At 39.8% G+C, this 240,935-nt stretch overlaps 19 protein-coding genes and 1 long non-coding RNA gene across 35 annotated transcripts; 6 read left to right on the top strand and 14 right to left on the bottom strand.

Moving 5' to 3' along the window:
* Positions 1–2,873: 2,873 nt before the first annotated feature.
* LOC127370147 (NF-kappa-B inhibitor-like protein 1) lies at positions 2,874–6,539 on the bottom strand. Its single transcript, XM_051411918.1, has 4 exons — positions 6,155–6,539; positions 5,952–6,067; positions 4,937–5,018; positions 2,874–4,858 (listed from the first exon to the last, which is right to left on the bottom strand). The coding sequence occupies exons 1-4, from the start codon at positions 6,423–6,425 to the stop codon at positions 4,317–4,319; spliced, it is 1,011 nt and encodes a 336-aa protein (XP_051267878.1). The 5' UTR covers positions 6,426–6,539; the 3' UTR covers positions 2,874–4,316.
* A 327-nt stretch (positions 6,540–6,866) lies between these two features.
* LOC127370144 (NF-kappa-B inhibitor-like protein 1) lies at positions 6,867–10,199 on the bottom strand. The gene is made up of 4 exons (XM_051411915.1): positions 9,787–10,199; positions 9,597–9,709; positions 8,416–8,527; positions 6,867–8,331 (listed from the first exon to the last, which is right to left on the bottom strand). The coding sequence occupies exons 1-4, from the start codon at positions 10,058–10,060 to the stop codon at positions 7,742–7,744; spliced, it is 1,089 nt and encodes a 362-aa protein (XP_051267875.1). The 5' UTR covers positions 10,061–10,199; the 3' UTR covers positions 6,867–7,741.
* A 4,899-nt stretch (positions 10,200–15,098) lies between these two features.
* LOC127370146 (apelin receptor B-like) lies at positions 15,099–17,190 on the bottom strand. The gene has a single exon (XM_051411917.1). It carries the CDS (start codon positions 17,079–17,081, stop codon positions 16,008–16,010), a length of 1,074 nt encoding a protein of 357 aa, XP_051267877.1. The 5' UTR covers positions 17,082–17,190; the 3' UTR covers positions 15,099–16,007.
* Positions 17,191–29,098: 11,908 nt separating this feature from the next.
* On the bottom strand, positions 29,099–36,911 carry tbc1d10ab (TBC1 domain family, member 10Ab). The gene is made up of 9 exons (XM_051411901.1): positions 36,189–36,911; positions 34,908–35,007; positions 34,454–34,561; positions 34,183–34,289; positions 33,973–34,087; positions 33,728–33,793; positions 32,947–33,136; positions 32,037–32,191; positions 29,099–31,815 (listed from the first exon to the last, which is right to left on the bottom strand). The coding sequence occupies exons 1-9, from the start codon at positions 36,368–36,370 to the stop codon at positions 31,417–31,419; spliced, it is 1,422 nt and encodes a 473-aa protein (XP_051267861.1). The 5' UTR covers positions 36,371–36,911; the 3' UTR covers positions 29,099–31,416.
* A 1,030-nt stretch (positions 36,912–37,941) lies between these two features.
* Positions 37,942–46,769, bottom strand: LOC127370150 (protein phosphatase PTC7 homolog). Its single transcript, XM_051411921.1, has 6 exons — positions 46,162–46,769; positions 44,321–44,500; positions 43,001–43,199; positions 41,515–41,638; positions 41,270–41,399; positions 37,942–40,476 (listed from the first exon to the last, which is right to left on the bottom strand). The coding sequence occupies exons 1-6, from the start codon at positions 46,361–46,363 to the stop codon at positions 40,418–40,420; spliced, it is 894 nt and encodes a 297-aa protein (XP_051267881.1). The 5' UTR covers positions 46,364–46,769; the 3' UTR covers positions 37,942–40,417.
* Positions 46,770–48,094: 1,325 nt separating this feature from the next.
* Positions 48,095–52,601, top strand: LOC127370132 (uncharacterized). 4 transcript variants are annotated; one of them, XM_051411894.1, is made up of 3 exons: positions 48,095–48,214; positions 48,726–49,171; positions 49,316–52,601. In XM_051411894.1, exons 2-3 carry the CDS (start codon positions 48,733–48,735, stop codon positions 50,287–50,289), a joined length of 1,413 nt encoding a protein of 470 aa, XP_051267854.1. In that variant the 5' UTR covers positions 48,095–48,214; positions 48,726–48,732; the 3' UTR covers positions 50,290–52,601. The 4 variants fall into 4 exon arrangements, with proteins under 4 accessions (XP_051267854.1, XP_051267853.1, XP_051267852.1 ...); XM_051411893.1 differs by having other exon boundaries at positions 48,726–49,282; positions 49,355–52,601; XM_051411892.1 differs by having other exon boundaries at positions 48,726–49,318; positions 49,355–52,601.
* A 556-nt stretch (positions 52,602–53,157) lies between these two features.
* sprn2 (shadow of prion protein 2) lies at positions 53,158–53,853 on the bottom strand. Its single transcript, XM_051411929.1, has one exon. It carries the CDS (start codon positions 53,681–53,683, stop codon positions 53,225–53,227), a length of 459 nt encoding a protein of 152 aa, XP_051267889.1. The 5' UTR covers positions 53,684–53,853; the 3' UTR covers positions 53,158–53,224.
* A 2,019-nt stretch (positions 53,854–55,872) lies between these two features.
* Positions 55,873–70,168, bottom strand: LOC127370152 (calsenilin-like). 3 transcript variants are annotated; one of them, XM_051411925.1, is made up of 9 exons: positions 69,854–70,168; positions 65,973–66,147; positions 59,523–59,647; positions 57,689–57,758; positions 57,336–57,406; positions 56,904–57,011; positions 56,710–56,814; positions 56,566–56,628; positions 55,873–56,466 (listed from the first exon to the last, which is right to left on the bottom strand). In XM_051411925.1, the coding sequence occupies exons 1-9, from the start codon at positions 69,857–69,859 to the stop codon at positions 56,419–56,421; spliced, it is 771 nt and encodes a 256-aa protein (XP_051267885.1). In that variant the 5' UTR covers positions 69,860–70,168; the 3' UTR covers positions 55,873–56,418. The 3 variants fall into 3 exon arrangements, with proteins under 3 accessions (XP_051267885.1, XP_051267886.1, XP_051267884.1); XM_051411926.1 differs by lacking the exons at positions 65,973–66,147; positions 69,854–70,168 and adding an exon at positions 61,147–61,772; XM_051411924.1 differs by lacking the exons at positions 65,973–66,147; positions 69,854–70,168 and having other exon boundaries at positions 59,523–60,638.
* A 6,495-nt stretch (positions 70,169–76,663) lies between these two features.
* Positions 76,664–80,937, top strand: trim69 (tripartite motif containing 69). The gene is made up of 6 exons (XM_051411890.1): positions 76,664–77,453; positions 77,815–77,910; positions 78,278–78,511; positions 79,180–79,202; positions 79,297–79,412; positions 79,557–80,937. The coding sequence occupies exons 1-6, from the start codon at positions 76,746–76,748 to the stop codon at positions 80,099–80,101; spliced, it is 1,722 nt and encodes a 573-aa protein (XP_051267850.1). The 5' UTR covers positions 76,664–76,745; the 3' UTR covers positions 80,102–80,937.
* A 584-nt stretch (positions 80,938–81,521) lies between these two features.
* Positions 81,522–95,866, bottom strand: LOC127370124 (bone morphogenetic protein 1-like). Of its 2 annotated transcripts, none has more exons than XM_051411876.1 (20): positions 95,341–95,866; positions 91,089–91,199; positions 90,843–90,992; positions 90,591–90,708; positions 89,902–90,080; positions 89,689–89,794; positions 87,830–87,954; positions 87,498–87,613; positions 86,834–86,936; positions 86,586–86,702; positions 86,345–86,490; positions 85,843–86,038; positions 85,630–85,755; positions 84,548–84,711; positions 84,245–84,425; positions 83,659–83,784; positions 83,194–83,321; positions 82,874–83,087; positions 82,426–82,676; positions 81,522–82,325 (listed from the first exon to the last, which is right to left on the bottom strand). In XM_051411876.1, the coding sequence occupies exons 1-20, from the start codon at positions 95,474–95,476 to the stop codon at positions 82,191–82,193; spliced, it is 2,928 nt and encodes a 975-aa protein (XP_051267836.1). In that variant the 5' UTR covers positions 95,477–95,866; the 3' UTR covers positions 81,522–82,190. The 2 variants fall into 2 exon arrangements, with proteins under 2 accessions (XP_051267836.1, XP_051267837.1); XM_051411877.1 differs by having other exon boundaries at positions 84,548–84,708.
* A 2,801-nt stretch (positions 95,867–98,667) lies between these two features.
* On the top strand, positions 98,668–111,575 carry antxr1b (ANTXR cell adhesion molecule 1b). The gene is made up of 18 exons (XM_051411889.1): positions 98,668–99,149; positions 101,346–101,417; positions 101,496–101,567; positions 101,661–101,742; positions 101,865–101,898; positions 102,147–102,226; positions 102,650–102,718; positions 102,804–102,884; positions 102,999–103,059; positions 103,255–103,353; positions 104,879–104,948; positions 105,184–105,262; positions 105,648–105,743; positions 105,862–105,903; positions 106,051–106,143; positions 108,659–108,817; positions 109,663–109,743; positions 110,518–111,575. The coding sequence occupies exons 1-18, from the start codon at positions 98,944–98,946 to the stop codon at positions 110,893–110,895; spliced, it is 1,854 nt and encodes a 617-aa protein (XP_051267849.1). The 5' UTR covers positions 98,668–98,943; the 3' UTR covers positions 110,896–111,575.
* Positions 111,576–114,665: 3,090 nt separating this feature from the next.
* LOC127370123 (AP2-associated protein kinase 1) lies at positions 114,666–135,871 on the bottom strand. Of its 5 annotated transcripts, XM_051411873.1 has the most exons (21): positions 134,767–135,871; positions 133,346–133,464; positions 131,987–132,095; positions 131,700–131,842; positions 130,614–130,735; positions 130,176–130,257; positions 129,817–129,949; positions 129,569–129,672; positions 129,170–129,252; positions 128,856–129,016; positions 127,968–128,080; positions 127,595–127,806; positions 127,399–127,564; positions 127,027–127,172; positions 126,713–126,927; positions 126,532–126,630; positions 124,924–125,013; positions 124,667–124,774; positions 123,424–123,594; positions 121,933–122,043; positions 114,666–116,716 (listed from the first exon to the last, which is right to left on the bottom strand). In XM_051411873.1, the coding sequence occupies exons 1-21, from the start codon at positions 134,927–134,929 to the stop codon at positions 116,007–116,009; spliced, it is 3,360 nt and encodes a 1,119-aa protein (XP_051267833.1). In that variant the 5' UTR covers positions 134,930–135,871; the 3' UTR covers positions 114,666–116,006. The 5 variants fall into 5 exon arrangements, with proteins under 5 accessions (XP_051267833.1, XP_051267831.1, XP_051267832.1 ...); XM_051411871.1 differs by having other exon boundaries at positions 127,399–127,806; XM_051411872.1 differs by having other exon boundaries at positions 121,933–122,040; positions 127,399–127,806.
* Positions 135,872–136,574: 703 nt separating this feature from the next.
* On the top strand, positions 136,575–146,017 carry anxa4 (annexin A4). 2 transcript variants are annotated; one of them, XM_051411919.1, is made up of 13 exons: positions 136,575–137,346; positions 138,774–138,816; positions 139,994–140,081; positions 140,833–140,927; positions 141,759–141,872; positions 142,445–142,535; positions 143,693–143,772; positions 144,142–144,198; positions 144,284–144,377; positions 144,721–144,816; positions 145,231–145,289; positions 145,407–145,529; positions 145,768–146,017. In XM_051411919.1, the coding sequence occupies exons 2-13, from the start codon at positions 138,808–138,810 to the stop codon at positions 145,822–145,824; spliced, it is 963 nt and encodes a 320-aa protein (XP_051267879.1). In that variant the 5' UTR covers positions 136,575–137,346; positions 138,774–138,807; the 3' UTR covers positions 145,825–146,017. The 2 variants fall into 2 exon arrangements, with proteins under 2 accessions (XP_051267879.1, XP_051267880.1); XM_051411920.1 differs by having other exon boundaries at positions 137,228–137,340.
* A 10,722-nt stretch (positions 146,018–156,739) lies between these two features.
* Positions 156,740–163,132, top strand: LOC127370145 (prolactin-releasing peptide receptor-like). Its single transcript, XM_051411916.1, has 3 exons — positions 156,740–156,826; positions 159,708–160,187; positions 161,471–163,132. The coding sequence occupies exons 2-3, from the start codon at positions 159,739–159,741 to the stop codon at positions 162,102–162,104; spliced, it is 1,083 nt and encodes a 360-aa protein (XP_051267876.1). The 5' UTR covers positions 156,740–156,826; positions 159,708–159,738; the 3' UTR covers positions 162,105–163,132.
* Positions 163,133–164,614: 1,482 nt separating this feature from the next.
* On the bottom strand, positions 164,615–170,037 carry brf2 (BRF2 RNA polymerase III transcription initiation factor subunit). The gene is made up of 4 exons (XM_051411902.1): positions 169,748–170,037; positions 167,075–167,134; positions 166,640–166,961; positions 164,615–166,046 (listed from the first exon to the last, which is right to left on the bottom strand). The coding sequence occupies exons 1-4, from the start codon at positions 169,893–169,895 to the stop codon at positions 165,245–165,247; spliced, it is 1,332 nt and encodes a 443-aa protein (XP_051267862.1). The 5' UTR covers positions 169,896–170,037; the 3' UTR covers positions 164,615–165,244.
* Positions 170,038–170,673: 636 nt separating this feature from the next.
* LOC127370122 (trichohyalin) lies at positions 170,674–183,766 on the bottom strand. Its single transcript, XM_051411870.1, has 6 exons — positions 183,231–183,766; positions 176,383–176,810; positions 174,298–176,287; positions 172,108–172,941; positions 171,731–171,845; positions 170,674–171,553 (listed from the first exon to the last, which is right to left on the bottom strand). Exons 1-6 carry the CDS (start codon positions 183,611–183,613, stop codon positions 171,347–171,349), a joined length of 3,957 nt encoding a protein of 1,318 aa, XP_051267830.1. The 5' UTR covers positions 183,614–183,766; the 3' UTR covers positions 170,674–171,346.
* Positions 183,767–184,871: 1,105 nt separating this feature from the next.
* Positions 184,872–192,247, bottom strand: LOC127370136 (glycerol-3-phosphate acyltransferase 4-like). The gene is made up of 13 exons (XM_051411900.1): positions 192,062–192,247; positions 190,936–191,251; positions 189,239–189,308; positions 188,839–189,136; positions 188,643–188,717; positions 188,330–188,419; positions 188,074–188,167; positions 187,830–187,945; positions 186,681–186,736; positions 186,509–186,594; positions 186,125–186,253; positions 185,896–185,975; positions 184,872–185,391 (listed from the first exon to the last, which is right to left on the bottom strand). Exons 2-13 carry the CDS (start codon positions 191,101–191,103, stop codon positions 185,214–185,216), a joined length of 1,440 nt encoding a protein of 479 aa, XP_051267860.1. The 5' UTR covers positions 191,104–191,251; positions 192,062–192,247; the 3' UTR covers positions 184,872–185,213.
* Positions 192,248–194,567: 2,320 nt separating this feature from the next.
* cabp1b (calcium binding protein 1b) lies at positions 194,568–212,077 on the bottom strand. 5 transcript variants are annotated; one of them, XM_051411903.1, is made up of 8 exons: positions 210,616–212,077; positions 200,694–200,861; positions 199,682–199,712; positions 199,450–199,593; positions 199,122–199,231; positions 198,773–198,847; positions 198,560–198,632; positions 194,568–196,132 (listed from the first exon to the last, which is right to left on the bottom strand). In XM_051411903.1, the coding sequence occupies exons 1-8, from the start codon at positions 211,285–211,287 to the stop codon at positions 196,107–196,109; spliced, it is 1,299 nt and encodes a 432-aa protein (XP_051267863.1). In that variant the 5' UTR covers positions 211,288–212,077; the 3' UTR covers positions 194,568–196,106. The 5 variants fall into 5 exon arrangements, with proteins under 5 accessions (XP_051267863.1, XP_051267867.1, XP_051267865.1 ...); XM_051411907.1 differs by lacking the exon at positions 210,616–212,077 and adding an exon at positions 205,664–208,338; XM_051411905.1 differs by lacking the exon at positions 210,616–212,077 and adding an exon at positions 203,726–204,113 and having other exon boundaries at positions 200,694–201,020.
* Positions 212,078–215,601: 3,524 nt separating this feature from the next.
* LOC127370494 (uncharacterized) lies at positions 215,602–227,016 on the bottom strand. The gene is made up of 3 exons (XR_007886239.1): positions 226,842–227,016; positions 218,508–218,658; positions 215,602–216,077 (listed from the first exon to the last, which is right to left on the bottom strand). It is a non-coding gene; the product is annotated as an uncharacterized LOC127370494 (long non-coding RNA).
* A 2,574-nt stretch (positions 227,017–229,590) lies between these two features.
* On the top strand, positions 229,591–238,213 carry ggt5b (gamma-glutamyltransferase 5b). The gene is made up of 12 exons (XM_051412945.1): positions 229,591–229,918; positions 231,803–231,930; positions 232,005–232,100; positions 232,640–232,835; positions 233,611–233,771; positions 233,864–234,010; positions 234,151–234,278; positions 234,407–234,594; positions 234,706–234,797; positions 234,915–235,024; positions 235,108–235,218; positions 235,447–238,213. Exons 1-12 carry the CDS (start codon positions 229,746–229,748, stop codon positions 235,591–235,593), a joined length of 1,677 nt encoding a protein of 558 aa, XP_051268905.1. The 5' UTR covers positions 229,591–229,745; the 3' UTR covers positions 235,594–238,213.
* Positions 238,214–240,935: the final 2,722 nt, after the last annotated feature.

Raw genomic sequence — 240,935 nt, 5'->3', positions numbered from 1 at the left:
TTTTTATAGCTCAAACAAAAGGCTGTACGAGGGCATACAATATTAACAATATGAACATTTAAAAAAAATTAAAATAATGTAACTTTTCTGTTCCAAAATGATAATAAAATGACATTTTCAGCTCTAAAACCTTTGTGATTATAACAATTATGGCCTAGACCACTGGTTCTCAACCAGGGGGTACTCAGAAAAAATGGAAATTTAATGTTACTGTATTTCGTTGACTTTTCCTTCATAGGCTTCACTCTCTTTTTTTATATCTATCTATCAAACATGGATCCATGAGACATCAAAAACAGGTCTAAGCCTGGTGTGGATCAATCTGGGGGTCCATGTCATCCAAAAGGTTGAGAACCACTGGCCTAATCAAAGTATGATATTATCCATTATTATACCCTTTAAAATATTATCATTAGTTTATTGTGATATTAGGCTGTGTTCACATTTTACTCTTTTTTTTTCATTTAGTTTAAATTTTGTGTGTAAAAAAAAATCCTTTGTCTCGTTTTAAATTATGCAAGTGAATGGCAAGTTGTTTTCTTTAAAGGGGGTTTGCTGACAAACCTGGCAACCAGCGCATCTTCTTATTCTGTTCCATCACTGAAAGCGGGCCGACCATCTGCTCTTCTTTGTGTGTGAAACCCTTTATTTCGGATGTTTTAGGGTTATATGTTAATATTGTCATGTTGTGAATAAATATAATAAATTGTTGTTGTTTATGCCTAATAGAGCCGCACATGTATGGGCATCTTTTTACTGACACTGACTGACAACATGTTGTGCTGTAGGAGTGAAAATACCGTCAGTAGGCCAACATGACTCAACACAAATGTTACTCAGGCTTAGAGAAAACGTGGATGTTGTTACTTTTATTCTTTTTAAATTTCTTTTTAAATCAGATATTTATTAACAACATGTTTATGCTCAGTGTTTAGTCCAGCACCTAAACGCTGCAGGAACCAGCTGGTTTAATCCTGCAAGTACAAACTCACGTTTCAGGAAAATGTAAATCACATCAGATTAAGGTCAGATTCAAATATTCACAATGAACACATTTACATTACCACCGTGTGTGTGTGTGTGTGTGTGTGTGTGTGTGTGTGTGTGTGTGTGTGACCTCAACTTCTCACTGATCAGGATTGTACAGACATTTGTTATAACCTTTATTTAATATCTAAGAGAGGATAACAAAAAAAGGGTTACCCAAAAAATGGAACAAGGGAAAGAAAAGGCAAAAACACTTAACAATGAATAATGTTTGTTTATAGAAAAACATATTAACAGAGTTAAATCTATTAGCCAAAATAATAAACAAAAATACACTAACTAGAGAACAAAAGGTTCGACTCGTCGACAGGATCAAACTGAAAAACAGAACAAAAATACTGAGCTCCATAACTAACAACACAGGAGAAAAAAAACAAAGCTAAATAACACCAACAAAGCTCCTTAAAGTTACCCCGACTAATTCAACAAGGCACTTCTACCAAATAGTCACACTGTAATACGTTAGTTTAACTAAAAAAATTGTTTAAATTTTAGTAACACTAATGATTTTTAAGTTAAAACATTCTTGATTAAGGAACTTTTACTAGAACTGACACCGGCTTAGTCACAGAAACATTCCTATTCAAGTACTTTTTACTACATTTTTTCACATTACAAATAAAGATAAAAAAATTAAGTCAGTGTCACTTAAAATTAGAAGTAAAAGCTGCGTAATCAAGAATGTTTTTAACTTACAAAACTGTGTTTGTGTTACAATATTTTTTCTTAAATGAACTAAGTTTCAAAAAGATAAACTAAACAGAGCTGTATGAAAAACACAGTTTCAACAAGCTCAACAAACAGCTCAGTGGCGAGGAGCGCTGGTTCTGGGGGTCGATACACTGAATATCAAATGTTCAGATCGGTGATTCAGGCACTGATGTGACAGCTCTCTTCCAGGAAGAGGTCAGAGGAGAGTCTGTGGACGTAACAGCATCTCTCCTGAAACCAAAACCTTTATCTGGATAAATGAATTAAAAAACTGACATTAAGGAGGAACATGTTTCCTGATATCAAACAACAAACCCTACAAACACAATGTTAATATAGTTAACTAAAAACTACAACTATAAACTACAACTAGTTGTGAAAAATCATTTTAGTTAACTGAAATAAAAACTAAACTAAAACTAGACTTTAAAAAAACCTAAACTAAACAAACTAAAATTAAAAATACAGGAAATGTCTTTAGTTTTGGTCAAATTTGTCAACACAACAAGCACGTTGGTACATATTACTGAGACTGCGATGTCTACATGACTGTGAGTCAATTACCTTCACACATGCTGTTTGTACTGTAATCCCCCATATTATAATTAAAAAACTAAAACTAAAACCAAACGTTTTTAAACAACGCAAACGAGACTGAAACGAGCTGAACCACTCTGGAACCTAAACTGAACTGAAAAACAAACACTAGAATAACCACCCAGATGCTGTAGCCGTCTGACAACCAGCGAAGTAGCAGTTTACATTTATGTCTGTTGAGACTCATAGAATATATATGTGTGAATACTGAAAGAATTTAAAAGGTATTAAATAAAGGTTCAATCGCTATATTGATGGTACATATGTATGATTCAGTGAATATACATTATTGAACTGATTCATTAATGATTATCATATTGTCTAAATAGGTACACATGTACTCATGTAGAGATGGATTATTATAAAGTTATACAATATATACTTTTGTTTCTTCTGGCACTTTGACATGTGAAGCCTCTCTGTTAGTGTTTTCCCACCGCATTAGCTCTGCCACTACCAGTGTAACCACTGTAATCGAGGATACTTCATCAACAGAGGGCCTGTAGAATGTAACACACTTTGGTTTCCAAGGTTAACCTGCTATTTATTTCTTCTAGCTGGGAACAAACTTTTGGGTTCTAAACAGATTTATTTTTGTATTTTAAACTCACTCACAGGATCACGATTAGCTAAGTACACTCACATGATTTACAAAATCCAAAAGAATGGATGAGATGGAAAGATGAAAGCCTGTACTGTGTTATTGTTATTGTTTATTAATGGTCAGTCAACATGTTTGTGAAATCTGCCAATTCATTCTTAAATTATATCTTCTGTTGCTGAGTAATACTGTTGAGAAATGGACATTGTCACAGTGAAGTTGACCTTTTGGATAAAAAATGTCGTCGCTTCATGGCTGTATCCCGTTATATAATATATATATATATATATATATATATATATATATATAACTTCATCTTTTGATTATTTCTAAACATACTGCAAGGTTTTTAAGGAAGAGCTCAGACTGATTTTTTTCTGCTTTTACATTTGGAAGAGTTCATTCATCTTCATTTGAATGCATGCAAAGAGGTGCTGCTGCTGCCCTCTTATTTGTTTTTATTTTTACATTTACATAGATGGCACTGCTGCTGTTTGCATGTATGAATTTCACCTGATGAAGTATCAACCTTATATCTTGTTTTTACATTCACATATTCACAGAAAAGCACATAATATGATATAATTGACTAAATCTTAAAGGCACAGTATGTAATGTTTACCACATCAAACAATTCAACAACCATCATTTCTGAAATCTATCTGACTGGTGACTCAAACAGAAATCATGTTCACAGACGAGGTCATGTATTTATATTTAACTCGTCTTATGTTTAGTCACGTTTGCTGACTTCCTCCCTCACTCTGATTCATCTTGTGTTTGTCCAGAAGTTAAAGAAGCAACCAGGACTAGAGGGGATATGATGCCACTGACAGGGGACCAAATGAAGCGTGTGAAGTAAATGATTAATACAACAAACAGAGTTCAGAGTTCAGAAGAATCACAAAAGTCTATTTCAGCTGACAGGAAGGAGCTGTTAGCTGTTATAGTTTGTAACATCCGATGGTAAAGAGAGTAATTCTCTCCTGAACATAACATATGTCGACTTGGTGACGTACACGACTTTCTTCTGAGAACAGAAAAGTGTTTCTGTGTCTTGTAGGATTTTACAATTTGTGAGATAACCACAGCTCTGGTCAGGAAATGGTCACTAAAAAGGGGGCAAAGGTCAACACATATAGTCAGATGAAGGGAATTTGCCCTCACAGCCTTCAGTCACTATGTTAGGTGGACTTAAAAGTAAAGGAAAACAGTACATTGGATCATAGTAATGTATGCAAAACTATACTATTACAGAAAAACATACATGAATGATACATTTTGTTCTTCGGGTTTGAACATTTGGGGCGACACAAGTACCCAACAAAGGTCATTTCAGACCCTTTGAACATGTTACACATTATATCTTTAAATCCCTCAGGCTCTGGGCCAGTCTGTTGAGCTCCTGCGACAGAGCCGTGACCGTATCCAGGATCTGTGTCTTGTCCTTCTCCTCTAATCGAGCTTCACAGCGCTGAGCAAACTTATCGGGATGCCACAGCGCCTGCTGCTTCCGGAGCATCTTACGGAAGAGCGGCAGGTCCTTTCGGTCCACGCCGTGCAGCATCACGTCTACCATCTCCTGCACTGTGCCTCCAGGAGCCGGCCAGGGGATGTCGCTGTAGCTCAGCTTTGTGCTGACAGATGAAGAGTCAGCATTAAAAGTAGCCGCGCAGCCTTCGTCGTACCTGCGCTTCTCACCCTGCCGAGCCTCTTCCTCTCTACGTGCCTTCAGATGATCTCTCTCCTGGTTGCTCTTCCAGCTTCTCCATCCAGAAGACGATGGCGTTCCACCTGTGGCATTTCGCATTTTATCGAAATACTCATTTCTGATACGTTCAGCCCAGTCCTTAAAGTCTTCATCATCATCATCATCATCATCATCAGGAAGACCATCTATTGCTGTGAAACAAATACAGCAGTGTCATTATTATGAAAGTCTAAATACAATTCAGCATTAAAGAAGAAGTTTAAATTTACCATCAAATGCTTTAGAGAGCTCCACAAACTTCTTATTTATCTTCTCAAGCTCTTCAGTCAGAGATCTCAGGTTCTCTGTAGTCTGGGAAGAATATTAGGAAATTATTATTTAAATATGATCCACCGCCAACAAAAACTACAGATACACAATAACAACAATTGTTATTGTCTGCTCACATGTGACTCTAAAGCTCATTCACAAACATTTGTTTCATAGAATCAGCACTGAAAGACAACCAGCACAAAAACACCAACATCCATCTGTCTTTCAGTTATACTTCAGTTAATTAATAACTTATTATGTAAAAACAAACTATATAGTTGAACATGTTTCTTAAGACTTCTCAGGCTGTTCCACATCTGTTCTGTACATCACTGGTTCCCAACCTGGGGGTCCAGACCTCCTTTAGGGGTCACCAACCTTCATGGGGGAAGCCTTCTTAATTTAAAGGGGTGTAGGAAAATCTTTTTTTTAAAAATCAACAGTAGCCCTAGCCTGTATCTTAGCATTTAATGGTAACTAAGCAAAATTGTTATTTAAAGTTTATATAATTATTCACGTTATAAACTTTTAATGAAAAGGAAACACTGATCTGCCAATAAGAAACATGTTAAGTATAGATGATTGTTTATTTTCTTCTAAATACATAAGAGAACTGTAAAAGTTCCTAACAATATAAAAGATGCAATATTATCATTTATAATCTGCTAAAAAATAATCCAAAACGCTCATTTTACACAAACTACCTGCAGTTACTGTTACTAACTGTACAGTTTACTGTTGTTGTTCTGTCCTGTTATTGTTATGAACTGAACATAATGTGAAATATCCAGAATATATGTCGCTTAGTCGAGGGTCACTTGGTTTAATCTAAAAGGTTAAATCTAAATCAATAACACTAAATACAAGTGTTTTGTAATTGCTGGGTTATTATGCAGTGGTTAACATCTATAAATGCAGCAGAAAACAGTTTCTGACTAGAACATTGATTCTTATCTAAATGTCAATTGTTACCTTTGAATGTTTCTTCCACATCTTGAGCATTTCTTTAGGTGTGACTCCCGCGCTGTTGGGAGCATTCAAAGCATCTGGACAGCTGTTTCTCAGAGGCACCACCAGGTCTGTGTACGCTGCAGGGAAAATAAAAGCCACCATATAACAAATGATGCTTAACATTAAAATGTAGCCCCCCCCGCCCCCAACATGTCCTTCCTCACCTCTCCTCCCGCATTTAAACACCTCACTGACGGCCGTGTGTAACGCTGTGTCTCCTTTACGGTCCTTCTGGAGAACATCGGCTCCGTGTTTGAGCAGCAGCCGCAGCACAGCGTTCTCTCCCCGGCAGCAGGCGAGCTGCAGCGGGCTCCTCTCCCTCTTTCCCTGGGAGAAGTTCACATCCAGGTCCCGGTGCTTCCGCAGGTACGACTTCAGCTTCAGCAGACTGCCCTCCTGCACGTACCTCCACACCCGCTTCTGTTGGAGAGACATGGCTCGGAGGATGGACTTATAGCTGTGTACTCACTGGTATTAAATACTATAACATCAGCTTCTTCTTTGTCTGAGCTGCCTATAGGCGCATTCCTGGTCCTTCATCTTAATAACTCCTCAGCAACAGCTCGGACACCAAAGTTCCCGGTACAGGATGGTTCCGGATTTGTTGTCAGTATTTAATATATCCATGTCATTTATTTATTGATAAACAGGCTACAACTGTGTTACCTGACATTTTTTATTGACTCAACAGAAAGAAATTATTCATTTGAAAGCAGGCTCTGCTCGTCTGTGAAATCCTTTTTTTAAATTATGTTTTTAAGATTTTAAGAGTTATAGGAGAAATTACTGTTCACTGGTATGAGCATCTTTTTCATGCTGCTGTGCTTCAGGAGTAAAAATACCATTAGTAGTCACACAACTCAAAACAAATGTTACTGAGGCTTAGAGAGACCTGGACGTTGTTACTTTTATTCTTTTAAAATCAGGCATTCAAGTACAAACTCACATTAGAACAATGTTCAATCAGATCAGACTGAGGTCAAATAGTCACAATACTTTACATTTACTTTCTTTTGGAAGATGCTTTTGCTGCAACAGACTTACATTTTCCCCCACACATACACACACCAGGAGGACAGGGGAGTGGTGATCGGTTTAATTCCTGGTAAAACAGATCTATGCATTACTACCACTGTTGTGCCCTTGAGCAACCCTCAACTGCACACTGATCAGACTGGGATTGTACTCCAGCTGTGTGTGTAAACGGGGCTCTCCTGAAATAATAAAACATTCCCTGGATAAATAAAGGTTAATAAAATAACATTAAAGATGTACATTGAGCTGGAATCAAACTATAAACCATACAAACACTAAAACTGAGCTGTAAAAACAACTGATGTTACAGGTGTAGCAGACACCATTTCAAGCCCTTCTGGTACATTTCACTGTACAGCATGTACTCACTTTATTAATGAGGCAACATATAAATAAGAACTTCTCAGTATCAGCTGTGACATTGTTTGTCAGCCAGTACGAACAGTTGTATCTTCTGATGATTTGTAAACCTAACATTAAGGATTCAAGGTGCTGCTGGTGCCCTCTGATTTGTGTTCTTCCCACTGGGTCGTGTTTGAATTTACATTTATTGTTCTGGTACTGTTTGTCTGTGTGAATATCACCTAATGAAGGACTGAGGACTAAAACACTGTTAATAAAAATGACTACAAGTGGTCAACAGTCTTTTGCATTAATGGAACTAAACACATATTTCCAGTAAAGCACATAATATAAACGATATGATTTCCTCAATTTTAAGTCCTCAGGCTCTGGGCCAGTCTGTTGAGCTCCTGCGACAGAGCCGTGACCGTATCCAGGATCCGTTTCTTGTCCTTCTCCTCTAATCGAGCTTCACAGCGCTGAGCAAACTTATCGGGATGCCACAGCGCCTGCTGCTTCCGGAGCATCTTACGGAAGAGCTGCAGGTCCTTTCGGTCCACGCCGTGCAGCATCACGTCCACCATCTCCTGCACTGTGCCTCGTGGAGCCGGCCAGGGGATGTCGCTGTAGCTCAGCTTTGTGCCGACAGACGAAGAGCCAGCATTAAAAGTAGCCGCGCAGCCTTCGTCGTACCTGCGCTTCTTACCCTGCCGAGCCTCTTCCTCTTTACGTGCTGCCCGTGCCAGATACTCTTCATGCTCCCTCTGCAGCCTCTCATGCAGCTCTTTGTTGCTTTGCTCTTCTTTCTCTCGCTCTTGTTTGCTCTTCTTTCTTTTCCATCCAGAAGACGATGCTGCCAGTCTCTGAGCTTCAGCGTGCTTTTTGTTGAAATAGTCTTTTCTAATACGATCAGCCCAGTCCCCAAAGTCTTCCTCGTCGTCGTCAAGAGGAAGGAAATCGTCCGCTGTGAAACAAACACAGCAGTGTTGTTATCAAAATGAAGAAAGTCAAAATAAATTCAGCATTAAAAGAGAAAGTTTAAATTTACCATCATATACTCCGAAGGTTTCACAGAATTCATCCTCGCATTCACCGAACAGCTTCTCCACCCACTCCTTCTCAGGGTCGGCTTCAGAGGGACGGCTCATGTTCTCTGTAGGCTGAGAGAAACATTCAGGAAATTATTTATCCAACACGAACAAACACATCAAACTGTGTTAATGCTTTATGGTTTGGTCCATGATTTACAAATAACATACAGTTAATTAAAGATGTTTTCCCCACCTTCCAGACTTTCCAATATCTGATACTTTTCCCAACAATAATCAATTCACAAACGTGTTTTCATATAATCAAATCAACCCTGAAATATCACACAAACAGAAACTTATTTTTAATATTGATCTGTCTTTCATCACCTCAGTGTATATTCAATCTGACTGACAACTTTGAGTTGATCATTATATATCACACTGATATGAATGTAGAAGGAGTTGCAGCACCAACAGAGCCCCCTCCTGGAGGCAGACCTGGGAGAGGAGGTAGATGGCGTGCGTCTGGTGGGCAGACTTGGACCTATGGGGCTGCATACAGATTGCCTTGTGGGCCAACCACCGACAGGAATAGGCATTCAATCTGGGTGCTTCGTAAACCGGGAACAGACAAAAGGTATGGGACTGGTCATAAGGACGTGTAATGTCACCTCTCTGACGGGGGAAAGAACCGGAGCTGGTACAAACGAGATATAGTTGGGTTCACCTCTACGTTCTGTAGGGAGACTCATGTGGGCAACGATGGAGAAACCTCGAGGTGGGTGACTGGGAGGAAGGGCCTGCCTGATCTGAACCAGAGTGGTGTTTTGTTATCAGACATCACCATCATCATGGATTGGCCATAACAAAGACAATGTTGGAGCATAAGGTGGTTTATAAGAGTACTTGGTACCAGAAGAACTTAAATTAAAGATCGACCCAGTAAACACCAAATGTGAAGTGAGGGTGTGAACTGGGAACGTAAGGAGGACGGAGGGCCTTTTCTGTCTTCAACTTGCACTTCACATCACAAGGGAGGTTGGGAAATCTTCTCATTATAAGTTATCATGAAGATCAGACACATGTGAGATGGTGATGGATTTTTCCCTTCACTGTTTTCAGCCATTAGGTGCAGCTCTACAGCAAAAAACACATTTATCTGAGCACCACAGACTCTTATCTACATGTCTATTGTCACCTCTGTATGTTTCATCCAGGTCAGCAGGTCTTTAGGTGTGACTCCAGCACTGTTGGGAGCAGTCATAGCATCTGGGCAGCTCTTTATGAGAGGCACCACCAGGTCATCATACGCTGAAGGAAAAACAAACAAAGGATATAACAAAGGATTCATAACGTTTATAATTTAACATTATCCTGTCCTTCCTCACCTGTTTTCCCAAGTTTCAGAGCCTTGTTGGCGGCCGTGTGTAACGCTGTGTCTCCTTTACGGTCCTTCTGGAGAACATCGGCTCCGTGTTTGAGCAGCAGCCGCAGCACAGCGTCGTCTCCCCGGCAGCAGGCGAGCTGCAGCGGGCTCCTCTCCCTCTTTCCCTGGGGGAAGTTCACATCCAGGTCCCGGTGCTTCCGCAGGTACGACTTCAGCTTCAGCAGACTGCCCTCCTCCACGTACCTCCACACCCGCTTCTGTTTGTGAGACAACATGCGGAGTATGGACCAGACTGAGAGGTTAAATGTCGTTGTTTTAGATTGGGTTAGCTTCTGAAGGCCTTCGGCTAATCCGGTCCTTCTCCTACATAACTCCGACGCTAACAACAGCCCAAGGTTCCGAGCATAGAGAGGTTCCGGTGTTGTCACTAGGTGTCAGTGTTGACTGTCTTTCGAAAATCAGCTGTTAATTGAAGCCACTTTTATTGACTCAACAGCACACTGTAGCTAGACAGGATGCCCTGAAATGCAACTTGTACTCCTTCCTTCTCTTTATGATGGGAAAACAAAGCCATGTACTCAGGAAGAGTTTTGGCACTACAGTGATTTTCTTCATACTGTCAGGACTCTGTTGCCATCTTCTACATGGGCCAATTCCTCAGTATTCATAAGGCCTCCCTGCTCTCTTTAGGTTCCTGTGCCTTGGCCTCCTTTCAACATGCCACCTGTCAGGGAAATGTAAAGAGGTCATCTGTGTGCCCCTGTTTGTGTGATGTTATATACTTCAGTGGTTAAAATTGCTCCAACTGGCCAAAAATGTACTCAACAATATATGATCTTGTACATTTATTGCAAAAGTCTAGTTCATAATCTTACTGTATGAACAACATGATTGTTATGACTCCGTCTGTGGTGGTGTAGCAGAGTGATTGTCACAGCTGTCTGAAATTTGATGTCTTACAGGAGACGAGAGCTTGAGAAGTGAACAAAGAATCATTATTTGATAGAAGATATTAAATGTGTGGGCAGCAGAAAGGATCATAGGTAGTTGTTTACAATGGCACCTGCATGTGTGGCTATTACGCAGACTTTTAAAAAATATTATTTTAGGTGCATTTTGACGTCTATTATACAGCTTGAAATACGAGCATATACATGGTCACCTATTTCTATTTGTCTAGAGCTTCTTATGACTTTTTATGTGGTGCTGCAGCAACTGTTTGCCTGCATCTGTGATGAAGAATCTTTATTTAAAGGCTCCAAAAGCTAGAATTTGTCAGTAGTAGAGTTGATTACAAGGAAACACAGTTACTACTATTTCTATTTCACAGCATGTCAACCTTTTATGACTTTATATGTGATGCTGCATCAACTGTTCGCTGCCATGACTGAAAATGTTTTGTATTTATTTATTTTTATTTAAAAGCACTGCTTGGATTTGTGGGAAGTAGGAAGGGGATTACAGTAAATTATAGTAGACATTGTTTTGTCTTTTGGGCCACAAGCCACAGAGCAAACACATCAACATGATAACATACATGACACACACACACACATACACAGAGGGAGAGAGTGTGTGTGTGGCTGCAATAACAGAGGACAGTTGGCAACACGTTTGCATCATTAACATAAGTCTACAAAATCTGCTCATCCTTAAATGATCTCTTCAGTCTATCATGTTAGATTAAAGCTTAGAATTAGATATTATCATCGTCACCGCAGTGATTACCTAAGTCAACTAAAGTGGTAGCACACAGCCTCTCTGGGTGCTGTTCTTGCGTAATTTCGTTCTTGCATGTGCAGCTATCTTTACCTGTGATTAAACCACTGCAGCTGAGCCTCTGAACTGGCTTGGTCCTGCTGCAGATGACAGGGCATCCATTTAGGCCCGAATGAGGGAAGGATGCACAATGGAGAGGATAGAGGAGGGAATGAAGGGACACTTTGTGCCCTGTGAAGAGGATGATCCTCTCTGAGACTCACATAGACTCAACCGAGATCCGGAGTCACCCAAAGCTTGGGCACTTCCGCTCTTTTTTGCAGTCGGAAACGACGTGTCTCCACTAACGATGAATGCCTTTGTAATGTCTGACATATCAGGAGAGACAGAGTGAAAGCAGAGAATGAAGGAGAAAGAGACGTCTGATTTGTCACCTCAGGTGTTTGGGTCACACGTTTACCACTGTGTATGTTTAAGCTCCTTTTCTTCTATAGTTCTTCTTTGTCGCACTCTCAGGGGAGACAACTTGTCACACAATTTGTTTCCTCAAATAGGAAGAGTGTCTGAAACAAGCACCCATGTCCTCCAAGACCTCAGGTGGAGCATGGATATTTCAGTGGGCCCTTAAAGCAGGGAGATGCCTCTGAAAGACAGGATATCCCCGGTCAGGAACACCTACCAGCACCCTTTCCTGCCTGGCCTGCTGACTCCTATCCTGTCCGTGAGGTCTCTCATCCTCCTAGGACGTTTACAAGGAGGAGCGCTGCAGGACCAGGCGGCAGGAAGCCGAAGGTCCTTTAAGACGCTCGAGGGGTCAGATCTCATCCTACCACGCTATGGTCAGACCCGGGTCAAGGTCCAGTCTGCTGGCTGTGCTACTCAGCCTCCATTGTTAGGAGAGAGGAGAAGTGTGTGCACATTTCCTCTGTCTATTTTCTGCATGGCCTGGTTTATTGGGCTCTGATTTATGAAAGCTGCACATGTTTTTCTAACATACAGTAGGTCTGGAAGCAAGCCTGATTTAAAACAACACAAAGGCATGGGCTGTTTGTCATCCATTGATATGACAATGAACGAGTTAGGGTGGGAACCCCTATAGAAACTCGGCGTCTTACCTTTCCCCTTCAGTTTCTATTGATATACATCACTTGGTAAACAAACATTATCCTGTCTTGTGCTGTGTTTAGATCACCTCCAAAAAGTTGGATGGAGGATAATTGGTTTTAATACGTCTCCGTCCTGTCTTAAAGGCTCAGGAAATTAAAAAAACAAAACAAACAAATATATATTTTTATACATTAATACACATAATTACATTTAGCTGCCATGTGACTACATATATATATATATATATATATTGAGTAGTTTCAATGCTGTTTGTGTTTGGTTTCATATGGTCATTGATGCTAATGGTTTGAATTAAACAATTACTCATACAAAACTCTTGGAAATGTTATATTACTAATTATTATATTATTGAATTATCACTCCCAATGCATTCATGTGTAGGCATCATTTTAATGTGTTGTATTATAAGCTGATCTCTGAAATCTTACTGCAATGTGCAAAGTAGCAACAAATACACATAGCGGAATAAAAAGAACAGTATTTTCCTCTTTAATATAGTGGAGTAGAGGTATAAAGTGACATAAAATGAGAATACTAAAGCAAGGTCCTAGTTATGAAGGATAAACAGACCTTCGTGGGTAGAAAATACTTTGAATGGAAACTGTTGACTGACTCTTTCACTAGTTTCTGGGGACAGAGGGAATAATGAGGACTTTTCAAACATTAAGTATATTACATAAACATTTAGTTCAAAGTGAATGTTGATAGAAGGTATTAGAAAATGACAGGTTGTTTCATGTGTTGACTGTGGTGTCTACAAGATGCTATTAGTGATATAATTAGTGGTATTAGTTTGTTATTTGTTGTCATTTTATGGGTCTTTAATTTTTGTTTTCAGACAACACTGCTGCTTATCTTTGCACAGACAGAACTACTGTAGCTTCTGTACAGGTGCAGATACAATAATGTTTCTGTCACATTATCAATATAGAAAACAATAGAATTTTAGTATTTACATTTTTCTGAAGGAAAGGTTAAATGATCATTTGTGCTCATGAATATTTGTAATAGAAAGCTGTTCTAGACGTTTGTCATTTGCAAGAGAGGGAGAAAGAAGACAGTTTATACCCTCGGGATGCCCCACGGCACACTGGGTTCCAGCACTTCATTCTCACACTCTGTTATTACAGAGGAATGAAAACATTTATGTCATCTCAGACAAACACCAAGCCTATATAGGGAATCAAAGGGCATAAATCCTCTTTCCTCTCGCAGCACTTTGTTTCTAGCTTGTGGCAAAGTTCACGCCATGAAATCTTTGTAACATGATCACATTAGCTTCATAAAACTTGAAAACCCATGAAAATAATCTATCCAGATTATCTTTCACAGTGGGATTTGACTTTGATGATGACAGGTGGAGGATAATGTGTCATCTTGTAAAACATAGCTGCTCTATGGAATTAAAAAATGTACTGTATGCTGTTTCACCAATAAAACATGTTCTTGTGCAGACTCTAGTGCACAGATGGTGTCACAATGTGTAATGAATCGGCTGTTGGACCTCTGTCCCAGATTTATTTCCTGTCTTTCATATACAGACTTTCTAAAGTAAATTCAGAGGTGTACTGAAGATTTTCTTTGCATGTCTGTGTTTGTACCATCGGATGAGATTAAGTAGAGCTGGGACAGTGATGAAGACGCCAGAGTGAATGTCGCTGCAGCTGTTGGATTTCTCTCTCTTCCCATTCACAAATACATTTTCAGATTTCACCTGTCTGACATTAAAGACACAAAAAAGTTTTCCTTCAAAGAGAGTTCAGTTTTTCCCACATTTATCTAAATGGCTTGCTGTTGTAAACTGTAATTGTAGGTAATTTAGATTAAGCCATTCACAGGTATTACACAGGGAGAGATAGTCGACTCCTACTACAAATCAGTAACCAAGGATTAGTCCAATCCCTCTGTCTCCTTCTGTTGCTGATTATATCCTGTAAAAAGCTCATTACAGTCAAAATGGTTAATCATTGAATTCTAATTTAAAGCTCAACAATCTGTTGTGGTGTTTGTTTGCTAAAAACAATTCATTAAAATGTCACATGGTTAATTGTGATAGACCAACAACATGGAAACACACTTTTAGATGCATTTTGGGACATATTGGTACAGAAAAAGATTCCTGGGGTTCTGGTAATTAACCCATGGGAGACGTAACACCCCTGGGACAAAGCCAAATGTCCTGTGGTTGATCCAATTTAGAAACTTTTGTACTCACTGATTGTTTGTGTGAGCGAATTGTAAAAGGAGAAGAAACAAACATGGTTGAAGAGGGAAACAGAAGTCGAACATGCATTTCCTGCAGACATATGCTTTGATTTCAGCCCCGCGAAACACAATGGGAGGCAGGCTGCCTCCCCTCAGCAATGCACCAACAGGAAGAAGCACATTCACTGGATGGGAGAAAATACATTCCAGCAAGACTTAACAAGCTATCACAAGCAACAAAGTGAGACCATAAAGAGAATATTTGTGTTTTTTCAAAGCACCTTTTTTTATTACAAATCATAAACATCGATTTAAAATAATGTGTATTCACAAAATGCTTTCATATATTTGTCAGGAACAAATTCATTGTCATTCTGACACTCAACAAACTCATTCCTTCACACACACACAGACACATACACACCAGCAGACTGTCAAAGCAGTCACCTTTTAATTGGACCCTCCACCAGCCTGAAAACATTTGTCAGCTGCCATCTGTCTGTCTGCCTGGGACTCCCTACCCCCCCTCCCACTATCTCTGTCTCTGCTTACAACACTCTTATCAGACTCCAACACCTCTTACTGGCTGGCACACCCTTCCTACACACACACACACACACACACACACACACACACACACGTCACACTGCTGGCTGTGATGCAGATACTACAGACTGAGCTGGAGAGCGGGGTTGTCTGACAGAAATCACACCTCAAGTCAAGTGCTTACAAATGAAAACACGAACAGCGGGGGTCAAATACATGAGGAATACACTTCATCTGGACTTGAGGACAGAGTTCAAAGCTCAGTATTTTGCATAAAGTCCACAGAAGAACCAAGAGAAACACATGAGCATGTCTTTTTAAAATACATTCCACTTTAAAAAAAAAAAAGAAATAGTTCATGGTTCAGGCTTGGTCCCCTGTATTAAGTAGTTCAGTTTTGCTGTCCTGCCACTGTAAGTGAGGCTGGAGCTTGATTGTGGTCAGACCCCAAAACCACGATCCTGACAGTCGTCTTTAGCAGTCAGAGAGGAGCAAAGGTGACACCCTGAAACTGACCACAGACGCTCTGCGGGCAAGCACCCAGCGCTGTAAAGTTTTGATTCACCTGCATTGTTTGGCATTGTTCACCTCTTCCCCAGCATGCATCTGGGCCCTCAGCTGTCGTCACACCTTCGTAGCCAGAGACTGAGCCTCTGTCTTCTGAGAGGACAGGGAGCTTGGGGGGATCGCATGCAAGGACTTCTTCAGGTTGAGTAGGCACAGACACTGGGATCTGAAGCGCAGGTCGAAGAAGGCGTAAAGAAAGGGGTTGAGGCAGCTGTTGATGTAGGCCAGGCAGGTGGCATACGGGTGAGCCAGCAGCAGGAAGCGTAGGAAGGCACAGGTGTCAGGAAACAAGTCCAGGTAGGAGAGGGCGTCAGCACTCTTTACGACGTGGAAGGGCATCCAGCAGGCGGCAAACACCACCACCAGCGTGGTGATGATCTTCAGCAGCCTCCTCTTACGCTGGTCCTCTTTGCGCAGAGTGTTGAAGTGGCGAGTGATGGTGCAGCCAATGAAGCCGTAGCACACCATCATTGCCAAGAAAGGTAGGAGAAAGCCCAAAGCTGAGGAGGAGATGCTGAGTCCAGCAATCCACAGATTCTCTTGCTCTTTCTTGGTTGCCACCAGGCTGAAGTCCATGGCGCAGGACGTGAGGTTGCTGGTTGGGTCGTATTTGGTGGTGCGGAAGATCAGAGTCGGGGCAGCCAGGAGACCAGACAGCAGCCAGATAGCTGTCAACGAGGCTTGAGTGTGGCCTCGGGTGCGCAGCTGGGTGCTGGACAAGGAGTGGACGATGGCCAGGTAGCGGTCGAAGCTCATACAGGTGAGGCAGAAGACACTGGCATACATGTTGAGCAGGACCACGTAGCTGCTGATCTTGCACAGGGCCACGCCGAAGGGCCAGTGGTAGCCCCTGGCAGTGTAAACGGCCCACAGTGGCAGAGTGACTACAAAGGTGAGGTCAGCCAGGGCCAGGTTGCCGATGTAGACGTCAGCAGCTCTCCTCTTACCCTGGGCACGCCACACGGTGAAGATGACCACCCCATTTCCAGAGAGGCCGAGGATGAAAATAAGCATGTACAGCACCGGGATGACGGAGTATGACGGTGTCCACTCAGAATAGTCACACATGGAAGAGTTTTCTGTCTCCTCGTAGTCGTAGTACTCGTCATAAGTACCTTCAGTTGGCTCCATTTCTGTTCTCTCTTCTCTTCTTATCCTTTTTTAAAGAGAAAGAAAAATCTATGTTTGGTTCAGATAGATCCACAGTAGCTGTCAGCACTCTGAAGTCTGTTGCTGCTTCTGAAATCTGCCCACCCTTATATACCCCCCTCCCCTGGCTTGTGCCCTCCCAGGACACCCCCTCCCCCCTCCCACTGCCCTCCTCCTCTCTATTTGAAGGAAATGCTCTTTCACCAAGCACACGCCCACATTTCTCTCCATTCACTTGATTTGTACCACACTGCATAATGCAGAACGGAGTCACTTTAATATATGTGATATGGGTTGAAATTCTAGTACTTTTTTCAGGATAGCCCTCCCTGTCCTCACTTTACGTGCACAAAACACAGACTGCAGAAATTGATCCCTGGAAGCAAAATTAAACTCTAACCTATAAATCATATATCATACATGATTCTTACACTTGCCATAAATAAAACTGCAGCACTTTTTTACAGGCAATGAAAGTGAACTTGACATGTTTGGACAGTAGCCCACAAGTCAAGTCTGGGCATGACAAGTTTCATGAAGTACTCAATTTTAATATCAATTGAGAGTCCTTCAGGCACCAGAGTACTCTGCTGAAGGGGCTGCAGAAATTTACATTTCTATGTCAGACTTTTTCATGTCTGTACATGCTCAAACAAGTAGAACCACACACTAAAGACAAAATGAAGTTGTGGTTAGCTTTACTAGACAAACAAAACTTTAACGTCAGACTTTTAATTGAAATAAATATAAAAACAAGCACTGACTCAAAGACAATAGCCTTGAGTTAAATTTTATTTCTACTTCATTTTAACTTTTTAAGACAAACTGATTTGATATTAGGGCACTTTGGATGAGAGATTTTAAAACTTTATGGTTTTGTTTTTTTTCAAATACTGTGTTTATTTAAGAAGAAAAATAAAATAAATATAACATTTAGGTATCCTTTTTCAAAGAAATAAACAACAAAATTGATAAATGACAGCTAGTACAATACACAATAAAATGAAATGTATTAATTACAGCGTTGGCATATTATATAAACAAAGAAATACATCTATAAATACTACAAAATAAAAGATCTGATATTTATTTACAATAAAAAAAGTCCTGACTTTCAATTTAAAACTAAATGCATCCTGTAAAGACGCTGGTCAGATAATGTAATATGATATATTTCCATCACTTCTTGCATTTGTGCACTTTTTGCCGATTTACACAGCAGAATAAATATTATAAAAAGTTTTGAAGTTTTTGTCAAATATGATACAATTAACCTGATTGAAATACAACTAAAAAAATAAAACCGGTATTTGGTATATTTGGAAACTTTGGGATCTCTTAAACAATGTTTGCCTGCACAGCACTGGCCTGAGTCAGAGAAGCTGAACTTCTCTGACTAATATCATCATATTTGGTATACCAAATATGGGTTTTATTTTGGGGAAATATGTATAAAATGATACACAGCATGAGTAGAATAGAATTTATATTCTATTTGATTTGATTGAATTGTGCAAACATAAATAACATGGGGTTTTGGTTTGAATATGTGGTTGGAACAATAATGATTTTTTCTTTTTTTCTACTTTAAAGCTGCTTATGATAAGCTAGAAGAAGTCAAACAAGCAACACTCTTCCCCTTCGTTGGTGTCTCTTGGGTCTCTTTTGTTGGCCCAGGTGGGACAGCTCAGTCTTCAGTCTGCTCCGTCTCTCAGCAAAGTGGCAGCAGTGGCGCCATGGCACCGACCTTTAGACACAACTACTGTATCACTCAACATTGTTTTCCTCCACTGATCCCTTCCTCCACCCCTCCATCTCTGCCTCCTGCACCCTCCCCACTCATCTCCGCCTTCCTCCGATTATGAAGATGAGGATTGATTCCCGTCTCCTCCGCTTTTACCGTCATTTACTCTCAGAGAACTGTTTGTTGTTGCCAAATGATTGTGATGCTAGCTTGTGGCATTTCATAATTAAACTGATGTGATTGTGTTTGTGTGCCTCCTCCTAAACCCTGTCCTCTCTCAATCCGCTTGATTGTGCGTCCAGCTTTTTGTCCGTCCGGCAGAACAGGAAAACAGCAAAGTGAAGTGAATCAAAGCAAGCTTCCTATCTGTACTCTGGCGGGACTGAGGTCTGTTTATAGCAGCGTTCGCTGACAGGGAGGTGAATATACAGCTAAATAAAACAGGCCTTGATTAATACAAGCAATCCACCCAGTCACTCTTCCCAGAAAAACCCTTTATGGAGCAGTTTTACAAAGAAATAACAAGAAATAAAGTCTGCTGAAGATAAAGGTTTTTAATGCACTACATTGAGACTGCAGCACGACAAAAATCCCAATTTCACCCTATTTTAAACTGCTGATGAGTGACAAGTTCCAATTGGACTGACATGAACCTCATTGCAGAGTATCCATCATTTCGCTCAACATACCAGAGACCCTATTTCCACAACACCAAGCTTGTGTTATTCCTCTTAATTGCCCACCTGTGTCTCAAATTGATTGTTGTTACTGTTGGTGCTGTCCTCTCATGTGTGGCCTCGTGCTGTAAACCACACACCGTGAAGGCACAGAGGCTCTCCCCCATCTTCTCCACTCTTATTTAACCACACCAAGGCATTTCATCCATCCTTCATCCTTTCTCTTCTTTCGACTGTCATCCATCAGCGATAAGCATATCCGGGGGATACAAGGATGAGTACTCGCTTCTCAAAATATACACAAAGGCAGAGAGAAACACACAAAGCACACCCTAGAGTGACAGTCTGTCTGCAGGGCTGCCGAGCGTCTCTTTGATCCTTAATCCTGACCTTGTGTGTTTATGGGCCTGTTTTTGGTGATACTTGCAGCGCCAAAAGAGTGTGAGGTGTGTGTCCTTGTTGTTTAGGTGTGTGTGAGGGTTGGTGGGGGTCCAACAGTTGTTTGATGTGTGTGTTAAGCTGTCACAGACCACATACACAGGGCCCCCTGTGCTGAGACAGCTGGTTCCTCGAGGCTTTATTTGCAATCGGACCAACTTTGAGTCAGACTGCAGCTCCTCTGAAAATTCATGATATCACACGTCTGACCTGATAGCAGCTTGACAGCCCTGATGATAAACAGACCCTCAGGCAAATACTGAGTCATTGGTACCAGTTACATTACCAATCACATCAACAGCTGCACATTTAATTATCTGAATACCGTCAAAGCTAACACTTCCAGCGCGGCTCCAACATTTGGGCGTCGTTGCTGCCTGCTCCACTTCAGTATTCTCCCTTTTCAAGCAGAGATCATGAGGTGATTGACACCAGCTTGTTAGACACAAAGGTCACCAGGATGGGAGGTTTACACCTTTTCTTACTGTCCCAGCAAGACGGCTTCAGCTAGAGATTCACAGCTGTTTTCGTGGATGAAACAGTTCTGAACTCTGTGAAATGTATGTGGAAATGACATACCAGTATCTTTTAATCCATCTGGCACAATCTTTAATAATAGCATGGTTACTGGTGACTAGTGGCAGGACAGACTGTGTGAGAGCAGGATAGAAAGGGATTGGGCATGACGGGACAGAATACGACAGAATATGACCAGGGAGCAAAAAATTGTTTGATTCAACAACAGCCTAAAGGGGCTCTCAGACCCAAAACAGCCCTGCTTAAAACAGCATAATGCTGATGGGAGAATGCTGCTTCGGGTACTGGTGAGACATGACATCCAGTTGAGTAACAGATCCATGAATCAGACATATAAACACTGCACGGTGGTTGATTATGCTCTGACAGATTATTTTATAACTGTTTCTACCAGGAATGTGCAGAAGGCCTCACGTTGTGTTATAGCAAAATAAAGAGAGGGCAGAGTGTTTTTTTTACACAGGGCTCGAGTTGGGTTGTCTGGGTTGACGGATTCATAGCAGATTAGATGATGACTGGTGCAGCATAATCGTCCCACGTAAACTAATTTGATTCCCAGGAGCTGGAACTTGAAGAGAATAGATGAAGATGACATTTTCTGCTCGTAAATCACAGATTCTTCATTTGGTTTTTCCAGTACAGGGTCGTGACATACATGTACAGTATTGGGAAAAAGGCCCGACATACTCCATCGCTCACTTTAAAAAGGTCAGGAAGCAGCCATGATGCACACTCCTTGCTGAGTTTGTATTTATACGAGAACAGTGCACTTTCTTGAACCCATCCAGCACACATACTTGGAGTTTGCAAGATGTTTTCAGGACCTTACAGCCCCGATGACCCGACCCTCAGACATCCATTCAGTTTTCTGTTTGTAGGCCAGTCGACCGGGTGACTCTGTTGATATAAATCTTCCTGCTTTCAACATGTTGTTGTCTTCCCTGCCAGTAGCAGCTGAACAGAAATATTTATCAACTCTAAATGTGAGGACAAGAGAGGGAAATCCCACACAGTTTTCACGAAAGGGTATAAATAGCTATAACACTTGCATTCAGGGTCACCAGTGAAAATATAACTGTAAGAGAAAGGCGGGGCGCCTCCTCGTCTCTTACGCAGGACAGCTGAGAAGAGTTTAAATCACAAGGAACAAAAGTGAGACGTTCATTTATAATTTATAGAAGCAGCGAGGCAGAGCCGGTCCTACCCTCCTTGGGGCCCTGAGCACGGTGTGTAAAAATGGCATAAACACAGATGCACAAAAAGAAAATGAAACTTGTGCCCTGGCAGCAGCTGTGGACACCAGTCCAGATAATAATAATAGTATAAAAGAATAGAATAGTAATAATAGAAAGCTGGAAACAACCTGTCTCATAGAGAGGTACAGTGTTTTTATTTCTGGTTTTACTTTTGTGAGAGTGAAATGAATTGTTTAGGGGTACATTTAAGTCATTTACAAAGCAATATCTAGCTAAAGTTGGCTAGATACAGGTCATCCCAGACCAAGTAAGGTCATAGCCACAAACTCCCCCAGTGTACAAGACTGAGCAGTTGTGCATTTTATTTCTTATTTATTAGAAAAAAAGGTTTCTTTCAAAATGCTGCTGTGACTGTGAAGCTGTTAAAATTTGATGAAACTTTATGGTGATTTTGAGGCCATAGTTGGAGTTGTTTGCTCTGCATTACATCATGAGGGGTACATAATATTTTGTGCATGCTTTCCCCCCATATGTTGACAAAATATCACAAATTACAAATTAACAACATAATCCAACAACACAACCCCACAATACCCCAAAAGTCCAAATTTCCAGTGCACTGTTGGACTTTTGACTCTGCAATGCAGGCCCCACTCTTTGAAGGCATTCCTTTTTGCATACTAGATACTGAGTTTAGAGAAAAACCTACCCAGAAAATGTTACTTTAAATATGATGGTCCAAACAACTTGTGAAGAACAGAGATAAAGTTTAGAGCCCCCCTGTCTAAACACCAGAAACCGGCAATAAAACCTGCACCCACCTTTCCCTCTTCCTGTGGGGGGACGTCCAGCAGGCGAGACTCTTCCCTCTGCTGCACGAAGACTGATATTATTCACAAAATCGTGTGAAACAGCAATGGGTCAGGGAACAGAAAGTCTAGAAACTGTGTGAAATATTCTAAAAGCGCTGCAGGGATTACAAAGCTTTTAAGTCTTTTATCCTTCACATGTAACCTGACCTGTTTCATAGATTCTTTATGGCTGTCCGAACTTCACAGAGTTTTGAAACACAAGCCTCCAGTTGAGTTTCAAGGTTGAGAGATGTACACACATACACACACGTGCACAAAACACACTCCACGATCCTACGAGTTCACACACCATGTAACACCCATGACTACACTGGATGCAATACAATAAGCTATTGTAACCTCAAACCAAAGGTCTTGACGCCCATATGCTTTTGTCATTAGTTTCAATTATAACAGGCTATGAGGTCACTCGCTGATTTTTGTTAACACATACATCCTTTACTCTCTCTCTCTCTGTCTCTCACACACACACACGCAATACAAACATTAGAATATTATTATTGTAAAACTAAGGTTCTGGCTGATTTGTTGCAGCCTAATCTGTTCTCTGAGTGCCTGTACTCATGATTAAATATTTACTGTTACATCTGTACCAAAATAAAAAGGCAGCTTTCAATTTAAAGGACACAGTTGGGTCTTACTTTTGTGGATTTGGCCACTTTATTTATTTAGTTGTCCTCAGTTTTATTTATCATATTTCAGGTATCTCAAACTGTCGACACCCTCTTCCCTCCGGCGACATATATATAATATATAGATATATATAAACATAATCCAGCCCGCAACATTATTATTCTTTTATTTTCTTTTAGTTGTTTCATATAAATTTAAAATACCCCTCTGCATACAATTAAAATAAAAACACAGCTCTATTTTTGAAAATCTGTTTTATTTGGTGCAAAATATTGGCCAGGGGTCAAAGGTTAAATGTGTGCAAAGGGTTGATAAGAAGAGAGCTGGTTTCAGGCCTTCCTCTGCATTCTGACTGTGAACAACAAAGAAGAAACATATAATATAAAAATGTATGGAAACAGTGAAAGTATGATGTTGGTAATGGAAATATTTTCAGAATATTAAACTGTGAGATTACAGTACCACCAGTGGCCCCAAGCTGATTTAAGTGTGAGACCCCTGCGTCATTTTGAGGTAGCAATGAAAGTGATTGTAAAGGTAATGTCAGTTATAACTGCTCATTGCAGAGGAAAACTGCGTGCGTGCAGCTACAGTGTGTATAGTAGATTAAAGTTGAACTGGGAAGTTGACTCGTGTCTGGTTTGTGTCAGTCTGTGATGAATGTTTACCACATATAATTTCACAGTTTATCTGTGAGATCCAAGTTGTAATGACCCAAATGATCCCTAACTACACATTTTCTGGAAGCTGTTATCAAAGTCTGCTCGTGCTTCTCCTGCTCACTATCAATATCAGCTTGTCCCAGTTAGGTCTGAACCAGGTTTATCAAGGCCACAACAGGACTCTCCTTCTCCCTCTCTCTCAATCTCTCTCTCACACACACACACACACACACACACACACACACACACACACACACACACACACGCTTACAGCACTGCCCCCCCCCCCCCATGTATCCTCTCTCAGCCTCTGGCTTCCTTGATGGGGGAAAGAGGGGACTAGATGGGACGGGAAGAGAGGAGACAGTGGGGATGTGATTCAACAATGGCAGGAAGTGACTTCAGATCAATACAGATTAGAGCAAAACACAACAACACAGAAGCACCGAGCCAACAAACATCCCTAGTGAAGAGATAAACACATAAGATAAACAGAGCCAAATATATTTGGCAAGGCCCAAAACCCGAAGGCAGCTTCATTCACAATGCGTTACAGGACATTTGGAGGATATTCTTTGGGTATCTGATTTACAGTTTAATTATTGTGAACCTTAAACATGCACTGAAATACCCTCAATTACTGTAATCACACGTTAAATCCAAAATGGTTCACCCGCAAAGAATTGCTGCTGTGGTTATTTAAAAAAAAATATGCATTGCTCCATATTTCAATGTGCTGATTGATAATAGACCATGATTTGACAGCTTTAACAGCAACAACTCGACAATCCAGTTCATTAACGTGCTGAACAATCCAATACTTTGCCTCATAATACCAGTTTGTATTTGTAGCATTCAAGATTGATTTCTGTAAAAAATATTTAAACACAAGCGAATTAAGATGGTATATAAACAAACATGTAAAACAACAAGGGGCGCTGAAACAGAAAGACAACTCAAGAGGTCTTAAAACCCACAAAATACAAGCAAGTTGTTTGCAGGAAGCTGAGAGAGTCAACAGTAGGTGCAGTTGGAGAGGGTAAAGGCTATTCAGCAGTTCAGAGGTCACAACAAGGTCCCTAAAACAGAAAACCTGATAGGTTTGGAGGTTGTATAATGTGTAACCAGGAGTCTGCAGCACTTCAAACACACTGAAATCGAGTGGAAAGAAGCCAGAACAATTAGAAGATGTGATGTTTTGCAGCCAGAAGACTATTTGTAGTATTCTGGATCAGCTGCAAACACTAAGGTTTCACTTGGAATAATCAGAGTTTGAGAATTTAACAAAATGTATGATTTTCAAGGTTGGGAGGGTTAAAATGTAGTCTGATAGAATTTCTAATCGCCTGTTAAAAATGTCAGTGACCTAATCCAACTATCACAATACTAAAATATTATGTATTAAAGTAATTCTGTTACTTCTGGATGACCTTAATACCAAATATGAGGAACAAAATATCCATAAAATGACTTTTACTTCAGTGTACAACAGGAAAATTAGATCATTTTCACAGCTGGAAGGCAAAACTTGCACTGTACTCTGATGTTGTTTCCTTTTCTGCTTTAAAGACAAAATAATGCAGTTGTTTTTTTTTACTGGAGGCCATGATAATGAATTGGCAACTGTAAGATTAGCTGTGGTTTTACCAAGTGTTGTGCTACCATTTGCACGATAGTATATTGTTCTTATTTTTAAATGTATTCTAAAAAAATGTAATCCTGCTAATAATCCCCATTATTACTAAATGTAACTGATTACTTTTAATTTCTGTAACAGATTAGAGTTACCTTATTTGTTTCCCGATTACATAACTCTGTGTATTCCTTTACACTCAAAGCCTAATGATTTTGCCCATGAGAGGACAGAATATCATGTACAAAGAAACAGGATTTCAATTTCACAATGTTCAACCCACAGAGCGTTGCACATAATTTCACTGCATATCTGCTTCATCTTTTGTATTAAATGTTATATATACAGAATATATATTTAAAAAAAAAAAAATCAATGGCCTTAATGCCTGAATGGAATTCTGCTATTTATCATAGCATAAAACAAACCTTTCACAGGAACAATAACTTGGATGTGGATCTGACGTTGCCATGCGGGGTGCAGTATAAATCAGTCTTATGATGATTCATAAGACATTCAGCTGGGATGTTGCTGTAAAGTAGATTAGGGGGATCCCCAGTTGGACCCAAACAGGTGTGGGTTATCATTTCCTACTGCGAATAATAACAGTGTCAAAAAACCTGATGGATCTGAGATCATTAGAGATACATGTCCAGCTACTGTTATCCAGAGGGGAACCATAAAAGGACACATGCACACACATCCTGTCCACTGTCTATTGAACGAGCATCTGTCTGACCCCTGACACCTTCCACTTCGACTCCGCTTCCTCTCCCACACGTGCAGCTCCGCTACTTGAAACTTTTCATCAAAGTCTATCCCCCAAAACATGGAAAAGTCCAAAATAGGAGAGCCCATGAGGTTTCAGTCCTCCGTTCTCTCACATATACACATGGCGAGGGCTAAAATGGATTTTATTTTAGACACAAAATTATTTAATTATATTGTATTAAATTTCCAACAGCTGCAATCCAATCCAAACTATTCACTATTTCTATTATCAACAAGTCACATGTGTGTTTTTTGTTTTTGCCCCTGACCTCTACCCCTTCTAATCCCCCTTTGGGCAGAGGGCATGATGGGGGGGATGGCAGACGAGGGATAAAGGTGCAGACCCTTAGTCCTTGTTACCAAAAAGCTTTAGAACAGCTTTACAGCTCATGCAGCCAGACTATAATCTCCCAGACGCTTCACGCATATGTTCTCATAAGATTATCCACCTCACTATTCACCCACCCCCCAAAAACAGCTATAGTACATGCCTTTATTGTTTACACACACATACAGAATATGAGCTTTAGATAAAGTGATGGAATACAGTAAAATGTTCACAGATAACAGGAAAATATTTGAGATGCACAATAAAAGGAACAGCATATCTTCTCGTAGTTTAAGGTCAGATTTGACCCGTTGCACCCCAGTGGTGGTTTTGGTTTGGCGTATTACATTCAGTTGGTTGTGTGCACTGGTGGGAAGCAGGTGAGGGATCACAATAGCACTAGTTAACGCCCTGATACACCCAAAAAGTGGATCTGATTTTGTTTATACCACACTGGGTGTGTGCATAATGCAGGAAGACATGGTCAAGTTAAACTTTATAAATATCACAAAGGGAAATTAGACACGGGCAGGTGACTAAACTTACGTCATGCAGACATTAGCAGCATCGTAAAAAGGGAAAGTATAATTTGGTTGTTGTTCTGTCTACGCTGTCTTCTTCTGTCCTTAAGGAAGCCAGGCGTGGTCCGACATGTTCTCAGAAACAGCAGCCCTGTTCATTTATTGCAACAAGACCAATGTATTGGTGCAGGGTTAACCCTGGATCAACTTTTGTTTTGTTTTTAAATAAATTTGGGTATTACATGTCTGTATCACATTGTGGTGGTGGAGAGATGAAACATGGGTGTGAGAAATGCAGCAAAGATCAGATTCAAATCGGGGAACGTTGTGGTTCATGGTCGACTAACCCTCGGTCAACGTTTGCTACAACACAATGCAACGTCATCCGGCAACAGACTGCACCGACCAATCAAACATGTGCAAGAGCACTTTCCTGGCACATTACTTTGTAATGTGAACCTGCCGCGATGACTTTCCAGAGTTGTAAAATCCTGTCTCATGCTGTGTAGTGTTTCTGATGAGTCTTAAAGCTTGTGGATGTAGTTTATTACTCAAACTGGACCGCCTGGATCACATTTCATCTTCTCACCAGCACTTGTAGCAACACGTCCACACCAACATATCTCCTTGTGTTTTTTTTTAAACACAGACCTATTTTCAGTCGGAACCCGGCTTCAGCAATCAGCAGGAACACGGACTGGGAGAGACGGCTTCTCCAAATCGGGAGAAAAAGGGTTTAAGTACCAAAACATGAGAACACTGAGTTCCTCAATATGATAATAGCTTTGTTTATAGGTTCATTGTTACATTCATTGGTGCATCATGACAAAACCTTTGAGGGTACATATGGTAGGAGCACAACAACTGACTTGTGACAGAGAGTTCTTGAACACATCACTGCCCCAGCAACAACTACTATTGCTACTATGAAAGCTACAAATTCTGCTCTGCTATTTTCTGAGAGTGCGATTATGGGGGCACGTCTGGGTCATGTCTCCCATTACATTCTCTAGTCTAAGCTCGGGTCTTGTGAGTGACAGTGGGCACCAGCACAGGGAGAGACAGACCAGTAGGGCGGGGGGGGCAGGGCAGGGCGTGGTTGGAGGGAGGTGAAGGGTGGAGTTTGGTTGAGAAGGGGAGGACAAGCCAGCATTGTTTACAGATTCTGAAAGGAACAAAAGAGATGATGAGAGGAGCCAGAAATGCAAAAATGCTCTAATGACAGGCATCCTCAGACAAATGACACAAAATCCTTCACAGAAATAAAAAAAGCCTCTGTAAAGGCTATGAGGGAGACTCGGGAATGTGACATGAGGAAGATGAAAAATCTCAATCATCTCATCTGATTATTGTATTTCATCTTTGGCACCGAGTGTATTCTCAAATGCCAGAAAATGTGCGGAAGTATGGAGACATGAAAGGAAGGCCGTAAGAATTGAACTTAAAATAGTGATGCAATTATACGCAAAGAGCCGCACTGCCTACTCAAATTAATCAAAACAGTGTTGAGGTTTCATTGGTTGGGGAAATTAAAATGTAGACGATTGAGCATTGTTGGCTGTCATGTTCTTGGCCTGCAGCTGAACCTTGTCAAGGAACAAGAAGAAGAAGAAGAAGAAGGCCTGTATACACGCAGAAGACTCCATTCAGAGACCAAAGGCAAATGGCTTGGTGAGGGCGCTTTGGACGGTGCTGTGGGAATTCACCCTATTTGAGATGCAAATTCCTCAAAGAGCTGAAAGAGCCGGAGAAACAGGTGTCCAAGGAAGTGTGCTGCTGCGTGGGTGAGTGAGGGCGGGAGTGAGGGTGGGAGTGAGGGTGCTGAATGATAACACAGGGTGTACTGAAATCCCTGCTTGTTCAGTCCAGGCTGTGTGGCACCTCTTCCCTCGTCTCATTGTCTTGGTTTAATGTTAAGTGTAGGCAAACGAAGGGGGATTTGTTGTCAGTGTAGAAATGGGAAAATATGACAGTTCTGCGAAAGCCAAAGGTTTCATATTTTATTCATTTAAAAGCAGTTTGATATAAAACAGCTTGTAGATGTAGGAAGTTGATTTCAAACCAAATCAGCACACAGTTGAGAAATAAAGTCCTGTACACTGATAGAAACAGCAGTTGCAGATTTACAAGCCTCAGATTTAATCGATGTATAAATGATTAGTAGGAAGGAGCATCTCACCATCCCAAAAGAGTTTTTTTATTTCTATATTTTTGGGATGGATACTGAAACTAAATCCTCCCATAAAAATCAACATACATTTTTTAGATGGCTTAACACATCCTGTGTATCCTGTAACCTCCAGAACAAGTCCTCTGAATCTCTGGATGAAGCTCAGTGGCACAATTTCTGTGACAGTATTAAAGTTCCTGGTAGAAACTCAACTCATGTACTTCATGTTGATTAAATGTGATCTACAGAAAATGTTTAAAATATTGTACAAGCTTAAGAGGACATGGCAGGTAAACATTACATCCTAATAAACAGAAAATAAACCCGTAGCATATATTCAAAAAGGAAAATCTCCACAGTGTTTAAAAATCAACACACACCCACAACCATTTTCTATTATAAAAACTTTTAACAATCTGATGTACAGTTACACATAACTGCTGATGAAGGAACTATCTGGACTTGGAGTGTTAAATGTTAATTGCTTATAAATTCATTACTTCATTATTTCTTCATTACAACATCTCAGATAAAAGAGTATGAACAGATGGTCTGGTCAGTATCAAAGGTTTATGGATCTCTTTGACTTTTAATATCTTTTGTTGCTCAAATGGTTGAGCAACAAAATGGATGGGACATCAATACAAAAACCTTCTCACATGTGCAAAGAAAATCCTGTGGGGTCATGCATTTCAAATAAAGAGCCAATAGAAAATAGCTGCTGAAGATAACAGTTCTACATTACTAGGACTTCATGATTTGTTTTGATTTTGGACTTTTTAAAGCTTATTCAAAACAGTTTTGTCAACAGAGGCAGCACCAGGTTTCCTGGTTTATGATGTAAAAATATTTTTTTTAAAATGGGCAATAATGGGTTAAGATTATATGGTTGCTTTTTCTTTGATAGCAAAATTACATATCTTAAGTCTAAAGGACCCACAAACCTTTAAGCATAATAGTAAAAAAACAAACAACTTAGTATTAGCGTTCTTCAAAATTGCATTTTACCATTTCTCATTCACGACATAAATACAAACCAAATGCTCTCCCAAACCGACAACAATCAAATACTGTACACTGTATCACAATATGATTGAATAAACAGCTTGGACTACATATATCTTATCTTATAAAATATGCATCAAAAATCTTTGGCTTAGTGACACAAAATTTCCCTGCACACTTTTTCCTTCATCGGAGAGTTTTTACTCTGACCAGACTGCTGCTGCTGGTCACTGCTGATGCTGAGGGATAATCTCAGGACGCCCTCAAGTGTTCAACGACAGCATAGACAGACTCGTGGATGCAGCCGAACTGTCACGAGACTGTGCTAAACACTGTTTCTCACTGCGTCTGTAATGTAGTGCGAAAGACTAGAGTCTAGCAAAGCAGGACAAATATGAATCTCTGCGTTGGCAACGTAGTGACTAATGCAGGCAAAGAGGAAGACTATAAAGGCAAAGTGCTCTAGAAAAGACCTCGTCAATTACGACAAAATCTGACTTCATTTATAAGAAGGGAAAGAATAGAGCACTGCTTTTAAGAGGTAAATAGCAGCAGTAGCTGTTAACAGTGAGTCAGCGAGTGTATAGCCCCACATGTTCAGTCATATGAAGCTAATAGCTCCAGTTACTCCAACAGGCTTAAACCTCATAGCACTGACAGTATATACAGACATACATAGACGTGTGTGCAAAAGGCTCATCGTCGCCATCTGGTGTTGCTCCCTGGCAATTACACATTTCTGAGTTCCATTACATTTTTAAAAATGTACTATAATTTTATGCAACATTTTCACGACTGTACTTCTTAGTTAAAAGTGCAGTAAACAACAACCTGTGTAAATTAAAATACACTGAACATGTGTATGATATATGCAAATGAGTATTACAGATACCTCTTAGTAGTCTGAGCAATGGCATTTTTTCCAGCTTTGAAAATGTGATAACTTCTACAAATGTTTAAAAAGGAACTTTTTCTGGCGTGTCATGGTTGTAAAAATAGCCATTTCACTAAAAACGGCTACTACAGACACACTATGTCTCAGAAAGGTTTGTCATGTCACTGTGAGTGTCACATGTTAGTTAAGGTTGTATGGAATGATTAACGTGTGTAAACTGGTGACACTTACCCAGCTACAGATAAGTGTCATGCTCTGCACTGCTCAGACTCTCTTTGGACCCTTGTACAGGCATGTGTTTGAGGGGAGGTGAGGGGTCACTTGGAGGAAGGTAAGGATTAATGGGCTTCTCCTGTGGTGGTAGGATTGTTTTGTCCTCTTTAGTCTTTCTGCTTTCCTTGGCGTCCTCTGCTCTCAACCCATCTGTCTTTGGTGCCAAGGGAGACTCCACGATGATGGTGGGCCTCTGTCTGAGGTCCTGTCGGCTGGGTGGTTCGGCAGCCATGATGGCCTTGGCGCCGTGCATCCTGGGAGGGGACTTGCAGTGTAGATCGCCATGAGTTTCCTTCCAGCGCCGCAGCTGAGCATGGTGTTCCTTCTCAATGTCTTTCTCAGACACCAGTAACCCAATGACCTGAAACACAAGGGATGAATGAGCGTGAATCACATGTGAGTAATGCCCGGCTCTCTAGGTTGAAGTATTCCAACACATTACAGGTAACTCTATTTCTATTGCTGTTACCAAAACCACAGGAGGGCAAAGTCAAAAGAGGAAGACAGAGCGTGCAGTAGGTGCTGAGTCAGAACAATAAAATGGATAACACAGATTGCAAGCATGACAGTGTATAAATGTACCTCATGCACCAGGAAGCCCTCTTGCATGTACTGTGGCTGTATAGCTCGGAGCAGCTCCATTGTTTCATAGAGACCTTGACAGGTCTTTAGTTTCTCTTGGGATCCCAGCATGCATTTCAGGAGAACCAGGCCCACTCGGAAGAGAATCTTTACTCCTGAAAACAGCATAAATCAGACAACATGCACCTCAGCTAAATTTAAATTGAGGGATAAAAGTTGATAATTAGCAGGATAACTCTGGTGTTGCCACAAGCATTGGATGCAACTATCTTGCAGTGTGGTGAATGATTCCATACATATTCTCATTTCTCTTATCCCAAACTAAAACAGTACATTAACTTGATGTCAACATTTGCCTTTAAAGGTGATGGTGTTTTAAAAGTTAAATGAAACAGCAGGATGAGCACATAACGGCCCGGAGGAAGATTAAATACTGCTACTTGTGTATATAAGTTAAATACACACAATAGTCTGTTATGCCTGATATTGTGTATTTAACTTAATTCAATTTGTTTAGGTAAAACAGGCAGGCGTAACAGACTAATAATTCAAACAGAGATGTGTTTTGAAATAAAAACATTTGACCAAAATACTGACCTTAAATTAAATTAGCTTAATCTGGGGCTTTATCTCTTTCCTTGAGTTCATTCTTGTTGAAACATCACTTCAGTAAATGTCTGTTATTATATTCACTTGATGTAAACACAGGATGTGTTTGTTTGGTGTGAACACAGTCCTCGATTCTACATCAAACAAAGCTGTTGTCTGTGACTTCAAAGTAATAGTTTCACTTCTATTTCTAGCCACTGAAATACATTGTAATACACATTCATTCATGATCTAATCTCTGTATGAGTGACTTGACTTGTTTTTTCATTTGCCATAATAACATATCAGTTTTCAGTCTCACCCTCACAAAGGAACATGTCCCAGACACGCAGCACTGAGGCCCACGGCAGAGTCCGAGAGAAGGCACACATGAACCACTCGGTCATGTACAGGATGGGCTCCAGCTTGTGCTTCTTCAGGTGACGGTGGGCCACAGGAGAGACCCGCCGCAGCAGAGCGTACAGTATCTCCCCGTCGAGCTGGATCGCCTCCTGTGGAGACAACATGGAACAGCAGTCATTGGAGAGAGAGAGAGAGCGAGCGAGAGAGAGCGAGAGAGAGTCACAATAATCTTATTGTCTGATTATCTCGTCATCGTGTTATCAGGTTGTTAGCATATCAGCGTGAAGCTAAAGACACATTGGCCTGAGAAATCTAACATCACCACAAGCTACATATTACGTACGTTAACGGACAATTTTGTTTTTGATGCTTTAAGGAACCTTAAATACTGAAACAGAATCCACATGGGCTGTAAATCTGGGGCTGTGTAATTCCTGGAAAAAAAATATTCAGTCCTCTAAGTGTATAGAAAGGCAGTCTTCAGAAACACAGTTTTCTTGGGTATTGCTATATTGTGGGTATACTTTTGCTTACAATAGACAACAAATTAATTTTAGCAACAACTTTAACTACGCACTACTACTACTACTATTAGGTTCAGATAGATAATAATTGACACACTGAACACTGTAAATATGTAATCTTGTTACTCGTTGTGCTCAGATTTTGTCAAGCTCTTTTTGATATCTTGATATCAAAGTCCGCATTGCAAAACAGTGTGACTGTGTCTGCACCCTTACCAGCCCTGTACTGTAGTATCCAGGAAGGTATTTCTCACAAATCTGGACAAGAACCCAAAATGCATCCTAGGACAAAAAGAGGAAACGGAGAGGTAAGCATTATTCAGCAATATTCAAGAGAGCCACTTGATTAAATTTAATAATTCACACTTTTTGTCCTGTTATTCTTCTTCATCAGAGCAGAGAGTGTCCAGTATCAAATGTTTGTTATTTCATATTAGAGGTTTAATCCCTCGTGTGTTCACCTCTGCTGGCATATGCATCAGGAGTACAGCAGCAATGGGAGCCTGAGCCTGACAATAACCCTCTTCAGGACGATGCAGAGTATAAGCCTTCAACACGCGGAACAGGTCCTGCTGCCTGAATGTGTGAAAATAAATTAATTATATTCCAAAACCATATTCAGTCACATTAACACAGCAGTGGCCATCATAACAGGCCTTTAGAAGGCTTACCCATGACCTCCTCTCGCTGCAAACATTTCATGGAAGGGGAACTGTCGATGGAGGTCTCTCTCAATAATATCTACCCATTTAGGATCTCCTGGCTGATCGTCCAGTTCCTAAAAACACAACATAATTTTGTTAGTTTTTGCAACATTATACTGGACATTTATGAGCCATTTCCCACCAACCAATTTGTATTAGCAATTCTCTAACGCAGGCAAATTCTGGAGGTTGAAGCCTCAGTGAAGGCACAAGCAGGGATCACAGATATACGACTGACCTGGAATTTGCCCTGGTTTTGTTCCCTTCTCACTTTCCCCCCAGTAAGGTAGAGCCAGGCCCGGCCACGCAAGGATGGAGGGATCCCCTTCTGACAGCGCTCTTTCACCTGTTATTCAACACAAGCACAATTAGTCAAGAGCCTGAGAGAGAGGATGAGACAGGAAGAACAAGAGAAAGGAACACAGGCATTTGAGGACAGTACTGCAAATACTGCTGCGTACAATACGCCACTGTTGTGCAACTGATAATCAAAGATAACATTTAAAAAAACCTGGCGTGATGATGGAAGGATTACAGGTTTCAAAATGAAGTCATCTTGTTCATCTTATATATTTACAGACTGCTGCTATGACGTCATGTTCCAAAACAGCCCGGTTCACATTTCCATTACAAAAGAAGGAAAGACGTGAGCTCAGACCTAATATATCTAATATACAGTTTATAAATCAGACCTTCTTGTGTTTTTTGGCCATCCACTTGTCCCAGCTGTTGAGCATCTCCAGCCATTTTGCCTCCCGCTGCCTCAGCACCTCAATGGGGATTTCTTCAGCACTGTGAAGGTACGAGACAATTGTCACAGATACAATCAAATAAATTATTTTCATGCCAACTGGCAGTGACCGTACTCTACTGTGTTACAACCCTGTACTGGATGGGAAAGTGGCTCATCTCTTCCTTGTCCACACAGGAAACCTAACCTCAGACAGTGGAGCACTTGCCAACGGCAGCAAAGCACAGGGAAAACAGGAAGCTGTGGGAGAACTTTCCCCTGGTTCAGTTCCCTACAACCTCCTACACAAAACTTACACTAATATCTCACTTCACTACAGGCCCGGTTGGATACGTCATGTTGTTATACACAAGCTTTCCTGTCCTGATTTACCAAACACATGCCAGGTCTTCTTGGCAAGCAAATTGAAACAAACAAATTTAAAGAGCTGACTCACATTGCTTTTTGCATACGTTAGCTAAAGAACGCAATCCCTAAAAATAGGGAGCCCGATCTGCCTGGTTTGCACAGTTCGTCCTGTGTCACTTCTCCAACTCAAGACCAAACCACTGTATCATTTATTTTCAATACAAGCTTAAAACACATGTGTTATGCAGGTCCAAATGACAAAGACTAAAATCTGGGGGCCACAACAGCAGAGGCCCAATCCCTCTTGCACTTAAGCCCATTGATTACCTTAAAAACAAACATTTTAAAATCAAATCTATACTGCTACTGGAGGCCAGTGGAGACGGACCACCAGCACAGGAATAATGTGGTCTCTCTGGACCTAGGTCAATGGTTTCCAATTGGAGCTTGGAAGATAATTGACTGAAAATGGGAAAATAAACACGTTTCTTTTTTTTTTTTTTTGGATAATAATGGACACTTTCCATCTTCATGCTACAAAAGGGGACCATCCCTATCAGTGCACAACTCATAAACACATGACACCTGTCCAAAGAGCTCAGAACTATTAATCTAGTTAGGTGACAATAAATCTATAAACTACTATAAATCAGTGTAACTAGCTAACTTTGTCCTTTGTCTCCCTTTTTCCACATACAAAAAACAATTCAATTAAGAGCAAAAATCACAGTTTTTCCTCCTGGGAGAAATGACAGCTTCTCCCGACGACTCAGTGCAAGAAAACACTCTGAGGAAGTATGAGGAAACACTAATAAACTCAGTTGCCACAAACAATATTTTAACTCAAACATGAGTGTCATTAAGCTCCACTTACGAGTCTCCGGAGTACTGCTGAGCTCCTCCAATGAATCCGTACTTGTCCACCTGGTTGTCCCCGGGGACTACACCGCCGTTTACCGCTGGGTCGGATCCATACGAGCCTCCTTTCCCATTATCTGTCAGCTTATCTGTGCTGCCCCGCAATTCAAGTCCATCGCCCTGCTCAGTTTTTGCCATTTAATCCACATTTACCTCCTAGCAGACGCTGCCCGCTCTACAGTCGGTTCACATAACTCACCCTTACGGCCAATGTTGAAAGCTTAGCTACCACGTTTAAGATCTCCATGAAGACGCCAACCAACCGCCACGGCTAACGTTAGCTACAGTTGCTAGGAAGATTTGCTTCCTAGCTCGCTTAAAAAAAAAAAACACTTAACTTTAGAGGGTTTGTTTGGTGATAAACCTGTTCACGGTGATTAAATAGTTAATGTTCGGGTTAGCAAAAAAAAGGAAAGAAGCACCAATTGGTCAAATTATTAAAGAACCAACGCTAAACTAGCACAGTATCTGCTTGCTAACTCCGAAGCTAACATGCTAGCATCACACAACTGTCAGCTGACACACACACACACACACACACACACACACACACAGAGAGCTATTTATTTTAGCCTGAATCTCTGCTGTCAGCAAGAATGTGGGTTAGCTGGTGGCTACAAGGAAGAGAGGCTTGAGGCAGATTAGTAAACAAAACATCCATGGCATCCTTTAACTCTGCACTGCCATCTACTGCTGGAAACCACATATTCAGGTACAGTATGTGGCCCCTGTTATTGATTAGCTTTTTGTGAACTAACTTCATTATACTATGGTTTGTATGTTCATATACTTCTGAGATAATTTTCATGGTATAAAATGTCACAGTGATTTGTCTTGAGTTTATTTTGTGATTTTAAGTTTGAGGGGCTGAAGATCACATGCATGTAGTTCCTTTTTAGTTTAAAACTCTGTTTGTTAGGTAGTAGGTACTTTTAAAAGTAGCTGTGTTCAGGCTACTTTCACTCACCAGTGAACTAGAGAGATGTGAAGAACAGGAAGGGTGAAATTAACTTTAATATATTCTACTTTTGTGGTCCCTGGTGGTGAAAGAAGTACTTAGATCCTTGACTCAGGTTTAGTAGTAATACAACAATGAACAAATTACAGACAAAAGTCCTGCTTTCATCATTTTAATTCAGCAAAATTTACTTTAAATCTCAAAAGTGAGAGCACACATAAGCAGATTGGCCTCTTCCAACGTGCTATAGTGATATTATTGGATTACTGATGCATTATAAACAGCTTGTTATTGTTGTAGCTGTTTTGAGAAGGGGCCAATTTCAACTGCAGTATACTCCTCTGTACTTTGACGTATTTTATTTGTTGATCATGTTTGTAAAAGATTCCCTCAGATAAAGTAGAGTAACAAAAGCAAAAAATACCTGGTACATGCTTTTGTATACATGTAAACTGTCATTGTTACTTAACTCTGGATGTTTAAACATGAAAAAGCTTTTATACACATTATCAATAATTTAAGCTATAAAAACTTTGCTGCTGCTGGATTACCTCAGTGTTGTTTACCTGCTTCAGTACTTGCACCAACAAAAGAGGATCATAGCAAACAAAATCATAAAATACAAACCTTTTGTCATGTGATATTGAGGATACAGCCACAATGGAGTACACTTCATTAAAGTGCAGTACATCGGTTTCTGAAAATGAAACTCTCCAAACATGGAATGGCATCATGAAAATACTCAAACAAATTTAGTATAAATACTAGATTCTTTATTTAAATATTGTACATATTTTAAAACATATTTACATAAATTAGACCTGCATTGTTACACTGTAGACATAGCTGTGTCTTTCATACACACAAACATTGCTTGCTGAAAAGAGGACAATCATACCATACAGACTGCAGAAGCACCTTTAAGAACGGCTTTACAGGAGATAAAGACGGGCACACTTCATTTACATCAAACACTGGGCATCATGACTGAGACGAGACAAGCTTGCAATTGACAGGAAAGGCCTCTTGATTACAGGTCTAGCTATTTGTTAAGGCTGAAACTGTGCTCACCATCATACTGTATGTTCACAGCACCATTACCCATCTCACTACTCCTCCTCCTCCTGCATGTGGGTTACATCTCTGTGACAATTATAGGGCTATCTTTGAAGTAAATACAAGTTAAGAACCTTTATACACCATCTATAAACCGTTCTAAAGACAAGAAGAGACTACAACTGTGTAAAATTCACTTTGTTAGAGGGTGCCAATAGCTGAGACAGAAACCATGCAAAAAAGAACGGTGCATACAGTAAGACCAATAAGATTGTAATAATTGTCTCTATTATGTGTACGTGGAAGAAACACTGTGTTATCTTTACAGCAGAGCTTACAGAGTAGTGCCCTAATCATGTGTTTATATATGGCTTTCCTTCTTTGGTTTCATAAACCTGTCTTACACTTTGTTGCAACCAGTCACATATAACTTAAAGATTATGATACAACTTTTGTTCTGAAAAAAACAACTGTAGGCATAAAAAAAGACATTTTAATGTCCCACTGAACATTTCCACACAGACTTCAGGCCATCACACAAGATTCAGAGCACAAGGAATTTACAGTATTGCTGTATGATGTTTGTAACAACAAAGTGTAATTACATACACAAAGAAGATGTGTCTTTGGTGCACCTGCGTTTTAACTGTAAAGACATTGTCCAAAACCACTTGGGTGAGCTGTTAGACATAAAAGGGACACTATCATGAGCAGAACAGTTTTATCAATGTCTTTGATTAATGTCAGTCGATGCAGCACACATTTACACACACACACACACACACACACAGACGGTGACCATGTTCATGTAAATCATGTCAAGTCATACACAGACATCTGAATTAAAAATGAGAAGCAGCAAACGAAAGTAGAGGGAAATAAGGAACTGAGAAATAAAAAACAAATTTCTTACACACGCACACACACTTCCATCCACCCAAACACACCTGATTCTCATTAAGATCGTTGGATCTGTCATCCATCGCACATATTTCATGTCAGCAGACTCTTCAAACTCTTAGCATTCCCAGATGCTAGCTTTAGCTTTGTGAGATAATACAAACAATACGCCACACACACACACATATTCCAATAACAACTTCTCACATGTCACACACACACACACACACACACACACACACACACACACACACACACACACACACACACACACACACACACACACACACACACACACACACAATCTCAGAACAGATCTGTTTCATTTCAGCGAGTGGAAGTGTGGGATTGATAAAGCTCACTTCAAGATTAACATCTACACAAGAAAATATGTTTATGAATGCATGTGTACATCTTCCAGGACAGTAACGAAATAGCGATTTGCTTTAACGACCAAAGCAAAGACGACAGAAAGGCCGAAACCCTAAAAACACACAAATATTTACAACTTATCAGGATGTGCGCACCGTCAGACCCCACCCACCAGCCAACTGACGAAACCTGATCTACCTTCACATGTAAGCTCTAACGAGTGTTTCCCTTTACAAGTTCCTTTGATCTGAGCAATTACTAATGAACTTTTCCATCGTCCACATTCCCAAACCCAAGACACTGAAACCCAACTCTTCAATCCCACTCTCTAATAGCGTCCCAACATCAGCTTCCTCGGTCCCTCTATATGCTTTGTCCAAACACATTTACAACAACAGACAACAACTGGGACAACAGACAGCTGGGTTAAATAGTCAACTCTATGACTACTCTCCAAAACCATGGCTTACTCCTTACTCACCTTTTTATACATAATGGCTACCAGGTTTTAAGAACCTCAGTCAAACCAAACTGCACTGTCTCTAAGTCTCACCACCGAAAAAATAGTGTTTGATGCCACACAATGAGATATGGGAGACTGAAAGGGATCCCTCAGCCCGTCATACTCATCTCCTCCTGCATCATGATCAACATGAAAATGTCCAAGCTGCCTGCTTCCCCCTTGACCATTCAAGCACCAAAACAAAAACAGAGGAAGAAAACAAAATGTACACGGGTGGACGTCAGTCCTGCAGCGAGGAGTGTGCGTCGTGTCGGTGGGCCCCCCGTCAGCCCACAGGATGCAGTGCATTTTTGGGAGGGCTGCAGGTGGAAGACTCAGGCAGACGGGAAGGAAGGACCAGCCCCAGAGAAGCACACACGCACTCTCACACACACTTTTAGTCTGTATATTCAGCCACAATGGACAGCAGCACCGTGATATCATCTGGCTTCCCACCTGCAGGACAAGACAAAAGAGTGTGAGAAACTGCAAAGTAGGCCTTTTCTTCCCTTAAGTGCAGGGATATTTGTAGCTCACTGACACTGCATGCTGGGAGCATAACGTCACGCTTCTATTTAGCTTTGGCCTGGACAACGGGAGCCAAACTAAAGGTGTGAATGCACTCCAGAGATAGCACTCAACTTTTGATAAATATAGTGAATAGTTTTACATAAAATATTTTAACAGACAATGTTTATGCAGCTTAAACACATTTGCGATATGTATGCTCTTATTCATGAAGCCAAATTATAGGAATTATGAGTTAAAATTAAGGTTGGAGGCAGGAAAAAAAAGATAGAGAAAAAGCCCATTTGGTTGCACCGCTTTTTAATAACATCTGAATTACATATACTGTTTAAAGCATAGCGTTTTAAAAAGGACCAGCGTGTAGGATTTAGTGGCATCTAGCGGTGAAGGTGCAGACTACAACTAACTAAACACTTCCTCTGTCTGTATTTGACGACTTGGGAATGAGAACGCGCTGTGGAGTGTGTTGTAGAAACTAAGGTGGCTGCCAAACTCGCAAAAATTCAAAAGGTCCTATCTACAGCCAGTGTTTGGTTTGTCGGTTCGGGGCTATGGTAGAAACATGGCGGACTCCATGTAAGGCGAACTGTGGATAAAAGCGGCTCATTCTAAAGTCACACGATTCCTATATTTAATTGATTATACACCAAGGAAAACATACCCAAGAATATTATATTCCATTTCTGCCAATAGATCCTCCTAAATGTTACACAGTACTTACCTCTTACATTCAGACCATTGTCACAGGCAAACTGTGCAAAAGGGGACATATAGTTGGGGTCGTAGGCCAGATCATGAGCTTGCTTTGCAATGCTCTGTGCAGTCTGCAGGACGCTGTCATAGTTTGTAGTCTGAAATGAGCAAAATTAAAAAGCATTAAAGAGGATTTATTACTGCAGATGTGTTCATGTTATAACTAGATACAGTATATGTGAAAGCATGAGTAAGAAGAATCAGAAGTGACACCTTGAGTTTTTTGAGCTCCTGAAGAATCATGTAGTCTGGCATGTTGTCAAAGAGGCCGTCGCTTGCTGTCAGGATGATGTCACCAAGCTGCACGTCGAAGGAGGAGCTGTCAGCTGCTTCAGGACTAGAGGGAATGGGGAGGGGGCACGGCAAGATAAGTCACAAGTGAAACAGGAGCATGCAGCGCCTGAGCTGCTGTAAACAGTTTCCAATATGGAATTAGGTAGGTCAGAAGTCACTCTGCCAAATCTCGAGGGTGGACGCGGTGTGGGTGTTTAATCTGACAGCTGACTCGGAGGCAGCCTGCCCTCATGTCCTTGCCAGACGCAGAGAGGTCCTGTTGCTCGCTGGTGCCATACACAAGACTCAAGTTTATTTCCTGGGACCCATTAACCTTATGTTGGGCCTTGGGGTTTTTTTATTTTAAAAGGTGACACACCACAGAGTCATAAATTTACCTTAAAAAGGAACATACACTAGTTGAATTGCAAAATCTTTCCCCCTTTTTATCCCACCAGAAGAACAGGATAAACCCAATGGGGTAAAAGAATCCAAAAGCAGGACCTGAAGGCTGCTCCAAATGGATTACAAAGGGTTTATCCCTCATTAACCAGGCTCCCACTGTCAGAATAAAAATGTGACACCTATCTGGCAAGCATGCATGCATGAGCTTTGTGGGTCTTGTATTTTTCCAATATGTTCCACATTAAGTAGTATTTCAAGCACATTTCTGTACATGTATTTTATTAGGTTATGACGATAACAAAGATTATGGCATGTTCACCTTTGAAATGGATGAAATGTATACCAAAACAAACAGGATACGAGGGGATTTTCCATGTGGGCGATACAAGAAAAGATGATCAAGTAGTTACGGAGGCTATGCCAGGAGCGTGACGCCAAAGCAGGTCTCGTTTATCCTGCAAACAGTCTGAAAGTTCCTACTGCAAATACGTTTGCTTACAACATGAGAGGACGAGGAATGTTTGAACACTCAACATATCGGTCTTCTAAAGAGTAACTAAACCCCCAAACCACTTTTTTCAGCTGAAAACCGATGTATATGGGTATTTAATAGTGTATTTATAGATTTGACAGAAACATTTACAAACGGCTGTGAATGTGCTTGTAGGAATAGTGAATGTTCCTTTGGACTCAAAGACACGGAGAATCTGACAGCAGCTGTTCCCTGCTGGTTAGCTCTGACTACAAGCAGCTGTATTCCTGGTACTCTGAGCAGTAATCAGTCTGTGACGGCGTTACCTCCCACATCATGCCACCATCTCTGGTGCATTTTTTAAGTTTGCAAAGAGGGAGGGAGCTTGAAGAAATTAGGGGTTTAGGTACACTACACAGGTAATTTGCTCCGTACAATGGCATGCACACACACACACACACACACACAACTGTGGCACATTCAGAAGTAGCAACAAAGGACTTTTTTTTATGTATTCTTCACACACGGATGCAACACTGAGCTACTGACCTGTCACTAAGCACCACCCCTTCAGCTCCTGGAGGGGCGATGGACAATTGGAAGGGCGTGTTAAAATAGTGCTGTTGTTCGTCTGAGCGATGAACCACCTCTCCTCCCCTAACGACCAGGAAGCCGGAGTCGCCAAGGTTACACGTGTGTAGCCTGTGACTCCGTCGATCCAGAACCACAATACAGGCTGTGCTGCTCCCTATAAAGCAGAGAAGAGTAAAACAGTAAGATTATACATATATACACACACATACACACACAGAGGATAAAATCTGAAAAGAGAACAGTGGAAAAGAAGATAATGTCACAGGGGAGACTACCACAGTGAAAATTACAACATAGCATTTTCAGTTTGGACAGATAAGAAAAGCACCTGTAGGGTAAATCTGTGTTTTACTTCTGAAGTAACAGGTAGAATGCTGCCCAACCAGTACATCAGTACACAGTACTTTGTGTGCACCCTCCTTGTGAATTTCATGCTTCCATAGTGGGTGGATGAGTTCATTATGCAGTTTGCAAGTGGCCTCTAACCAAGAACAAGAGAAATCAAACTCAAGGGTCATGGACCGTGCCTGTCCCAGTGACTGAGGCTTCGTGTGCCAGTAGTCCAGGTAACCTTGAGCAGGGAAGGTCAAGCACAAACCTCGTCACAGCTTCCCAAAATAAAAGTAGGTCATTTGACAAACATCGTGACCAGGGGGAGGAGGTTAACATTTAGCATCTGCGCTCGCTGTGGGTCAGGGAAACAGAGTCTCAGAAGAAATGTGACCTTGGTCACATGTTTGACATGTGCAAGCTTTTAGAAATCTGTTCAACGCTCCTGCAGTGTTAGTTACATAGATTCTTGATCTTTTGGGGCTCTGGGATGAGGAAAACGTTCACCCTGCATTTTTAGCCCCACAAGGTCACTGAGTCTCAACTTCCATGTGTTGGCATAACATAATACAGCCCGATTAGATTGGTTACCTCACAGTATTACACCACTGAGTAAGATGCAGGTCTAAGCCTAAACCAATAAATAATACATTATGCCCAAACATATGCTGTTGTTTTTTTATGCAACTATCATTCCCAACCTTCATGCACCTTTGTGCCAGATTAGAAAAAGAAATTTCACCTGCAAATGTAGACAAGTTATAGTAATATGTTCTACATCTTACTAAGCAACGCGACTACTCATAGTCTGACTCATCCTGCAGCTATGTTATTTATTTCTCAGAGTATGGCTATTCACATGGGAAGTATGACTCACTCCACCACTGACTGTGTGTGTACAATAATATATGATCCGTGTGTAGTGTTGTCTCTGTGTGGACTCACCTAGCAAGGGAACTTTGTTCTGCAGAAGTTCATAATAGCCAGAGGTCAGAATACCCACTGGATTACTGGGAGTGAAGCGTCCCTCCTTCACCAGTCGCTCGCAGGTTTTCATTAAGGTGGCAGAGAACTGAGACGGGTCAACGCCATAGTCACGCCAACCACCTACACCATCTGCAACGCCTGATGGACAAAATGGGAATAATATTTTAATGTAGTTATTGTTGAAAAACGCCAAATATTGCATGGTTCCAGCTTTCTGGATGTGAAGACTTGACTGCTGCTTTTATTTGGCTGATGTGAGAGTAAACAAAACAAGCATTTTTTTGACATTTAATAGAGCAAATGATTTGCCAATTAATCTGGAAAATAACTGGAATAATAATAATAATAATAATATAAAAAAAATAATAATAATAATAATAGTACACACTGACAATGAATGAATGAAAACAACCGGCATTATTGAATTATTAATCATCACAGTTTCTGCCATCCCTTGAAACACTTGCTCTGAAATGATCAGTTTCATTGTGTTTGGTTTCCAGTTACAGAAACCCAGATGCTCCCAAACCACACACACAGCTGTCGTAGTGGATAACAAATGACAGACTGAACTGGAGAACTGAGAAATAAAAGTAGTGTAAGTTGATTGAACTACAGAGATGATGCATGAGGATTCACCAGGACCATATTGAATATCTACTCAGTGCATAAAGTTAAAGAGCCATGGAGATGGGAAGAGCAACCAGTTCAAGTATTTCACTCTTTTTACATGTCCATGACTTTGAACGAGTTTCCCCTCTAATCCACGTTCATGTTATAGTGTATACAAACATATATTAAAAACAATATTGAAACCAAATATTGTTCCCATGCTTTCATTTTCTCTTTGTGGTGGAAGTCCCCTCAAATACCAAACTAACATGACAAAATGGGCCCTGGAAATCTCTTTTTTAAATAACTGTCTTGATAATACACATGCTGTCAATGCAACCACCTCAGTGAACCTAAGAGGAGTTTACTCCTCACTCCACCACCTCTCCATGTCTGCTCCCTCTGTGTAAACACGTGAAGAGATCTTGTTCCACGGGACTGGCTATTGTATGTTTTATATCATCGCTATAATCATTTAAAACTGCCCACTGGTTGAAAACTGTAAAAACACACCGTGTGAGTGTCGACCAAAGCCATGTGATGAGTGAGATATCTCGCTGTGATAACCCTCCTGTCAGCTGCCCGGTGAGGACAAAGCAATCTCACTCAGCTAAGCTAGCAGGCTACAGTCGCTAATAGCAATATGGCTGCCTCCATGCTCAACCATTCTGACCTTTGCAAGACATTGTAATGTTAGGTCTGAGGCGTTGCAACAGGGGCTTTTCCAGTCTAGTCCACCTTTAATGAAGCTCAACTACATATCCCAAGTTTATATGTTTAATATATTGCACTAGCAGCGCGTATTCTTCAGCTGGAGCTCATGTAGGTGAAAGGTCATTCTGTGTTTCACCTCAAAACAACCCGCCAGCGACTCTTGATCGCAGTTTACGGATAAAAAGACGTGACTGCAGAAGAACTCCACACTGGGTCGTCTGCAAGCGTCTGCAAAGGCTCCACGTAAACCAAACACAGCTAACATAAGGGTTGCAAAGGGGAGAGAACTTATGTCAGTGTTTCCCGGACGAGGAGGAGGAGGAGGAGATGGTGGAGGAGGAGGTGTTGTGTTTTCATCCGAGGGGGTCGCTGCACGTGTGGGGGCTAGCTAACTGAAGGTCACCCGAGCAAGGAGGGGGTTTAACATGCATGTGCAAGCAAGGTACGGGGTTTTATAATGCCAAAGAGCTTACCCAACACATCGGCGGTCCTGTGCCGCGCAATGAAGCAGGCATCATCCCCGTAGCACATCCCTTTCTTCAGGATCCCCTTGCGAAAGTCTTTACCGAAGCCATAACTGGCGCTGATCAGGCTGTAGTCCCGACCGTCAGTCTGAGAGAGTCCGCCCAGGACAGCCCTGGCTACCAGTCTGCCATAAGACAGTACGGATAACATTCCCCAGCAACGAGCAACCCCGTCTTGTTTTGAGCACACACACACACAGTCTCTACCCGACCCGGGTCGCCTGTCTGTTAGGCTACTTTTGTTGGATCAAGCCCCGGCTGTCTCTCTTTTATCCGTCCATCCGATCCACACCGGCCCGCTTCCGTGTAAATAATGCTAACGTAAACTCCCGGGCAGTCGCTCACTCACATACAAACAAACACCGCCGTCCGTCCTGACTGGATTAAGATACAGTTGTTGTTTTTTCTCTCTTTATCTTATGTCTCAGGCGTATATTTCATGAGCGCAGTTCCTCCGCTGGGCTCTCTCATTCCCGACATGTTTCCACTTGTGCTCACCACCGGACACGACGGAGCTGCGAGTACGTAACGTTACGGGTGTCTGACGGTTTACAATCCTGACGTCACGGCCGAACGACGCCGTCCAATGAGAGCGCGGCCCGCAGCCTCGTTATGAGCAGCCGTTACCAGATCAGCCCAGAGATCAGACACACTGAACTGCGCATGCTCCGGGTTGGCAATCGTTTTTAAATGCCTTATAACCTGATCTATAATGTGCTATATTTGTGTGAATAACAGTGGTGTTTTATAACTTCACGAGGGTAAACCAAGTAAAACCTACCGAATAAGTCATATATATATGTAAATAGTACGTCATATATATATATATATATATATATATATATATATATATATATATATATATATATTTTATTTTTTATTTTTATTTTATTACCCCTGTTGCGTAGTAAAAGCTCAGGCTAGGTTATGCTTAAATAAGTTAAAGGCTTCTTCAAGTAAAACACACATGAAAACATAACACTTCTTGGTACGACGCTGAAGTTGGCTTCACGGTGATCGCACGGAAGTCAAAGCAAAGTGTTCCCACCACAGACTCATAACAAATAGATTCCCTCCATGGTACTTGTCCGTAGATATAACATACTGTCAGTATATCTGTGGGTACTTGTCGTGCATCGAAAGGAGGGCCTCTTCTAGATGAAACCACCAGTGATGGGAATTACAGCTCGTTTTAGTGATCCGGATCATTTGGCTCCTCTCAGAGTCTGCTGTTCGGCTCCCAAACTGCTCTTCATTTAGTACCACTTCTGGCTTTTATATTCAGCCAAATTTAGCAATATTGTGGCCTGTGATTGGTATGTGTGCACATATGTCACTTAAACTATTCAGTGTAATTATGCTAATTTATAGTTATAATTTCCAGAATAACATTATAATAACATAATGCATGGTTTAAACATCTTAAATAATGGAAAATGTGTGTGTGTAACATTTTATTTATACCATGGTTTGTATGGATACACTCACACGTCGATTAAATTCACAATACAGTTCATGATACAAATTTCTTTTTTAAAAACAAAATGAGATTGAAGTATAACAGATAACTGTAATATTATTTTTATTTCTTCTTCTTTTATTTTGTCCTATATTTGTTATCACATTATAATGTTTTGGGTTATATTTATATATACAGAATAAAATATATTCATATTATATTAACATTTCTTTGTAAAAGTGAAACTTGATACCGCGATTTATATCATGATTCATCTCACCGATTTGTATCACGATATATCTTTACATTACTAATGTTTAGACGTTTCTGGGTTGTATTTAACACCCTAACATTATTATTATTATTCCATCTTGTATTATTTAATTTTATTCCTCCACCAGCTCATAAAGCCGACTCATCCACGAACGACACAACCCGGAAACCTCCCACCTCGATCCCGACTACATAACGGACCCGACTGAGAGGACAACAACGCATTTCGTCGAGTTTCCATCCAACACACATCTAAAGCGACACTTCACGGTAAGAAATAGTGATAGTGTTATATATATACAGTGTTTGTGGGGTGATGAGAGAACTAAACCCTCTGTTATAATATGATTTAATGTCAGTGGGGGTGTTTAAGCGGACGAGCAGCAGCAGGATGATGATGATGATGATGATGATGATGATGATGGCCACTCACTGTTTAGAAATAAAAAAATGTCTTTCATCGTTCACTCATTGTGGTTACAGCTAGCATTATTATTTAATTCATTCATTATTCGGTTAACCTAATGAGAATAATGCTCGGCTTGAATATCTTTGAAACTTGAAGCTGTAGCTCTGCTGCTGTGTGCCCTGTGGACGGCTGGACACGGGTAGCTAAGCTAATATTCTGTTGTTGCTCATTTTGCTCAATTATTCAATAAAATTGTGACACTGTGCTCCTTTTGCACGTCATCCTAACAGGATGGAAAAAGGGCAGGGGATGCAAAGTTCGTTCTTATAATGTTTGATTGTTTTAATGATCCTGAAACACTTTTGTCTTCAGGGCCACGATGGGGAGGCTGTGTGAGATTGCGCTTGTGTCCCTCCTTGTTGTGTTTCTCCTGAACACTGAATCGACATGGGCCAAAAGAGGCAGCAGCAGCAGTGGCAAGAAAACCTCATCTACCAGCAGCAGCAGCAGCAGGGGCAGCGCAACAAATTCAAAACCCAGCCCTCAGAGTCCCAATCGAAACAGCAATCCATATCCTGCTGGTGGAAGTTACCCTTTTCCAGGAGCTGGCAACTCCAAACCAGGAGGATATCCCAGACAAAACCCACCAAGTTATCCAGGAGCCGGTAGTAACCCCAACAATAATCCTGCTAGAGCCAATCCTGCAGGTTATCCAAACCAGAAGCCTGCAGGTGGCTATCCTGCTGGAGGTGGATACCCAGCTGCAGGAGGCAATCCTGCTGGTGGATACCCAGCCGCAGGAGGCTACCCAGCCGGTGGTGGATACCCAGCCGGTGGTGGATACCCAGCTGCAGGAGGCAATCCTGCTGGAGGCAGATACCCAGCCGCAGGAGGCTACCCAGCCGGTGGTGGATACCCAGCTGCAGGAGGCTACCCAGCCGGTGGTGGATACCCAGCTGCAGGAGGCTACCCAGCCGGTGGTGGATACCCAGCTGCAGGAGGCTATCCTGCTGGAGGCAGATACCCAGCTGCAGGTGGCTACCCTAACCAGTATCCAGGCAGAGGTGGCACCAACCAGGGAGGATACCCTAACCAGTACCCTGCTGCTGGCGGCTACCCAGCTGGAGGAGGCTATCCTAATCAGTATCCTGCAGGAGGTGGTTACCCAGTCAGAGGAGGAAATACAGGGCAGGGTTGGGGTCAGCCTAGTGTAAATCATGGGGGTTACCCTGGTGGTTACACCAACTGGAACCCAAACAATAAGATCCTCAGTCCTAGATATGGCGGAGGAGGCTATGGATACGGTAGTCAGGGGATGGGAGGGTCTCCTTTCTCTCGTTCTGTGCAGAACATGGGATACCAGCCCAAGTCTACAGGGTTTGCCAAAAAAGCCATGCTGGCAGCAGGCGTTGGTGCTGTGGCCGGAATGGCCGTTGGATATGGACTGGGACGGTTTCCTCGACCACATTTCAATCTCCGCAACCCCGAAGAAGAGCACTACTACAACAACTACATGTACCAACGTTACGGCACCAAGTCCACAGATGAAAAGGACTTTGGCCGTGACTACGTCTATAAGCCTCCGCCTCGGGCAGAGTCCTACGAAGTCTTCATGGGTCGCTGCATGAATAGGACTGACGTTCTTAAAGACAGCAGCTCTCCCACTACTAAAGGTCAGGGTGGAGGTGATGAGGTTGACGACACCGTCAGCATCGAGGAGATCGGATACCCTGCCCTAATTGAGCAAATGAAGACCAGGCGCTGTGTTGAGCAGTTCATGGACTACTCTTCCCGCTTCCTAGAGGTGCGAAAAGCCGAGCCACAGTCCGGCCAACCAAACATCCAGCACAGTCGCAGCAGCCCTCTCAGCTACGGGGTGACTCAGCTTTTCACTTCCCTCTTTATGCTACTGTCCAGCATGCTCCTTCTCCAGTAAGGACTATTAGCATTCCTCTTACCACACCCCAAAGGGATTTTGTACGTCCTCCATTATATCTGCACGTCGTCATGCTACTAATGTACATCAACTCCAACCACGGCTGTATACCTGAAAGATCTTTGCGTCATATTTAGTCAATCATTATGTTATATAGTGTATATAGTAACTAAAGCAGTCGATTTTAAGAGGCAGCAGTCGGTTTAAAATATTACAGTGAGATCTACTGTTTTTGTGTTGAACAAGTTGCACTTTTTTCTTTTTCTGTTAATTGTTCCAAGAATTAATTTTGCACCTTTCTACTCTACATTTTTAAAAACTGAAAACAGAACAGAGATTCAGGGTATTTAAGTTTAGTTTTGGTGACAATTTATTATGACAATAGATCTGCTACTGTGTAAAATAGTAATGTGACATTAAGAGTTATATACATGTACAAAAACATATAATATTAACATATTATTAATTCAACCTCATCAGTACGGGACAATTCAATTGACTGATGTTCAGTTTGTTACCTTATTGTTAATCAGAAGGACATTTTATTTTAATCAAATATAAATTTACGTAAAGAAATTTTATTTTGACCTTTTAAGTCAGAGCAGACTTTACTCTCACTTTTAGTGCAAGTTATTTGTGAGACATGAGACATAAATCATGTACTCTCTACATGATGATGGCCCAGACGAGACCATGTAATGGTCTCAAGATGAGGCGTGTGCATGTTTTGGTACAAACACTTTGCCTAAAGCTGTAGTATTTCCTGTAAACAAGCATTAAGTCATGACATTGGTGGCTTAGTATTCCACAATAGTTAAACACTTAATAAAATAAGTACAGGTGGGTCATACTTCCTTCTCAGGTATGGGATACTAACACTATTTGTTAGCTGCCTGTAAAATCCTGGATTGCATGTAATAGCCCTTTAACGGTAAGAGGGGGCATCAGTAAATGTGTGTCCTTTTGATGTGCAGCAAATGTCGTCATTAGTGGTGTCGTGGTGTCGCTACCTTGCCTGCAGCTGCTGAGAACAATAAGTGCATTTGTTGACAATAGCGCCTGATGCTTTTAGTCTGTGTAGTGCTCGCTTGGTGAAAGCTGGGATTTACTTGAGGTTTTGAACCAATAAAGTCCACAACAATGCAAGACTCTCGTACTAAACTCTTGCATCTCAGCACTAACCCCTGCTTTATTTCCGTACCTTACCTTACTCCTCACACACAGTCTCTTAATGTCACATCTATCATCAGCCTGACTTATGGCTAAAATTTGTCTGGGAACAGAGGGATGATTTTTATTTCCCCATACCTTGTGTCAAACCTTGGATTTTCCTTCATGTTTTGCCATGTTCAGGTGGCGCTCTAAGTTCCCAGACTTTCCAGCCATATTTTTAAGGCTTTTCCCTGGTCAGCACATCTCTGTGTTGTCCCCCCATCACTTGGATCTTCCTCTTGTACAGTGAGATAGTTATAGGTCAGATGTCGGTGGCTCTGTAATTATCTGTGTTTGCTTTCCCTGAACTCTAGCCTCCCCTGGCTGTCATGGTGTGTATCTCCAGGAATGAAACAATGTTCTCCTTTTTTTCCTTTTTAAAGTCAGTTTAATGGACTTTTAACTCTCAATAGGTTTGTGGAGTTATGTATAGTGAAGTTTATCTGTCTGTGTGATGGTTATTCTTTTACTACTCCGGCTTGTTTTCTTTTTTATCTTACTGGTTTGTAACTTTGCACTTTGTAACTGTGTTTTGAAAAATGCTACATGAGTTAAGTTTGCAGGCTGTCTGGTACTATTTAAGGGATTTTCACTCATGTTAAAACTTTTTCATTTCAATCTGCTATGCTGACAAAGAATACTGGTGTATTGAACTGAGTGTTAAGTCCACGGAACAATGTTGGTGTGTAATAACTTTAAAGTTACTGAACTGTTCAGATACTCCACACATTGCACAGTGTATCAGGAAGTGATTTTTTTATAGTGACGGCCCTTTTACTTTCTCCTTATTCATGTTCATACTCCACCCAGGGTTTTTCCTGTACCTGTTTTGTTCATTCTGGCTGAATGTTTTCAATTGATTTTGAAATTACACGTTCACATTTTCATACAATTTAGGGTGTAGAATATCTTTAAAGTGCACTTATGTCCCTTTAGGATTAGATATTCTGGAAATGTGTCATTGAGCTCATATTAGGATAGACATTTGTGTCAATCTTCTTCTTTGGACCTGCAATTGTAAACACTTTCTGATCAAATAATATGACTAATAAGGTTTGTCATGGATGTTTCTGTGTTAAATAAAATAAGTAACAAAATAATGGTTTCTCTGTGTAAATTATATAATTTCACAAACACTGTCACATATTCCTGTTCAGTCTCTTTTAGAGGACATTTGGACAATTGTTGGTTTGTTCAGTATCACTCGTACAACGGCTTAAAACATTAAATTACCAGTTATATGTTGCATAGAACTTTATTTTATTGCTTTTTGCAACTTTAGATCTATATTGTTACTAAAAAAAAATCTAAACTACAGATTCAATGATTACTTGATCAGAAAAGTTGAATTCATTTGAAATTAATCATTTTAAAGTGACAAATTCTGATATTTGATTCCTCAAATGGTAGAATTAGCTGTTTTTATTTGTGGTACACTAGTAAATTTAATATTTTGGGTGTTTGGTGATTTCCACTTGTATTCACAGGCCTTTTGTTTTTTTTTTAGTTTTCTTATATTTTATAGTTCATTATAAAACAGTATTAATCACTAGAGATATTAATCTATTGATGAATCTATAAAACCATACATAGTTTACAGTATTACCATTTTAAAGGTATAAACACCCTATATTAAACAATAAAGGACTGGACGGATAAATTATTGAAAGGAGCTTTTATTTCATTTGATATGATGATTGATCTCTTTCTCAGGGATCAGATATCAAATGTCTCTTATCCAGACTGCTATAAGGAAAGACACCACATGTCCAAGGGTGAGAAAGATGTTAGTCATGGGAGCCGGGGCAGCTGCATTAACAAAGGCTCTCCAGAGAGACTGGTTGCGAAACCCTTGGCGTTCGTTGTAGTAAAGCCGTTGATCTTGCTCCGAAGAAGCTGTCTTGTGTCCGTGGTGACTCCCAGATCCGTGCTTTGACCTACCGAGGAACCCCAGCCCGTACCCAGTGCCCGTGCCGCCCAGCACCCCGGCTGCCGCTGCTCCAGCCCACTTCAGGCCCTGCTTGGAGAGGCCTTGGCTTTTGGAGGGAGACTCTTTGCTGCCGTCCCCTTTTCCTTTACCCCTGAAGCCGCGCTTACTGTATGCATACTGTGCACCTGGGCACAGAGCTGCCACAAGCAACAGGCAAACCCACAGTGAGAGAAGCTTCTGCTGGCCAGCCATGACTGCAGACCCGTACCCTGCAAAAACACATCTACATGTATAAATAAAAGTGGCAGAGGGAAGCCTGAGGGAGAATAACCTGAAAACACACAAGTGGATTATATTATAATGATATTGCTCTGTCTTATTATTCTTGCATGGTACATTTAGTTATTTGAGAGGCAAACTGAGAGAGGTCTGTAAAGTCTGTTGGCAGTTGTTCAAACTGGCATTAAAGCTTTTGATTTTGCTCACTGAACATCCAAAGTCACATGCTCACCAGCACTAACACTAACACAACAGACATCCAGAACTATCCACATGCTCTGTCAACACTGGGATTAGCTGGGCATTATGTGTGTGATGCATATTTCTCCCTTTCATGATGCATTTGTTTTTCCTGGCTCTGATACGCAGCATATATCACACCATACATCTCCATAGTGTGTTACAAAACATATTCATGATGTACATATGCAGCTATATGTATCATTGCAATGCACCTGGAAGGAGATGATTTATAAAACTTAAAAGCAGACAGGTAAAAAAAAGTGTTGATAGCATCCATTTTGCAATAAATAAATAAAAAAGAGAAGAATCTTAGTTAAATGTTTTTTTTTACCTTTCTGGTTAGTTACACTGAGAGGTCGTGATGCTGGAGCAGATGTCCTGTGTCAAACCACAACACAGCATTTTGGTACCAGTATCATTTCCATACCAACATTGACTCGGAGCCAGCACAGCTCCTCCCTAAAACAAATCCTGCTTTGCTATTGGTTCAAGATCAATAATACAGTACAGGTTGAATGATTTGAGCTGATGGTAGCATTTCACATACAGTTAGTTTTCTCCCATTATTCACCACATGCAAAGGCTATGGGGCTATTTTCTATCACAGGTCTGTAGCAGCTACCACATGACCTGTATCTTTGTACTTCGTTTTATTCATTAAAAGCTTATATATTTATGTCTACATGATTCAAATGCTCAGCAGTGGTAAATTGTTGGTTTGTGTAACCTGTGCCTTATTACTCTTAAATGAGACTTTAGCTGGAAGGATGGCCTGTAGAAAGAGGGTGACAGTCAAAGCACAAGAAGAAGGGTTACTATTATAAGACAGTGAATCCTTAAAGGACCAGTGTGTAGGATTTTGTGGCATCTAATGGTGAAGTTGCAGATTGCAACTAACTGAACGCCGCTCACATATGTATTTGAAGAAGAAATGGTGGCTGCGAAACTCACAAAAAAGGCGAAAGTTTCTATCTAGAGCCAGTGTTTGGTTTGTTCGTTCTGGGCTACTGTAGAAACAAGTCAGTTCAACCTGGCAGACTCCACGGAAGGCGACCCTCCTGCTCATACTCAAATGAAAACATACTTATTATATTCCATTTCTGCCAATACATCCTCCTAACACACTTTAACACAGAATAATAATAATTTTTATGACTAATTAGCACTGTTGCTTTTATTTTAAATTTTATATTATATTTATATTTTCACCATTATATGTACAATCACCAAGATACAGTAAATATTAATTAGGTTCTGGTTGGCTAGAAAGGTCTTCTGCTCTTACTGACTACCATCGAACTCTCCCCAGTTTCTGAACATCTCCATGAGTGGAATATTTATAATTCATATACAGATGGAAGACTATAACAGATGTTTCAAACTATTTTTCATGTATATATGAATCATACTGAGTCTTCAGTGTCATTGTTCCTTTGATGAAAACAGACACGCTGTGTTACTCTATGTGCATCACGATGTTTATGATATTTGATACAGAGGAACATTCTCTTGCTTATAAAGAGATATATTCATCATGCAGAACAAAAGTAGAGTAAGTTAACTATAACTGAACACTTGAACACACAAGCTTCCTGTGTAAAATATCACGCAACAAAAAAGTTAGAACAAGAAAGATCACTGTTCCAAAAACAGACTGCTGGTCAAAAGGCAAACAATTTGGGGAAATTGCTTCGGGTGAAATCTATGAATTTTTGCTTTGTGTCATGCAGAAGACCCTCTTAAGGGCAGATTTGGAAAATTGTCTGTTCAAAATCACTTTTACAATGGCTGAACACATGGAATTAGCCACATAATAAGCAGTTGCGTGTTGACGTCCCATTGCTATCAGAGATCACAGCCTTGTGTGTTGTCTGTGCTGTACACTGGTACAAAAACAAGATAACAACTGCAAGCAGAAATAAATGTTATAACATGTTATACTTTTACTTCAGACGTGAAGGTTTATATATTTCAGCAGGTTTTAGGTCAACATGACAATGACTGGGTATCACGTTTACATAAAAACTTGAAGAACTTAGAAACATAATTATTTTCTTTACAGTATAATACAGTAACAAAGTCTCTCATTTGCCCAAGTTTCAAAGTGGTCAACAATAAAACCTAGATGTGTTCAATGTGGTTTGCATCACATGCTTTTAACTGTTGGGCAAGCACTCATGCTCATCTGGCAATGATGAAGTTTTTCACATTTCCTTCATGTGCAAAATTAAAACTGTCATGCAAAGAAACATTTCTTCTTTGTGTGATTTAGTGAGTTCTGCACATTTCTCTGCATAGCACAGCTTTACAGTAAAAATTAAAGTGTTTGCCAGTTTGTATTCGAATGTGTCAAATGTGTTGCATGACCCAGTTTTCCCTTTTCAGGATGATTGAAGTTATTTCAGGCCTGGAAGCTTGCAGCTGTGCACTATGCAGCAGTACGTATCCATGTACTTCTACAGAGACTAGATGACATTCTCAAAGAGCTGCATAGAAGCCATTATATTTTCATCCTGTTGAGAAAAGAAAACAGACGCAGAAGTTGCTGTTTTAGCACCAAGCTGCATGTACTGTGGTATTTTACATATGGTAAAATGTGTCAGCGTGATTACCTTTTGGCAGGTTTCTATGAATTCATCAATAGTCACTACTCCATCCCTGTTCCGATCCATTTTCTGAAAAATGTCAGACATGTAAAGGATGTGATGATATTCAGATGCCAAGGATCAGGCTGTGTGGTTGCAGAGATAACATACCTGGAAGAATCTCTCCACATGCTCAAAGGGGGAATCGTCTCGTACGCTGGGTAAGGTATACCTACCCATCATGTCATAAATGGAGGTCATTATTGCCATCATTTCCTGCAGAAGACCAGACAGACATACACATCACATCTGCAACAGATTTTGTTCTGTTTTCACATAAATGAGTTTTTATTAGTTGAACGTACCTCTTTAGTAACGTAACCGTCTTTGTTGATGTCATACAGGTTGAACGCCCATCGCAGTTTCTCTGTAACGGAGCCTCTGAGCAACACAGACAATCCTATCACAAAGTCCTGTAAAACCAAGAGGAAGTTTAATTATTAACTTTCATTAAACAAAAATCATAGACCTTTTTCACAGCAGCCATTCTGACATGAAGTAGTAGGGTAAACACAGGTGTTACCAATGATACTAATTAAGGTCAGGGTGCTGCTACTGCGCATGCTGGGTCACTGGAAAAAGCTCTGCTACACTAAATGGAATGGAGCCTTGATTACGATCATTAGTAATATTGGTCTTTACCCTACTATTTCATGTCAAAAAGGCTGCTGTGAAAAAGGCCTACTGTACGTACTTCAAAGTACAACAACAACAACAAACATGCAGTTCCAACTCACCTCAAACCGGATGGAGCCACTTCTGTCCATATCAAACGCGTTGAACAAGAAATGTGCATACGTGGTTGCGTCTGAGAACACAAAATGAATATGCAGGGTTGAAGATGAACAGGAAATCTATAATTACAATACACTAATAAATTTCTTGATATTTTCTTTCACTTCACACAAGCTGTTATTTAAGTTTAACTGAAGATTTAGTAAAATATTAGTTTTGATGAATATTAACCACCTTGATTCTCATTGTTCAGACAGTTTTAACTGCTTGCTACTAGATTTAAAAATAAATAATAGAGAGGGCATTCATTTTTTATGCTTATGCAATACCGGTTTGCATTATTTACATACTGTACCTCCTTGAGGGAAGAACTGTGAGTAAATGGTCTTAAAAGTTTCCTCATCCACAAGCCCACTGGGACATTCCTGTTGAAAGAGAAACATTTGTGTTACGTTATCATAAACCAATTAGATTTTGGTTCTGCCTCAAGCATTTAACATGTCAACTTTTGAAGAACATTGTTTCAAATTGAGTTCAACTGCACTTTCTGCAGCTGCCCCCCTGTCAGTCAGTCAGTTTCAGCTCAGGAATAGCACGCTGCCATCTTGGATCATTCAGATTTGTCATGTTGATATAAAAAATAATCTTGTGTTTTAAATAACTAACAAACATATTATAGGATCAGGTCAGAAAGTGTGCAATAGAGCAGCACAGGGCAGATACAGTCCCTGACTGCAGTGCAGGATTATTACCATTAGAGGGCTCAAAGAGCTGAATATCCAAAAGCTTCAGTGATGCAAAGAAACATTATATTACTCATATCAAAGGCCAAAATGATGAGTCAAATGCAATATTTTCATCTTCCAGGCTTTAAGTATTGTCAGTTCATTGTAAATAATGGTTTTCATTCCATCAAAAAACCTGTAGCAGCTGAAACACAGGTGGAAATAATAACAGCAATGGATCTGCTTTTCCTGCAACGATAAGTCAATATGTCTTGTTTACACTGAATATTTCTCACCACAGCCCATTGTGTGTATTTATGGTCTCAGAAACCTCATAAAACATTTGTAAGCTTTTATTTAATCTTATTTCTACTCCTCTTTAATGGTATTTTCCCATTTTTAATGGCACATTACAATCACTAAAACTAGTCAAAAACTCCACAAGGTACCTTTAATCATGGCATAACAAAGTGATTTTCATTCTCGTATTGACTGGTTGACTGAGTCTATGTGCAAATTGTGACTCTGATGACTATATTTGCATTACACAAATTTAAAAAAAAAAAGGTTTGCAAAGAGCCCCAATTTGCTCTGGATCAAATATGTGTGGGATGAACTGTAAACATTTGTGTCTGACTTCATAATGCTCTTATGGCTGAATGCAGCCAGGTCCCAAAATCTTGTGGTAAGCCTTCACAGAAGACAGAAGAGTGGGGGCTGTTAAAGCAGCAGAACAATGCCCCTAGTTTTAGAGAGAGAGAGATTCAGCAATCATATACACCAATCAGCCATAACATTATGCCCCCTGGGCACCCTGGTGGTCATAATGTTATGCAGCCCCATATGGAACAAACTATGATACATAGTGTGTTCTGTGACCTTTCTATCAGACCCAGTATTAACCTTTTCAGCAGTTTGAGCTACAGTAGCTCATCTGTTGGATCGGACCACACTAGCCAGCCTTTACTTTTCATGTACATCAGTGAGCCTTGGTCTCTGGTTCCTTTTCCTTCCTTGGACCACTTTTGATAGGTACTGACCTCTGCAGACCGGGAACACCCCACAAGAGCTGCAGTTTTGGAGATGCTCTGACCCAGTCATTGAGCTATCACAATGTGGCGCTTGTCAAAGTCGCTCAAACCCTCATGCTGCCCATTTTTCCTGCTTCTAACACATCAATTTGAGGACAAAATGTTCACTTGCTGCCTAATATATCCCACCCACTGACAGGTGCCATGATAACCAGATAATCAGTGTTATTCACCAGTCAGTGGTCATAATGTTATGGCCAATCAGGGTATGAGTACCACATACTCTTGATCACAAAACTGCGGAGATCATGGCAAGGGACGCAGCTGTGTAGTCATGTTATCATGATATTTGCAAAAATCCTTTCAAATCAAAACCAGTTGAGAAGTGAATCTGATGAACAACTACCCCTGACTGTGCTGATTGTTTTCATACATTTTTGAAGCCTCTGTAAAGAGACTGAAGCTCCTTCCTGGTGAACTGTGTCTGGGCTTGGAGCTGGTCGAGGCCCTCAGGTTGGTGACGCACCATGGAGAGTTCAAGGTCGCTGTCACAGCTGTCTGTCAGAGGGAAACAGAGAAAACAAGGGGGTGGAGTGGGAAAGAGGGGGAGGAATAAAGGAGGGAGGAAATACAGGTAAGACAAGAAAGAAAGAAAAATGAAAGGGTAGGAGGGAGTTGAAAATACTATAAAATCAAAATAGATGGGAGGCACAAAAAAGTAAAATGACTGCACGTAAATAAAAATGCTCACCATCTTTACAAACAAAATACAAATTTGAAAACAAAAATGGAGAGGTGTAAGAAGGAAAGGTGAGACAAGGAAATGGGTGGGAGATAAAAGGGGATAAGAGTACGTATCGGATAAAAATGGCGAAAGAAGATGAATCAGGAAAAGATCTACAGTAGATAATTTTTTGATAGAAATGTGGAAAAAATACAAGTAAAGGGAACTTGTAGCTTGCAAAAATAGTGTGGTTAGAGGAAATATGCAGGTATAGGATAACAAGTGGGTAAGAGCAGTTTGTTAAGGAAAAAAGATCTCTAATTGTGGACACTATGGCTCTGTCTGAAATAACTCCCTCTTTCACTCATTCCCTGCATGATAAACACACAATAATTCAGCCTATAATAAGTAACAAATTGAGATTTCACTACCATTTGTGTCCCATGACTGACAGGTGTAGTGTCACTTCACATTGCAACTTATGACACTTAAATAAAATGTTGCAAATAAGGAGTTATTTTAGACACAGCATTTCACTTGCCATAAAATCCCAGGTGTCACTAATAAACATTGATGAAGTCTGCATTTCATCCAAACTAAAACCAATGCAGCCATAATTCATCTTAATAGTAACAGCTGTGTTTGACAAGTCTGTGTCCACAGATAAAAAGGGTTATTATATCAGCCAATGGGAGTAAGGGACATAACTGTTCAAGTTCAGCCAGCTCAATAAAAAGATATGGGGACGAGGTTAATGAAGATGGCTGGGATGAAATAATAATAAAACTAAATAAAATGCACAGATTGAGGAACACTACAGGAGGTACTCACCATCTTTACAAGAAAAAAACACAAATTGAAGTTGAAAAAGAAGAAGTTGAAAAAGAAGACATTGAGGAAAGGTGATGAAGAAATAAGAAGGAAAGAAGAAAGTCACAGAAGCGTTAAAATATTAAGGCCTAGCTTGACATTTAAGTAACCAACATTTACAGTGAGGACACAATTAAAAGATAGATTCACATCTTAAAAACATTAACATGCCAATATGTAGAATTAAAGAGTTTTTGTTTGTTGTTCACTGCTAGTATGAACAGGAGGACAATTACAGCGACCAAAAATAATTTCTATGATGATTTATATTGTTTCGAACTGTTTTAATTAGACTTTAAAAAATGTGAAACAATCCTTCAATATTTTACAGCAGTTTTTTGCGACTGCAGTTACTCATCATCAATCATTTTTATATTACTATTACAGTCAACAAAATAACAATGTTCCAATGCTTTTGACATACAAACATCCTAATTTAACGTCTTAAAACTTTATGTCTTACCTTCCAGTGACAAAGGCTCCCAAATCCCGAACTGTTTGAGCACAACAACAAACAGTCCAATGACAACAGCAATGGCAATTATTTCCATGCCATCCAGTCCCATTGTTACCTTGCATTAGATACCGCCTGTGCAAAAGCCCCTTTAAAAAAAACCTAAATTAACGAATGCTTTTGTAAAACAGATACTGGATCTTCTCAGCTTGTATTCTCATAAACATCATCTGTTACCAGTCTCTTCCTTCCTGCAACCTCCTTTTATCAGTGTTTTTGTACAGGCATCAGCTATTATGTTCACTTAAATGAAACCCCTGACTTAAACCACTGACCAGGAAGAAAAACAGATTGACTGTAGAGCATCCTCCTTTAAGTTAACAGGTTCAAAGTCCATCATGTCCTCTTGCAAAGAAATATCGAATTCATAGAAGCTTAATCCCCCAAAATTATCCAAAGCTATCTCCGCTCGCAAATGATCCATCTCTGTTACAGCTCGCCGGCATTCTATGTCCTGAGTTCATTTTAGGATCTCTTCCACAACTCCATCAACTCAGGGGCTCCACCCCTACTCACTCCATCTCCTCTTACTCTGTCCTGAGCTGTGTGTGTGGTAGTGGTGGTGGTGGTGGTGGTGGTGGCCGGGGGGGGTTATTACTGAAGGAATTTCTTTACTAATAGTCTCTGATTGACAGTCCACGTAATCTTTATTTGCTCAGTCATGTCAAGGATGTAAAGCTGTAAAACCAAGCATTGATCCACATTTGCTGATGGCACGGATATGAACAGCACTTAGAAAGAAGGAGCCGGCCCTGCCCTGTGTGGCGCTGCTCGTGTCTACTGGGTCGTTCAGTGATACACACGGTCAATAACTCAAGAGGATTCTTACTCAGAACTGAAAAACATTGTGGCCGTTGTGATTGTAAAAACTGGTGCTTTGTTTATGGCATTGTAGTTAAGAATAGTAAAACCTAAGTGAACCTGCACACCTCTGAGGTCAATTCTGTAAAATGCTCCACATAACATACATCTGAGAGTATCGGTGGTCCAGGAGGACTTTTTCACAAGTTGTTGTTGTCAAGATGTGAGTGAGTCTTTGTATGATTGTGCTGTACTGGAGGATGATGAGAGTAAAGAAGAATATAGTTCACAACTGATGACTCTGCACAACATAATGGACTCGGTTTAAGTAGGAAAGCAGGGTGGAGAGGAAATCAATTGTTGAGAGGTAAAATATTGGTCTTAAAGAAAGCGGGCCAGAAATGCATTTGGATAGCCGGGGAGGGGTTATGTAAATTGACTCGTCCTTAATGTTAAACATCTTCTGAAATAACTAATGAACTGGGATAGTGCCTCTCCAAAAATACCAAAAGGAATTTCAATTCTATGGCTGCAGGGCGCCTCAAGAGAGGTGTTATTCTGTACCTTTATTTCCCACATATCCCTTCATCTTTGCACTTAGTCTTAGAGTGGGTTTTTAAATTTTAATTATCACTTTTAAAGCCCGAAATTAGTGTGAAATTAAGTTACATCTCTAACCTCACAACTCTCCATCACTGACCCCGAAGTCCTCAAATGCTGCCCAAATCCAGATTAAAAAATAAAGGTGACAGAGTGTTTGCCATCAGGACCCCCTAAACTGTGGAACAACCTTCCAGTGGAGATCAGGATCACTTCTTTTCAGTCTCTTCTTAAAACACACTTTTATTATAGTCTTGCATCTTTGTGATCCTTCTTACTTTTATTCCCCATTGTTTTATTGTTTTAACTCTATTTTTTTTTTACATTATCAATTATTCTATGTATTGTTTACTGATGGTGCTATGATTCTTAGTGTTCTTTCAAGATTGTTGTTGTTTTTACCCTGTAAAGCACTTTGTAAACCCAGTGCAATAAATAAAGTGTATTATTATTATTATTGTTACTGGAAATTTGTATTCAGAATTTGTTCCATAAGATGTTATAGTTTCAGAGTGATATTTTAATTTGTAATGAAAGTTTGATAAGATGTCCATTATATAATATAATAGTTTCTTATTGCTTATATTGCTATATTAAAGAAGAGGATATAGCATTAGGATCTTTTGTGTTTGCAACATTGCCAGTGTCAGTGATGGGTTGTCTAATAAAATGGTGCAACTGGTTGGTGGTTTGTGCAGTATTTTTGACGTGTTGGTTAATCCTACTTCACCAGCCAGAAAGACACTCAGCCATTACATCAACATGCAAGATGCATGAGCTCATGTGGGAACTCTCCTGCCATAAAAATAATGCAGTATTATACTGTTTAATGCACCCTAAGTGCTGAGCTATCCCTGTTCTTCTATTAAATACAGACAAGAGTGAGGTGGCCTAAGCATGCAGACTGCAGAGTGTGCAGCCATCAGTCTCACCATCAGGCTTTAATGACTGCAGTGAGAGCAACATTACAGCTCAGAGCCTGAGGCCATCAATCAACTAAAAAACTATCACACAAGTTCTCGTCACACAATTAAACACCCTTAACTTTGCTCCCTTTCAGCCCTTTTTCTTAGCGCACACATTTAGTGATTCCATCCCTAGGCTTATTGTTTCTGGCACTGGAGAGGCTTCATACACACATCTTGCATTGTGCATCATCAGACTCGGAATCTGATTGTCAAAGATACAGGTTTTTAAATGGACAGCCATTCTGGATGTCATTTTGATTTCCATATTTCATTCATCTGTTGGTTATTCACATATCTTCCTTTAACAGCTGATACGATATGACAGAAAGCACAGATGTTCTCACTCTCTATAATATCATATGACGGTAAACTTCCTCTCTTATACAGTTATTAATGGGAAGAATGCGCAGCAACCACAGCCACAATGGTAATTCATTGTACAGATTGACCTCTTAAATATAATTAATATAATATAATCGTTGGGCTTAACCAACACTAAGTGGCCGATTCACACATCAGCTTCCTTGTTTCCTTTACTAACATCAAATCAGATAACAGCTCAAATGTAGTAACAAAAAAAGGAGATCTTTACAAAAAATACACAATATCCTGTATTTACTTGTGTGACATTTCTGGATGAGTGTGTTTAGGAGTTACTTAACACAGTATTGTAACAGTGTACCAGTGAGTTTTCAGATGTCTAGTGTTGAGTAAACTGATCACCACTGGTAACAAACCCACAACTTCATACACAGTATGAGGTGGAAAAACTCATAAGGCAGGAAGCGGTGTCTGTTGTACAACAAGTACACAGTAATGACAACCAAACAAACATCTAAAAAACTTGCATGAGCTACGTCTATATGAGAGTGAGTGCAGACCACCATCTACTGTACAGAGACAGCAGTGCAGGAGACTTTCAGTTGCTATAATGTCTACAGACCAGCAGATGGCAATTAAGTTGTTATAAAGTGAGGGAGATATTACACCTATTTCCATTTTAATACGTAACTAACAGTCCTGATGGATAAAAATAACAGTAAGTGAGAATAATGATGCTAACACATTGTTTTTAGTGATTCACTTCAATCCTACTGTAGATTTACTTCAAGGCCTCATAAATAAAAGATTGAGACCTTTTCCATGCTCATGTCCACATTAGACATCACATACACTGTTATATCCAAATTGTGTAATATAAATGTTTTTACAGGCAAAATACTTCAAAGTGATGGTTTGTCAGTCATCAGAGCATTTGATCTGTGACTGTTTCCATCAATGTCCTGTCCAATGCACATGGCCATCTGTCTGTTGGCAGAGAGAGAAGTCAGCAAAATGATTCTGGATGACAACAGCAAGTCATTTCTGGAAACCGCAGAGGAGAGATTTTGTCTGCTCATCACTGTGTTTGTTACTCAGGCTTTTGTATCAATGGGGAAAATAATCTAACAATTCAAAGAGATTGTTTCCACATTACTCGAAGTAAGGGAATTATTTTGTGTGATGCTGCTTGGACGGAGAGCAGGAATGAACGTCTGTCCTGCCTGTCAAGTGTATGCACATAGCTGTCTGTCTGCGCTCTCTGCCCGCACAGAGGGGCAATGTCAATAATTTATAGAAACCGAGAAAATGGGGGCATGTAGGGGCAGTCAGTGGAAGACACTGTGATCCTCATTTGAAGAATGTGCCATTTCTTCTTAAATTAAACATGATGAAAGGAACTCCACAGCTGTGTATGTATGTATGTATGTATGTATGTATGTATGTATGTATGTATGTATGTATGTATGTATGTATGTATGTATGTAAGTATGTATGTATATTTTCTGGTTGATTAATCCCATCCTAAATTGTAATCATGGATTGAAACGAGGCCTTAAAATGAAATCCTGTTGTTTTTGGGCAGCAAACAGCTCTCTCTCTCTCTCTCTCTCTCTCTCTCTCTCTCTCTCTCTCTCTCTCTCTATCTGTGTGTGTGTATGTTTGAGAGTGAGAGAAAAAAGAAAGGGAGGGTGAGCACTGGATGGTGATGATAGATCGATGTGTAGTGGATCAAACTTAATTCTGTGAAGCAGAATCAGAGGTAAGAGTGGCAGCGGTTCATTCATTGACTGATTAGCTGCTGAAAAGAAGTGGCATTTAGTGAAGAAAGAAGCCTGTGAGGTAAACACTGAATAGAGGGAAAGCAGGGCGAGAACATATAGTAGATGTATACTGTATATGGAGTGGGGGGCAATGCTTAAAAATTCATGTATTCTGTAGTGCAAGAGATGGAAGGCCTGCCCTCCTACTGTATCTCCCTCTGCTTCCCCACCTCCTGTTGTCACAGACAATCGTGCAGACATTCAATTTACTGAGTTGTTGTTTAGGGTGTTAGCCTGCTGGTGCGTCTCTATGTGCCTGTACCTGGCCCTTGTTGCGTGGTACTGGCGATAATCCACTTGACGAGACAGCACTTCATCAGAGATTTACGCGTGAGCCTTGGTTTCTGCCACTTGGAGCCCTCTGTCTGTCCACCCTGGTTTGGATCCATCCCATTGGCATCAGGCAGCAGGCCGCCATCCACTGTCTTCTCATCCGCCTGAGGAAGAAAAGCTCTTTACAGACAGGAGACAGACCTTATGGTGCTTCTCTACTAAGTTCAACCAGCTAATTCACCTGACCACACCTGCAGGAAGGGAGAAGAAAACAAGCACTCCTGCCTGGAAAAGGAGACACACAACCAGGTGTCATTTCTCTCATATTATAACAGACAATTTTGCTCACCAGATGGGCAATAGTTATTAATTAAGTTAGTAATATTGTGTGTCCAAAAGAGACTTCAGGTTCCCACCCACCTTTGTCTGTTTGTTTTGAGTGTTGGGTGCATCATGTAGGGGCATGGCCCTATGGATGGCAATGTTGGTTTGACGATGGTCGGGCCAAGACTTTGGTACAGAGTGAACTATCTCAACATGGATTTGATAGATCTCCATGACATCTGGTACAGATATTCATATTCATGGTGCCCAGATGATGAATCCTAATGATGATGTTCTTGTTTATAGTTTTCAGGGAACTGACTCTACAACTATTAGATGGATTTCCATGGAATTTGGTGCAGTAATTCACATCCAGTACTTTGTTTTATGACTAAATATCTGCAAAACTACTGACATTCATAGCATCACCATGTTAGCTTTGTCAGAGTGAGCATGTTAGCACGGCTGCCTGTCTATTGTTCTTGTTGTTGGTAGCCTTGGTAGCTTCGAACCGCACATGCAGAATTGCTCAGAAAAAAAATGTTGGGGTTCCCTAGTGACTCTCTGGGTTTATGATGCTAAACATGTAATTGCAAATGCATGTCCCTGGATTTAAGTTCAGCTGTGGCCTTTGTTAAACTCTCTCTCCCTCCTGTCACGCCCTGCCAGCCCTCTGCTGCACTCTGTCTAATAAAAGAAGAAAATGCCTCTAAAGTCCTTTAGGCCAATGGGTCTCTCAAGCCTACAAACTATGTTTACAACCTATCATCCACTGTCTGGTATAGGATGAAAGTTACAGACAGCAGAAGGTCCTTCACACTCTCTAAGACATATTACATATCTGCTGAGGAAGTGCATCCCACAGAACCCAATTTAAACCCATTTAAATTCATAACTTCCTATAACTGCCTTTTAGGAGAGACAAGTTATATATTTATATAGGTTTTTAATCATACAGTGGTATGGCATGACAGTAGGTTTTGGCACTGGCAAGCTGGATCTTCTTTCACAGTGAAAAGGCTCTTGTGACATCCAGATCGATACGTCAGTAATCAATACCTCAATACTCAAACGCTGTTCATTTGATATTAAAATGTATTGTTACAAAGAATGATCTATCTTTATGTGGTTGCAAGGCTCCCGTAGATACTTCCAGACTCTTTGCAACAACATACATTTATGTTAAGGTTATTTTATTACTGCAGTTTGGAAGAGATACATAGCTCTGTAAATGGTGGTCTTTTATATCTTATACAGATTAAGAGATATTAAAGAAGTTTTAAATGTGATTAGTTCCCGGAAAGGGGAGCGAAAAAAAAAATCTAATAATCTTGTAACATGAGCACTTATGTGAATAGGGACATGCAAGCTCTCTTGTTTCCAGTTATTTGCCCCATCACATAACATCTTCTCATCTCACACCAGATGCACATTCAGTGTATATTTAGATTAATATTTTAGTGATAATTAAGGATTACATATCTGAGTGAGTGCCTTTAAATAGCACAGCCAGTGTAGAATAATAGCATAATAACTGTAATGCTTTTTGTGTTTCCATTTTGAATATATTTGTTGTCTCAGGCACCGTCTTCATTGGACTGTGTATTTCATTGTCATATGTGTTGACTCATAAGGTAGCCACTGTGTTATTGTACAATATCCTGCCCAGCATGTCTACATGTTCAGCTTTTCTTCTAGGTTTAGATTTGGCTTCTTCCTTCCTTTTGGTGTTTGGTTCTTTAGAGGCAGTTTTCTTAAGGCTCTTGTCTCCCTTTTCTTTGTCTCTGCCGAGTCTTTCAGTTGCTCAGGATAAAGGGATCTATAAATAAAACAGCTTTCTTTGAGCAGTTGTTGCAAATGTAATGTAAAGAGTTTTTAGAGAACAGGACTAGTATCTGGTTAGGCTCTTCTGCCCCTTGATCCCCTATTTGAATATGAAGGGATGCCAAAGCATACAGAGCATCGAGAGTGTCGCTCAATAATTCACACTCTTTAAAACTGCATCAATAAAAGATCAGAGTTGGCTGCCATGTTGAGGTGAATGATGACTATGAGTAAAACAATAAGAATGATACTTGATGGATCATCCAAAAGCCACATGAACAAACAGACACATACTGTACACACACACACACACACACACACACACACACACACAGGCAATCACACTGTATGCATCAATCAGACTAAATATCCATGTCTCTTACTTCTGGAGTGTCTTAAGAGTTAACCCTATAACATATTGAGCACATTGTAAAATATCAATCATATTAAATCATCTGTGACCCATTCAGAATTTCAGTGAGTTCATGTTGAGGAAACTAAAAGGTTTGAAGAGAAGGTGATTTGGGTCATAACATCCAAAGCGCTGCATTATTAAAAGGCCTGAAGCCATGTGTGCCGAGTAGGGAGATGCTCCCTGTGATCATCCAAGTCATCAGGAACACCGTGGGCGACCATCCTCCACTGATCAGCACATATGTTACCTCTGCGAGAACACACACACACACACACACACACACACACACACACACACACACACAGAGCTAAAACAAAGACACAGCCTGATATCTGCCAAGATTGTTTCTTTTTTCCAGCCTATAAGAGACAGACAGCTGATGGTAGAAATGTCAGTGAGATGACAGCCCTTCTGCTGCTTTGGATCTGTTCAATGCTCGCATCCTTTCTCCCAGCCCTGCATAGCACAACTCGACTCTTTACCACCTGTGATGCTCCTAACCTCTATTTACTCCTGTTTGCCATATAGCTACGATGGTTTAGCCTGAAGTTATTGGTCGTGAAAAACAAACAAGCACAGGTTGTATGTTACTTTATACCTCCACTTCACTACATTTCAGAGGGAACTATTGTAGTACTTTTTACTCCACTACTATTATTTGACAGCTTTAGTTACTTTACAGGTCCAGATGTGTAATGTAATGTGCAACGTGACGTTGCCTATGTATGTGTGTGTATTTGTTTTATTATGTGTTTGGATGAGATATATTCTACTCTATACTACATTAAATACTAAAACCACTTTTAAATACTACAAATACGATCAATAAATAAAATACAATGCATTTTTATAGAATAAACAACCCAACAGCATATAAACTTAGCCACACATATGCTGTACATTAAAATGCTGCGTATATGTTAATGCAATAATAATAATATCCCAATAATATAATGCATATACGCTTTAAAAGGGGCAGTTCTGCATATTTTTTTACCTTGATAAGTATTTTTTTTTTTTTGCTGATAATAGATCTGAAATGACTACATTTGAGTATTATTACTAAAACACAAAGTATCCGAGTACTTCCACCAATGTATGCCTCGCTAAAATGATTTTTCTCATTAATGTTTAGTTAGACTTTCTGCTTGTGGATAATTGAGGTCAAAGTAAGTTCGCTGCACAGTCCCACAGGTACACTGAGAGGACATACAGGAATATAAACATAGCCTATAGATCGCACTGCATATAGTCTTCTCCAGCATTAAGTATAGTAAAGCATATACAGTAACATATGTTTGTCGTACCTGCATTGCGTCTGGTTTCGAGTTGCTGTTCTGCAGAAGAAATCGCTGCAATCCTTCTTCGCTCCCGTTCCTCAAGCGACCCCTAAGTGATCTGCAGCACGCAGAGAGACGAGAGAGAAAACTGCTATTGGAAGGAGGAGCAGAGCTGCTCAGAGTCCGCGGCTCACACACTCATCTGAGGAGAAACACCGTAAAACTGAAGTCACCACAGCAGCAGATTAACAACCCAACCCGAAGAGTCAAAGAGATCCTCAACAGAGCATCACTTCTGCTCAAGCTGCTCCCAACAAGTGAAGAGGAGGAGGCAAACAATTTATAGAGCGAGGTGTGGATGAGGTGCGTACATCGTGACAAATATTATTAGAAGTGCCAGACATATTATAACTTGCAGTGATGGCGTATGGGTCCAAACTCAGACAAGCGCTAACAGTCTGACTCTCTGAGGAAATTAAAAAGGATTCCTGTGTTTCACACACACACACTGCCCGAGTAGATTGGCTTTCTGTATGAGCCTGCTCACATATAATAATATTAATAATAACAGGAAGACTACAATATTATTTCTCACTTTTATCAAGTCACAGTTTGTTGTTTTTTTGGGGGACAAACTGTGATGTGTCACTTTCTTCTAAAAGAAAAGTTGTACAGCATTAGCAGGATCAAAATCACAATGAGAGGAAACATCACAATGTACTCTTATTTGAGTTATTTCATTGCTTTAGAATATCAATACAGTATTTACTGTATTGTGGTCTCTTGCTCACAATTTTAATTAAATTAATTAAATTTCAGGTTTGTTCCTGCCAGATGTTCTTAAACCACAGAAAACCTACAAAACCCAACCCATCAACATTGAACAAACACGCTGCATAGAGGTTTATAATATGCTGAAAACCACTGTGTCAAAGTGGCATTATGCAGCAAAACTCCTTTGATTCGACTTTGAAATTTGACATCATTTTTCCAGTTAGTCATGCACACTTTGTACTGTGCACCTGTTCCCATCCACGGTTCACATTAACTTGGAAGGTAAATGAATACGAGCACAGGAAGCTGCCTCCTGTGCCCAAAATATGCTCTGACATTGCTTCTGAGACTGTTTAAGTGCCTCTTCTCAAATTCTATGAAAGTCACAAGGAGGTTTTGGGAAATCTGACAAAAGAAAAGAGCAAAAGGGAGGGAGAGAAAGATAAGAGAGTGATGGGTTGGGTGAAAAAAATAGTCTCCTTTTATTCTAGATAAGAAATCAACACTGGACCAGAAATCAGCACCGGACTTGCTAGTGTGTGCATGTAGATGCAAAAAACAACAACCAAAACAAAACAAACCTGGGCCCTGGTGGTTCCTATGAAGTCATTTGAAGGTTAAAGATGTTTCTGTTACTGTAGTAGATGAATATGATGGTTGGTGGGGGTCAAATTGTATCTCAGCCGCCATTAAAAAGGAGAAGTTGTAGAGAAAGTGTGATGAAAGGTGACACAATGACAAAAAGTCATTCTCAAAGAAGATGAATGTGTACCTAAAATATAAACTATTAACAGCTGTTTCACTTTATTTCCATGAATTCTGTATCATTACACAAACTGAACATTATTTGCTCTGGATTATTAAAAAAATGTAAGCAGCTGTAAGTGAAATTCTCCAGAAACTTTAAAACATTTAACCAATAAGACAAAGAAGCTCTACAGCTCTTAAAGGCACAGTGGTGCTTGGAGCTAAACGCTAAAACTCAGGATTCTAATATGCTCACATTATCAATGCTAACATGTTGATGTGTTTATACAGTGTTCACTATCTTAGCTTAGCATGTTAGCAGGCTAGCATTCGGACACATTTACACAATGATGGTCATTTACCCACGATGCTATAAGGCTGCTAGCAAGATTAAAATGTGAAACATGTCAACAATTTGAAACAGAAATCATCAAACGTATATTATTTCATTTGCTTAAGATAATTCTCAGTTGTGAGACCATGTTTATTGAAAATAATATTTTTTACTGTTACAGCCAACATCAAAACTGGAGAAATTCAGTATTTTCGTACTGCCTGTCCTTGCCTCTTATCTTCCTACAGGTCTGTTTCAGTCCTGCAGACACTAAGGTTATTTTTAGCCTCACAAGTTCCAGAGAGCCTCCAGTTTCCCTGGTGCCTTACACATCATCTCAGGGTTTAATTGAGGGTGTGTGTTCAGTGCAGATGTGCCTCTTGTGTGTGTGTGTGTGTGTGTGTGTGTGTGTGTGTGTGTGTGTGTGTGTGTGTGTGTGTGTGTGTGTATGAAAGGCGGTTTCTTTTATTTTCTCTCTTTCCTCATAAATGTTGCATTTTTCTTTCAGAATTTGCCACAAACACTCACATGCATGGCTGCACACGGTCGAGCACACGTTCACACTTTGTCTGCAGCTGTGCCACAAATATCTGCTGCTTCTCATCCTTTAGTGTCACCAGACACATAAACCTTGAAATGTAAGATTAATACCTGTTTAGGAGTTACAGAAGATATTGTCATGTTCATGTAATGGGTCAGATTAGCTTTAAGGTAAGATAAGATGTTCCTTTATGGATCCCCTGTGGGAGGAAGTTCGGCACAGCAGCACAGGGGAATGTAGTGCAAATAGTAGAGAAGAGTGAAAACAGCCTCATTAACAGCCTCCGAGCAAAGAAGACATTTCTATGTTTCTCTGTGGTTATAATTCTTTCCCCTGAGGTCCAAACACAAAGCAAAAATAGAAGAACCAAAATTAAAATCCCCATAGCTGTCCCAATAAACAAAACTACACAATAAAATGCTGTATTATGTTTTCTAAACTCTGACTTTGGCAAGAAACTATAAACAACACACGAATAAGTCTACAGCCACGCTAGAGGCACTGAGAGTCTGTGCCATGGGCTAAATGCTAACAGCAGCATGCTAACATGCTTACAATGTATTGCTAACTTATGCTAACCAGGTATGTAAACCATCTTTGTTTGGCCTGTTAGTGTGCTAACATTTGCTAATTAGCACAAAATAGAAAGTAGAGCTGAGACTGAGATTAGTTTTGCGGCTATTTGGTCATAATGTCCAAAATATCAGACATTGTAATTTTGACCTAATGAAAAATCAGAAGATCGCCAAAGTGATTACAATTCATCCCGGAGGGGACCATGAATGTGTGGACCAAATTTCGCGGCAATCCATCCAATGGTTGTTAAGAAATTTCACTTAAAAACCACAATCAGCCGAGTTTCTTACATGTTTAATTTTCTGAATAACACTACATGATATACAGAATAGTATTGAGATAATATAAATATTAACAATCCTACTTGCTCTATACTTCTCTGCATTGTTGCCATGGATTTATGGATGAAAAATTTAACAGCCACTAGTGGAGTTGTTCACACTGAATGTAATGCTATTGAAGAGGTGATAGAATATAACCACTTCATTTACGCTCCGCTGCACCCCACTCAAATATTTCCTGACCCATGAGGCTTACGGGAATCATAATGCTAAAGAATTTCCACAGTTTAATTAACTCAACAATCCTAATCTGACCCCTGTGTTAATTATGTATGGGCTGCTCTCAAGATGCTGTGATGGTCGTTTTTATTAGCGACCATTGAAGGTTACAAGTTAATTACACTGGGTGCCACCGCTTAACTTAATTTCCACTAAAACCTCAGTGAATGTGGATCACTGCAGATAAAAGTTCCACATCATATTTTCCAGGAATTGCACATTATAACTACTGCGACACATATTCCAGTGATTTACTGCAGGCTGACTGCATTGGAAGTTTTTGACAGTTTTGGATACATGTTCATCTTATTGTGTTAACTTTATGTAATATTTTACTTTATATTGTTGCTGTCCAGTGAAAACTGTGTTCATCCAAATGTGGTGAGGATGATTTTTTTTTTTTAGATAAAATGAACCATTTAAAAAAACATTTGTGAATTTGGTCTGTTTTTCTTTGCTAATAAAAAGTTGACATGGAGATACATTCTTTTTACATGACACCAATGTAAGTTATATTAAAATAAAGAAGAATGAAATAATGAATTATCAGTGGAAAATAATTCTATTCATATGCTTGTTTGTTTTACTTACAAATAGATATACATGAATTCAAAGTTAACAAAAGTAGTAGAGGTAAGAAGCTTTAACTTATACTAAGACATCTTCAAAAAGGCAAGATGAACAGCAGTACATTACACAAAAAGAAAAAAAAGAAATACAAAGAGTTTGCTAGTTTGGCTGCTGCGTCAATCATCCCAATCATAGGTGGAGCTGTAAAATGTGATCGTGCAACACGTCAGACATGCTGCTCCACAGGGCTTCATACCTGTTCATAAATGTTCAGCACCACAGACAGCTCCAGCACCTCCTCAGCACCACAGATAGCGACTGAGTTCATGCTTACACTTATCCACGGGGCTGCTGAGGCACAGCTGCAGCAACATCTGCAATCATCCTGTTGGTCCAGTCTGAACTACAGTGAGAGGAGAGAGAGGCGAGCAACCACTGGAGCCATTACTGCTGCAGCTGCCTCGTCTCTCCACAGGAACATCTGTACCTGCTTCCTCATGCTCGGCTTTATCAGCTCCTCATCACCCTGTCAACCTGCTCACATCGTTTTATACTGCAGGTCTGTGTTTGGTTGCACTGCACTGGAAGAGAATGAAAGCACAAACTTTTTCTGGCTGCTATCTGAGCTCCAGAGCCTCTGTGCTACTTGGGCTACGTTTAGGTGACTTATGAAAATGTCTTCCTGATCTACGTATGTTGTACAAAATATTGTCTTTTTAGGAATTGGTACCTTAGTAAATTATTTTTCTTTCTGACTTTTACTGACTATTCATTTATTTTGTTTAATTTTCAGACAATTGCTGTTTTACTGACTATAACTCACTTCAGAATGTATTGGCCAAGTACACACATGACCCTACTTTATGTTGCTGTAATGTACTTACATACAGAGCAATTTACAACAAGATAGGAATAGACGGCTGAAAACAAGGACAAGAAAGCTGAACAAAGATAGGTAAACATAAATATTAAGTAGGTGAAAAAAGGTGTAAATGTAAATATTTACACAGAAAGCAGCACTGACCAAAGACATACAACTTCTACATATAGGTCAAGTGTTTCTGTATTTGTAATTTGTGATTGTAAATACAAAAGAAATAAATACTGAATATACATAAAGTGGGTGGTTATTCACAGTATATATTTATATTGACAGTGCTAATATGTAAAAACAGTGTTTTAAACTGTATATATAAAATTTATAATTTGTAGATACAGTTTTAGTGTTACCGGGTTATTGTCACTATATGATTGAGGTGTTCATCAGAGTGATGGCCTGTGGGAATAAATTGGTTTGGAGCCCTCCAGAGTTGGAACAGGTTGTGTCCAGGGTGCGATGGGTCTGCAGTGATGTTTCCTGTCCATTCCCAGCAGTATAGCACCAGTAGTGGTCTATCTCTGTCCTGTTTGGTGGCAGATCCAAACCGGACAGTGATGGATGTACAGACAACAGACTGGATGATTGCAGTGTAGAAGCTCCTGAGGCAGATTAAACAAATATTTATAATTTTCCACTCTCAAAATGTAATACACAAGTAACACATAATATATTCAGTTGTTTTTTGTTTGTTTAATTTTCAGTTTGGACACCAGATGTCACTACTGTCCATAACATAGCCTACTGTAAGGCAGAGAATAGGCTTGAGGAGGTTGGAAGTGTCAGGTATCACAGGTATAACTACAAGCAGATGTATTGATATAGATAAGGCAACCACGTATCCAGTATAATCAATCATTTAAAAAAAACAATTGTATTGCGAACTCCAGCAACACATGAAGCATAAAAAATATTTTGTCTTCACCTATCATAGTCTTGCTGTTTCACAACACTGCAGCCTGTCTTTATAACTCATGAGAGGGTGGTAGTATTCTGAAAAGCTTAAAGAAGTTAGCTGGATAAGTCAAACACACACACACACACACACACACACACACACACACACATACACATTGGGTGTGAAATGTGCTCTCTCTCTCACACACATGCATTTTTCAATTTACATAATGCTAGTTTCCCTCTCCTGACCTGTGATTATGTTCCAGTGCATAATCACAGGCTGTCTGTATTACTGCGATACAGTGTGATTAGTCTGATGTAACACCCTGTAATATGAAGTAGTATTTGAACTGCTCATATGCTGATGTGTTCCAGGGCTATTTTTCTTTGTAGCAAGTCACATAAAAACTTTGAACTAGAGTGATGAAAGAAGCTTTAGTTAACTGGACAGATGTTCCAGCCCTCAGGGAACAAGCTGTGAATATGTGTTATAATAACTAGATGGGGGAAAACTAACTCACAGGAAGCCTGCAGTGTTTGTTAATGGTGGAGCTACAGGACGTTTTCTTTCTTTGTGTAAATCTCTTAATGATCTTGTTTACCCTTCAGCAACAATGATTACTTACTGGGCAGCGAGTATTGCCATAAAAAGAAGCAGGAAATCTGTGACTGCTCCCAGACTCTCTCTGTCTCAAACACACTCACGCGTGGGTACACACACACACGACTCAAAGTCACATAAAATGGATTTAGACTTTTCTTTGGTTGCTCGACAGCAGATTAAGAGTTTAGTGAATCAGGACTTTCTTGTAGTTACCGGCCAGACTTCACAAAACAAACATGCCAAGGATAGAATATCCATGGTCCGCCTCGGTTTCCTGACTAAGATGTGACGTCAGTCTGGAGGGAAAAGGGGGGCCCATTGAGATCCCCTCACTATCTGCTGAGGATGTGAGAGGCTGTGGCTGCTTCTGCACCACCCCCTTCATTTCCCCACAATCAACAGGAAGACTGGAGGCCGGCAGAGAGCCACACTCTGCATGAGAGGAAGGACGCAGAGGTCCAGCTGTACAGTCAGAACAAAGGAAAACAATCAAGGCAAAGGAATGAGCAAGAATCAGAAAGAAGTGAAGAAAATTCAGTCAGTTTATCTGCAGAACTTGGAAAAACTAAACCAGGGGATAAAGCCGGACAAGAAAAGTTGGAAACCAAAGGACGGAGACTTTGCTGTGCAAACAGCAATGGAAAAGCTGCGACAGCCTCCCATAGCTGGAAAGGTAACCAAAGGCTCAGCACACACAAACAGAATCAGCAGAGACCTTACCTGCTCCATCTGCTTGGATCTTTTCAAGCAGCCAGTGTCTTTGCCCTGTGATCACACCTTCTGCCAGGGGTGCATTGAGGGTTACTGGACTGGTCCGCGGGGCCCCGGGCAGGGAGGCACAGGCTCCTGCCCTCAGTGCAGGAAGGTGTACCCCGGACAAAGCTACAGGCCCAACCGCATTGTTGCCAACATAGTGGAGAGCTATTGTCAAGGTTTGGAGGAGAGTGGGACTGGACCCCGCCTGCCAGATGTTGGGGTGGCAGAGAGGGTTCCTGCTCCGGTCCCACGCTGCAGCAGACACAGAGAGGAGCTGAAGCTCTACTGTGAGGAGGACCAGGAGCTGGTGTGTCTGGTGTGTGGTCTCTCCCAGGAGCACAGAAATCATACCATGGCGTGTGTCCAGGAGGCTGAACAGAAGTACAGGGTGAGTGAAGCTTTAGGTAAATGTAAACATTTCCAAACTTTGAAACATCAGGATGCATCTCAGGAAGTATACATCCAATCTTCCAAATTATTATTTATGGGTGGAAGTGCTCCTTCTCTAGTGCTTATAGTACTTTCTGTGGTCCTTTCATCATACTTTGTACCATGTTAATCACTGCTGTGCTTCCTTGGTTTCATATGTATGAACAGACGACTTAAAGGAAACATTTGTGCTAATTTATTCATTTACTTTTTTATCTATTGTTTTTGCTCTAAAACATCCAATAAAAGTGGGTGTGACATTGGAATTACAAGTGAAAAGCAGGCCAGTGTGCAGTAATGTTGTGTCTCTGTCTTGTCAGGCATCTCTGAACAGCTCCATGGATTCCCTTAAAGCTGAACTCAACACAGCGCTGCAGTACGACAGGGAAGCCGAGGAGGAGGTTAGAAAGCTCAAGGTAAGAGGAAATACTTCCAAAACAAGATTTTTACAGCTCCACCTATGATTTCACAATGCACTCAGTGCTATCACCAATGCATTTCCTATTCCACACTGACTGCCCACTTTGACCCATTTATGGTCTTAAAATCTGATTTCACCACAAAGAAATGAATATATCTATAAAACAGATGTGATAAGGTTCTTTATTCCCGACGGAGCTTGAACTGAAGGAGAGATCGGCCTAATTTGGGCTTTTTTCAAATTATAAACATTTGTTTCCACAGTACAAAAAAGTAAAACATGGTGTGGCTTTTATGCTCCCATCTTTGTAAAGGTAAGTGATTGCTCCCAGTGACAATATGCATCATCCTCCACCTACTTAGGAGCACACGGCTGACCTGAAGCAGCGCATTGAGGCCCAGTTCAGCGACCTGCACCAGTTCCTGTACCAAGAGGAGAAGCTGCTGCAGGTGAAGCTGAAGACAGAGGAAAGGAGAGAGCTGATCCGACTGGACGAGCACAAGGCCCTGTTGTGCGTGGAGATCTCTCGTCTGCAGAGAGCCGTCCACGAGATAGAGGAAAAGCTGAAAGAGCAGGACCCGTTCACTCTGCTCCGGGTAAGTTCAGCTCATATGAACTTCATACACGATGAATACAGTCCATCTGGAAGTTATTAAGAGCATGATGAGTCAGCTCTGGGGATGATTAAGGCAAGAAATGCTGAGCTTTTGATTTTAATCTTATTTTTCTTCCAAAATTATTCATGTCACATTGAAATGAGAAGAAGTGAAGAGGTAAAAATCTGGGCTGAAAGTTACACATTCTGTCCTGTATCAGACATGTGTTACTGTGCCAAAATGTTGAACAGGCACAGAGCCCAACATTCAAGATTCAACTGAACAGGGTGTGACCAAGTTTGTAAACCATTCTTAAAAGCCATAAACATGTTGATCTAGTCAGTTTATGTGTATTTGACAAAAAAAAAAAAACAGTGTTGCAACTTTTCTAATAACAAAAGATTTGAGCAGTGAGTTAAACAGGATGTAGGCCAGTGATCTCACTCGTTGATCTGGAGGATAAGGAGTTTAGTTTAGGCACAAGGCCATACTCAGGCCACGGCTGTGGGACTTTCCCCCGGCCACAGGGAGATCCCACAGGGTGGGATAGCGTGAGCTCAGACATTGATGTAATGTGGAAAAAAGCTTTCTCTTCTTTCAGATACAACAAAACTAATCACTGGTCTCTGTCTCTCTTTTCCTGTGTTTATTTGTGTGCTTCATTTCAGAGCATCAAAGTCCTCCTCCAGAGGTGAGTGTGGGAAAAGCTTTTACTATCTGATCCTGCATAGGTTTTGTTTTTATTCTCTCTCTTTACTGTTCTGGCTTGTTGCTTTTGTTGGCAGGCCGTCGCTGAAGTTTGAGAAACCTGCGTTTACACCGCCCAGTCTATGCGAGGGTCGGTTTGCAGGGCCCCTGCAGTACAGAGTGTGGAAATCCATGAAAGGGAGCATTTATCCAGGTACTTCAAGTGACTTTTGGGCCCCAACTGTCTTTGTGAATGTAATATACAAGCACTGAATTACACAGAAATCAAGATCATTAAGCTTCAATATGTATCATCAAAGAATCTCTTAAATTCTTTATTTTATATTCCTGTTTTTAGTTCCAGCGGCCATCACATTTAACTCCAGCACGGCCAACCCATGGCTCAGCCTGACCTCCTCCCTCACCTGTGTTCGCTATCAGACCTTTAACCACACCGTGCAGGACAACCCTTACAGGTTCAATGCTGCCCTGTCACTGCTCGGGAGCCAGGGCTTTACCCACGGACGCCACTACTGGGAGATTGAAGTCTACAGCAGCACAGTCTGGACTGTGGGGGTGGCACGGGAGTCAGTGCCCAGAAAGGGAGTCATCAAAGCCCTCCCAGCCAACGGCTTCTGGACTCTCTCCCTTTCTTATGGCATACAGTACATGGCTGGCACTTCACCCCCAAAAGTCCTGTCCCTGGAGGAGCCACTAGCCAGGATTGGAGTGTACCTGGACTACAAGAGGGGGCTGGTGTCCTTCTACAATGCAGAGAGCATGACACACCTCTACACCTTCAGAGAGACCTTCACCGAGACGCTGTACCCTTACTTCAACCTGGGCTTTCTTGATAAAGTGCATGAAAATGAGCCTCTCAAGGTTTTCTTACCAAAGATTTAAAACAACTGTGACAAAAATACAACTGAAAAGGGAACAAAAGCATAAAAAGTTACCAAACAAATGTTCTTTGTTCTTTCTATTGTACAGAATTAGATACAACAGACGATTTGTAATTGTGCAATGTACAATAAATATTATATCCATCCATTAGAAATAGATGTATCTTAAAGTAGCCCTGTGCCTTTGTGGGCATTGCAGCCTATCTTTGCCTGTTACTGCCACCTGTTGATCAGTAAAATAGGGTGACACCATTGGTAGGACTGTGTATATGCATTCCCAAACAAAACAGGGACCTACTCGATATAAGAGGTCTAAAACTCCACAGGGAACCTTTACGTAACACATTTGTAACACACAGTTCCGTTTGTAGACCGGATCTACTGCCACTCATTTCATTTCAGAGAAGCTGTGCTTCAGTGAAGAATGTGAAACTGTCTGGGTACCTGGCTGTTGTGAGATTAATGGAGTGTGCTATTATGTTTATTTTAATAATTCAATAATCTTTCTTGTGCATGATACACTTATACATTCAATAAAATATCACTCTATACTGTGATTGTTTTGGACGTGTTGAGGTTTTAGTTGATTACATGGGGTCATATCATACTAATGAGGTATTCGGTACATTCAGAGACCTCAGGAGATGTTTAACCTTTTGATTGGAGCTGGTAGCAGAACACTAAGAACAAGTCTTTTTTATGTGAACAAATGGTTATAATTTTGGATATCTACTTTGTACTTGTGCTAGATGCATCGACTGTACCAACTGTTCATCCTGTTAAGTGGCACACACAGAATTATATGGTTGTTATTTTTAATAAAAGCATTTCTTCAAACTTTTTTTCCCCCCAAAGTGTGCTTATTCCAACAAATAAATAGAACATCCTCGTAATTTGATTACACAATGAAGATGAAGTTGAAAGTTGAAGCACTATTTTTAATTGTTCAAAATAAACTGTTAAGTCCCCATCAAGAGGTCACATGATCACACCTGAGGCAGGTGGAATGACACAGTCACCCCCCTCAGATGCAATATCTTCACCTTACAGAGAGACTATTAAAGATGCCTTCCACCCTTTGTTGTTTTTTCAGCCCAGTCATATAGTGTGTGTCCTGTATGTGAATTTCTTCATTTAATACCAGGCTGAAAAGCAAAGTTTCACTGTCTTGCCTGCTTTAAAGTATAAAGTTGCTCCTCTGACTACAGCCAGCAGTAAGATAGCTGTCTCTGTAACCATGCCCACCGGTGATGTCAGAGTGTACTGACACCCTCCAAAGTACACTTATACATCCCTGGAGCAAGCTAAGAAATAAAATTCACTGGGGGTAAAAATCAAGAAGTTCTTTAGAGAAATGTTGACTGATAAGCATGTAGGCTGAGATGTAAATGGAAAAATATTGGATGGACTGAAGAATAGTGTTAATTTCACCCATTATCATTCTGTACTTTATGTATTTTGCAAGAGGATACAACACGCAGAAACACCAATCGAAAACATGTGAAAACACTGTCACAAAGGAACTCAAAGGGAATGTTAATGTACTGCAAGGGAACTCAAAAACTTTTAAAAATATTAAATAAAAGAACAGATTTTGGGAATAATCCCTTTTTTTCATCCTCCATCCTCATTTCCATCATTACCAGTATGTGCTTTTGTCCAATGATATAATACAACAAAGTGCATCACATTCATGAGAAGTGATCCAACTTTCAACCTCAGATTGAAAAAAAAAAACAGTCCATATTATGATTGAAAAAAAAAATCATGGCAAACTATATCACAATATATACATTTTATATCTTGACACAGTGCTATGACGTAATAAGCTCATTACAGCAGGGGTGACTGAATTTACTCGAAGTTCACTGCAAACTAGTCCTTTCCTTTCATCCTATATAGCTATATAATGGGGGAGAGTAAAGATGCAGTTTCGCTGCATGGCTTCACTCTAACAGATGTAAATGTAAAGTATGTGGGTTGGTGTTTGTGGTATCAATCCATGCATTTACTCCCCGCCTGGAAATGGGTGTGTCACACCAAATGTTAGGGGTGAAGTCTCCATTTAGGTTTGGGGTAGTTTTAGAGAGTCACTTGCTTGCGTGTAACGTGTCCTGGAACTTTGTGCTTGTGTAGCGTACATGAAAGCCTTTTTTATTGATGCTGTCATCTGAGTGAAACTTCAAAACTATGGCGTCTCCCGCTGAGTAGACCTCCTCCGGGGCCTGGGAAAAAGAAAAAGGTACAGACAAAAAGAGATGGTTTTTGAAGATTCATTTATTTTAAACAGTGGTTACAACACAAAGCTGATATTTTTAGACTTACCCCAGATCCACAATATCGCCCCAGCCTTGGAGACTTGATGTCAGCGCCGTCATACAGCTCCACGTAATCATACCCGCAGTCGGCTTCCTCCTCAATCTCAAACACTTGGAAGATGATCTCCACTCCGTAACCCTTTTCAGCAGAGACCACCCACAGACAGTCGGAGCCGCCGGGGTAGTTGTTATCTCCAAACTGGGCATGAGAGTAGAGATCTTTTGTCTTGACCTCGGCTTTTAGGCTTCCTCCACATTCTGGGAATTCACAACCACAAAATTAGAGGGGTCAAAAAGAGGAACTCGTAAAAGTGAGGAAAGAATGCAGCTTTATAAACACAGCAGAAAACAAACCCATAGTTGAAATGTCACATTTTTGGTATTCTATTCTTTCTACAAAGTGTAATTTTACTAATTTTCCAGGCTAAAAGTTATTTTATAGTTGCTTCGCCCACCTGCTCCGTATGAAGCCTCGAAGCCTCTCTTCTGCACTGAGTTGTCTGAGAAAAAACGCAGGAACATTTTGTTGCCACTGGAGATGACTGGAGAGGGCTTTTTGGTGCCACAGAATCGTCCAAGACTTGGGACACGCACATCCCGCCCGTCGTAGATCTCCAGATGGTCGTAAGCGCACTCCAGATGAGCCTCCATGTCGATCTCGTTAAAAACCTGAGAGTCAGTTTGAAAAGCTGTGAATTACCTTGATCAGTTGATGACTGTTACTTCATGACATATAATGTTTAAATGGAAAACAAGGAAACATCCATTGACATACAAGTTTAATGCGATGGCCCGGGGTGGTGGACAGAGACCAGGTGCAGGCCTTCTTGCTGGGATATCTATCAGGCCAGTTGGGGCTGCTTATTATGCCTGACACACTGTTAACAACATGATCACATCCCGCTGAAAAACACAACACAGCAACATATCAGCAAACAATGAAAGCTGCATTACTGAGGGGTCACATCATTTCCCTATCCTTCAACACAACTGTCCTCTAGGGTGTTTTCCTAAGCAAAAGCTTCCATCAAAAGTGAAGACCATTGCAACAAAGGGACTATAAGTGGTTATAAGTAATTCCTATAAAAACCATTCACACTGAGCCCCAGAAGGAGATTCTCACGAGGTCAGGGCGAGGAAATCAACTCAAAGGACCGGTGAAGAATCAAACACTCAAAATCAAAATAACAAATCTTATGTATAAATGTGGGTGAACTGACCCTTTAAAGACACACTGTACCTTCCTTGCAGTCATGCTTATTATCATGCAGCATGAAGCCGCTGCGGCACTGGCAGCTGTAGCTTCCGAAGGTGTTCACACACTCGTGCTGGCAGCCTCCGTTTTCTTTGGAGCACTCATCGATATCTGTTGAAAAAGTTATTATTATTATTATATATTAATTTCACTTCAAAATTCCTTTGCACAAATGTGAATACGTCAGAATAAGCTGCAAAAAACTTGCAGAACACACTGAGTTAACATTTTAGGCCCAGATCTGCTGCTGCTGAGTGCAAGCACAGACTTTCAGTATGAGACAGATGTTTAGAAAAAAGCAGACCAGCAGGAATTGAATGGACAAAATATATAATTAATTCTATAGCCATTTGTGGTCTGAACAGAACACATATTAATTTACGCTGGTATGGCATTTAGGACTCTCCATATATTTTCAAACTTGACTTGCCCGTTTAAACCGCAGTTACTACTGAAGACTGAAGCTGCCTGCATTGTTCTTGGATTGGGGTGACGGTTTGGATATTAGGTAATACTTCCTGAATATTTCCTTCCCCTATGCTTCCTGAATATTTCAGTCTTTATGACTTACCAGAAAAGAAGTGAGCCTTAAAGCCCCTCTTGGAGACGGTGTTGTCGGACTTGAACTCAATCCTCATGTTGTTGTGTTGGGAGGTGATGACCTCAGGTTTCTCTGCTCCACAGAATTTCCCATGAAGCTTTGAGTCTGAACTCAACCCGCTGTGCACCTCCACATAATCGTATTTACACACCTGATGGTAGAAAATTCTACTTACTGCAAAGGACAAAGGCTTGTGAAATTGTGATGATTTTAGCAGGTTGTTTGGTAAAACATCTGCAGAAACATGATGATAAATGACATTCATTAACTTACATCGTTTCCTTCGGTCTCGAACACGTCAAACACCAGAGTAATGCGATACTGAATGGGTGCCACCAGCTGCCACACGCAGTTCTTGTTGGGAGGGTATTCTTTGGGCCACCCGGGGGTGGTGAGGGAGCCATTCAGCTTGGTAATGAACCCGCCACAGGCAGCTGCTGGTGGGAGAGAGCAATGATTTTAGTGGTAGAAGTGTAAGAGAAAAACACTTGCATGACATAAATTAAAACCCATTGTGTTTCTGTATTCTCTAACCTACTATTTAATCCTTTAACTGTAAACAATGTCGACCTCATAATTTACAGGCTGTTAAATGCAAAGTAATGTCAAGAAATAAAGTGATAACTGAGTCATTGTAACAGGGAATTGTGGTACTGGAATGCACCAGTAATTAGAATACAATTATTTGTTTTTTAAATCAAAGAAATACACCAAATCATACTTATATATATACTATAGGGAAATGCACTTCCTATTCTATAGCCTACTTCTCAAATCAGTGCTGTACTGTACTGACAAGGCTTTAAGAGACGTTGCAGCAAGGGAGCACTGCCCTCTTGTGGCAGAAGAAAAACTACCAAGCCAGATCACATTAAATGAATTATGTTAATGTGGAATATGTTCAGCAATGTTGATGTTTGGCATCAAGTCTTTGACATGACATTCCTCATAAGGAAACACTAACATCAGCACAGCAGGAAGTCGGGAGTCATTTACCCACATTACAGTCTCAGAACCTGCAGGTGGATGCTGGGATGGGAAATACGCTTATTTGCTTTCTGGAAGGGGGTTAGATGAGATGTTTGAGACCACCCTCATATCTGTAGGCTAAATATGAAGCTACAACCATTGGGTCATTAGCTTAGCTTAGCATAAAGACTGGAAACAAATCTAAAATGAGAAAAGTATTTATTGTCAAATTTATTGTCACAGAAAGGGAATAACTGTGTTTGTGTAGCGGTAGACTTGAGTTGACTAGCTGGACTAGTTTCTCTTCCTGATTTGAAGTAGTGGCACTTTAATGTTGCTTGTCAGTATAGTGTTAGTGTGTGGAGTCTTAGTTGCAATATACTCACTGTCACAGCTGCGTCTGTCAGCTGCCAGCTCATATCCAGGGTCACAAGCACATCTGTAGCTGCCCAGCGTGTTCATGCAGCGCTGCTCGCAGTGACCGTTGTCAGGCCTGGAGCACTCGTCCATCTCTGGCAAATGAAAAATTGTCAAAATTCGTTCCAAACCAAAAGTTTCTTTTAGCTGCTAGCAGTTTGTGACTGAAATGATGTTCTGACCTTTGAAAAAGTTGGCTGCAAAACCAGCTTTGTTGACCGATCCGTCAGATACAAACTTCAGCCAGAGATGGTTGGAGCTGCTTTTGATGTCGTCAGGTTTGTCATAGCCGCAGAAATGGCCGAGCAGCGGGCTGCTCTCCAAACTGCCATCCCTCACCTCCACGTAGTCGTAGGCACAGCTGTCATGTCTCTCAATCTGCGGTCGGAGTAAACGACAGTGAGAGAGAGACGTAATAGAAGATGTTAGTGAGGTCTGAGATGTTTACTTGCCTTTTGAGGTACCTGAAGGTATATGAGGTTTTAGAAACGACTACAATACCAGTTACTCTCTGGTCTAGAACCAGTTCATTGTCGATTTAAATAGAGAGGCAAACAAACAAGGAAATACAGGTGCTTTCTCACAAGAAAATAAAAGTGATCATAGTGATAGCTTTGTGAAGCATTCTCCCAGACTGGCCTTGAGATATAATCTTGTTTTTCTTGACAATAAATGTGAATTTACCTCAAACGACTGAAAGGAGAGACCAACATCGAAACCCTCTGCTACAGTGATTTTCCACACACACACTTTGTTGGACTGGTAGTCATCGGGATAATTGGGGGACTGGATCTGGCCGCTGTCCCGATTCACCTCTCCCCCACAGATGGCTGCGCAGGAGGTGAGAAGTGAGATTCTACCATCAGCTGGCAAATGTAGCGTATGTAAAGAGCATATTAAAACCCACATATTGTCAGTGGTGTACCTTCGTATACTGCTGAAAAGCCTTTGCCCACCCAGCTGCTGCTGCTTCTGAATTCAATCCACAGTTGACTGTCAGCTGAGATGATTGGATCTGGAAGTGTGTCTCCACAAAAACGTCCTGTCAAAGCACATGAAAAAATAATGCCACTGCCTGTAAGTAACAACTTCACAGTGCTTAGTATATAACGCAGGTATGTTACTGTATCAAGTTAATGATACAGTTGTTTCTGGATGATACTCAGCAGAGACCTTTCAGAGGAGCTTTTCTCCAGAACCCGTCCCGGACCTCCACGTGGTCATACCAGCACAAGTGACTCCTGAAGAGATCCATGGAAGTAAAATTCAGAACAATCTAAGAGACACAAGACACAGATAGAGGGCAGATTGTTATGAGAGAAATGGTATTGACATCTGTCTAGATTCAGACTTACAAGAGCTGAAAAACAACAAAGCATTGTCCTGTTTTTGTTACTTCGAGGTGTGAAAAATGTGCTGTTTGTGAGCCATGTAATGATCAATAAATTCTATTTGAGCTACTGACATTTTCTAACAGTATAAATCAGTTAAGAGAAAACTGATGGTGGATTAATTTACCTGGTGATTGACAATAAATGAAATTAATGAATGAAATCTACAATATATCAAAATAAATTGTCACATTGACCTTAAATAATTTTTTTTACACACATCTGTGCACGAAGTCTTCCTGTAATTCAGCTCTCTGTTGATATGTTTGTCATAATTTATTTCAGTTAAAGAGTTTAAGGTGGACTGACAGGTTGGTTGAATCATTTTAATTACTGGACATAGGAAGATTGTGATATGAGCATTCATTAAATCAGTGCCTTGATAAATTTGGTTAACTGTCTAACCCTTATTGAATTAATGCATCAACACATTTGTCTCTACTCACCTTCTCTCCAGGAGTGACAGAAATCTTCCAGACACAGTGAGCATAGGCGGAGTAGCCGTTCGGAAAACCTGGAGAAGAGAAGTTTCCAGCACTCTCCTGCAGGCTGTCCCCGCACCCTTTAACAACCGCACACCATAACACATGGTTATACTACAATAGACCTGGGAAACAACATTAATAAGTCCCAGAATGAAGAACAGAGGATATTCTAAACTGTTTTAAATCCTGTTATAGCTTTAGTTAATGCACATATTGATTTTAAATGTGTGATTTCATTTTATGGATATGATCATTACGTGGTTGTATTTATCTACGTGTGTAATGCATCGTACTTGCACACTTGTAGAGTTTGCGGGCTTGTGCAATGTCCCCTTTGCTGAGCCTGGTCCTCTGTCCAATCGGTGGCCTGACTCCATTGACATCATAACGAGGCAAAATTGTGTCTAAGAAGATCCCTCTGTTTCAGACAAATCACAAAACATGAGCAATTCTTTCTCAGAGAAGATCAGAGTATCTAATGATTAAAAAATCAATTACAGCACAAGAAGCCTAAAAAGGATAAACAACTTCTAACTACAATGTGAGGAAAATGTGGTTTTCAAAAGTTCACAGAGACAGATTAGTGCAGGATTTTTTTTTTAGATTTGACTCCTGTTCAACACCTTGATACTTTATTGATTCTGATAATCTCTCACTGGGTTTGGAGCTCACTCTTGCACAGTTCCCATGGTGATGCACCCATGAATGACAGGCATGTGCAAACAGAGCGCTCTGAATGGGGCCTTTCGGCGGTGCCAGCCGGCTCAGTGGAGCCCGCTCCTGAATGCCAGAGAAAAAGGCCACTCCAGCCCAAATTGTTCAACAAAGCCTGAACTGCCAGGCCTTTATTTAGCTTGGCTTGCCTCCATGACCTAGACCAGCAAAGCTGTGGTGGAGGTAAAAAACCAAAGCACAGAGAAAAGCAACGGGGCAACAACATGCACGAGACAGAAATGAAAAGGAGACTAGTGTGAAACCATTTCTGTGACAATACAGGATCAAATCGCCTGAGGTTTCCTATGGAGCTTGTTTAGCAGAGCTGAATAAAGGGACAAACAGCAGGTCAGTGTGGTAGCAAAGCTGATAATGCAGCATGACATAGGCGGCAGATTTTTTTCATATGGTTGAGAGTGAACTCGACACGGGACCCTCCAAATGACCATGAACCATGTTAGAATATGCGGCCATTTCAAACAAAAATTTCCAGAAATGTAAAATGAGTTAAAGCTGCAGTTGGTAACTTTTATGAAAATAATTTTGATCATATTTGCTGAAACTTTCACTATATCCTAACTGTACATGTACATGAGACAGATATTCTGTGGGGAAAAAAACAGGTTCCTCTGGCTCCTTCTAGTGTTCCTAATGATATTTAGAAAAATCCACCGGGCCTGATCGAAAAACAACCAATCAGAGCCAAGAAAGACAGACTTTGGGATGGTGGCTTGAAGATGGTTGATTGTTTAGTCTCATTTCCAGCATTGGTATTTAAGGACCTGGGAAGACTCAACAAACAACTATCTTTCTTGGCTCTGATTGGTTGTTTTTGTTCAGGCCCGAATATCTAAATACCATTTAGAGCACTAGGAGGAACCATATTTTTTCACAGATTATCTGTCTCATGTAAAGTTTCAGCACTACAGCAGCTTTAAGGCTTTCAGAAGCAAGGTAGTGATGATGGTCTGGTTAGAGAAGCAGACTGGGTGCACTGTATGTTGCCAATTCAAATAAACAGGTTAAGGTGGACAGAGTCAATCACCAAATGCTCAACAAGTAGGCTCTTGGGGCACCCTGGTAGTTCACCAGGAAGAGCTTGCACCACATGTACAAAGGCTGAGTCTGCAGCAGCCTGGGACCCTTTGCTGCCTGTCCTCCATTCTTTCTCTTCCCACTTTCCTGTCTCTCTTCAGGTGTTCCTGTCTAATAAAGGCTATAAAAGGCTAAAAATAATCTTTAAAAGCAGACATTTAACAAATAACTGCCCCAGTGGAGTTGTTTAATGGTCTGAACCACGGTAGAGCTGAAAAAGTGTGCACACTCAGGAAACTTTAACCTTAAAACAACAGTGATGAAATCCTCACAGTCCCTTCAACACAAACACCAAATTTACAAAAAACAAAGTGTGAAGCAGAAGAAATCTTCACATGCCAACCTGGAAAATGTATTCCTTGCATAATGCATGATGCTGCCAAAGTCGTATACCTCCCCAAGTGAGTCGACCTCGCCTGGCTCCATCTTCAGGAAGTTATACTCCTGTCCTGGTCATATACAGATAATCAATGGACTAAATGCAAGGAGAAACATCTGGAGCACACACACAAGTTTTCACACTTATTCATGTCAACACACCTGAAATTAACAGTACCTGGTTGGATGTTGTCTCTGATGATGCTTACATGCTGGTCACGGTCTGGGCGTGTGTGTTCATGCCAGAAGCCGATCACGTGGCCGAGTTCATGTACCACAATGCCAAACTTATCACAGTTCTTTCCTATAGAGATGGCCTGAGGGCCGCCGCCCCTCCTCCCCACGTAGGAGCAACACCTGCAGGGGGTGACACCGTTTAGGTCCACATCCTGGAGCATCTACAGAGAAAACAGTGATATTTTGCTGCTTCTGAATATAAATATACAGTGGCAGACGCAGGCTGTTTGAGGGGCACAGCTTAGTCAGGGTCAGGACTGGCACTACAGAGGACACTTTTTACAGTATTTAAGTTGGATGTGATTTTCCTAATCCAGGCAACCATTGCCTATGAAAGCTCAGCACACTGAGATGAAGATGAATAAAGATTCATTGTGATTAATCACACAACTCAAACACACTCATAGAGTCTGCTAGTTGACTTTCACATGACATGAAAATGAATGGAAATGACTGGATTCCTTGAACAGTAGAAGCAATTCTAATGTTTCTAAAACACAACAGTATGCTTGGCTGCGGACAATCTGACCTTTTTTTATGTGTCCTTACAGGCTGAGGTATTATCTACATGGAAATCTGTTAACTAATAAATAATGGTAATTAAAAATGGTTAATGAGCACTCAACTCACCCACAAGGTCGGTAGGTGAAAACAATGTAGCTTTCTTCAGTCGTCCTCTCAGTGAATGTTACGCAAGTGTGTTTCTCCCAGTGACGCATTGCCTGACGGAAAATGGCTCGCTGGCTGCCTGAAAGGAATTAAAGTTTGACAGCTTCAGCATGTCCAAACCGCACATGGCAAGGAGCACATTCTGGCTGTTTAAAGCAAACAACTCCCCTGTAATAACAGATGAAAGACTTATTGTTTTAATTCAGAACTCACCACTGAAGTTCCCACTGATCACATACGGGATGATGCCATCCGGCCACACTCGCTCAGGCCTGGAGGTGGCTGCTCTCCTCCGACGATGGAGACTCTGTCTGTCTGCAGCTCTCCTACTCCTGACGCTCTCATTTGAAGTGGAGCTGTTAACTGTAACAAGGCACTGATTCTCATCCTTTTATCTGGACTTACAAAAGTATATCAGAATTATTTATTGATTAGTAGATTTTTTTTCGACTCTGATACCTGAGTCAGTGTGGTTGGTCTGGACTGTGTGCTGTGCACCAACACTGCTGTGGGCGTCCCTGAACATGCGGAGGTCATCTTCATCAAGGGCAATATCTCCCAAAAAGGCAGCTGGGGAAATACAGATGAACACAAAGATAAATAACACATCTGAAGCAACACATCAAGCTGAAATTATGTTAAAAAAGAAAAATAAATAGAAAACTCTATGTACTCTAATAAATGCTATTATGTTCTGCTATGGACACATCTATACATACAGAATTAGTATAAGTGACCTGCGGGTCTTTCTTCTCATCTGACAGAGCAAGTGTATCTGTAGCTGTTCTGTACAACGTACAAAATATTGAATTTCAAATAAAATACAAGAAATAAAAAGAAAACATGAATGTACAATCATCAAAGCTCCTGTTCCATACTGTAACCTGGAACCTGGACATAGATGCAAAATTAGCTTACTAGCTCACACTCACTAGCTAAATATGTGAAGTAGTATTATGTTGTTTGATAAGTGGGGGAATTAAATGGGTCCGTACAGACAGAACGGAAGTACCTGAAGGTTTAATAGATTTTTTTTAAACGTTATGTTTGAATTTCGATCAATTTTCAACAGAAGCCAAAAACTAAATGCACATTTTACTCTACTGTAAGTGCATATCTCTGTCCTGAAAAGGGGCCTGAACAGGACTCCATGTGGCTGTTTGATCAGTAAACACACCTCCTGAATACAGTCTGCACCGCACACAACAGCACACAAACTGAAGCATATTGGAGGGCTGTCCAGCTACTGTGTTTTAAAGAAAGAAGATGTGAATGGAATTCTTTATAGGACTGTGATTTCTCTGTGCTGGACTTTGCAGTGTTGCTGAACAGCTACTCAACCTGCAGTACAAACCTTTTTTTACAGGAGCTTCGTATGAATGGCTTAGATGATACCTGCATAGTTGTGCTTTTTGCCGTGGTCAATAAGAGGACATGTTCCTAAAGTGCTAAGAGTTTCTTTTGCATATTGGCTGCAGCAACCTGCTTTTAAATGTTCAGCAACTGATTAACCCAGGAGTGAAGTCCTCTATATCAGAGTAAGGTGAAGTAATCATCATGTATGTAATGCAACATACAGTATTTCTCTACTTCATGTTATTAGTGGAAACTTGTTTTCTAAAATGAAGGATTACTGTATGATTGTGTTGTGTGTGTAGGTCCCAAACATCATTCTCATCGTTTTTCTTCATTAACAATATAATAATGTATGCCATGTAGAGATGATTTTGTCCCTTGACACACAAACTGACTGAACACAAACAATCCCAGTCACTTAGACTGTGATTGATGACACAGGATATGTTTTTAAAAGTAATCATTCAATCATTCATTGGTTAATTAATAATTATAATTAATTAATTAACCAGTGCTTTGCTGTGTTACTCTTCCAAATAAAAATATGCATTACTGTCAGTGATGGAAAGTAAGAACATTTAATCACTTAAGGTAGGTTTTCAAAGTACTTGCACTGTACTTGAGTATTGACATTTTACATTTAAACATTGTATTTTCTTACTACACTACATGTATCTGACATATATACTTAGTGTACAACCATTTACAACATTAAAATGCTGCTTACAAGGTAGTAAGTAATGATATATGTCACAATAACAGATGTGTTTGTATTCTTAATGTGAAAAAGGGTTGTTCTGCAATCTGAATACTTCTTACATCACTGATTACTACAGGATTTTAATGTGTTCTTACAGTCAGCAGTGTAGCTCAGAAACTGGAAGAGTTGCAACTTAATAGTTTGACTAAATATTAAAAAAACGATGGTTCCTTTCAGATAATTCAACGTTAGCAGCTGAAGAAGAAAAGAAGGGCAATCATCAGCAATCACAAGAAATCAAACATGCAGGGATGATTGTAACAGACAATTGGACTAAAGTTGGGTTGTTGGCTTTAACAAACTGAGTGGGAAAAACCCTCAACTTGTCTTGAAATACAAAGTTCATGTCAAGTTTATTGTCTGCTTGAATGACACCCAGGCTTCATCCTGATGCCCAAATCAGGATTTTCTGGCTCCAGTAAGAAAACTCTGAATGGTCAACCACAATCCACAACGTCCTTTATAAAAGTTATTGGTGACATCACACACACATTTGGTCCGTGTTTTCCTCCGCTATGGGAATAACATTTTGTTTCCATTATTAAGACCATACCTCCTGTATAAATCAACTAGTCAAGCAGAACAGCTCCCATTAAATAGCTCATTTAGCCCATGTGATGTAACAACCTTTGAAAGTCCAAATGAAAAGACATAGCGGGCCCTGTGTCAGCCTTTGAAGTGAATTCACTCATGCAAAGGGTGACTGTAAATGACTGTCACCCCTGCAGTGTGCACCCCATGCCCTGAAGCCAGAGGGATTTCACCGGCGTCCAGCCGAGGACTGCGCTGGCACGGCCTCAATGACCTCTAGTCTCCAGGCAACTGCCTCGAAGAAGAAGAGTGGTGTGTTTTGGAAGTTTCAAAAGTCACAAGTGAAAAAGGGACCCCGACCAACTGGAGGCCCTCTAGTAACCAAATTACTTGTTTGGCATGTTAGATAACAGATTTGTTTTGTATATTCTTTCACACAAATCAGAGACACTCTGACAGCTTCGAGCTAATTCATTCAGACTGACATTTAACTCCTAATGCAGGATAAAAATATCATCCTGTGCTTCTGTTATCAATACGGTGTGATTTATTGAATGTTTGTTTATCAAAGTAGATCCTTTTTTAGACAAACGTTTGATATACTTGTCTATTTAAGGTTCTTTGTACTTCTACTCCACTTCATTTCAGAGACAAATATAGTAAGTTTTGCTTTGAAGATCAATATTTGACATACAAACAATAATATTTGACATACAAAGCATACAGTATTACCAGCTTATAAAAATATAATATTCCTCTTGCTGAAACTACCCAATAGTTTAAATAATTTCCACCCCAATAACAGTTAAATGCACCTTCAATATTGTGAAATAGTAATAGTTAATAAAGTAGAAAAGAAATCTAAAATGATAGAAAAACATTTTGTTGCCTACTTTTGATATTATGCAACATATGTTGCTAACACTTTTCTACTTCTAAGTAAAATGATAAATGCTGAACTTTTACATGTAACTGAGTATTTTTATAGAGTTATATTGCCACTTTTTGCTACCTAAAGCTTGAACATTATCTGAGAGCTGCTGATTAAAGGTGATTTGTCCCAACAATCACTATATACTGATTTTACAGTAAACCAAGAATAAACCAATTCACATGGAAAGAAAGGAGCAAGTACTAGTCCAGATATCTCCTCACAATATGGTATAGTTATATAAGTGTGACTATGACATATATATAACATCAGGTGCACTCTGGAGTAAATTAAGTCAACATCATGTAATCAGTTTTCTACTGGAGCAATCAGTCTATCTATTGATCTACTAATCATTGATTTTCAATGACAAATGTTATGTTAAGGAAACATTGAGAGTGTTGTCAGGTTAGTGCAGCTCTTCAGGGCTTTGCTGAAAGAGGAAATTATAAACATATAAAAGCAAAATAAAAGCAGCTCATAAAGGGTTTACAGTAAAATTACTGGTTGGCTGTGTTCAGTGGTGGATAGTAAATTTACTCAAGTATAGTTTTGAGCCACTTGTGTTTTAGTATTTGTATTTTATGTTATAATGCAAAAATACACCAGTACAGCTTTAGTTAATAGCTATTTTAACATGATGTATAAAATGTAAAATGTTACTATTGATGCTTTAAGTACATTTAGCCGGTTATAGCTTTTTCAGTAAAACTATGACTTCAGCACTTAGACTTGTATTGTATTTGTATTGTGTTTTATTGCTACTTTTACTTAAGTAAAAGGTCTCAAAACACCACTTTATGTCTTTGCTCTGTATGTTAACATGTTGGTATTTCAACAAATGGATTTATACTCCTCTAACAATAACTGACAATGAATTCATTGTTACTTAACTTATTCATTAATTAACAATAGGATGGAAATATGAAGGTTGTGTTTTTGCATGTAAATATTTGTATTAACCTAAATTACATTTAATCCTAAATTGCTCTTCACTTCTACATCATTAAGAGCCCTATTTAACTTATCCTATAAGCTCACAGTGATCAGGGCCTATGGGACTGTGGATATCGGCCAAATACACATTATATATAAACCAACAGGAAAAAAATAGGTCAATAAATGCACTGTACCAGCTTTACAGGGATCCTTGTAGTCGATTGCATCATCGAGGTAGGTAAAATTAGTGTCCACAAACTCCCTCCCAGCCGCCAGAGAAACGCGCAGACAGACGCACAGCAGGACCAAAAATGTAGGAGCGACTTCCATTACTTCGGATCAAATATCTAAAAAAGGTAAAGTTCATGTGCCTCGGTAATTGTAGGGAGAAAAAGAAAAGAAAAAAAAAAGTTGGTCGACAGCGGCGGTGTGATTTTATAAAACACAGCGCTGTTTTCTCACGTCTCCATTCTGCTGCAGTGATTCGCTGACATACAGGAGCGAGAGCAGAGCTCACACAGTTCACAGCAAAACACACATCAGTGCATCTGCAGCCAGAGAGGTGCTTCACCTGCAGCACAAGAGCTGGTACACATCTACATACGATGAGTCAGGTTTAGTCTTCATCATCAGTCGTCCATCAGTATCACTTATAGACTACAAAGTGAAGCAATTTTTTAACAATAGTGTCGAAATTATTTGATTTGATTGATTTCAGCAAATCGTTTACATGATCAGACTCTTACTCTGATATCTCAGGCTCTTTACTCAGTTTCTCTGTGTTGTGACCTGACACACCGCCTGCAGGTTGTCCACTACACAGACACACAAACACACACACACACACACACACACACACACACGCACACACACACGCACACACACGCGCACACACGCACACAAAGAGAGGTGTGATGCGTTTAATGTCCAGCTGCCCCTCCAAGCTCATCCAAGCTCATCCATGGGTGCCCCTTTTTAAAAACCTAAATGTAAACTGATTGCATTTAGTTTTTCCCACTTAAGTTTAGCAAAGCGTCACATTTTAGATAATCCCTGTTTTCTGCTCTGCTCAGTTGCCCTGCAGTGATGGCATGAGAAGATTTATTCTCCTCTATGAACTGCTTTTTATGCTGGCACACACAGAAAGGACTACTGCCATGATCTCCCCCCCCCCTTTGGGTGAGAGGCACAGTCTCTTCAGTTTAGTTGGTTCGGTGTTAAAGGATGTTACTGCAGCAGCCCTTGTTGCTTTGAGATTCAACAACATTCTGATGCAACATTCAGGTCTTAAAATGGCCTGTCACAAGTTATATCTGTGCATTAAAGGTCCAGTGTTTAACATTTATGAGGATCTATTGGCAGAAATTGAATATAATATTCATTGGTACGTTTTCATTAGTGTATAATGACCTGCATATAAGAATCATTGTGTTTTCGTCATCAGTTTTTATCTACAGACCATGGTCACCTTTCATGGAGTCTGCCATGTTTCTACAGAATGGACAGATCAAACACCGGCTGTAGGGCCTTTCGTGTTTTTCACAAGTTTCGCTGCCTCCATAGTTTCTCCTACACATATTACAGACTGTTCTCATTAGTTGCAATCTGCAACTTCACCACTAGATGCCACTAAATCCTACACACTGGTCCTTTAAAGGAGACACAAAACCTTAATAACATGATCTTGTTGAGGACCGCTCATTCTTGATAAAAATGGTTCATTCAAAGTTAACAAAACGACAATAATTCTTATTTTCAGGTTATTATACATGAATGAAAACATACCTATGAGTATCGTATTCTATTCCTGCCAATAGATCCTCCTAAATGTTACACACTGGACCATTAATGCACAGATATTCATAGACAGCTATTCATTTTGGCCAACAATGAGGTAGCACATGTGGCCTGCATTGACAGCTAAGAGCAAAATCTTAGCTGTGGTCTTTAGAGACTTACTGTAAACAGTTCGGTATGAGTTAGTGACATTAACTCAGTCTGATCTGTAAACAGGAAAATATGAATGGCTTGAACACTACAGCAGCTTGGCAACATGTAACTACAGTCTGGCACAACCTGTCCTCACGCACACAGACACTAATTAGAGACGAGGAGCAGCTGGCGGAGCAGACAGCGTGTGAGAGCTGATTAGTGATGAGCCACAGGTGTGACAAACAGGGGTGCACACCTGGTGGACAGGTGAGGAATTACATACACACAGGCAGATAAACTAGAGAGAGCATGAGAGAAGAAGGAGAGCAGAACAGCGGTGGATAGTTGCAAAAAGTGCACAAAGTGTAAAAGAATAGATTGACATTTTGGGAAGAAGAAGATTGATACTACTCTCTTTAAAAAGATAGTGGATGAGTACTGTAGTGTACCATAAACAAAATCTGCCTACTATCACCTCTACATTTTACTAATCAACATGTTTGAGCATGTCTATTGAATCTATACACAAATAGAAATGTAGAAATGACAAGGTGGTGGTAGTGGCTCTTTTCTTCTGTTATATATTATGTTATAATTATATTGTGTTGTTATATATTTTGCATATCTCGAAACTTGTAAGCTTTCCTGTCATAGAGAAATTATGTGGATGCAGTTGTTAATTAGGTGCCTTAAAGGTCCAGTGTGTAAGATTAGGTGGTATCTAGAGGTGTAGGGCCAGATTGCAACTGACTCGCTTCACTCTCGCCTTCCAAGCAAGAGGAAGAAACAGCAGAAAAACGCCCCATCTAAAGCCAGTGTTTGCTTTGTCCGTTCTGGGCTACTGCAGAAACATGGTGGTTTGACACTGCAGCATCTGTAGATATAAAAGGCTCATTGAAAGATAAAAACACAACAATTCTTATTTTCTATTTATTATACACAAATGAAAACATATCTTTGAATATTATATTTAATTTCTGCCTATAGATCCTCATAAATGTTACACACTGGACCGTAAATGATTTAGACGATAAAATAAGATAAGATGTGCCTTTATTGACACAGCAGCATAGGGGGAAATTTAGTGTAAAAATGCCAAAAATACTAAGTAAATATATTATAAAGCTATAATAGAAAATAGAAAGACTATTATTACAAATGTATGCACTATGGGCAGTATGCAAGTAAGAAATATGGCGTACAAACATATTTAAACAGTGTTAAGTAAACTGTACGCTATTGTTCATGTGATTGACCCAGCTATTATTATTCCCCTGCTCAGGTCAATCAGTGAGAAGTATACATTCCTTCAAGTATTTTTCTTGTCTGATTTTTAATCAACCTGTAAATTGCACAGAAAGTCACACTTAATCAAGTTCTTACTTAAGTGCAGATAAACAGAATGACCCTTTAATTTTTAAGCACAGGGAACTGCATGGTGCATGTGTTTACCACTAAGTGGCACTGATGGGTAGGCTGTAGAAATGAGTAAACCTGCAAGAAAAGTGAAAGGAAAAAAAGTCCTTACAATAACAAATGTCTGATGAAAACTGTTGGGTCATTCAGACGAACAGATGAAAGAAACAGTGAATCACCCACTAAGTCTTTTTTTTTTATTATGTCATTGATGTAACCTGATGGTACTGTGTGTTAAAAAAAGTTTAGTGTGGTGAAAAAAGGGGGAGAGGAAGACTCAGTCCCACCAGCTTCACTCCTCCTCTGCCAGCACACATCTGCTGCTGAGGAGATGGGACACTGATCCAGAGAGGATCAGTTTAATGGAGATCGCTCTGCACAGCATGGCTGACGACATCAGTGTGCTGTGAAAGGGGAAGTGGACGGAAATCTCCAACTGGAGAGTTTTTATGTTTACCTTCTCTTTGGCTCAGCTGGTGCTTTCTCTTAAACTTGGGGTGATGTCCCACTGCTGGTGCAGGCAGGTCCTGCTCGGTGTGGAACTGGGCATGCTGGTGGTGGTCCTGGTGGCCGGCAGCACAGGACAGATCCATGACAGGAGGGAGGCAGGCTCGTCCTGCTACGGAGGATTTGACCTATACTTTGTTTTGGACAAGTGAGTGCTACTGCTTTTACTTGATGACAGAGGAAGGCTTTTAATGTGCATGACTCATCTTATTTGAAGACACAGGTGCAAACATTCAAGATAATCTCCAGTGACATTAATGGGCTACAACTTAAAAACTATGTGCAACTGTGCAGGTTTTGTCTCTGTGGTGTTTATCTTGTTGTGTACAATGAAAATAGTCATAACTGCCAAAACAAAGCCCAGGTCCTGTTGAACCCAGCTGCAACACGTGGATCTAATATGTTTATTTTTAAACGCTTAAAGTAGAGAGCGGAAGAAACATTTAGTCAGCAGATCGGGTGATTTTTTTTGTGCTAAAATATGTGGTGTATATCTACCAAAGCATTTTACAGCTCCATTGCTTTCCAATTGCTGAAACTGAGGAGTAAACCAATAAATAGAACTGCAGTTCAGTGTCATTCTGCCCTGTAACAAACTAGGTATGCAACGAACAATGATTGATCTGATTATTTTCTTGATTAACTGATTATTGTTTTGGGATATAAAATGTCATAAAATAGTGAAAAATGCCAGCAGTTTCCCAGAGTCCTAGTGTGATCCTAGACCTAGTCCATGTCTTGTTCTGTCCGACCAACAGTTTAAGACTCAAAGATATTCAGTTTGCGATGATATAAATCATAAAAAACGGAAAATCCCAACTAACTTAAATGATGAATTGTTTATGAGAATAGTCATAGATTCATTTTCTATCAAGAAATCAATTAGTCTAATTAAACTAATTGTATCAGCTCTATTTGCAATAAAGTGTCATTTTATTGACGAAACTCAAGACCAGAGTGAATGCCCATGTGAGCGCAGACATAAGGGTTAAATTACACTCTCCATTAAACTGTCGCCAAGCTCATGTGAAGCTCCTGAACATCATGTGTTGTTGTTTTGTTGGCCAGGTCATAGTCAACATTCAGCGTGAGCAACTTAAAATGAGTAAGAATTGACAGAAAGTGTGTTTACACAATGATGAAGTGCACTGCAGGGATTCCTGTTGTCATACTGCGGCCACATTTCACCAACAGGAGCTCTCATCCCCGGTTTCAGCTCTTTGCATCAGTCTGCAGAACCCTTTCTCCATTAGAGCCAGATGTTCCAAAGATCTTGAGTTTTTGGCTCTCTGTGTGCTGGGACTCACATCACAGAATAAATGAAAACATAAGTGAGAGGGAGGAAGAAGAAGAGAGGCAGCAGTGCAATGTGAGAAGGCTGCTGAGGTTTTTGCATATTTGCCTCACAGTTCTCTCTAATTACTGATTAATGACGTCCGCATGCATTCTTCTTCTGATCGTTTTTGTTGAGTTGACACCTGGTTTCAAAATCTAGATCTTGACACAAAGTTGAGCTCATCGGAGAAAATGACGTGGCACTTCAGTTTGTGTTTGACATTTAAAAATGAGCAAGCAGAAGGAAATATAAACGTTAAAACTCACTGGCCTCTCTAGGTGAAGTTTCACTATGATGAATACATAGATGTCCACTTACATTATGTATCAATGCTAATAGTTCATAGCACATATAGAGGATTGCAGCCAAGCAGCTACAAGTCACAACTGCATACTAACCACTACAAGGGATACTAGTTTGGTTATTTAATCATTTTTCTTCCAATATTGCTAAATAATCTGTGAAATAAATAGCTGATTCCAACCTCTCAAATGGGGAAAATCCATACTTTTCTTTGTCTTTATCTATTCTATCGTTCTATCACTTTCAAGAAGATGTCACTTTGAGATCTGGGAATTTAAGATCGCCATTTCCTCTATTATATGGTATTCTATAGAATCAGCAGATTAATTAATAATGTAATATCATTATAGCTGTAGCCCTATATTAAGTTTTAATGTTAATGCAGTGTAACAATGATCCTCTGAGCTTTAAAGGGCCATTCCACCATTTTATACATGATTTCAATCTGTCTGCATGGAAATAAAATTTTAAAAAGTACTTTTTTAAATGCTTTGACTAGATGCAGTGTTTTGTCTAGTTGGAGCTCTCGTACAAGTTTTGACTTATGGTTAGTGTTCAACTATCTCCACAGGACTATTAAACTTACTGTACTAAAATTACAAACGTATAAAAAACCTGGAGGAGGTTTAGGATCGCTACAGATCTCTTATTACATGTTCATTCATGAAACCAGACAGTTAATTTGTCTTCCTTGAATCTTCTCAGGTCTGGCAGTGTGCAACATTACTGGAATGAGATATATTACTTTGTTGACCACCTGGCTCACAAGTTTATCAGGTAGGTCCACACAGAAACATCAAGTTTAAAGAGAAAAGGTGTAAAACATGACAGTTGCCTCTTCTTTTTTTTTTCCAGTCCTCAGCTGCGGATGTCTTTTATAGTATTTTCAACAGAAGGAAGGACTCTCATGGCACTAACAGAAGACAGGTACAAACATATACCATTGTCAGACATCTTAATGATTCTCATTTCATTTCAACTAATATATATTTTTATTCTCTGGAACGTGTGAATGATCAGAGAGCAGATTCGGGCCGGACTGGAGGAGCTGCGCATGGTGCAGCCAGGTGGAGACACTTTCATGCACAGAGGTTTTCAAAGAGTAAGCCATCTGTTAAGTTAATGGGAAACTAATCCTGCTTACCCATCAGTATGGCATCTAAGTTTTTTAAATTAGCCTCATTTAAATTTATAGCCACTGACGCCTCAAAACTTCTCCCTCAGGCCAGCGAGCAAATATACTACGGTACTGGAGATGGTGAGTAGAACATTTTCCTTTTTAACACTTAATAATTTCTTCTACTGATGGAGTCGTTATCCATTAATCAGAGCTCAATTTAAACAGATGGAAGAATCATCATATGAAGAATAAAATAACAACCAGCTGCCCTTTCCATCACACGACAATTGTGTGTGTTTTTGTTTTTTAAATGTTAGGCTCACGTTGATTCTTATTTTCAAAAATAAGACTATAAAAATAAGGCTAATTTGTCTCTTGACTTTCAGGTTACCGGACAGCCAGTGTCATCATTGCCCTGACGGATGGTGAACTGAGAGAGAATCAGTTTGATCTTGCACAAAGAGAGGTGACATGAAAACCAGTTGAGCTTTTTACAATTATATGAAAGGTGTTAGCATCATTTAAACATCGTCAATGTTTAAAGGAGAGTTAACATCTTCTCAAACCTACCCTTTCCCTAAAAGATCATTATAATGCATGATGTAACTTGTATGCATCATATTGCTTGTTTCCCCCCCACTATGTTACTTAAAGAGTAAAACACTGATACAGTTACATACTGCAGGAAGATGTTGCTATATCGCCCTCTTTGGGTGAAAAACCTCCCGGCTTGTTGTGCTTGTGGCCACATCCCTCTCAGTGATGTCACAGCAGATGTTTTCCAGCAGCTGTCAGTGGCAGCATCCCTGATGGAAGTGTGGCCATAAGAGCAGTGATTCCTTGTTTTTTACTGTTGCTTATTTGTTGTTTGTTTGTGTGTTGATTTTAGGCCAGCAGAGCGCGGCAGTTGGGCGCCACTGTGTACTGTGTGGGAGTAAAAGACTTCAATGAAACACAGGTAAATCAATCCGTCTACCGTCAGTCAGAAGAGGAATCAATTAATCATCCAAACAATAAGACATCCAAATCTTATTTCTTGACAGCTTTCAACAATAGCTGACAGTAAGGACCATGTTTTCCCTGTGAATGATGGATTTGAGGCGCTACAAGGCGTAATTGACTCAGTATGAAAGACTTTAATATTACAAGATGCATATTACTGATTAAAATACCTCATTACAAAACTGTATCTACTGCACCTTTAGTTCTTATTGTTATATTATTATTTTCTCTGTCAGATCCTGAAGAGGTCCTGCATTGAGATCCTGGCTGTGGAGCCCTCCAGCATCTGTGAAGGAGGTAAAGAGCAACAACCACAGAGGAAAAACACAAAAACACAATAGCCTACAATATACTGTACAAATACCTGTGATATAATACTGCTAGTTACATACATGCATTATTATATACAGTATATATATTTATCAGAAATACACATTGCATAACCTACTGTGAGGAAAAATGATATAAATGGTAAATTTAATCCCACTTCAGAATCTTTCCAGGTGGTTGTTAAAGGAAATGGTTTCCTTCACGCTCGAGACGTACAGAAAGTCCTCTGCAGCTTTCGCATCAATGACACAGTCACTTTGAGTAAGTACATGCTCCAGGGTTGTCATTCACTAACTTTAGTTTTACTTTTACATAAACCATTGTAATGAGAAATGTGCAAAGTGTTGCTGGTAGTGACAAACCCACATTCCTCCTAACTCTGCAGTCCCTCTCAGCTCTACAGAGCATTTTAGCGTCATTCAGCTCTTTATTTCGTTTTGTTTTGTTTTTACGGCTGGCAGTGCTACCTCCTCAACACCAAAGAGGAAACAGACAAAGTTAGCGACCAGCTGGTAAACACTGTGGAGCATTTGGCAGTTAGAGAGCCAGATATTTCCCTCAGGAAATGGTGGAGACTGAAACAAAGCTAAAAGGAGAGTGAATATTGGCTAATGAAGTCTGCTGGATGTGTAAATAGGCAAATCTGTGCTAACATGTTCACAATATAAACTTAACGGGGCCATAATATGAGAGCTTGTTGAGTTCTGAACCCAAGAGGCAAAAAAACAGAACAAAAACAAACCCATAAACACAATTTCTGCATTGCACAATACAATCAGTCTAAACCAAACCTGTGGCAAACTTGTTGGATGAGGAACTAAATTTGAGTTACTTACTTATAATGTGATAACGTGTGTTATTGAATCATAACTGAAGGGTGTAAATGTACTTAAAGGAACAGTTTGTCATTTTGGGAAATACATTTGCGTTTTTGCCAAGAGTTGGATGGAATAATCGTTACACTCTCAGTGCGCTGTACGCTAAATATAATATATACAGCTAGTCGTTAGTTAGCTTGGTTTAGCATAAAAGAAAAAAAGGGGGGAAAGGAGGGAAAATTCCCTTTTTTTTTGATACAGTGGTAAAGAGGGTGGACTAAATCACTGTTTATCCTAATAGAAGAACGTTAATATGTGTGAATAAGTTGAGCAACAAGCCTCTTCCTCTGTCGTCCACATTATATTATACAATATACTGTGATGTGATCAACAGAAGACAACAACAGTGTAGGTGTGTGAATCAAACTATTAATAGAGAGAATAGAAAAGCAGCAGTTTTCTCAGCAGCCATCTATATCATTGTGCCAAGTTTGTTTTGGCCATTCAGATGGGGATAGGTTGGGGAGAGCAGCTCTTTGTGGCTCACAATGATTTAAATCCCCGTCCTCCCCAAAAACCATCAGCACCGTCTTCCCCTGCTTGAAATCAGCTGGTTTAACACTCAACGCTTCTCAGATGTCTGAAAGGGAATGTGGATCTCATCAGGAACGAGCACTGTCTTTGCGCACACTAGACGCTCACTCAGCCAGGGTAAATAAACCACAACCCTCCCTCATTTGCTTCATTTTCCATAAGGAGAGGAAGTCCAGGAATTTAATAACAAAAAGAATATTTTGAGTCTTGAATCTCTGCAAGTTTTTAGGACTGGTAGAGAAAAGCCAAGTAAACTTTTCCTTTTTGCTTCACTCTTTCACAAATGATCCTGATCCTGACTTACTTTTCTTACTATGTACAGTAAACTCTCAAATCACATCATACCAACATATCACGATACTCTATTTCCACAGTGAAAAGACCTTTGGTTGTGAGAGATGTCTACCTTTTATGCCCAGCTCCTGTTCTGGAAAAAGAGGGAACGTAAGTGATTACTGTTCTGAGCGTCTGGCTCATATATATTTCATGATCCACAACATCAAGGATCAAGGACATCATTGCTCTTCTCATGACAGTTTTAGCAACCTATACAGTTTTACATGAAAATGACTAATGACATGACAAATTACTTAAACTTTAAATATAAACATCAAATATTATTTTTAATTTATAACAAAATGAAGCAAATTATCATCACTTTCATTTACCATCTCAACAGGTCTGCCACTCTCCACGTCAGCATGAATAATGGCCTGAGCTTCATATCAAGCTCTGTCACAATTACTGCAGTCTCTTGTGTAAGTACAGCAAGATGGTCCTGAAAAGCTGAACTCTCACATAAGCTTATGGCTGAAAGTACTCTACGAACATCAGTGTAGACTTTGTCATTATGTGACTTTGTCTAAAGCAGTGATTCCCAACCAGGACATTTAATTCCATGTCATTAGTGACCTGAACACTGACAACATGCTATATGACTAAAATATGTAACATTTTCTATCTAGTCTTGGTTGAAAGTGAAAGTTGTATCAATATAGAATAAACATATGAAATACTTTCTTATGTCAAGTTGTGTACAGGTTTGGTGTTGGTAGTTACCTCTTAGTCTGGTTAATGTGGTATTTTCTGTCATTTTATCCAGCAAATGCACATCTGTTTGTTACTCTCTATTTTCCCTTCCAGTCTGATGGGACCTTTGTGGCCATAGCTCTGCTCATCCTGATGCTCCTGCTCACCATCGCTCTGCTGTGGTGGTTCTGGCCTCTCTGTTGCACTGTGGTACGACAGCCATCTTGAATCTTTCACTCTGAAGAACATACAAATGTGGCAAATGTGTTTATGTTACAACACACCAGCCATCCTTTGAGGCTGACAATGCATATTTATTTTTTTGCAGGTCATTCACGAGCCACCTCCTCCAGTAATAGAGGACCTGTCTGTAAGTGGTTTCATTTTTTATTCTCCTCGTAATGACTCAGTTCTTGGCACAAGTATTCATTTATTTACAACACATGTGCTCTTCAGCTGTAGTATCATCTATTTGCTTTACTCTTGTAAACATTAATACTGTTTCCTTCTTCTTTAGGATGACGAGGATGGTTTTCCCAAGAAGAGGTGGCCTACAGTGGATGCCTCGTACTATGGAGGACGTGGTGTTGGAGGCATCAAGAGAATGGAGGTAGAAAGAGAGATAGGAACCCAGATAGGAAATAAATCAATATGTAATAATAATGGTGAACTGTAACCAAGTGAGTTATTGCTTTTATAAAACGGCTATTATTATTAATAATTCATCATTCTCAGCTTCATTCTACACAGTATAAATTAATCTATTCGAGCTCGGTGACGATGCCAAAATAGCTTAAACTAAAGAATAGGCCTCAAGTGTGATTAATTTAATGTTTCCTTTATTTAACCAAAGTGTCATTAAGATTAAAATCCTGTCCAAGAGAGCAGCATGAAACCATTGTTACAACAGTAAATACAAACAGCCTAAACAGGCCAAGGCAATTGTCACACAGTAAAAGTATAAAGAGTATAAACAACAGTTGAGATGCATTAACAAATATTAGTTTCCAAAACTCAAATCAAACAATACATTTTAATTTAGAAACAAACACTGATCAAGAGTGCCAGATTTAAACTCATCGGAGATAATACTTTCTTTCTTACTTTTCTTATCAAACCATAATTTTAAGCCTCTATACCTTCTTTTGTAAAGAAACTAAATTATTTTTCTTTCAATATAAAAATCCCAATAATGAAATCTTTTTTAAAAAATTGTAAAATTAAATCTACTGTGTCCATCATCTGGCTTCAGGTTCATAGACGAAACACGTGGCGACCTTGAATCTCACACACTTAAGAACTGTGGAAAGACGGGAGTGAGATCAAACATAAGTACAGCTAGGATACAAAAGGAAACAGGAAGCGACTCACTCCCTAAAAGAGATGAGTATGCAAGTCCATGCTGGAAGAGACTGAGTCACTTAGTTGTTGTGGCTAGTTTGAAGCCAGTGAGAGTCGAGATTATGCCAATTGGCTAGTAAACTGCAAGAATGACAGATCCAGCAAATGTTTGGTAGAATCAAAGAATTGGACCGTTTTAATGTTCGGAGGCGAGAATGTGTACAAGCTCACATGACTCCTTTGTGGTTGTTTCTTTTTGCTGCTCAGGCGAAATGAAGGTGCCAGTGAAATATTTTGTAAAGCTCGGATTTTGCAGCTTGAGATGGTAAAAAGAATCATTTCAATTTGTGTGAGGAAAAGAAATCAAAAGGAAAGCAGTGGAAAAGAAAAGTTTTAGAGTCGTGATGTCAAGAGATTCCTGAGGCAGAGAGACATTGAGAGACTGTAGAATAGAAATGGGACAGAGACGTCTGCAGGTCAAGAGATGAATCTGCTGTCTAAGAGGAAGAAAGTCAAGAGAAAGAATTCACCTCTCAGTGTGAAGTGCTTTTCACACTGGTAGTGCAGTCGAAGGAGTCTGTGCAATGACCTCCAAACGCAGCAATGGAAAATATGCACAACTTCATTTAAGTGCTTTCTCTGCCAAGTTAAAGCTTTCATGGCTTGTCTGTGGCAGCTGCAAGGGAGTAAATCTGAGTTATGAACTCCCAAGGTTGCTTTGACAGTACTGGTTTCACTCTTGACATGATGGCTTGTTCTTGACGTTTGCGTTCGGTAGTGTCACTCTCAGTATCAAGGTTGGGGAAAAAAAGGCTTTTAGTGAAACTTTCTTTACCTGAGAAGGAAGATTACTGAGTTTTTTTTCTCATAAAACAACTTCAAAAGTGAATGCTAATGTCCTCTCAGAGAACATATCCCAAAAATCACATATCTGAAACGTTGGAAAAAAATGTACGCAATTAAACTTTGAGGAAAGGGATCCAACTCCTATTTTCTTGTGGCTTTTGGAAGGCTGGGTTTAATTAAATTCCACGTAGACGAGCCACAAACATCTGGATGTGCAAAGAAAGAGTCGCGTTTCATATGTAAAAATAATGCAGTGAGTTGTTACATAGACTAGCATCATTTAGTTGCAGTCATTGAATGCAGATACAGAGGCATTGATAAAAAAGGGCTTCTCCTGGAATCAGCTCAAATCAGATGGACAGATACATTTGTCTTATCTCTTAACAAGACTGAGAGTCTGGAGCTGTAGCATCTCTATCAGCCTGTACAGACAGCGTGCTAACACAATGGCAATGCCAGCATGCTGATGTTTAGCAGGTTTGATGTTCACCGTGTTCACCATCGTCTGTCAACATGTTAACGTTTGCTAATTAGCACTGAATGTAACTAAGTAGAGCTGAGGCTGATGGGAATGTCATTAGGTATTTGGTCATAAACCGAAGTAATGGACAAATTAAACATTTTAACCAGTTGATGGCGCTGGAGGAAAAGTTAAGGGATCACTAAAGTTATCACACATCATCCTGAGGGTTCACAACAATCCATACAATAGTTGTTGAGATATTTTACCAACAGGTCAAATCACTTGAGTCACACTGCTAACGTGGCTAAAAAATAATCAGAAACACTGCTGCTCACAGATTATGTAGCAAATGTAACCAAATATGATGGCTGATCTCTCTGCAGTATTCCTGTTTTAAACCAGTTTTACTCTAAATGAATGCCTCCTGTTGGTCACTGGTTGCAGCACAGTGCTGAAAGCTTTGGTTTCTGTTCAGGTCCGATGGGGAGATAAAGGCTCAACTGAAGAAGGAGCCAAACTGGAAAAAGCTAAAAATGCTCGAGTTGTGATGCCCGCGGAGGAGTTTGAGCCACCACGGCCTTACTACACCATGCACAAATCTGTCCACCCCCAGAAGTGGTACTCTCCCATCAAGGTGCTCCAGTTGTTTACTTTTTCATTCATTTTAATTGTGATATTTATTAATTTACTCAATCATTCACACAATACTTCTGGGATTCTGTGCATGTTGCTTTTATCTTATCTTAAGTCTGTCATTTTTGACGGGATGTCTGTTCATATTCGACTTATTTTAAGCTTTTTTTAAATCGTCATATCCATGACATGGATTTGGCTTTAAGATTCCTGTTAAATAATAACTTTAATATGTTGAAAAATCTTTCAAATCTCCTGGTCTTCCTCAGTTTGCTGTCATAGAGCTGTATAACTGTCACCAAATGTATTTAACACCATGGATCACATAATGTTAACATATGTAATGTACAGTTCGATGCCAATTCCAGATGTTTTAAAACTTCCTTATGACATCGTCCATCCATTATAACCCAAGAAATATTTCTTTTTCAGTTTTAATGGGAGTGATGTGCTACCAGGAAATGGTTAATAAAATTAGTTTCCTAACTATATTAGTCAGCTGGATGGATGGTAATAAGAACCAGACATGAACTGAGCTAACCCCTGAATATGGAATCTGTTGAGCGGGTGTTATTCCTGACAAAATACATTCTTTGTTTATCTGTCTCTCTACCATATAAAGCGTCCTATACAAGAATCAAAGAGAGACATCTGGAGCACAAAGTGGAGCAGATACAGCCTGGCAGAGTCACAAATAAACACTCAAACTCTGCCTGTTATTTAAAGGATTGTTTTTTGCTGCACTGCTGGCCAATGCACACAAATTATGTTAATATTCTGGTTGTTATCAGAGATCATGGGTATAATATACCATATTTTATTTGAACTGTGATCATCTTTCTGCAGGGAAAACTGGACGCTTTGTGTGTTTTCCTGAGAAAAGGCTATGACAGAGTGTCTGTGATGCGACCTCATCCTGGAGACAAGGTGAGACAAGCCAGAGATAACAGAATAATAGAAAGTCAAGGCGTTTCGATATGATTTCCTCTATGGAGTAATGAAAAACAGCTCTTTTTTTTTTTTTTTTTACCAGCGGTAAGATAAGCACACATTCATTCAAAACAAAGCAATTAATAAGATTGTGAAGTAACTATGTCAACTTTTGGCAGGCAAACGTTTAAGAATTTGCCAGAGCTCAAATTCATGACCTCTGGAAATGAGGGATAAGGAAAGTTTGGATCAAAAAACACACTAGAAACCACATTTAAATCTTATCTGCATGACATTTACCGCTGTTATTCCACATACTAAACATTTTTAAAAAGCCAAAGCTGCATCAAATCCTAGGAATAATGACTGTAAGGAAACCCTCAAGGGATAGTGAGTGGACAAAGGTAAAAACAACTGCAGTATTGTCTGGATGAATGCTCTTGTCTGCAGAAGTCATTAGGAGTTGAAGCTGCCCGCCTCCTCCAGGTCCCAGCGTCAGCACGGCTGGGCTGGCAGGAATTCTGTTTCCTTCCATGACACTCACTAACAGAGGAATTTCCTCTTTCCATCTGTTAAAAGCTGTGCCCTTTCAAACCTGCCAATCGCAGTGCCACGGTGGATTTAGGAATCTTTCAGGGAATACACAGCAGTTTTTTTCTTTACCTTGTCTTTACATACTCATATAGTTGTATAGTAGCATAGTTCATAAACAAAACAATAACCTGTGCTTGCTTTTTGTGCACTGAACTACCTTGTTTGTCTTTATTACAGGGCAAGTGCATAAACTTCACTCGGAGCAAATCCTACCCGGCTCCTCGCTATCCCATCTACAACCATCCCTCCACGCCCGTCTACACCTTGCCCCACAGTTACCAGCGTCGCTCATCAGACGACAGCCACCTCTTCAATTTGCCCCCTTCGCCAACTTCAACGCTCCCCCCTCTGCCTTCCACTCCTCCCCCGTCCTCCACAACCCCTCCCATGTACACGCCACCTCCAAACAGAGCCCTGCCCCCGGCCAACATGAGCCCAGTCTCCACACCCCCGTCTCCAACTGGATCCCTCCCGCCTCCACCTCAGGGTCCTCCCCCATGTAGAGCGCCTCCTCCATCACGCCCTCCTCCACGCCCCAATCATGAGAACCACTGATGATTAAGAGCCAGAAGGTTAAGGAGGAGGATCCAAGCTCAGGATGGAAACCTGAAAAGACCTTCTCACTGTGCCTGTTTGATTACGTCCAGATTGAGAATTAATGAGACTTTATAATGCTGGTGATTCATCGCCAGAAAAATAAAACTTTCAACAATTAAGTTTTCCTCAACAAGTGGCTCACACATGATGTGCCATAAACTAAGACTTTTTTTTTAAGTCTAAAAAATGAATATTTAGTGTAAGTAAGCACAGCTTTGGCTATTACATGCTTTTGGAGCTAAGCAATTTATTCATTTTTCCAGAACACAACTTCCTAATATCAAATCAGACAAATCCATCAAGCATTGCGATGTGCTATGGAGTGGTATGAACTTGTATTTTAGCCTTTGCCTGACATAAATCTTTTGATCTGAAACTACTCGTGCACTGCTTTGCACAGTGAAAAACAATAATCATGAGTTTAAACAGCAGAAAATCTAGTGGCTCAGCCACTGCGTCATGTGTTTTATACATGCAGGTCTGTATATTTTGTGAATGAATGTTCATTAAATCACAGATATATATATATGTATACATCACGTTGCATTAGATGTTTGATTTCCATGGATGATTAAAGGATTTTTTTACTATTTTGACATTTTGGGAAATACACTTTCAAAAGATCAATACCACTGTCATGCCTGTGTTGTCTCTCTGTAGAGTCCCTACAATGAATGCTTAATAAGACAGCTTTTAAAAAAACATCAATAATGAAGTTACATCTTTCTGATATTGAGCATTTTGTTGAAAATGATCAACTTGGAATTAAATCCTAAGTAAGACCCAAACAGACTTTAATCTGTAAAACTGTCTCTTAAAACACAAGAGTTACATCTTTGGCAGCATGTGACTGTCAGGAGCTTGAATTATGTAGCATTGACAAAACTGACCTCTGGAAGATCACCCTGAGACTGATTTAGCAGCCAGAATGACAAACAGCAGTCTTGTGTGTAGTAATTTTTTTTGGTGTACTTAACATTATGATTCCTCATTGTCAGAGGCTTTATAAAAAGTATGAGGCGCCCTGGTTGCTCACCTGGCAGAGCTGGCGCCCCGTGTAGCCAGGCTGAGTTCTTGCTGCAGCGACCATGGATTCAAATCCCGACCTGTGGCCTTTTGCTGCGTCATCCCCTCTCTCTCTAACCCTATCCTGTCACTCTTCAGCTATCACTGTCAGTTAAAAGCCCAAATATACATACATTGTTTATATATATATATATATATATATATATATATATATATATATATATAAAAACATTAATTAATGTGTGTGAAACCACTCCCTTGTTCACTCATGATGTAAATAATAAAATTAATTTTGGGTGAATTCCCTTTCAGTTTCAGGGTACTGGTTATTATTCGTGCTGCCTCACTGTCACCATGGAGCCATTGTTAATGTTATTAGTAACACTTGTGCTTTTACTACTATGACAAGACTATGACCAAAATCCAGACTCAGCTAGTAAATACAGTGCACGATGTAGTTGGGATTTCAGAGACAGCCTATAGGACTTTTATTACTGCATTAAGTTTAATGATATTATGTATTTGTCAGTGTAGCTCCGCCCATGTTCAGCCTGAGCAGAAATCCAGTTAGGAAGAGGAATTAAAAACACCTGTGTGAGTGTGCAGGGCCTTTCGCTTAAAAAAACAACTTTAACTTTGTCCTAACAATGACACTAAAGATGGTTACTGCTGGCTGTGCCCCTCAGCTGTGCCCCTCAGGGATAATAAAGATACAGTATTCTTGTGTTGTGTTAAAGGTCATTCAAATACAGTAAGATGTGTGAATTCAGAAGGCATGTGCTTAAAAGGAATTTATACATTGTTAGTGTAATGGTGCCCTCTCTCTCAATTGTCTGAAGATGTATTCGTGGATACAAACAACTAAAATAAGGCTTCTTTGCTGAGTGGTTGGTTTACGTCTTTGAGGAGTTGAGCTGCAGTTGAGGTTGCTACACCCGGTAAAGATGCCCCCACATACCTACTCCACATGAACAGACCTCGGGCAGCACTAGAAACTTATGGAAAAACTGGAAAGATTTGCATGGAAAAGCACATCTGGGCTGCTGTGCTTTGCCTTCCCTGCTGGCACTGCAGGATGTATGCATAGAGCTAGAATATGGATGGATTAATATAAGGATGAATAAAGTGAAATGATTTATGTACTTTAAAATGTTTGGAGCAAATAGTTTCCATGTAGGGTAAGATGTGTATAGAAAAAAAAATGTAACTTGATAGCAGAGATTATGCAACAAGCCAAAGAGCAGCCAGTCAGCTGACTCTTTATTCCACTCAGATCTACCAAAATAAATCCTATTATATCTTTTCCATGTGTATTTCTTGGTTTCAGTTCTCTCTTCATTTCGAAATGCTTTTGCAGATGCATGCAGACGGACTTGCAGTCCTGCGGGCAGTGAGCTCATGGAGGCGTGTCTGAGAAAACTGCCAGCAGCAGAGGCAGTTGGATAGAAGGCAGACAATAAAATCAAAATCCAACTATGATGCCATGCAGCTCTGGAAGAGATATTTACACAGCTTAACACTTTACCAAGTCCACCAGCAAGAAGAGAAAAGACAGTTGAGGTCACTAAAATGTGTTATTATGCCTCTATTGAAAAGCATTTAACTGCGGTATAAAGAAGTGGGCAAATTAAGTCATTTGGGACCAATTTAAAGTATTTATGTCTATTTTAAAACATTTTTGTCTGTTTGCAGTTTTGTGTTGGCAGAGTTTGTCTTTTTTTTCCTGTCTGTCTAATGAACATATAACATAATAATAAATTCTCTCATTTGCAAAAAGACAACAATGGAGAACACGTCACAGTTGGGAGTATTATTTGTGCAGTGTGTATGAATGTGACTCAATATATGAATGATCAAATCAACCTTTCAGACCCACTAAACCCCTGAATGATTAGTTTGAAATCAGTAGCATAAGGAGATAACCACATAGCACATTTATATGTTTAACTTAACATATGGTTCCATATACAAATCCTGACATGTTTACTGTTATGAAATCGGCTCATGACCTAGTATGCTCTCCTTTTTTTCCCCCATGTGCCCTTCCTGTTCAAAGTTAAGGAAAATTAATTTCTTACTAAATCCTAGACCACATGACATTTTACGTATTGTTGAATAAAAACAAGCAGCTCATCTTTCACACAAGCTCAACTTACCCTTTTTCTTCCTGAAGTTTGACGATGTAACACATGTTTTTGTGCTGTTTTATTGGGGGCTCGGTCTGACTCGTGTTTATAGTTTTATCTTTTTTTTCCATTTTACCTTTGCATTTTGTTTAATCTCCTAATCTGGTATAACTGAAAATGAAGATAAACTGGAAACTTTCCTGGAGAGACCTCTGGCCTCCCTGTTTCAAGTAAACATCATCAAGTCTACCAGCACAGTAGAGACCTGGAACAACATCTTAGCCTCTTGAAGACCCTGCAGTGCTGGAATTGTTGTCCCCTAATATGAGTATAGAGAATAACAAGTTGAGGCACAAGTTAGGCTCCACCAGGGACACTTACATATACCTTGACGTCTACATAGTGTTGGTATAGAGCTTCTTCTAGCGCTTAATAATCGCCTTTATTAGACAACTCAAAGCAGACAGAGGAAAAAAGTGAGAAAAAAGATGGCATGTGACAAGTTCCTTGGAACCAGAAACAAAGATCATATATAGGTAGGGGGTTGCCTCAGAAGAGTAAATAACCAGGATGTCATTATGTTTACAACCCTTTAATAAAATGCAGTTTAAAGTTCACTTGTCACCTTTCCTAATGTCCAATATTAATAGCCAGATAATATAGAAATATACAAATACTGTTAGCAAAGGCAGCATGGTTTACAAAAAAGACTTCATCTATGCCAAAGTATAAAGCAACATTAGAAGCATTTTCAAATTTCACTTTATGAGAGACTTACTTGGAATTAAGCTCGGTAGAGATGACGGTTCTTCTGTGGTCTTTAGCAACTCTTGAGAATTATGTTGCGAGACTTCAGTGAATCAGAACCACAGAGATGATATGTATCATTAAAAGACCAAACACAAACAACTTCAGTAGGTTTAAAAAAAACAAAAACAAAACAACAACTTTAAAACCTCCATTAACACTGGTGCAGTTTGTGGGAAAACGGCAGCAGCAACCTACAAATATTAAGCTGTAAAGCAGGTAAATTAGGCTTGAAATAAGGACATTTAAACCCTTGCAAATCTTAACATTATACTGGTTCCAGTATAATGCTCTCTAGTGACCAGCCATTTGGGATTTTGTGCAACTTGCCTGCCTTTTCTGAAAATATTTATTATATAATAATATTTATTTATAATATTTTTTTCCTTCAACTGTGTGAAAACTGTTTCACACCATTATATTTCTCTTCCAATGATATCTTTGGTTTGCAGCTGAATATTTGGCATCCTTTGCAGCACCGATGCTGAATATTCACCAGAGGCCTGCAATCACACCACTGATATTAAAGGCACAATCTGTAATCTAAATGTTAACAACCAGAAAGATTAAAAACAGAATTAGAAAACTAAAACTGAAAACTTTACCTCTAAGCTATTAATGTTTTCAGATTTTAAAAAAAAAAAAAAAAAGTGCCTACAACAGTAAGGTTTTTAAAGGTCTGAGTAAAACAGACCCATATTTTCAATTATGATAACTGAGATACACACTAACTATTTTCTATTTATTATTTGAATAAAACTTATCTACATAGTAAAAAAAGAGTACAGATTAGGCCTTTAATTAAACCCTTTTTGATATCCTAAACTGAGTTTTAGGTTCAGGACCAATCCTTCAAGTTCACCTTAACTTCTCAGTCCAAGATCAGACTGCTTGTAAAGTGCTGATGATACACTCACATGACTGAGGTAGAACTTTGAGTTTAAACAAGTACATTAATGGTAAAAGGATAATTTACTCATTTTAATACTGCAGTAATAATTAGAGTATAACGACATTTTAAAATTGGGTAATACTGCACTTTGGCTCCTTCTTAAGTTACAGAAAAAAAAAAACTCTTGACTTGGCATATTTTGAGAGGAGATTATAAAATCAAGGTTTCCCCTGAGAGCATCTTGGCTGAAAGGGTGCTGCGGTAAACGGGTCATCCAGAGCTCTTCCCCCAATGGTCCAGGCATGCAGAGGCCCCACAGCCACGGAACCTACGGCGGCCTGCTGACCGATCCTGGAGACGACCCGGTGCACCGCCACCGGCTGCTGGAGCAGAGGAGTCTCCATGTGCACACGAGGGGCCTGAATACCAAGAGACTGAGGAGCAGGAGGGGATGATACTGGGACCAGGTGACACTGTTTGATGGGTTGAATGTGCTGTGTACCAGTCTTAAATATGTGAGTGTTACTAGGAACAGCTCTGGTGGTTTCCTGCCGCCTTCCAAACGGGGCCTGGAGGAAAATATCGGATGCCTCAGCAGGTTTATGAGACACAGAGAAGGAGGCGCTGCTGAATGCCATCTTGCTTTCTTTTCCTGGTGTTTTAAAAGGGGCCAGCTGGAAGACATCACTGACTGGGCTGTTCGGGGGCCGGGGCTGGGACACTTGGTCGGCGGGTATAAACTGCAGGCTGGTGGAAGTAGCTGGTGTTGTACTGTATTGTATGCTCCTTTCATCAGATGGTGACATGTTTTTATCATAAACACATGTGACAGTCCTCTGTTGAATCCTCTGCCTCTGATTCTCCTCAGTCAACTGCACAGAAGCCACATTCCTAGCAGCTTGCAGCGCATTGAGCTCCCTCTGCAGGTCTGTATGTGGAAAAGATGGAAGAAAGGTTTAGATTAAGATAGATGCTGAAAAGCTTTGCTGACCTCTGAATCTCTTATATTATATAAAATCTATTCTTTTGTGATATCATCTATTATCTGTTTTATACTTCAGTGCTGTTTTGGTACCATATTTGTTCTACATGTTACATTTTCTTGTGCTAATTCTGTGTGTTGGTGAGCTATTCTCTTCTGTTCTATTAACCTGAACGATCTTTCTCAAGGGGATCAAAATCCAATGACATATAAGGAAAATCACGTGAGGTTTTAGTGAAAGAAATCATCGTAAAATAGCAAAGATGCAACATATTGTTGTGTTCTTCAAATGGCCAGCATGTTAAGTTTCTTAGCAAGCTCAGATGTTAGTTAAAACAGTCGAAACTCAAAAGATATTTCAGAGTTACAAAAACAAAACAATAACTATACATACATGTAAATACACAACAAGCATCTTTGATTAGGACCTCCTGAATCTGGTTACTGGAGAGTTGTGACCAAGATATGGACTGAACAGGATAATTTAGTTGAAAAGTAAACGTATTAGTGCTCTCTAGTGGACAAACTGTAGAAATGATCCTAACCCGCCCAGCTGCTGGTATATTAAAACATTATACACTCTTGGAAGGTAGAGTTATGGCCAAAAAACCCCCAAACAAAATAAAAATGGATAAATGGGGCATGAAGTTGATGTTTGGTCTTACCTGAGTAGAACTAACCTGCTATCCGAACAGAATAAGAATTTGATTAGTGCGTTACACAAGTGAATCTCACCTATTATATTATCCTACAAAAAGTAATTTGCTAGATAATTTACTCTCGCCCACAGTACTTCATGCAGATATATTTGCATGCAAGTCTGTGTGAAGCATTAAAAGAGTACTTCATTTATTTAGCGTTGCATAACCTACAACATTCTCAGACTGACAGTTTTGGAAAAAAAGGATAAAACTTTTTTAGTGAACATTATGAACCCAGTAATTCTGTGTAAATATCCTGTACTATGATGAGTTATATTAACCAATATTCTTAACAACAATAAAGGACATCTTACAATCAATACTCAACACGGTGACATTCACATTTGTATTTTATTTGCCATCCCTTTATAATTCTTTAATTATCTCACAAAAATAGAAGGAGCACACAATACCACAGCTCTGACGCAGGTTTGGGCCATAAAGACAAGAGATGTCTCAAAAACACTCAATAGTATCAGATAATTGACAGCTTTCATTTTTGGCAAAAAAAAAAAAACAACAACAGAGAAAATGAGGGGCTTCTGTTTCACATCAACGACTAATCTCACTACCTGCTTGGCTTTTACCGATTAAAACAGCACATTGGCGGCTACAGGGAGAAGAAGCTCGGGAGTTGCATAGGTTCAAACAGTAACTGCAAATGATTGAGTTGTTCAGAGGAAGGGTCATAAAGAGGATGATTAAAAACAAAAACGAACTTAAGCCTTTAGTTGCACATGCAGTACCGAGAGTATTCACTTAGGAGAACGCTCCTTTGAAACCAGACACTCCTTCAAGTTTTAACTTATTTCAAAGAGATAATTCAAAATTTAAATCAAGAACTTTACTCAAAATACTCCCACTAATGTTGGGGGTTAATGAATCAAACTGGGATAGTACAGAAACAAATGTGTTTAACCCCATTACCGTGACCTTTCATCATCAAAGAGGATGTGAATTATAAGTCACTACCTCTGCTCCACGTCTGTTCTCAGATAATTAATTTTAAGGTTCAGTTTTGAAGGGATTTATTTTATTCTGCTGCTTTGACTTTCATTCAAACACTTTGTAGTCCATATTACATGTATGTAGGTGGAATATATCTAACTATCATGTGTAAACCCATTAAAATGTGTACGCTTTGTCAGCATTTATCCACATGACACGATGCTTAAATAATAAAAAAACAAACAATAAATCCTGATTATTTAAACCTATTTCTGAATTATTATTCCCCTAGTAGATCTCACAAGACATTCTGCACTTTAAATGTTATTTGAAATTACTTTCTAACCTGACAAAATGATAAACAAAAAAAAACAGGTGGAGGTCGTCTTCCTGCTCTGATCATGCGAGGGAAGAAAAATAACTTTAGTTTGATCCGACAGAAACATTTATATTGCTGATTGGAACAGATTTTTTTTTAAGCCCTGGACCTGCTACAGCGGTCTCACTGTATGACTGGCAGATTAAACCATTTCACACTTCACAGAGCCCCTCACACACACATTACCTATCAGACTAATTGTCTTAACTGTAATATGGAGCGCACACTTCCGGCAGACACTGAGACTGGGGAGCAGTAAGCCAATACATATCCGACTCTCAGAGAGAGAGCGATGGAGCTCAGACTTCCTGAGAGAATTTAGAGGGTTGGTGGGGGGGAGGGGCTGTGCTTTCAGATTTTAATGACAACATGACGACTGTCGCCATATTTGCAGCAAACAACAACACAAGTAGGCTACTGGAAAAACACATCCAACAATTCTGACTCCACGCACACACATACATACTTGTCATAACACTGTATACCAACACACATGAACATAACATTCAACAACACTGCCATGCTTTTCGATATGAATCCTGTGATCACTAAAACTGGTAAAGCAAAACAAAGCTTTACAAAGCACAAGTTCAGAAAAGAGTTTCTAGTTCAGCGATGAAATGAAACAGGACTAAGATTCAAGAGGAGAAGCTCCCACTTTCCAGAAAACTGCTAACGGTTTTGAATAAAAATATAATCCTTCGTCAGTCCATGTAAACAAACATAACACAGGCTCACGTTCTTTTCACAGAGGAAGAAGAGGAGGAGGTGGAATAAGACATGGGATTCAGCCTAATCTCCAGGTTGAACAAGACCAGGGTTAGCATCTATACATTTGGATGTACTGACAATAATTGAGTAGATATAACCAAGAAAAAAAACTTTCTCAACACACAATTCCACAAAGAGGAATGAAATATTTATATAGAGTATTCTTCAATATTATTCAGTGATTATGGTGTTAAGAATCATAGATATTTTTTTATTATAGACTAATATTTATTTCTTACATTCATTCTCTAACACTCTATTCATATTAACATTTATTAACAGGAAAACAATGTCATTTTTCTTTCATATATATATCTATACATATATATAATATATAGATATATAGATGAGATTTCACAAGTAAAGCAATATGTCTTCCACAAGTAAAGCTTTATGACAATGACTTTATATATACACGGGAAGAATAACCAATCCTATGATCTGGATAAGAGCCCGCAGGGGTTGCAGATATCTATTTACATAAATCAGAGTAAACAAATGACAGGAATGTAGGAAGGATTGCACATTGTGGAATGAATGTTTGTGTTCATATTTAAAATAATAAAAATAAAGTGTGAGTGAGAATCACTTTTAAAATGCCACATTAGTTCCTCTTAGTGCCAAAAATGACCTGAATGGTCTCTCTCTATATAACAGCTACTGTAGTTCTACTATTTCCTATTACTGTTGAATATTCAAATTATTTTCATGATTTCATGCATTTTCTATTGATATGGCACACTGCTATAAACATTGTTAAATGACCCCCGATTTGTAATTAAATCCAAAACAACCTATTGCTTGCTTCGGGAATAAAATATAATAGCAGATGACAACGGGTCTTCCTTTGAAAAGTAGAGCTTGTCTGGCAAACACGTTTCCCTCGAATGGTAGGACATTTTATTGTGTTTTGTAGTTATATTTAGAGATTAGCCGATACACTTTTAGAGCTCCACCAGTCAGCAGTTTTCTTCACAAATTATTTTATGGCACTTCACTGTTAAGTCTGATCAGGGGAAACTTTTAGTGTCCTGCTCTTCCCTCCATCACAGCATTAGTGTGGCGTCTGTAGGACGCGTGGTTACGGCTGTTTTGTTTCCAGATTGTTTGATGTCATTTTTCAGTCTAATCTATAGCAGCTTTTAATAGTTAAAAGTTAATAGTTCAGATTCCATACAACAGCCCTGACAGAGGTAATATTTATGCTACTGTGCAAACCAGGCTACATGACAAAGTTTCCCTTTTATAGAAGAAAGAAACTGACCTCATTTGAACAAACGCTCATTTAACTTTTCCATGGATTTACTTTAAAATGTGCAAATAAATCTGGGGAGGAGAATTTAAAAAGGCAAACAACGACAAATTCACTTGTGCACCATAATAACTACAACCACTTATAACTATGCCTATTGTACATTACAACAATGATCTTCTATTGTTTGCTATTAGACATAATGCAAGATTCTTCAAACAAACGGGATAGCAATATTATATCCTGATTGACAGAAAGATGGTTCGTCTTTAGAAAGGATGACATTAGTGTACTGGCCACTCTTTAATGAATGGACGATACATGACGTGTGGAGACTACAACAAAGAGAAAATGTGAGTGAGAGGGTGAGAGGTGAGAGGTGAAGAGAAGCCAGATAATGCAATCGATAAGGCGGAGAGGGCAGGTAATGAAGAAGCACTGAAAGGCGAAGGCTGTTTCTACTGTAGGAACTAGAATGGAGATGACAGCCGGGGGGGGGGTGCAGGAAGCTAGCTATGACAACAGTGTTGATTGCCGTTATGCTATGCCAGTCTATAATCCAGTGTTACAGCTTCTACTGCGGGGAGGGAGGGGGGCCGCCTACAAGTCGATGAGCTGGTCCACCAGCAGCAGGGAGCGGGCCAAGCTGGGCAGGCTGGATTCAGAGCCGCCACTGTTACTGCGAGAGTGGCCTCCTGAAACTGGCCGGAGAGACAAAGGAGGGGGTGGGAGGGGGAGGAGGCAGAGGAGGAGACGAATACAGGCAAAAAGAGGAGGGGGAGAAGCAGAGGAGCGAACAAGAGTCACAACAAGCAAACACAGCAGTCAAGGAGGGGGAGAGAGGTCGAGAAAGAGAGAGAGAGAGAAGAGAAAGGGCAGAATTTACCCATTTAATGCTACTGGTTTTAAAACATTATTAGCTCTGAGATTGGAAAAACAGTGCAGGCACTTCATCCTGTTATCAGTGGGTTTGACTATTGCATTCATTATTTAGCAAATCAGCATGCAACTGAGGGGAACCCCATAAACAGCCGACCCCTGTGTCTTTAATTGCAAAGACCCGACCCGTGTGACCCACCTGGGCTTCCTTATGGAGAAGGGAACAACTTACCTTGGGAGTTCTTTCGGCCTGTGACGGGAATAGGATCAAACTCGTCCTCTGTGCCGGCCTCTGCAGTGGCTTGCTGGGGCTCAAAGTCTGAGATCAGAAGAGATGAGTCTGCTGGGGATAAAAGAAAGGTGTTGATATCAAGGTAAAGGTTTGTGCTGGAAAAAAAACTTTCCATGAAGGGGTGAAGCGATAAGATATAAGCAGCGGTTTTCCCTCAATACAGTCTTCAACATCATAACACAATTCCTAAAATCTGCAGTTGAAAAAGAAAAAGACATTGGAAACTCTACAAAGCCTGTTTGATAAGATATTATGAGGAGAGATCAGTAATTAGGATCATGCAGCTGGTGCGCACAGTCAGGCTGTGATTCAGAGTTGGCAACGTCAACGACAGTTGGCAACGTCAACGACAGTCAAATGCCTTCGTTCAGCAGCCAAGAAGCAACAACTAAACCGCAGCTGCGGTGCTCTCAATTTGCGACACACAATGCAGTTTTACAGATTATTCCACTCAAAAGAAGCACTTAGATTTTTTTTTTCTACTTAAAAACTTGACTCAAGTTTATTCATGTGAAATAGATAGCATATTTAAGCAGGGCCATATATAGTAAGTAATATATTGAATAGATAAAGTTTTGAGTTTTAAATGTTACTTTAATATTGAAATTTAACTGTCTGTCAAGATTAATTTGGATTAGATGAATTGGTTAGGAGGTGACGTAAAAAGTTTCTGCTGCCACCCAGTGGCTGAAAATGTTACTGTTCACTCAATTGTTAATGTGACAAAGTTGACATCGCTGGCACCGTTGGAGTTGGAGAGTCGATGTCATTATCTGTTACAGCATATACAGTTTATCTGCTCTATGAACCACTTCTTCTCCTTTGAGAAAAATCAGAAACCAAAAGGGAGAAATTTATACTTTATATTTTTTGGTTTCATGATGGCGGCGTTATTTGCTTTAAGTTGTCACAATACTGTTAGTTCTCTGTAGCCATACAGCAGCCTGCTACACAACACAACAAGCACAGACCTTGGACAACAACCTACATTGTCTTCCCAGCGAAAGTCTCCTTATCCAACTTCAAAACATGAACACACATCTTGTCCTGCACTTTAGCTTGCTGAATGAGCAACCAAACAAACACTCCCCAGGGAAAAGTATACTGCCACCATCAGTATGTAGGCTGCTTAGCTAACTGATGCTATCTGGTCAGGTGCAGCAGATTAAACATACTGGGGCGCCGCTGTGCTTAGCCTTACTCTTCTGTACTACTGCTGACAACACACTGTCTACCTGTGGCTTGTAAGCTACAGCGCAAGCTTGTTTACTTGTGTTCTCTCTTCCCTAAACCCACTTTTTCTTCTTTTTAATAATAAAAAACTATAAAAAAAAAAAAAAAGTCATAAAAGATTACTGAAAGGCAAAATCTAATCAAAGTGGAAGTATAGTTTGAAAAGTGTGTGATACTTTGCCTATTCTTCCAGTTTACCTGCTTTAGGCTGTGCGGATTCTCCAGACAACAGGCTGAAATCATCCAAAGCAGAGGCAGCGGATGTGGGAGCAGAAGAGACAGAGGAGGTGGCACTGCTTGCTGCCGGCGGGGCAGCCGGACCAGAGATCAGAGAGCAGCCCAGGAGAGAGTCGTCTGCAGTGAGAGGGTCTGGACAGGTCAGGAGAAAAGAGGGTCAAGTTTAGCTGTGGTCCAAGTACAAGAGGACAAGAACACATGATTCTAAGATCTACAGTGATACATGCATTAACTTTCTGACTTAGATTATTTCTACTATTTACAAAGCTGTGATATTTGAACATCATTTAGCTCTTAGAAACCAAATACCCATGGTCTCAATAATGTTACCTAATAATAATAAAAATCTAAAGGCTTTGTGGGTAATTGCAGATACATAACTTAACATACTATATTTAGAGCATTTTCACTGCTTTACCTTGCTGACAGACAGTCCTTTCTGAGGTGTTATAGGTGTTATATATAGAAACTGAGGTGTTATACAGATTTATGCTCTATTCAAAGCCACCAGAGTCCTTTGACAAAAAACAGTCATTTTACCTGACAGAACCAAGGAGTTGCTTGTCCACCGCTGCCTTGATCGGTTAGTTTGTGTTATTGTTACTGTGTGACTTTGGTGTTTTAACATGTTAGTTTGACTTGCACTTGGACTCTGGTTTACCAACCACTCAAAATGCTTTACACACTCATGAGACCCACTATTAACACATCATTCATACATTGATGGAAGAGGCTGCAGTTTGGATCAAAACTAATGTTAGTTGCTGTGGATCGAGGGAGTGGTAGACCAGCAATTCCCATATGCTGCAAGGTAAAATTACTGTTTTTGACAAAGGATTCTGGTGGTTTTGGACAGAGTGAAATAACTGCTTCGGTTTCCTGTCAGAAAGGGCTGTCTGACAGCAAGGTAAAGATGTGAAAATCTTCTAAATATAGTGTACACTTAAACTAAAAGTGATTGTTTTGGTGAGTCTTTTTTTGAAATATAAAACATGTTTGTCTTTCTGCTTCTCCAGACTGGGGGCGTTTTTTGTAAGTAATACACTATTGACTAAGGATAAGTACCTCATACGGCCCTACTTGAAAAAACCAAAACATCCCTTTAAGCAGGGATTAGCTTCTGTTTTTGGCCTTGACCCCCAAAAAGGAAAGAAAAACAAAATAAATTGAATACAACCATGCACATACACACACATAAACACACCTTTTGCAGACTCTTCCACGGAGCCACCGAAGGGATCAGACAATGACAAGAGGTCGGGAAGCATGAGTGAAGACGTGTCTGGAGATTTGAGTCCTTCAATCAGCTTCGCTAAAGGCCAATGGAGGTTTAGAGACAATAAAGGAGACTTACTTGAGCAAAGTGAAATGACAACATCAGCTGTAGCAACAACATCAAAGAAAAATACCATACAAAGGTGCATTTGTGTGTACAGTGTGGATCCACAGAGAGATATTTACCTGGTGTGTCTGAGAGTTCGAGGGTATGAAAAGGATCTGGGACGATCAACAGCGAAGCTCCTAAATCAAGACTGGCTGATGGTTGTTCAACTAGGAGACAGAAGTTTTATCATTGATTTATAACCCATCATCAAGTCTAAAAATGCATTATGGGAGAAATCAGATTTTTTTCAGTTGGTGTGTCTGAATACAAATAGTTGTTTAGACCAATTACAATGATTAATATCAAGACAAGTGTGTTATCTGCAGCTGGTATTGAAAACTGACCTTGGGTGCTTTACATCCACTTTTTCAAACAGCATAAAATGTATTCATATCTCTAAATAAAAGGCAGTAATTCATTAAGTGTATTTTTATCAACCAAACAGACCAAATGACGAAACTTCATAAGCAGTGAGACTCTAAAGCAACGGTCTTACCTAATGCAGTATATACGCAGATCAATTTTTAAAACTATTCTTTCTTGTTAAAAGGAAACATAAAAACCAGTGGTTACATTTGCTGGATACAGCATTAGCATCGTTCTTTCATTCTGACCAAACCCTTTATTTTATTTATGTGATGCACATAGGCTGTGGTTGCTTCTGAAAGCTTCTTAAAGCTATCAGATTAATGGATCAGGTGCATTAAGAGCTTTACCTCTTGGTATGACGTTACATTATATTCCTGCAGAATCAGTACAATGCATTATGTGACATTAGTGCAACAGTGAGGTATTAAAGCGGGGAACAACTTACAAAGAGATATTTTTCAATAATTTTTTAAAATCTCAGGTCAAGTCACCTTTTATGTCCACAAACTCGCTTGCTAACTCATGCTAATGTCTGACAGTTGACAGGAATGAACACTTGAATTAAGCACATAATCGCTGTGGGGGATGGGAGGGCAGGTAAACACAGTCTGTTTAAATAGCAACATCTGTGATTGCACATGTTAAACATAAACCAGTGTGTTCCTACTGCTGTTAATGAACACATTAGGTCTGGTGTTTTTAACAGGCTGGAGGAGGTTTCACTCTGTTATTTGCTTTCTGAAAATTGGGTAGTTGTCTGTCACTGAACTGTGTTGCTATTATATATATATATATATATATATATATATATATATATATATATATATATATATAAATAAAGGAATATCTTAACCGACCAGGTTTACACAAGTTGTTTGTCAAAATCTGAAACATGGGACTGTTTCTGTACAAGAGCTCGTACAGGCACAACATATTTCACCCGGACTTGAACCCAACTAATACTGCTGTCTAATTTTCCTTCTAATGGGTTTAAAATTAAATAAAATATCTTTCCAGTTTGACGAGATTAAATTCTTATTGCACATTTGTTTGTTCCAGTTCCTTGTTGGTGTTTCAAGCTTTATGACACATATTATTGTATAAGGATTTAAATAATTAAATCCAAAGACACACAGATGGGAAGTGTCTGTGTATTATCCACCATAATACGACTGACATACACTATCTGCTTTTTATTCTAAATGGCTAGAATTAAAAATGTGTCTTCAGTCTGAACTGTGTTTGTTGGTACAGTGTGAGTTTGTGATGATGTCCCTACAGGGTCTGTGGGTCCAGAAGAAAGAAGTGACACATACCAGTTTCTTGGGGTGTATTATCCACAGTTGAGGCCTGCAGGCCTGGTATCAACTCCTCAACTCCCGAGTCAGATGTTGACTCAATTTCTGAAGGTAAGTCTGTAAGGAAGAAATTTGCAGTTATTAACAGTTTATCACAGATTAAAGATACTACACACATACATGTACACACAATGTTTACCAGCAGGCTTTTTGTCCTCAGTTTTGAATTCATCTGCAGTGAGGTTGGAGAAGTTGTCATCGTCAAACGGGTTCCACATGGGCTGTGTGGGGGTGCTGGTGTCACCGCCAGTCGCAGGAGCAGTGCTTCCATCTTTGCTTTGGTCCTGTCCTGCATCACCAACACCAACACCGAGCTGAACAGGTTGGGCGGAGCTTGGTTGAGATGTAAGTGATCTACAGGTACAAAAACACCCAAAATATAAATAAAACAAACAGGAGAAGACTTGAATTTGGACTAATCTTCAGGTTTATTGAAGTACACGTGCCACTTACTGGTTGAAGGCAGTGCCTCCATTAGCTCCTTGTGGCTGCTGTGAGGAGTCACTCACTGGGACGCTAGAAACGATGCTAGCTATGGCATCACTCGGTATGCGCTGGTGGCCCCGTTCTTCAGTTGTCTTTGGAGAAGCAGGTGGAGTCTAATCAAAAGAGGCATGAGATGAAAATGAAATAAACACAGGTCTTATATTGAATACATTTTATGGCTCAGTCTCTCTGTCTTTCTTCTCTCTCTGTCTCTCTGTCTCTCTGTCTATGTGGATGAAGAGAACACCAGGCCATGCCACTTAAAAGATTATGGCCAAATAAAAAGGAAAGAAAAGTAATTCATTCTGACAGATGATGTTCGGACAGTTTGAAGCTTACCGTTTCAGATGCTCTTTGGCTGATCTCGGTGGAGGCGGGCTGAGCCTGGGCAGCTGCAGGCTGAGTTATCTGCTGCTGCTGCTGAAGAGATGCAGGCGGCTGACCAGGGGCCGGTTTGTTGGGTGAAGGCTGAGCCGCTGGCTGCTGAGCCGCTGGCTGCTGAGCCGCTGGCTGCTGAGCCGCTGGCTGCTGAGCCTGGGCGGCCTGCTTGCGTCGAGCTGGGCGTTGAGGTGGGGCCGGGCTCGATGGAGTCTGCGCCTGCTGGGAGTTGGCACCGACCACGGAGGGAGGTGTGGTCTGTTGCTGAACTATTGGCTGTGCTTGCGGTTGAATGTCAGTCTTGGTCACTGGTGACACGACTGCTGCTGTAGTAGTCTCTGCCCCTGTAGCTGCTGCTGGCTGCGCCGGCTATCACATAAAGACATGTGACAGAATCTGTTGTCATTCAAAAGGCTACGTTTGCAAGCCACCTTAAATAACTTAATCCTACAGGTAACAAAAGCAACTTTTACTTTGTAATTTGTGTATGGCTGATACAAATGGTTTCGATGTAATTTATTGGCGTGTACCTGCTTCTGTGGAGCCGTAGCCTGACTTGAATTGTTTTGTGACGGCAGAACTGCAGTCTGTGCCTTCTGTGACTGCAGAGCTGCAGCTGGCTGAGAGAGGTCTAAGCTGACTCCTGTGGGATGTAAAAAAGAGCACAGACTACACATTACTCAACAGCATGGAAAAATGTTCATCTTAAATGGTCCAATGTGCAACATTTAGGAGGATCTATTGGCAGAAATTAAGTATAATATTCATGTAGGTGTAATCACCATATAGGAATGTTTGTGTTTTTGTTACCTTAGAATGAGACGTTTTTATCTACAGTTTTCATCTGGAGTGCCCTATGTTAAACCGCTATGTTTCTACAGTAGCCCAGAAAGGACAAACCAAACACAAACCACTGTATTTTCTCCTTCACGCTTGGAAGGGGAGGGTGAAACAAGGGAGTTGCAATCTGCTACTACACTGCCACTAAATGCCGATAAATCCTACACACTGGACCTTACTTATACAGATGCACAACAATGTAAATATCAAGCAATATAAATAAGTTTATTGGAGCATTTGAGATAATGTTCAAATGAAACAACCTACAAAAGAGGATTATATAACCTGTTTAAAGCTGATAAAAGACATCAAAGTGATACATAACAGGTACAATAAATTATAACAAAAGCAGTGTGTTCAGAGTGTGGAGAAAATCATTACATAATCACTTTGGGCCTGTGGTTAGATTGCTTTAATTTGCACGAGTCTTAACCTGCATACTTGATCTGATCCTGTTGAGAATTGTAGCATTAAATGTGTGCACAATGGATTAGAAGGATTCCTGTCTTTATGCACATCTTTATTCAAAAGCTCACTTTCTTTTCTTGTGATGGGTAAGGACGGAGTGCTGTACGTACCCACAGGCTGAGCTACACCACCAGGGAGATTAGCCCGCTTGCGAGGGGTGAGAGCAGCAGGCTGGATGGGTAAGATGCCAGCCGCAGGCTGGGTATGTGCTGCTTTGGGCCTCTGGCGAGGGGTGATGGAGGTTTCAGTGGTGGGAATTGGATCTGTCAGTCTGGTAACAAAGGGAGCATGTTGGCCATCTTGTTAATCGTGATAATATAATTATTTAATGAGTATCAGAATACTGACTGTACCTAACTACTTCCACAAAATGTAGTGTTACTACAGCTTTAATGGTAATAAAATGTAAGCAGGTCATGCTTGCCTGGACTTAGTCTGGCTCTTCTTTGCTGCAGCAGCCTCACTTGCTTTGATTGGCTCAGGAAGTTTAGAAGGAATTTGAGAATTCTGGATTATGGGAAAAAATTGTTAAAGAAATCTTGAATTTGAAAAGAGCAGTATGAGTGACAGTGGCATACAGGCACCACTTTGTGATTCTTGCAGTTGGCAGTAACAATGAAGAATATCATTAGTGCTAACAAGCATTTTCTACAGTATGCAACTGATGAATTACTGTAAATTATCCTCCCACTGCCTGACAATTGGTTACGGTAGAGATCCTACAGCAGATCCCACTGAATACGACATGAAAATCAATTCCTGATGAGAGAAAGCCAAGCAAATCAAACTATTTCAGCTGACGTTAGTGCTGAGAGAGACTGACCTTCACATTCTGAACAGGGCAGGTCCGCTGAGCCAGTTTAAAAGCAAAGTAGGACACCTGGTAGATATCTGGTCTTTTGTCTGGGTCCGGCTCCAGCATGTACCCTGAAAAAACCCCATGGAGAATCAAGAGAGTGAGACGTGAGAAGTGGAGAGTTATAAAAGCCAGGAAGTAGATATCTTCACAACCAGAAGTGCACACTGAATTTGATGTTGTTGAAAAATAAGTAACGTTTATTAGGGACTAACGAATGAGGCAGTGAAGATCATAAGAGTAGCGGGAGTTATCTGGAATGGTGAAACTGCCATCACAGATGGCCACCTGGCTTTCACCAAAGGGCAGAGTGAAGAAGCACAACTTGTACAGCAAACAGCCCAACGCCTGGAGAAGACAATCGCATGCCCCGTCGCACCAAACACAAGAAGAGAAGAGAAGATGAGATGAGATAAGAGATTAATCAAGAATACCAGCAGTACACAGCAAATCACACCACAAATACCTTTTCCCCTCTAAAACACCAGCTGGTGTAAGGATAAAAGCTATGTATTCAGTCACATTGCAGAAGCCCCTGTCATGATTATCACAGCAGTCGGTCCTCTTCACTCACCCAGATATCTGCTTTTGTGGTTATAATCTTGTTATTGTAGAGGTTCACCATCTCAGGGGCTCGATATGATAAGGTGGTGTATCTGAAAGAACACAGGAATACATTAGTAAGAATAAAACAGGACAAAATTAGTAGAAAAAATACTGTTTTTTTAATGCGGCAGTGCAATAATGTGCTCAGAAATGTGAATGAAATTTAATCCATTACAAATTCAATCTTGCATCAGGCAAAACCTGCTTTGCAGTCACATCAATATATTTACAGTGTTGTGCAGAACCCTAATGTCCATAGGTGGATGAGGGGAAGAATTCAATTAGTTAAACAACAAAGCTGCTCATAAATGAAAAACTGCTGTGTTTCTGTGCAGCCATACCTAAAAGGAGTGCTAATGAACGAAAGCAGCAAATATCGCAAAAGCAGATAAAAAGAGGCACAAACTTTTTGATCTCTTCCTCCACGGTGGCCACTCCTTCCGTCTGTGGACTCTGGAACTTGTTAGTGGCGCTGCCAAAGTCACACAGCACATAATGACCCTTGTCATGCAGGAGGATGTTCTCCACCTGTAGATATACAAAGAGATGAGACTCCTATGCAGTCACAACACAGGGTGATACATGAAAGGACCCAATTTAGAGTTTAAGTGTTAGGAGGTGGTGCAGTAATAGACCTATTCTGCCAAGTCAAACACAGATTCTTCCCTCCTGGAACCTGTGCACTTGAGATAATGATGCAAATACAAAAATCAAGGTGAGACCAACTTCACATTATGACACATGCTCCTATGATTCAGGTTTTCTTTTATGTAAATCAAGAAATCTGCACTGCAAAGAAAAATGTGATGTTTCCATGACACAGAGTAAATCTCTTGAGTGACAGTAACTTAAAATTAATGAGACAACCACACTGCAGTTGACTGGGCTCTGCAGAAATGGAAAGTATTTGAAGTATATTTTGACAACTGACAATCTCATCTATCCTCATATTAGAGCTTTCCATAATTAAACACAGCTTCAACTCGCACAAACATATCAATCACGAGTCTTCAAAAGACATCACACAGCATGGTGACCCATCTCCACACTTTGTTTTAGCGTTGTTGCCAGCACTAGCGAAAAGTCTGGCTGAACCCATTATCATCCTGGTGTAGGGGGAAAAAAAAACACTCAGGCTTGTGTGAATTCCTAAACCAGCCACAATGGGCGCTAAGCCTAGGATGCTCTTGCTAAATAGTGTTTAGGCTTGTTTTGGTGGAACATTTGCATGTTGGGAGGTGAGCCACAGATGCCATTTTCAGCGCGAGAGTTGAGTTACTAGCTCGGGAAGTTGTCGTTTTTCCTTGCCTTTGTAAAACAGTAACACACAGATACCGGAAAAAGAGGAAAATGCCACCTGAAATAATCGGCCAATGGGAGGCTTGTATCAACAGCCTACTTCCTTTGAGTCAGACTAACACAGAAAGGGCCGCCTGTTCTATCCTACGTCCTGCAGAGCATTACACAAAGCACAAGCGGCCAAATGTGTCACCTTGAGGTCTCTGTGGACGATGGGTGTCTTGCGCTGGTGCAGACGAGACACAGCATCACAGGTGTCACAGAAGATCTGCAGCACCTCCGCCTCGGTGAAGCCAGTCTGCAGCCTCTGATTCATCAAATTGACCACCTGCCCCCCTGCAAAATATTATCCAGTTATACAGCTGCATCATATTCAAACTGAACATATATTCTTTTATAACACTGATATTGTCCCTACTCATTAGTTAATAAGGTTATTTTTTCTGAAACTCAAAGTCCCATTTTCCTTTCAGCACTCACCCTTGCAGTAGTCCATAAGTATGAGAACCTCCCATACATCCCTTGATCCCATAGCTGTAATACTGGAGTCCAGATACCCAACAATATTCTTGTGACCGACAAGGTCTTTCTGCAATGACACAAACACACATTCAAGAGCATTAACAAACCACAGTGCATAAAAAAATGTTGTACTAAAAAGCACAACTACTGCTGAGTTGTTGCATAGTGTGCACATAGTATGTGACCGGTGAAGTGAATGATTAGAAGTCTTTTTATAATGACTCGATTTTGCACTTTGAATGAATCAGAAAAGACACGACAGGAGATGACAAAAATTATTTGCGACACAAAGAAAAGATGGAACAGGACGGAGATATTTCCAGATTTGACTGCAATGAATTTTAATGCCACAACCCTTTCCTTCAATCTGGTCAGTGTTTTGTGGTACAGTGTGAGGCCATCGCCTGCAGAGGGAGCTGCACGGGACAGCTGAAATCAGGAACCTATTAGGTAATGAAAAAATGTCAAGCACTGCAGCTGAGGTGAAGCACTGTCTGTCCGTCTGTCTGTCTGTCTGTCTATGTGTGTGTGTGTGTGTGTGTGTGTATGTGTATGAGTATGAGTATGAGTATGAGTATGAGAGAGAGAGAGTGAGTGGGTAAGTGAGAGAGAGGGAAAAAATGAGACTGAGAGGGAAAGAAAACATGTTATATGATGAAGAAGAATGACACCAGACATCATGTTTGAACTCAGTTTTAGGGTCTGTTAGTGTTGGTTTCAAAAGCAAAACTAGTTCCAGAGTTTTTAGAATGTATGTTTGTAATTCTGTTGAATGTTTATAAAATCAGCCACTTTTATGTAATTTGACCAGTGCTTCCTTCCTTCCTTCCTTCCTTCCTTCCTGAGTGTTCCTTCAGACATGAAAGAACAAAATTCTGTGTATGAACTCCACGAATGTAGGAGTCCAGAAAAGAAAACATTCCCATCAAGAACTACAAGACGATCCGTTAAGAATTACAAATAACCCCAAAAAGTCATTCTACAAGACATCTCAGGAGGTGAGCAGGACATGTAAGACAATACTATGAAAACAAAAACAAAGCACACCAAGAACCAGATGAATAAATACAGTACAACCACCCAAACAACCCTGCTGCAGGCTGTGTGCGTACCCAATTCAGCACTTGTTCTAAGTTATTCTGGACGGATCAGAGAACTTGCAGCTGTGGATTTCTTGGAAATTTTCAGGCACAATTAAGAGTTTCAGAAGACATTTGTTTAGTAGTTGCTTTCGCATGTGGTTTAAACCCCAGCAGAAATTCACATGAGCTCAGTGTGAGAACAAGTAAGAGAAAATATTCAACCTCAGCGACTCACCATTATCTGAATCTCGCATTTGCACACCTGCAGATCGTGTTCATTGTTGACATACATCCTCTTCAGGGCACAACGCACCCCTTGATTTGTTCGCACGAGGAACACGATTGCAAAACCGCCTGCAGGATTGAAAAAAACAAAAACAAATGAAACTGTCAGACCTCAAAGAGATGATGATGACATGTCAGCAAAACAGTTGGGCAACAACCTGGATGCACACTAGACTGTTACAATCAATGCAAAACTTAGGTTGACTTAGGTGAAAGTCTCATCACACCAAGTTTTCTTAGGGCATCGTGATTTTGAGCATTTAGCTGACACGCTAGTTTTTACACCCAATTACTTCAACAACTGTTGTCATTTGTGTCCATGTGTAGCCTTACATCAATACGGTCGATCGGGACCAAATGGTGCAGCCTTATAGCGTTATGTATTAGTCATGCCATTGCTGCAGGGTTTACGTAGAGGCCTACATTGAGGCCTAACCATCTGGTATAGCTCAGGCCACAAATTCACTTTGCTGGGTTTAGTTGTGACAGAGTCATCAATTTCAGGCAGACATTGCGGCCTTATACTGCACCCAGTGTGATGCGTTATTGAATGGCAGCGTAGCACTATAAATCTGCAAGACATACCTATGGACATGTGTGTGCAGGTTGAGGCTGAGGGTTTGCATCCACGTCTAAAGCAAATATTGATGTACAGTAAGTGATGTGCAGACAGTGGGATCAGTTCAACAGTACAACACTGTCCTCCTTTATCATTCTCTTGTTAAAGTCCAAAGCACTTATGTTCAGAGAGATTGTTTAACTTCAAAATTTTTGAAATATAACTATAAAAACAGCAAAAACGTTGTACTTCCAGGTTTAAAATAATAAATAAAATCACTCTATTTTGGGCCAAGTACAGGCCTCTACTTCAGCAGCACTAATTTAGTGCTGATGCCCAACAGTCCCTACCCCGGTATCAATAAAGAAATTCAGCAATCATGTGTGATCTACAGATTGCACTGTACACTCACCCTCCTTTTATTCATTTAAAAAAGAAAAAGATCAAAGAACTGCTGCAACTGTTCTGCACCAGGTAGGTCTCCATCTCCTTGAATCACACTTCTGAATCATAAAACAGCTAAACAGGAAACTGTAGTGTTAGTCAGAGTACAGCTGAGAGAAAAGCAGTAGGCCTCTAGTTTATGTATCCAAGATACATGTCTGCGAAGCTCCATCATTCCTGTGGGGATGACATAAGGTTGCATCCCTGTTCTGTCATGTGACTCATGCATTTGGCTTGAGGATGCAGGACGCACACATAAATATACTCTCGCTTCGACAACATGCATGAAAATAAAAAAGTAATGGGGGAAAAAAACAAAACAAACAAAAACAAACGGCACCATCTGGCTTCGTGCAACCCCTTCTCACCTTCAGCAATGATCTCCTCAACAGTGACTTGGTGCCGCCCGACAGTGAAGGCTCTGCCAATGAAATTTCCGCCTGCATGACTGGACCCGGAGCTGCCACCTCCTCCTCCAGAACCAGGCCCAGAGCTCACCAACTCCCGACGAGAATCAAAGAACTTCCTCATGTTGTCGAAACGACAGGAGGAGTATTTTATTTATTTATTTATTTATTTTTTGTTGCGGCTTCAATCAGAGACGAGCTGCCCCTGTTTCCTGTGCACTGAATTACTGCACCAACAGATAACGCAGGGCAACAGACTGCAAACCTAACGAACCCCGGCCGCTTCGAGCAAGTCTATTTGCAGCCTCGAAACACGCAGTGGTGCCTTTGCCACTTAAGATGATGTTGAGACAACCCAGATTTTTGGTGGCAAATTTCCCATTTGCTCGCCAACAGAAGAAGCCAGTTGGTGATAGCTAGAGCGGTTTGCGACTAGCTGTTATGTAAGTGAATTACACCACCCAGGAGGCTAAAGCATCTCCGGACAAAGTATTTCTTTAGCTATCCATCCAGCTGTTCATGGTCGGCTGCTGATGATGATAACAGTAGGTCCCTTCTCCATCTCGTCCAGCCATTACCGAGCTAGCTAAGTGCTAGCTACTTACGCGCTATGACATTTCGTGTAAGGTTATCCAGGTTATCCTCTGAAGATAATGTCTCCGAGAGCGATGTGTCCGACGTGTAACTTGTGTGATAGCGTTGCCCGAAAATATCTTTCCATCCTCAGTCAAGTGAAGCACACGGTTTGGTGGCACATAGCTGCCCCGTCTAGCTATTTAATTGCTCCCATTTGCGATAAAACTATGATTTCACTAAAGCTAACGCGTTAGCGCGATGAAGCCTCTCATCAACACAAACAGACGCAGAGTCGACAGGAAGCTACAGAGTCCGCTAGCTGCGACTGGAAATGACAAAGCACGGTATTTGACATCTACCAAAACATTAGGCAGAGGTTTCAACCCAGCAGCCTAATCTCTGCAACCACAGCAATCTTTGGCTGCCAGCGATATCGCAACATCCTAGCTGTTGCTGTTGACGCGCGCACGGGATTGTGGGTATTGGAGTTCAGAGCGCAGCTGCAGCCTCCCCTCCCCTCCCCTCCCCTCCCCTCCCCTCCCCTCCTCTCCCCTCCCCGCCCCGCCCCTCCCCCTCGCGTTTAGTGGTCGTATGCCGCGTTCAAGTCGGGTAGCTAAGTCCGTCTACGAGCAGCGTGGAAAAAAACCCAAAAGCTATGTAGTTTTAGTATTTTGACTGGAAGCGTCGATACGTCCCAGTTTGTGAAAAAAAGAACTACAGTAGAGTCAGTGAACCTGTGGCAAAATGGCCGCAAAGCCATATTCAATACTGGCTGGTTGGGCTAATTAAAAAGAAACCATACACAGGTTTATAGTGGTGGGGAGTAACTAATTATTCTCAAGTTCTTTACTTACTTTACTTGAGTATTTCTACTTTATCAGAATCAGAAATACTTTATTGATCACTGGGGGGAAATGCGTTTGTTACACACATAAATACACAATAATATAATATCTAACACAATATACAGAACAGAAATGTATGTATAGGTATATACATAAGTTAAAGTAAATAATACATAAAAATAAAAACACAATAAGAGACTAAGAGATATAATATGATAATAAGTAAATGTAAACATATTCCACAGTGACAGAAATTGAATAGCAATGAGTTTATGATGCTTAAACTTACTGGTTACTTTTCAGATTCATATTATTTACACAAAACACAAAATATAATCAACAAATACATCCTAAAATAAAATACAAAAATAATTGCAAAAACATATGGACATATTGAATACTTACAACTATTTCTGCTATAAAAGTAGACAATAAATAAAACAAAAACATTATCACTGATTAAACTACCCATGTGTCACTCTGGGCCTCAAGTAATTGTGAGGACATTTCTAATTATTTTCTGAATTTTTACAAACCAAACAATCAATCAATTAATGATTAAAATAATCAGCAGATTAATTCATAAAAAAAAAATTATCAGTTGCAGTCCTATACAGAATAGTTCAGAAATAGTACAAAACTACAACAGTAAAGTCCCAATTTTACAGAAATGCATGACTAATAATGATCTAATACTCTATAGAGTAATATAACAGTTACAGGGGACATTTTCCTGCACTTTTTAGTACCTTTAAGTACAATTTTCAATGCAGGCCTTTTACTAAGTAGCCTTATAAGTAGCCTACTTCTACTTAAGTAAACACTCTGTATATTTCCCTCCACCACTGCTTGTAACTAAAGCTGTCAGATAATTGTAGTTAAGTAAAAACAAAAAGTGCAACATCTGTCTCTGAAATGTGGTCGTTTTCCCCGTTGACCGACAGTCAGCGAACGCAGCAGAAGTTCGCAGGGAGGACCCTGTTTAAAAAAAAAAAAAAAATTGCATCCTGGTGGGTGGGACGTGAGAGCAGCTGGTAGTTATAAGCTTTGAGTTTCCTGGTACGGTGACGCTTGACCCTCTCGCCGGGCTCCGCACTGAATAAACCCTCTTCAGGTACAGGTGAGCTGGAGGTCACAGTTCGCTTTGTTCTGGTTCTTTGTGGTGGTTTTTGTTGTTGTTGTGGTGTTTGATTTGATACAGCGGAGCTCAGACTGAGGCGGTCGGTCCTTCTGTCTGCAGGGTGTGCCCAGTAACTCCATGCCAAGATACTTTAACTTACCCAGCTCTGCTTCCTGAATAACTTTTCATACGACATTTTCTTTGCATTGTAATAACTCAACTACAATCTCAGTTTTAGACTTAAGGGGACACATTTCAGTTGTAATAACTACTTTGGAAACGAATCTCCTGCTGTTATAACCTTTCCTACTATTGCTCAATTTCCAGTGAACTTGCTGTCGTTGTAGGTATGTGATCCAACCACTTGCTCTCGAAGAAAATAATCTGAATAATAAACTGCTGACCTGCTACATAGTGCATGTGAAAATGAAAGTAACAGGAAAATCAATTGCATCCGGCATACTAGATATAAGTTTGACAGCTTCATGTGAATGACCTTCAATGCCTCAAATATACTTATTTATATATAAATTATATATCATATATGCATTGTGTCTGTACTGCTTCATGGAGCTGTTTGCACTTGCGCTCTAGCAACATGAGCCACTTTGTCTTTATTTACAGTACGTGTGTGTGTGTGTGTGTGTGTGTGTGTGTGTGTGTAAGAGCCACCTGCCCAGTATTTACATCATAAACCACTCAGGTGTGGCTGTTGACCTACGGGGTCGACTGAGACCACTTCGCCCTATCTCACCATTTCTTTTCTTTCTTTTGTGGTCTTCCAGCCTGGACAGCGCTGTCCAACAGCTGGATGCAGCTATTAATAAGCCTGACCCACAGCTTTAATTAAAAAATATAAAATATGACAGTTAATTCTTTCATTTGGTGCCATTAAAGGGAACCTGTTGCACCCTCCACACCCCGACTTCCAACGTCTCTGAGGACAGTGGGTCCTGTTTTAGTCTGATTAGGAACATAAGCTTGTCACTTAACAAACATCTGGGCTGTGGTCACAGTCTCTGCAGCACTATAGCCTGTAAACTAAATCCTCTTGATAAGTCTTTAATGAAATGGGTTTTGACAGATATATATATTACGGCTACGTCAGTGGGTAAGTTGATCCTGACTGGTAGGAAAACCCTGCTGCTTTTGCTCTCAGTGGAGTAATTACAGGTGTGTCCAAACAAACACTGGCTTAATGAGATTAGCTCCTGGGACGCCAGCACAGACGTGGGACACAAGAGAGCCCATGACCAAATGTGTGTGACGGGAACCCTCTCCGAGATGATGAGCCGCATACAATATTGATTAGAGGTTAATGAGGGTCGCACTCAAAACCCGAGACAGTTTACTTCCTCTAAACGTGATGCTACAATTAATTTCTTGTATGACTAACAAATTGGTGTTGTTTATTTGTTCTTTTGTAGCTCTCTGCACCTCCAGTTTGGAAATCTTCCTACAATGGCAGCGGTGAGTCCATACCATAGCTGCTGTTCCACCTGTGCACCGTGAAAAGAGTCAGTAATGTCAACGACACATTTATTTGCATCAACAGTGAAGACTATGCTGATTTGTATCTCTTGGTTTTGCATAGGGATGGGCAATTAAATATCAGTGTGATGTTATGGTACAGTTGTAATTCACAATGCCAGTGATACAAGTAAAGTCTTGTTAAGTTACAATCTTGTTATGTAGGTCTGTGACATACAGCCATGCAGCATAGGGGAATGTAGTGCAAAAAGTACAATAAAGAATCACAAAATAAGAGTATTATAAGATATAATAGAAAAAGACTATAATGAAAAATATATACACTATATGCAATATGTAGTAAAGTTGATGTGCAAAATATGTTGAGCAGTGTACATTTAAAGATATAGTTTGTACAAAAAATTATTTAAGTAAAACTTGTTATGTTGTGTGTAATGTTATGTTACTCATGATTCTACCTTGCAGTTCAATGCAATTTGTCAGCAGTCTACTGACTGACTGAAGTGATGCAATATATTAGTGTAAAAAATCCTTTTGGTTATTGTGATTCTAATTTCAACTAAAACCTAAAAAATATTCTCCTAATGGATGTAAAAGGTTTGCAGTGACTTAAAGTTTATCCTGCATTTTGAAATGATAAAACACATCTCTCTCTGACATTTTAATAGAGGAATAACTGCGCTGTGTAGCGTTACTTACCTTGTAGATGTCTTTAAAGCTCCCATCCATGTGTGTTTTAAGACATATAAAATACTCTTTGGATAATAATTAGACAGATTTTGGTTTGAAAAGCACATCTTCTCTTCAGAATCTATGGAAATGCAAATATTCTTCATCTCAAAAGTTTAACAGCTGGACGGGAAATGTCTCATATACTTCATTGAGATGTGTATGCTGGATGATTCGAATTTCAACATCAAGTTTTTGATGCTCGATTGGATCCAAACTAATTGTGACACCAGAAACTTCCTGCTCATATAGCTTGAACTTGGAGAAACTTTCCCTCTCCAGCAGATCAATGTGAAAACTTAGTGTCCTGAAGGTCCAACTTAAGTAACAATAATCAAAACGCACCTTTTGAGGGGACTTTAAGCTTTGTGTCTGTCTGCATATTAATAATAAATAAATGGTTGTAATTTGTTTGATTTATGACCAGATTGGAAACCGTGGAACCGTGACCGAGGCGGCTGGATTTGACCCAGAGGCAGATGTCCAGAGGCTTAGAGGAGCCATGAAGGGAGCTGGTGAGTGATTCAGCCACTTTCATCCATAAAACCGTCATTAGCCAAAGATCTGTTGAATATGTACAGACCAGGCCTCCATGGGGGGAAAAATGTAATTATTAGTTTCCTCTGCCTCTCTCCTCTTCTCCAGGAAGGTTTGGAAACTAAATTCAGTGTTGCTTAGTGCTTGTGTTGTCATGGCAACTTTCTATTTCCATTGTCACTTAATTCTGCTGAGTGCGTCCTTGTACTTTGCCTCACCTCTACCCGTTGTGTTGTAAAGCTTCCTCTCCACTCCTGATATGGAGGGAAAATTAATCTAGACTTTGCTGATCGTGCAGGAAGTAGTAGTGAACTAATATCATTATGGGTTGCACTGTTCTGAAACCATGTTGGCAGGTATGTAACGTTTAAAGAGTTACACCCTAACACACATTCAGGAGTATGTAATGGTCACATTTTTTCTCCCACTATCAGCACATTCATGTAGTGGAATGCTGATGTTGTTAAGGTTTCCTAGAGTAATCATCTTCCCATGACTCTAGTTTGAGCGCTATTGCAAACAGATGGTTTCTATGCCGATGCCAAAAAAACAACTGTGTGTTAGGATCATCTCCAGGGCTGCAGTGCTAGTGCCTGAGTCTCTGTCCTACATATTTGGGGCTGAATCCTCGCCTTAAATTGAGCTCCAAGAATAGGAATGTCAAATCTAGATATTTTGCATTAATATTGGTTAAGGTTAAAAGATTCTATTTTGTATTATTTCTTGCAGGCACTGATGAGGCAGCTGTCATCGAGGTCCTAGCCCATCGTACTATTGCCCAGAGGCAGCGCGTCAAAGAGGCCTACAAACAAGCCGTGGGGAAGGTGAGAGTTTTGACTGAGCTGTACTCAAAGGCAGCAAAATGTTTTTCATCATCATCGTGCATTGAAGCAGAGAAAGCACAGAGATGAGTACTAAAAGAATTTGAGCAGTGGATGTGTCATCTCTTCTTATTCCTTTGTGTACTCTCTCATCCTTTTCACTTTAGGTGGGGTTTTGCTGCGCTAACATCGTGCTGGTAGCGTGCAAGTTAACCATTAACCGTAAATCAGAAATGAATACCACCTGTAAACAAACAACAGAGACAGAGAGGGCCTTGTAATGTGTAGGAAAGAGGAATGTGCCCCTCTATAAAATAACATACAGCGCACCCACAGAGATACGCTTCACACTGACCGTTTCTTTGTTTCACAGTTATATGGATCAATATATTAACTAAAAGGGAAGATGGGATGTTAACTGTATTGACATAATGAGATGATAATCAGTAAGATGTCGGTAAATATATCTGAAAGTTCCTGTGAGGGAGCTGCAGAAGAAGCTAAGCTTGTGAGTGGAAATCCTCGCAGGCAGAAAGAGTGAGTCATGTTGCATATTGCGCCGCCCACATGTGGTCACACAGACGAGCGGTGTGGAACAGCTCCTCTGTGTCCATAAACCACACCCTCTAGTGGGGACACAAGTGTGGAATGTGTGAAGTCATGACCCACGTCCACGCTGGCAGCACAAAAACCCCCGAGCACAAAACCGGTGTTTACTTATTTCAACATCAACGATAGTCAGCTTTCGTTACAGATCTCGAAAGCATTGAAGTACGGGGAAAAGACTTGTTGGCCGTTCTTCCTGTTAATCCATCTGTTCCCTTTCTCCTGCAGGACCTGGCTGAAGATCTGTCCTCAGAGCTGAGTGGGAACTTCAGGAGTGTCGTTCTAGGTCTGCTGATGCTGGCCCCTGTGTACGATGCCTATGAGCTGAGAAATGCAATAAAGGTCAGAGTTTCTCATTAACACAGGATAAGTCTGGGGATTGTCAAAAATTTAAAGGCCAAAACCAACAATGAATTCACCCTCTAACAAGTATTGTCCAAAGCTTGGTTTATCTCATTCTTCTGTACCACTGTTGTCCAAAAACACACCATTCATACACATCATTGCACTGTGTGACATGTTCCTTCATTACAATGAACCTGGCCACTGTAGTTTAGTTTGACTCAATCCCACATACACTTTTTTGCTGCTGTAAATTCTCGTTAGTGAATCAGATGTGTATTCATCCGTGGCTAAAAATAGTCCCCAACAATTACACAATGTACTCCTGTGTGAGTTCTAGGACATTATTGTAGTGAAAGTATTGTAATGTATTTGTGACATGTCTTCAGTAGATGGGTGGGAAAGTATTGAGACAGACAAACGCATTGTTGATTTTGGTCTTTTTATTGGATTTGTTGAGAGTAACAAAAACATAGAACATACTGTTAAACCTAGGTTTCCTGTAGTTCTTGAGTTCGTCTCACGTATTCAGTGTCTTTATATCTTGTTTTTAACGCATCCATTCACCACAGGGGGCTGGAACAGAGGAGGCTTGTCTCATCGATGTTCTCGCATCAAGGTCAAATGCTGAAATACAAACCATCAATGCTTTCTACAAGAAAGGTAAGCGTGTCCCTTCTAGGAATAGAGTTTCTGACGTCAGGACATGGTTTGTCTCCGTGTCTTCTAGCGCCTATAGGTTGTGTATGATATCTGATATTGTGGATCAGTGACTAAGCTTCTGTTCTGTGTTTGGAGATGCAATGACCTCCATTATTAGAAAACAATGGATGGCATAAATTATTCATAAAAGCCATTGCTGCTTTCTATGTGGCAGTTTATTGTTTGCTCATTTGTTCGTCTGTGGCTGCAATGACAGTAGTCAGCAAGTTTTTTCCAAGCGTGAAAATAAATGGCTTTGTCTATATTGTTGTTGTTAAGATGCATTGCTGTATCACTTACATGTATATGTTTTGTACTAATTACACTGGTGCAGTTGGTGAATTTGGATCATAATACAATGAATATTAATGAAACTGGATTCAATTGTAAATATTTCAGTTCCAAACCTTATTATTTTTTACTAACCTCATAGTATGGCTTATAACTCCTTAAACGTGCAATAATCAGTACTTTTACTTTTAGTGATTTTAGGTTAAAGTCACTCATAGTGCAGAAATCACAAAGAATGAACATATCTGCTTTTCTGTTCTGCCAATCTACTTTTGGCTTTGCTTGTTTGATTTCCTACGTCACTCGCATCAGTAGCTGTATCAAGGTGCATAAGACACCGGGATCAATTTACAAAGAAAAGGAATAATGCTTTGTTTTGCACAGTTTATATAAAAATGGATTCTATAGTTTGATAAAGAAATATAAGAGAAAATATATCTTGTAGATTTTTGTCTGAGAAAGAAAATCAGTCGCAATTAGTCTTTAATCTTTTTTTTGTTTAAAAAAAAAGAGAAAATCATATTGTGAACCCAGTATTTTGAATTATCAAATCGAACATAGTTTAACATGTAGGAAGCCACAGATATCTTTCTCAGGAGTTTGTGAGAACTAAAACAAGTAAAAGGGAAGTGAATATTGGGTTTTACAGTATATTAGTCAGGTTGATACATGAGAAGTGGGTAACTGTTTGCCAACAGCTCTAGCCATTAAAACCTAATGTATTGTTTGTACTATGTGTTTGTTTGGATTGATTTTCTGCCCTATTGTGGCCAAAATTCAGATTACATAACTATATTTTAATTTCTGTATTATGTTTTTCATGGCAGAATATGAAAAATCCTTGGAAGATGATGTGTGTGGGGACACATCTGGAATGTTTCAGAGGGTTTTGGTGTCTTTACTCACGGTGAGCAAACATTAGCCCATAACCTCTCTTACCTTGGACCAATGTGAATGTTTTAATGCCATGCTAGTTATTATAGATTATATCAAAATTTAATTCAAATTCAATTCAAAGTGATATTCAAGTGAAAAGTTTTCATTTACTTGTATTTTGCTGGGAAAAACAGCATTTCATGAGATCAGTTTTCCTTTTACTAGGAGCTTATTTGTCAGAATTAAAGTATTTTGACACACAAGATGACTCAGTATGAACTTTTAAACCACTGAAAGGGTCTGTTTAGGGAAGAGGAAGCAATAGTTTCTTCTACATCATACATTTTTTTGTAATCGTACACCCATTTTCTCTTAAGCTGCTGTGTCTTCTGCATTGCAGGCTGGACGAGATGAAAGCGACAAAGTGGACGAGGCCCAGGCTGTTCTAGATGCCAAGGCAAGAGTTCAGGTTTTTTTTTTTCTTAGATGAAAGTATGTGTGTCAGTTAGGACCCTCCAGTTTTTTAATGTTTCTGATTATAGGAAATCTATGAGGCTGGTGAGGCTCGATGGGGCACGGACGAGGTTAAATTCCTCACTGTGCTTTGTGTGAGGAACCGAAACCATCTGCTGCGAGGTATTCTTACTGCACACACACATCATGCTAACATCTGCAGACTTAATACCCTTGTGATTATTAGTGTTTTGTGTCACATGAATATACTTCCTTTTACTTAAAGGTCCAGTGTGTAAAATTTAGGAGGATCTATTGGCATTCAAATGGTTGCAATCTGCAACTTAACCACTAGATGTCACTGAATCCTGCACACTGGTCCTTTAACTTGGCTACAGGAATTATATAATAGAATTTACTCACTTTAATCTTCATTCATGTGTCATGAGTTTGATAATGAAAAATCAGTGTGTGACACTGGTGGATTTGTTCTTTAATTGGTGCCATTAATCTTATTGTTTCTCAGTGTTCGAGGAGTATCAGAAGATTTCTGGAAGAGACATCGAGGAAAGCATTAAGAGGGAGATGTCTGGCTCTCTGGAGGACGTCTTTTTGGCCATAGGTCTGTCTCTTCCTTCCAATGCACATTGGCTGCTAATTTATAAAGATTCATAAAAATAAAAGGACACACGGCAGTATAGTATGTGCTGCTGGTTTACCAAGTGGTCTGTGGAAAGTTTAGTGGAGAACCACACTGCAGTGACTGCCTGGCACCAAAGATGTCACCAAAATCTAAAAAATGAATAACTTTGGCTGTTGAAGCTCAAAAATCATAGACATTATAATCAATGTAATCAAATACAATAACTGCTAATGTTGTGAAGAATCAGAGAAATGCAGTTGTTGGTGGTGTATGCCTTTATTGTAAAGCATCTCTTTTATTTAGTCCACCCTCTGTGTGTCAAATTTGAGCTTGTAGCAGTGAATTTATTATCTTCATGTTGTGAAAGTGTTGGGATTTGTTTTTGTTTTACAGTGAAATGCATTAGGAACAAGCAAGCGTTCTTTGCAGAGCGACTATACAAATCAATGAAGGTAAATATTTTATGCTTGTGATGCAATCGGACTGATGCTATCATACTGTATTTGGTAAAAACAAGCAGGGTGCGAAGTCTGGCACAGTATAAACACATTTTCCCTCTCTTTTGTCAGGGGCTGGGCACTACGGATAGTGTCCTCATCAGAATAATGGTAGCCAGGGCTGAGATTGACATGTTGGACATTAAGGCGCAGTTCCTGAAGATGTATGGCAAGACTCTCTACTCCTTCATCAAGGTGAAGCACTAAAAACTTGGGGCGGGAAATGCTGTAGTCAGCAAAAGCTTTGCAATACATCAGCTGTGAAATAATAATAATAATAATAATAATGATTCTAACTTAATGAAATGTAGCTTTGAGCTGTTAATTTCATTATCTAAAGTCATATCATGAGTAATATTGTCTGGCTTTTTCAAAGCTAAGATTATTCCCTCCACTGATCCTTTGAAATCTCACTGATTCTCTTACTGTGCAGGGAGACACGTCCGGCGACTACCGCAAAATCCTGCTGGAGCTGTGTGGAGGCGAGTAGAAGACTCATCAGGACAACATCTAGCTCTGTCTTTATTTTGCAGACCACATTATGAGCTTTTTTCCCGTTTATGAATCACTGCATCTTATCTTTTTCTTCTTCCATGGCCTTCACATTTCACTGATTGACCACAGTGCCTTGTTTCACTGTTTGTACTGTAATACCAATTAAACCAAAGACCAGTGACCTTTTACACATGTCTGTGTTTTTGTTATTGATCCTGCGTTAAGGATTCATTTAGGGCATTAGTTAGAGAGATATATATGCTTCTCACATCTTTAAGGACATAAAAGATTAATGTTATTGACCTTCAGCTCCCGGTCTTGTTACAGCACAACATTTTCATCATTGTCCAGTCAGTGAAGTCCATTTGTTTAATTAGTAGCAATTCCTCAATGTTGAGTCAGCCCTTGACTCAATTACATTAACGGGCTGCTAGCTTGATTTGGGAGGCAGTAAAGTGTGCTCTAATCAAGTTAAGGAGGATGTCCCATAGCTCACACAACTTACAGCACCATCTCAGGGCAATAAGCCTGGAGATAATGTGCAGTGGTTGTACTCAAGGCGACCACCAGGTGGAACCAAAAACTCTCCATACGATTTGTGTTGAAGCAGCACAGGAGGATCTATCAGCGTCCTCTTTGTGAATAGTACAGCCCTCAGTGTCATGTTTTTCATTAAGCTGCAAAATATGACTCATCTGCAATATGTTTTCCCAGTAAAAACTATAACTGTAGAATATATAGCATATGTTCTTGCACTGTCAGGACAACATAAGCCACCTGGCATTGTGCTGTATACAGACTTTAACATAGGAGCACTCACCCCTGCAGGCTCTCCACAATAAGAAACTGAATAACTAAACCCTCATCAGACTGATTGTTCTCCAAGACAACCGAACAACTCCTTCCATTTATATCTTTTTTGTGAGTGGCAGCCACCCTCTGTGACCATCTGGTGAAAGCCTCATTTACTAATTTCAGACTGTTCAGAGTTTTTCATGGCATCTCTGTAGAGTCGATCCAGGCCACAGAGACGCTTTGAAACATTGTCTCAGTGGTACATTTGTTTTGTGTGAGGTTTTTTTCTTACAGCTCTTGTGCAATTGCTTATATATTTGACATTATTATAGTATCATTCCAATGAAATGTTTTAAAACTTTTTAAAGAAATGCCTCTGCTTTATTGTCTTCTATATAAATCCTTTTTACAAGCACCTTCATGTATTTGAATTTATGTCACGAAGTCTATTCATTAGACACAAAGAGGATTTGTTTTTTCATTGTGTACAATAAAACATGACTCAATGAAAGTAAACACTTTAAAAAAGAACAGGAACCACCAGATAAACCACTGTTCTTGATGATAATTTGAAGAAAGGGTCACAGCCAAGATTATGAGTGTTTTATTTTATACGTCTGTGCGCTCACTTTTGATTCAAAGTAACAAGTTGTTCTCTGAGGTTTGATATGTGCAGGAAATCCTTGATAAATGCAGGCAAACCCTAACAGATAAGGTTGTACAGCCAAAAGAACCACAACATAAGGTCACACGTGGAAATGGTTTGTTCATATGCACTTTAAAAGCTTTATGAATATCCCTTTATGGCCCTGAATAGCTGAAAGAACACAATATTGCAAATATTACCACGGCAACAGTAATTACACACACAACAAAGAGCAGACAAACATGTCCTAATGCTTACGGTACGCTCATCCCTCTGCCTGATGGCACGTGTACTGTAGGTGGAAAGCTGAGGTATAATGGATCATTAACGTCATAAAAACAAAGAGACTGCAGCTATTATTCAATGTCAAGTCAAAGGAATGCAACTGTCGCTTCAACCCTGGTGTAGCGCCATTGTTACTTTGAGGTGGAAATATGGAAATGTAAAGCAGACTCAAGAAAGTAGCTGTTTGAAACTGTAATGCTGAAACTGTAAACTAAAATGCCCACAGCCTGTACAACGAGGTGGTGGCAACTTCAATTAAATTGATGAACTGAAAATGAAATGAGATCTCCTCCTTAAAAAGATGAAATGGTACCAAACTAGCATTTCATTTTCCAAACTTTATCCCATTATCACATTTGAAATTAATCAATTAAAATGTCCCATCTATTTTGTTATGGTTTATGTAGTCTATCTAGGAGGACATTAACAGAAAAGTTAATATGCAACAATAAAAAAGTCTAATAGATTGTGTGTGTGTGTGTGTGTGTGTGTGTGTGTGTGTGTGTGTGTGTGTGTGTGTGTGTGTGTGTGTGTGTTTGTTTTGTGTGTGTGTGTGTGTGTGTGTGTGTGTGTGTGTGTGTGTGTGTGTGTGTTTGTGTTTGTTTGTGTGTGTGTGTGTGTGTGTCTGTGGGTTTATCCTACTGGCAGCTCTATGGATAATAATAATGGACAGTTCTGGTCTGTCAGTCTGTTGGTTCTCCACTTTGGTCCAGACAGAAATATCACAACACATATTGTATGCATTAACATTTGATTTCAAATCAAATGTTTGTGTTTATGGTGCACATGCTAAACTAAAACGTGTTAGCATTTAGCACCATTGTTCTGCCAAAACAGCCTCACAGAACTGTTAGCACTGCAGCAGACTAGTCTGGTTATTTTTAAAAGTAAAAAAAAGAAATCCTATTATTTTCAAGAAATATGAAGATACTCTCAAGGAGAGAGAATTTATTGAATGAGTCAAACATAATAAAGTCAAATGAAATGTCTTTTTCAAAGCAGCAGAGCATTCCTTCAGCAGTCTGATAAAGAAAACCCCAAAGATTGAAATGCCAATATGACTGTTTTTTTCTTATTAATCATACACTCTGCCCAGTTTTTACATCCGTACAATATCATTTAATCTCGTAATGCAGCTCTGCCACATATTTTTCTTTTGCAAAGGTTATAATGCTTTTGATAAAAAACCTTCTGAGAGGTTAATTCATCTGTATGTTGTGAGGTCGTAGTTAGTGGTGATGTTGGCGAGTGGACTTTCTTTTCTATATTCTTCCCCTCTCCTGTTTTCAAATGTGTTAGGCAACATGTTGTTAAATGATATTTTAATAGAAGAACTTTAACATGGAAACAATAGTACTGAATTATTACACAGTTTCATTTTTATATATATTTGATATTTATATAAACTTCATATCTCATTTATTTAATCCATACAAAACCTGAAATGTAAAAACTTAAATTTTCATGTTTACAAGGACTATTTCATGGACAGGAACAGTTTTGCTGCTTTTTATTGCCTTTAATGGACAGTGACCACTGAAGGTTGACAGGAAAGGGGTGAGAGAGAGTGGATGACACGCAGCAGAGGGCCACAGGTTGGATTCAAACCTTTGGCCACAGTATCCTGGGGCTCATCCTTGGTACATGGGGCGCCAGCTCTACCAGGTGAGCTATCCAGGCACCCCTATTATTGAAACATTATAACTGCCATGTTATTTTCTTAAAGTAAAATCATACCAGTTTCTCTTTGCTGCTTGAAAAATGTAAACATTTTATCACCAAGTCAAGAAGAAGAGAATAAAATGGTCTGCGTCTTGTTTTAATTGCAACACAACAACACAAACTGCAATTCTCTCTTCCACATTTGAAGAAACGTGATCACAAAGAAAAGACTCAGGTGGTAAAATATGTAACAAGGTCTGCAGGATGAAAAAAATACCCACCAAGGCATTGTGCGAGGGGGCAGAGCACATGGGAGAACGAACCTGGAAGATAAGATCAGAGTACAGGCCTTTGTTCTAATCACAGGGGACAGCTGAGAGCAAGGTGAGGTGGTGCGAGTCAGTTGAAGCGTTGTGTTGGTGCCCCCGCTTTTCACAAGATGATGGGATAGAAGAAGAAGGTGGTGAGACGGAGGTGACTGTTAGGGCTTCAGTCAAGGCTTCAACAAGACTGTGTGAAAGTCATGAATAGAATTTATATTAAGTTAAAGAAACTAACATAGAAAAATAATCTGTTTTCTCTCATCTCGTTAAAATGACTCCGTCATGAATCAAGGCCAAAAATTGGACTCAGGTTTTTGCAATAAATCACAGGCTGCTGCTGGATGCAGGGGAAGCAACACAGACAGCGGCAGCAATGGTAAAGGTGAATGTGAAAATGGATGAGCCAAGGGCAGAGGAGAATAAGCAGCATGAGCACGTGTAGTGCCAAGTTAATATGCTTCTTTTTCTTTGTAAGAGGTCAGCCCAGGTTTTCTTGTGTTATGTTCAAGGTGCATATCTGCGGCAAGTAAATGAGGTCAGATGTGTGTAAACAAATACAAGTTCTGACTTGACATTAAAGAGCAACATGACAAAGACATTTTGCATTTTGGGATGCAAACAGAAGTTTTTTATAAAGAAACTCCTAAAGACCTTCCCGTAGTGTCCATCATAACACCGAGATAAATCTCTATGGACTGAAATGAAATGGCATGAAATCAGCAGAGGGGCTCAGGTGAATAGTGAAAGAATGAAGAGAGCCTGGAGCAATAAAGAGCTGCTACTTACCTGAGAGGTTTACTGAACAGACTGATTCTGATTGAAATTTTGACTGTAGTAGGAAAGCACATATGTTACTAGTAACATTAACAATGATCAGATCAGCGTCATAGCATGAAGGCGGGAATTAAATTATATTCAACTTGGTCAGAGTGCACTTGCACCGCTGAATTTACTAATTAAACACGAGGGAGGACAGAAGTGTTTTCTGCATATTAACTAGATCTAAACAATGTGAGAATTTATGGCTCTCCTTGGTTCAGCATGCTTGGTGCTTGCCAACAAGGATTTCCTGCATTTGAATGATTCTACACTCACCCTGTGAAATAAGCCTATTTTATTACAATACTCATTCTGTTCATCACATTTGAATTTCTGATCAAAAAGTCTGAAAAACCTTGAACGTGTCTTAGTATTTTGCTTTGGGCCTGATTGCTGGGATTGTTGCAGATATTATCTTCTACGTTCTACATATACAGAAGCTGTTTTTGTACCACACTGGGTAACATTAAATCATGAAATAGTATCCTGTTCTCAGAAACAAAATAAAATATTAAACCACATAAATCCCAGGGCTGGCTGAATCTAGCATTGCATAGCTGCTCTTTTCTTTGAAGAATTTTACAATTATATCATGTAACGTGGCAATGAAAGGAGGCTTTTACTCTGAAAGGTTGTAATACTGTAATCAGTCACATATAATATTCAAACAGTCACACAGTCAGTGAATTTATGATAGAGAAGTAACAGCCTATAAAGTTTTGACTTTGTCATAGCAGAAGAAGCACAGGTGTTATAATAACATAAATAATGGCTTTGTTCTATCCAGTAAACTATGACAGTGTGTAAGCATGGGACCCTGAAACTGAAACAGCTAAATGGAATCTAGCCTTAGTTTACATGAAGATCACAATTGAGTAGAGGGTTTATTTTAATTAGAGTTTTGGCCACCTGCCTGGTGAATATAAGTCCAGTATTCACTTTCCTTTTATCTCTGTTTAAGGTTTCCAAGGTAAACTGAAACTAAACTATTGATCTTCTGTATACCACGTTTCTTTGAGAGCATACCAAAAAAACCTTTTTTAAGGGGTATGAGTATAATACATTATTTACACTGTAAGTGTAGTATAAAAATTAATGACCTTTGTCTAAAGCATTTGTTTTATTGATCTAGTACTTTGATCTGATCATGTGTCCTCGAGTGGGCTTTAAAAAACAAAAACATGAATTATTATAACTCAGCTAATCAGAATCTCCAGAGAGAAGAAAACATTCAATGTGTTTGGATACAAAAACATCTGTTCTATAAATACAGAAAAAATATGTCTGAAGCAACATTTGAGGTGCATATGCTTGTAGCAGCTACAATTTAGCTCATGATTTACACAAACAAACAAAATACTTATCATGTTAGACTTCTGAGAGATTATACATTCATTTGCATAATGCAGTAACGGATCAGTGACACAGGCAGGTGGAGGGGAGTTCCCTGGGCAAAGAAAATTGAGATGACAGATGGGGATTTAAAAGGCATGGTGATTGGAGATACAAAATCGTTTGACAGCCATTACTGTTGAAACTGCCTTTTCTTTTAAATTGTTGCTTTCTATGTAAATGAGCTCCTCTCAGTGACTCAGATCCTGTCCTTGTTTGTAGAATAATAATCATTTTCCATCATCTTTTCGGCTTTTCTACAGATACCGATTGCAATCTATAAACTTTGTTTCAATATTCTCATATTTTCATATTCAGTTCTCATAACTTGAGTGGCAATGTATTCAATATTTAGTGCACTTTTGATCATTCATTCAAGCTGTCAATCATTTTCCCGTCCAGATTGGAGGCTATGGGCACAGCCAACAGGCAACGTAGAAAATAACAAAAGAAAAATCCCACTTCCACAGGCGAATAATAAGTTGAAAGGATGAACTGGTCATTTAGAGGAAGAGAAAGAGATTGTGAGAGTTGTTCCATGGTTAGAGGAGAGGTCAGCCCCCGGAGGGTCGTTCAGTTCTTGACTGAATGACTGACAGGCACAGAACTACTGATAACGTACCCATTAATATGGAATAGGCTTTAGGGAAAAAAAGTCACATGGAAAGGCCAAAGCTGTTTTTCTCTTAAGTTGAATACAGTACAATCCAAAGCTCAACTATTGTTGCTGCATTTGCAGTGTAATGAACTAGAATACAAATATTGTATTGCTATTTTCAGACAGCAAGAGTAGAGAAAGATATGATCACAGTCCCATGGCAGCAGCTGGGACACAATGATATTCAAAGACAAAGCCTGACAGACATGTGAAATCCATCAGTGTGAAGGTGTGCACACACCTACATACATACTGATCTGAAGTCTGTACGTGTCTTTATCTTTATTCAAAATGCATGTGAAAGAATGGGGCATGACTCACAGTGGACAACGTTGCGTCAATGCAGAACACATTCCCTCTCTTACCTTTACTGCTGTCTGGCCATGCAGATAGTTTAGTCAAATTAGAAAACAGTTTTTTTTCTTTTGAGATTTGGTGAAGCAGACCCTTTAAAAAAGGAATGTATCCTCTCCCCTGTGATGGTTTCTGCCTTCCCTACATCGGTGTTCTTCAGTCCAGCTCTTCCACAAGTCAGCAGCCACACTGTGCTTGTTTACACTAGTATCTCCAAAGACTGGACATCATAAAGACTCTAGGGGACAGAATGAGTTTCACCTACAGGTAGCAAGTTTGTGAGTTCTGTGAGTCATACACCTCACGGGATAAGGAGGCGAAAATAATTCTTTCTCCTGGAAGGGATTTGCTCGAACAGAGCATCACTCTGATCATCAAGACTGCACCTTGATGAGATGTTCCTGAGGGATCAAAGCCTCCCTAGTGGAGCACTATTAAAAAAAGCAGCCTTGGTGTAAAGTTCAAACAGCCTCCTGCCGTGCTCAAATTTGTGTTCATTAGCACCGTATACAGTGAGCTATCAGGCTGTAGAAGAATGGCAGTGATTGCCTCAAAGTACAGGGAAATACACACTCACACACACACACACACACACACACACACACACACACACACACACACACACACACACACACACACACATTATCAATGAGCTTTTAAAGACATCTTGCAAAAGGGGGCCCCAGCCATAAGCTAATGCTATTTGGGGGGCCTTGGTATGGATAACTTTGGAAACCCCTGCTGTTGTCCGTCTGTCCTCAGAATCAGCATCTGTCAGTACTTTCTTTGTACAAAGAAAACTGCACACACATTTTATTTTCATCACCATACCTCCACAAGCCGATAGCACTGCTCTGTTTGGACAGCAGGATTTTTCGAGATTCTACTACAGCCACCAGCCAGCATGAAACCCAGTGTAAGTCCTGCATAAATGCAACAGGGGATGTACAAATAAGATGCTGTGTTGCTTTTCTCATAGCTATTGTCAGTTCAGTTGGTTTTGGACTATTGAAAGTAAAGAAATATCTAATTTTATGTCTTTTCTCTGCCATTCATTTGTTATAGCCAGTTGTGCTTAGCAACTCATCTAAAGGTTTAGCTGAGGGGAAGGCACAACCATACATATATCTAGCATTCAAATTGATATTCTATATTCATAGATGTCTTCCTCTGTAGATAAAAGCAGCTCATTCTAAGGTAATGAAAACATAGTGATTCTTATTTTCTGGCGATTGTACAGTAATGAAAACATATAAATATTATATTCTGCCAATAGATCCTCCTAAATGTTACACACTGCACCGTTAACACAACAAAAATAAACATTTTAATTATCCTTTCTTCAGTAAAATATAGCCAAATTCATAATGAAAACCCCTTGTCCTGAAAATGGTCTTTCTTTTTTTTGTACACAAAGTCAAAAGTAATTCTGTGTGGGTTCACTACTAAGAGCGACTGTTTTCACTTAAAAGTAGTCATGAGCTTCATGTAAAAATATTGATTATAGCCACTTTGAAAAATGGATTTGGGTCTAGATGTTCTGCTGTTTTCTAGGTCATGTTGGAGGAGGATAGACACGAGCCAAAGAGAACGTGGAAACACAAAAGTTGTAATGGCTTACTGAATATGAAGTGTCTGTATTCAATAAACCATTTAGTGACAAAAAGTACACTACCTTATATAAATCAGCCATATATGACATGAACGTCAGCTCACATAGTTGGAACATCTCATGCCAGCAGACCAATAAAACTCGAGTTACACTATAACAATATTCATGTTTTGGTATGTTATCCCAAGACATCTAACTACCCGCCTGCTGAACAGAGAAGAGCTCCTAGAAGTATGCTCATTTAAACTCAAACCTAAGGCAATTACATGTGAACATTGACGTTTATGTAATTTGTGTTTCATTTGTGAAAAGTTTTTTTAATTATACATGAATATTGATAATAGAGCCTAGTGGGGTCCTGACAACAGGTGGTCTATTTCCTTGAGTCCACATTACTTACACCTTCTTTTTTTTTTAATACCCTCTTGGCAACTAATTCCATCTGGTTTGTGTATGTTATCATCTCTGCAGCCACAGGCATGCTTTTCTGGACGAGAACACTGCACTGGCAGATAAACATGTTGTTTCCTACAATGCTTGTCCTCTAAACCTTGGTAATGTTGTGTTTGTGTGCATACATTTCCCCTGGCCCCTTGAGAAATAAATTGATTCTCTTTTTCTGTGTAACACTGATTTAAAAGCCTGGTACATACAAAAGATGGCGGTGCTGTCATTATGTGTGTAACGTAAGGTTTATGAAATGTGGATGTTTTTACAGTCTTGCTCGTTATGTGAGCAGGCAGAATAGATATGATGCAGATGATGGTCTTGCTTGTTTTCTGTCATCTTTTCCTTTACACAGTTGACAAGATTTGCTGCTTCTATGTCTTTTACCTCTGACAGGCAGCCAGTATGGGTGCCAATGTCTCTAAGAAGGTTGATCATTTTCATCCTGCTGGAAACATAGATGACTGACTTGTGTTTTGCGGGGTTTGCTTAAAGATCCCTTCCAGATATGCATTACAATATTGTAAGACATATATACAAATAGTCTTTCCACAGTAATTTCCACATTCAAATTCTTAATAGGTTTTATTCCTTCTACCTCATTAAAATTCCAAAATCTAGGAATATGCAAATCTGGTTTTCTTGCTGGACAAAATATGTCTATAAAAGTCTATTCTCAGTGTTTGAGCACTGGTGACTTCAAGTTTCTACATCACTCTTGTATAAGTTGCATACTGGACCAGGATGGACTTCCAAAATATTTTTTAAAAATACTGATGTCACAGATCATGCTGTCAGGCCCCGCCCCTTAAAATCTGATTTTCAATTACTATAGAGAAACTTTCCACTTTGAGCAGATGAATGTAAAAACATTCTTCTAGAGTCAAACTCTGCACATACATCATTCATATATATTTGAGTGTAGGGGGGCTTTAAAGTCCATGCCAATTAAGAGTAAGTAGAAGGTTTAACGGCGGAGCCATAACTGCTGCCTAACGTCAGTCATTCGCCATCTGTAATGAAAAGGTCATTTTGTTAGTATTTTCAGCAAAAGAAATTAAATGTCCCAGCCTTACTCTGCCATTTGGAACCAGATAACACTTTAAATCCTTTTATCCAGGTAAAGCTTGTAGACAATGGAATTACTGTAGGCACTCACTTGTCTAGGTTGGAGTTTAAGGCCTGATGCTCTAAATGGAGACATTTTCAATGAGAGGCTCCACACACTCCAAATCACTTGCAATTTTTATTAAGTTGGGAACAAGGTGTTAAAATAGAGACTGTCATCAAGTAGTTATAAAGGGTGCAAAATTATAATGTTGTAAGTGGCATATTCTGAACTTACTGTCTTTCATTGAGCTTAAAATAGACTTAAATCTATGCATAACAAGTAGAAACATTAATGGACAAATGGTGGCGGCTCACAATTATGAAATTCTTATTAGATTGTTTGCAGGTCAATTTATGTCAAGAAAGAACATTTCCATATATAATAAACAATCACTCAGAGTTTGTTGTTTTAATCAGCTCCACCCATAATCAACGATTAATGCACAATTTCTGAAACAACAGTGCACTGACAGCACTTCAATATGGTGTTAAATCAGAGGGAGACTGCCAATGCATCAACAAACAAGCAAGTAAATAATCAAACCACTCTCAGGTAGTCCTGCACATGTCTGTGAACAGATCAATAATTACCGTTACTGTCAGTATGCTCAGATCCATCAATCCTAATTAATCAGTTCAAGATCAAACGTCATCGTCAAGTCCAACAAAGACATGAATCTTTTTGGGGTCTCTGTCATCTTATTGGCTTACTGTCATTTCTACAGACATCTCTCTCTCTCTCCCTCTGTCTCCTCTCTGGGTCTCTCTCCCTCCCTCTCTTTCTCTCTCTTTCTAAAGCAGCAGTAGCTTCAGCTCACTCACAGTGGAGAAGCGCACAAGGAACGTCCGCTCTTAAGACTCAACTCATCTTCACACTGAGAAACACCAACACAGGTAAGTTTCTGGGGGATTTCATCTGCTTTTGTTTATTTTTTTGTTTTATTTTGTTTATTCATTTATTTAGTTGCAAATCTCAAGTCATAGTAGCATATTTTCTTCAAGACTGATTAGAACAGATATATAATTACGGTCAGAGTAATAAAGTAGTAAATATATTCTTTATATTTGTAATAACACTTTTCACATTATCCTCATGTACTCATTATTGTGTGAAATATTCACATGGCATAAAGATCACATACATTTTGATTTTCCATTTGCATAAAATGCAGATAAAAAGGTTGGGGCTCATATTGTAATGTAATGGAAGGATTTATTTGCAATCCTGGGATTTGCATATATATTTCAAAAATGCCCTATTTTTTGAGTTTATATGAATGCATATTGAGAGATATATTAAAAGGGGCTAACTGTCTTATGTGCCCGAGCTCTGTTATGTAAGACTTCTTGGCATTATAATCTAAAGGCCAATATCTAGACTTCTATAATAAAGCCAGACAATGATAATAATAGTGTAGGAGATGAATATGAGGGAAACCATCAGATATGATATATAAATGATCGAGGATGGTACAAAATCTATAAACATGAACAAATCTATCCCAAAGGAACAAATAACAGAGAAAAAACACAAATATGTTATTTTTTTATTACTCTATTATTTTTAAAATTATTAAAGTTGAATACATGAGCATTTTATTTCTGCAGATATAACCTTTTGAACCAGATTTAAAACAGAATTGTTGCATTGACAAACAGCAGTAGTTAGTTCATCAAAAGATAATATTCTGTATATGTAAGTGTAAGCCCTTCCACGCATATGTGGAAATACACAGTTCATTTTCTTTTTTAGGCTATAGTCATAAAAAGCGAATACATTGTAGTTTACAAAAGAATTCAGTTTGAACTGTATTTGTGTTTGTATGTATGTTCATACATTAGCGGTTGATCATGGGAACTCGTCTGAAACATTGAGACTTTCATCCAACTGTGATACCTACAATTTTCATTAACACTCAGCAAGCATAAGACCAAATCTATGATTATTTTTCAATTAAATCTCTTCCTAATTGTTCATGAATATTATGATTGTCTGTAATAAGTCTTTGTATCGACTGTAGTGGAAATGAATTTCATGTGAAAAAAGTTCCTCTGCACTGCACAAGTGAGTCACATTAAGTCACACTAATTGAGAGACTGTCAGCTGTAACAGAAAACTGACAGCAACATGAGAGCTATAGAAAGGCCAAACAGTCACTGTTCATGCTGCAGTTTCAAATTATGCAATGTGGCGAGATGAAAAGGTCTAAAAAACTTGGATGAAATTATGTGCAAAATGTAGGAAAACCAACCCCCATTAGCATAGAGGAAGAGTGGTCACAATAGACCCTCACCGGCGCTGGCTGAACAACTCTCAGTGGGACATTTAAACACCAGCACAAGCTACGGCTGTAAAAGTGAACATGAATCATCTAAAAAAATCAGAAAAAGATTTTAAAATGATGGGCTTCATAACAGTTTTTTTTTAGTTTTTTTCTTAGTTTTTTGTCCACAGTGTGTAGTTTTGATTCAGTAATAAGTGTGCTTCTAACACAAAATGTATTTGTATGTCGCTAATAAACATAAAAATGTGGATACATCTTAAAAAGTATCTCTTATTCTACATTCACTCATTCCTCAATCAGGGTTGGGAGGGTTGGTTTAAAAATGTTATCCGATACAATTCCTGTTGTAATGAATCATGTAATCAATAACATAATCCAAGTATCACAATATTAAACGTAACTTGATTACTTTACGTTATTGTTTTTGGATTACCTCAACACCAAATATGTAAATAAAGACAGAAAATGTCAGTAAGAAGTATTGATTTAAATCTATAATTTTATTCTATAAGACAGAACAATATAACCAAGATGTTTAGTATCGAAAACATGTTCTCATTTTAAAGAAAAACATGTATTGTAAAATTGTAATCTAAAATTGTAATCCTGCTAATAATTCCCTGTAACTTTACCTTTTTTTGTATCCTGATTACATAACTCAGTTATATGTAATCTGTTACCCCTGAAGCCTGCACACAATCAATACACATATGCACTGCTGTACATTGGTTTAATTAGAGTAGTAGAGTAGAATTTTCACATTACCTTTACTTGATAAAAGGTTTGATTTATTCTTTACTACAAAAGTTTCACATGTTGCATCAGCAAACTGGCTTCAAGTGCAACATAATGCTTTGAAGTGAGAGATTAGAAACTCTCATGCCAAAGTGAATTTTGTGTAACAGTTTTAGGTTAACCCAAGTAACTGTGGCAATAACAATCAGCAAGTAACCAAATCTTTTTATTGTTTGATAAAATGCTTCAAAATCCAGCCCCTCAGTCAGTCATGTTGAATAAATATTCTGCTGATGCTGAAAAGTGCTAGAAACAGTCAGCTGGTCTGTAATCACACTAACACAGTACTGTATGTCCTCTGCAGACTCAACCCTGTGATTTGACATTTTCTGTATGTACATCTAATTGGAGGATGCACACTGTTGTGCTGCTCATCTTAAGCTATTCATATTTAAATGCCTTCATGATTATAAACCCTTTAATAATGTGCACTTTGCCTCATACGAGAGAGAGAGAGAGAGAGAGAGAGAGAGAGAGAGAGAGAGAGAGAGAGAGAATGAATGTGTTGGCGTTGGTAAAAGCCTTCAGTAATGGCCTTCCATTTTATAAATGTCATGACCTGTTTTCATCAGAATATTTAAATTTGCATGCATCCTCGGATTGAATACACTAATTTGATAGACATTTGACCTTTAGAAAAGTTGTTAATGGTCTGTCATAACAGCTGCAAACTTGTGTTATTGTATTTTGGACAGTGCGGGTACTGACAGATTGAGCTCTGCTGCCATGGAGGGTAATCACAGTGGCCTGACCGGCAGCACACAGCCGTTTGTGTCAGGAGAGCAGACAGACGGACACGTTTATGAGGTTGCGGTACAGAACAACTCCACCAACCACAGCTCCCAGTTTGCAGATGTGGCTCTGCTGCAGACGTTCAAGCCCCTCATCATCCCCTGTTACGTGCTTGTTGTGGCAGTGGGCGTCTTTGGGAATTATCTGCTGCTCTATGTCATCTGCCGAACCCGCAAGATGCACAATGTCACCAACTTCTTCATCGGAAACCTGGCCTTCTCTGACATGCTCATGTGTGTGACCTGCGTCCCTTTCACTCTCGCCTATGCCTTCAACCCACGTGGTTGGGTTTTTGGCCGCTCAATGTGCTATCTGGTGTTCCTCATCCAACCAGTCACAGTCTATGTTTCAGTCTTCACACTCACTGCTATTGCTGTGGACAGGTGGGTGGATCTCTCTGCACTGCAGGAATTATGCCACTCAGATCTCAGTTTTTCTACTTTTTGTCCTTCTTCTTTTAAATCCTCTTCAGTTTAGTGTCCCTGCTACGTAACTGCGCTGCCATTTTGGCAAGAAATCACTTGAAAAACTCATTTTGGACCTCAATCAAGGTCAAGATCCTGATTATATAAAGGCTAAATAACATAAAGTGAATTTAAACTTCATATAATAACAAAGCAGAAATTAGGCAACTAGGAAATTCAATCATTATCTGTCATCGTGTTTCATTTATACTCATTTAGAAATGATGAAGATGTGATAGATTGATTAATGAGAGCTTTAGTTTTAAGAGCAACATTTTAACAATAAGGGCTCACTACTTATGCTTCATAAATTCATGACTAAGATATGACTCATCACTGGCTAAATATTCATCAGTGATGAGGGTTTTATTAGTTTAAGTAACGAATCAATCAGTTAGACACTTTAATTAACATTTAAGTCATGAGTTAATTAAAAACACTTACAGCTGCAAGCTCTTATTTCATTTTCACAATTTGGCAAGCTTGTAAATCCATATGTTAATTTATTAACAAAAATAAGACCAAATGCTAAATAATTTGGACTCAATAGATATGTACTGTACGCGATGGGACTGACTACCACATTGGCCAGCTTTACGCTTTCTACTATGAATTAACAGTAAGGTTTGTGCTGCAAGATGTCCCCCAGTAGATCCATGCACTCACTGCACCAAAAATGTAAAAATCTAAAGCAAAACATCCGTCAACATTTTGAAGAAGAGTCCCACACAATCAATTGAGGTTTTTAAGCACCTGTTGTAAACTCACCATGGCCTTGCTTTGCTCCATTGTTGTTGTTTTATACAGGGTACACCTCTGCGCAATCTTAAAACTTCAAAATTTCCTCTTTTTCGTGTACAGCTCAAACGTTCTGCTCCATCATTATAATTGCTTTCCTTTGTCTTGATATAAAACACATTTTGCTGCATATCCTCAATAAAAGGTGCTATAAATAAATGTCCCTATTATAAATTTTATTATTATCATTATTATACAGTTTTGTTTGAAAATTAAATGAGATTCTGCAGAGTAAGGAACTAATTTAACATTTATACCAAATCAAATAAGCTAAAATTGATTTGAAGTAAAATTTTGCTGCAGGACTAAATCATGCATTAATTAACACATTGGGTCATGATCAGTCAGGCATAAATTAAACATGAGTAGCTTTAATGTAAAGTTCTTCTCTGTTTTTACTGCAGATATTATGCAACAGTTCATCCCCTGAAGAAGCGCACCACTGTGGCCACCTGTGCCTCCGTCCTCACCGGCATCTGGCTGCTGTCCTGTGGGCTGGTGGCTCCAGCAGTCACCCACACCTACCACGTGGAGTTCAAAGATGAAGGCTTCACCATCTGTGAGGAGTTCTGGTTGGGGCAAGAGAAAGAGAGACGTGCTTATGCATACAGCACCCTGTTGGTCACCTATGTCCTGCCATTATCGGCTGTCTTTGTGTCTTATCTCTGTATCACTGTCAAACTGAGGAACTGTGTCGCACCAGGCCACAGGTCACAAAACCAGGCATGCGCTCAACAAGCCCGTAAGAGGAAGATCTTTCGCCTTGTTGCACTGTTGGTGTCTGCCTTTGCAGTGTGTTGGCTTCCTATTCATGTATTTAATGTGCTGCGAGACATAGACATCCACCTCATTAACAAGCGCTACTTTTTACTCATCCAACTGCTTTGCCACCTGTGCGCCATGAGTTCATCTTGTTGTAACCCCTTCCTCTATGCGTGGCTGCACGACCGCTTCCGTGCCGAGTTACGGAAGATGTTCAAGTGCCGTCATCGCATTGGAGTGCCTGCAAATCACTGTGCTGCCAGTGTGGTCTTGTAATTACCTGCTGAAGAGAATCCTTTGTCATTATTTCTGTGTAGGTTGCCGATTCATCTTAAGTGTATGTGGTTTACTTTGCTGTGTCACCAAACTAATGGAGTTCATCCTCTGGTCACTAGTAAAATCCACAGAAACTTTCATGGCAATCCAGCCATTAGTAATGTTCATGTTCATGTACAAAGATGATCTCTTGGCCTCTTGAGGCGAGGTCAGTCTTTTGGGCAGCATTCTGTGTTCAGTTACTTTAATGGCAATCTCCCCCTTACAGAGTTTTAGATATGAAATAAAAAAATAATAGCAATCTAAGGAGGGTCAGTTGGTTGATGAAGTGAAGAGTGTCCTAGCTGTTAGTTATCTTGTGTGAAAAGTTTATTATTTGACCGAAGGTTGTCGCTGTAGGGGACAGCTCATAGAGGTCCAAAAGCAGAGAGGGTTCATCCGCTGGGAAACATCAGTGTGCCCAGATAGGCCAGGTCAGTATCCTCTGGGGACTATGAATATCAGCAGCAGATTTCGATAAAATCAGGCCATGAGTTTTCCAGGTGCTTTGATATGGACCTTAGTGTTGGATCCTTTCACATTACAGTTAAAGGTCAAAGGGTCACAGTATGTCTTTGGAATCATCCTCTGAAAACCATGACTATTTATACCAAACTCTAAGGCAATGGATGGACAGACTGACACACTGACCAGCACTGCTGCTGGAACGAGGATTACCAGCCAGTCTAAACACAGGTTTATTACAAGTTCCACTCTTTGCAGTAAAAACTGAGACACCTGTGAGAAAAGACTGCAGAGATGTGAATGCTTGTGCACCTTAAATATTAAATGTAGTATACTGTGCGTAAGCTGCACACTTGCCCTGTATGCAATTGTGTGATATGGAATGATTTGTTTAATAATCTTTGTAATAAAAGATAATGGCCCTGTGACATAAATGATGAGATCTTAAGGGTGTCAGCTTTCCTTTAACATAAGAATGAGAATTAAAACCGAAAATGGCCAGGACAAAGCAAGATACGAATAGTGCAAGATGAACAAAGTGCAGCTTTATTGGATGTGAAGAGAAAATGAGACCGTCAGTTGAAATTGTGTTTGGAAAATGGTCGCTGCAGATGTGGTTGTGTTTCCACCAGGGCACTGATGTCAGAACTAATCCTCGTGTGGCGCTCCTTCTTGGAGCCCTGGGGATTTGATTAAATTCATGAACTTGCTCCCCTGGGCTTTAATTTTCTCAAAGCATGTAGTTAATGAATGTGCACTGCAAGAAATAATACATTGTATTATTTCAGATAGCATTGTATATTGGTTGTAAAAAATGAAAGCATTGTACTGTGGTGCTTGGTTCCGTGGGGCTTTCTGTGTTCTCCTGCTTTTTGTTTCTACCGCTTCTTGAGATTTCGTACAAAATGTACAAGACTGATTGACATGGCATAAATGTGTCAGGTTTGGTGCAGTCTTGAAGTAATCAGAATATCCCCATGTACCACTGCGTTGTCAAGAACTGATAACAGACTGATTGGTTGTCATCATTTCAGTTCCATTATTTACTTATAGCGCCATGTCACCTGCTCTGTATTCTCTATATGCATATTATCTCTTTCCTGCAGAGACAGGCTTGTCTTTGCGGCAGAGATGACTCAACAAAGTCAACAAGTTTGAAGTGCTGTCACTAAAATTATTAAACCTCACCTCCACCTCCACCACAGTGGTTGGAAATAAATGTGTGCCCTTTTTTTCTTGTTTGTTCTGTTCCTATCATCATTTGCTTGTATGAAGGGTTTAGGGGGGCACGCTACATGCTGTATTCAGTGCTATTATTACCACCAAACTGTTAGTAAATTATGTATATGATCTGTGGTGAAAAAAGGTATAATTTAATCTGTAGCCTGCACTAACAATACACTGTGGAAAAATGTGAATAAAAATAGAGATTGAATGACCTCTCTGCTCCAGATCAATGTAACTGCATGACTGTCAGGACACGGAATGAAATTATACCTTGGTCAGAGTGTGATTGCGCCGCTGAATTTACTAATTAAATAGAGGGGAGGACAGAAGTGTTTTCTGCATATAAACGAGACCTGTTTAGGACACTGACACGTGAGAATTTATGGCTCTCCTTGGTTCAGCTTGGTGCAACAATGACTTAAACTTCCTGCAGCTGAGTTATGTTATTTTAGTTATTCACCCTGTGAAATAAGCCCATTCTACAGTTTCTGATCAAAAAGCGAGTACAGTGCTGCAAAACCATGGGTGAGTCTTGGATTCACTGCATATATCCTTGTCTGTTATCTACACATACAGAATTGGTGCATCGCTGTGGGTAACATTAAATCATTATGTATTATTCCAGATCATATGCCAAAACAGCTCTGCACACTCGGAAAGAAAATGAAATATTAAATTTCATAAATCCCAGGGCTGACGTGAATCAAGCACTCCATACTTGCTCTTTTCTTTGAATAATTTTACAATTATATAATGTACCGGGGAAATGAAAGGCGGGCTTTTACTCTGAAAGGTTGGACTTTAATAGTGTAATCAGTCAAACAATATTCATTCATGTCACATTGGCGTTTATAGTGAATTTATAAATGATAAGGAATACCTTCTAAACTTTTTTAAGTGTTATGAAACTACTTATGGGTAGAAGTAGATATTCAGTTAACACAATGAAGGCTTCATCAGAGGCTTGACAAAATAAGACTCTTTTCTCAGCCGACATTTGGATTTGTCACAGTAGGAAAAGCAACGGTGTTACTGAGAACATTAAAAATGGATCAGTTCTGTTCAATAGCCCCACTGAGCCATGAAAGTGAGCCTCCATGCATACCAGAACCCTGAAAGCAAAGCAGCTAAATGGAACTTGGACATCATTTATTTCATTACTTGTACCTGTGATTTCCATAATGAAACATGTCAAAATGTCTCCATGAAAAAGTTATTTCAGTTTGTTAACTGCATTTTTGACTGATTGCACATAATATGATGTGTCCAATAACTTTAATTACAAGAAAAACAATTATAAGAAGCACAGGCCTAAATAACTAAATAACTAAATAACAGGCCTAAAGTTTAAAAAATTGGTTACGCTCATATAAACAACAAAGTAAATATTGGTCTGTGTACACAACTGGTTAGGAGTTCTCTATCTCTAATATCTTTTGTGTCAGAGCAAAATCTCGAACTTCCCGAGGAGTGCGGATGTACGACTCGATTTCACTGTCGGAGATTTCCTCATCACCAGTCACATCCTTGACCTCAGGCTGCTCCACCCTCCTTTTCTTAGCATGGATCACACACGGGGGAGCAAACAGCACTCTCTTCCCCCAGCCTGGTGCTGGATCTTGGCTCTCCTGACTGTCACTGTGCAGCTCAGATACTGCGCATCCATCCCCTGGTAGCTGGGCCCTTTCAGTGTCCGGCTCACATTGCTCCACAGCGGATACATTTGGTGTCTGCTCTGCCAGCTCTGAGGTTTGGGAGGGAGCAGTCTCCTCAGTTAGAGAGTCCTCACAGCTGACCTGATGCTCCTCGTGGGTTTTCAAAGCCCTCCTTAGCAGGGAGTACCTGTGCTGTAGAATATCCTCCACCTGCTGAACAACATTATCTGGTGTCACCGCTTCCGTGACCCAGGGAATCTCCTTACCCAGCTTACACAGTACCTCCTTTATCTCAGCGATTCTCTTCAAAGCAGGTTTGTGCTTATGTACTTTGGCCACCTGACAGAATTTTTCCAGAGAGAATTTCAGGCGGTGCTTGTTGGGCTTCAAGGACTGCCAAGCCAAATATATCGCCGCCATCATGATGGGGATGTGCTTCCGACCAGTCACAATCCAGGTATCTGCTGCCAGCTCCACCAGGGCCAAGGCCCGTTTGGTCAAGTCCTTGGAGTTCTCAGCCAATTCTTCAGGAACATGAAGGGAGCTAATTTTGTACCTGAAGAAGAAAAACATTCTCAGTAACCGTCCGCCCAATTTTGAAATCGTTTTAGAAAATGGAATTTGTCATTTAGGGCACTTATGTATAATTAAGAGTATTTATGGTGTTCTATTCTACTTGGTAGCTTTCCAGATAAGCACAACTCAGACAAAAGCAGCTCCCCTAAAGTCCAGTCAAAGCTAACCAAATGAGAATCATCCCTGTCCACTTTTTGTAAATAAAAGACTTAAGTCACAATATTTCAAGGGGAAAAAACTGTCATGGCATCAGAGAGTAATTAAAGCTCAGTGGGCTTTATGTACATGATGTGAAATGCTGCCATAATCTACCTGTCCTATTGTCTGTTGTGCAGTATGTTATAGCTCTGGGCTCTGCTGATGTGATTGCATCACATTCAGACCAGCTGACATTATCCTGTCTGAGACTCTGGTTTCTGGATAAGACAAAGTTTAGAGAAAGCCTATGAACTGTCAGGAAATGATAAAACATGTCCATGTAATACTCTTTGACTGGCCTAATTAACCATCATATGACTATCATATTGCTAATAAGGGGACTCAGAAAAATGGAGACCACTATTCTTCACTTACTCCTGACTGTGGGCCTCCACTACATCCGCCACGTTGACGATCGGAGCTGTGATGTTGAGAATCTTGACCATTTCTTTATAAACCGCTCCCACCACCATCGGGTCGGCATCCAGCAGGCAGCTGATGGTTCCCGTGGTGAGGGGCCAATTGAGCAGTCTGCAGCTTACGAGCACACAGCACCCAGCGAGAACTTCTTTCTTCTGGAAGGTCACTTTGATGAAACTTCTGTGCTGATAGGCCTGATTGAAATAAGTCTGTGAGAGATCCTCGATCTCTTTGTTGACCCTGAGAATCCGACATATGGCAGTCACACGCTGCAGACCTGTAGAAATATAACAGATATACTGTATGAGCATGTGAGGACGGCAGGGTGAAGAATATATAAGAGCGACAATGTTATAATATATTTAATGAACCTTGAAGAGAAGAGCTCACCTTTTATCAGGTTTAGACACGGCCTTTTGGCCACGGCTGTGGTTCGGCTGTAGCTGATTTCTGTAAAAAGCACACAGAGTCAAGGCAAAGACCAAAAGGTAATGGAAAATGTAATGGAGGTGTCGGAGGGCTGTGATTAGCAGAGACACCAACACTCAGTGCAAATTCAAAAATAAAATTAAGGAAATTACACTTCTCCACATAGAGCTGGGCCATAAATTGATTAAAATCAATTCATTTTAAGTTTTAAAACAATGTAAAAAAACGTCTGAATCATAAAATAGAGATTTAAAGTACAAAGTTTATTATACATACAGGTGCTCAGGACTCAGGAAAACTAGCTCCAGTCAACAAAAGTCACTCATCTAAACAGATCGTGTAAATTGTTTTCCTAAAATATCCCATGGGAGAAGAGAGCCCCAGTGATAATAAAGTATATAATAATAATAATAAAGTATATCTTCTTCTTATAAAGACATTACAGAGGCGGTTGCGTTTCACAACCCCCTCCCAAATGTCTTTTGTAGTTGGTTTTTAAGAAAGAAAAAAAAACAGTCAATGAAAAGCATTCATTAAGTTTGGTGAGTTTAGCCCTACCTCCACACTGTTCATTAGGTTATTCACACTTTGCCTTAAACGCACAGTATGTAATTTCAGCCACTAGAGGGTCTCACATCAAAACCAAAACAACAGACGTATTTTGATGACATCATGAAGTAGAGTGGAATCATGGGAGTTGTTGTCTTCATTGTTAAACAACCACAAAATCTAACCTGGCTCAGGCAGAAATCATGTTCACGGACAAGGTAATATATTTATTCACGTTACGTTTAGTCACGTTCGCAGACTTCCTTCCTCACTCTGACGTAACCCTTGTTTCCCCAGAAGAGGATAAGACGACTGAAAGGCGACCAAATCAAACGTTCCCTTACCTTGAAGGAAATTATAGATTCCTCTGGGTTTGAACATTGTTGGAAAGTACACAACTAAACAAAATACATAACTGATATATAATTAGTCGTTTTTAGATATGTGGAAACTCTACAGCACTTGAGATAAGGGTACACCATATCTGAGAAAGGTTGTGACACTGATGACCTGGCCAGCTGGGGATTGTATTCACTTAACAGGGACGGCAGCACTGCACGTGTGTCTCTCCACTTAGTTGCTGTAAAACTGTTCATTTCCACTACAAAAATCTTCATCACTAATTTGATCTAAGTTTCTTTTTGAACCTTTTGACCCCGAAATGGATTACCAATCGGGTAAAGTTCCTCTGTGGTCCCAAATCCACCGGGGTCATGTGGTAATTTGATCAATATGCAACATTAAACCACAATATAGCAACTCAAATAATGAAAAAGACCTTAAGGCGGGTTCTGTATTATTACCCGTCTTCTAGAGCACCCGTTGTTAAAATTTACATGCTGCATTTTCCTAAATAAAATGTGTGTTACCACCAACAGGGAAGTAAATGGGAGCCCACAGCGACCTCTAATGATGTCTAGCCATGAAAATAGTTTCAGATTTATTTGAAATATGTGTCTCTGAAATGCCTCCACCTCAATAAAATGAAGGTGAATGGAATTTACTCATGGTGCTCAAGCAAAAGTGACATTTATAAAAGATAAATAGCATAATCTTGTTGCAGGAACAGTGCGTGCTACATTGAAGCTCTGTTATTGTGCACAGTTGTGCAGTTGTATGCGTCAGTATCCCAGAAAATACAGCCTGTATAACAGAACACAGAACATGATGAACCCACAAGAACATATAGTAAATAAAGTGAAAGGTACAACATCAAAACAACATAAATTCAGGACACTCTAGACGCTAAAAGCTGTCTGATGAAGAGTTGGCCTCAGAACTGATATTGACTTTCCTTCAGAGATAACCTGATTCTTTCAAAAGTGGGAAGGTCCATAGTAATTCATTAAGACAATGCTGGGCTGACGGTGGCTGGTGGATCCCAGTGCTGCTAATAATGGTAAAAAACCTTAGAAAACAAATCTAGTTCTGCATTAACTGTATTTAACACTTTAAAATAGGACTGAACACTCCATAGTAGAGCGAAATAAACCAGCCAATATATATATATGTATATATATGTATGTATCTTGGTCCCAATTAAACAAATGTCTCAAGTTTGTTTAATTATTATGTGTTTATTAAAAAATACTTTCTTTTCAAAGATAATATTTCATTGTTTATTATTATCATTTTATTTGACAGTCACAGTCAAACATTAGGCTATAAGGGCGACCTATAGTTGGACTTGTTGGTATCAGTATTGACCTGAACAATGGAGAGTTGGTCGCATTAGTGGAGGGTTACTGTGTTATTTACGTTTGATATAGTCTTTTAGGGGTTAATTTACTTCAAACAGACATTTAATTCATCAGGTTAGACTTATATGACATATTTGGGTGTTGTTAACTTTCTATGTGTGATTTTCTCCACTGCGAGAGCCACAAACCAAATTCAAAATGAAAGCTCAGATATTAAATATGTGAAAAAGCGAACAAAAAACAACCCAAAAACCCTGTTTGACACAATTAACAACGGGTCCGTGGTGATTATACACACACATATAACTTAATATAACACTTTATTTATAAGTTTGAACCGGACAGACAGACCGCTAGCAGGCCTCCGCATCACCACAGTTCATACCTGGACCTCCGAACGGTTCGTGGGTCAGCGCTCCCTCGGACACCACGGAGCCGCAGTCCACACACACCATCTGGGCCTGACAGTACAGATCATCGCTCACAACGTCGGAGGATCCGCAGCCCGGGCAGCTCAATCCCGCACGAGACATCTCACACACAAACCGCCGCCGCGCGCGACAACAACAACAACGACGATATGGAACACACGCCGGTGGGCTCCGTGCGCGCGCTGACAGTTGGTCACCTGCGGTTTGAACGTCCAATGAACGTTCGGTTGCCGGTGTGAGGGGGGCGAGGTAAATGTGTCCGGGCAACAACGTTTGAATGTCGAAGGTTCCGCTTCGTCCTATCGTTCACTGTAGGTCTACCCCACTGACGTCATAAATTATATATAAATAATATATATTATATATAGTGGGTAGAGCACTATATCTATCTATATAATATAATATATATAAAGAGAATTATATATATATATATATATATATATATATATTATATTTATTTTCGATATATATATATATATATATTATATATATATATATATATAGTGGTCTACCCATTAACTATCTACAGTTCGCTAAGACATTGGAATATGGCTATTGGAAATTAAACACGTATCTTCTTGACAATCCTACGTTTCTTATTGAAAATTAGAAGACTGTCCATTGATAATGAATGTTAGATATTTATTGTTTGAAATATGCTGAAGGAAATTTGTAAATTTGAAAAATGACCAAATAAGGAAAAGGAAAAATTATGTGTAGAATATAGGGAATGCTTAATTGTGCAAATAATTAAGATATACAAAATAGTCTTATAAATACATTAAGAAATCCAAAATAGTCTTAAATAGTTTTTAAATTAAATAAATAAACACAAAGACATGAACAAACTTACAATATATTTCCAGGAAATGACATGTGCTTTTATCAGAACAAAGTTTATTTTATTATGCATATTTTAAGACCATAATGCAGTAACCTCAGTACAGTTCAGTAATTCAGTGTACATCATGTTAATAGTGTAAGCTGAGTAAAGTGCCTTTGGGGGTTAGTAGAATCATGTAAACTTTGACATTCAGTACGAGAGCAAGAAACATCTATCTAAATACTAGTGCATAGTTTTTGACGGTAAAATAAGGCTCTTCTTCACGCTGGAGATATCTCCAGGGGATAGGAAGCTAACAGTTGCATTTTATTTATTTATTTTCTACCATATACAGTGATTAAGTTTGACATGTTGGCAACATTTGACATTTATCAGTCATTTTTGGACAGAATTTTATGCTCAACGTGAAAATATTCACCACAAATGCATAAAAAGAGGTTGTTTCAGTGTCACACATTTACGTACTGTAGTAAAGTGTCAGAAATTGCTAAAATATATATATATATATATATATATATATATATATATATTTCTACTTAGGTTGACTTAAAGCTGAAAGCTGCAACAGCCACTGCAAGATTTATTTTACAAAATATATTTCAATCTTCATCATTCATTTGCCAATTTGTTGAAATTTGAACTCTAAACTGTTCAAACCTTGTCAACCTAAGCTTTTACACTGGAAATAAAGTGTCAGCTGTGCATCCACCTAGACAGGTTTCTTCAGAGAGTTCATGGACATGAGAATACTCGGTTGCTCTTCTATGACACGCACAAGCAAGTTGTCAATGTACTGCTCCAGCTCTGATATCTTTTTGTCTTTCTCTGACAGCTGCTTTTCCTGTTTAAGCACCAGAGAGATGAGTTCCTCTCGAGTCAGCTGGGAGTACGGCCCTTTCAGCTCAGTGTCATTAACCTGTGAGAATACATAAAACATGGAGAATGTGTTTATTAAAACACAAATGTGATGCAAAAACCCTTAAAACAAAAAGATTCAAACATTTATAAGAAAACTTTCCTTTGTTCATTTACAATCCTTTAACCACCATAAAAGTATTGATTAAAAAAAAAAAAAAAAAAAAGAGAGAAATACCTTGGTTTTCTCCTGAAGTTCACAAAGGATTTCTGTGGATTTGTTATCCCTTTCCCCTTGAACAACTGAGAGAGACTGCTGTCCCAGAGGATTAAGGGGTTTTACAGGTTGAAGCCTGCGATGACAAAAAAAGAAGAAAGACAGATTTAGGCACTGGATTGAATTCAGGGAGTGAAAGGAAAGGTAGTACTGGCTTGTACGTATGGCTCAGTTATCAAGCTGCTATAATTTTGTATAAAATCAAAGCGTAACCTAGCAATCACCAACCTTATCCGATAAAACACAGTTGATATTATACGCAGCATTATTTAGGGAGCTAGTAGTGTTTGATCTAAAATATATGAAGAGATAGCAGAGTGATAAATATTCTGTCTTACCTGCGTGAAGTTGTAGGAGGCCCCTCTTTCTTCCCACCTGCCTCCTCCCCAGCACTCTGCACTGGCTGGGACTCTTGTGGTGGACTCTCTTGGACATGGTTCGGGTCACATGGGTGCGTTACACTGTTATCTGTAACATGGCTTTCCTCAGTGCTTTGGTTCATTGAACTGGCCGACGTGGCAGCTTTCTTTCCAGGAAGCGGGGGAGCATGGGCCATCTTTGAGGATTTGATTTTTGCCTGAGAGGAGGCATCTGTATCAGCACCCTGAGACACGGCTGGAGGCCACTGTAGCGGACCAGTATTAGTTGTTGTATCATCTTGGGCTGTGAGCTCATTTTCATTTTCATCTTCATCGTCTTCAAATGGATTCAAGCCATAAACAATCTCTTGTTTTGCCTCCGAGACACGTTCTTTGCCACCTGAAGAAGAGGCCGTTTTAGGTTCAGAGGATGGCCCTTCTTCCACAGAACGAGGTCTAGTCGGTGCAAGACGTTTACTGTGTTTGGCAACATTTGTTGTTTCTTTGGTTGCAATACTCTGAGTCAAGCTCTGGGTGTTCTTTGCATCTTTGGGAGACCTACTCAGAGGAGCGATCATTTGCACAGAGCGCCGAGGGGGAACGCTGATGGTTTTGACGTCTTTGTCTTTGCTCTGCTTGTTAATTTGTGCCAGATGTCGCGTAGATCCGTCCTGCTCCCTCTGAGTCTGTCTCTCAGCTGGATTTCTTCCTGGAGGCTTAGGAGCCGGTAGCTTCTTTCGTTGAGCACTACTAAGATCCTTTTCTTCAGTGGAAGCAGTCTTACTTCCCTTTGATGACGCAGCAGATTGATTCCTGGAAATTAAACACAGACTGTATGACATTTAAAACCGACTGAAACGGTTAATTAAAAAGGAGTTGCATAGGGAAGACAAAATAGTCTAATGGTGCCACACCAACTGAATCTAAAGCAAGTCATCAAGGATGTCTGCAAGTAGATTAAAGATATCAAACTCTTGTGTAAAACCTTGTGTTGCAAAATTAGAGAGCAAACAAAGGAGAACACAGAATATATTTATTAATTTTCTTCATTTTTAAAAGCAGTGTATAGTAATGTAAATGTCCTGATATAATATAATAATATTAAAGGAGAAATAAAGGAGAATATACCAAATCAATCTCATCCTGAGATCTCTGAAGTTACCATCCACTTTCACCTGATTACCCATTGTTCCAAGTTATTTTCACTCCCTGTTTATTTGATGCCTGATATAATGATGTAAGACTCCGCAATGAGCCCCCAATCTCAGTTAACAAAAGAAACGTATCCTTGCTCACAGACATTCATGTGTCTGCACACTCATCGACTCCAATGCACACAAACAAGCACAGAGTTATGCAATTTTAATGACAGTATCAGCGTTAGGTTGCATTAAAAACCGCAGCGTTGGGATGAACTGTTGCTGTTGTGACTGACTGGAAAACAGAAGATAAACTACATTCAGATAACACTTTCTGTATATGAAAATGACTCTGACTTTATATCTTTTTCATCAGGCAGTCAAATTTAGTTCACTAACTCTGTTGCCCTATTCTGTTCCTGTTCTGCTACTGATAACAAAGGCAGGTTACCTACTCCAGCTAGTTGAACCTTGTTACACTGTGCAACACCCACAACCTTCACCGTTTCCCACAGATGTATTTTAAACAGGCTTCAACTGTGTGAACTTAATGGATTTAATACAAGTTAGGGTTTTTAGAAAAAAAAAAAATATTACAAAAAAAAATTAAAATATTTTTTTTTTTTTGTTGTTGGTCTGTGTCAAATGTTCAGTTTGGAATTGTGTACATTCACGGCACCAAAAGGATGAATCATAGACTCCTACTGTGATATATCTCAACAGCTACTAAACAGTCACATTTCATTAAAATATATATATTTTAATGACTGTGATCCCCTGACTTCTTCTACAAACCCACCAAAATGTTATCAAAATAAACTTTGCTAATCCCCTGACTTTTTATCTAGCACTATCATTAGGTCAAACATTTTATATTTAAGATTACATTTTGTTAAAATATTTTATAGTTGGAGATATAGTTGTAAGTTGTTGGGACGTCCGCTTTACTAGGTGAGTTACCAGGGCGCCCCAATGTGTCAATGTATCACAGTGTTTTGGATCTGTGTAGTGTAAGACGATCTGAACTAACCTTTGTTGGACAGTTGATACTTCAGCAGCATCCTCAAAGGGATTATTTGAAAAGTCTTCAAATGGATTGGTAGAGGTGACTTCTGCAGGGCTCTCCACTTTAGACTTCATCCCTGCAGGTTTCTGTTTTGTTTCATTCTTTCTCTTCTGTTCTTCTGCATCTCTTGTTAACTTCTCCTTCTCCAGCTTCCTGGCCTCCTCTTCTTTCCTCTCCTTTTCAGCTTTATCTTCCCTCCTAATTTTCTCCTCTTCCTCAATAATCCTCTTTTCTTCTTCCTCTTGTCTCCTCCTTCTCTCTTCCTCCACTCTTATCTGTTCCTGCTCTTCCTTTCTAATTCTTTCCTCCTCCTCGATTCTTCTCCTCTCATGTTCTTCCTTTTCTTTCCTAGCCCTCTCTTCTTCCTTTTGTTTCCTCTCCTCTTTCCTAATAATTTCCTCTTCCTCCCTTTGCCTTTTTTCTTCTTCCTCAATTCTCCTTCTTTCTAGTTCTTCTAGTCTCTTTTCCTCTGCTAACTTCTCATGTTCTTTTTGTCTCCTAACCTTCTCCTCTTCTTCTTCTTTCCTCCTCCTCTCCTTCTCCACCCTTGCCCTTTCCTCTTCCTCCTGTCTAATTTTCTCCTCTACCTCAACCCTTTTCCTTTCTTCCTCCTCTTGTTTATGCTTTTCCTCTGCCAATCTCTCATATTCTTCCTTTTCCCTTCTAGCTTTCTCCTCCCCTTGCCTCCTTTCTTGTTCCTCTAGCTTTCTCTTTTTCTCATGCTCCATCTCCTCTTCCTCTCGTCTCCTCTCTTCCTGGGCCCTCTCCTCCTCCCTCCTAATCCTCTCTTCTTCCTTTCTAACTTTCTCTTCTTCAAACCTTCTTTCTTCTTCCTCCAGTCTAATCTTTTCCTCTTCTACTCTACGTTCTTCCTGTCTCCTAGCCCTCTCCTCCTCCTCCTGTCTCCTCCTCTCCTCCTGAGCCCTCTCCTCCTCCATCCTAATCCTTTCCTCTTCCTCTCTTTGCCTTTTTTCTTCTTCCTCAATTCTCATTCTTTGTTGTTCCTCTAGTCTCCTCTTTTCCTCTGCTAATCTTTCAAGCTCTTCTTGTCTCCTAATCCTCTCCTCTTCCTCTTGTCTCTTCCTCTCTTCCTGAGCCTTCTCCTCCTCCATCCTAATCCTTTCCTCTTCCTCTCTTTGCCTTTTTTCTTCTTCCTCAATTCTCATTCTTTGTTGTTCCTCTAGTCTCCTCTTTTCCTCTGCTAATCTTTCAAGCTCTTCTTCTTGTTTCCTAACCCTCTCCTCTTCCTCCTGTCTCCTCCTCTCCTCTTCCTCCTGTCTCCTCCTCTCTTGAGCCCTCTCTTCCTCCTCCCTCCTTCTCTCCTCTTCCTCCAGTCTAACTTTCTCTTCTTCCATCCTTCTTTCTTCTTCCAGTCTCCTCTTTTCTGCTGCTAATTTACGCTCTTCCTCTTCCTGAGCCCTTTCCTCTTCCCTTTGCCTTTTTTCTTCTTCTTCTTCAATTCTCCTTTCTTCTTCCTCTAGTCGCCTCTTCTCTACAGCCAACCTCTCAACTTCTTGTCTCCTAACCCTCTCCTCTTCCTCTTCTTTTCTCCTCCTCTCCTCCTCCATCCTAATCCTTTTCTCTTCCTCCCTTCTACGTTCACCCACGTCCTCTTTTATATTTTCTACTTCAGCCGTTTCAGCCGTTTCTTCCTTCTCCTCCTCCTCCTCCTCCTCTGTCCAAGGTGAATATTGTCTCACTGCCCTCAGCGAATCAACAGATGGAGGAGAGCTTTCGGGGACATCTTCCATGGATCCGTGGCCTGAACTGGCCAAACTGAAGTTGGAGCCGATGCGAGAGGTCCGTGGCGGTGGTTCTTCACAGTATACATGACTGCCATTGATGCACAAGTTACTCTGTTCTGCAGCGCCATGTTTTTGGTGACCAGAGGAGGAATCTTTGCTGTCTGAGCTGCCTGAACGTTTGTGTATCATGAACTTGAACTTCTTTTTACCTGGAAGGACAATGAGAAAATTAACATGCAGGAAATAATGCATAAATTAAATAACAGTGATAGGACAGAGTGAATTAAAAACTGTTGCTCCCGACCTTCGAAAGAATCCACATTTAGACCAGAGGACTGGCTGCCGCTCAGCGGGGAGTTCTTTGCAGGCAAAACAGACATAGACTGAGACATGTTCCTCTGCAGGTTAGACTTGGTAGAAAACAAAGACTTCATCTTGAGTTTCTTCTTTTTCTCGTCCTTGCCCGTAGCTACCTCACCCTCCCCGTTTCCGTCCTCCTCGCTGTCTGTAAGGACCTGAGTGAAGGATGGCACCACAGTGGATGCAGCATCGGATTCCTTTTTCTTGCCACGAACTTTGTCCTTGAACTTGCCCAGGCGAGACCTGGATTTGCCGGCACCAGAGAGGTCAAACATGCTGGCGGTCATGTTGTTTCTCATGAACTGGATATCGACAAGCACCTCTCCTCTGTCTTTGTCTGCCTTGCCAGTCTTGTCTAGCAACTTAAACCATCTGTTAAAGAGAGGAATCTTATTAGAATAACATTTTCCAAAGGCATGTTTTAGATTTTAGAACACATTTGATATATTATTCATTAATTTCTTGTTTCAGTGTTGGATGTATAACTTAGACCTACAATATTTTTGGGCCCTGTGTCAGGAGCAAATGACATGGTAGTCATAATTATCAGTGTTATTCAAATGTCTGCAATCTGCAACTACACCACTAGATGCCACTAAATCCTCCACACTGGTCCTTTAATTTTAAGGATTTGAGCTTCACACACTGTCTGTAGTATAACAAGATTTGAACCAGAAGAGTGTTATATCAATGGAGCAACGATCCACTACTACTACTGAATGGTTTAAAGGAACCATAGACACACCAAGACTGAGATTCATTTAGAATAAATTGACATTTAGTCCTGGTTAGGTTCCTTGTGGAAACTATGATCCATCTAAATGCAGGGTGACTCAGCAGTGACTTGAATGTTTTTGGAAAGTCTGTGAGGCTCTAAGAACAACCAGCAAACTGACCATGAAGGAAAGTTTTAAAAAATAATAATACTGTCCTGTCTGTGTCAGCCTCTAATGTGGGGAACGTATGAATGCTTGTACTGTGTATATTTTTTTCATTAGTATTTGACAGCCTATGAACGTTGTTCCTTTTTCCTCTAAAGTCTCACATGATCAAATCCTACTAAAAAAGCTCTACATCAGGACCAGACTTGTAGCGTAGATTTATACATAGCAGGCTCTCTAACAGCGCATGATCCACTTTGCCTTGGAGACAGAGCGTCATACTCCACTTTGGGCATATCCTGCATGTCCCCAAACATCTAACCCTGCAGACAGTCTGTGCCCTGAAGGAGGGTTTTTCCTAAATCTAACAAGATTAGTCTCTGCTCCTCACTAAACTCAAACTGGTGAGGTTCACAGCAAACCAATCTGCTATTAACCTTTAAACATACTGTAGGTACATGCCAGAGAGAAACAATCCTAACAAACTTCCTCACAGGGTCACACGTCCTTGTCCTTGGTTTTTACCACATTTTGATATAGTTTGACAATTAAATATCCAGATGACAGTCTAGGACTCCAACATAAACACTGGTTACAACCTAAAACTAGTAACTTCAAATGTATTCCTTGTAATAAAATCTTAAAACTGCCTAAACAGACTCAGTAAGAGGTCCATTGAGAACAAGATTTGTCAACTTTGCACTGCTTCTGCACCTGTGTCACAGTTCAGTACTGACAGAAGGGTCTCAGAGTAAGGCAAAATAACAAAAAAGGAGCAGTCAGCATAAAAAGTGCCCATCAGGCAGAAATCTGAGGTCAGCTCACCACTGAACAAACAACTCCTACTGAAATCTGGATTCCTGGGGAAATGAGGAAGGGGCCGAGTGAGTCTCTCTCTGTGTGTGTGTGTGTGTGTGTGTGTTGGCTGCTTCATAAACTGCTCTTGTAATGTGAAGCAAGATTTACAGATTTGGCTGAAAATTGTGGTTGTATAAACATAAAAATGGGAAAGCATTACGCAACACTAAAATATATAATGTATTCTGTTTGTGAGTTTGTGTGCTATTAAACTCAGTCCCCCATCATTTTAAATAATGCCTCTCTCTGAGATGCCACTGATATGTGATATAGACCCAAGTGAATAAGATATGTTGTTGAGATTAACCCTCCTCCTCCTCCCTCAGGAATGCTTCAGATGGCACAAACAAATTATGGAGGGAAAGACCTTTTCCTGGAATTTGATAAATAGATGAGACTTGTTACAGGTCCCCTGCCTCCTACTGCTGTTGACTAATGGGATGTGATTTACACATTTCAGGCCTTGACATTATAAATATTTCACTGTGAGACTTCTTCATGATTTGCCTGATGAATGTCCTTCAACAAAACACTGCTAGACAGATCATGCATTCATTTATCAGGCAAATCAAGAAAGACCTTAATCCATTTTTAATCTGTTTAAACATCTATAATTCCATGACAACTGGGCAAACCCCCTAACATTGTGAAACTCATATTTTGCCTCTCCCTTGCTTCACCCTCCACGTCCAAGTGAGCGGGAGAAACACGAAAGACCCCATCTAGAGCCAGTGTTTGGTTTGTCCATTCTGGGCTACTGTAGAAAGTCTGTAGATATAAAACGATTATTCTAAGGTTAAAAAAACAAACATTATGCATTATATATTCCACTTCTGCCAACCGATCCCCAAAAAAACGTACACACTGGGACTTTAGGTTATATCGCTCCACAAATGTGATTTCTTATATCAATAATTCTGGTAAATCTGTAATTAAAAACCAACAAAAGGCAGAAAATATACTGTATGATATGTGCCATATGTTTTACATAGCTATAGTAGAACACAGTGTTAGTATAGTATGGTATAGTATTAGGGTTATTATGGTATAGTAATGTATGCACACTGTGGTACAGTATCCAGTATAGCGTAGCATATAAATAACATTATAGTATCTTACACTTTAAGTGTACTACAGCTGCCTATAGCTTACTAAACTCTACTAACACTGCACTATACTTTAGTATAGCATGCAATACTATACTATAAACACTGTATGTTGTATAATGCATAATACTATACTGAATTATACTGCATAATCACAACCCTAACCTTTGGACAACCTCCATAGTTCTCTGATACCAACACATAGCACTAAATACATCCCACATGAGCAAGTCAAAAAAAGAGAAGTAGTAAGCTAGTTCAGTTTAAACAGAAGGGAAGTTGCAAAACTGTTTGGGCGTTAGCTTGTTGAGGTAGTAGGCAGTGTGCAGGAGGAGGAATTAAAAATTTCACTTAACAATCCCTGGATGATGAGGATGCCCAGTAATCTCACACTCCTGTCAAGAGTAGAAAGTGTGCTGCTCTGCAGTACAGACAGAACAAGAGGATAACCCCCCCCCTTCTTGTGGAGCCTGAACTACTGATAAGACAATGCCCTGAGTGGCTCAAGCCCTTCTTATCACAGAACACAGCTGTGTGAGTGGGAGAAGAGCTGAGTGAGTAAAACAAAACAGTGATAATGTCCAAGTACCAAAACTGCCCAGGGCTTCGTGTATCGGTCCACATCCGTGAGTCAGAAGCTCAAAAGAAGACCTGTGCCAAGGAACCAGAGTGAAACTGACCAGAAATTCAATTTTCAACAGGTGTTACAAATCAGTGGTTGAACCTTGTGTTATTTTTTAAACCAAAGTTGATCACAATACAGAACATAACCTATATAATCAGTAATGGCTGAATTCCATTTAGCTGCTTCAGTTTCAGGATCTCGGCTTTGTTCATGCTGGCTCACTGTCACACTGTGATGGCTTACTGGGACACTTGAATGGAACGGAGCCATCATTAATGTTAGTAACACCTGTGTTTTTCCTGCCATGAAAACTCAAAACATCTGCTGTTAAGTGTTTGAAGTACCAACTCTTCATATTTTTTGACTTGACTTATATTAATGTTTGCTGCTTCAATTTTATTAATTTAAGGGTTTATTTTTCCTATCCCACCATTTTCAAATTTTACCTAAACAGTTCATCTTGATTTTAATTGACATTTGTTATGCCTTTATTTGAGTGGTTGACAGGAAATGGGGAGAGAGAGGGATCAACAGGAAGCAGCTGCATGTTGGAACTGAACACGAGCCGCTGCAGTAGTCAGCCAACATGGGGCGCATGCTTTATGTACCTTAAGTGACTTTTAAGTAAAGCAATTTTTAAGCCAACATGGACAAGAAGTCCTAAAAAAGGACGAGTGTGAAGGATTTAGTGGCATCTAGCAGTGAATTTTCAGATTGCAACTAACTAAACACCGTTGGCGTCTGTATTTGACAACCTGGTAATGATAACAGGCTGTGGAGTGTGTAGGAGAAACTATGGAGCTGCAAAACACGAAGGGCCCCGTCTACAGCCAGTGTTTTGTTTGTCCCTTCTGGGCTACTGTAGAAACATGGTGGTTCAGCATGGCTTGACTCTATGGTCTTTCCCTTTGAAATTAAAAGCAAATAATGATCAATGGCCAACAAATAAACATGACCGACAACCATCAAGTGACAAAATACTTAATCAGCACATCAAACAAAAATACTAACTGAGATAAATATAAATGATCTTGAGTGATTTCTATAAATTCTGTTTATTTCCGCCTGTGCTGTCTAAATTATACTTACAGCACTGCCCTCTTTTGCAAGCAACACATGTTCAAAAGAGCAAAACTTAGTTAAATAATTACTTCACTGAATTCAGCAAATACCATGCAACGTTAACAGTGGAGCTGTTATACTGGCAGCTAGAGGAACATGTTTGTCTTTTGGGGTTTAGTACATTCACAGTGGTCTTGTTCAGAAAAAAACTGACCTTGCTCCACTGTCCCTGTTGCCATCACTGTTTGTTTTTCATTGATAAAACTGTCAGGAATGCAAGGCTAAAGTCGGATTTAAACCTCAGAGGCAGATCAACAGAAAACAAGCTGAGCATTTACTCAACAACAGAAGCATGTGTGTTTGCTGATTTTACAATTATAGGAGTGTATAGTATTTCCAGGGTAAGAAATCTTAATAAAACTTAATAAAAAAAAGTTTTCTGCAGCAGTGCTCAAGGCAAACCAATACCTGAAAGCCAAAAAAGGCAGATGCGTGCACACACACACACACACAATCCAACAGCAGCATTAAATATGCAGCATACAGCCAGGTGAGGTTCAGCTCAGCATGCTGAGAGACAGTTGGATGGTAGCCAAACCAGAGAAACAGGCAGTACAGTATGAAAAATCTGAACAAATTAATTTTAATCACAACTCATTTACTCATACTCCCAGATCTAATTTTAAATGAATTTTAAGTGTGACAGAAAAAAACAGAACTTTGAAGCAGGCTGACTGCTTTCTTTGTGTTATCAAAGCTCTGCAATAATATGAACAGACAGCAAATCTATTGTGTTATGATGAAAAAAACATGAGCTGTAACAAACCACAACATCAAATGTAGCCCCGGTATGGACGACATTGCAGTTCATACCCAGGACATCAAACAGCGCAGACAGACCCAAAACAACAAGGTGGGAGAAGGAAGTGTGTGTGTGTGTGTGTGTGTGTGTTGTGTGTGTGTGTTTAGACAAACAAGCCGGTATGCAGTCTGCTTTTGTGTAATACCGGTCACACAGCAGGGGACTAAAATACTTAGAAACAGCTTAGCACAACAATTATTTTCCATTCTTACTGAACTGCAGGGCTGATGGGTCTTGCATTTCAAATCTTTAGGATATCTTGAATTAAAACCAGCATATTTCCTGGTTAAAGGAGCAGGTATAATCGCCATTACCGAGCCCAAACAGTATGTGCAAGGAAGAACCTGATCACTGCCATTATTGTATGTGTATTAGTGTATGCAGCATAAAGCATTAATTTAAAGCAGTATAGTGGCACATGAGGAGAAGTTTGGGTCATCTTTATGGAATCTCTGTCGTTGACAAGCTCAGTCAATGAAAGAGTGAATACTTTGACTCGTGTCTATTGCCTGAGTAAGTAATGCTGACTGGCATCCTTGAAGGCCGCTGCTGAGGGGAACAAATCCGTTAAGCTGTGCTGGAGCGAGTGGGCAACATTCATAAGTCAGACCCACCAAAGCGGGTCTGTGTAGTGATGCATGGCTGTGTGTGTGTGCGCTCGAATACCTCACCTCAGTGGGAAAAAAAGGTGCAAATATCAGACAGGGAAATCATACTCACTCCCAAAGAGCTTTTTCCAATGCACAAATTAAGGGAAACATATTCATATGGCAAGCCTAATCCAGTTTTCACAGATGCTGCATAATTGTATTTTTACAATAAAAGAAGATATGGTGTGTAATTGTTGAGGATTTAATGGGGATTATGGTGTTTTCACAAAGCTGCAAACATGACAGAGAGCAAGCAGAGTTGTCTTCCTGTGGCACAGAGAGGAATCAAAGTTACTCGGTTTTCTCTCCAGGGTCGGGTGCAGAGACTGGCTCCTCAAACTTCAGCAGAATGATTTCTTTTTAACCATTTCCCCAACAGACAAGCTCAAATATGCCTCTTTTAAATAAGAGTTGATGTTGTTTGGTGAAGGCTTAAAGACTGTTTGACATTTTTGGGTAACAGAATTGACTATATCAAATTGATTAAGTCATTTAAAGTTAAAAAAGTTGAAATGAACTGGTTCCAGCTTTTGGTCGAACAAAACATGACATTTCTAGACTTTGGGAACTTGTGGTGGGGAGTTTGACAACTTATTCATCGCACAATTATTCGATTAATCGAGAAAATAAAGTACAGATTATGGCTAATGTAAATTATGGTGAGTTGCAGCCCATCTCTCTCCATGCAACCATGGGGTCATCAGCCTTTTCTTTAATCAAACATTGACTCCCTGCTGTGCGCACTTACTCGGTCTTGTTGCGGCTTTTGTCCTCACTGAGCTGCAGGAGGTTGATGACAGCCTGTCCCAGCAGTTTGTCTGGACCCACCAGGGCCCGGTGCAAAACCTGGACGTGCAGGGTGGATCGCTCCGTACCTCTTCCTCCTCCTCCTCCTCCTCCTCCTCCCCCGCTGCCCTGTTGCAACAGCGGCGGCAGGTCGAAAGCGGCCTCCTCCTTCCACACCGGTGCCACGCTCTTCTCCACCACCGAGGTCTGATACTTCTCCTTGCCCACTTGCATGACCGCGTACGCATCGTTAGTGCCGCTTTTCCCCTTAATCCTGAGGCCTCTGGCTTGGAGCACCGTTACCTGGACGCTTGTGGGACACCACTGCTGATCCGCCAGGGACATGCTGACACCACTTGTTGCCGGATTAACTGCGCGCAATAAAAATTAAATCCAAAAACACACTCAAACGCGGCCGTGTCTGCTGGGTGTTCAGCGTGATAGTGGACAGGAGAGAGGAAAAGTTTTCCCGTGAGCTTGGTTGAACTTGAGGAAACAGCTGATTGGGCGCGGTTACACCGACAGGGGGCCTTGGTTAAGACAAGACACTCCCACAGATTACATGACTTCTCTAACAAACCTGACACGCTGCTTGTCAAGCCCATTCACACCACCACAATCACTTACTGGAACCAATAGGCCACACCTGATCCCTGTTGACACCTGCCAGAGTGCATCAGCATCACATCAGCTGCATTAAATGACAAGACTGACTGGCTGATTGATTTGGGTACTTACTTAGGTTGACAGTTTTTAATCATTGCAGTTCCTTGGTTGGTTTTGTCTTTTCATTAAAGAAACAAATATAGTGCATATTTTCAGTAATAACTTATAGTCACAGAGTCCCATCTATGTTACCTATCTTTCTGATCTAGGTCTGGTACCTATAACAGGATACCTGACAGGCTGGTGACAGCGGAGTTCATATGGTTGGATTCAGTTTCAGGTGTAGCTCCAGTTGAATCTTAATCAGGCTGCAGTGCCACTGTAGATCAGGTGGATTGAATGCTCTGAAATACATTCAATGTGTTTTAGCTCATTCATGTACTGGCAACCTTTCCAGAGTTGATTCCCTGCATTCTCCTCAGTATAAACTGGGATAAACCCTCCGTTCCCATGAAGTGGGATTAGGTGGCGATGGAAAAGGTATGTGTTTTATACAGCTGTCTAAATCAGTCTGTATATTGATTTGTATGTTTATAGCTGAGTAAAACGTGCTCACATACAGGGTGGTTCACACTGACTCCTGCTGTTTAAGAAAGGGAATTATATGAACACAACTTATGTTCCTCCAGCAGCAACACTCTAAATCTCAAATCCTTCAAAGACTTTCCAACCTGCCAAACCTACATTATGACGGCTTACATTGTGCGCCAAGCCTGAAAATGTTTGATCTCACTTTCTCTTCTACCTGGAGCAAAGATTAAAGATGGAGACACATATAGAGCCTTGAGCCAATTAGCACTGTGACGCACAAGTGTTGGCACTGCCAAAGTGTCTGTCTGGCTCTGATGTCAAACGCTGTAGTACTAGACACTTAAAATAGTCTCTTAATGGCTGTGCAGATAATTTAGTTTTGGATGTCTTTAAAGAAAGAAAACAGTTTTTAGAAGAGACTGCTTTAATGTGACATACATCAAGCTCACATGGTAATAAAAAAAGGAGGCAAAAAAATTAAGGTCACATTAGGACTTTGGTCTATAAACAAATGGTTGAAAAAGACAAACCGATCCATTTGCATTTGTACCTTCTGTACTATAATTTCACATCATACAAATACTGTAAATAAATATAGATTTTTACACTAATAAATAAATAAACATTTTCTTTCATTCTGAGAGGTAAAACAACAGTAATAATTAATATAAAATCCTACTTCTGATAATACACATTCAGCATTATGTAAGATGCAAGAGTCTTAAAACGTCATACATTCACTGTGTCCTCATTGTACTTCTGTTGAATCTTGATGGCTTTTATCCTCCTTCGGATTTTCATCTTCTACAAGTTTGTTGTCACTTTGGTCACCCTGGTCCTGCTCACCTACAAGAACTTTACTGTAAAGTTTCTGCTGCTCTTCTTTAAAAGCATCTTTCACTTTTGCCCGTTTCAGCCCTCCGTCCCTGAGAGGACACAGGTAAGAAAGGAGAAAAGTATCACACACAGAATCAAGAGGGAAATGATCTCCTGCACACTGCAGTTTGTCAAAGCTAAAAGCCATTGGTTTTTTTTTTTATGCCATTGGCAACCTTTAACAACCATTAACACATACAACCTTACTGATGTTTGCCATGACCACCAAGAGATTGTATGCACATCTAATTTATTCAGTTTATTCAAAAAGTGGGAAAAATCTACATAACATATATTGCTTGGCTGAGGTAGAAAGGGTTGCGCATCAAAGAAAAATGCTACTTAGCTACTTGGATTCTTTGTAGTTACATCATCTTGTTGTGCCCACCTGACTGGAGAATTAGTGCCACATACTGCTTATCTCCATGAACCAACTCCTAATATTTTGCTTAACAGTAGTGGATGTAAACGCACATAAATTTGTATTTCTTTTGTAGATTTGCTGTCAATAAGATTTGCGCTACATTTGGATGGAAACCTGGCTAATGACTCACCAAATAAGATCCACTAATCCTCCTTGTGCAGCTATTGCTGCTTTCACTCTGTTGGCAAACTGCACCGCATCCTCCCCTTCCTACACAAGAACAATAAAAAAACAGGCTAAGAAAAAGTGGTAGAAGTATTCCAGTGGATAGAAGAAGCAAAAGATGACCTGGATGTTCCATCGCTGATTTTGGTAACACACCAAATATTTCTTTGTTAGGTTGTGACAAAGAGTTTCACCTCTCTGTTCATAGGTGGCAGGTACCAAACGCTGCAGACAATGGCCCAGCTGCTCATCATCCTCAGCAGATAATTCACCATGCCAAACTTACTGCTGTTCCAGAAAGCATCCCCAAACCGAGGATCATACTGTGAGATGGAAATTTTCAATTAAATTCAATTTTATTGATATAGCAGAGGTCATAACAGAAGTTATCCCAGAACATTTTTCAAATAGAACCAAACTAGACCGTACTCCTTTTTGAAATAATTTACAGAGACCCAACAGTTGCCACCATGAGCAAGCTGTAGCACTTGGTGACAGTAGCAAGGAAAACTTTGAGGTCATATCAAGCAAAGCAAAGAGCGAAATGAACAGAAAGGAGGAAAAATAGTACTTCTTACCTTAATGGCAACCGGATAGACGGTGCAGCCAATTTCAAAGCTGCCCTTTTTGAACATCATCACTGATGTGTTGTTGATGCAAGTACCTGTAGAAGACACAGTGTGAATCTCTTATCAACACACGTTATGGGCTCTACATGTGTGTTTGAAAGAGTTATGTCCTCATACACACCCTCAGGGAAGATCAGGATGGGCTGTTTGGTTTTGTCAGCAACGTGATCGCCAAGCCTGAAATGAGTGAGCAAAATATTGCCATTAGCTTCACTTCCACAGTTTAAGCCCAATGATGTTCAGACCCAATTCAAACTGCTGCTACTATGGCAACAGCCAAATCATTACATATGCATACTCTGTGATCTATATCAAGTTCACTAAGGTGCTTATAAATTATATGAAATGTGGTGTATATACTGCTTTCTTAAATGTCTTTTATGCAAGGCTGCCAAGGTCAATGCCAGTGTGCAATGTGAGTATGCTCACCGTCAGGTCCTTTTGTTTTATAGCAGCCATGCCTACATACTGATGCATCATAAAGTGAGAAAGTATTGAGGGTTTTAGAGCAAGGATACAAAAATGCATAGTATAAAAAGAGTTTTGATAAATGTTCTCTAAATTACTCCCCCAAGATTATATAGCTCCACCTTCAGATCTGATTTTCCTCCAACCATACCAAGAAGAACAAAGAGAACCTGCTGTGAGTTTAAGATAGTCTTTTTCACCTTTTAAAATGTGATTAATGTGTTACATAACTGTTTTAACAATTTGTGTTTATGATGCTATTTTTTTAGAAAGGTTTCTATGTTAAGAAGAAAACAGAGAAAATAGGGTCAGATTATGGAAGCATTAAATAAGTTAAACTATCTGATTTATTTCTTGTTAGTAGTTTTGTTTGTAATTATTCAGATTTGTAAAATTTCTGTGATATTCTTTTGTATAGAAAAAATTATTCACATTCACATCCACCGACTGAAATAAACTGTTGAAATGGATTTCTGGATCCTGTGTTTAGATGCGCACACAACATAGGATGTTCAGTGAGCCAACACTACCATTGCAGTATCTTTTCAATAAAATGTACTAAAAATACTGCCATTGACATACTAGTGTATTATTTGTTAGAAGGCCTTTGCCCATGATGGAAAAAAAATGTGTGCAAGACTATTATATCTTATATTTTAATGAATTGTGTGCCAAATGTGTATTATAATTGAAAACACACTAAGCTGAGCATACTATCTGATAATGGGTTGCACATAGCAGTGCTGACCATGATGTAACAGAAGTGAAGGGCAGTGCTAACACTGAAAAGATGCAATGTTACCTCTTGGCCACTAGGTGTCTGTCTTTGACTTCTGATCTTTCAAACCAGATGTGAGGAGAGGATCTGACCATGGCTCGCTGGATCATTCCCATCAACCCTCCATGCACCTGGCCAACCTGAGAGACAAGTTCAACTCAAGTTCAACTCAAAAATCATCTCTACTTAACCCTAATACTCTAAACCCTAAAACTATCATTATCATTCATACAGAGAAACGCATATGGAGGCACACAAACTTTTCTACCATAGAGTAGCAGCCATCATTGGCCAAGATGATGACATCAATGGGTGTTGTGTGATTGGCCACACAGATACCGCCATTCTTAGGTTTGTTCTCTCTGAAATTAGACAAGTTTGTTTAAGACACATGTAGAACTTACAGACAGGCTAACAAATATTCAGTCCAAAAGGAGGCAACTATACACCATACACAGGTCAATTCTGTTCTGATAATTAGAATGTATTCAATTAATTAAAGTGTCTGAGGAAAAATATCGTACCTGTTATGATAGGTGATGATTGCTGTGAGAGCTCTAACACAGATGCGGTAACACATCAGATGAACCTTCTCGCTCAGGAAAAACTTTAACCTGAAGACATGCACCATAATGCCAAAACAATTACTCCCATCTCTTTAGGATGCACACTTCAAAGTCAACCACTTCATTTTCATTTGAGAGCAGAACAATCCCACAGAAAGAAAAACCCCAGACTGGCTGAGCTACATGTGGTTACACACACTATCTACCCTTGTTATAGGGACCTAACTTTACATGGATGCTCGAACTGTGATGAGAATTGGAGGAAACTTACTCTCTGTTTGGTAATAAGCCCACCAAAGTAGTCAGAACTAGAAGCAGACTAATGCCAGTGACTGCCAGAGTAACCCTGCAGGAAAAAACAGAACATACTGAGTTGACTCAAGACTGAACCAACTGTTCACAGCTTTTGTACAATGTGATAAATCTTACTGCCTCTATTACATATCCTGCCAGTGTGCTGCTCTGACCTGAGAGGCAGCAGGACACCGTACCGGATGAGCACTCCCAGGCCCCACAGGACAGTGAGTCTCAGACTTATATGACGGAAGTTGTAGTTGCTTCGAGTCAGCAAGTTCCAGCTCTCCAGTTCCTGGGCCGAAAAGCACTTGGTCACCTCGTCGTCCATGATGCTCTCCACACCTCTGCGGCAGAAGTAGAAGATGTCAGCCATCTCAAACTCCGGCTCTGAGCGCAGACAGCTGGCAGAACCTCGGAGATCCTGGATCTCCTGCTGCCACGATGACGGTGGTTCTTTTGCTATGATTCCTACATTGAGAATAAAAAGAAGACGTGCGTTTGAGTTAGTGGTACAAAATAAAGATACAGTGAGAATTCATGACATGAAATATTGAAATGTTACTCGTTTACCACTGCTGTATGGTTTATAGAGTTGCTGATTCTTTTCCTTTGCTCCCATCTCCATTCGTGAGGTTGCCCACTAATTTATGAAAAAACAAACAAAAAAAAAACAACTAGATTAGAAAAAAGTATTAAATTTCCTTTTGCTGTAAGAAATAATACAGTAAATTGATACCCAACACCGAAGTGAAGGCAGTGCAGGCCTCCCACTTCCATTCAAGGCTAGAGTTTCAAAGAGAATATGGGCAGTATAAATTCTAATATTATTTGAGTGATGAAATTAGGCAACAAAGTCTCTGGAGACTGGTCCAGTTTCAGTTTCCCTCTACTAATTGTCTGACGAGCGTAAGTAAGTCATAATTTTGATGGATCAGGCCCTTGCGCCACCTTGACCAGGAGAGAGGTTTTTTTTACACCTGGTGTGTAAACAAGTAAACATTTCTGCATTGTTTAGCCCACGGAAAACAAACTATTCACAATCAGTACATAAACGCACTCCTATGCTAACAAGTACTCTCTGACCTGCTGCATGGAGCCCAGATGATAGACACTACAGAGGGTTTGCCAGCGTTGCAAGATGCTAAGACTGATTTGGAAGTGGGGAGAGGCCCCTAAGCCAGACTGCCCGACACAAAGCTTCCTGTTCACAACTAATCCCTGAACGAGGTATCAAGAGCTAAATTAAGACAGTCGAACCATGGAGAATAGATGGTACACACTGAATAGCAAAGCCACATATGTCAACAGAATGGCAGTGCTTCACAACTGCCATGATTGCTGTCACATGAAATTTGAACACACATGAAGGCAGTGGAATACCAGTTCCATATACAGTCCCGTGGGAAAGCCTGGACTTTAAGCTCTCTGAGATGAAACAAACATATGGCTGGCCAGCTTTTTTCTTGGCTCACGTGCACATTGTTGGAGCACTGACTGGATAAAGCAGCCAGAGAGGATGTACATCCCCTCACACAGGAACATGCACAATGCAGGTTTCTGACGGATCAAGAGTCTACAGCTCCTCCCACCCTCTCCGCAAAAGCCTGCAGAAAGGCGGTTTTGATTGACATCCACTTCAGACTGACCAGCTCAGGTAGCTCAAACGGGGCCTTATCCAGGGCCCCGAGAACCAACTGCAAAGGTGGTACAACTGCCTTCAACTGTCTTACAACCTTCAACAAATTGGGAAAGCAATTTGTTCAGCTTTAATTGTGACTAACATTATCCTGAGTGTAGAAAGGGAGGTCTGAATCCAACAGACAGAAACTGTAGGGGCTCAGGGGCTGAGCTTGTAAGGAGAACTGCCTTGTCCTTGTACCACATTTCAAAAACCATCCAACTATGCCAGTAGATGGACTGTGTCCCAGGAGTCTCAGCTCCCTGCAGTATGTACTCCACCTCAGATGGTATTCCCATGGTTGAAAGCTTGTTCCACCCAGGAGTCTTTCCCAAAACCTCAGTCCCTGAGGAAAGGGAGGCAACATCATGCCCTGTGCTTCTAACAGTCCCTCTGTGCTGGGAGAACCCAGGGGCTGCATCCGACAGGGAATACATTTAACAAATAATTGAGATTAACAATGTAAAATAAAATTAATATTGTTCTAGTTTAGAGATCAGATATTTCTTCCAAAAAGCAATAAGAAATAAACCAAAGAGTTTGATTTTGTACCTTTTAAAAATGTGAATTAAATAGACACCAAACTTACCTCAAAGACCTTGAGAAGTGTCACGATGTAAAGTCTGCGGATACCAAGAGAGACTCCAAGTACAGCCGGCACAATTATGAAGACAAACAGAAGAGTAAACCACACCATGATGGAGATGCCAAGACACCTGCACAGCAGGTTGTCAGCAGGGGAAGTAAACCAAGTCATGCTGCCCAACAGCGGAGGAGAAACGGGGAGCAAAGAGACTGTACACCACAAGGAAACCCACAGCTTTAGGGCAGGTCTTCTGGTCCGTTTGAAGCCCCGGTGTCTGAAGACGGTGAAATGTACATCAGGAATGACTCCTTGTCTGCGCCTGAAAAAGACACCACAAAATATTAATAACAAATAGAAACTCCATAATCCCCTGTGTATGATGTGAAATTACCTTTTGAGCAACATCATACTTTACAGACGGCTAATATATATGTTAGGCACCTACATATTTTATTCATAAATTATTATTATTGTACTATTATATTGACATATAACTGATATATTCAAGCATCCTGGGCTACAGTTAAAGCATACAGTGAGGCAATGTCCAGATATAAAATACTGTGAGTATCTATGAATTAAATAATTGACAGCCAGGTGTTTACACACTAATTAAGGTTTCTTCCATTCAGGGTGCTGCTGTTGGCTCACTGGAAAGGCTCTGCTACACTAAATGGAACAGAGCCTTACTCAGTATAAGTTAATTGGTAACACCTGTGCTTACCCTATTATTTCATGTCAAAATGCCTGCTGTGAAAAAGGTCAGAAGGGACACAAAAATACCAACGCTAGCTGTGTTGACGTTGCTTTAGAGTTAATTCAGTGCAGTAAGTGATCATTATTCAGCTTAATTAATATCTAGGAACAACGATTTTAAACATCGTCATTATTTATTTAACGTTACCGAGTGAATTTGAATCAGCAGCAACGTTAATGGGACACATCCCAGTTTGACATCTATTTCCCGTTAAGTTATTATTGAGGAGTTTAACGACAACTTCGGTAACTTGCTAACATACAAGGGAGATGTTATGTTAATGAAGCTCCCTTCGACCCCCGGCTAACGGCTAATAATGAGTTAACCAGCTAACGTTAGTTAGTGGGTAACGGCCCCGGTAACGGCTCTTACCGTCCTCCGGATTTAACGGCAGTCCTGAGCCGGAGGAGGACTGAGGTGACAGACGGTCGGGTAGTTCTCCATCTGGAGAGCACAGGGACACGCTGGCACTGTGGTGCTGGCTTTACGGGCGTTTAGCATCATGCTAATACAACAACCCGCAGACAGAGTTGTTTAGAGTCGTCATGGCAACAAGTGGCCAATGAGGGCCGCTGTCACTGCACTGTGGGCTGGGCAGTAAATCTGAGCTTGTTTAATGCATTCACACTGGAAAATGTAAACATTATAATAGTATCCATCAATAACATATTAACATGGTTAATAAAAAGGATAATAAAATGTATAAAAATGTTCCATATTGTGGGAAGTAATTAGCTCCCCCCCCATCCCAGTTTACAGAACAATGTGCACACTGCCAGATTGCTACTCATGCAAAAAAAAGAGGGAAAAAAACAATAAACAAATGTTTTCTATCATTTAGTAAACTGACGACCCCTGAGTAATTGACATATTTCATATTATATTAAAAACTGTGCAATTAACCCCAAAAATGAACTCGGTAACAGCAGGAAGTTTGTTTAAAATGAGTGATTTGGATAAATTCTGACCAGTTTATTTCCTGTTTAGGGGACTTTTTATACAATTCTCTGTCTATATTGTGTGTTTTTCTAATTTTTTACCAATCATACATACTAAATAGGCTTCTTTTTTGAACAAATTTCCCCTTATTGTTCTATTAGCTTTTTGATTGTTTTAACTCTTCTAATGCATGACTAGGCTGTTTAGAAGAGAGTCTATATAGCTTCTGTTCAGGGCTTCAAAGTTTACATCTTAAATAATAATCTAAAAACAAAAACAAAACTTACTTTAGTTTTCACACAAATTAGCTCAAAGCTGAGATATAGGCGTACTGTGTACATTTTTGAAAATGTTCTTACATCCCTTAAAATCAAGAATACCTCGCAACCCCTTGTAAAGCTTTGGGGACCCCTAGTGGGGGTCCTGACATTCAGGTTGGGAGCCACTGATCTACTGTACCCAAAAGAAATGAACAAAATGAACAGTGTTTACACAGTTTCCTTATTTTTAATGTACAGAGTAATCAATGATGATCATTTTAAGATTAACTAATCCCCAATAGGGAAATTCTCAAAAATTCTACATCTCTGTGTGTATTGCCTTTATAATATTATACATTGTATCCATTTCGTCCTCTATTATTAAGACTTTATTCACTCTGAAAAATGCATTTTGGTTTTATGAGAGAGTGAAGATGGCCTTTAATGTGTTATTTCTGTTAAAAGCCAAGTTGGCAAATTAGTCAGTAGAGAAAGGCCTGCGTGTTTATAATGCATGTTTACAATATTACAGACAGTAATGCTACTTACGCAGCTTTTTGTAAATGTCAGAATTGTATCTGTGACCATCTTTATTTGTTGTTATGAGCCTCAGTCCACATTTCAAGGAGTTATTTATTTTGATAAACTACACTGACATGTTTGATGATGCTCCTTTTGGCTTTTGAATCACAACATCTGATTCTGTCTTGTCTGTACTTTGCTGGATTTGAGAAGCGCTCAATTTTCTCCATCAATCCAAATATTGTTATAGGAGGTTCCAGTTTATTTTGATCTACTTAAGCAGAGGTTTCAAAGTTTTGCTCAATTCTCCCAGATGTCTGCTGTGTGGGAATTAAACCTGTCTATTTTCATAGACTTCTCATGGTGTTATTTCCAAATAATTTCCAACCAACTCCTCCTTCCTTGCCTCGCACAGGATTAATCAAACCAGTTTCCACACTTTACTCAAAACCTTATTTTCTGTTAAGGCATGTGTTGTTAAATTATGTTAAGTTATACTATAGAACTTTAAACTTGCAATTTACATGGTGTTAATATCTATAATATACCCTGAATTATATGCTATGGCATTTGCAGCCACCAGGTCTCTTACTTTGATGTTTTGGGGGTCAGTTAAATTTCTGTGGGCTCAGTGGATAGACTGGGAGGTATTAGCTGAATTAGTTGAAGGGGATGGAGGTGGTTAGCCTCCACCTTGTGGTTACTCTATTACACGCTGTATAGCTGGCTGGCTCGTCACTGGTAAGCCTACATTCAGGATTTGGGTTTGTGAGTTGGAGGGTGTGTGAACCCCATCAGGTCCATGCTAGCTGTTGATGGGTCAATAAATACCACTAAACTGTAGGCTGACTGGTTGTTAAACCACAGCATCTTGTTTTCTTTTGCTATATGTGTTAAACACAGAGAAAGTGCACGTTGAAGCTCTGAAGTTGTTGGAAGCTACAGACCTTTGATGGAGTATTTGTAATTAATTACTTTTTCTGTTGTTAATTAGTAGAGAATTGCAATTACTTTTTAATACCAAAAACCCTAACCTAAAAAAAAATATAAAGGATTTGGCTGACATTGTTTGACCTGCTTTTTGTTCCCAATAATGTGGATTGAAGTCTTCACAGCACTGTTAATACAAGACAACACACACCATGCTTTGACATGGCTTCTGTTCTCAAGTTCTGAAAAAAAACTTTATTTTTTATATATTCTGCTACAAATTTCAGTTATTTCTTGCATGCATAGTTTCACACAGTTAAGACAAGTAAAATCACAAAGAAAGATTTCCCTTTAGAAGAATATCTTAACTTTTTAGCATGCATATACCTCCTTGTCCATTTATGAACAGTCAACCAATAATTTAGCTGCCCCGGGAAACAGTCAGCATTTCAAGCAGCCGTTTTGAAAATATAATCCAGTGGATTATATTTCTAAAACATACTGCATACAATTACTACACTGAATAAGACTCAAATAATATTTTTGTAAACTTTCTTTGGCTTTTATGCGTAAAGAAGCGGATGGTGCTTCTTTACAAATAGAGATAATAAAGGTAAGAGGGTAAATAAATTGGTATTAGAGATTATGCTATGGGGGCCGTTTATGGATGAGGCTGATTGTATAATTAATTTTGAGGTATTAAAGTTAGAAGTGTAAATGTTGCACCAAAGTGAAAATCACTTCAGGACTGTTTGTTAGACTCAAGTAGACTCACAAAACCCCAATAAACAAGTACATTTATCAAAGCTCTCTGATAAAAATTAAAGCATTAACAGAATCTCTCTTTCATGTATAGTTTTAACACTCTGTTGATCACCTACCTGTGTGAGATATGGATGATCAGTAATATTCAGAATTAGTAAAACATACATGTTGTTAAAAGGCCTATCACAGTAGTCAAGATTAGCAACTCATTGTACCTAGAGAGAATTTCCTTCAAGGATTTTTCCAGTTGAAGGAGTTTTATGCACACTGAAAATGACATATATATCACAGTAAGATAGGCATAATGTTATTAAAGTCAGAAGAATTGCATCAATGCTACATTACACATAATTACAAAACAAATTTTGGCTTGCCTTAACCAGGGTTTGACAATAGTCTTAAGGGACATAATAAATCTACAGCATAGGGCAGAGAGAAACAACAGTATGCACAAAACACAAACACACAGCTTTGACAGGATCACATGAAATATTTCCATATTGCCATATTGTATTTGTGCTTAAGATGCCCTCAGCATTAAAAAAAAAGAATATATTGTAGTGGTTCAGGTGTTTGCTGGCATACTGCTGTAGTTGAAAATATGTCTTCTTAATTGCTACAGTTATTAACATAGTTTAGTATTTGAGCAAAATACCTCCCATTACCATTTACCCATTGAGTCAAGAGCCACATCATCATTAGAAATGTTGTTATTACTAAAGGAAAATATGCTTTTTAAAATATACTTTGTAAAAGACAGAAATGCAGCTGTTGGTTTTGTTTATGTTTTAAGAAACAGCAGCAGCATATAATCAACAGTGTTGCTCCTGGCTGTAGTCGTCAGCCTTTGTGCTCCAGCATGGCAGTTTCAGGGCAGGGTTGATATGTGTGTGTTTTCGTGTTCATTGACAGTCCAGAAGTTCAAGATTCATCTGTGCTGATCTCTCTCCTCTTCCTCCCATACCAACAGAGAATCCATGTTGTGTTTTTGCATGTCGAATTCATCGAGACATCATCCGCACAAACTCTGTGAATTACAGAAAAGGACTAATTGTTTTTTACAAGGGCATTAATTAAAGAATAAATCTTCAACAAACTGATATGTATGATGCCACTTAATATATAGGATCTGCATCATGCTATCTGTGGTTTGTACACTTGCTATCGTGGTATTGGTGGGTGGGTGGAAAAGGTGAAAGGTCCTTTCTGAGCATTAGTGACCTATTTCCCAGCCCAGGGCTAAACACAAGTTTCCATTCTTACAAAAAGAATGTTTCTGATCACCAGAGATTTTGCACTACTGGATAAGCATGACTCAAGTTCAAAACCATGTATTTCTATTTATTTTACTAAAGAGAGTTTCATTAACTCAGTAGAACATAAACTGGGCTTCGAGCCAACAACAAATTCCTTACTTTTGTACAAATGCTTTATAATTAGTTTTGGTAAAAAAAAAAAAACAACAACAACAAAATAAAAAAAAACAAAAAAAACAACAACAAAGCTGAAAGAATTATTTCTCAACTCTGCAGTTCCCCTAAACTCTGCTGAGCATTTAAGCATATTTTAGCTAATTGTTTTGGCTTTCCAACTTCCATCTTTAAACTGTTTTTTGTTCACTCTCTCAGAGTTGTTTCCAGATGCAGCATGCAGCTGTTTTCAGCGAAAAAGCTTTAAAAACCGTCTGTATGCTGCCTTGCACTGAACAACAGACTGGCACCGTTAGCAAACAGCTGGCGAACATACAGCAGTGGAACCAGAACATTTTCCTCAGGAGCTGGTAGAGACCAAACGCAGAGCTAAAACTGCTAGCTTTAAGAGCTGTTTTCTAACACATTCACCATGTTATATACAGTGCTGTATGTCAATGTTGTGATTGTTGTGTTTGTTGCCCCGAAGTGACCAAAGACTAAGGCTGTGTCTCATTCCGCCTACTTGCACACTTCAAACACTTAGTTTTAAGTGTATAGTGTAGATAACACAAAAAGTCAGTGCACTGAAAGTACCCGGATGATCCCCTAAAAACGGTCAAAAAATTCAGTGTGGAATGATGGACCCTACTCGCACTGAACGGACACCATCTTGACTACAAAGCGGAAGTTTTTCAAAATTTTAAATAATGGCGGACAACTCAGCCGAGGCAGCCGGAGCTGCGACGACAAGTTCGACACCTCAAGTGTATAAATGTAAGTAATGGTGGTAATACGAGACATTGTACTGTTGTCTAATGCATCACTTACGTGTCCCTCACTGACTGAAGCGGACATAATTATTTGGCGAGTTAACGTTGGCGTCGGAGGCGACGAAGTTTACACATGCTGTGAACGTGCAGAAAAATGTTTGTAAACAAAAGCCGCCATATATTTTTGGCGGACTGGAAAATCGCGTTCACGTGTTTTGTGTTTGTCACGTTCGTCACGCTCATCCTGCTCGTAATTTTCCGGTAAGTGTTTTAATATAAGTGTTCCTTTTGGGACAATACTAATCATTGAAAGTGGGTACTACAGCAGTAAGTGGTCAGTGCACATTAGCAGTGTACTGACGGAAGTATGCGGAATTAGACACAGCCTAACTGTCTACATGCTAATGCTAACCATAGTAGTAAGCTGCACTGTCGGATCTGTCACTGGGCAGGATCAGGCATCACTTTTTGAGTATAATTTAATATTTATAGCTATACTCTCTTTAAGTTTATAACTCACATCTGCTCTTTCTAGGACCATTACTCCACATAAAGCCTTGCATTAATGCATGACTGAAAAACATATAGAGGGCTGCTTGAAACTCACTACTGTTTTAATGCAAGTAAATTCAACATTTGAATAATTCAAAGTTAGTTCCTATTTTTTTCCTTAAAATATTGTCCATTGACATTCAGTGTAATACAGTAGATAGATCCAACCCAAATTCCTCACTTATGCATTAACTTGTAGGCATTTCACTGTTGGTTGTTCTTTTCTGCCACACATTGGATCTCAGAAGTCAAATTAATCAAACCATGATCTTTATTTTTTAGTCTTGCTAAATCAGATGTTTCATGGACATTATCACTGATGGGTTGCATGTAAAATGCAGGAAAATGTGAAGTTATGTTAAGTAAGTATAAGCAAGTACAGTTGTGTTACTAAGAACAGCAGCACTTTCTGATATATCCCTGACACCATGTATGCATCTTTTTCTCTGTGGGTAATCTATGAGGTGCGATAATCCCTGGGTGTGGAGATAATCTGACAGGCAGACCTACTCCCTTCATTCCCTCACCTCACTATCAGCATGGTATTGGGATATCAGCAACACACATGTTGGGATTTTTGCTTATACTTAAAATAAATGTGTGTGCATGTGTGTTTAGGAGAGAGTCAGAATGATGGAAATAGAAATATATTGTGTAAGCATATTTGATTTCCAGGTTCTGCATGCAGTGAAAAATGTTGTGATGTAAACTCTCACATACCTTCAAAGTCTACATGCCCATCTCCGTTGAGGTCAATGTCTCGTAAAATGTCCTCCAGATCTCTGTGTCCAACCTGAAAAAGTCAGGTTTTGGGGGCAAGGTGTGAATGTCTGCAGCACAGACTCAGTGGAGTAAACAGACAAGATTCAGACAGACACCATGATTGATGGAAAGCTACAGACAGGAAGACAGACTCTCCCAGCAACTCGGTACCTGTTGTCCTAAAAGTTTTTTCATTGCTTCTCTGAGTTCTGCTGTGCTGATCTGGCCGTCACCATTAGTGTCAAACTGAGAATGAGAGAAGAAGATACAAGTGAATAAAACAGACAAAGCATTTCCCTTTGTCTTACATATATTCCCAGGCTCATATCAACCACTATCAGGATCACTAAACTACCAAAATAGCTGCAAAACATCCTCAAGAATATTGTCCCTTTTATCTGACGTTAACTCTTTGTTTAACACTCTGAGATAAACTACACATATCAATTAATACATTTTACTCAGACATACCAACAACAACATTTTCATCCATTTGGGAAATTATTTTGTCTTTCCTCACCTCTTTGAATGCATCTCTCAGCTCTTTAACCCCAATCATGTCTGCAGTTTCAGCCAGAAGTTTGGGCCCCATGAGTTCAACAAAGTCCTCAAAGTCAACATGTCCTCCCACTGTTGGACAGATTGTAAAGAGAAAGCAGGGTTAACCAGGCTGCTCAGGGTATTTATATATGTTTTATTTGTTCTCTATGATCTGATGATAAGTGATTCTGAAGCATAAGTACTGTTTTAAAGTGGCTGTTAAAGTATTGATTCTGAAGGTTTGCCAGAAAAATTGAGAAAACAAACCCTGCAGGAAATAATTTGTACACACAGACAGTTTTACTTACGATTCATGTTGATCTGCTGGCTCAGTTCAATTAGCTCCATCTCTGTTGGCATGTAGCCCATTGTTCTCATGCAGTTCCCCAGGTCTTTACAGCCGATAAACCCATCTTTGTCCTTGTCAAACTCCTTGAATGCCTCGCGCAACTCTGAGAGCGAGGGAGATATGGTATTAAAAATAAAGGGAAGATGTGGAAAATACAGTTGTATTGTCACTTTTCCTGAAATGTAACCTACCATCCATTTCTTCGGGCCTCAACTCTCGGTCCTGTGAAGGATCACAGTGCATTGTTAGGATCCAAACACTGCTGATATGTTTAAAATCATGCCAATATGCAGCATCCCTCACACAATATGATGCTGTAACAAAAATAAATAGACAACTGCAGGTTTGTGCCACAGAGTGCCAAGAGTCTGCAGGTTTCCTTCCATCCAGAGAGGAGAAGCTCATCGGTGAAATCCCCTGCTGAAGAAAACATACAGACTCTTGGCACTGAGAAAATATTACACAGTAGGTAATGAGATGAAAGTAAGATAGCGGAAACAAGTTAAAATACAAGATCTAACATTTGTTTCTGTAAAGAGGAATCTGAACCATTCACTGTATCTGGTGGGTGTGTATGTAAAATTAATTTATATTTTTATAAGTACTTGCATTTCAAAAAGTGTGGAGATGCAGATACAATGAAAAGTATGCAACAATTCTCTTATTTGCCAGTCCATTGATTTAAAACGACTCAATCTCAACCCCTGCATACATTAAGCACAGCCATATGAGAGCTTGTCATCAGAACAATCAATAAAACAGCATCTGCACTGAGGATTTCAACATTATTGTTTCCTTTAAAAACAACACCCTGACTCGCACTATCACTGCTGGAAATTAGACAAAGAGGAATAATCATCATGTGAGGAACATTTCCACCACCACCATAACCCTGCTTCAATAATCCCCCAACCTGCAACAGATATCCACCAGGTTCATGAGTGATGCAGCCTCATGCATAAATACACACACACACACACACACACACACACACACACACACACACTCTTGAATTCAACATTTTAGTTATCAAGAAAACTCTTCTTCGTTCCACCACGCTTATTTACATGCTGTGAGTGCTGACATTACAATAAGAGATGATTACTACACACATTCAACACACGTTTCTGTTATTGTGCATGTACTGCATTGTGTGCTAATCTCACGGTATGCATGCACGTGATATTGTCTGGACTTACGTACAGCCTGCCGGCTCTCAGCGAAGCCCTTGCGTAGAAAGATGCATGCAGGCCCCAGTACGTTGTGCATGTTGGCTCCGTTCTGGGCCAGGGCCACTAGCGGCTCAAGATAGGCCCCCCCAGAGCCCCCCTCCTCACAGGACTGCACTGCTTTGTAGTTCTTCTTCTGGTCCTGGAGCAGCATCCAGAGCAGGGGGGCCAGACATGGGAGCAAGGGCAAAGACAGGGGTAGAGACGGAGACTCAGATTGTGGCAGCATGGAGTCAGCAAGGAGGTGTGATGGAGGGAGGGAGGGGGTTCAGAAGCAGGATCAGAGGTGACAGACATATGCCTGTCAGTCATAGAGAGGTGTAGAGTCAGGTCAGTCATGATGAAGGAAAGCACCTCAGCCAGAGGGAAGAGGTTGTAATTCATTATGACAAGAGCAACTGATGCCATCCATGAATCTGTCCTATAGGTCACAATCCAGCACAACAGAAGACTACCAAGCCTCCATATCATGTGATTATGTCAATGGTGGAGAAAGCCTTTTTTTCATGTCACACAGCACTGACAGCCTTGCGTCACAGCTCTTTGATCTTTTTTTTTTACAGTCTTCAGCTGTGCATTTTCTTGCCTTAAAGACTAATTACAGTTTATTCCAAAATATTATCTTAGTTTTGTAGTTTTGACCATCCTTTCTTGCAATTATGATACAATTTACACACCAAATAAACTGCTTTAATCAGAGAAAACAGCAACATCACTGCAAAAAAAGTAAGATGGAGTGAGAGAAACAAGCAGTGAGCCAATTTGTTTTCATTACCTCAGTCATCATTCACTGTATGTTGTAAACATTGATCAGAGATTACACACCATCTTCCCAATCCAAGTTTAATGTAATTGCTATTTTTGGGCGCACATATTTATCCTGTGCAATGAGGGATTATTACCAACATTTCCATGTTATCTGCAAATAAAGTGGTTTCAATCAACTGACTAAACTGTAAAATGTTGCTGTGTCCTCAAATTTACAAACTGTAATAGTCCTCCAATACCCAATTTGTCAGAAGTAAGTGGTACGTTATAAGTACACGATTAACTGACAGCATTATGATTCTAACTAATAATACAGTCTAAATGTGTTAGTAATAATGTAAACAGTAGTTACATTCAACAACAGTCATGCAGGGATGGCTACTTGACCAAGATTGACAATTGTTTTTCTGCACTTTACAAAATAATTATGTTGTCCAGAAGATGAGGCTAAAGTTCAGCCAGCCATTTTAATTATAATCACCAATTAGCCAGGGGGCAAAAGTTATTCTCACAGCAGTGATCCCAATTACAGAGAGAGCTACAGGTTAATTAAAATTGGGCAATCTATGCCTACCAGTGGACAAAAAAAGCTTCCTCTGAATAAAGTCAAATAAGGTCCAACCACTGCTCTGACTAATATTTGAATAAGAGAGTAGCAGCCTAATCGGAGGCTAAAGGCAGAACACAAGAGATGGAAAAGGCACTCTGTTTTCATGCTCTGTGACTATCTACTGCGAATTTTCAAGCGGATGAACTAAGTTTAAAGCAGTAACATCTCCTCTTGCTAATAAAACATGATAATGTTGGTCAAGTCTGCAATTACTGTAGTGATATCCAACTCAGTGGAGGAAAACCCAGCTAAAAGCGAGCAGAGTGGACTCACTGTCACAGCAAATTACCAAGGGACCGTTTTTGCTGCTGCTTTAAATCTCTCAGACATGAGCTAGTTCCTGCCTTCGCATGCTTTTTACAGTAAACATAAGACATCTACTACTACATGCAAATATACACAGTATTATATGCTCTACAAATGACCTTCACACTCCATCTGTTACCACGCCAGTCCTAATGCCAGTTCATGCATTACTACAGTCCACACCACAGGAACGGATGCCCACTGGGTAATCTGACCAAGTGATGCATGGAGCAGGGCTGTCTGTGGGTATATCGTGCCAGAAAAGTACTATGAAGCCACGCGCTAGCAGTTATATAACCAAAAATAGAAAATGAAAAAAATCCTGAAACAGTGTCAGAGAAAAGCTGAAGTCAAGCAAGAACTTCTCCAGCACTCCAACCCGTTTTGCACAGATGGCATCAACAGTTGCTTGTCATATTGTGCTTCCTCAAGGATGTGCAGCTGTTGATGTGAAGGAATTAATCTATTTGTGGGAATATACTGAGAGTCTGTTCAAGCATACACTGATACAAAGACGGCAGCAGATGCAAGAGATGTATTTTACGAACAAAGGTCATCTTTTTGAGCCTTTGCCAAAATGGTTCTGAATGTTTCTTCTTTGTTGTTCCTCAATCTTGCCCTTATGTTGCTGTCTAAAAGATTCAATGCCAGTGGTGCATTTGAGCTAATAACATCTGACGTAGTTGAAACACCACACCTGTTTACAACATTCCCACTGACTGGTTACATCCCCGGGTGCAGGTTAGGTGGCATCACAGTGTGATTTGAGTGACTAACGTTTGGTGCTGTGGTCCAAATCCACTGACTTCACCTCAGCCAACAGGTTAAGCACAAGCAGCACCAACCATCTCCTCTGACCTCGGTCTAAAAGGCTTTCGTGGGAATGCAAACATGCACTAATGAGCACAGGGGGAAGTTAAATTTAAAAAGGAATATAAGATGCAAATGTTATATTACTGAAATCGGTACAGATCATGCAGAATGAGTTTTAAAGAAAGTCAACAGTCCTAATCAATAATCAAGATAATAAACTCCTGTGTTGGCAAACATTGAGTGAAACTACAGCATGAGACACAAGCTTCATCTTGAAACACTCTTCTATTATTCTCCCATGTGCTTGGACTCCACAGCCACACAAAACAGGGAAACAGTTCAAGACAGCCTGTTAGTGAACACCCAGACAGCACGCAGGGTTCAGTCAGCACAGGTCCAGTCAAATAGCCTTCGGTCAGGTTGGGGACATACCATGAGACAACATGCACCAACAGTCACGGGATTCAAGGAGACCACAGCAGAGTGAAAAACCTCAGAGCGGACCTTACCTTCTTGGTGAAAATTTTAAGCGACTTTACAGAGTTGCCCATTGCAAAAGAAAAAAAAAATCCTTCTTGTTTTATGTTTTCTCTCTAACTGTGACTGTGTTGGTGTGCCTGTTTGTAGATGTACATGTATGCATGTGTGTTTGCATATGTTTCCGGGCATGCATGGGGATAGGAGTGATTAGAAAGGGAAAAGGGGTTCAGTGGGTCATTGACTAATATAAGAGGACATTTGGGAAAAGGCAGGGAGAGGAGCAGAGATATCATAGGAGGTAGAGGAGATAGGAGGGAGAGGACGAGGGAGTGTACAGGGAGGACCTAGAGGCAAGGACGCTGGGAGGTACGAGGGGAGGGACACTGAGACAAAGGAGGAAATATGTAAACAAGAACAAAGGACAGATCGGAACGACACAAAGATAAGCGAGAGAGAGGAAGCATGCATGTGATCAGAGCGAGATGCAAGCGCCAGGAGTAGAGAAAGCAAGATTGCTTATTTATTCCATCCTCTCTCCTACAGTGTCTCTCCTGCCTCCCTCCCCTCTACCCTCTCTCCCTCCCTCTATTGCTCTGTCCCTCCTTCTCTCTCACTCTGTCTGTCTGTCTGTCTCCTGCTCTTTTTCCTTCACTCTCTCCCCCACTCTCGCTCACTCCACAGTTTTAAACCATCTACGCGAATGTGACAGAAGAAGCTCGTTCGGACAAGCATATTACCTTCCCCTGAGCGAGACGCTGGAGACATTAATCCAAACATGCACATACACACACACACACACACACACACACACACACACACACACTTGATTAAACACACACGGATGTGGGGCTGTGGAGCTAAAAATATAACACACGCTCTCTCTTTTCACCCCATACTCTCCCACATCTCTCCCCACTCTTCCCCTAGCATCTACTCCTCACACACACACATACACGCACGCGAACACATGTAGATGCGTCACAAAGTCATATTAAGCTTGAAGGGCATAGAGTCAGATCAAAGGCAAAATGTGCAAGAAAAATGACACATGGATTCTGAAACACAGAGGATGCAAACGAACACGTGCAAATGCAAACACTCTCTCCTAGTCTCTCTCATCCACACACACACACACACACACACACATACGCACACACACACACACACCATGCACACACACATTTATTGTAAAGTACTATGTCTGAAGAGGTGAGTGTCTCTAAAGATTCAACACCTAAAAATAGAGGTGGAAAGCAAGTACTTTATTGTACAGCTATGTTTACTTTGTAGATTTACAAAAAAATATGATCAGCTTATAACAATTCAAGTCTTTGTTATACCTTTAATGCACCGAATGTAATATAAAAGTGGTTAAAATTACCAACTACAACATTAAAATGCTGCATCTTTGTAATAATAATATAAAACTCTACTCTGTTTTCACTTTAAGTACATTTTGCTGATATTGAGTACTTTTATTTTGTAGTATTGCTACTTTTACTTAAGCTAAAGATCCCCTCCAGACATGTTTTATGACATATAAACATTTTAATTACCTTATTGAAAATGCTTTAAATAACATCTACTCCTTCTCCCTCATTACTTCTCCTACTTCACTGAAAAGTACATTTTCAGTGTATGTGTACTGAAAGGTTTCAAGTTTATGTATCATACTTGTAAGTAAGTTGCATACTGACCCATGGTTGGCTTCCAAACTCTGCTTGTACATACACATTTTAAAGTTTGAGGTGAGTACAAAGAACCTGTCTCCCTTTAGTGGATTCATTTTAAAACAGCCTTCTAGTGTTAAACTGCACACATCTTTCTGCACGGTGAAACTGAAACATCCAACACATTTAACAATAAACAAAGCACTCTTAGACTTTAAACATCTGAGTACTTCTTCAACCACTGTCTAAAACTACAAACCACAACACACAGTATAAAGCCTCATTTCAGGTTTTTACCAGCAGCATTCACTCCTGAGGTAACTTCACTGGCGGCCATTGCGACACTAATGAACATCCTTATTTCCCTCTCCTGTTCGACCTTGTCTATTCTCTGCTATTTTAACAAACACATTCGCGCCGAAGTCGTTTCACATCTCGCTCCCATTCAATATCTCTGCGGCTCCTCTGTGTTGTTCTGCGGATGATTCATCCAGCCTCTCACCGGAGGCTCATTGTGAACTTCAGAACACATCAGACGTCAGACACAGGAGCCGTCAGCTCTCATAATGTCAGACTATAGTGTGCACGGGCATGAGATCCATTTCCCCCTCTTTCTCTCTCTCTCTGGCTTTATCCTTCTCCCTCACCCTTGCTCACTCACACAGACACACTTTACACATTTACATAACTGCTTACACACTACATACAACAACATCTCAGGAGAAGATATCCAAGGATTATTGGGGCACCATTTTGCCGGAGTCATACACAGAATCATAATAATAACATATAAATAGATTTTTGCTAAATATTAAATACAGTGGACACTGCATTTGCTTTTTTAATGAAGACTTTGAGGTCAAATATAATCCTGTTTCAGCCACACTGCCATCCAGTGTGTTAAATGAGCTGAGAAATGTAGGAGGGCAAAGGAAGGGATTGATGTAATAAGCTCTCATGCGTTCATCATCTACAGTTTCTTTTTAAATAAAAATGAGAACTGGTCTTTTGCTATTAGAAGGCAACATTTTGTATTTTCCTTTTTGCAAAGTAGAATGAAATGTAATCATTTCATGGTCAAACATGATCATTTCTCTACAGCTGCTGAGTTTACGTCACAGAGTATTCAAATGGGTAAACACTGACACAATGAGTCTTTGTGCTTATATTTTTTGTCGTCATCAGACGACGTCTAGGCTGTAAAAAAACATACAATGCACACTTGCGTCATCTTCTTGCACTTTGAATAAACAAAACTGACGACTCAGCCAGTCAAATCAGAATGGCTAAAACATTCATTCAGATTATTCTGGTATTTTTGTATTATTTCAGATTCATGCGCAAACCAGCTGTTAGTCTTGTGAAACGTCTAGTGCGTCAGCATTGGAAAAACTATTGACATGTCTCATTTCAGTCAATTAAACCTCTGTTGTTTTTCCTCTGACTCATTTATCCCCTGTCTTCTGTCTCATTTCACTGTCTCGCAGTGTCTCTCACTGATTTTCCCTCTCAGCCTCAGGTCCCCATGAATATTTAGCATCATCACACACGTGTGTACTTGCAGCGCATGCAGTATAGTGCGCACAGGCTCTTACATTTCACTGCCTAATCCTCATCTCAAAAAGGGATTTAACCAAAGAGTGAATTTTCTACCTCCTTCTTTGCTAGCACAGATACAAAAATATCCATCTGTGTCTAAAAATAGCCTGTTATACTCTAGACTGGAGGCATATGCTGCAGTGAATAGGATGCTGCTGTTCTCTTTCCTCTCATTTCCACCCAGATCCTTGTGCCTTTTTTTCCCCACTTATTTTGGCTGGGGTTTTTTTTGTAAAGCATGCCTCCTCTCGCTTTTAACTCCCTCTCAGACATCATCAAGGTCAGAGTGACCCTGGCAGAGGAGAAGAGGGAAAAGAGGGAGAAGAGGGAGAAGCGAGAAAGGCAGACAGGAAACGTCAGTGGGTGCGAGTACAAGATGAGTAACAGGATAACCAGACGAGGAAGTGAAGGGCTAATCTGTGTTTTAAGACCTTTCCTCACATTGTCTTCAGAGCTGTCAGGTGGGAGCAGGCAAGTGAGAGTTGATGAGAGTTTGTCTTACATAACAATCATCAAGTCTTCCAGCAGAGTCACTCTCTTCCTGCTTTATCCTTTTTCTTCCTTCCGATTTATCCAATTGCCTCGCTTCCTTCACTTTCTTTCCCCTGCCCTTTCACTTCTCTTGTCTAACTGATGTGACACACACTGGACTGTTAATCTCTTCCTCTCTATCACACACACACACACACACACACACACACACACTTTGAGTTCAGTCCTATTAGTGCAAATGGTACTTGCTCCCTCTGCTGGTTAACATACATATCCTTTCATCTAAATTTAATTTGAAAAGAAAATTGCCATCGCCTCAATTACAATTTCTCAGCAGCAGATATCACACGTCTTTCGATAACAGGTCTCTACCGCATCTCCAGATTTCCAGTGAGGGTTTGTGAATCAAGGTCACTTAAGGTCAGAAATACTGAAGGATGTGGTGATTGTTCAGAATCTCTTAAAATAGCAACTGAATTTCTGCTGGGACAAAAACACTGCTCATGCTCTGTCCTTGGTCAAGGTGTCTGGTGCAACCTGGAAGGTTTAAAAGACTGAATGTGCAGAAATAATGGGAGTTTTGTTAACTACAGTGAACGTCTGCTTTAAATACATGCATTTTCACAATGTATCTGTAAACAAGCTGCAAAACACATTCGGAACAGTTAACCACATTCACATTTGTCCTTATTCTAACCCCCACACTAGCATCTTTGGTAATCATGATTCATCTAATGAATATGAAAGTGTAGCTTGGAGAAACATGTCGGCACATGCTGAAAAGTAGGTCTATTTTACTCAGTTTCAAACATTTCCTCTGTCAGGTAACATGTTTGCCAAAGGATTTGGAATATTTTTACTAAGACAAAAAAAAAAAAAAAAAACACTGCCCTCCTCCAGTCTCTCATAATCAGGTCTTGATTGGCTATTTATAGCTTCCTCCACTGGCAGCGAATGAGTCCTAGTGGTATTGTATGCAGATCTTGATGTTACATAAGAAATATGAAATGAAATCATTTGTGGTGTGTAATATCTCACCCCGCATTCTACGCTGCACTGGCTGCCACATCTATTCAAGGAGCATTAACGGCATGTTATTATGACTGCGTGGTCACTAAAATAAAAAGGCTTTAGTAAGATGCTGAGCAGCTACAAAAATATGCATGCACAAACTCTCTCAGCTTTATTCACTCTTCCATCACTTTCTTTCTTTTCTTTCTCGCACATACCTCAGTCGTCCTTTCTCTCTCTCTTTCACACAAACACTGGTGTGCACCACCTCTCAGGAATCTATTTTGACTACCAACAGCTGTGATGTGACTTAACTTCACAGTGACAATATCACAGAAAACACACAAACTTTGTAGTGTCTAAACCTTTGACTGGATGTGTTTAATGTGAGTTCATAACTGCATAATCCTGTTATTTGTTTCATCTATAGTTCACATTCCTCTCACCCAAAAAAAACCTCTCAACTGCAGTAACATTTGCCAACATAACTATTCAAATACACAACACAACACTCTGCTCATCTGATCATTTATAGATTTGATGGAAATGCCAAAATATCTGCTATTTCCACACACGTCAGCAGCAGCAGCAGCAGCTCCAGAGACTTTATATAGCACACCGCTGCATGGATTTTGCCTCACTGGAACCCCTAAGACTGATTGAAGCTCTGGCCTGGATTGAGAGGAGTTATTTCTGTAACACATTAGCGTTCGGGGAGGTAATTGTCTCCTCTTGAGCTTTTTATCACAGAGGGAAGGGTTTCAATGAAACAAGAAAAGAAATGGGAGGGAATAGACAAGCCACTGAACTGTACAACTGCATGGAGTCACGGGAGACGTGCGGTACCTCGAAGAAAACTGGTGTATTAGTAGGTGAGCAGGGGATGCGGGGAAGAAGAGATACACCCTTGATTTGCCTTTGACCCTCACCCACCACAGTATCAGTAAATGTCTTTGAGGTGAATGATGTTTTATCACCTCAATGTGTATATAAATTGTTTACTTACCTGTGTGTGTGCGTGTGAGTGAGTGACAAGCTCTCGTCATTGAAAAGTTTTCCACACAGCGAGAAAGTTGATCCCCCTGCTGTTGCTCAGGTGACAGTCACAATGAAAGCGGCTGTATTCATATTAGGATGCATGACAGACCAGCATCCCCCTCCCCCCCCTTCTGCCCGGCGTGACACTGATGGATACCAGATACATACAGGAGCCAGATTTGGACTGAATACATGCATCCATTTTTAATCTGCTCAACTGGGGTCACACACATGGCTTTAATAGGTTCGAGGGTTCACCTGTGAACCTCCAACCTGCTGTCGATTAACCAGCTCTGTAGCTGCGATACACTTTTAATGAGCCTCCACACTACAGTGAATTTGTCAGTAAAAGAGTAGAACATCAAACTCTCACTTTGTTCATGATATGGACATAATGTTGACTGAGAGTTGACTTGGCTCTCTTATTTTTAGTTGCTTTCCCCCCTACTCCAATTGCACCCCCAGCTGTCCGTGGAGGGGGATCTCTCTTTGAAATGCCTCTCCCAAATTTTCCACGGCAAGGCTAGAGAGTTTTTTTTAAAGCCCATTGAGACATTCAATGTAAAATAAATGTAACTTGACTAAACAATATTGATAACTGTGCTTATATTAAAGCAAAGGTCTCTATATTGGCATCATTGTACCTGAACCAGCTTTATTTTCAGGGGGTTATGTGTAACTTCGCTTTTTCAATTAAAGAGCCTCTGTGTCATATAAAACATTTTTTGTTTGTTTGTTTTTTTATTGGACAAGAAGATAATTGAAAACAACGTACATCAAACTATACTGATTACTGACATTTTGCACCAAATGCTCTGAATCTGGATTCTTGATTCATGATGCTACTGATGATTTGTTTACAGCTTGAAATTTTGCCCTTTGCATTGTGTTACACGACAAAACACCCACACATTTAACAGTGCATGAGTGAGCTTTGAGCAATAGGACACTGTTCAAATTGACTTTTTTTTTGATACATTACAATGGCAGAAAACTCAGATGTTAATTTGGTAATCAAAAAGAATAGGAATAAACTCTTTGCACCTTCGGTTGTGCTTTGAATCTACTTTTTTCCCCAAAAGTAAAATTTCCTCTCAATGTCCACTTACCTGCCCAAAGACTGACTTCACTATGGGATGAAGACTAGAGTCATATTCAGACGCGGCTGCGCTCAGTCTTTTGGATGTGCGGCTGGCTGCGGGCTGGACAGGTGCGCTGGTGGCAGGTGGGTCAGAGCTGAGACTGGAGGATGACCCCGTGATCACTCTTTCCCTGGTCTCGAAGAAGAAAGCCGCGTCGTCCTGCTGCTTTGGATAAGACTGCGTTGGAGAGGTCCTCCTGTCCTGCCGGGAGCCGCCCTGGTGATGCGCTGCGGGAGGCAGCTCACCTCGAGAGGAGTCATGGTGATGATGGGGGTGTTTGGACCTGGTGGACTTGCTGCGCTCTTTCTGATGCCGACTCGTCCTGTGTCTCACATCCTCATTAGCATAACCATCATCCATGGGGCTCGTCTGCCGGTGAGAGTGGCTTCTCTGCACCCGGTGATCACCTACATTTCGAGAGTCGGCGTGCCTTGGTTGGCAGAGAGGTCTCCGTGCGCTCGTGTCGCTCTCCTCCGTCCAACCTGCATCGTCGCTGCCTCCAGCTCCGACGGGATGATGGTGAGTGCGGTGGCTCCGGTGATCCCGTGGACCACTGTTGGAGTGCCCGGACCTGCGGTTGAGCCCCGATGGTCTCAGCAGAGAAGTGGCGGACTCGCTTTTGGGGAGAGAAGAGCTCATCGTTCTCTTTCTCTCGCTTGACAGGCGAAGTGATGGAGCCGCTGGAGGCTGGAGGTCGAGCAAAGCAAAAAGAAGGCAGTCCTCCGCCACGTGCAGGTGTTCAGCATCAGCCAGTCGGACCCCAGCTCCCTAATCCACATCCACACTCTGGACCATCACTGTCACAGTCCGCGGTGATGAAGAAGCAGCTACCTGACTTTGCATTTGCGGTAGATGATGAAGCGCACAGCCTGATCTGGCTGCCAGGCGGTCAGTCTGACGCTTCACAGGGGGCTCCGCTAAGTTTGGATGACAGCACTGTGTTGCGCTGCCGCGTGTCACACGCAGTCCACGCGCACAGTTCATTAAGACCCACGTCACTGCGGATCGTTTCTCGCATAATGAGCCTGCTTGATTAATATTTGCTGTCTGTTTTGTTACTGCAGGACTACTGTTTGCGCGTCTGTTACGAGCTGATTAACATGTTTTTTAAAAAACACACCTTTAAATATATCACAAGCATCAATGGACACATTTTAGACCCACAAAGATTCACAAGTTCAACAAGTTTCTGCTGACATTAACACCAGTGGACTGAGCTCTTTCTAAAGCATATTAGAGCCGATTAACATGAACTAAACACAATTTGAAGACTCTGGACCAACGTAGAATAGACTAGCTTACGGAAAGGTGTAAATAAAAGAGCAAAAGGATGACAACGTGAAATAATTTCACTTACTTCAGTAGTTAGTAAGTCTTTTGAGCTATAACATAACCTTTTTGGAATTAAAACTGAGGCACAATCTAATTATTAGTCAGCATTTGGGATAAACCAACTAGTGAACTGAGATACACAAAAGAGAGAGAAGTAAATCTTAAAGAGTAAAATAAAACAACATTGTTTTATTGTCATGTGGCCATGTTGGATGTTTTGAGACAAATGATTTGAAAGAAATCAGAAAAAACAACAATCCACCTGATCATCATCTTCACCTTCACAAAGATATTTGAGAGGTACATTTTCAGTTGTTAGGAGTCCTAAATTTCTCTTTGTTTGGTTAAAATATCTTCCTTCAAATCCCTCTGAGCAAAAGACTTTGGCCTCATATACTTTATACATACTATATTATCTAGGTAATTAATAGTCTCTTCCCCTGCCCATTCATTTCTGCAGTTATTTTTATATATTTTTTTATTTTAACTTGTGATAATAAATAAAAATTCACACTCAGTTAGCTTTCCAACTTTTGCCTGCATGAGTCAAAAACATTTTTATCCTACCCGCACAAACAACATTGCATAATCTGAGTATAACAATGGTGCCAAGGCGTGAATATAATGGAACATTTGACTGTGTGTAACTCAAAATAATAACAGCAAAGTTCAAAAGGCAACAAAAAAAAAAAAGAAAGAGGAAAATAAAAGCGTGACAATCTTTCAGTCTCAGCCCATCTGCACACCCAGGGTCATAATTCTCACAGCAGATGTCCAGGGATGCAGGGCAAAAAGTATGTAATGATGTTAATATACAGAGCCAATTAGACACACACTCTCTCTCTCTCTCTCTCTCTCTCTCTCTCTCTCCCACTCTCTCTCTCTCTCTCTCTCTCTCTCTCTCTCTCTCTCTCTCTCTCTCTCTCTCTCTCTCTCTCTCTCTCTCTCTCTCTCTCTCTCTCACGAACTGTGTTTCATAGTGCAAAGCGGAGAAATGAGCAGATTTTTGCCCTCTTCTCTCTGGGGAATTTTTGTTCTCTGACATCTGTGTTTCTGCCTCCTCTGCTCCAGGGAGAGGCAAAATATCTTCACTCCATTGCGCCTATACCCCCCCCCCACACACACACACACACACACACACTTCAACATCAGCTTGCTTTAACTCCTCTGTGAATCTCATCAAGTGCAGCCAAGTGTCACCAACGCTAAGCCATTGTTAGTCTGTACAGTCATTATCAGGTGTAACCACATTATCTTATCAACATCCTCTCCTTTTTTTATGATGAATCAATAGAAATCCTCATGTTTTGACCTTAACTTTGAATTATGTCATTCTTTTAAAAAAATGGCTGAAACTTGCTTATTAAAAATAAAAATTATATCTCTAGCATTTTCTTTATATGTTGCTCTTCATATGCCCCTCCCTCTCTATTTTGCACTCCCCTTCTGTAGACATTGGGCTGCAGCAGGGGACATACAAGCCTCAGGGTGCAATATGGCCCATTTAATGTCCACAGAGACAGAGAATAAAATAAAAACAACAGGAAAATGTGGTGTGCAGTAATAAACAATATAAACATACTAAATACTAGCATAACATATATACTAGAGAAAAAAATTGAAATTATTTAAATAGATGATGCTAAAAATGTTTTCTTCTTTCTTTTTTTTAGAACTCTTTTGCGGGCCATGTCACTTTCTATTTTTGCATTTATCCCCCACCCCCCAAACCCTACCACCCCGACATCACCCACTCCAACACTTAGCACAGTCAGATGGCAAAACTAACTTTTCATGGCAAGCGCTGCAAAGCACACAGCTGCTGCTCTTCACAAGCAGCACAGTTACTGGGAACATATGCAACGTAATATCGCAGTATACGGTTGATGCCCAGGCTGAAGAATAATGAGCTTTAGACAAAACAAGAAGAAGGTCCACCTGCTCACTTATTCTGGAGTTTTGAAGCCAGTTAAGAATGACCTGTAAACATGTTTGCATATATAAAATATTAAATATTAATACAATCTAATTCAAGAAAAAGGTTATTGCAAACTGGACCACAGGAGTGCATGGACCAGCTGAGAGAGGGACCCCAGACTCCAGACAATAACATCTTTGATCAAATAAAAGACATTATAAAAATTAATAAAGCATGAAATACTGACATATATTGTAGGGGAAAAGATCAGAATTTTAACTGTGAGCAAAATTGAAACATATGTTTTGACATTTTTGTGGTACTCTTCATAATTTTAATATTTCATCCTAGAATAAATCACTTTTGAAGTAGAAATGCAAACAAAGCTGACTTATATATCCTATATATGTACTTTCTGCAGTGACACGGGACAGTTTTTTTTTTTAAATCCTGAAATCCTCCCTGACTCTCTGATCACATCTTGCCTCCCTATTAACCTTGTCCCCCGGCACAGTTTGGTATTACTGAAAGATTCATCAGTGGGATAAATAATTAACCACACAGCAGCTTGGGGCCTACAAGGTGAAGAAAGAGCTCCCTCATCTGAATCATCAAAACATTTTGCCCACTCATCTAATGAGGACTTTGTGTAGGACATAATATCAACACTAAAATGAGACCATCAGGATCACATGGAACAACTATTAACCTAGAAATTGATACTTTGACAAAACTCAAGTTTCAAGTTCAGATGAAAGCCATGCTGTCAATAAACTGATATTGCAGTTAACTGAATGCTCCACTGAACCACAGCGCAGCTCATTTAATAATCAAATATTCATCCATGAGGTCAGTCAGTCCGTCTTAAATAACTTTCACTACAGTTCCTGGAATATGTTTAACTTTTTGTCATGCAGGTTTGCAAGACCATCATGTGATAGAACTATCCAAAGTAAAAGGACAACCACAGTTTCTTCATGTATAATTGAAATATTGATAATTATGCAAAACCCTTATGGAGTGTGCATTAAACTTATCTCAGTGTGAGTGGCCAACAACTAGTTCAACAGGAAAACATATTTACACAATGGCCTGAAAAAAAGAGGACAAATAAAACACCAATAAAAAAATAAAAAATCACCAATAAGAATTCTAACATTGATGAAATGGAACAGAATTTGTCCAAAAAACACTTGATTAAATTCAGTTTGAGTGTGTATGATGAGGTTGTCATTGCTCAGAACAGAAGTCTGAATCTATCATGAAGTGCTGGGAGGTCTGCTCGAATCATTTTTGACGCTTCTTTTTATAGTCCGACGCAGCAGCTGAGAGTCGTTTGGAGTTAGATTTTCAAACTTTGTCAGGATACTTTTACTGCAGAAGTAAAAGTTAATTAAAGATTTGCTCCCTATGCCAACTCTCATGCCAGTTGCTAATGCTAATCTACATTGTTGTCGTCGTCAGGGCTGTTTTTCCCTATATGCACTACAAACAACAGCAAAGGTCTCACTCTCATTAACATTGGATATCTATATTACATTTGGTGCTATCAGCATATCATTATGTTATTATAGCATTTGGAAAAATGGTCATGGACGAAGGCAGAGGCAGCAAATAAAAAGTTATTCTCTACTCTCACAGATGGCGTTGTCAGGGCTGTTTTCAGTGTCGGAGCTCGAAGAAATATCCGGGGGGGCGACAAGGCTAATAGCAGGGGTGCACCAGATGACTTACTGGCAAGTGCAAACATAGTCGTGCACATTGAAAGTGAAGCCATTTGATGGTACGAGAAAACTTTAAGGAAAAAAATATATATATAATGCCATCTTGTCGCTTTCCTAATAATCGGATTAACAAGGAGAAATCACATAGGTATACAAATAAAGCACATGTTTTAGAAATTCATCAAAATGACAGAAAGCCACATACTCCAGCTAGTCCCTCCTCTGGTACAAGTCAGCAAGAAAACATATCTTCTTACTCCCAAACAGGGCTCATGGGGTAGGTGTGGAGACTGACCTGTTTAGGCCCATCTTCCCCTAAATCATCCAGTGTCAGACTCAACAGCACCGTCAGCCCGGCAGGATGGAGGAGGGCTAGTCTGTGACACTCACAGCTACTCTGATGATTGAAAAAAGTAACAACATCCTGAGCCCTTGGCCGTGGAGAAAATGCATGGCTGAAAATGGGATTGAAATATTCAGTTAGTGTAGCCAACTGAATCTAACCTTCACCTTACATGTAAAATGCTACGTAACATCTTTCTAGCCTGACAATGGATTTTCAGTCCCCACAGTCATTAGAAAACATTGACATGCTTTATACATGTGAGAGGGCAAAGTGAATGAAGTGGAAAGGGTGGTGTGGACTGTGGCTGTATTAAACTGTATTAAACATTACATATTACAGTTATTGAGATGTCCTAGGACCTAGAGCATTTTGCATCGTCTTGAGTATAAACAAGTCAGTAAATAGCAGTGGATCATGAGGGAGGTGTGTTATGAACAACAAAGCAGTCTTTACATAAACGTTATAAAGGTTTGGGTCGGAGCCAAATGACAGTAATCATTAGGACATGTGAGGTTTCCTTGGGTGTTTCTTCTTCTGTGTGTAGTAGTTCACAGGTTAGAGGTTGCATCCCAGCTCCTCGTGAAAATTCGGAGTATTTCCACTTACTGGTTTACTGTTAACATGCTCTCTGATGTTTTTCCTTTTCCTCTCTTTGTAATCTCTCTAGGAGGAGGAGGCCCGAGGAGGCTTTTGTTTATCTGGGCACTGGTTCATTTCAAAGAAGTATGGATGTAATTGGTTTTATCAACTTTTGGGAGTTGAGTTGAGTTTTGTGAGTTTTTTACAACTGACAAGTCAGTAAAATAATTATTTTATTTATTTTATATTATTTGAAATACTCAATTACTTTGAGTAGAGAATAACTAAAAAAACCTATTTATAGTCGTTAATATGTTTTATTCTGGGATATACTATGGCTGTATTTTTAGCTCACCAATGCTAGTATCTGAATTCTTTTTACAAAAGAACTAAACAAAAATGCATGTCTGTATGTGTCTTTGGTACCTGTATCAATTGGAAATATTGGATATTTGTGTCACTTAAAATCTTAACAGTGTAACTCTTTGTATCTAAGTCCCTGCAGTCTACATCTCCCACCACCAGACATATCTGGTTTCCTGACATGACGTTCACAGTTTTCCACCCAGGACCAGACCTGCAGTATGTGGCATCACAAACTGGTTAAATGTGCATGACAAGGAAGGAAATTGCACACCATTCGAGTGCCAGCAATTGTTTTTATTTCACGTGAACCAACCAAAATACTGTGGAAGCCGACTTTTACAACCATTGTTATTCATTCTACAGTCTGCGTTCCTTCCCGAGAGAGTCACAAAACCCTTCCTAGGAAGCTATAAACATGTTAGGTTAAGGATTTTCCTGCCCAATTCCTTTTGTATTAACATTTTGTATATACTTTAACATTTACACATTTATTGCACTCGCCAACGGCAAAGTAAGCCATCTGTGGTACATTACTGCAAGGCACATATAAGAAGACCAGGTGCAGTTGACAGTCTGAGCCTGGGGTCTGTGATGGATGTGGATGTGTGCCTGGTGCTTTTGGGGAGATCAGGCTGATCTCAGCAAGCCGTTTTTTTAAAATGTACCTGTAGCGACGATGTCACCACAGGGTCTTAAACAAGATAATTTTTCTGTTGGAAGATAAATGTTAGTTGCAGAGTCAAAATGCAATGGGTTGTTACTGCCAAAGTGATTTGAAGTAAAACAAACACAGTCAGTGTTTATCATTAAATTGAGCTTTATCGCATTACAGGGAAGATAACCTGTTAACTGCAGCTCACAGTCAGCACTGTTACGAAGCGGCGAAACAGTTAAGAAAGGTTTATAACACAACAGGCGTGTTAAAGCGTAATCTAGTTGATAGCTCATTATGCACATTGGACTAACAAACTGTCAGAAACAAAGCATCCATTTTCTTGAAATTACTCTCTGAATGGATGGGTAAGAGGACAGGGTGATGTGTTCATGTGCTTATTTCCAATCAGCCTCAGCTGTATGAGGAGGTGTTAATTCCTTTGAGCTTAAACTGCTTAATTTCCACCCACTCCAATAATGGTTTCATCTCTGTAAATGGAGGGCTGGTGCAGTTCAATCAGTGTTACTGTTACCAGACACAGCGGGTGTGTTTCACTTTGAATGTGGTGGATAAAAGGGGTGAAATAAAGACTACTGCAACTTGTTGGTGAATTTTTACTAATGAAAGAACAAATGCAGTAATTGGAGCTCTAATTCTAAGCACAAATGTTGTGTTTATATGGATTTTATGGTTACATTGGGTCTAGATAAGAAGCACTCATATTAGGTGTTCACCTCAATTGAACATATTCACATAGAAGAACTGTATGCAAATATGCTATATTCTATATTTATTCTGATTCCTGTTCTCCATACACATGTGAAAATCAATTGAAATTCCCATGTAGAAGTCATATAGTAAAACAAACAATTTCAGTTGCTGGAGTTCAACAACATAAGACAATATTTCTGATAAATGTTTGAACTATGCCTTTCATACCTGTTTTAGCTGTTTTTTTAAGCATGTACTGCAGAAATTATCTTCAATGTGCACGTCTGTCTTTCCCCAGCTCCTCTGTTACATTCCATTCTGTTTTTTGCTCTTCAGTGGTGACTCAGCCAGATGAAAATTGTTTTGGAACCATTTATGCCTTAGAGAAAAACAAAAACAATATTTTGGTCACTCATCTATCAGCCTCCGAGTGCATTGTAATGCATGTTAGCAATTATATGACACAAACTACGCATTAGCAAAGACGAGACAAATAACTGTTAGGGACCATGAATCATTTTCCTGAAGAATGTAAAGGTTACAGTCAGCTGAAAAGATGCCTCTGACTGAAAGATCCCATGCACTAAAGGTGCAGTGCACACGTACGGTACTGTAGGATGGTGGATTTGAGTGAATAGGGGCTGGCATGGGTGGGTGGGGGGTTTGGTTTGACGCAGGGAGGGCAGAATAATAACTATGCACTATTTATAGGAACACAACGACCTACAGTATGGTATCCTTGTAAAATATGCTCCAGCAACATCTCTGTGTGCTTCTCGACTATGAAGATATACATTATGACACACTGACTTATATTTTACTGAGATTAATTGGCTTCATAATTGAAAGTAAATGATCTGACTTCTTGTGATTACAATGCAGTGCTGCAGGCATCCACACTATGTTGCGCTGAAAAGAATAGTTCTGTGACACTAAGCTAATGCAACAATAATTAACATTAATATGCATGTGTTTCCTGGCTAGGTTTTTTTTATTTACAGGTTGTGTAAAGGTCATTAGTTACTCTTTAAAATCCCTGCAGTGCACAAATTCAGCTATAACAGATGCAATGGTATACATTCGTCCCACAGAGAATGAGACAAGTACTTCTGTCTAGATGCTTTAATTTGTAATCTTATATTAGATATTTAATATTATTAGACTTTGTATTAATTATCTCTTAACAATTTACAACAAAATCATTCCTATGGAAGCCTAATATTCATTTTCTTGAATCCTATACTCTCACCCAAGCAAAGACCAAATACTTTGCAGCATGACCCAGCCTTATATCTACACTGTAGTTGTTCAGATAAAACTACAGTGAACACCATAGCCTGTTCAATTGTTCAACCACCATGATATAGCCAATGATAAGCAACCCCTATGAAAACTCTTCTTAAATGATATCTCTTGACATGGTATTAAAATTAAGTTGTGTGTGATTATAAGTCTACAGGGTCATCAGGTGGGCACCCTCTCAACAACCACTTCCTTCTTTACCTGCACCCACACACTCAACACAGCCCTCCGCTGCAGGTTATATTCACTTTTTGTCCACCGTCTAACAGCATGCTAACCAACTACAACCTTCTAACACCATGTCAAGTTGTCCAGCATGCCGCTCACCAAACACCAGCCAAACAATCACCCTCAGCTACCTCATTAAAGTGAGCAACAAATCACACTCCTACCTACCACACCACATTAGACTAACAATATGTCAGGCTAATTAGCATGCCTATTGAGCTACCAAATGAACCAAACAACCTGTTAAACCAACAACTAACAGTGTGCTAAACTAACATAGCAGTTTACTGCCCGGCACACCATACAATCAATCATCTACACTTCTGGCAATCACCAAAGCATACACTTCTGTTTACAGCATCATGAGTTAACATTACAGATTCTGCTCTTACCTGTCATCCAAGTCACTCACCTTTCTTCTATCTCACCGCCAACAACTAGCACTGGCTGCATTGTCAGCTATATTTTCCACTGCCTGCTTTTGGGTCTGCCCTCTTATAGCAAGTTGAGTTAACAGGGTCAAAAACAGATCTGCCAACAAAACCCCTACAGTGGCTGGATCTCAGGTTTCCAACCTCGCTCCTCTGGTTCTGCAGCCAACTCTTTATATCTAAGCTTCTTCCTCTCATAGGCCATTTCTGTTGTATCCTCACATATTACTGTCAGCTCCACAAAATACACAACAAACTGTGTTTCTTTGGTTTCATATTAGTGGTAGTTATTTACTCAGGGACTTAAATCTACTCTCAGTTTTCTGTGTTCAGGCTTTTAGCTGCCCTACATCATGCTTGTTTAAAATGGCTTGCTGCCTGATGTGTTCACCCTTATAAACAAACAAAATGTAATTTCTTTCATCCAAGAGTTTACTCCTTAGAGAGACTCTAAATAGCTGCTTACTGACTCTTTGGCATGTCTCCAGTTGTTTGCCCTTAAGACAAGCTTTATTTTTCACTTGAACAGAATGCATCAAAGTGAAGCTAATGCCTAGAAACATAAAGGACATATCATCACTAAACCATATACTATGACTTTTAAGGGGAGTGAAGAACATGATAAATTTCATGAATCTAATCCTGCCTGTTTCCTTTCCCCACATTTCCCTCAAACCAAGTTTCTTCTCTTCTACACTTTCCCAACTCATTACTTGGCCCTGCTTTTCCTGAGGGACTTGCACATAGCAGCCTTTTCTTGCCTCTGAATCTCCTCTACAACCAGTTTCCTCCTGCCAACTGCAATTGTTTTGCTCCATGTAGATTGTTCTATGCTTAATAGCCTACCCACCACCCATGTCTGCCCTACCATATCCATATGTCAAAATGCTGCTTGTCCTTGCTGTGATGGTTGGCTCTGTATTCTGTACTGCTACATCTCTAGACTCTGAATGCGTCATCTACGGCCTCGCTTTTTCACATTTATTCTGTTAAACTGGTTATAGGGAGCTCCAAAATCCTTTTTCCATACAAGGTCACACTGCTGAGGTACTGTGGGGCTCCAAGCCACTTTCTAATTCTGTCTAGCTTCTCTACTACCTTTGAAATAGGTACTTCATACACTGTGACGACCCACAACAATCGTGGCAGCAAAGCAAACTACAGCCTGGAAGGACTGGTGTCTCCCTGCTCCCTACCATCCACTGCATGCTGCCTTAACCTTCGGGTCTGCTCCTCATCACTGAGTTCAAGTTCAAGTTCAAGACCTTTATTTGTATTTGGGGGGCAATTAATTTTGCTGCAGTGGCAAAAAAAAATAAATAAATAACAAAACAACAACAGCAACACAGGGAGAAACATACGGATAAAATGGGGACAGCTACGCATACATAACCACATAAAAAAAAAGGTCAAGTACACATTATTGACAGAACAGGCTGATTTTAACAATTCACAGAGTTGAGAGAAATAGCAGAGGGTATGAAAGAGAATTTATATCTGTTAGTTTTGGCTGGTGGTTGTCTGAGGCAGGAACCAGACGGTAGTAGCTTAAATTCTGAGTGCAGGGGGTGAGTACTGTCAGACATTCTGCCTTATTTAGCACGTTTGTTGTACAGTTCAAGTAGTTGAGTCCCAGTGATTCTGCTGCTGACTTATTTCACGATAATGTGTTTTTCTGGTTGAGAGAAGCATACCAGCAATGTGAAAAAATAAAAACTGACTGAAGATTTATATCATCAGGGATCTGGAACTTCATCACACCACCTACCTAAACCTTCACTGCTGGAATCCTCTTTAATGGACTATTGATTTCGCCAAACTGCTTCTGTCTGAATGAAGTTGAAATTATGGTACCAGAACCTATACATTAGTGATGATGTTTCACTGGCGATGATAGGACTGAAAATATACACACCATCTCCCCCTTGTGTTGAAGTTTTAACTGGCCATTGGCAGCACTGGACAGAATGCATTTAAATCATATCAATGTGCAATCCCTCATGAATTGAAATTGTTCTTTATGGAATGTATGCATCATTAATTTACACCACACAATACATTTTAAACATACTGTAGACACTATATATAGTCTGGCTACACCCTTACCATCTGCACTAAGTCAGATAAAGTCGGTATTTGTATAATCCAAAATGTGCCTTTATAATCGGTATCTGACATCCTTTATCCCTAGACCCTTGATTCACGTAAGGAAAATCTCCTAAATTAAAACCATTAATGAGAGAAAAAAAAACTTCTCAGAAGATAAATTTTAAACATCCTGCAGCTCTTACAGGCAAGATTAGTGTTGTAGTTAATATTGGTTAATTAAAACAGCTTAGTGTAAACTAATTATCAATTCAAGATTATGTTAAAAGGTATTATAAATAACCAAATCACTAATGTTTCACTGCTTTTCTTTTAAATGTTTCTAATGTGTCCCATAATAATGTGTTTTATGCCTATAAACTGTGGAACTCACTGCTCCTGAATATTAGAACGCTTTCTCTGTATTTTTAAGAGGAAATTAAAAACCTATCACTTTAATCTGGCTTTTACTTTGAAGTAATATTATAGCCTTCAGGTTTTAATCATTGGTTTTTAAATGATTTGTCACCTTTGTGTTCATTCATATATCGGCTTTTATATTTTTGATGTTTTACATTTTACTGTTTTTACTGTATTCATTCAGCCTTGCAAAATGTAATTTATAATTTATTTTTGTTTTCGTTTGTTTCAGTTTGTTATGTGAAGCACTTTGGGCTGCATGTTTGTATGAAAGGAGCTATATAAATAAAGTTGAGTTGACTTAAATAGCAGTGGCAGGGTCAAAGCAGCTCACTCTTGCGGCACTGGACCCATGGTTTGCCGGAGGGTCAGCACCCTGGACAGCGACAGTAGATGCCACCTTTGCCAGAGCACATTCAGCACCTCGGTCAGTGACTGCCACACTGGACCACCAGGGACAGTCGAGCAGTATTGACGGCACTGTAGGTCAATGGCCCTCTGGCCCTGCCACAGTTTGTATCTTCCCTAGGACAGATGCTTGTGTTTTGTGTCTCTCTTCAGGTCCAGATAGGTGGAGAGAATAATAGTGCATGTGGCCAGTCCATCAAGAATGCATTTAGGATCAGCGTCCCCATTCCTTTCATCTCTTTCTCTTTCTCACACTATTTATCTTGTTTGGTGAACTTACACATTCAAACATCCACTCAGCAACACTAATCAGCCGATTTACCATTTCATACATTTAGTTAATGTATTTTGTAGCAAATTCTAAACTTTAACATGACTGATTTCCCAGTACAACTGTGTGCATTTCCCTGCCTTTGTCATGGCAAAAGAGCCAGGTCATGACAGTAGCTACAGCCCACCCGAGGCTATAAAAAAGAGCAGTCAGAGCAAAAAGAAAGGGATCTGGGTTAGTGCTAAAAAAATAAAATTAAAAATTAAATGATCTGACATCTGAATCTGACACACTTGTATATTACACTGAGACACTTCCAGCACAAACACTAGTACATTCGCTAATTGTTGGTCAAAATATAGCAACACCTATAGCAGTTCATTCAAATATCACATTGTATTGTCTTTTCCCCCCACAGGCTAACCCTGTGTGATCATGTGTAATGAGCTGATGGATTATCAGATTGTCTTTCCTCCACCCTGGCTGGCAGTCTTGGTAATCTAGCCCACATGCTCAGTCTTGTTTTCCACTGCTGCAGTTACCTGCATGGCTGAAACTGTGGTGCTTTGTAATCTTTGTGCTAACTTACTCTATTTGTATTTGGAAATGAGGAGCTGGCAGCAGCATTGCTCTCATGAGAGTCATGTTTCCAGTCTGGGCTTGTGCCACTTCACAGAGCTTGAGGGTAGACTGGCCATCTGGAGAATTTAGGGGATTTGGGATCATCAACATGTGTTGCATTATCAAAAACACAAAGAAATCTAATTCTGTTTGGTAGCCCTGGTGTAGCCTCGTCAACCAGCTCAGCACAAGTGAGTGAGAGATCACAAGCTCATCACATCTTATGACTCACTCACTTCACTTAGGCACTCCTCATTTGTCACACCTGACACTGACGTCAACATTACACTTACTTTCAAGATGCTTTTAGAGGCAGAAAGGAGTATGACATGTACTGTATGGGCACAGAGCTTTCACAGCTAATGGTGGTGGAATTATTTTATTATGTCTTGCATTTAAAGGAACAATATGCAATATATTTACTATGTTAAAAAATAAAATTACAATCATCAGACATTAAGGAAACATGTTACATTTAAAATACTATCTTAATAATAATAATGTTACTGGTTGTGTATTCTCATTTTAAATTTACATTTCTGTTTATGTTTTGTCCTGTGTGATTGTTCTGACTGGACTGCCTGTTTTGACACACCGGGTTGCCAGGTATGAACCTAATTTCTGCGCAACACAGCGAGCTGCAGCCAGAGGATCAGCATAGATAATGTTGGAGTCTGTCCAACCTAAACAGCCTCTGCCTCTTTCTAAAGAGCAACAGGACCAGAAAGGACTTGAAGACTGATGTTGAGTTTGCTTAGAACACCTGCTCAGAGCAGATGAGCATTGTTTAGCTCAGGGTGCTCAGGAGATGTTTATTTTTGGAGTATTATAGTTTGGTCCATGGGCTCAGCCTTACTCAGATTTCATGCAGGCTGTGGAGTAGTTTGACCGCTATCTTACACACAGAGGAGCGTACTGGACAACAACCAGCATGACAGAAACATAAGTCCGACTGTAAACTGACTCAATTGGCAAAATGTGATTTATCAATAACGTTACATCCAAATCAAAAGTACTCTACAAACGTTACTGATGCCCACCCCTGTATTAGCTATTTCTCTATCTTATCCAATAAAAAACATTTGTACTATGCAGTGTACAGACCAGCTGTTTTTAGTAAATTATTTTGTAGATACATTAAACAGCAAATATATTTATTCATCATCACAGGATGTAATAAACTCAACTTTATGACAGAAAGGGTTTTATGTGTATTTAAGTTTCCAGGAGCTGTGGCTGGGACTGCTCTCCATGTGACAAATGAACATAGATTGGATTGCCAACATGACTGCATTAACGCAATGGGACATAGTGGCTCATAAGAGGCTCATAAGAGGTTAATTGACTCATGAAGCTCTTTAGAATATCATCAGGAACAAGCATTGGCTGAAGTAAATTCATATGTATCTGAAGTTTAGTTAATATGTGTGTTTGTTTTTGAACAACGAGAATACAAAGCTAAATAAATGAAATTACTAAATCTTGACCCATGGTTGTATTTCTTCACAGATCTCCAGTGGACCTTGAGTCTGTCCACAATCACATACCGCTGTGTGATTCAGCCATCCCGCCTTTGAGGCAGAACCCTGCTGGCAGCACTAGACTACAACAACCACAAGGACCAACCAGACAGGACGAAACCTGATGGAAGCAAACAGTGAGTTGGTCCAAGGAAGGAAAAGCGGTGAACAAGAGACAGGGTCATGGGCGGCCAAGGTCCACTGATGCAACTGGGGAGTGAAGGCTGGCTTGTGTGGTCCGATCCAACAGACGAGCTATTGTAGCTCAAACTGCTGAAAAAGTAAATGCTGGTTCTGATAGAAAGGTGTCAGAACAAACAGTGCATCACAGTTTGTTGGTATGGGGCTGCATAACATTATGACCACCAGGGTGCCCAGGGGGTCATAATGTAGTCTTATCAGTGCAAATGTATCTTGTTTATATAATAGAGTGGATACTTTATAGGGTAGCCTAATTCTCCACTCAACTCTCTTTGTTCAAGAACTAGTCCACAGTAACACAGTAACAGTACAGTCTTTGTCTAATTATTCTCAACAGAGCCAGACAGACTGATGAGCAGCAGCTTCCACTGGAGTAAGAGCCTCAAACCTGTGCCCAGACTCACTTTATAATCCTCATGTTGTTTCATATAATAATTTATATCTGTATTAGGGCATTTTTTGCATTGCTTTTCCAGTAAGGTCATTACACTGCCTTGAGTTATATTGCAGTTCCATTATGGTAAGAATTACTTGAATCTCGACACTAGTAATAACAGCTGAAATCTTTGATTACTATATTTTATTATTGTTGTTCTATTATTATTATTATTACTGATCTTAATATTGCTGGTATCATTAGTTTAGTCATATACTTTGTACAACGGTTAGTTCTAAGATATTTTTCACAACTGTAACTCGTGTTTGTCACAACAATTATCAACAACTCAGTTTTATTACAAATCCCATTTAATGTCTATGGACATTGTATTCTCTGTATTGCTCTGTAAATGGGACATTTATACAAATGAATAATAAAATAGTTAATGACGTTAATGTGGTCTTTCTTTCATCAACCTAAACACTCACCTTTACTGATGTGTTAATTTTAAAGTAATAATTAGTAAAGTAATAGTTATTGTTGTATTATTGTTCATGAGTTACTCAAGTACGAAAACAAATAAAACATAAATAAACATACAGTATATACATAACAAACATAAATCAGAGTAAACTCTAACTGGAATGATCTTCTTTAAAACATTAAAAATGTTTATTTGAAAAAAGTTTTGCTGACCTGATGATCCACTGAGGGAAGAAGGTCATGTGTTGTAGGTTCAGTGTCCTCAACCTGGCAACCCAGGCAAGACAGCTTGCTGCAATGTTTTGAATTTGACTGCAGTTCCCGTTTTAAACACTTGCTGTCAGTTTCCTGCACAGTCCACCAAGTTTGAGCCTTGAGTCAACAGATGTGTGAGAAGTCTGGGGATTTGTCCTGTGAGATCAATTCAAATATAAAATAAAATGAAATGAAGTTAGTAGTTATTCTTTAGTGAAACAATCAGAACCACATAAAACTGTGCCGTGTTGAATGCTGTTATTATCAAACTGCCAGTAAAAAAGTAAAAGTAATTAGTCATTATAAACAAATATTAAACCTTTAAATTGTATTTTATTCTAAATTGTTATTATTATTTTATTTTTTTACTGAGAGACACTAAAGTCACAGGCGCATTTGGTTTTACTGCTCTCGGCACTTTGCACACTTCACATAACTTACACACATCTCATCCTTCACTTATTCCCAAAATGCTGCTTTCTTGTTAAAAAAAACCTTTTGTAGCTTTATTTAAGTATCTCTCAGTGATAGACTATCATACATGGTTTTATTATCATAAGATAAGAGGGTTAAAGTGAGAAAGTAGAACGTTTTTGCTTCATAAGAGAACATTATATTGTACATTCATTCCTGAAAATATTTATTAAGTATTTAAAATGATTTGTGACAAAAGGAAATTCAAACTTACTCTAAATCGTAATGTGATTAAATAGCAGAGTTTTACTGGAGAATTTAAAAGCTCTATAACTACTTGTCATAATCATGAAGTAATAAGTTTAGATAAGATTACTTAGCTACTATCACTTTACTTGAGGGGGCACAGAAATACTTACCAGTTATTAAGTAATAGTTACTTAAGTTAATCAGGAGCAACTCATAAAGAAAAAGGTCAGTATGTCTATTCACAGATATTTATTAGTAAGTAATCATTACTTGATGATTCATTTTTACGTTCATTATCCACTGGTCCTCCATTAGTGATCATTATCAGGTCGTTACTCACTTGATCATTAATAAATATAAAATGTATATATAATATTTTGTGTGGAATGTTTAATGTGGCCTTATTACTGTGTGTAAGACAGTAAAACAGTTAAGATTAATTAAATTACAGATACAGTACTTTACAGGCAAAGTCTAACATGGTCCTTGTTTGGAGGATTTCAGCGCGGCATTAGATAAAAGACCCCTGTGTCCTGTGTCACTGACATAGAGGTCACATCCAGTACAATGGCTGGAGAATAGTGGGAAATGTTGCAGGAAAAGCACAGAGCAGGAAACGCTCTAGCAATGTTGCGCAAGAGTGAAACTGATTCATGGCATCTGTGAAATCCGGTTCATGTTCAAAAGAATTGCTGTGTGTCAAGTTGCTGATAAAACATTTCAACAACAGACCAATTTTCTTTCATACATTGAATTGAACTTTAGATACTCACCACAATTACACAGAAAATGCAGTAGTAAGGGTATAAATACTGAGCGGTACATGACTCATGATGATTTAATGCATGATGTATCATGAATTGCTGTTGCTCATCATTGACAAATAGTCAATTCACTTTTAAGAAGAACACAATTTTATATCCTCATTTTGTAAAATATGCCAAAAACAAAATGCCATGTTATTCACATTCTAATATTATTTAAGTCTATACAATAGTCTATATAGTGTATATTTTGAATAGTGCTGAGGTTATTTCCCTGCCTTGTTGCATTGTGAGTACATTGGGTTTCCCCAAGAGAGTTGAATTTAATTTGGTCAAAACAATAAGAATAATAGAACAATAGGACGGTGGTGAAACGAACACTACACCACTGTGACTTTATGTGATTAGTTCTCACGCAAAAGGACATCAGTTGAGAAATATTATTTATAAATTCACTGATTTGTGATCAAGTTAGCCTGATGTTAGTTGACCCATGTATTTGCTCAGTCCCTCTAAAAAACAGTACAGTACTTGTTCTCATATGTTTTAACCAAACTGTCCGGATGCAAATATTTACATAAACACCGTTACATAATGAACCTTTTGTGTTAATCAACTGTTCAGGTAAACTCACCCAGCCAAATCTTTGTCAGGTGTCCAGACTGAGAGCTAGAGTGGCACACATAGATCCATGCCAATCCATGTTAATCACATATCAATAATGTATTAATCAACTATGAATTAACACTGATTATCTATTAAGGATCCAGTGTGTAACATTCAGAATGAACTATTGGCAGAAATTGAATATAGGCCTTTATTTTCATTATAATCATGTGAAAATAAGAATAGTTAGATTTTACTACAGACACAGAGGGTCGCCTTCCATTGAGTCCGCCATGTTAAACCGCCGTGGTTGCACAGTTGCTCAGAAGGGACAACCATAGTTTCTCCTGGGCACTTGGAAGGAGAAGATGAAGGGAGGGCTACTGTCTGCAACATATACAGTACATACAAAGTCTGCAACTACACTGCTAGATGCCACTAAATCCAACACACGCACTGGACCTTATGTGTGAATGAATCTCATAAAGCCAGAGTGATTTATGTTAGAGGGCAACAACAGGAATTCATATGAATTCATGAACCACGCATTAAATACCACCAACTGGGAATACCCTGACATCATGGTTATTTCCACAGTTCTGGGAACTGGAGTCAGAGAAACAGACTATGCTCATTTACAGCGTTTATACAGTCCAGCAACTCCATCCCTTGGAGTTCTTTAACTTTGCATAGTAGCCAGTTATATGGAGGGGAGGGGTAAAACCAGCGCTGGGGATTAAAGCTCTCTGTTCATTGAGCGTAAGTGCGCACTGAGCTGCAGCAGCAACAGTTCCTTTAGCAGCAAAGTTTCCTTACACAGAAAAGTTTAATGGCTAAATACAAGCCCTGGGTGGTGTGCTGCTTTATCTTGGCTGGTTTAATTTGCGCTGTTCCCCTTATCTGTCTGTGCATCTACTCACTTCTGGACGGAGGATGTCCCGGCGGCAGCTTCAAGCGCGCTGCGGTGTCCGCAGACTCTCAACGTTGTTCCGAGATCGGCAGGTAATCACACTTTCTGACACTTTATCCCTGAGGGGGGGAAACACTCTGTTTGATTGGGATAAATCAGAACACTATTTTGCATGACACACTGTATCTAAAATCAAAAATCAAAATAATAATAATAAAAAAAAAACTAACTAATATGTAACTAGATATAATGTATTTATTTCCAATTACATGTTTCTTTATTCACATACTGACTTTAATTATTCAGAATTATGTAGGCTATCAAGCTATACCTCCCTGCTCCTGCGGGTGAGATAAAAAGCTGAACTGAGCAATGGGGTAAGCTGTTTAAGAGATTTGATAGGCTCTGTTTGAAGAATAAAGATAATACCTGCAGAAGTGTGTGCAGACAGGCCATGATTCTACTCGCCTCTTGTTGATTTATTTCATAAATCATCCTGTTGAATGTGATTGTAGGAAATAAAAACAGGTCTCCAAACCCACTCACTGATGCTAATCTTTGTAATATAGAGTATAGACTTGGCTCTTTCTCTGATGGACTGGAAGATTTGCCAAAATGTGAACTCAATCAATCTGTCATCAATGTAAGTCCCAATATAGTCGAAAGGTGTTTTCACTGGAAAGTGCTTGCCCTTCCGGCTTTTGTATTCAGAGTATATTGTTCTCTGCCAAGATTGGACAGGGGTTCATTTCACAGTTCACTACAGAGACAATGAGCTCCGATGCACTGAGGCAATGTGACCTATTTTGTTTTTTTTTTATGGTCAAACTAAAGATGCTCTGTCGAGTTGAAGAGCAATTTTAGCAAAGTCTTTAGATTTCGTTCCCACTTCAATATTTACTCATTTGTCAGGACAGCGAAAATACATTTATGTCACAGAACAATTGTGTCTAACCTCAACACTTATGTTCATGTTGTTGGACCAAACTGCGGCATCTCAGCATCAATCAGGTGTTATCTTTTAAAATCAGCTTTTTAAAATTCTCTCAAAATATTTCATTTTCATAACACATTCCTCAGTGTTTTAGGAGCTAGTTTCCCGTCTGCAGACAGATCTCCACTCTTTCCAAACTCACTTGTTACCCACACTTACACACCATCTCAGGTATGGAGAAAAAAATTAACAAATACACAGTACAAACAAATATAATCACCAGATAAGTGTTGTTAGACTATTACACGAAAAATATAAAACCTATACTTGATTTTGTCTCTTTATTGACATTATCCCATTCAAAAAGTCCTCTGTTTATCTGCTGTGTAGAGACATAAAGCAAGGATCAACAATTGCAATATTGTTCTGTATACACTGTTCACATCAGATTATTTTATTAAATTCTACTGATTTATGAAACGTTAGTCTGTCATTCTGCCTTCTCTGACGTTGAACCCTTCAGACTACAAAGCCCTGAGTTGGCCTGACTAAGAAAAGCCAAACATTCTCAACACAACCATCTCTTGTTGCTCGGTGAACACATCTGATGCATGCCAACTTCTCAGTAAAAAGACTCATTCAGAGGTTTCAGAAAAGGATCAGACTTACAAGGACAGATGTATATGCTCTGTTGTGGATAATTAGGTTTAATAAGCCGATCACAAATCAGTTGTAATTTACCTCAAGAATCATTTAATGATGAAAAAGCTCTACCATGGCCAGTGACTTCATGGTATGTTGCTCAAGCACATACAAAGCAATCACAAAGTTTAAACTTGCCTTTTGGCAGCACTCTGATACTTTGACTTCCTAAATCATTGAACCCTAGAGGTTAATTTATACATGTGATGCATGCCATTATCAAACAAATGTGTTCAATTATGTCTGTGGTTGGGGAAACATGTGTGTGCAGTCTGATATTAGTGACTGACTGTGTGTTCACACACTTCCCGAAAATCCAATTAAAATGACTTTTTTCCAGGAACATGCTCCAGATAGGGGGGTCAGCAGTAGATGGCGCCATTGCAGCTCTTCTGTGCACAGCTGTGGTCAATCCACAGAGCATGGGGATTGGAGGAGGGTCTATATTCACTATAAGAAATAAAACAGGTGGGTCTCATTTATCTTTTTCAAATGGAAATGATTGTTTAGGCCAATCATTCTTATTGCTGATCTTTTCTCAGGAAATGTCAAAGTCTACAACTTCAGAGAGACGGTCCCAAAGTTTTTCAAGACTGATCTGTTAAAGGACTGTCCCACCACATTCAGTCTGAGCACAGGTAGGCAGAGTTGTACATGTGTCTATAGAAGTGTGCAATACATGTTTTCTTACTTATGCTTCCTTATGTAGTCATTGCAATGTCATTCCAGTATCTAAGAAATGTTTTTCTAATCAACATCAACATCACTTATTGAATTTAGGTGTCCTCACAAACACTTAAACTTTAACTTTAACATTTTATAAGAACTATGTACAATGTTGACAGTACACTCTATTAAATGTAATTCAGAGCAGATATAAGGACATTTTTAATTGTTTTTTAAAGTCGCTTAAATATTATTAAAATCACCACATATCAAGCTCCTGTTTCATTGATGATGTTACATTTTGTTTTTCTAGCATTGAATATTTTATATGCTGTATGTAAATACATTTGTTGGTCTGAACAAGTTATATGACTATTTTATATAGTCAAAACCATTTTTTTGCTGAGTTGTCCCTTCCACGTTCAGTAAGTCCACCTCAGGTTTTGATCATTGGTTTCCAACATTTGTTTAATGCTGCTGCACTATTTCCTACCTGTGCATTGCATTGTAGGCAGCCAGTGGATTGGTGTTCCTGGAGAGCTGCGGGGCTATGAGGAAGTTCACAAACATCATGGGAAGCTGCCTTGGGCCAAGCTGTTTGAGCCAACAATTAAACTGGCCAGGGAGGGCTTCGAAATTCCGCCTTATCTGGCATATGTCCTGAGCCAACCCATTGCAAAAAGTCTTGTGGAAAGCTCCTCTCTCTGGTATAACATCTTACTAATTGCTCACTGACTGAGAGCTGTTAAAGGTCTCCAATAATAATAGTTAGCAAAAATATTACTTCAAGAATATCTCATTTGTAACTACACTGATAAATGTTTGAGGACACTGAAGCTCCCTTGCGTCACTGCAGAAATCCTGGAGCAAAGGGCTCTCCTATAAATCCCTGGGTTAACTAATTTTATGCTAGTTTTATGTAACCCCTTGGTTAACAATTGACTCTGAGTATTTAACTTTCAGGATTTCACACTGCATAATAGTTTCATCCAGTTGACACGCTCATTTGAGCAGATTAGGTTTTAGATTAGTGAAAATGATTGTGACTATATTCTAACAGAACAATGGTCCACAATGTCGTTCTTAGATTTCAGATTCAGTTTACTGTCCCAGAGATAAAAAACAGTGCTCAATGCTCACCCACTTTCCGAAATGTTTGACATTGTTTTCCTTTCCAACATGCGAGATTTGAAAAGGTTAGTTGAGGGTTAAGTGTGAAGTGACAAGTCTGAAAGAGTTCATTCTTGTGCATCTTGTCTGCCACTGCAAAAATGTGCACACAGATGCAGAAGCCACTTCCTGCAGAACATTTGAGAATATTCATTCATAAGTGTGATTAATTGCAGATGATGTATATGTGATATGTTATGAATTGCATGAAATGAATGTCTCATTATCCAAATGATAACAGGCTCACTGTTTTCTGTTAGTAGTTCTTGTGTTATAATATGTTATAATATGTTCTTGGATACTTTTTTCCAGCAAAATCTTCTGCAACAAGAACAAAACAGTCCTGCGCAAAGGAGACACCCTGAAGTATCCGAAACTCGCAGAAACCCTGGAAATAATTGCAAAGCAAGGGGCAGATGCCTTCTACACTGGCAAGATAGGACAAGACTTAATCAAAGACATAAAAGCTGCAGGTTGGTACATTCACCACAAAGTTGTGAAACTGGGGATATGTAGAAAAAATAGAAAAGTAAATAATACACATTTTCCTACATGTTTCTTTTAGGTGGGACATTGGAAATGGATGATCTGAAATCTTTCCGCGTGCGAGTGATGGATGCATGGACAGTCCCTCTCGGAGATACTCAAATGCACATTCCTCCACCACCTGCCGGGGGCGCCCTACTCACCTTCATTCTCAAACTGATGAAAGGTTTGATGTACTGTGTGATGACTCTCCTGTGATCCCTTGAATTGACCTACTTTAGCATCTATACTCGGAATAATTAAGAAGTAAAAACGCAACAGATCGTAGAGTTTTAACGTTGTGTTTTTGTTCTCCTGTTTCTGCAGGGTTTCCCTTGAGTCCAAGCTCCCTGGACGGTTACCAGAAGATTCAGATGTACCATCATTATATAGAGGCAGCTAAATTCGCCAATGGACAAAGGAGGAGCATTTGTGATCCTGACTTTAATAACAGGGTAAACAAACCCAACAAAATTAAAGACAAAGGAATAATCAGGGATACAATGTAGTTACATCTCACTCTCGCAGTATACACAATGTTATTACATTCTTTTCCAGTCTCATATTTATATTCTTCTTTCAGAGTGCAGATCATTTGATTGATCCTTCATTCATTAATCACATCAGGGAGAGGATTTCTTCAAACCGTACCCATGACAACTTCGACTACTACAGTAAAAAACCCTCTTCTGATCACATTGGGACAACACATGTATCAGTCCTTGATGAAGATGGACTAGCTGTCTCTGCCACCAGCACCATAAATCAATTGTAAGCCAGAAGCCGCTTCAAGCAGAAGATTCCTGCATCTAGTTTATATTATATCAAATCTACTATGATATGATATTTTATGAATTTATTGTGTTGGGTTTTGTTTTGTAGATTTGGAGGATCTGTTTACTCTCCAGAAACAGGCATCATTCTCAACAATGAGCTGTCTGACTTCTGTGGGAGAGCAGAAACTATGAGGGCAGGTAAAGTCACTGACATAAACATGGCCTTTCAATCTAAGGCAATTGAATTAAAGACATTACTAAATGTAGTCATTTAGTCTGTTTTCAGTCTGATATGGACTGTAATTGTTGTCATAGGTGAACAGCCTCCTTCATCAATGAGTCCAGTAATCCTGGAGTCAAAGTCTGGAGGGCTCCTTGTGATTGGTGGATCGGGAGGAAGCCTGATTACCTCAGCAGTGGCCTTGGTAACTCAACTGAATTTTGTTTGCATACTTGTTTGTGTGCTTCATTATTTGTTTGCTTACATGATTCTCTTTAAATCTTGCAGGCAATAATGAATCACCTGTGGCTGGGGAGAAATCTGACAGCCGCCATTGCTGAGCCTATATTGTTTGTTGATGCCAAGAACAATGTGAATTTTGAGCAAAATTTTGACAAGGTGAGCTACTTGTGTTCTCTTCCTCAATGTCCAATAATGGTCTTCAGATTCGCTAGACTGTGGCCATCTATTTATCCATCCATTTCTATTTATGTTAATGGTTTCTGATGGAGATTACGATTACATAATCCTACAAAATCAGATTTAATTGACCCATAATCAGTTTTGAAATCTAAAATGGGAAGGATAAGTGGTATTAATTTCTATGTGTGTTTTGTGTGCCCTCAGTCTGTGATAGCTGGCCTCAAAGCTCTTGGACACAAAGTTGGGCACTGGCAATATTTCCTCAATGTTGTCAATGCCGTGGAAAAGAAGAATGGTTGCATTGTGGCTGTATCGGACAAGAGGAAGAGTGGGATGTCAGCTGGATACTGACCATAGGAGCACCACCTAAATCTGCCCTAAAGATTGACTGAACCATTAGCCTTAAAGGCATACTATGCAGTTTTTAACGTTAACTGTCGTAAATACCACTCACCAGAGCGGCTCTGCGTCTCTGCACTCATGACCTGATCCCCTCCCCCCTGTATACCAGTACATGTTCAGTAGGATGGAAGCTTCGGACATCGAACAGGCAAAAATAGACTCCGAAGATGTCTACTGACCAGGTAACGTCTGAGTGAATGCCTGCTAGTGTCTTCCACTGAGGCTGCTTCTTGTGTCGCTGATGTATGTGACGTTGCGCCGTGAAGCAATTTGTGATTCTCGCAAGATTTGGCGGGGCGCCGCCTTTCAGACTTGCATTGCTGGTTCTGCCAACGGCGTCCCTCTCCTGCGTTACTATCGGGATGATTCGCTATACTACGAGTTCGTTTACCATCGAAATGACTTCAAAGCTGTTATATTAAGGTAAAAATCTTGCATAGTGTGCCTTTAAGAACAATGAATGTGCCAAACCCATGACAACAAAATGTGAGGTTTTTTTGTTGCTTGAGCTCTTTCCTAAAGGAGCTGATGACCAATACAGTCGGGAAACTACTAAGCTTAATGGATAATTCCCATTTAGTTGTATTTGTAGGTTTGGGCATTGGATAACATTGTACTCACCATAGTAAATGCAGAGATCTTGGAAATCTACATGACTCAAAAGAAGTCAGATGGGGCTAGAAACACAAGTGGTCAGACGAGCAGATTATCTGAACCGCTTTCTTTGGAGGTAAACTGAAAGTATGAGTTTTCTTTCCCAAGTCCGGTGTTTCCACTTCCTTTTTAAATCTACAAATTGAAGATGCGAATGAAAGAATTTCTTTTGGGGCCTTTCTTACATTGCTGGAAGCTGAGAACTATGTATTCAAACTCTATATATAGTTTAACTATATGTAACATTATATAAAACTATTATTTGTTTTATGAGGAAAACATGCCAACCATTTGATGTTCTGCTCCACATTGTGGCAAGAACATCCTGCAATCTATAAAGTGAGCATAATCCTTGCACAACTTAATTTAATAGATGTTGATTACGAACCTTAGACCTTAAATCAGAGTTCTGAGCAACATCCTCAAAGTCTTTCTAAACTGTCAACGAAAAATGAGGGTTGACGACAGGCATTTTGGCAGAAAAACCATAGCCTACAACCCAGCCAACACTCAACAGCAAGTAATACAATCTAAAATAATCTAAAATGACAACAAAACTCACTCAACACATAGACAAATTAACTGTTGATGAGAGGTGTGAAGGAGGTTCAGCTATACAACTGCCTTGAGTGCACAAACAGAATGTTAATAATAAGTCAGCTGTCTGTCTGCAGCTTGCATCTGAACAGAATTGGCTAATATTCACCTGTGAATTGCCAAATAATATCTGTATCACTTGCTTCATTTGCAGTGAATGCAGAGTCGGTGACTCATACCTGAATACTGACTTCTGTTCTCTGTCTACGTTTACTTCTGCCAGAGCCAGAGGAATATGTCGGACTTTTGTTTTGTTTGTTTTTACCATCGTATTTCAGCAGCATAATGATTAGTTGGGCAGTTGCTGCAGCACCTTTGCAAATCAAATCTATTCACTGACATGATCTGACATGAGCTTTCAACAGCATCTTATAGTCTTCATCACCAAATGGTGTTTGCTCAGTTCTCATGGTTTCTGGAAAGGCAAATAACTGGGCCCTGGACTGTGATTAGTGTGTCCAAATTTTGGTAATTCTTCACATTCAACCACATAATTATCATAAATACAGTTATCATTACATATATACTGTACATTTCAGTAACCTTAGAGACTTTTTAACAGTTTTATGTATATATATATAGTTCAATAGTTTTTATATTTAGTCTGACTACTCAGATTTCTTGCCCCATCGGTCTTCTTTTTAGTGATGTTTCCAGATCTCAGCAATTAACTTGAGTGAGTGTGATTGACAGAAATGCTGGACAAATCTAATAATAAAATAGGACTCATCCTTTGTACCGATCAGACCACTCCCTATAAACACATTTTCAAGCCAGCCAGTCGTCACAAATGCACGGTGGCGTCATGTGAGGTAACAATGTAGACTAATGCACAATAAGCACACCGTGAGGTTGCTACTCTTACTGCTGATATCTGCTTTCATGAGGATTACACACTCCTGACCAAAGTGTAATGTGTGTGCATCGTGAGCCATAATGCAAATCGGCTGCAGTCTAGCAATACAAAACCAGCAAGTCTTTTCATATTGATGAATGTTTTAATTTCTACGTAATTCTATGTAAGTTTACTGTAAATGAGCCATTGAACCCTTTCAAAGTGACATCCTGACTGACGTGTGACCTTAAAGATTTTATTGAATGTGAAACAACCTTAGTGAGGTCCCTGAGCATTATGTGATCTTTGTTTAAAGATTAGAATATGCTGTAGATTCACAATGAACTAAATGATCTCAAAATTGTATGTGTATTTTCACACCACATGTAATTTTGTATTTTCTGTGTTTTGTAAAACTGTTTTTTTTGACTCATTTTGACTGTGAATATCTGTGTTTTCTCAATAAAACATAAAGACGAGTAATCACTGACCCTGAACATTGCTTGAGCTCATACTATATTCAACCCAAACACATTCAACATGCTTTTCACTGTAAACTACAGTTCTTTAAACATTTATCCTTTGTTGTTAGTATAGTATGATCAGCAATAATCTGCTTCATGTGTTCCTGTTTGCCTTGTTTCAGAGCAGCACTTTTGCACTGAGAGAAAGGAAGCACTAATGAGATACATTTCAGCAGAGAGACTTATGAATTAGTAATGATTTCTTAAGTGGGTTCTGCTCCGTTTTCCTTTGAGGCGCTAGATGTGAGTTATGAGAAAATGCAAATTTTAGCCCGTGTGAAGCACCACTGTCTTTGTTGTATGACAAATGAGTTAATCTGGATAAGTTGTGACTTCATATCTTTAGTGTCATGACATTAACTGCCATTTAAAGTAAGCATAATTTTACACTATGTAGAAAATGTCTTTCACTCAAAAGCAGAAGCAGTTAAATAATCCTGTGATGACTCTCTGACCTCCAGTGTTAGCACACTTTCAGTCACAAAGTCTCCTGATTATCTCAAAAGTAGTTATTTGATGTTATCATAGATTCTGTTTGTGTGCGTCATTATTTGCAACTCTCATAATGCCATGCAAGGCAGTGGGTTGAATAAAAAAACACTTAGGCATTGACTTGAGACTTGAAATTTCTTCATGCCTGAAGGGTGGGTAAATTAGCCTGTCTGAGTTTCATAACTCCAAAGTTCATTATACAGTAACTATGTGGCAGTGCGATTGTGCTTAATTGGGCCTTAAAGTAAAATTCCAATGTGACTTGCTCATTTTTACGTTCACCATCTCCTTGAAAATAATTGCACCGCACCAGGTGACGCAGTTGAAGATATTTTAATAATGACAAGGGGCTACACGCATAGTATGTAATATTGATGTGCCTGGTTTGAAACTGGCTAGGGTATTAAATGAATGTCACCCCCCTCTCTCCCCCACATTTCCTGTCACTCTCTGCTAGGAACGGTATATAGCTCATATCTAGTTATAAAGTGCTTCACATAGCACAAAAACACATAACAAAACATAAACTAAATGAACCAAAAAATTAAAAATGATCCCATGTACAGAACAAAATTAGGGAAGGTGGTGCAATAAAAGTGTGTTTTAAGCTTAGATTTTTTTAGAAACTACGGACTCAGCCTGTTGTATTTGCTCAGGCAGGGTGTTCCTGAGCCTCGCATCTCTTATTTCAAAAGTTCTGTGCCCCTTAGTCTTCAGCCGAGAGTCAGGAACAGATAAAAGGCCCTTGCCAGAGGATCTCAAAGCAGGGTCGTATCAGAGGTATACAGTTAGATTAGATGGAAAAGGCTCTGCTCTGTGAGGGATTTCTCAAAGAATCTGGGCAGCGACAATAATTCTGCTGGTTATAATAATCCCCATTACGCATGTTTCAAATAAAACAACAGTACCAAGCAACTTAATTTGCACGAGTGTATCAGTATAGTTAATGGTGTCAGGTTAATGGCTGTTCTGTACACCTGAATATGTTTGGATGTTACCAATAACCACACAGCTGGTGAATGAGCCAGTGAGAATGAAGGAGGAATGAAACAGCTGAAACCTCAGCAATCCATTAATTTTAATGTTCTCCATCAGAAACAGAAAAATGGTTAAGACATGTCTTATTTAAAATTTTTTAGTTCCCATATAAACAGTTTAGGCTAGCATTATGGCTCTGTGGTAATGGGAGTCTGTCATTTCTTTTAACAGCAGCCTGTTCCTGCTCTTTCTATCTGTTGTCTGCTGTCACATCCCATGAACAGGTGAAATATAGTTTTATGTTAAGTTGTAAATGTTTGTCTTGATTATTTTTTTCTGTGGATGTTTCCTTTATTAAGAGCTCTGTCATTAGTAATTAACTGTAGATATTAAATCTGTAATGGACAACAAAGGGAAACAGCTCTGCAAATTATTTACAAAAGTGCTTCATAAATAGATAGGAACTGTACACATTTATGACACATGACAGTGTGAATAAAACAGTATCTTCATTAAAAATAATGTTTCCAACATTTACATGTACTTCTTTTTTCCTATTTCAACTTTAAAATAACCTGAATGGCACCATCCTTTAAAATAATATTCAAATGTCTTGTGCGTTCCATGAAATGTAATGTGACATATAAAATGCACTGGACATCAAATCAATATTCAGAATTAATTTCAGACTGCGTCACCTTGTTTTCAAGGTCATAACAAACAACAAGCTGATGTTCCCTTGTCTGATTTGCGAGTTAGTTTTTTTAGTTCCCATATAAACAGTTTAGGCTAGCAATGTGGTAATGGGAGTCTGTCCATTGCCCATAACATTTTGTAATGCAACTAATCAAAACATGAACATTATACATGCTTAGGATGTTAACACTGTTGTGAACATGTTAGCCTGCTGAAATTATCTCAAAATCATAGTCTCTCTCAGGGCCTCCTGGTAGAGCTGGTAAATGGACCTTTCACACAGCAATGCAAAGCCCATTGAACAGAAACTACCTCATTCATACACTGATGCGCAGCAATTTGGGGTTCAGTATCTTGCGCAAGGCATGACATGTGGCAGAAGGAGCCGGGGATCGAACCAACAACCTTTCGATTAGGGGACGACCCGCTCTGCCTCTGCACCACATCCGCTGGTATGTACCAAGATAGAGTCCTTGCTGCAGGTCATCCCTTCATTCTCTCCCTTTCCTGTCAGT

Source organism: Dicentrarchus labrax, unplaced genomic scaffold, assembly GCF_905237075.1.
Source record: "Dicentrarchus labrax unplaced genomic scaffold, dlabrax2021, whole genome shotgun sequence".
NCBI classification, from domain to species: domain Eukaryota; kingdom Metazoa; phylum Chordata; class Actinopteri; family Moronidae; genus Dicentrarchus; species Dicentrarchus labrax.
This window is presented reverse-complemented; position numbering and strand designations above follow the sequence as displayed.

Coding starts and splice junctions, on each gene's coding strand:
- LOC127370152 (XM_051411924.1), bottom strand. CDS start 59,843: ATGGTGAGCATTTTTATTTACGTGCAGTCATTTTACTTTTTTGTGCCT. Junction 57,012..57,335: donor GTGGCTCCATCCGGTTTGAG/GTGAGTTGGAAC, acceptor TTGGTTTTACAG/GACTTTGTGATAGGATTGTC. Junction 56,815..56,903: donor ACGGTTACGTTACTAAAGAG/GTACGTTCAACT, acceptor GGTCTTCTGCAG/GAAATGATGGCAATAATGAC.
- trim69 (XM_051411890.1), top strand. CDS start 76,746: ATGAGAGGAAGGACGCAGAGGTCCAGCTGTACAGTCAGAACAAAGGAA. Junction 78,512..79,179: donor ACCCGTTCACTCTGCTCCGG/GTAAGTTCAGCT, acceptor GCTTCATTTCAG/AGCATCAAAGTCCTCCTCCA. Junction 79,413..79,556: donor GAAAGGGAGCATTTATCCAG/GTACTTCAAGTG, acceptor TCCTGTTTTTAG/TTCCAGCGGCCATCACATTT.
- cabp1b (XM_051411903.1), bottom strand. CDS start 211,287: ATGAGCTCTTCTCTCCCCAAAAGCGAGTCCGCCACTTCTCTGCTGAGA. Junction 198,848..199,121: donor TGAGAGATGCATTCAAAGAG/GTGAGGAAAGAC, acceptor TCTCATTCTCAG/TTTGACACTAATGGTGACGG. Junction 196,133..198,559: donor TGGGCATGTAGACTTTGAAG/GTATGTGAGAGT, acceptor TGTAATTCACAG/AGTTTGTGCGGATGATGTCT.
- ggt5b (XM_051412945.1), top strand. CDS start 229,746: ATGGCTAAATACAAGCCCTGGGTGGTGTGCTGCTTTATCTTGGCTGGT. Junction 232,101..232,639: donor CACATTCAGTCTGAGCACAG/GTAGGCAGAGTT, acceptor ATTGCATTGTAG/GCAGCCAGTGGATTGGTGTT. Junction 234,011..234,150: donor CATTCTCAAACTGATGAAAG/GTTTGATGTACT, acceptor CTGTTTCTGCAG/GGTTTCCCTTGAGTCCAAGC.
- LOC127370150 (XM_051411921.1), bottom strand. CDS start 46,363: ATGTTATCCGTACTGTCTTATGGCAGACTGGTAGCCAGGGCTGTCCTG. Junction 41,400..41,514: donor AGGAGCTCAAAAAACTCAAG/GTGTCACTTCTG, acceptor TGCTCATTTCAG/ACTACAAACTATGACAGCGT. Junction 40,477..41,269: donor CAATGGTCTGAATGTAAGAG/GTAAGTACTGTG, acceptor CTTGTCCTGCAG/GTGGGAAGCCAGATGATATC.
- LOC127370136 (XM_051411900.1), bottom strand. CDS start 191,103: ATGACTTGGTTTACTTCCCCTGCTGACAACCTGCTGTGCAGGTGTCTT. Junction 189,309..190,935: donor CACTTCTCAAGGTCTTTGAG/GTAAGTTTGGTG, acceptor TTCATAAATTAG/TGGGCAACCTCACGAATGGA. Junction 186,254..186,508: donor TCTATCCGGTTGCCATTAAG/GTAAGAAGTACT, acceptor TCCATCTCACAG/TATGATCCTCGGTTTGGGGA.
- LOC127370123 (XM_051411871.1), bottom strand. CDS start 134,929: ATGAGGAAGTTCTTTGATTCTCGTCGGGAGTTGGTGAGCTCTGGGCCT. Junction 133,465..134,766: donor TGAGGAGATCATTGCTGAAG/GTGAGAAGGGGT, acceptor TCAATCCTGCAG/GCGGTTTTGCAATCGTGTTC. Junction 132,096..133,345: donor AATGCGAGATTCAGATAATG/GTGAGTCGCTGA, acceptor GTGTCATTGCAG/AAAGACCTTGTCGGTCACAA.
- anxa4 (XM_051411919.1), top strand. Junction 143,773..144,141: donor TTTTGGTGTCTTTACTCACG/GTGAGCAAACAT, acceptor TCTGCATTGCAG/GCTGGACGAGATGAAAGCGA. Junction 144,378..144,720: donor CCGAAACCATCTGCTGCGAG/GTATTCTTACTG, acceptor ATTGTTTCTCAG/TGTTCGAGGAGTATCAGAAG.
- LOC127370145 (XM_051411916.1), top strand. CDS start 159,739: ATGGAGGGTAATCACAGTGGCCTGACCGGCAGCACACAGCCGTTTGTG. Junction 160,188..161,470: donor ACTGCTATTGCTGTGGACAG/GTGGGTGGATCT, acceptor TTTTTACTGCAG/ATATTATGCAACAGTTCATC.
- LOC127370146 (XM_051411917.1), bottom strand. CDS start 17,081: ATGGAGCCAACTGAAGGTACTTATGACGAGTACTACGACTACGAGGAG.
- LOC127370147 (XM_051411918.1), bottom strand. CDS start 6,425: ATGTCTCTCCAACAGAAGCGGGTGTGGAGGTACGTGCAGGAGGGCAGT. Junction 5,019..5,951: donor TGTGGAAGAAACATTCAAAG/GTAACAATTGAC, acceptor TATTCTTCCCAG/ACTACAGAGAACCTGAGATC. Junction 4,859..4,936: donor GCTCTCTAAAGCATTTGATG/GTAAATTTAAAC, acceptor TTTGTTTCACAG/CAATAGATGGTCTTCCTGAT.
- sprn2 (XM_051411929.1), bottom strand. CDS start 53,683: ATGGCTGGCCAGCAGAAGCTTCTCTCACTGTGGGTTTGCCTGTTGCTT.
- tbc1d10ab (XM_051411901.1), bottom strand. CDS start 36,370: ATGGCAAAAACTGAGCAGGGCGATGGACTTGAATTGCGGGGCAGCACA. Junction 34,088..34,182: donor GCAGCGAGAGGAGGTCATGG/GTAAGCCTTCTA, acceptor TCACACATTCAG/GCAGCAGGACCTGTTCCGCG. Junction 33,137..33,727: donor GATACTACAGTACAGGGCTG/GTAAGGGTGCAG, acceptor TTGTCTCCACAG/GAGGCGATCCAGCTCGACGG.
- LOC127370122 (XM_051411870.1), bottom strand. CDS start 183,613: ATGTCCCTGGCGGATCAGCAGTGGTGTCCCACAAGCGTCCAGGTAACG. Junction 176,288..176,382: donor AAATGTGGATTCTTTCGAAG/GTCGGGAGCAAC, acceptor TTGTCCTTCCAG/GTAAAAAGAAGTTCAAGTTC. Junction 171,554..171,730: donor AACTTCAGGAGAAAACCAAG/GTATTTCTCTCT, acceptor GTATTCTCACAG/GTTAATGACACTGAGCTGAA.
- LOC127370124 (XM_051411876.1), bottom strand. CDS start 95,476: ATGGAAGTCGCTCCTACATTTTTGGTCCTGCTGTGCGTCTGTCTGCGC. Junction 91,200..95,340: donor CAAGGATCCCTGTAAAGCTG/GTACAGTGCATT, acceptor GTATTTCCCCAG/CTGCCTTTTTGGGAGATATT. Junction 84,426..84,547: donor TCGAGACCGAAGGAAACGAT/GTAAGTTAATGA, acceptor TTCTACCATCAG/GTGTGTAAATACGATTATGT.
- antxr1b (XM_051411889.1), top strand. CDS start 98,944: ATGTTTACCTTCTCTTTGGCTCAGCTGGTGCTTTCTCTTAAACTTGGG. Junction 101,899..102,146: donor ATACTACGGTACTGGAGATG/GTGAGTAGAACA, acceptor CTTGACTTTCAG/GTTACCGGACAGCCAGTGTC. Junction 103,060..103,254: donor CTCCAGCATCTGTGAAGGAG/GTAAAGAGCAAC, acceptor ATCCCACTTCAG/AATCTTTCCAGGTGGTTGTT.
- LOC127370132 (XM_051411891.1), top strand. CDS start 48,733: ATGGGGAGGCTGTGTGAGATTGCGCTTGTGTCCCTCCTTGTTGTGTTT.
- brf2 (XM_051411902.1), bottom strand. CDS start 169,895: ATGTCTCGTGCGGGATTGAGCTGCCCGGGCTGCGGATCCTCCGACGTT. Junction 167,135..169,747: donor CGAACCGTTCGGAGGTCCAG/GTATGAACTGTG, acceptor TGCTTTTTACAG/AAATCAGCTACAGCCGAACC. Junction 166,047..166,639: donor GTGGAGGCCCACAGTCAGGA/GTAAGTGAAGAA, acceptor TTTCTTCTTCAG/GTACAAAATTAGCTCCCTTC.
- LOC127370144 (XM_051411915.1), bottom strand. CDS start 10,060: ATGTTGTCTCACAAACAGAAGCGGGTGTGGAGGTACGTGGAGGAGGGC. Junction 9,710..9,786: donor TCTGAAACTTGGGAAAACAG/GTGAGGAAGGAC, acceptor TTTTTCCTTCAG/CGTATGATGACCTGGTGGTG. Junction 8,528..9,596: donor CCTGGATGAAACATACAGAG/GTGACAATAGAC, acceptor TGTTTCTCTCAG/CCTACAGAGAACATGAGCCG.